The sequence below is a fragment of the Lissotriton helveticus genome, chromosome 9 (genome assembly GCF_964261635.1).
Source record: "Lissotriton helveticus chromosome 9, aLisHel1.1, whole genome shotgun sequence".
Classification (NCBI taxonomy): domain Eukaryota; kingdom Metazoa; phylum Chordata; class Amphibia; order Caudata; family Salamandridae; genus Lissotriton; species Lissotriton helveticus.
In genome coordinates this window covers 1,245,102,424-1,245,390,781 of record NC_136070.1, presented here as the reverse complement: position 1 = coordinate 1,245,390,781, position 288,358 = coordinate 1,245,102,424, and the positions used below count along the sequence as shown (strand labels likewise).

General features: G+C 46.6%; 1 protein-coding gene across 1 annotated transcript; it reads right to left on the bottom strand.

Annotated features, from left to right (window-relative positions):
* Positions 1-63,631: 63,631 nt before the first annotated feature.
* RAB7A (RAB7A, member RAS oncogene family) lies at positions 63,632-179,826 on the bottom strand. Its single transcript, XM_078661770.1, has 6 exons — positions 179,454-179,826; positions 127,824-127,885; positions 98,624-98,750; positions 89,833-90,051; positions 68,841-68,969; positions 63,632-65,038 (listed from the first exon to the last, which is right to left on the bottom strand). Exons 2-6 carry the CDS (start codon positions 127,874-127,876, stop codon positions 64,943-64,945), a joined length of 624 nt encoding a protein of 207 aa, XP_078517896.1. The 5' UTR covers positions 127,877-127,885; positions 179,454-179,826; the 3' UTR covers positions 63,632-64,942.
* Positions 179,827-288,358: the final 108,532 nt, after the last annotated feature.

Below are 288,358 nucleotides of genomic sequence, written 5' to 3'. Positions count from 1 at the left end.
CCCTTATCTACAAGAAACTGATTAATAATCGCGCTGACTTATTGGTCCGACTTAGGGAGGTTTGGGTCGGTGACGGATTGGACTTGGATGACGAGGATTGGCAGTCGGCACTCTCTTCTCCGAAAGAGGTCGCCATCCCCGCCCGTCTCCGTTTGGTTCAACTTAAGATCCTCCACCGGGTGTATGTAACTGGTCCGCGTCTGGTTGTGATGGGTTTTTCCCCGGATGGTTTATGCAAGCGTGGTTGTGGGATGAGTGCTACATTTCTGCATATTCTTTGGGAGTGCCCGGTGGTAGCAGCCTATTGGATTGATGTGCTTGCGGTGATGGCTGTTGTGACTGGTATTACCCTGCGGCCTGAGGCCCGACGATGCCTGTTGAACGTGTGGGAACCCACCGACTATTCTGTGGCCCAGACCAGATGGGCGACCTTGGGATACATGGTCGCGAAGCGGGACATTGCGTAACTTTGGGGCGCATCCAGACCTCCCGAAGTTTCGGTGTGGGAGGATAACATGGACTGGTTCATGTTCCGAGAGAAGACCGTCTATGTGGCTAGGGGCAGACCCAGGGCGTGGACGAAGATTTGGGGTCAGTGGAATGCATATCGTGGAGATATTTGTGCCCCTCCCTTGGTTGACACGCCCGATGTTACCCTATCTCCCTAGGCTGACGTTCCCGAAAATGTTTCATATGGTTTTAGGATTTTCCTGCCCTCCCCGCTGCCCCCCCCCCCCCCGGCCATGCCGAGTTTCATTGCTTTGCTTTTGTCTTCCTGATTAGTTGCTTTCCCCTCCGCCTTCCGGGCTGACTTGATTACTGTGCATTCGCCTTGTTTAGAGTTTGTTGTTTTTATGATTAATATAAAAATTGTTATGTCCTGTCCTATGCTTCGAGCAATAATTGGTACATTCTTTGTGCCCGGCCACGGGAATGATCGTTCGCTACTTATGTTGTGCGTTGCTATTAGCGGCCAGCCCGTGTGGTTGTAGGCCCATCTCTGTAACTCTTATTTTATTGCTCAATAAAAGTTTTTAACCAAAAAAAAAAAAAAAAATACATGGTGTCAGATTTTTATTGGATGTGATGATTATCGTATTCAACAGGCCTATTTATAATCAAACCAATAGATTAGATAGCCGTCAATTAGCTATGACAAGGCATTACATAAAGTAATCCAATACATTACCAACCCTTTCAGAGTTGTCCTGTAACTCATGTCATGAAGGTGAAATTCAGCTTTCTGTTCTGCAGTCGTGTGGGAATTATACATTATGTCTCTGGTGGCCATGAAAAGAGTCGGGACGTCCAAGGATCCTATAGTCTGTCACATCAATCTGCCAAAGTGTCAGGGGTAGCGAAAGTGAGATCACAGGAAATTATACCACAGGAACTTTGATTGTTGTAACACTACAGTAAGTTTTTTCAAATGGTACTTTCAGTTTTTTAGTTTAATCATATGATGTTACTCTTACCTTTGAGGGTGTCTCTTGAGACCTTTGTCTTGGAAAGTAATTAATACAGATACAAACTTAAAATATATGTTGCATAAAAATAACAGAGAAGACACAAGGAAGACTAACGGAGAAGCATGGTATAAGAAATTACACAACTTTTGTCATGGTCCCCCTCATGTTTTCCTGTCTGATTTTACTGGTTTATGGAGTGTGCTTGCTTTACGACTGATCAACAGTGGTTGAGCATCTGTGCTTCCCCATAAAACATGTTGTATAGGACAATTCACTTGACATAGAAAAGAGAAAAGTCCTATTTGTTAAAAAAATTACTACAGGGAGAAGAAAAGCAGCAGCAAACAGGAGCAACAGAATAAACTCAATTGTGACACAGCCCCTACTAGAAATAAGAGGAAAACAAAAAAAACTTCAGAACCTTTGGATAGAATCACTAACCAGCCAGAGCAAGCATTGGCAGAGCCAAAAGTTCTGGCCTTGGCATGATTGCAATGAATTGAGAGCTTGCTGCATATTTTGGCCCGGTCACTGAAAGTGCACAGGTGCACTCGTCTAAATTCTAAATGTGTTTACATTTTATAATCATGGCTAGTGACAGTGTTTTCAATATTGTAACACAGCAGCAGCTCACTACTATTACTGCGAGTAATGTCTGTGATACCACTTCCATTTCTCATATGTGAGTTCCTGTTTTGAACTAACATTATTACAATGGCAAAGTTTTCAGATGTCTGCAGTGTGTTTACGTAAATAAATGTGGAAAAATACTAGCTGCAACATCCTTTTTTGCTTGTGACAAAAATAAATACAGGTATATACAGATGAAATTACATAAAAATAAATAGGGATAAATACAGATGTAAATGTTAAAAAAATAAATACCATAAAACCGGGAGCCCCAATTACAAGTAATAAAAAGTAAAAATATCAGACTAAAGATGGAGTGCATAGGTTTACAAGTAAGGACACTTCATTAAACATTGCAGCTTTTTGTGCCATGTAGTTACTGTACAATTAATAAAAAAGATGGAGATTTAAAAGGTAAAAGAACCGTGCCAGCAAAGTAGTCCCTTGTGAGCGTGTCTGTGTTGTGCTATGGGCGTGGGCTGGGGGCGTGACAAACGCTGGGGGCGTGTGTCCGCCCTTCATGCCATGTGAGTCGTACATACAAGCGCCAATTACGTTGCTGCGCAGCATCAAGGGGCACGCTGGGGGCGTGAGAAACGCTGGGGGGGGTGTCCGGCCTTCACGCCATGTGAACGCAATTGCGCCGCATCAAGGGGCACGCTGGGGGTGTGAGAAACGCTGGGGGCATGTGCTACATTCCGCCCTTCATGCCATGTGGGTCGTACATTCATCAGAAGATCGTCTGCTGTGTCCGTGTGCTGGGGGCGTGACAAACGCGTTCACCTGGAGGCCTGGTAAGTAACGTAACTGCAGCCTCTCCTACGCGCTGTTACTGAACTCTCTTGTTGGACTTTGGCCCTTAGGGCAGGTTCACCCCTAGACTTTTTGCTTGAAATGGTGACCTGGAGATGGTGATTTTTGGATTCTGCGCACTTTCACTGTGTCCCAGGGGAAAGTGCGTGCGCACTCTGAGTGCATGTGCTGAGCTAGGCCTGCCCGCCCATAGGAATGCATGGGGAATGTATGTGTCCCTGATAGTTCCTAATGCGTGGGGTGTACAGGCTTGAGTCTGGTATGTGTGAACTCGTGAGAGTGAATGCTGCGAGATGGTGTATGCAGCATGTATGTGTCTAGTAGCGAAGCGCCATTTCTAGACATGGCTGTACGTGTGCTGTGAGGGTGCTGGCGTGTGATTGGCTGGAGCTGGCTGGCATGCCAGGCTCCAGGAAGTCTGGATGGGTCTGCCCGGTGGTGAGTGGGAGATTAGCATGAGTGATGTGTGGGAGGAGTGTACCTGTGTCCTGGATGGGCTGGGTTTTCCCCACACAATGCTGGCTCCGCCCCCCTGTGGTGTGTCTAATGACCCAAGCCCTGCCAGTGAATAGAGAGGGTGGTTGAGGTAAACAGAGTACTCAAGAACCAGCTGCGACTGGTTCCGCCCCCACTCTGCACCTTCAGACAAAGGGAAATGCTGTATAAAAATGGGGCTGTGTCCCCACAGATGTTGTTCTCTTCCAGGATCCTGAGGGGGCTGTTGTTGCTGCTGCAGGGCCAGAGGACCGCCACTTGGGGTGTCTCCCTGCCTGGAGACCCAGTGAGCTGGCTCTGGGCCCAGCCTTGCCCCCCCCCCCTGCCTGCCCAAGGACTGCTGGGACTCTGCCCTGCTTGCTGAGGGCCCCTGGGAGCGCTTTATTTTACTTATAGCGCTTAAAAGCGCTTTATGTGGCTTGTAGCGCTTGGGAGCGCTGTGCCTTCACCCTAGCGCTGAGAGCGCTTTACTTTTCCTTTTTGCGGCTGCCCACGCCGAGTTTGCAGTCCCCTGGCAGGTGCCCACCCTGCCAAGGATCTTGCGCTGTACTCTGCCACTAGCGCTGTGGGAGCGCTTCATTTATCTCTAAGGCCGGTGCCCACCCGGCATTACCGCGGAGATTGTCCCCGTAGCCGCCCGGCCGCGACCAGGAAGTCAGGCAGGCCGGGGGCGGTACTGCGGGACACTCGTCATTCCCCGGGCCGCGCTCTGATTGGCTGCCGGCCCGGGACAGGAAGGAGGAAGCCAGAAGCTGCCGGGAGCCGACCCCGGGATCCGGTGAGCAGGACAGAGAAGCCGGAAGCAGCCACAGCATCCTGCCCGGGGCTCCCAAGTGTCGGGAGAGCCCCGGACCTTCCACCAGTCCAGGAGAAAGGGAAGAAGTCTGCTGCGAGCCCCGAGGAGCGGGAGCTCTCGTGACGCAGCTGCCTGCCAGACCGGTGAGTGGGGCTCTGAGTGAGGCGGTTGGGGGGTGTGTCGGGCACGCTTTCGGTGCCGCCCCCGTGACCTGGGCCCCTTCTCCCTTCCGGCGAGGAATTGTTGGTGAGCCCTGTGAGGCTCAGGGGGCATCCTGCTTATGTAGAGCCAGGAGAGGCTCCAGGTGCCCCAATTGTGCTCGAGTCCCCAGGAGGGGGACTCCAACGGCGGACATTGTTGCTTCAGAGCCCGGAGGGGCTTAGGGGGCACAAGTGATTTCTGTGGAGCCTGCGAGGCTCAGAGGCAAGTTGTATTCACGAGCCCCAGAGGCTCAGAGGGCATTTGGTGTCTGTGGGGGAGTGGCCCCAGAAGGCCCCACCTTGCCCCCACCTTGTTGTGAGCCCGGAGAGAAGGCTCAAGGCGCCAGATTGGTTTGCGAGCCAGAGAGGCTCAGGGGCCATTTATTTCACGAGCCCAGAGAGGCTCAGGAGACAGTCAGTGGGGCAGAGCCTAGAGAGGCTCCCACGTTGGCCCCATCAATTGCCACACAGCTGCCCAGCACTTCGTGGGCAGCTGCCACGTTTAGGACCCTGGACATTGGACACAGGGCGTCCTAGCCCCAACAAGGCCAGAGGGCCTAGGGACAGTCACAGGTGGTGACTTACGTGAGTTTGGCGCAATTGTACTTTCTATGCACCTCTGAATGTATTGTTTATGCGTCATGTGCCTTTACACCTCTGAATGAATGTTATGCATTGCATCATGTGTTTTCCTCTTACACCCCTACAGGTATTGTGATACATAGGTGGTTGTTTTCTCCCTAGTACAGGTGGTGCTAGTGAGGTCCTGGTTACCAGTAATTACTGGTGGTGTGCTATTTTGTGCTATATTCTATGTACTAAGTGCTATTTCTGAAAGTGCTACTTCTGATTCCTGACAGTGGTCCAGATGGCCCTGTCTTGTACATATCCCTTGTAAATTCTGCCCGTGCCTCTGGCACATTGTAAAGTGTGTGTTTTATCTAATGTGTTTTGGTGTAATACAAAGGCTATTTTTATATAACCTTGTGTGGAGTTTCCTTTTGGTGGGCCTTTGGTTGTTGTTGCTGGGGTGCGTGCGCAAATACTTAACTTACATCGCCTCCAAGTTTAGCCTTGCTGCTCGCGCCACGTTACCTAGAGGGTGAGTAGGGGTTATCTTGGCGTGTAACTCCCTTGCCCTGACTTGGGTGTGGTGGTCTCTGACTGACTTTGGCGAAAGCCCTGGCCAGCCGGGGATCCCATTTCCAACATTGGTGGCAGCGGTGGGATAAGGATTTGTGTTTGCCTTGTACCTTAGTAGCAGCTGGCTGCACCACAAAACTCTGCATTTAGATGACCACATTTTAGGGGATTGTATTGTTTTGAAATTCCATTGTTTCTTCTCCTGAAGAGTGTCATTTGATTGTGTTCAGTACATTTGTCCCCCGCCCTGCTTCCAGAGTTTGGTACCTGTGTCGCTTTTGGTCAGGTTGAGAAGTCAGGGGTGGTAGAAACTGCCTTACCGATCCGAGGGGAGGGTGTGTGTGGATGAATGGTGTGTTTTCCTGGACGTATGAGTTCTCTTTGATAAGGAGATTGTTGAAGTTTTGGAATTGTGTACTCTTACTTCAGATTGTTCAGTCCCCTGTGTTGCACGTGTCTGTGAGCATCTTGCCAAGATGGAGTCTGCTTTTAATGTCTGGGGTCTGTTTTTGCATGAACTGAGAGAGTTTTGCGAAGAGAGAGACCTTGCAGTGAATGAGTCAGACACCCAGTCCCAACTTAGGGGTAACCTGATCCAATGGCAGAAGGATGACTGGGAGCGTGAGCACAGTGCGGAGAGGGCCCGGGTCTCACACCATGAGGGTGGTGGGTCAGAGGGGAGCCCTGAAGAGTCTGAGGAGGAAGAAGATGACAGCACAGGGACGCCAGCAGAGAGTGAGGACCCCATAGATAGGGAGTCCCTTGCTGGGTCCAGTTTAGGAGGCAGCGCCTCATCCCTTTCCCTGTCCCCAGAGGAGCTGGAAGATAGGAGGAGAGAAAGGGAGCACCAGCTGGCTTTAGAGAAGCTCAGGTTGGAGCATGCCCAGGCTATGGCACAGCTGGGCATTAGAAAACAACAGCTGGAGACCGAGAGGGTCTTAGCGCAGGACAGGATAGAGGAGGCTGAGAGGGCCGCCACCAGAGGCAAAGTAGCTTTGGAGGGTAGTCTATCCCCTGCGCGCAGTGTTGAGTTTCTGGATCCCCCAGGGAGGGTTGGGTCCAGTGGTGGCAGCTATTTAAATCTCAGTCTAGAAAGTCCCAGTTCCCAGAGTATGGTTCCTGTTTCCCCAGAGGAGGAGAATAGGTTGAGGTTTAGGAACCTTAGGAAACCGTCTCATCAGTCTTGGGAAGACTTTGAGGATGACTGTTGTGAAGCCCTGTGTGATTGGGTACGGGAGCCCACGAAATGTGATTGGGACCTATTGTTCGATATGGTTCTCAGAGAGCAGTTGCTCAGTTGTTGTTCACCAGGGTTGCGCCAACACCTGTTAGGGTGTGGATTGTCTGAACCATGTGAGCTGGCAGAGGAAGCAGACCGCTGGGAAGGGACCAGAGGTTCTGTAGAGTCATTGGTGAGTGACTCCAAAAGTAGTGGGTCAGGGATCTTCCAGCCCAGCGTGGTGGAAGAGGCTCAGTGTAGCCCAGCTAGGTCCCTGGTTAGTGAGAAGGGTGTAGGGGCTGACTGCCTGGCTCAGTGGAGCAGGAGTCAGTGGGTGGCTGAGAGCCCCCAGAGGCCCGAAGCCCTGTCTCAGAACCTGGGTGGTTTCTTGAGGGAACACCAGGTTGGGGACCTAGGCTGTCCTGTTAACCCAGTTGAGGAGGATCTCCTAGTGAGTAGAGGACCTGGAGCGTCTGTAACCAGAGCTCCTGTGGTTCTAGAGTCTGGCAGTACCGCTCCGATAGGGAGGGTACAGGAGTCCAGAGTGAGGAGTGATTGGGGGAGTTCCCCAGTGGAAGGACCAGTGGGTCAGGGACTACCCAGTTGGGCTAGGTTCCCGTGTAGTGACCATGGTAACACCACTTCTGGTCTGGGGGATCGTCACGCACTGTCAGGTGGACAAAGGGCGGGAGATCTGCGCCAGACAGACAGTCACGCAACAGATGTGACATTTGTTAGCCTCAGGGGGATTGCGTGTGAATCCCCAGAAGTCCTGGAGTGCCAGGCAATTGTTCCACCGAAGGTTCTAGACCAGAGGTTGGGAGGCCAGGTTCAGGATCAGCCTGACCTGAAGGGTAGGACGACTGTAACCAGTGTCCTGACCGGTTCTTCGTCCAGAGGAACTTCTCCAGGTGGGAGAGGGCAGACCTCTGGAAGGGGGTGCAGAGGGTGGGAGAGCCCACCTCTGACCCCGGTGCAACCTGAGTGGATAAGTCCTGGGTTGGAATGGCGTTCTAGGGGTACCCCTCGCCGGAGGAGGAGGAACCCTAGGAGAAGAGGTAAGGGGAGGAGAGCCTTCCCTGAGACTCCTGGTCCGCCTGAGGTTGTAGGCCCTAGGCTGGAGAACCAGTGGCAGTCTAGTCCTGTCTTGCAGACAGGAAGAGTGGAGAATGGCTCCTATGTGCCAGGGGTTACTACCCCCCGCTCTGCGAATTGGCATGGACCAGTGGCACCTGGGTGGCCCAGGGCCTGGTCCTGGCCGCGGACAACTTGGGAGTACCAGTGGGGTAGCCCAGTTGGTCCAGACAGTGTGTTTAGAGGGAATCCCATGGGTTCACCGTGGCGTAGAACAGGAGGGTGTCCCTGCAGTTGCGGGCCTGCGTCCGTGTTCTATCGCCCCAAGCAGGGAAGTCCATCACGGTGGTGATTGGTCTCCCCTGCGTTTTGGCTGGAAGGGGGTTATGTTGGACTTTGGCCCTTAGGGCAGGTTCACCCCTAGACTTTTTGCTTGAAATGGTGACCTGGAGATGGTGATTTTTGGATTCTGCGCACTTTCACTGTGTCCCAGGGGAAAGTGCGTGCGCACTCTGAGTGCATGTGCTGAGCTAGGCCTGCCCGCCCATAGGAATGCATGGGGAATGTATGTGTCCCTGATAGTTCCTAATGCGTGGGGTGTACAGGCTTGAGTCTGGTATGTGTGAACTCATGAGAGTGAATGCTGCGAGATGGTGTATGCAGCATGTATGTGTCTAGTAGCGAAGCGCCATTTCTAGACATGGCTGTACGTGTGCTGTGAGGGTGCTGGCGTGTGATTGGCTGGAGCTGGCTGGCATGCCAGGCTCCAGGAAGTCTGGATGGGTCTGCCCGGTGGTGAGTGGGAGATTAGCATGAGTGATGTGTGGGAGGAGTGTACCTGTGTCCTGGATGGGCTGGGTTTTCCCCACACAATGCTGGCTCCGCCCCCCTGTGGTGTGTCTAATGACCCAAGCCCTGCCAGTGAATAGAGAGGGTGGTTGAGGTAAACAGAGTACTCAAGAACCAGCTGCGACTGGTTCCGCCCCCACTCTGCACCTTCAGACAAAGGGAAATGCTGTATAAAAATGGGGCTGTGTCCCCACAGATGTTGTTCTCTTCCAGGATCCTGAGGGGGCTGTTGTTGCTGCTGCAGGGCCAGAGGACCGCCACTTGGGGTGTCTCCCTGCCTGGAGACCCAGTGAGCTGGCTCTGGGCCCAGCCTTGCCCCCCCCCTGCCTGCCCAAGGACTGCTGGGACTCTGCCCTGCTTGCTGAGGGCCCCTGGGAGCGCTTTATTTTACTTATAGCGCTTAAAAGCGCTTTATGTGGCTTGTAGCGCTTGGGAGCGCTGTGCCTTCACCCTAGCGCTGAGAGCGCTTTACTTTTCCTTTTTGCGGCTGCCCACGCCGAGTTTGCAGTCCCCTGGCAGGTGCCCACCCTGCCAAGGATCTTGCGCTGTACTCTGCCACTAGCGCTGTGGGAGCGCTTCATTTATCTCTAAGGCCGGTGCCCACCCGGCATTACCGCGGAGATTGTCCCCGTAGCCGCCCGGCCGCGACCAGGAAGTCAGGCAGGCCGGGGGCGGTACTGCGGGACACTCGTCATTCCCCGGGCCGCGCTCTGATTGGCTGCCGGCCCGGGACAGGAAGGAGGAAGCCAGAAGCTGCCGGGAGCCGACCCCGGGATCCGGTGAGCAGGACAGAGAAGCCGGAAGCAGCCACAGCATCCTGCCCGGGGCTCCCAAGTGTCGGGAGAGCCCCGGACCTTCCACCAGTCCAGGAGAAAGGGAAGAAGTCTGCTGCGAGCCCCGAGGAGCGGGAGCTCTCGTGACGCAGCTGCCTGCCAGACCGGTGAGTGGGGCTCTGAGTGAGGCGGTTGGGGGGTGTGTCGGGCACGCTTTCGGTGCCGCCCCCGTGACCTGGGCCCCTTCTCCCTTCCGGCGAGGAATTGTTGGTGAGCCCTGAGAGGCTCAGGGGGCATCCTGCTTATGTAGAGCCAGGAGAGGCTCCAGGTGCCCCAATTGTGCTCGAGTCCCCAGGAGGGGGACTCCAACGGCGGACATTGTTGCTTCAGAGCCCGGAGGGGCTTAGGGGGCACAAGTGATTTCTGTGGAGCCTGCGAGGCTCAGAGGCAAGTTGTATTCACGAGCCCCAGAGGCTCAGAGGGCATTTGGTGTCTGTGGGGGAGTGGCCCCAGAAGGCCCCACCTTGCCCCCACCTTGTTGTGAGCCCGGAGAGAAGGCTCAAGGCGCCAGATTGGTTTGCGAGCCAGAGAGGCTCAGGGGCCATTTATTTCACGAGCCCAGAGAGGCTCAGGAGACAGTCAGTGGGGCAGAGCCTAGAGAGGCTCCCACGTTGGCCCCATCAATTGCCACACAGCTGCCCAGCACTTCGTGGGCAGCTGCCACGTTTAGGACCCTGGACATTGGACACAGGGCGTCCTAGCCCCAACAAGGCCAGAGGGCCTAGGGACAGTCACAGGTGGTGACTTACGTGAGTTTGGCGCAATTGTACTTTCTATGCACCTCTGAATGTATTGTTTATGCGTCATGTGCCTTTACACCTCTGAATGAATGTTATGCATTGCATCATGTGTTTTCCTCTTACACCCCTACAGGTATTGTGATACATAGGTGGTTGTTTTCTCCCTAGTACAGGTGGTGCTAGTGAGGTCCTGGTTACCAGTAATTACTGGTGGTGTGCTATTTTGTGCTATATTCTATGTACTAAGTGCTATTTCTGAAAGTGCTACTTCTGATTCCTGACAGTGGTCCAGATGGCCCTGTCTTGTACATATCCCTTGTAAATTCTGCCCGTGCCTCTGGCACATTGTAAAGTGTGTGTTTTATCTAATGTGTTTTGGTGTAATACAAAGGCTATTTTTATATAACCTTGTGTGGAGTTTCCTTTTGGTGGGCCTTTGGTTGTTGTTGCTGGGGTGCGTGCGCAAATACTTAACTTACATCGCCTCCAAGTTTAGCCTTGCTGCTCGCGCCACGTTACCTAGAGGGTGAGTAGGGGTTATCTTGGCGTGTAACTCCCTTGCCCTGACTTGGGTGTGGTGGTCTCTGACTGACTTTGGCGAAAGCCCTGGCCAGCCGGGGATCCCATTTCCAACATCTCTCATTCAACGAAATTACACGTGCCTGCTACCATCAACCAGGGCTCTAGCCGGGCTCAGGCGGCGGATCAGTACACTAATTACACACGCCTGATAACATTAACCAGGGCTGCAGCTGGGCTTTAAGCGGGGGAACACGCGCCTACTAACATCAAACAGGCCTGCATCTGGTCCTCAAGCGGGGGAACACGCAAATGAGCGTGTCTGCAGGGACAATTACTGCAGCCTCTCCTACTCGCTGTCACTCAAATCTCTCATTAAACGGATTTACCCGCAGCTGATAACTCTCTCATTCAACGACATTACACGCGCCTGCTAACATCAACCAGGGCTGAAGCCGGGCTCAGGCGGCGGATCACTACATCAATTACACACGCCTGCTAACATCAACCAGGGCTGCAGCTGGGCCTTCTCCATCCCTATTTTAATGAAGCAAAAAATGTTGTCTACCGCGAGATTTAAAAATAAATTGCCCTTGCCAAATACACACATTACACACATTCTATTTCATACCCGGACAACGTCGGGACGGGCTGCTAGTTATATAACAAAATAAGAAGTTAGGTTGTTCTATGGTCGACGGCGTTTCGATCTCATTGAGTTGAGACCATCATCAGGATAGAAGTGTAAGCACCTAGTACTTAGGGGATGTCTGGTCTAATCATGTAGCAGAGGTCCAGAATTGGAACCTCGTTTATTTTAAAAACAACTTCACGGTGCCCAAGAGTATTGGTGGTCGCGGTAGTTGTAATTGTGATTCTATTTTACTAATACTCTTTTTAATGTCCGAATTTTCAGGTGGTGCATTTACCTCAGCCAAGTAAATCCAGGTGCTGGGCGGTAGCTCCAGTTGACCAAGTGAAGCCTCACTCGTGCCTTTGATATATTTTGTACAATTGGGTCCCAAATATTTAGGACCAATGGTGTTTTTTTCTTTAAAAGATTCTAGAGACTAATAGGCCTCAATAAACCACATTTTTTTTCGCAACTAAAATGCACCTATGACATGCAAGGTTAAATGTTATATGTGGGCTGCAGTGTGTATTTAGACCATCCAAATATATGGTAAACATTTGTTTTCTGCCAGGAGTACCACTGTGCTCTGGCTGGATTACAGTGTAATTGTGCAGCAGTGGCACATGGCAAGGAAAAGTCCTTTTGTCATGTAAGAAAAAGAATCACTGAAAAACAACATGAGGTGTGTCTGGAGAAAGACTGAGCTAAGGGGCTACGGGACAATGGTTCCATGGCACTACTTCCCCAGGCTCCTGCCATAGTGGCTTCCCCAGAATCAATTGGAATATTTACCCTCCCTGCCTGTTTCTGTAACTGGCTTCTCACATAACTCACAAACACCTCCATGTGCTTGCTTCTGGGAGTCCTCCACCCTCTATCCATCCACCGATTGGTGAACTCTTTCTAGGACATGGTGTCAACGTATGCTCCCCTCAATCTTGTATCTGACACATTTGCTGCACAGGTCCTAAAGTAATAATGTTGAAATTATTGCTCTGTTGAAAGTTGGAACTGGCCTTTAGGGTCTCTCACCTCGTGCTGCCAATTATCAGACCACAGTCGGGCGGCCATGGGCAGAAAGGGGCTACTGGGCCACAGCCATGGGGTTTGGTCCATTTACCTCAGTTGCCGGTGTTCATCACCAGCTGTTTTTTCTCTACACCGCCACTTATTTCTAACAGTCCACCACATTGTAGCACACTATGTTTGTTTGTGAGCCATGTGATTGAGAAGAGTTAAAAAAAAATCATTAAATATACATTAAAATTTACAAAATAGTGCCTTGTTGAGGCAATTCATACAACCTTAATGACATGTAACAATCCAAACTGTCACATTTGTTGGCATGTGATGGTTACTAGTTCATACAGACACTGACATGTGGCAGTGGCAGCTGGGTGTTCAAGCTGCAGTGGCCTCCTGTAAAATATCTTAGAACCTGGTACAAACTAAGTACTAGCTGACAGGCAATGTAGTCATTTTGAAATAATTGTACTATCTCAATATATTAGTTAAATAGTCTTAGGCCAAGAATTGGCATCAGCGTGCCATCTGTTACAGGTTCATTACAAATAAATCCAGAACACGGACATAAATTTACCTCGCAGGCTTAACCGCACAATTACATTTACTATGAGGAACATTACAACGCAAGAAATGACATTGCAGTTAAGTAAAACTTTTAGTGGATACAAATATTATTAATAGAAATATAAAAGTTTATTTTGAAAAAAAAAAAAAAAAAAAAAAGGGTTGCAGAGGTTTTTCCCCATGTAACAAAATATTGGTCTGTATAATATTACATGTAATTCAAAAGGGTGAAGTTGGGGAGTATACCCCATACAAGACCATCGTTATTTGTAATATTATTTTTTTATCTAAAAGAGGAATTGAGAGAGTTTCTTCACCACATAAAAAATATTTATATATGTAAAATAAAATCTAATTGAAACAAGCATTGGCAAAGACCATAGGTTTCGCCTATGCGAGATCTATTGGCTTTGCCAATGTTCTTTTTAAATGTTGCACAGCGGTGCAAGCTTCTCTGCTACATAGCTTAAAGTTTTAAAAAAAAGCGATATGACATGGCCAGACTCTTACATTTAAGCTATGCATGTACAAACAAGTTAAAATTGTTATTTTCCCTATACTTGGTATGCAGTTTATATTCTTGAAGAAATGCCCATTGCAGTTACTAGAGTGTCAAAGTGTATTTAGCTGAAACACTGAGCATGGAGAGGTGTTATGACCAGAGCTGCTGACTTTGGAGCTGAGGAACAAGGTTCGAGCCTCGACACTGGCTCAATATCCTGTTATTGTGGGCATATCACTTCCATCTCCCCATTCCTGTAAAAATTAATGTATCCTTCTGTAATAGAACTGGCGCTCTCGGGTCAAGACAGATTTGCATATGGCTAGGTCTGAACATGGGTGGCGAAGTGAGCTAAAGAACGATGATGGATTCAACTCAGATTTGTGACTGGGGGTGAGTGTCTGAAAAGTTTCAGCACTCTGTCCATCATATCCTTGTGTTTGCTTTGTTCGCCCTAAGTTGGCACGATATGCCCAGAAGTGGGTTCCTTGCTCACTTTGCCACTGGATTCTAGCTAGCCTGGCTGATGAGGGGTGTTACCCGGAAACCGGTCTCAGGATGCTTGTTTCCGGTCCAGGGAAGACCTGGCTTGGCAGTTTGGGCTGGACTGTTCCCATGAGGAACAGGGTCGAGACTGATTTGCATATATGGCTGGGTCCTAACTGGGGTGATGAAATGAGCTAAAGAACAGTGATGGATTCAACCCAGATCTGTGACTGGGGGCGAGTGTCTGAAAAGTTTCAGTGCTCCATCGATCATCTCCTTGTGTTAGCTCATGTAAAGCTCTCCAAGTCCTTCCGGCCTACTTTACGCTATTTAAAGCAAGCTATGTTGGAGGTAGGAGGAGGCAACTACCGATGGGGTGGGGAAAGGCAATACAGTGACGGGAGCGAGGTGGTGGAAGGGACAGGCCAGTAACAAACGGGGAAGGAGAATGTGTAGAAGGGGCATGCATCAACAGAAGTGAGGTGGTCGTAGGGATGGGAAAGCAACAAACAGAATGTGTGATGCTGGAAAGTAAAAAAAGAAATAAATGTGTAAATATTAGAAGGGCACTGCCCGCCAGAAGTAGTTATTGATCCAAGCTCCACTGCAAGGACGAAGACAGGAAGCTGAAGGCAGCAAGAGGTGGTGAACAACAGGAAGACTGGACACAAGAGTGACATGGGAGCCAAACAACGGTAAGTAGTTGACCGGCTCTAAGCCCCTTTTAGGATTTTTCTGTTTGTTACAAAAGGTTTTGCAAGCACCGCACAAGCGCTGTGTGGGCAAAACCTGAAAAGGGGTGGAGTTACTTTTATATAAATACAAATTAGTGTGCAATGTTTTTGGCAATAAGTGGTTCTTTGTAAATAAAATTTAATAGAAGGTAAGGCGGGTTGGTTCTTAACAGTATTATTTATATTTAGTTTTACAATTATAGTACATTTTAATATATTGCAATTCGAACCAATGGAACAGGTTAAAAACACCTTTATTAGGAATAGTCACAAATATTGACTGTCATAAATGGTATTGTCTGCTTATATATATTTTTTTTAAAACACAATTTTTCTTTAGATCTCATTTTAATACTTAAATAAATGCTTATTGTAATTATTTTAACTTTAACCCGAGAGAGGAGTAATTAGCAACTTCTATTTGAATTTAAATTTCTGTAATCTAGATTATATTTTTTGTATTGATATTCTATTATGTTATTTAGCTGCTCTCCAGCCCTGTAAAAACAGAAGAAAATAAGTAAGTGAATATATTTTTAATTTATGTGATTAAATGATACATTTTAACATAGCATTTTATGTACTTACGCTCCAGCACACTGAAAGACAAAAGGGAAGTAATTAATATTTGATTTGTATTATTATTTTATATTCCTGAAAGAAAATAAATGTATTTCTTCAACGTTTGTCAATTAATAATTATTTTTCAAAATACTTGTATTTGTTTTACATTTTTTGTAGTTCTCATATTGTGACATTTTAACACCTTCACAGCGGCAGCTATTCCGCCGCAGTGCTAAGGGGGCAGGGCGGAAGAGCGGCGGGCGCATGCTGGTGACGGAACCGCTCCGTCACCAGCGTCGGTTGCGCTGTGCTTATGACGGAGCGGTTCCGTCATGGCCCGCCCCGCTCAATAGAACGCTCAGCGCAGGCGCGGAATCCGCACCGCGCAGGCGTGCCGGGCGGGCCATGACGGAACCGCTCCGTCCACAGCACGACCGCGGCTGATGAGGAGCGGTTCCGTCATCAGCAGGGGAGGGGTTAAATCACATTTACATTAAAAAAAGATTGTTTATTTGTCTACTATTTTTGGTTTAAATCTGTTTTTAATTTTACAAAAGAAATGCACTTCTCAAATGATGCAACCTAGCTCCAACATTACGCCAGGGCGGCCAGCTATCCAGCATTATACATTTAAAAAAAAAAAAATGAACACAAAATAAGTAACACTCACCCCCCTCCCCCACCCCTCAGGTGTCCAATCGTTGAGAAACCACTGTCAAATATATTGAAAGTAGCCACCTAAGCCACAGAGCCATTCTGATCTTCCTTCAATCGTAGTATTTTGAGATATTTAGAATAGTGTGAGAAAAGGTCTCCAAATTTCTCTGAAGATGTCCCCTACGCTTCTTAGTGTAGAGGTCAATCTCTCCATACCCAATAAGTGCCAGATGCGGTGTAACCATCCCAGCTTGGTCGGTTTCCTTATTTTTTGCTTCTATTAATCCACCATTTTTTTATGTCAAATATCTAGGCTTAACATTTTTCCTGCTTTTTTTCAGTATTCAGAGTGCAGAGCTTCTACGTGGATGGGCGGGCCAAACCAATCCAAGTAGGTCTTGATGCTTTTCATTTTGTGGGGCCAGATTTTATTTTACACTTGTGTGGGTGTGATGAATAGCATTTCTTTATTGGTGAGCATGTGTGGACTGAAGGCTGTTTTCATTTATGTAAGAACAGAGCCTAACTTTTTATGGATTACCTTGAGTATTTTACTTTTGAATTTCAGCATTGGGGGGGGGGGGGGGGGTATGGCTTTTGTTTAAAGATTTTTTTAATCTTTGTACCATTTCAGGTTTTTAAGCGTCAGTTGGAGTGTTCATTGACTTTCCGAACCAGTGTGCAGATGTTAAAATGTTTTTCCTGAGGCACGTTTAAACTGTTTTTGATGCCATTTCCCGGAGCATTTTTTTGGGGTGTTTTGAGTTTTTGGGGGGGTGGTTTGTGAATGATTTCCAAATTAGATTAATGCTTATATTTTGGGATTCCAGAATTGTATTTTTTGGATTTCAGGATGTGGAGCAAAACAACAAGTAAAGCAATTGTGAATAATAGTGGATTCTTTTTATAGGGGTTGGAAAGTTGGTTTATTGTGGTGTATAGTTTAGTCCTGTTACTGTAGCGGTATATTTTGGTACTGCAACATAAACACTTGCATTTCTAGGTAGTTTAAGCCCAAAACTGTTCCAAATTGTCTATTTTATAATTAAGTGTGCTTGGCTTGCTCTCATCTTTTAAAATGTTCAACTTTAGATTTATTTTTTTTGAAAATCTTTTTATTGCCAGAATAAGTAAGAGTAATCATATTAGGTTCGACATAAACATAGTTTGCACATTTCTTAGTTCTTACATGTGCGTCATATCGGTTTAGTGATTAAGCATGTTCAACTTTAGATTACCCACAAAACTTGGTTCCATCTAATTACTTGCTAACTATGCTCTTTTTTCAAAAACTGATATAGGGTGGATGGTGTTTTCCTACTTTAGAGGCAAAGAAGTTCTGGAATCCTTCACAGGTATTATTGAATTTTGCCTTATCCTCAAACAAGTAGTGTAGCAGTACCGCCATTGTATTTGGAACTGTGGTGGCCTTCTGCAACCCGATCTGTTCAAGTGACTTATGTGTGCCCTCAAAGTAGTTTATAAAGTCAGACAATTTTGCTTCATTTTCCACATAATAATCACTTTTGTACCATGTATTACAATGTTCTTCTACTTGGTCTGGTGGGACAAAGGCCAATGCGGTTTAATTGCATGTTGAAGTTTACTGTCAGAAGCAGAAGTTACTACTTGTGTAACAATATATCTGTAAGAGACATTAGTTAGTATTAGATTCCTTACCTTAGAATATCCCCAGGCGTCAGACTGGATCCGGAAACTTTTGCGTAGCAGTACCCTTGTGCGTCGGTAGGCGTCGTCTGCAGCTCCGCGTCAGTCGTCGGCGCCGTGATGACGTCGTCGGAATACTTAGACGCCGCCTCCGCGTGCTGACGTCAGTTCTTAGACACAGCTTTTCCGCGCCAGAAACGCAGAGCCATGTTAAAAACCAACACTGGTGCCATTGAAACTAGGGCCCTGAAAGGGGGTAACCCTAACCCTAGATATCGGATCGCAGAACAGGGAGGATGGGTGGGTCGGTAAGTAATCTAACACTAACTAATGTCTCTTACAGATATATTGTTACACAAGTAGTAACTTGTGCATCTGAAAGAGACACGTTAGTATTAGATTCCTTACCTTAGAATAGATACCCCAGCAATACCAACCCCGGTGGTGGGTCTGCGAACCAATAATCACACCAGAAAGTCCTGGAGGACAGAACGGCCAAAGAAGCCATCCCTCCGGACTTGGCTGTCCAGGCAGTAGTGTCTTGCAAACGTGTGCAGCGATGCCCACGTAGCTGCCTGACAGATGTCTTGTAAGGGCACTCCCCGGCCCAGGGCAGTTGTAGTCGCCGTGGCACGGGTAGAGTGAGCCCGCAATCCAACAGGGGGCTCCTTTCTAGCCAAGGAGTAGCATGCCTGGATACACAAGATGATCCACCGGGAGATGGTCCTCTTGTGCACCGCTTTCACCTTTTTAGCGCCCACGTAAACCACAAAGAGTTGGTCATCCACCCGGAACTGGCGTGTGCGATCCAAGTAAAATGAGAGCGCATGTTTTGGGTCCAGACGGTGGAGCCGCTCTTCCTCTTTAGAGGGATGCGGTGGCGGGAAGAAGGTTGGCAAGGTGATAGACTGCCCGATGTGAAAGGCCGTGACAACCTTGGGCAGGAAAGATGGCTTAGTACGCAACACCACTTTGTCAGGATGGACAGAAAGGAAAGGTGGAGTACAAGAAAGGGCCTGGAGCTCACTCACTCTCCTGGCAGAGGTGATGGCAACCAGGAAAGCAGTCTTCAGAGTAAGAAGGCGGAGAGGACAGTTGTGAAGTGGCTCAAAGGGAGCGCACATCAGAAACGTAAGAACCAGGTTCAAGTCCCACTGAGGCATCACAAACGGAACAGGAGGGAATGTGTGTGTGATGCCCTTTAGAAATCTATTTACAATAGGGGACTTGAACAAAGAAGGTTGATCAGGCAGCCTTAGAAAGGCTGAAAGGGCAGAAAGGTAGCCCTTGATAGTGCCCAGAGCAGAGCCCTGCTGGGCAAGAGAAAGAAGGAAGAGAAGAACCTCAGAAAGAGGGGCAGCAAGAGGATCCACAGCCTTTGCTGTGCACCATGCCACAAATCTGTTCCACCTGCAGGCGTATACCGACTTTGTGGAGGGACGCCTGGCTGCCAGAATGACGTTACAGACTTCAGGAGGCAAGTCAAATGGCCTCAACTGTCGCCGCTCAATCTCCAAGCATGGAGGTGGAGACTGGACAGGTTCGGGTGGAGGACCGTCCCCTGCTGCTGCGACAGAAGGTCCTCCTGAAGAGGCAGACGAACCGGGGGGTCGACTGACATACTGAATAGCTCTGGATACCAGTACCTTCGAGCCCAGTCCGGAGCCACAAGGATGACTTGGGCCCGGTCACGCTTGATCTTCTTCAGCACTCTGGGCAGAAGTGGTGTAGGTGGAAAGGCGTACAGTAGACCGCAGCTCCACTCGCGACGAAAAGCGTCTCCGAGCGAGTGCCGCCTTGGAAATTCCAACGCGCAGAACTGATGACATTGCGCGTTCTCTTCGGTGGCGAATAGATCTAACCAAGGCTCTCCCCATTGCTGAAAGAGGCCTTGCGCTACGTCCGAGTTCAGACGCCATTCGTGATCCATCATGCACCGACGGCTGAGCTCGTCCGCCCTGGTGTTCAGAGAACCTGCCAGGTGTTGAGCCACCAGGGCCACGCCCTGGCGTTCCTGCCATTGCCAGAGGCGCAGAGCCTCCTGGCAAAGGGTCCACGACCCCACCCCGCCCTGTTTGTTGCAGTACCACATGGCAGTGGTGTTGTCCGTGAACACCTGCACTACACTCCCCCGGACAGAGGGGAGGAATGCTTTCAGTGCTAGACGAATCGCCCGTAACTCCAACAGGTTGATGTGGAGCCGGGCCTCCACCGGAGACCAGAGGCCTCTGATCTCCGCCTCTCCCATGTGGCCTCCCCAGCCCTGGAGGGACGCATCCGTCACAACTACGTGCTCCGGTTGGGGAAGGGAGAGGGATCTGCCGCTGACCCAATCGCGGTCCGTGAGCCACCACTGCAGCTGTCTCGCAGTGCCCTCCGAGATCAGGACGTGGTCGGATAGGTTGCCCTGATGCTGGGCCCACTGAAACTTCAGGTCCCACTGCAGAGCCCGCATCCGCCACCTGGCGTGATGCACCAGCAGGATGCAGGAGGCCATCAGCCCCAGAAGCCGCAGCGTCCACCTGACCGAGACCCGGGATAACGGCTGAAAGATGGGAATCAGAGCCTGAATATCCTGGACCCGCTGTTTGGGTGGATAAACCCGAAACCGCGCCGAGTCGAGAACCGCTCCGATGAAAAGGAGCTTCTGAGAGGGGCACAGGTGTGACTTCGGCACATTGATGGAGAACCCCAGCCGGTGCAGGAGATCTGCCGTCGTCTGGAGGTGGCTGACGACTGTCTGGGGCGAGCCCGCCTTCAACAACCAGTCGTCGAGGTAGGGGAAGACGGAAACCCCTAACCTGCGCAGATGAGCTGCGACCACCGCCATCACCTTTGTGAACACCCGTGGGGCGCTGGTAAGACAGAAGGGGAGCACGGTATACTGAAAGTGCTCGTGGCCAACCGTGAACCGCAGGTAGCGCCGGCAGGACGGGGATGTGGAAATAAGCGTCCTGCAAGTCCAACGCTACCATCCAGTCTCCTGGGTCCAGGGCAGCTAGGACCTGAGCCAGTGTCAGCATCTTGAACTTCTCCTTCCGTAGGAAGCCGTTGACGTTCCTTAGGTCCAAGATAGGGCGTAGTACCAGAAAGTTGTGGGAGTAGCAACCACACCCTACCAAGAGGGCCGTAACTTCCTCCTGCAGAAGTCGCAAATGATCCCCCGATACACGGTGGTTCTGTGGTGGCATGGCTGGAGGAGTCGGCTCGAAGGGGAGGGAGTAGCCCCTTTGGACGATCTGCAGCACCCACCTGTCCGAAATGACGGTGCGCCAATGGAGGTGGTGATGGCGAACCCTGCCCCCCACTGGCATCACATGGGCCTGAAAGCACGGACTAGGAGGGCTTTGAGGCGGATGCTGCGGGGGAAGGTGTGGACTGACCCCGCCGTTGTCCCCGACCGCCGGGACGGCGGTTCCCACGGCCGCCACCGCGTTGGGTATTACCCTGCGGAGCGTGGCTGGCAGCACGTGTGGATACACCCCTTCCGTGGCCACGAAAGGAATGAAAGGCAGCCGATTGCTGGCACGGGGCCGAGAGGCCCAAGGACTTGGCCGTAGCCCTGGAGTCCTTAAAGCGCTCGAGCGCATGGTCTGCCTTGTCGCCAAAGAGGCGACGGCCATCAAACGGCATGTCCATCAAGGTGTTCTGGACATCGGCCGAAAAGTTGGCGGACCTCAACCAGGCGTGACGTCTGACCGCCACCGTCGTTGCCATCGCTCTACCCAGTGAGTCGGTGGTATCCAGCCCACACCGTATAGAATATTTGGCTGCATCCCGGCCCTCCACAAGGGCTTGGCCGAGTTTGGCCCGTACCTCCAACGGACACTCTTGCAGCACTTCCGCAACCGTATCCCACAGAGAGTGGGTGTAGCGGCCCAAGAGGCATGCGGTGTTGGAAGACCGCAGTCCCAGACTAAGGGACGAGAAGATCTTTTTGCCGTACTGCTCGTACCTCTGGGATTCCCTGTCCGGCGGCGCTGACGGGAATGCGGTCTGGGAATTGGAGGCCTGGATGACCAGGCTCTCGGGGGTAGGGTGGGTGGACAGGAAACATGGGTCGCCCGGTGCTGGGCGGTGGCGTCTGGCCACGTTCCTATCTGCGGGCGAACCCGTAGCGGGCTTGGACCAAGTGCCCAGTAGAACGTCGGTCAAGGCCTCATTAAAGGGCAGCAGAGGCTCGGCCGAGCTTGACTGTGGTTTAAGGACCTCAGTGAGGAGATTAGTCCTCACGGCCGTGACGGAGAGCTCAAGGCCCAAGGCCTTGGCAGCCCTCATCAACACCACACTGTAGGTTGCCCCCTCCTCCAAAGCCACGGTAGGAGGCGAGACAAAACCAGTGTCTGGAGCGGTGTCCAGGCCACTGGCATCCCCAAGGTCTCCTGCCCAGTCCTCCTGAGACTGACACTCTCGGGTCAGAGGGTCCTCAGACCCCTCCCAATCCCCTTCATCACCCATCTCCTGAAACTCAGGGTTCTCAACCAATGGGGCCTGCTCATAGAAGTGAAACTCCCCAAACGACGTCTGGAGTGGCGCCCATCGGGGCCGTCCTGACGTCGGAACAGGAATGAAGGGGGCGGAGGCGACACCTGATGGTCCGACGCCGGGGAGGTCGTAAGGTCCACCGGCGACGATCCAGATCCCGAAGAAGGCCTAGCGGCGTCCCGCGGCGCCGGGCCCGCTGTACCCTGCGGCGCTGGGCAGTGCGGCGCCGGCGGCGCCGGGCCCGAAGGCACCGGCGGCGTCGGGATAGCGGAAACCTGCGGCGCCGGGCCCGAAGGTGTCGGCGGCGTCGGGACCCGCTAGAGGCCCAAGACGGGTCCGCTGGGCCCGAAGGTGCCGCGGAGCCCGTCTGAGTAGAGAGTTTCCTCATGGCCATGAGGAAGCGCTCGATCTCCTCCGGCGTCGCGTTGAGCCCAGGGACCGGAGGGTGTGGAGCTGAACGCGGCGCCCGCGACTCCGACGGGGCGGTGTCACCCGAACCCCCGGCCGCATCGCGCGAGCGTCGGGGTGAGTCCGCAGAGCGATGACGCCTCTTGGACTTCTTGTGCTTCTTACCTGACGACAACTTCGACCCGGAGGAGTGCGGCCTACTCTCGGAGCTGTGGTGGCTCCGAGCCCGCGACCTGTCCCTCGACCTCCCGTGGGACCGAGACCTCTCGCGGCGCGGAACCGACTGCCGGAGTTCGAGTCACCTGCGGGACCGCTCCCGCATGGCTTTCGAAGAGAGGGCCCGGCAGTCGGAGCAGGCCTTGTCGTCGTGATCGATGCCTAGACAAGTTAAACACAGGTGGTGAGGATCCGTGACCCTGTACCTGGGGTGATTGTTACATTACCAAGACATGAGTACACATCACTCAGGTTGTATTCTTTATTTACATACCGGGGTGGACTCCTGCTATCTATCGCAGTGAGGTATCACTCCTCTAATATCTCATAATCCCCATCCACTTTATGGTTCCAAACAGTTAATCAAATACTATTGTCTCAATTCACATAGTGTCCAGTGTGATGTTCAACAGATGTCTGCCATCTATACTGACAACACATCTAACCACACTCCACCACTTGTGCGCACACTTTGAAAGGAAAAAAGTGTGGTGGAAAGGAAGGCACCTCACGGGCGAACACCCTCGGGGATGTTGGCAGATGTTACCAACTCAATGCCCCTTTCTCATCATCGGTTGCCTTCCAATCCAGACAAAACAAACTAGAAATACCACATAAACTGAAATGTGTGTAAAGGTGCAACATAAAGAGTATAACAACATTAACTCATACAGGACAGAGTGACATAAAATCGACAGCCACACCCACTCAATAACTTTATTCTTCGTATCAGTGTGAGCTGTAGAGTTAAAACAAAGGTTCCTGGGATGAGATACAGTCCCGGTTTCCAAGTGTACGATTGCTACTTCAATCGTTTTTAAACGAGTCAAAGTGTGATTCGGCCAGCCGGTATGAGCGGTCCATGCTGGTCAGGGTGTCCAGAAAGGATGTGCAAACAATTGGTGCAGTGACCGAGTGTGTAAATACCCTGATGAATCTGCCGAAATCAATGGGGCAGTGAAACATGTCGGTATCAGGTACTGGTAGGCGACACTAAGCTACCAACCTTTGTTTTAACTCTACAGCTCACACTGATACGAAGAATAAAGTTATTGAGTGGGTGTGGCTGTCGATTTTATGTCACTCTGTCCTGTATGAGTTAATGTTGTTATACTCTTTATGTTGCACCTTTACACACATTTCAGTTTATGTGGTATTTCTAGTTTGTTTTGTCTGGATTGGAAGGCAACCGATGATGAGAAAGGGGCATTGAGTTGGTAACATCTGCCAACATCCCCGAGGGTGTTCGCCCGTGAGGTGCCTTCCTTTCCACCACACTTTTTTCCTTTCAAAGTGTGCGCACAAGTGGTGGAGTGTGGTTAGATGTGTTGTCAGTATAGATGGCAGACATCTGTTGAACATCACACTGGACACTATGTGAATTGAGACAATAGTATTTGATTAACTGTTTGGAACCATAAAGTGGATGGGGATTATGAGATATTAGAGGAGTGATACCTCACTGCGATAGATAGCAGGAGTCCACCCCGGTATGTAAATAAAGAATACAACCTGAGTGATGTGTACTCATGTCTTGGTAATGTAACAATCACCCCAGGTACAGGGATCTTGTTGTTGTTTAACTGTTCAGAGTGGAGGGCGATCCCTGGTATACCTTTCCATATCCCTCTTGGCTCCTTGTGGCAGTGTGAGGATCCGTGACCGACATCGTGCGGTCGCAATCCTCGCAGTGCTTAAAGCCGGGCAACCCTACGGCACCAAACGGAGCCGAAAGACTTCGAGAAATGATCAAAAACTATCAAAAAGTTAGTCAAAAATTGACTAGGGTTACTGCTTTTTCCAGATCTGCGCTTGCTGGCGCGGAAAAAAGAAGAACTGACGTCAGCACGCGGAGGTGGCGTCTAAGTACTCAGCCGACGACGGACGCGGAGCCGCAGACGACGCCTACCGACGCGCAAGGGTACTGCTACGCAAAGGTTTCCGGATCCAGTCTGACGCCTGGGGATATTCTAAGGTAAGGAATCTAATACTAACGCGTCTCTTTCAGATATGTATTCTTCTGAAGGGCTTCTTTTTGTATTTTTGCCACTTTGTTTGTCCAAAATGAAAGAGCAACCTAGAATCACTGTTTGGATGCAGCATTTTTCGGTGTCTCATAGTTAATTCAATATGGGTGATTATTTTTAGTGGCTGAGTTTTCTTTACTGCTACTCAATCTTGACCCTGCGCAGTTTAGAAAATCATCATAAGACTTGGGGCCTGATTAAGTCTTTGGTGGTGTGGGAGCGGGTCGCAACACCTCCGCCAAACAGGGCCGCCGCCCGCCAGATTATGACTGTAATCATGATCGGGCGGGTGGCATGATGGTCCCTCGGTGGTGCAGTTTAAAGGGTCATATGTGGGCCGGGACTGACCTCGCTTCTTATATTCAGGTGCAAACAGCCTCACTTCAGCTTACTGATAGCCTTCGGATAAATCAGGGAGCCTTTATCATAGTACTTTGAGTCCTGCTTAGAGCCCAAGTAACAAGGACAAACATTGTGAGTGTTCATGAAAGACATCTACTTCCTTCAAAAGCGGCTTGGTTTAAAACTTGTGCTGTGCAAACAAGTGATGGACGGAATGCTGAATAAATCATACATTCACCCCCAGTCAAAAGATCTGGGTTAAATCCATTGTTCTTTTGCTCATCACGCAACCCCAGTTTGGATCCAACCATATGCAAGAAACAAATTATAGACTGAGTGCTGAACAATGCAAACATTCACCCCAGTCGTAAAGATCTGGGTTTAATCCATTGCTCCTTTGCTCACCACAAAACCCCAGTTTGGACTCGGCCTAATACAAATCAATCTTGACCCTGCGCCTCATGGAAACAGTCACTGCGCCACTGGATTCAAGCTAGCCTGGCTGATGAGGGGTGACACCCCGAAACTGGTCCCATGATGCTTGTTTACGGTCCAGGGAAGGACCCGGCTTGGCAGTTTGGGCTGGACTGTTCCCATGAGGAACAGGATCAAGACTGATTTGCATATGGCTGGGTCCAAACTGGAGTAGCGTAGTGAGCAAAAGAACCGTGGATTAAACCCAGATCTCTTGACTGGGGGTGGATGTTTGATTCATTCAGCATTCCGTCCATCATTCGTTGCTGTAACACTTTTTACCCTATTTGCAGTGGGTATGCCCAGATGTGGGCCCCTTGCTCACTGTGCCACTGGATTCAAGCTAGCCTGGCTAATGAGGGATGTTAAATCTGTCCGGGTTTCCAGTCCAAGGAGGACCCGGCTTGGCGGTTCAGGCTGGACTGTTCCCATGAGGAACTGGGTCAAGACTAATTTGCGTATGGGGGTGGCGTAGTGAGCAAATGAACTATGGATTGAACCAAGATCTCTTTACTGGGGGTGGATGCTTGATTCATTCAGCATTCCGTCCATCATTTGTTGCTGTAACACTTGGTTTAAAACTTGTCATGTTCACGGGAAAAGTTAATCCCAGCACTCTCAAATTCTAATTTTGGTTGTCTGTAAACACAGATAAAGTCTTGGGGGCACAGCTTAGTGTCCACATCGAGCAGCACAGAAAAAGAGAAGCTGATATCAGCATGCTTGGGCGCTATCACGTTGTCACTACAGCAGGAGAGATGGACTCGCCAGAGCCCGATGTGCCACCTGCTGACATGTGGGGCTGTTACATGAAAAATTTCCAGGTCCAGTCTGTTATCCTGGGGATTCAAAACGTGAGGCATCTGCAGTTAGAAGTAAATATCAGAAAGGCTGTTTTTGGCTTGCTGCTGAACCACACTGTAGTGTCTCGCGAGTTTCAGAATGGAACCCTTTTGGTTCCCACCAGACTTTGTAGAGCTGTGACGTCAGTGTTGGATCAAAACGCAATGAAAGCTTGGTTTAGAATGTTGTTTGCAGTTGCACGCAGACGAATATAGACGTGTAATATTAATCTGTATATGTGGCTTAAACATTGGCGGGTGTAGGACGATGGCTCTGTATATGATTTTGCCACATGGTGGTAATACCGTGCACAAAGTCCAGGGGTTCCCCAAAAGTGTACAGGGCTCAATGTAAAACCCAGAGTGCTCTATTAGTGGTAGTGTGGGCAAGCCGCCTTGGGCCCAACACAGGGGAGTGCCAGACATTTATTGCACAGTGATCAATAATGGACACAACTCAAGAAGGATATCCAGACCAATTTAGAAAATTATACTTTGTTTGTACTTTATTTTATGACCAAGACCTTTGTAATAAGGTAAGTACGTTTTAAATTAAAAATACTTTTCAGTTTGAAAAATCGATACTTGGAAACCTTTCAACACAGTCCAATGTTATCCTATGGGGAAAACAATATTGCGGTTAAACAGATAAGTACTGCACTTACACACCAAGTCTTTGGAGCCAAAAGTCAGCCAGGGGTCAGGTGAGTACCAAAACTGCAACACCATTGGCACAGGGCGGCTAGGTACAAAGGTCAAAATCAGAGTTCAGCTCAATGCTTTCCAATGGAGGCAGGATGTAGCTGGAGCCACACTTCTTGCAGGTAAGTAGATTGGTTGCAGGGGCCAAGCTTTGGAGGTTACGTTAAGCACAGCAGGGGCCACAAAGCAGCACCAAGCACACACCACCAGGTGCACAGGGGCAGCTTGGTGTAGGGTGCAATTTTAACATCGGGCGCCCAATGCTTTTTATTAGGCGATTCTTCTTTCGGCAAAGATGCTGCAGGTGTGGCACCAGAGGTTGCAGGAGGAAGACTACCGACAGCAGAGGCAAGTAGAGATGTAGGGGGTCATAGCAGCACAGTCACTTCAGTTCACCAAGGTCCAGGGGCAGTTTTCTTACCAGAGCCAGTTGCAGTCAGGGGTTGGGGAGCCTCTGGATTCACACTGCAGATCCCGTCGGGGAGGTCAGGAGCAGTCAGCCAATGGGGAAGAAGCACCGGCAGAGGGAACCTGATTGGCAGGGACCCTGTGCACTACAATTGAAACCACATCAAAACCAGGCAAACAGTTGGGGGGCTAACCAGGCAAAAGGTGCACTTCCTCACAGCGAGTACCCAAGCTGGGGTGGACCCTACACACACAATGTTCCAAAGCACCAACAAACTTTATCTTCCTTAGCATCCCATTCATCATGCCCACCATCAAACAGCATATTCAAAAATTGTTTTTGGTCTGATCGCTGAAATGCAAAACCCGCAATACTAAGGCATCATGTTGGAATATCAGAATTGTGTTGATTTTCAAACTGCGCCTGCCACATTTAATGCACTTTGAATGCCTAACATTACAGATGGTCTTTTCTTCCACTACTAGCACCGGTGCTTTCAGTGGGCTTCTGAGATGTACTATAGAGGTGTCTTCATTTCTTCACATTGATAAGAGTTATACCAAATGTGCAAAGAATGAACAGAAAGTTACAAGGTAATGATAAATACTGTGAATACTATATCTTGAGTCAGATCCCTCAACTAATTAATATCTTTCAGGCATCAGACTGGATCCAGAAACGTTTTCACTCAGCAATAGTTCTCGAGCACCACGAGGTGGTCGCTGCTGCTTCTGCCATTGCTTCTTGAACCCAGGAAGTAACACCATCATGGTGAAGATAGCACCCACTTTTCATGTTCCAGTCCAATAGGACAGGGCAGTGAGCATCTGTTGAAAGATACGGCTCCCATCAAAAAATAGTTTGTCAAGGTGACTATCTTTTCTTCTGATGGATACTTCTGCCTATATATTCCTTGATTATGAACGAGTGCCACAGCAAAGTCCACACTCTTGAGAGGTGGGATTGGGTAATGCAGTTTAATCAATAAACTTGTGTAACACAGCCCTAGCAAAGTATCCATCACTGCCCGTCTGAGCGGAGAGACAGCCATGTTTCCCTAAGATTTGACAAGGGTAGTCAGGCATATATTAGCCACCGCAGCACTCCTGGTAAAACAGTAGAAGCAGCCATGGCCCCTTTAGAGTAGAAACAAAGCAAGCCAGAGGGTCTTTCTTGGCCAAGGTGTGGCAGATCTTGATGCACAGGATACTCCAACTTGAGTATGCAAGTTTGGTTAACACTTTGCCCTTCTTGGCTTCAGCAAAGACTGTACAGTCATTAAAACATCCTGCACAACTGAGGTCGAGCGTGTGATCTCCATCCTCTGTAGTAGAGGATGTTGGGGGAGAAGAAAAGAGGATTTTAGAGGGATGGACTGATCAATGTGAAAAGTCAACAACTTTCAGCAAGGAGGAACAATAGAAGGACCAATTTATTTGGGTAGAGCAGAGATAAATGTGGGAAGAGTAAAACGGCGTACAGTTCACTGACCTTTCATGTGAGTAAACATGTCAGACAACTTTGCAACTGCTTGAATGATGACGTGGTCATGAGGAAGATTAAAACCAGATTAAAGTTCCACTCCATGATGCTAAATGGCCTGTGAGGGAGTAAGGGGGTCAGAAATGTATACCTTTTACAAAACTAACCATCTTGGGTGAATTAAAGACAGATGGTTGACGCGTAAGTCACAGGAAAGCACAGCAAGTACCCTTTTATGGTACCAATTGCCAAACTCTGCTGACCCAGGGATAGCACAAATGCATAACATCAGAGACACAAGTTTGGCTCTCCCCAAGAGACCGACTTAGTCCAGCGACCCACTTAAACAGATTTTGTGGTAGTTTCCTGGCTGTTAAAATGACATCTCCTCACTTCTCTGGGTAAAGAGAAGTCCACTAGTTGGCACAGTTGAAAGGCACAGCATTAGAGAATTTGGATGAAGGACCTGACCTTCCTGCTGTGAAAGCACATTTGCCCTGTGCAGTAAAGGAAGAGTTTGGGGGGCAGTGGGAGGAGGATCAACATACCAAATCTTCCTTGCCCAATCTGGAGCCATCAAGATCAGTTGGGCTCTGTCCTCCTGCACCATATGTAGGACTTATGACACAAATGTGATCAGCTGGAATGATTACACAACCCTGTTATCTACTACCTGATGAGCCAGATAGGCAATCATTCAGGGGCATGGGAATGGCATAACATGGAGCAGCCTGGGATCTAGCTTAATTGTCTTCCAGTCGGTGAAAAAGGGGAGAACCAGCCCCTAGCGGAAACTGACGGTGATTGTGGAAGAATCAGAGATTTGGATGCAGCAGATCCAGCTGAAGATGTCAGGTACTGGAGCTACTACTGATGGTGGCATCCCTTCGGTTCACCGCTGACCATAAAGGAATGATGTAGCAGCTGTGGAGTATGAGCCAGCTGAGAAGGCAGACGTTGTCATGAGAGTGGCCCTCCGGAGATGCCCCGGAGCCAGCAGTATTCCAGGCGGAACTGCTTCTCTGGAGGAGGAACTGTGGGCTAGCATTTCTTGAAATGCTTTAAGGTGTTTTCTCCGGAGTGTCGCTCACCTTTGAAGGGTATGTCCAGGGAGTTTCCTGGGCATCCCCTGAAAACAGTGTGGAGCATGTCCAGTGATGCCTGTGCAGAATACCTGCCATGGGTTGAGCCACTGTTTTAGTGGAATTCAAGTTGCAGTTCAATATTTGTTTATAAAGGTCAATACGATCGCTGACCAGATCCAAAAACAAATCCACACAGTTCTGGCTGACCGCGGCTTTGCTGGCCAGCTACGGTATCAGGAAGACCGTACCTTTAGAAATGTAGGGTGTCGGCGACCTCTCGATGAGCCCCGAAAGGCTGGCATCTGCAGGCGTTAGTTCCGGAAGTCGGTGCAGGAGTTGTCGGGCCCTTGAAGTCAGACGCATTACAGATTGAACTCCTTGCATTGAAGTCGGCAGGCGTTGGGGCTGCAGTGCGGTATGTGGTGCCCTCAGGTCGCGGTGCAGGCAGCGGCTCAGTGGCGGTCATCCAGCGGCATTGGTGAGACCAGGGCCTCGGTGTAAAGTGATGTAGTGCTCATCACAGTGCTGGCAGGTCACGGTGTAAGCAGCTGTGTCGTCGTTGCTGAATCGCCGTCGTCAGCTGACACACTGGAGTCCCACAGGTCGTGGTGCAAGCAGCGGCTCGGTGGCTGCATTAGGTGGCATCGGTGAGACCAGGGTTGCGGTGCACAATGTGGCGGTGCCCTCTGTGGGACCTTCAGGACACAGTCGGCAGCGGGTCGTTGACGGCATCAGTTTGCTTGTCTTCGGTGCAGCACAAAACACTTAGTGCTGGTAACAGATGAACTTGAAGTCTTTGCTATTCCTGAAACGTCTTGAACAGGAGGCAAGCTCTACCTCAAGCCCTAGAAGAAGCTCACAAAAAGGAGGTTGCAGAAAGTGCAGTTCAGTCTTTTCACTGCCCAAGATAGAAGCAGCCACTGCAGGTCAACACAGCAAAGTGGTAGTCTCTTCTCACAGCTCCTCCAGCTCTTCTTTTTGGCAGTCTTCTTGGTTTCAAAAGAGTTCTCTAAAGTCGTTTATATCCCTGAGACTTGCAACAAGAGGCAAGCTCTACTTCAAGCCCTTGGAGAAAACTCGAACAGCAAGATAAGATGATGAAAGTACAATCCAGACCTTTCCCTGCCCAAGACAGAAGCAGCAAGCAGCAGGCAAACACAGCAGAGCACGCAGCAAAGTGGCAGTTCCTCCTGACAGCTTTTCCAGCCCTTCTTCCTGGCAGGTTCCTTAGTTCATACTGGGTCTGGGCCCCAATATTTATACACCAAAATACTTAGTTCTCTGGAGGCGGAGAGTGTCTTTGCTCAGCCAAAACCAGTTCTGTCCTTGCTGGTCCAGGTTCCCGGCAGGAGGTTGAAACAGCACTGTCCAATGCAGACAGGGCCTATTCAGGTGCCAGTGAAAACTCCCACTACTCCAAATGCAGCCCAGGTCTATTCAGCCTAGGCCTGACTCATTCAGGAAAGGCAGGACACACATCAACCCCCCACCCCCCCTTGTGGCCGTCTGAGAGAATGCACCTCCTCAGCCCCGGTCACTCCAAAGCCAGTCAATACACAAACCAGCAGAGGCACATAGAATGCCTCAGAGAGGAAAATACCTACTTTCTAAAAGCGGTATTTTCAAACAGAATATAAAAATCATCTATACTAAAAGATGCACCTTTATTTTCTGAATTCAGGCATACTAAACTTTAAGGGGCAGATTTACAAGCCCCTTGCGCCTCTTTTACGCCCCCGTTACATCACTTTTAGGACGCAGCGGCAGCGCAAAAGATGCACCATGGTGCGGGTTATTTACAACATGACGCATCTGAGAGATGCGTCATGTTGTAAAGCCCTGCGCCAGAAGGAGGCGTTCCTGCGCAGGGGGGGGGGGGGCGGTCTGGCGCAGGAACGCCTCCTAAAAGTGGCTGAGTGAAATCTACAAGATTTCACTCAGTCACTTTGGGGCCCATGCTGCGTCAAAACCCTGCACCTGCTTGAAGCAGGCGTAAGGATTGACGCAGCATTGTACAGATAGGGCTCCCCAGAGCATTGCTGGAGCTGAGTCGCACTTGCGATGCAACTCCAGCAATGCGCCGCCTTTACGGCACAGATGCGTCACACATCTGTGCCGTTTTTGTCCCATGGTGCGCCGCATTGTAAATGCGGCGAATCAATGGGGGCGGAGGCATGGCGCACAATAAGTGGCGCATCCCAGCTGATATGCAGGGATGCCTCACTTATTGTAAATCTGCCCCTAAATACTTTACTTTCTTATCTTGTTCCACCAACAAGTTATATTTATAAGATGTTATAAATAAACTTCCAGTCTACCCTATGGGACAGACAGCCTTTCCATTGTGAAAAAGGAAATGTACTGTAATTCACTACCAGGACATGTCACACACCACTACATGTCCTGCATTTAACATACACAGCATCCTTCCCACAGGGGTACCTTGGGCATACTTTAGGGGTGAGTAATATGTAAGAACATGCATTGAAAATGCAATAGGTCTCGCTTTTGATTAAGTTAAAGCCATTTGGTTTGCTAATGGTATTGTATAGCAAAGCAAATGGCTTTATCTTAATGAAAGGCAAGACCTATTGCATTTTAATGCATGTTTCTGGACTGCAGTGACAGCAGGCACATCATGTGTACGCTCACACTGCTCACTTCTCACTAGAGTAGAAGTTATGGCATCTCATGCCAGGTGAGCTTTGAGGGTCCTTGCAAGCACCCCACTGACCACACACCACCCTGTGCAAGTCCCTCACTGACAGCACAGTACACCACCCCACCCCACCCCCAACAAGCCCCTCTTCGACACCATACCACCCACTGCAGGCCCCTCTCTGACTGCTCACCACCTTGTTCAACCATTTCAATGACAGCACATCAGTATGATCAAGCCCCTTACTGTGCACTGACCGCACTTCACCCCCTGCAAACGCCTCACTGACAACTCCCCACCTTGCGCAAGCCCCCTCACTTACAGCACACCACCCGGTGCAAGCTCCTCGCAATGTGAACTAGATTTGCATTTGTAATGCCGGGATGCGCCCAAACTGGGTCCACAGCTGTATCTCGGAAGGCCTGTAAGTGCTCAGAGAGTGGCACAGGTCTATGTATGTAGTGCCTAGATTTCCATACATCTCAGGACAGGCCCTTATGTGCTCTGAGAGCTGCACAGGTCCACCCCATTGTCGCGTTATTCTGCCTTTAGGTCAGATGGTAGCAGAGGTCCGAAAGTGAAAAGAAAGAACACTGCTTTGTGGCAACTATCGAAACAGAGTGCTATAAAGAACAGCTCGGGAGAGTTGCTTCAAAGAGGCTGAGCAGCAGGACACAAGCACAACCACAGAAGCCGCGACAACAGAACGCAGAAGAGGATGGCATTTTGAACTTGCTGGAATACTCACTTAAGGACATAACAGAAATCTGGTTGAACAAAGTTTGAAAATTAATTTCCATTAACCCCTTCGACGCTCATGACGAGCTCAGCTCGTCATGAGGTACACCTCTCGTACGCTCGTCATGAACCGCAGGTTTTTTAAAAGTTCAGCGCACAGCGGAAAAATGCGCCGCACGCATGGTGTTAAAAAAAAAAAACGTTGAGAATGTAGGTACCTTTTACCTGATAATATTTTGATCCAGTTAAAACATGCTTTAATCCACGGAGGCATACTACTAAAGGTACTCTAGCAGTTTTCTCAGCGGCAGCGCAGCATTAAAGTCTAACTTGCATTGTTTTATGCTGTTCTGTAAATGGAGACGGTAGCATCAGCCACAAGGGATAGTGGGAGGGGCGTGCAGGACAAGGGAGGAGGTGGGAGGGACCAACGCCCGTATTTATGGCAGTCCTCTCCCGTGTTAAGGCACGAAGCCACTGAAAACAAAGGCACGCACTAAGGAAAACATGAAGGTGAAAACACAAAGATGCACACATGCACACAGATATAAATACATGGGTGCTCTCACACAACATAGGTACTATAAAAAAAATGCATTCGGATTAAGCGGAAAGAGATTAGGAAAAAAAATCTGTTTAACTCTGCAGCATGTTCATACAATTCGAACACAAAGAAATTAGAACGAAAGAACAATAGAAATAAAAGGCTGCATGTTTATTTTCGCATCGAACTTTCACTTTAAGTGAAAGCGCGATGCGAAAATAATCACGCGCCTGACTTTGCCAAAGCCGAATGAGAAAAAAAAGTGTGCACCGACTAATGAAGGGGGGAGTGTCACACCGCCAGTAAACAATCCAATCCCGATGGGCAGTGCCAAAAGTGGACAGGGTGGTAACTAGCAGGGACTAAGAAGCCTCCTTTACAATAGAAAGCTAGCGTTTAGCCTGAAATATGACGCTAGCCAATGGGAAGAGGGGGCGGGGCTTCAAGTCCCCCTCCTCAACCATATTGATTTCAAGAAGCTCTCGAATGCAAAGAGCAGCGCATGCACGCTGCTATCACCAGCCGAAACCTAAAAAGGAAGATTAAGGTCTGGCAAGTGGGTGCACTTGCCAGGTTGACATGGTAGTTACAAACTGCACGCAGACTCTGCAATGGCAGGTCTGAGTTACCTTTTCAGGACTACTCATGTGGGTGGCACAATCAGTGCTGCAGGCCCACTAGTAGCATTTGATTTACAGGCCCTGGCACACTCAATGCACTTTACTATGGGCTTACAGTAAATCAAATATGCCTATCATGGAAACACCAATCCATAATACAAATTTCATAGAGAGCACATGCATTTCAGCACTGAATAGCAGTGGTAAAGTGCCCAGAGTCCTAAAACCATCAACAGCAGGTCAGGAAAATATAGGAGGGAAAAGCAAAACGTTTGGGGATAACCCTGCAAAAAGGGCCATTTCCAACAGGCTGATAGTGCAAAAGGCTGGACTGGGTGAAGGAAAAACGTTTCTGCCCCTAGAGTCTAGTATTTGAGACTCCTGCCTGCAGCAGCTGTAGAAAGGGCATTTGCATTCAATTGAGCAGATGAGGATTTCCCCCATTAGATTCTCCGGTAAGGAGCAGGAGGAGAAGAATTTTGGATTGGTAGGCGCAGGTCTATAGTGACATGTGGGCTGCAGGTCTGAAAAGATTTTCTGCCAGCTTTTAATATGTATCATTGAACAAATTGTCCTGATGAACTTTGGTGCATTATAGAGCCACACCAAAGGGTTGTAGTTGGATCCAAAACTAATTTTAGCAATATTGACATATTTTAAAGCCAGAGACCTTAGAGGCCAAATTGGATTTATTTGCTGTTGAAACGGTCAGTGAGCATCATGGAAGGCCCCCGGAGGCACGTTCATGAGGTGTGGAAAAACAAGCGCCAGCTCATCGGTCAGAGCCATATACAATGATGTACACAAAAAAATGATGGCATCGCATGTGGGGTGAGCAAAGCTGTTACTGAAGTGACAGGATGCAGCTGGAGAGGTACTGCTGAACAGAACAGCGTAGGATCCAGTCTGGCACCCAAAGAAAATTCATAAATTAAGGAATCTGCAGTAAGAAGTATCTATCAGAACTGGCAATTCTCCAATTCACACCTTCCCAGATACCATCAGGCCTCCACATCTTGCAGGGGGAGGTTATTCTTTTGTCCCTTGGGAAAAACATTTGTTCTAGCTGAATTGACAACCATAAATCTGATGTTGTCTGATTAGGAATAAAGAGAGTCCAACGTTTAACAAAAAGAGTCACATAAAAAATATGAACCATCTCCATATTGGAGTTTTTTTTTTACTCTGAACCAAGTTTGAAGGTTAATTGGTGGAGGGTGGTGCTCTTAAAGAGCTCTAGGCTATCAGTCCCAGGTTCACCTGGAACGCAAACCTTCTCGGGAGCTCGATGTTCCTCAAACCCCTTTTCAAGGTTTTTATAAGGAAATCAAGATCCATCTGAAAGGTCAAAACAAAAAGGTTGCTCCTTTCAGATTGAATGGCCAGTCCTCTTACTAGTGTTGTTTGCAGAACTGGAAGGATCTAGTCTAGCAAATTTTGTATACTATATTTCAAAAACCTTCTGCGTTTGAAGTGCATCTTAGGGCTCGTGTCTGTCCTAGCACAGTGGGCAGCTGTGGGATTATTTTAAGCTAGACAAGCTCCAGAACCAAAGTTTCCTGTTGCTTCCTCAGTGGATGGACTTCAGTCCTTTTCATAAACCCATCTCAGACCACTTAGTCATTCTCAAGTCAGAGTCCGTGTGGAGATTATATCCCACGAGAATTATAGCTACCAAAGTTAAGAAACGTTTTCTTTTGATAAATGCATCATGCCACAAATTTCTCACCTTATGAGCAAGTCACAGAGCAGCCTCTGTCTGTTTATGTTTTGTGGAATGATTAGTGCTGGTTTAAAAGGAAACCATGCAGCACAGCTCAAGAAAAGTACCAGTCACTGCATGCCTGAGACAGCAGTGCTTTGCAGAAGTAGGCTAGGACAACATGACTGCTCAGCAGATGTTGGCAACCAGAATGCCTCTAAAAAGAGCCAAGGAAGCAGCCATGGCGGAATGAGCATGAATGCCTTCTGGAGGATATTTTTTGTCCAGGACATAGCAGATGTTGATACAAAGGTTAACCCACACTAAAATGATGTGTTTGGCTACGACTGTGAAATTTTTAGCTCCAGCGAAGCCTAAAAAGGGGTAGGCCACTGTTCTGCAATTTGTAGTAGCACCGCACTGCACACATGAAGTCCAGCGTATACACACATTACTCCTACTTGGTTGGATGCAGAGGGGGAACAATGATGGAATATCAATAGAACAAGTAAAATATATGTTTTAGAAATAGAGAAAGTTGGTCAGGAACACAAACTCAGACAGAGCTGCCAGGTAACAACTGTAGCCATCACAAGAACCTGCTGTGCAACAGAAAATGCAATGGCAACACGTAAAAGGATTAATACCTTCTGACTCACCAATCCATATGTCTGCTCCCTCATCTTGAGTAAATGAATTTCCTACTAGGCTTCTTCCAAGAAGACTTCTGCAACCTCATCAGGAAGGCAAAATGATTTTAGCTGGCAGCGCTCAAACGTCTTGAATGCAGCTACTGCGTGTGAGCATTGGGGTAGAGGACCTAACCATCCTGCTGCAAAAGCAGCCAGAATGAGTGGTAGGGAAAGAGGAGACTGAATGCTTAGTGGTAACAGACAGGCATGCCAGATCCTCCTTGGTTAATGTGGGCCAATCAGAATAAGCTATGCACAACCCTTCTGCACTTTCATTGGAACTTTAGACAGAAACTTGAATCAGCATAAATTATAGCTGTCTGCTGTGAGACCAACTGGAGCTGAATGTATCTCATAAGAAACTATCTGGAGAGAAGCATGTGGCACAAAACTCAGGACACTTTCTTTTACAGGACATGATGAAGAGATCAACTATTGGGAACCCCAATTTGAAGATCACCTTGAGGTGTAGCCCCTGCTCATGGTCATTGACCATCGCTACACCCGCTTCCATAGGCAAATCAACTCTCAACATAGGGTCCATGACCACCCTGCCTGGTAGGTTGACATAATGAACGGTGCAGGCAGTGCTTTGACAGGGGCCACATGCCGTCTTGTTGGCCTTGAACACCCCTGCCCAGCACAGAGGCCTCCATGACCAGGGTGGCTTGAGCTTGCAGGGGGCTGAAAGATCAAACTCTCAGGAGTGGTCCATCCTCCAGGGCAGATCTCGATACACCAACTGGAATTTCTGTACCTGAACAAGCAAAACCTCCTCGGACACAAATGGAGAGCCCTCATCAAGCTCAAGTTCCCCTACAACGATGCACGGGTCCTGGGAGGCACATCACCGGTTTCAGAGCTGGAGTCAGAATCATTGGTTTCATACGATTCTTTAGGGGGAAAAGTGCTTCAGAAGGATTAGGTTGCAAATAGATGCAATTAAAGTCTTGGTGGGACTCTGGGTCGTTGTTGGCAAAGGCCAGGTCATTGAGGAGACTCATCTCCTGGAGATATGCCCAGGCCAGCTCTTGGACTCTGCCTTCACCAGTCAGTCGTCCAAGTATGAAAACGCATAGACCCCGGATCTCCACAAGCGGCCATGATCACCAGGACTTTTGTATAAAAAAAATATTTCAAAACCCAGTCATCTTTAAGAGTAGAAGGACCACAAACTGAAAAGGTTGGGATCCACTGTGATCATCAAGTAGTCCTTGTGGGCATGGAGGACAGGAACGTAAAAATAGGTGTCCTGGAGATCCAGTCACCAAGCAACCAACAGAATTCAAAACCACCAGGACCTAGTTGAGGGACAGCATTTTGAACGTGTCTTAATGGATGAACAGATTCAAGGCAGAGATCCAGAAAAGATTTAGGACACCATCCTTCCAGGGGACCAGGTAATAAAGGGAGTGAAATCCTATGCCCCTCTCTTTCAGATGTACCAGTTACAGGGTCAATTTTTCCAACAAGGCAAGAACTTCTGTATCCATGATCGATGCAAGAGTTGGCAAGCATGTTCTGCAGGGGGAACGGGAAACACATAGCCAGCAAATGAGCCCCTCCCCTACCAGAAAATGGGGGAGGGGGGGGGGAGAGCAAAAGGTTTAAGACACAAACGAGTCCACAAAAGATGGTGGGTACTGGAACTCCTGTTGCTAAAGCCTTCTAGATTCACTCCAACCCAAAAGGAGCAATACATCTACTGAAGCTTTTGAACATGTTGAGACTGTTCCATTAGCAGAGCTGAACAGCACTAGAGTGACCATAGATATTTTTATGGCATTGCCATGCAGGAGAGGCCAGACAGAGCTTGGGCAATCACCCAGCTGATTTTAAAGCTTTCTAGGTAAGAATCTACTTTCTCACCCAAATAGCGACTGTTCACTGCCGCGTTTGGTCCTTTTAAGATGCAGCAGAGTGGGTACATCATTGTGACTTAATACTGCCGACTGCTTACCAGTACCTGGCAAGTGTCTGCTCTTTACTGTGTTGAATGGAACAGTCCTATGTCCTATATTATGTAAAACGCTCCAATACTTCCGGGTCTAACCAGCACTATATAAAACTTTTCAAATAAATAAAAATAGTAGTTTTCCTTCAAAAGGCTTGTCCATCAGCATAGTCTAGACAATCCTTAAAAAGTGGAATGCAGCAAAGCCTGTCCCTGTAGCGTGATACCGACCCATACATCGGGAGACGGTGTCTGCAGAGTCAAAGCCACATGTCAGTATTTGTATAGAAGCATCCAGTCCATCAATCCCAAGGTCCAAGAATGAAATGGTTACTTAGCTGAAGCAGTATTTTTGCAGATTGAAGACTCTGTGGATTCACATGTTCTTCCTTATTCCGGAAAAGTATTATTGAGTCTGGAAAAGAGTAAATGTTCTCATCCTTCTCTCTTTTGGTTTGGTATGTGTCATCGTCAACCATTTAATGGAGTGTTCCTACCCTAGGACATCAGATGTAGGCCCCCAGAAGCTCCATTGCGTGGTCGCCATCTCAATTCTTTTCATCCGCGTCCCTGTGTGCGACTCCCATGTGCCATTATAACTGTCTCGTTCTCCCCTTTGCCAATTGTCTGCACTCAGTTTCTGCCAAGGGATGGGGGTATGCTGTTGGTTGCATGCAAATCCAGATCATCTAGTTGCAAAACTACTCCTCCAGGTAAGTAAACATTCCGTTTTACAGCATAAATCTTTCTGGATTAACATGCTGTGCATAGATTATGATGTGGTGTTCCCCGGGCCTTTGGGAAGGTGGGTAAAGAACGAGTGTTAGTTTGCATACAAAGTCCTTTCGGTCCCACCTATTCTTCTTTGCTTGCTTGGATGTCATTACAGTAGTGTTTTGTGAAGGTATGCACAGAGGCTGCTATGCAGATGTGGTTGATGAGACATTCTCTAGGAAGGCCAGCATTGCCACTTTTTATCTTGTGGAATGCACCCTTGGGCTTTCCTCTAGTGTGACTCCTGCTGCTGTGTGGCACCTTTGTATTGTCTGGACGATCGATCTTCTTGTAGTTCCCTTTGTCACTGGTAACCCTTTGGTTGCTGCTGTGAAAGAGATAAAAAAAAAAAAACGATTGCTCCTCCTTATTGGGTTAGCTTCCTGAGAGTAGTATATCACAATCCTCTGGACATCCATCTTGTCTAGGGCACGTTCTCACCACGATTTGGGGTCCTGGAAGAACCCAGGTATATGCATCATTTAGTTAGCATTAAAAGTGTGAGAACTTTGGGAAGCAATTAAGGATTAGTTGTCATGACTGTCTTTATAAACTTGAATGTGTGCTTCTTACAGTTAGTACCTGCAGTTCTCTCGCTCTGGGACATTGTGTAGTGATGTCATGGCCACTAAAAAGGCAGTCTTCCTAATGAGGGAGTGATGTATAGGGGTTCAAAGGGTGGTTTCACCAGTTGGGCAAGTACTAGATTGGAGATTGGGTGTAGGCATGGACACTGCTTCGAGTGGGGCTATTCTTTTTGCTCCTTCCAGAAATGTTTCCATCACCGGAGTCAAAGAAAATTCTTCCAATCAAACCCCCTTCTGTAGGTCACAATAGCTGCAAGGTGTACCTTTAGATGGCCTAAGAGAGTCCTTAGTATAACAGGTGCGGGAGTATTTCAGGACTGTGGCATCTTCCTGTGCAGGCTGTGGGCCACTGTCTTTGGTAAACAATGTGCGAAACCCTTTCCATGTTTTAAGTAACACTTCAGAGTTGTAAGTCTTCTTGCCTCTCGGAGTACCTCCAAGGTTCTTTTGGGCAAATGAAGGTGCCTGAATTCTGGTTCTTCAGGAACCATCCTGCCAAGTGATTTTGTTTTAGGGAGTATCTGTTTTTAGTCTAGACGTGAAGCTTTTGCACGTTTTTTCGCTTGAGGTTTCTGCATTAACTGCTTATGTCACTAAGCGCTTCCTCGATTAGTTTCACTTTTATAACGCGGTGCACTCACACTCTGGACCTAGACTGCCACCTAATGCAGTTATTTTGTCTAGTGCTTGGCCTCTTCTAGTACACTGGTGCCCATTGTTACGCACACAAAAAGAGTCACTTTAATCTAACAAGGCCTCCCCCATGGGTGTGCCTGGTTACCGCCTTTCGAGATACTCTCCACCGATGTAGAATAGTTAAGACCACACAACGCTTACTAAGAATTTTGCCATTTCTATGGGACAGCAATGCCTGCTCATTGTGTTAGAGTTCACCCTTATCCCTAGGGGTCGAAACGTTGACCACATACAACCCCATCACAAGCTCTTAGGATAGACTGTTACAATTAACATGTACATATGAGCTATGTTAACATTCAGGAACAATTGGCCCAGGTTAGGCTGGAAAGATTCTACTATATGTATAAATGATGTGTATATGCCATCTACCCTACCTCTTCTTTTTCTCCCCTCACACAAAGAGCACCGTAAATAATTTTATCGCACTGCTATCTATTGGAGCAACTGTGTTACCATTGAGAAATGCTGTGACTTTATATCGCATTTGATGTCACTCATTTCTGAGATTAAATTTGATTTGAGCATCATAGAAAAACAATTGCGGTGTATACATTCTCTTTATTCCCGTTTGTCTAAATGAATTGGTACCACAACCACCATTCTATTGTACTGTAATACTGACCCCCTGGTAGTTTTACGTGGGTTACCCCGTTAAAACTCAACATTCTACTGATGGGGCATTTTCCTGGGATCCTCAGCTTGGGTATCTTTGTGCAAAGTACTGGCATTTCACGTACTGTTTTCTAACTAAATCCACCTGTGGTGTTTCCAACTTGTTGCAGAGCCCCTGTAGCACTTGCTGGTTCAGTTCCCATTCATGGGATGTGTTGTTTTTTCTGCTTAATCGGTCTGCTGCAGTGCTCTCCACTCCATTCCTCCTCCAGTTTGACACCATATGGATCTACTGCACATTTCACCACTGTGTTGTACAAGTCATCGGTCAGGGAGGGCCTCAATGGATGTGTGTCCATCTGCTTCTCCAGTAACTACATCAATGCCCTGCCAGACCTTCGGAGGTTCTTCCTCCAATGTACCCTCCTGGTACTGGCCATTGGCAAATTCTTTGACAAATCTTAAGGCCTTCTCTTCTGTCGATTCTGGTATTGTTGAAGAGGCAACTGATTGCTCCGATTCAGCCTGTACCTTAAGCAGTGTTTTTTCGGGGGTGGGAGAGGGATCCCATAACCCTTCAAGGAATAGAACTCCTTTTTAGGTTTTGCCTAGCGAAAGCTGCGCTCTGCGCAGCTTTTCGCGCAGGCGAAATCCTGTTGAGAACTGTAGGGTGCTTTGGGTCGGCCCTCGTCATTGATTGGCTGGCTCCGTAAACGGAGCCTTGCCATTGGACGAGGGGCCTGTCCGTCAATGCCGGACCAGACACGGGGGCGTTCCTGACATTCTTTGCCTTTTGCCGACGTCACGCGACGCCGGGAACGCCCCCGAGTCTGGTCCGGCATTGCCGGCACCTCCCTTGCTCTACTGTCATCACCACAACACTGCGCCCATTTTATCCCAAGCTAAAGAGAGGCGCAGTGACCGGGTCTTTGAAGGCCGCTCTCCCAATGAAAACAAGTTTTCTCTCCGAGTCAGCACGAGCAGGAAGACGAGCAGCGCGCCTCCCAGCTGGCCTCTCGCATCAGCATCCAGAGCTGCCCTGCGCGGTGTGTAGCTTCAGTGGAGCTTCAGAGTGGAGCTTCAGAGTGGAGCTTCAGAGTGGAGCTTCAGAGTGGAGCTTCAGAGTGGAGCTTCAGAGTGCAGAGTGGAGCTTCAGAGTGGAGCTTCAGAGTGGAGCTTCAGAGTGGAGCTTCAGAGTGGAGCTTCAGAGTGGAGCTTCAGAGTGGAGAGTGGAGAGTGGAGCTTCAGAGTGGAGCTTCAGAGTGGAGCTTCAGAGTGGAGCTTCAGAGTGGAGCTTCAGAGTGGAGCTTCAGAGTGCAGAGTGGAGCTTCAGAGTGCAGAGTGGAGCTTCAGAGTGGAGCTTCAGAGTGCAGATTCAGAGTGGAGCTTCAGAGTGCAGAGTGGAGCTTCAGAGTGCAGATTCAGAGTGCAGAGTGGAGCTTCAGAGTGCAGAGTGGAGCTTCAGAGTGGAGCTTCAGAGTGGAGCTTCAGAGTGGAGCTTCAGAGTGGAGCTTCAGAGTGGAGCTTCAGAGTGGAGCTTCAGAGTGCAGATTCAGAGTGGAGCTGCAGAGTGGAGCTTCAGAGTGCAGATTCAGAGTGGAGCTGCAGAGTGCAGATTCAGAGTGCAGAGTGGAGCTTCAGAGTGCAGATTCAGAGTGGAGCATCAGAGTGCAGAGTGGAGCTTCAGAGTGCAGATTCAGAGTGGAGCTTCAGAGTGCAGAGTGGAGCTTCAGAGTGCAGATTCAGAGTGGAGCTTCAGAGTGGAGCTTCAGAGTGGAGCTTCAGAGTGCAGAGTGGAGCTTCAGAGTGCAGAGTGGAGCTTCAGAGTGCAGAGTGGAGCTTCAGAGTGGAGCTTCAGAGTGCAGAGTGGAGCTTCAGAGTGGAGCTTCAGAGTGGAGCTTCAGAGTGGAGCTTCAGAGTGGAGCTTCAGAGTGGAGCTTCAGAGTGGAGCTTCAGAGTGGAGCTTCAGAGTGGAGCGTGGAGCTTCAGAGTGGAGCTTCAGAGTGGAGCTTCAGAGTGCAGCTTCAGAGTGCAGAGTGGAGCTTCAGAGTGCAGAGTGGAGCTTCAGAGTGCAGAGTGGAGCTTCAGAGTGCAGAGTGGAGCTTCAGAGTGGAGCTTCAGAGTGGAGCTTCAGAGTGGAGCTTCAGAGTGGAGCTTCAGAGTGGAGCTTCAGAGTGGAGCTTCAGAGTGGAGCTTCAGAGTGCAGATTCAGAGTGCAGAGTGGAGCTTCAGAGTGCAGATTCAGAGTGCAGAGTGGAGCTTCAGAGTGCAGAGTGGAGCTTCAGAGTGCAGATTCAGAGTGGAGCTTCAGAGTGCAGAGTGGAGCTTCAGAGTGCAGATTCAGAGTGCAGAGTGGAGCTTCAGAGTGCAGATTCAGAGTGCAGAGTGGAGCTTCAGAGTGCAGAGTGGAGCTTCAGAGTGCAGATTCAGAGTGGAGCTTCAGAGTGCAGAGTGGAGCTTCAGAGTGCAGATTCAGAGTGGAGCTTCAGAGTGCAGAGTGGAGCTTCAGAGTGCAGATTCAGAGTGGAGCTTCAGAGTGCAGAGTGGAGCTTCAGAGTGCAGAGTGGAGCTTCAGAGTGGAGCTTCAGAGTGCAGAGTGGAGCTTCAGAGTGGAGCTTCAGAGTGGAGCTTCAGAGTGGAGCTTCAGAGTGGAGCTTCAGAGTGGAGCGTGGAGCTTCAGAGTGGAGCTTCAGAGTGGAGCGTGGAGCTTCAGAGTGGAGCTTCAGAGTGCAGCTTCAGAGTGCAGAGTGGAGCTTCAGAGTGGAGCGTGGAGCTTCAGAGTGGAGCTTCAGAGTGGAGCGTGGAGCTTCAGAGTGGAGCGTGGAGCTTCAGAGTGGAGCTTCAGAGTGCAGCTTCAGAGTGCAGAGTGGAGCTTCAGAGTGCAGAGTGGAGCTTCAGAGTGCAGAGTGGAGCTTCAGAGTGCAGAGTGGAGCTTCAGAGTGCAGAGTGGAGCTTCAGAGTGCAGAGTGGAGCTTCAGAGTGGAGCTTCAGAGTGGAGCTTCAGAGTGGAGCTTCAGAGTGGAGCTTCAGAGTGGAGCTTCAGAGTGGAGCTTCAGAGTGGAGCTGCAGAGTGGAGCTGCAGAGTGCAGATTCAGAGTGGAGCTGCAGAGTGCAGATTCAGAGTGCAGAGTGGAGCTTCAGAGTGCAGATTCAGAGTGCAGAGTGGAGCTTCAGAGTGCAGATTCAGAGTGCAGAGTGGAGCTTCAGAGTGCAGAGTGGAGCTTCAGAGTGCAGATTCAGAGTGGAGCTTCAGAGTGCAGAGTGGAGCTTCAGAGTGCAGATTCAGAGTGGAGCTTCAGAGTGCAGAGTGGAGCTTCAGAGTGGAGCTTCAGAGTGCAGAGTGGAGCTTCAGAGTGGAGCTTCAGAGTGCAGAGTGGAGCTTCAGAGTGGAGCTTCAGAGTGCAGAGTGGAGCTTCAGAGTGGAGCTTCAGAGTGGAGCTTCAGAGTGGAGCTTCAGAGTGGAGAGTGGAGCTTCAGAGTGGAGAGTGGAGCTTCAGAGTGGAGCTTCAGAGTGGAGAGTGGAGCTTCAGAGTGGAGCTTCAGAGTGGAGCTTCAGAGTGGAGCTTCAGAGTGGAGCTTCAGAGTGGAGCTTCAGAGTGCAGAGTGGAGCTTCAGAGTGCAGAGTGGAGCTTCAGAGTGGAGCTTCAGAGTGCAGAGTGGAGCTTCAGAGTGGAGCTTCAGAGTGGAGCTTCAGAGTGGAGCTTCAGAGTGGAGCTTCAGAGTGGAGCTTCAGAGTGGAGCTTCAGAGTGGAGCTTCAGAGTGCAGAGTGGAGCTTCAGAGTGCAGAGTGGAGCTTCAGAGTGCAGAGTGGAGCTTCAGAGTGGAGCTTCAGAGTGCAGAGTGGAGCTTCAGAGTGCAGAGTGGAGCTTCAGAGTGGAGCTTCAGAGTGGAGCTTCAGAGTGGAGCTTCAGAGTGGAGCTTCAGAGTGGAGCTTCAGAGTGGAGCTTCAGAGTGGAGCTGCAGAGTGCAGATTCAGAGTGGAGCATCAGAGTGCAGAGTGGAGCTTCAGAGTGCAGATTCAGAGTGGAGCTTCAGAGTGGAGCTTCAGAGTGGAGCTTCAGAGTGCAGAGTGGAGCTTCAGAGTGCAGAGTGGAGCTTCAGAGTGCAGAGTGGAGCTTCAGAGTGCAGAGTGGAGCTTCAGAGTGGAGAGTGGAGCTTCAGAGTGGAGCTTCAGAGTGGAGCTTCAGAGTGGAGCTTCAGAGTGGAGCTTCAGAGTGGAGCTTCAGAGTGGAGCTTCAGAGTGGAGCTTCAGAGTGGAGCTGCAGAGTGCAGATTCAGAGTGGAGCTTCAGAGTGCAGAGTGGAGCTTCAGAGTGGAGCTTCAGAGTGGAGCTTCAGAGTGGAGCTTCAGAGTGGAGCTTCAGAGTGGAGCTTCAGAGTGGAGCGTGGAGCTTCAGAGTGGAGCTTCAGAGTGCAGCTTCAGAGTGCAGAGTGGAGCTTCAGAGTGCAGATTCAGAGTGCAGATTCAGAGTGGAGCTTCAGAGTGGAGCTTCAGAGTGCAGAGTGGAGCTTCAGAGTGCAGAGTGGAGCTTCAGAGTGCAGAGTGGAGCTTCAGAGTGCAGAGTGGAGCTTCAGAGTGCAGAGTGGAGCTTCAGAGTGCAGAGTGGAGCTTCAGAGTGGAGAGTGGAGCTTCAGAGTGGAGCTTCAGAGTGGAGCTTCAGAGTGGAGCTTCAGAGTGGAGCTTCAGAGTGGAGCTTCAGAGTGGAGCTTCAGAGTGGAGCGTGGAGCTTCAGAGTGGAGCTTCAGAGTGCAGCTTCAGAGTGCAGAGTGGAGCTTCAGAGTGCAGAGTGGAGCTTCAGAGTGCAGAGTGGAGCTTCAGAGTGCAGAGTGGAGCTTCAGAGTGCAGAGTGGAGCTTCAGAGTGGAGAGTGGAGCTTCAGAGTGGAGCTTCAGAGTGGAGCTTCAGAGTGGAGCTTCAGAGTGGAGCTTCAGAGTGGAGCTTCAGAGTGGAGCTTCAGAGTGGAGCTTCAGAGTGGAGCGTGGAGCTTCAGAGTGCAGAGTGGAGCTTCAGAGTGCAGAGTGGAGCTTCAGAGTGCAGAGTGGAGCTTCAGAGTGCAGAGTGGAGCTTCAGAGTGCAGAGTGGAGCTTCAGAGTGCAGAGTGGAGCTTCAGAGTGGAGAGTGGAGCTTCAGAGTGGAGCTTCAGAGTGGAGCTTCAGAGTGGAGCTTCAGAGTGGAGCTTCAGAGTGGAGCTTCAGAGTGGAGCGTGGAGCTTCAGAGTGGAGCTTCAGAGTGCAGCTTCAGAGTGCAGAGTGGAGCTTCAGAGTGCAGAGTGGAGCTTCAGAGTGCAGAGTGGAGCTTCAGAGTGCAGAGTGGAGCTTCAGAGTGCAGAGTGGAGCTTCAGAGTGGAGCTTCAGAGTGGAGCTTCAGAGTGGAGCTTCAGAGTGGAGCTTCAGAGTGGAGCTTCAGAGTGGAGCTTCAGAGTGGAGCTTCAGAGTGGAGCTGCAGAGTGGAGCTGCAGAGTGGAGCTGCAGAGTGGAGCTGCAGAGTGGAGCTGCAGAGTGGAGCTGCAGAGTGCAGATTCAGAGTGGAGCTGCAGAGTGCAGATTCAGAGTGCAGAGTGGAGCTTCAGAGTGCAGATTCAGAGTGCAGAGTGGAGCTTCAGAGTGCAGATTCAGAGTGCAGAGTGGAGCTTCAGAGTGCAGAGTGGAGCTTCAGAGTGCAGAGTGGAGCTTCAGAGTGCAGAGTGGAGCTTCAGAGTGCAGAGTGGAGCTTCAGAGTGCAGAGTGGAGCTTCAGAGTGCAGAGTGGAGCTTCAGAGTGGAGAGTGGAGCTTCAGAGTGGAGCTTCAGAGTGGAGCTTCAGAGTGGAGCTTCAGAGTGGAGCTTCAGAGTGGAGCTTCAGAGTGGAGCTTCAGAGTGGAGCTTCAGAGTGGAGAGTGGAGCTTCAGAGTGCAGCTTCAGAGTGCAGAGTGGAGCTTCAGAGTGCAGAGTGGAGCTTCAGAGTGCAGAGTGGAGCTTCAGAGTGCAGAGTGGAGCTTCAGAGTGCAGAGTGGAGCTTCAGAGTGCAGAGTGGAGCTTCAGAGTGGAGCTTCAGAGTGCAGCTTCAGAGTGCAGCTTCAGAGTGGAGCTTCAGAGTGGAGCTTCAGAGTGGAGCTTCAGAGTGGAGCTTCAGAGTGGAGCTTCAGAGTGGAGCTTCAGAGTGGAGCTTCAGAGTGGAGCTTCAGAGTGGAGCTGCAGAGTGGAGCTGCAGAGTGGAGCTGCAGAGTGGAGCTTCAGAGTGGAGCTGCAGAGTGGAGCTGCAGAGTGCAGATTCAGAGTGGAGCTGCAGAGTGCAGATTCAGAGTGCAGAGTGCAGATTCAGAGTGCAGAGTGCAGCTTCAGAGTGCAGATTCAGAGTGCAGAGTGGAGCTTCAGAGTGCAGATTCAGAGTGCAGAGTGGAGCTTCAGAGTGCAGAGTGGAGCTTCAGAGTGCAGAGTGGAGCTTCAGAGTGCAGAGTGGAGCTTCAGAGTGCAGAGTGGAGCTTCAGAGTGCAGAGTGGAGCTTCAGAGTGGAGCTTCAGAGTGTCAAGAGCAATGCCAATAGCTCTAACTTTAACAAAGGCAAAACCATTGCATTGTAAATGCTTGTTAGGTTTTGCCTAGCGAAAGCTGCGCTCTGCGCAGCTTTTCGCGCAGGCGAAATCCTGTTGAGAACTGTAGGGTGCTTTGGGTCGGCCCTCGTCATTGATTGGCTGGCTCCGTAAACGGAGCCTTGCCATTGGACGAGGGGCCTGTCCGTCAATGCCGGACCAGACACGGGGGCGTTCCTGACATTCTTTGCCTTTTGCCGACGTCACGCGACGCCGGGAACGCCCCCGAGTCTGGTCCGGCATTGCCGGCACTTCTGCGTCTCTCCTCCCCCGTTTCCCGCCCCGTGACTGGCCGGCCGGCCAATCCTAGCGCGGCCGGCCGGAAGTGCCCGCCCCCGGCAGCCCGGGGGAAGAATGCCGAAGAGCCCATCGAGAAAATGACTGTGTGTCAGTCTGGCCTTTCCTGATAGCAGTATACGATACCAGCGCATTGCAGGAGTTCGGAAGGCCTGTTCAAGGGGAGCTTCATTTGCCAGCCCTTTGCGAGGTAGAGTTTTAGGCGAAACATCTTGGTTTCGTTCACACATTTCCCTTTCTTTTTAACTTGTATATGTTTGGGTCTCCTCTAAACCAGTCGATGTCAGAGGCAGCTCTTCTCGAGAACAGTGAAATCGATTCACTCAGATCAATGCAGCGCTTTAAGGTTCATTTCCAATCCAGAGTTTCTACACAACCTATTAGTTGCACATTCGGCCTCTCATCAAAATGGAAGTGATTTTCATGTCCGGGCTCTGCATAGGCCTAACCAGGAGGGATAAAATCTCTGTTCAAAAAAGTTTCTGGAGGCATGACTCACGCCCGCGTGCACGCCGGGCCAGCGTCCAGATGGAGAGCCGACAGCCACGCTTGACAACCCTACCAAGTACATAGTAGCCATGAGGTCATACCGCATAGAACCCTCACTAAAGGTCGCTTTTCGGCGTAAGGGTTGTTGTGTTTAGATGAAAAATAAGCTTTTTGATGAAAAATAACGACCATTGCGCTCTCGAACCCTCCCTTCCCCTTCTCTCTTTGTAAACCATACACTAATTTTTTTTTCTCCAAAAGCCACGGATAGCGCGGGACCTCCCTGCAGGAAGCCGTGTTTGTTTTCGCGGGCACTGATAAATCACACACTGCTCGCAGCGTCTCCCGTCCCCGTTCCCGCCCCCCTCCCGCTGGTGACCGTGCTTTCCTGTTGTCTCAGCCAGGCCCGCTCCCCGCAGACTCCCCTCCCCCTGCTGAAAGTTCCAAGCCCATGCTTTTAATGAAGATAGACTACATACACGCCTAGAAGGCGCAAAGCAGTGTTGCTTAAAAACGAGGATTGGGATATAGCTGTCTGACATGATTCAGGGGCATCTTGGGAGTTAGGAATATGCCATGTGACATTCAGGAAAATTTACAGCCACATCTGTGACTTTCCCATTTCCGTCCATATTCCACCATATTACACAGTAAATGGTATTACAGCCCCATCACAATTCGGTAACAACTCAGCTGATAAATCTTAGGGACTTGAAGATTCTCATTTAACGGTGTGATTACCATGCAATTTACTGGTGGCTAAAAACCTAGGCCTGGCTAAAGCCTTTCCTGAGACAAGGAGCGACGTAATTTAATTTTTGAAGTTTTGTGTGGTATGTTATAGATTCAGATGAATAGCGTAGCATTTTATGTACGTGCATGCATTGTGTTCCTTGCTTAGGTGTGGTGCTTGCTTTAATTTCCCGCTGTTCCCACCCCCTCTCCTGCTCGCAGCGTCTCCCGTCCCCGTTCCCGCCCCCCTCCCGCTGGTGACCGTGCTTTCCTGTTGTCTCAGCCAGGCCCGCTCCCCGCAGACTCCCCTCCCCCTGCTGAAAGTTCCAAGCCCATGCTTTTAATGAAGATAGACTACATACACGCCTAGAAGGCAAAGCAGTGTTGCTTAAAAACGAGGATTGGGATATAGCTGTCTGACATGATTCAGGGGCATCTTGGGAGTTAGGAATATGCCATGTGACATTCAGGAAAATTTACAGCCACATCTGTGACTTTCCCATTTCCGTCCATATTCCACCATATTACACAGTAAATGGTATTACAGCCCCATCACAATTCGGTAACAACTCAGCTGATAAATCTTAGGGACTGGAAGATTCTCATTTAACGGTGTGATTACCATGCAATTTACTGGTGGCTAAAAACCTAGGCCTGGCTAAAGCCTTTCCTGAGACAAGGAGCGACGTAATTTAATTTTTGAAGTTTTGTGTGGTATGTTATAGATTCAGATGAATAGCGTAGCATTTTATGTACGTGCATGCATTGTGTTCCTTGCTTAGGTGTGGTTTGAAAAAATAAAGATGAAATCATAAATTAGATCATGGCAGTGAGCAGCAAGAAAACAATGTCCTGAAAACATAATGTGCTTATAGTATTTCGGAAGGGAAGGAATATGTTTATCTCAAGCCATTGTGAAGGACGAGCTTGCTATTGGATTATGTTTTAGTCATCTGGTTGGGAACAGGGCTTTAGTTGGCAGCCAGTGTCCTTTCGCTGTGTTTTTTAAAATATAACCCTTCAGTATTTTAAGAAATTCTCCATTTTAGTTATCCTTTACTTAGCTGTTAAGGGGCCCCCTGCTCTATGCAACCCAATCAGCCATAGCCTTTTAAAACTGCATTCTGGGACTTATCTCTGCCTGGTTTCTTACTGTTTCGTGTTTTGAATTGTGCTCAATGTGTGCGCTTAGACACTGCAGGTTTTTCTGTTCAGAGCACTTTATCGTGCTATTGTACTTCGGTTTAAGCAGGCTGACTTTAGAGAGCGTTGATTGTCATTGAGCAAGGAGGGGCAGAGGTAAAAGTGAAACTCTATGCTTGCGAGTTGGAGCTTCTGCTTTAAAGTTTTGCAAAGCATGTGCTGGAGTTAATGGAAGCACCCTTTGCATGTTTAGAATGGACATTCCGTCTGTGAAGATTCCTCGTGCTCTTGCTCTCAACAAATCCTTAAGAATTTCTATTCCGGTAGAACCCGCATCAAAAGAACATTATCAATGACATACTTTGTATTTTATTTGTATGCACTTTTATTGGCTTTGATGACCGAAATAAAGTTCATAGAATGGAATGGAAATGGTATTACATACTGAGTTACATGCTCCACCGATGCACCCACCGCACAGCTCCACTGATGCACCCACCACACAGCTCCACCGAGGCACCCACCACACAGCTCCACCGATGCTCCAACTAAGCTCCACCAATGCACCCTCCACACAGCTCCCCCAATGCACCCACTAAGCTCCACCGATGCACCCACCACACAGCTTCACTGATGCACCCACCACAGAGCTCCACCGAGGCACCCACCACACAGCTCCACCGAGGCACCCACCACACAGCTCTACCATGCCCCCACCACACAGCTCCACTGATGCACCCACCACACAGCTCCACAAATGCACCCACCACAAAGCTCCACTGATGCACCCACCACACAGCTCCACCGACACAGCTCCACCGATGCACCAACCACAGAGCTCCACCGATGCACCAACCACAGAGCTCCACTGAGGCACCCACCACACAGCTCCACTGATGCACCCACCACCCAGCTCCACCGATGCACCCACCACACAGCTCCACCGACACAGCTCCACCGATGCACCCACCACACAGCTCCACCGATGCAGCCACCACACAGCTTCACCGATGCACCCCCCACACAGCTCCACCGATGCAGCCACCACACAGCTCCACCGACACATCTCCACCGATGCACCCACCACCCAGCTCCACCGATGCACCCACCACACAGCTCCACCGATGCAACCACCACACAGCTCCACCGACACAGCTCCACCGATGCACCCACCACCCAGCTCCACCAATGCACCCACCACCCAGCTCCACCGATGCACCCACCACTCAGCTCCACCGACACAGCTCCACCGATGCTCCCACCACCCAGCTCCACCGATGCACCCACCACACAGCTCCACCGATGCAGCCACCACACAGCTCCACCGACACAGCTCCACCGATGCACCCACCACCCAGCTCCACCGATGCACCCACCACACAGCTCCACCGACACAGTTCCACCGATGCACCCACCACACAGCTCCACCGATGCACCCACCACACAGCTCCACCGATGCACCCACCACACAGCTCCACCGATGCACCCACCACACAGCTCCACCGACACAGCTCCACCGATGCACCCACCACTCAGCTCCACCGATGCACCCACTGCTTGTGCCCCTGTTGCCTGCTTGTGCTGTGTGGGTGTGTGTGGAGGGCTCTGTGTAGCTGTGTGTGTGGGAAGCTTTGTGTGGCTGTGTGTGTGGGAAGCTTTGTGTGGCTGTGTGTGTGGGGGGCTGTATGGGTGTGTGTGTGGGGGGGCTCTGTGTGTGTTTGTGTGTGTCATTTGCGAGAGATAAAGCTAGTGGCATTGTAAATGGCAATGCCATTTATTTATGTTAAAAAAACATAAATAAATATAATGTCAAGAGCAATGCCAATAGCTCTAACTTTAACAAAGGCAAAACCATTACATTGTAAATGCTTGTTTGAAAAGGGCCTCCGTTTCACTGTCAAGACATTTTCTCTTACTCTCGATTTAGAGGGCTTTATTTTTAGTGCTGACCAGCAGGGGCCTTTTCTTTGGCAACCAACTTCTCCCTTGACTTGACTCTTGCATTATCTTTTGTCTTCCATCCGAGGAGCTGTTTGGCATTTGGGGCCTTCAAAGTCAAAGAAGACGTCTTTGATCTAGAGTGCAACCGTTTCATCTCCGTCCTTTATCTCCCCTGTACCTTATTTTCTGCTTTCGGTGTCCTTCGATGACTGTCTTTTCAGGGTTATCCCCTTCTCTGCAACAACCAGGTCAACATCCTGCTGTTGCAACATTTTGGCATCACTGTCACTATAGGTCAAATCCATCCAGGGGTTATGTTTGCATTTTCCCCACAGCGTATAGCATTCCCCTCTGCTTTACTTTAAGGTTATTTGGCTGAAACGAATAGTTTCTTACCTGTCGGTGTAGTTTTGCAGCTTGAAGATCTTTCTGGATTCACTATGCTATGCATTATTCCGCGGACTTGCGTTTGGGTCCGGAACCATAGTCTTTTCTTTGTTGATTTCTTTTTTGTAGCCCAGGTGGGCGTCGGAGTCTCACCTCTTGGTGTATTTCCAGTGACGTCAGGAATGACGTCAGCACACTTCCTGCGGAAGCTCCCACTCTTGGGCGTCATCTTCGGATTCTTTTTTTTCGTGTTTGTTCGGTTACAGAAGTTATGGCAATGTTCCACTAAGTTATTCACCGTTTTAACCTTTAAGGCGTCTTGTTATAGTATTGTCTCTGTTTCAACCACCTTTTTTTTCCCCCTTCAGCCTCATCTTTCTGGCGGAGGTGGGTGGGTTCGCTAGTGAATCCAGAAAGATCTTCAAGCTGCAAAACTACACCAACAGGTAAGAAACTATTCGTTTTGCAGCGTGAATCTTTCTGGATTCACTATGCTGTGCATAGACTTTGTAGCGGTTTCTCATGTTTGTAGCGGCTGGGTGGAAGATGAGTGTTGGTTATTGAATATGTGTTGAAGCACCTTTTGTCCGACTTGTGCTTCCTTGTTCATCTGTATATCCACACAGTAGTGCTTCATGAACGTGTGCATTGAAGCCCATGTTGCCGCCAGGCATATGTCCTGAATGGGTGTGTTAGCTAGGAAGGCTATTGTAGCTCCCTTTTTCCTGGTAGAGTGGGCGCGTGTCCCCTCTGCTAGTTCCTGTCCTGCTCGCCTGTGGCAGAACTGCATTGTTTGAGCGATCCATCGTGCAATGGTTCCTTTAGTTACTGGTTTCCCCATGAAACTGTTAGCGAAGGACACAAAGAACTGTTTTGTTTTCCGGTGTCCTTTTGTTCTCTCCATGTAGTGCCTCACGTCTCGGTGCCCACCCACACCCATGGCCACACCCTGGACCAGATTTGGTCTCTACGGTGCAGTCCCTCGGTCAATTCTATCTCTCCCTGCGTCTGGTCAGACCATTCTCTGATCTCTTTTTCTATTTATTTATCTCAGCCCGAGAAGGCCCCCCTGCCCAAAAACATCTGGGCCCGGTGTTGGAGCAAGACTGACCTCAACGATCTCTCTTCTTTTCTGTCTTCATCGGCTCCCACCCTGACCGATCTCTCTGTGGAGAATCAGGCGGCCACCATTAACACCTGGCTTTCCTCGGCCTGTGACCGGGCTGCTCCACTTAAAAAGATCAGATCAGCCCGTCCTCACGACGCTCATAAGTGGTTTACCAATGATCTCAGACGCCTGAAATTAGAGCTCAGGCGTTCTGAGCGCCGCTGGCGTCGTAACTACTGCCCCACCCTCCGTCTCAATTATAAGGCTCTCTTAAACAACTACAAATCGGCTATTTTAGCGGCTAAATCCAGTTACTTCTCGGAGCGCGTAGCCCACTCGGCCAACAAATCTCACGAGATTTTCTCACTGGTGCGCAGCCTTGCCACCTCCGATCGTGCCAGCCTTTCCCCTGTTCCCTCCCTCTCTGTCACTCTCTCAACGACTATTTCATCAACAAAATAATCACCATTAAGGCTAACATTCCCATCATGCCCCAACCCAACCTACCGGATCCCTCCCTCTCTCCCTCCTCCGCTCTTGACCATTTTAACCCTATTTCACCTGAGCTCTTCCTTGACCTTCTTGTCAAAGTCAAGTCCGGTTCTCCGGCTGACTGTGCACCCGCTCGGATTCTTAGAACCCTATTCACTAGCTGTCCTACCCCTCCTTTAACACTTCTCAACTCTTGCTTAGCTCTGGGTTCTCTCCCCTCTTCTTTTAAAACTGCCATTGTGCTTCCTATCCTGAAGAAAGTTGGCCTGGACCCCTCTCTTCCATCTAATTTCAGGCCGATCTCCCTTCTTCCCTATCTTGGGAAGATTCTAGAGAGCTACGTGACATCTTGCCTCTCTAATTACATCGAGGAGAATAACATCCTGGCCTCTCACCAGGCCGGTTTTCAACCTGGCCACTCTACTGAGCGTGTGGTCCTCGCGGTCCTGGACGAACTGAAAGCGAAGGCCGACAGCAATCTCCCCCAGGCCTTAGTCCTCTTGGATTTGTCCGCTGCGTTTGATACGGTCGACCATGCCATTCTTCTCGACTGTGTCAGCGCAGCGGGCATCCAGGGCACTGCCTTATCCTGGATCGCGTCCTTCCTTCGGGGCAGATCTCAGGCAGTTCACCTTTCTGATTTCTCTGCACCCCCCCTACCGGTTACCTGTGGGGTACCCCAGGGTTCTTCTCTCTCCCCTCTTCTCTTCAATCTCTATATCCGTCCTCTCATTTCCTCTCTCATTGAGCTGGGGGTCTCGGTGTATAACTACGCAGACGACCTCCAGCTCGTCTTTGATCTTTCCTCTCCCACTCACTCTCTTCCCAAGCTCAGTTCTACCCTTGTCTTCATCTCTCAATGGATGAGCTTCAATCATTTGAAGCTCAATCCTGACAAGACTGAGCTTGTTCTCACTGGTGGTCCCTCCAATCCTTGGTCCCCCCTTCACTGGCCCTCTTCCTTTGGCCCTTCCCCCTCTCCAGTCTCTTCTGTCCGGACCTTGGGCATTAAGATCAGTAATGACCTTTCTATGCACGCGCACATCAGCTCAGTTGTTTCCTCTTGTTTTCTTTCCCTCCGCCTCATTCGTAAAATTTCCCGGTTCTTTTCTGTTGACGCCATTAAAGTTATTATTTCTGCCCTTATTACATCCCGCCTGGATTATGGTAATGGCCTGTACGTAGGCATTCCCGCCTACGAAACTCGCCGGCTCCAGGCAATCCAGAACCAGGCGGCCCGTCTTGTTTTTCGTCTTCCTAAGTTTTCCCACATCACTCCCGCCCTTAAATCCCTCCACTGGCTCCCCGTTCATCTCAGGTCTCATTTCAAACTTGCCAGTTTGGCTTTTCGGGCACATGCCCGCTCTGCCCCTCTCTTTATCAATTCTTTAATCTCTTCTCATGCCCCAATCCGCTCTCTTCGCTCTTCTTCTCTCTCTCTCTTCTTCACGTTCCCCGCTTCCGCAAATCCCGCACCGGAGGCACTCGCTTCTCGTGCGGGCCCCTCAGATCTGGAATACTCTCCCTCTCTCTATTCGTTCCATCGCTATCTTTTCACACTTTCGTAAAGCTCTGAAAACCTCTCTCTTTCTCCAGGCTTTCCCTGGCTAATTCCCCTGGCCTTTTGGCAGATATGGTTGTGTTCCTCAGCGCCAGGAAGCCGCTTGGCCGCAGTGCGCTTTATAAATTTCTTTTTCATTTCATTTCGTGCATGACTGCCCTTCTGGAGTCTAGGCTGCGCAGAGCCCGTTCAGCACTAGTGGCTGGTTTTTGGAAGAAACTTGGTATTTGTATAGTCTGGTTCATGTGGAACCTTGACACCACCTTTGGCATGAAGTGTGGGTCCATTCTCATCTCTATCATTGTGTATCTGGATGTAGGGTTCTTGTAGCATTAGTGCCTGTAGCTCACTCACTCTGGGTAGTGAGGTGATTGCTACCAGGAAAGCTGTTTTCATGGTAAGCATTTCTAGGGAGGCCTTGTGAAGTGGCTCGAACGGCTCTTTCATGAGTTCCGTTAGGACTAGGTTAAGGTTCCATGCAGGTGGCGGCACCCACTTTGGTGGTGCGATTCTTTTTGCTCCCTCTAGGAATCTCTTAATGACTTGTGATGTGAAGAAACTCTTGCACGTTTCACCCCTTGTGTAAGCAACTATCGCTGCTAAGTGAACTCTTAATGAGGATGAGCTTAGGTTCTTGAAGAGCAGGTGCGTGAGGTACTTCAGCACCATCGAGTCCTTCTGCATCTTATTGTGTAGCTTTTTTCTCCAGCACCACAGTGTAAATCTCTTCCATTTTGATACATAGCACTTCCGTGTGCTGGGCCTTCGTGCCTCCTGAAGTACCCTCAGGGTGCTTTCTGGCAGTTTCAAATGCGCAAACTATGTCTTCAGGAGCCATGCTACTAGGCTCAGGCTCTCAGGCTCTCTGGCTCTGGGTGCAGCACCTCTCCATTTTGCATGGAGAGTAGGTCCTTTCTTCTCCCGAATCTGTGGGGTGCACACTGTCATCTCCATGATCTGCGAGTACCATGTCTGCCTGGCCCACTGCGGTGCGACCAGTATCAGGGTCATGTTGCTGTACTGCACTTGCTGAGTACCTTGTGCATCAGTGGTATCAGGGGAAAGCATAAGCAAATGTCCTGGACCAGTCTATCCATAGGGCATTCCCCGGGCTGCCTGGATGCGAAGTTTCGGCTTTTCGCATGTTGCAAATAGGTCCACCGACGGTGTCCCCCACCTGTTGAACAGCCTCCTTGTTTCTTGTGCATTGAGCTCCCACTCATGGGATGCCAATGTCTGTCTGCTGAGCCAATCTGCCTCCACATTGTCCTTCCCTAGTAGATGTATGGCTAACAAGTCTATGTTGAGTGGGATAGCCCATCTCCATATCTCCTGCGCTAGACTTGAAAGCAGGGCTGATTGTGTCCCACCCTGCTTGTTGATGTAGAACATCGCTGTTGTGTTGTCCGTCTGGATCAACACTCTGCTTGTACAGCTTAGTCTGGAAGGCTTTCAACGCTAGGAAAACGGTCTTCAACTCCAGGAAATTGATGTGTCTGACCGCATCTGCTGGTGTCCACAGTCCTCTCACTCAGAGTTTCTCCATGTGAGCGCCCCATCCCTTCTGGGATGCATCTGTGGTGATGGTCACAGTTGGCGTTGGTGGCGTCAGAGGCTGTCCCCTTGTTATGTTCCCCATGTTCCACCATGCCATTTCTTTCTGCACTGAGTGCGTTACAACCACTAGTTTCTCCCAACGACCTGTAGCTTGTGACCATTGCTCCTGTAGCCATTCCTGTAAAGGTCTCATGTGTAGTCGTACATTTGGCACTAGGTGTATGCATGATGCCATCATGCCCATGATCTTGCTCGCTGTTCTCACTGTCCGAGCTTGCCCCTTCCAGTAGAGCCGAGTCTCCTCCACCAGCGCTCTCGAGCTCTTCTCGCTGGGGACCACCTTGCTCTGTAAGGTGTCGATCTGTGCTCCCAGGAAGATTTTTACTTGTTCTGGTTCCAATGAGGATTTCCTCCAGTGGATTGAGAAACCCAGGCTCATCAGCGTGCTCGTCACTCTGTGCGTGCTGCTTGCACGTTTCGTATGAGCTTGCCTTTATTAGCCAGTCGTCCAGGTAAGGCTATACATGTATTCCTTCCCCTTCGTAGGTGTGCTGCGACTGTTGCGAGGCACTTTGTGAAGACCCTTAGTGCCTATTTGAGGCCGAACGCCAGGGTTATTAACTGGTAGTGGTTTTCTCCGATGGTGAATCTGAGCAGATGCTTATGCCCTCTCTTCATTGGGATGTGCAGGTAGGCATCCTTGAGGTCTATAGTGCCCATGAAGTCCCCGCTTTGCAATTGAGGCAGTACCTCTTGCAGGGAGGTCATTTTGAACTTTTGCGTTCTTATGAATTTGTTCAAGAATCTTAGGTCCAGGATGGGTCTCATCGTTTAGTCTACCTTTGGTACCAGGAAGTACGTTGAGTACACGCCCCTGTTCCTTTCTCTGTAAGGCACTGGTTCTATGGCCTGCTTCTGTTGGAGCTCTTTTGCTTCTTCTTGAAGGCGCTCTAGCTCTTTCTTTGCTAGTGGTCTTCTGCTTGTTGGTTTCCCTTCTAACTCTATGCAGTACCCGAACTGTATGATGTTGAGAACCCATTTGTCTGAAGTAATTCTCTTCCATTCCTGGAAGAAATGCTTTAGTCTTCCTCCCACTGGTCTTACATGCTCACAGGTGTTTAGTTCGTGTAACTCCGGTCTGTTTTGTTTGTGCTCCGCCCTGGGAGTTTTTGCTTGGGTGGGCACATGGAGCTTGCTTAAGTCACTAAGAGGTGGGTTGTTGTCCCCCTCGCTTATTCTGTCCACGTCCATTTCCTCTCCCATGAAAGGACTGGCCTTTTGGCTGATACTGCCAGGACTGTTTTTGTTGACCCTGCTGTGTCTGGGTGTCTGCCTGGTGGGTTTGTTGGAACGCCTGGTGTGATGTTCCTGGCTGGTTTCCTCCCCTCCCGTTAGGTCTTCGTGACGGGGTGCCTTTGAACTGCAATGCCCCCATGGATCTTGCAGTCTGGTTATCCTTCTTCAGTTGACTTAGCATCTCATCAACTGGGGCCCCAAACAACGTCTCTCCGTAGAACGGGGTGTTCAGGATGCTGTGTTGCACTTCCGGCTTGAAGTCTGAAATCTTGAGCCAGACTTGTCTCCTTTCCGTGATGCTCATCATCATGAGTCTGCTGGAGGTGTCTACTCTGTTCAGGGCAGTTTTGAGGCAAGAATTTGCCACATTCTTCCCCTCCTCGACCAGGTGTTCGGCTCTTTGCTTGAATTCCTGAGGCATGTTCTTCACTAACTGGCCCAGCTCATCCATGATCTGGTACATGTGTCCGTTGAGCAGCGCGTTGGAATTCGCCATGCACCAGGGCATTGCGGCATTCCGTTAAATTCTTCTCCCCACGAGGTCCATCCTCTTGCTTTCCTTGTCTGGAGGTGGCCCAGAAGTAGTAGGCACATTGGCCCTCTTCCTTGCCGTGGCTGCGATGATGGAGTCTGTCGAGACCATGCATTGAATGTAGGGTGGGTCTTTGGAGGAATGTTTATACTTTTTCTCCGTCCTGGGAGTGACTGCTTTGCAGGTTGCAGGCTCCTTGAAAGCCTCTTTCCCCTGAGCCATGACGCTCTCGAGCATGGGCAGGTACTGGCTCCTTGTTTGAGTGGGAAGCAGTGTTTCTAGAAGGAAGTCTGCCTTCTGCTTCTCTTCATCGAGTTTTACTTTGTAAACTGCAGCAGCATTCCTGATGACTGTTGTAGACCCCAATGTCATCAGGCGGCAAGGGCCTCGAGGGATACGTCTCGATGTTCTCCTCCGGGCTGTCAGTGTTGACGTCTTGCCAACCTATCTCCTGAGTCTCCGAGGATGCAGACCCGAGGAGCGTCCTGCGGTCGTCGTCCCCTTCATAATCGTAGGAGGCCTCCTCATCTTGTTCGTCGAATGCCTCGACGCTCCCCGACTGTCCTTCGACATCGTAGTCCTCCTCCTCCTCCTCCGTTATCTCAACTACCTGTGGCTTAGGTTTGGTCAGGATCATGAAGTCTTTCATCCTGGCGTCGAATTCTTTCTTTCGCTGCAGGATGTTTTCCATCTCGGCCTCGAGCCGTCTCTTCTTTTTCTCCATTTCGGCAGTGTGTTCTGCGTCGAATAGTTCAGCCGGTCTTTTCGGCGGATAGCTCTGCGCCGAGCCAATCGGCGTCGAAGGTTTCGGTGCCGAGCTGGCTTTCCGGTCCTTTGCCGGGGCCGAAGAGGTCTTCGGGTCTTTTTCCCCTCCGCGTCGAACGCTCATTTTCAGGGACATGTTTTGACATCTTTTGCTGTTCACCAGCTCTCAGTGCCGGGGACTCCTTCTCAGAGGATCCACTGGGCCTGGGTGTAGCTGTGGGCGGCGAAGTTTTCTGCGTCTTCGAGGCCTTGCCCTCGTTTTTCCGAGACTCCGTGTCTCTCGGGTGTTTAGGGGCCGTAGAGTCTCCTACCTTGTAAGGAGTCTTCGTATTATTGGTCTCTACGACCGTGTAGCCGTAGTCTTCAGCGGCGGCGTCGTTGTCCTCTTCAGATGATAGCCCCAGGTCCCGATGGGACGGTGGCTGGCCTTTGCACTGCATGCTGGCGTTGGCTACCCTGTCTCGAAGAGTCTTCGGCGTGAAGACTGAGCAGGCCACTTTTGTGGTCGACCAGTAGGCAAAGGTTGCAAACCGGGTGCTGGTCCTTCTGCGCGTACTCGTGGTGGCAGTTACGGCAGAATTTGAAAGGAGTGTTGTCCATCTCATGCGTTCAGGGGGCCCCATGAGCGTGCATTCTCCGATGGATGTCGAAGTTCTAGAAGTTCTTCTCCTTCGTCGTCCTCTCCGATGATGTAGTCTCCTGTAGTCCTTTAATATCCTTTTCGTCCAAAAAAGCGTATTTTTCTTCTTCTTTCTCCAAAAATGTCAGGAGCCCTTTCGGGAACGATCCAGACCCAACAGCGGAAAAAAGAATCTGAAGATTGCACCCAAGAGTGGGAGATTCCGCAGGAAGCGTGCCGACGTCACCGGAAATACACCAAGAGGTGAGACGCCGACGCCCACCTGGGCTACAAAAAAAAAAAAAAAAAAAACAAGACTACGATTCCGGACCCAACCACAAGACCGCGGAATAATGCACAGCATAGTGAATCCAGAAAGATTCACGCTGCAAAACTCCACAGCGGGAGTTGCACCGCTCCAACGGTTTGGTGACTATCCTTCTGCTCCAACTTGTGGGGACATCTAGGCAGAATCTGAACAGTGTATGCGCTCGAAGTATTCGCATGATACGGGGTTGAGAACCTTGTGGTCTTTGCAGAGTTGTCCAACCCATTGTGCTTGGCAATCCTCATCCATATTCTGCGGTGTTCAGGAGAGTTTATCATTTGAAAAAACTACTAATCCAAACAGTCTCAGGACTGCCTAAACTGCATACCGACAACAAAAGGAAAAAAATAGATCATAAGATTGTTACCACGCCATGGAATTACTAGGGTGGATGTCTGACGTTCTAGGGAAGGGAAACCAACAAATGGTCGACAACACTTACCAAAAAAAGAAATTAGTCATCCCCTACTCCCCGAACAAAATATTCATTCTATACCGCAAAACATTTGGATCCCAGGGAAGAGTCACAAGGTTTTTGTTGAAGTTAGCCCCGACTTTTCCCCCTTGCAACAAAATTATACTTTCTTCCTTCAACTCACTGACCAGAGCGAGCTCCATGGGCAGCATCACAACACCTTCAGAGCTGGGGCAGAGGGACGCTGTGAACAAAGGATTGTGCAGTGCCTTAGGCAGTACCTAAACTTGCAGTCACCAAACCTGCATGAGCAGACCCTGCTTGGGTAGTAACCCAAACGGTTGTAGGGCCATCCTGATAAGATCCAGCATAGCTAACCGAAGGGTCCCTGCCAGCACAGTGTTGGCCTAATGATCAGGGAATCCAGCCTCTGCACCTATACTACAGGAACTCTCCTATAATCTAGGAAGAGTACAGCAATGGGAATGTAAATTCAAAGTCCCTGGAATTAGACTTTCCTGGGGGCAAATAGAATTTCTCCTTTCTACTGTATTTTTTATGGAAAGATCGCTTAGGAGATCTTTAGCCGGAAGGTGACATTTGGCGAGGCGGTCTGATTAAACGGGTGGTCTATGTGGAGGGGGCACTCCTTGCTGGTCTTAGCTAAACAAAGCTTAGCCTCTTGCTTTCTAATGAATTTTGAGTGCATGGAAGCACAAATGACATTTGGTGCAGTGCCATGCCTACACCCCAGAAACCACATACTTGCATGGGGACCTGAATGGACATCACCTTGTGGCACAGAGTGCAACGCTCAAAGTCAGAGGTGCTTTGAGGAGACATTTAACTTAGTTACTGTCAAAAGCTGAGAATTTTGCCAGTGAGAAAGTCGACGAGGCATGGAAAATAGGGAAGACAGCACAGAGGCTTGAACCCAATATAGCCCAGCAACTTCACGTCTGTAAGCAGACTAATGGTAGGAGCAAAGTGGCGCCACCCGGTGCAGCTGGGGAGTCACTGCTCAGTAAACGTTTGAGACCAGTTTGTAAGAATTATTCATAGTGTGAAATCTGTAGGAAGATGCTTCCATTATAACACCATATTTCTTTGGGATTTCAACACAATGCACCTGTAACCTCAAAATCGCACCCCCTTCTCTATTCTTACAACGGCTGACCATGTAATCATCTTTTACATGCCATATCAAAGTCTGCATTCATTTGTAATAAAAATATAAAGGATGCATTAAAAACTCCACACTCTTAAGCATGAATACCAAATCTCGAGTTTAGTCTTCCTTATTTTACAGATTTACCCAAATAAGATTAAGGTTACTATGTTGTCAAAATGGAGGCGAAAGCGCAGCACGTGCACCAGTTCCTTTGCAGGTACTGCTCCGACATATCTCGGGGCCCCATGCCACTGTGTTGACCTTGAGCACTCCGGCCAAGCAAGGAAGCATCAATGACCACGGTAGCTATAGCTTACAGGGGGCTGATAAGGCAGCCCATCAGGAGGGGTCCAGCCACCAGTGCAGACCATTATGCTCTGACTTTGAAGACCTGTATTTGGGACAAGAGCTGCCTCGATAGTCCTGCGAAGGGCTTTGCTGAAGGAATTTGATCTTAGCAGAAGTTTCTGTGACAGTTCTCTTTTTAAGCCTACAAAATTTCATTTCATATTTTCAAATTTGTGGATATATTTATTTTGGTAACATAGGTATAAAACAAGAGACTTTTCTTTCTTAACTTTATTGGTATCATTTTCATCTTTACAGAAGAATTCAACCTACTGTACTAGATTGTAGACCTCTGAAAAAAAATGTAGAAGTGCTCTAAGAAGTAAACTACAAATGCAACAGACTAGTAGGTGGGGGGGGAACTAAACTGCTAAAGGTTCCATACCGAAAACAGATTCAGGTCCATTATGTATGTTTAGGTGGGTAGGCAGGAAGTATTTTCTAAAGTGTTGCCAGTGGCTTGAGGGGAATTCTACATCCAAGACAGGAGGTAACCACGACTTTGTCCCCCTCCAACTGTCCGCAGTTAATTAAAAAAAAACAACATACCCCACAATACAACGGTCTTTGCTTTTCTGGGTGACCACAGAATAAATGTGTTGAGGTTTAATGCAGAGGTGAGTATAGAACAGTATAATTTAATTAAGTCCAATGTGCACATCTATATGTCAATTGCTAGTCATTGTTTGAAATTCAGAGGTAATCCAGACATTTCTCACAAATAATGGAAAAAGCTGTTCTGGTCTGATAAGTGTTCAATAAAAAGTTGTCCTTAATTCTTGTGTCTACTGTACAGAATACTGCCTCTATCTGGACTTCAAAGTCTGCGGTACAAGCACGATGCAAGTCAGAATAATAGTTCTTTGTACATTTCTAAACACCTGTGTTTCAGTACTTAAACAAGTAAATCAATTCTTACACTAATTTATACATTTAATTGGTTGCATATATTAACATGTACTATAAGATTTCTTTCCTAAATAAGCATTACATAATAAATGGATACTGTAAAAAGAAATGATTAGTTAAAAGTAACAAGCATTAACAGAGATACATACAAAACTCAGCCTGTCTGGACAGGTCATCGAGTTCTCGAATTATGGGATATTAGCCTTTCCAGTTGAAGCCTTCACTGGGACACAAGATGGACAATTAAAAAATGTATATGCAACTTGTTAATTATTATACACAGAATAATTGTAAAAAGAAACCAGGGCTCTCCTTCTCTCCCATCGGACACCTGAAATCAGTTTAAATTTCAACAAGTTTTCTTTTAAATTACTTTTAATTTAAACTAACACGTCTGCTACCATAAAGTCTTTTGATGAAGATGGGTGTGTAAGACACGTGGAACAGCGAAGGGAATGGTCTTATTCTTTTCATGGCATAAGTTTGTGTATGCATGTGATTATCATTTTTGTTTTGGCAGCTGGAGACTGAAAGATGTTTCTTGTACAGGAGAGGAGCTTGTGTTTGAAGGCCTAAGTGTGATATCAGTCGGTGGCGCACAGTGCTTGTGCCACGTCCTCAGCAGCTGCAGGGCTCGGCGGAGGCTTTTGCTCGGTCATTCTTGTCTAGCTTGATGGGTTCCGGGAATTCATTGTAAAGCTCCACCTCAGTTTCCTAAAAGAAAAACCATGCAACAATTAACGGTTAAAAAATGCATTAAAAAAAATTTACATTCTTATAAAAAAAAATAACCTTTAGGTGCATTTTTTGTCAACTTAAGCATTTAAACTTGATTTACCATTTTTCTTAGCCACCCTGTTCTTTTGGCAGAATGTTACTAATACTTACAACCACAGTACTCAAGTGTTATGTGCTTACATAGATTCACGTGCTGTTAATTCTTCTCGTTTGCAAGGTCGCGAGTCGCTGCAACATTTCACAGCTCTATTGAAAATATCAATGTAATATAATATTCTATTCAGCCCCTTCCTCACGTCTTCAGACCTGCCTATTAAGTAGAAAAACCTAAGCCATCCACTTAGAGACCACATACAGGTCTTTACAGATACAATGACTGTGGAAGGAAGCCCAAGAGAGGGTTGCATGTGCATCTATGAAAGGTAAAAAGTTTAAAAACTGTAGTTTTAGGGACCTAACTTTCCTCCCAGCACAGTCTGTTTCATAGATGTGGGTGACAATTAAACCAGCAAGCAATAAAACCCTGTGGACCGTTTTATGGGCAAAAGTAAACTATACTGCATTCTGTAGTTATGAATGGAGGAAATGCGTCAATTCAGTTCCCTCTATACTTTATTTTCAATCTGCCTAATATTTAGAATAGCCTTTTAACACAAGGGCTGAACAAGAAGGTTCATAGCATGAAATACCACAAATAGTTAAATGCAGACTTTGCCTGTCTGCAGGAGAAGGTTTTCTTAAGACTGATGCCACAGATAAAACTTGAAGACTTACCCTATGCAGAAGATAAAAACTTGCCCTTCACATTAGTCAACCAGAAGTTTGACAGTGATAGCAAGTTCCATATAGTTAGAGCAGTATAGTGGCACAGAGATATAACTCCAGTGTTTTTTTTTGTTTTTTTTTTGTATCGAGGCTTACCGGGCACAGATGGACATGGGGCTGGAAGTACCTGAACCGTACGGTAAGCACTACACTATTTACACTCATCTGTGTGCTTTTCACTGCAGTACAGATTCTGCTTCTATTGATAAGAGCTGTGTGCATGATGCTGGAGTGGCTAGAGTTGGGAGCAATGTTAGAATATTACTACTAAATGTACGCCTAGCATTATAAATGCTCAAAGTCACAACATAGGCAGAAGCAACATTTTCCGAAATGTTTTAAGGGTTTGTATTTCAATTAAATATGAAATACTACACATAGCAACATTATAACTTGCTGCCTAGTGAAAAAGACAGAAAACCAGAAGAAAATTAGGGAAATCCATCAATATAGGCAGAACTGTAAACTAGGCTGAGATTGTACCCAGATGTTTTAAGGAGCTATAAGCTTAATTCTGCCAGCATTCCTTACGCTGGCAGTTGCCTCAGTTCTTTTCAAAAAGGTTATTAAAAGGCAAATATTTGTTCCATCACTGCAATGGAGACCTGGGAGAATCATTAGGATTTCAATGAAGATCTCTAGGATGCAGAAGATAAAAAGCAAGTAACATTTTCTTATGCATCAAGTGACCTTCGAAGAGTCATTAATGTTAGAATTGAGTGGCATGCTCATCACCAATCAATAAGCAGCATCTATAAAAGAATTGTATAATAACACGTCGTGCCATCTGCATCTGGTAAATTTATTCAAAGATTCTTGAAAGCTGCCCAATTATGGTGTCTGCTCTAGGGTCTGAACATGAAAAAAGTTTGCTCAGGTTTCTCATCACAACTGCAGTAGCTGCAAAAATGAATACAGCAGACAATCCACTAGATGTGGACAGACTCTCATAAGCTCATAGTTTGATAAAAAGCTGTGTTTGATCCAGTCTACATAAAAACAGAAGAAACCAGTTACTTACCGGTAACAATGGCTTTCAACCTGAAGCTCTTCTTGATTCACATGGTGGCACATCCTGACATCTAGTGTCTGGAGTCGGAAAGTCCTACTTGTTTTGGTTAAACCAAACTTATTTTCCCCCTTGGCAAAGGACATGTCTGGTGAGCCCAAAAGTCTCACGGGTAGGCTATTTACGCTTCCTTTTGTGCAGGTATGCTTTCAGTTAATTTTGTTCTACCACGGAGCTCTGAGGTGCATGTTGTGCTGCAGACAGAGAAGATAACCACCAGGAGCAAACCATCAATAGGTTTGGTACAGGAGGGAAATAGCCACATTGTGTTGAGTTGGAGTACTTTTTAATGGGCAGACTTTCAAATGTAAGCAGTATAATGTCTCCGACATTGCTCTGCATAACTGGGAGCATCCGTCAATTGCAGACAGGACTTTGGATGCTTCCTGCTCCTAGTTGAGCTTCACATTCAAATAGGTTCTAGAAGATAATGAAAAGGCCAGAATACATAATTTATTTTTTTAATCTGTAGTTGAAGCACAAAGGTTCACAGAGAAAGACAACCTTTGCCAAACAAGTTAAGAAATAAGCTACGTGTCTGAAGCAGCAGGCTTTATAGCTTGATTGTGTTAGATTATCTCAGGTTGGCATATAACCTATCCTATGGTGGCTAGCTTTGAAAGGTGCAGCCCAATACTAGTCCACAAAATCCTATTCCCCCTCCCCCCCCCCCAACTCCCATTATCACACATTAGTGCATCTGAAACTAAAGCCCTCGTGCATAAGCTACACAAAGCTCTACTGTGCAAATATGCCTTTTCAGATCAGAGTGCTCTTAAGTCTGTTCTGGAGGGCCGGACTTAAGCCAGATTTTTAAGATAACTATATTAATGTAAATGGGCTCTGTTAAAAATCTGGCATGAATCTGGCGTTCCAGGAGACTTTGGAGAACCCTGCTTTAGATTAGTTATAGCAAACAAAATGATAAAAATAATGTTTCAGGAGAATTTCACAACATATTGTAGATGATGCTCTCCTGACCACAGGATACAACCATCTGCTCCATGTTCTTGCTGAACCTCTCAGCAGTCTGACATCTCAGTTTTATTAACACTCTGAAGTTTTGAAGTTCTGAATTCGATTCCCAAGCAATGTCCTTCAAAGGTTCTCCTCCTGCCTATCCAACCAAAACCAGCTTGTCCATGACCTGGGTCCCCTCTAGGTCCCAGAACATTCCTATCACTTACAGAGATGCACCAGGGTTCCATCCTGTCCCATCATCTTCACCCTCTACTTGGAGCAAGTTGGGGCTCTATTCACCACCAACAGCATAAAAAGTAATCAATAAACAAGCCTACTTGGAAATCACTTTGTGTTCTGACATTTGTCAAGCACTGCCTGCACCTCATCCAAACATTTATCTCCAGCACCCACGAGCTCAACCACACCAATTCAGCATTCTTGTACTTACCAATACATGAAATGCAGTAATACTACACTTCTGCACCTAGCTACTGCCCAAATCACTTGTTGGCAGTATATTTGCCATTGACACTGTACAGCGCTTTACTGCTTTCTTGCTAAGTTATTACTAAAGAAATACCACAAACCTACATCTAATAAGAAAGAACATAACAAAAATCATAGACTCTAGAGTATAGCTGGTATTAAGAGATCTTTGGTACTCGAAGACTGGAGAGTGTGTTCAAAAAGTTATTCATTAAGTCATAAATGTTATTTTTCTTTTAAGTCAGAAATGTAGCCTCAGCTCAAAGTGTTCTGTGTGCTGGTCACAGCTAAGGAACATTGAAATACATTTTACAAAAATGGAATGTTCTACAATACATTAACTTTCACAAGGAAGGCATGGTCCCTTTTTTTTAAGCAAGAACTAATCAGTTACCCTTGTCACACGCCTACTACCCCCAGATGAATTGATCTTACCTGTTTAAGTGCATTTCGTGCAATGGTTTGGAAAGCCTGTTCAACATTAATTGCTTCCTTGGCACTGGTTTCAAAATAGGGGATGTTATTTTTGCTATAGCACCATGCCTGTGCCCGTTTTGTAGTAACCTGGAGGAGGAAAACATTTGATTAACCATTTGGGGCATAAAAAAAGAACCGTGCAATACAGCTTGAAGAGCCAGAGTATTTTTGATCAATGCTTATAATCCAGCTACGGCCACTAAATTGAGATTTACATTTTATAACAGTATGGAAAAAGGAGCGCTGCCACATTCTACATCTGTCAAACGCATCCAGGAAATGGGTGCTCCCCCTGGCATTTGTAAATCAATATTTCAATCTAGCTAATAATCTGCCAATAAATATAATGAAGGTGAAGAAATTCCAAATAAACTACTGCCAAGTGATTAGAAGACTGACAGCCATACCTAACAAAAAAAAGTACACATCAACAGCGTTGTGATCTGTCTAAATGGGAAATCTAAACCCAAAACAAGAGGAAAATCTCAGCTTCATTCGACCAGCACGCTTTGGCTGGGAAAAACCATTACTTGTAAAGTGTCCTGGAAGCTGCCTTTGCATGCATCAAGCAGGAGAAAGATATACTAATTTCTCTTTTCTCCATCTCCAGTACCTTGACATTAGGAAAACACAGCAAAACCCCTACCACATTGTGAAAGTATCAAGCATGATCTGGTTTAGGATTATAGTCTACATGGTATTCCCAATTTAGTAGCCATTAGCTAATCTTGCCACATACTGGAGAACCTTTCCATAGCGGTTTAAAATGGCTTTTGTACACTGGTAATGGATATGGTTCACACAGTACCTCCCAAATGCCTCTCAGTCCCTTCACCTTCCATTTGTGACTTGCAAAGCGCCCTTAAAACTGAAAAAGAGGCCATCTGTGTGTTATTTCGGAACAATGGGATCATCTGTATGCCATTGATACTGGAAAAGAGTAATCAGCACCTTGAGACCCTCACGGGTGAGCAGCAGCGTTATAAAAACTCCTGATTGATTGAGAGACTTGCTGCAGCTGAATAACAGTTGCCATGATGCCAATGTTGCCCATAGGCTGAGACTGCAGAAAAAGGCAGGATGTAATAGTAGGATGACAAATTAAGAATGCTAAAATTGACACTGCTGTGGGAAGAAGCCTCAGGCGCACAGAATCAAAAGAATTAGTGAGGTAGCTCACATAGCCACTCATCTACCTCCGACAAGAAAAAAAACACCATGAGAATGCCACATCTTAGTTTTGAAGGAGAGTGTTCCAACAACTGATGCCGGCTGGGCCATGTATAGTAGTAATGGGTGAAAGAGGTTATACATTGTGGCTTAGATGGATTTAAGAGCTGCTCTGCTGTAATAACCGCCTGTGAAGGTCATACATAGAAGGTATGTGTCACACCCAAATTGGACAAGATCTGCGAAGCAGAGAAGGAATGGGGACTGAAGAAAGTCATTAAGCTAAAGTGGACATGTGTAAGGGGACCCCCCCAAAGTCTAAATAATGCACAATAGATTTTTACGCCTTGGCCCGGATTAAAACTTGCGGGAGGGAGCTATTTCTATATTGCTCCAGTTAGTGTTCTGGACACCCTAATAGACAAAGCGGGCACATAAGCGATCGTGAAGGCAGGAAACAAAGGAAATACACAATTATTTAATTGAGTCATCACAAACAAGCAAAAGCAGCTTTCAAACCGGCGTGATTACCCTCCATCTCTAAACAATTTGCCCACATGGATAAAAGACTCAAGAATTCCTTACAACAATTGAAGGACATTGTTACTCGTTTTTGGTTCAACAATTCATATTGGTAATCCAAATCTTCAGGTTAAGTATGAAACCAGCCAACACATTTCCAGGGACAGGATGCCTTGAGGAAAACCCTGCAGTAGTCACTGGTTTTGAGGAGGTGAAAACACTACTGAGGGGAGACAAATACAGTGAAGACAGCATCCCGGATTAGATAATCAGCTACCTGGGTGAACTAATAAAAATGTGCCAGGAAACCAAGGAAGGGGGGGGCATAAATACACAGAGGCACACCTATCCCAGGTAACGGGAATATGTGTTCTATCCTGCAATACACCACTCTTAAAGAATATATATATATAGTGCTCTTTTCTGCAAGGGCAGTCCCATTATTGGTGGAAGCGGAGCTCAGAACAATTGATAAAATCACGCGCCGACCTAGGCTCAAAGAGGGAGCACCATCAGAAAGGAACTGGAGGATGAGCGACCATTTACTAGTAGACGGAGTCAAATGGGAGGACATCTCGAAAGCTACAGACGAATATTGGGAGATCAATTCTTCTGAGAAAATATACTCTGCTTCCATGTGGGACACCTTCAAGGAAGTCCTGCCGGAAAAACGGATAGTGATGGAAGCAGCAATTAAAGAGGGGCTTATTAAATGCAAGTTTCAGGAAGGACTCGAAGTAAGCTGAAATAAATCACAAACTAAAAAGGGTCTCAGAGGTCTAGACCATGACAATTCAAGGACAACCCGACATTGAAAATCAATTGGGCAGGGGGAGCTCTGCTGACCCGGAGGAAAAAGATTTATGAAATGGGAATCATAAAGGGGAGGAGATAAAGAATGTCATTAAACCCCAAAGAGACAAAGCACCAGGACCAGGTGTCTAGTGTGGAGAATTTTACAAGAGTTACAACACAAAGCTTACAACCAGTCTAGAAAAGGTATTTTTAATTTTAGGTAGACCAGCAGGATAACACCCATTATGCAGCATGCCACAATAGTGGTAATCCCAAAACCAGGTAGGGGCGATACAGACTGTTCAGCATATACACAAATTCATCTGATGAACTTAGATTTCAAGACCTATATGAAGGTTGTACCCATAAGATTGACAGCACTTTGTACAGCTGTTGTACGAGACCCCATTGGCTCAGCTGAGATTGAACAGTGATTTCAAATGCATTCCCCATCCAAAGAGGGACCAGGCAATTTCCCTGTTCCTTTTGTGCACGCTATTGAATCACTGGCGAGGCCCTCCCACTGTGATGCACGGGTCAAGGGCTGGCAATAGGGAGTTCATGGATGAGTTAATAGCTTTTAGCAACAGGTCTAACGGTACAGTCTAGCCAGTCTTAGAACTTAAATTATCTGTAAACCTCTATCCTTCGTAGTGCACCAGGATAAAGCATTATGTGAAGAGAATACACAAATTAGACATTTCAAGTGCTAAAATAAGGCTGGCTACAAAGTCTCCCTTTAGGGGTAATTGTGCAGGATAACCAAGCGGATTGGCTTTTTCTTTTTAAATGTGGATCGCTGGTTGGCTTGATGAATGTACCATCGGCATATTATACTTTAAGTGCCAATACTTGCTACAAGATATTAACTTATCCATGAACAGACAGGCAGTAGTTTTCCAATGGTGGTATGCTGGCATCACTGGGGGAGCTGCGTGTCCCATAGCACCCTGCACCCGACCGCACCTTGATCCTGAGCTATATACCGCCGATGTTGTCCTGAGGTGTTGGGGACGTGCCGGTATCGCTAGGGGAACTGCTGGGGACAATGTACCCCAAAACGCCCTATACCTGGCCACGCTTTGATCCTGCGCTATATAGCACCGACATCCCGCTGTGTGGGATGCGTCCGACCCAATGGCAGGTTCATCCTGCGCCCATCAGAAAGAGGCAGGCACCCTCCACCCCCCTGGTCCTTCACGGGGGAAATGCCGAGTCTGTCTCGGCAAGTTCGTTTTGACTGTGATGGATTAAAAGGAGACGCTCTCACTTCGTTGGCTGGTGTGAAGTTCTAAGACGCTGCCCTAATTCTCCAGACTGCCTTATCTACTCAAATGTTCTCATTTGTGTTGGTGCTGCTGTGCATCGATGATGACTCTTCAGTCCTTGTGTTTAATGTAATTTCACGTTCTTTTAAAACTTTTTTTCCTCACTGTGATTTTTGGCTGGCATCCTATCTGAAATTGATTGTACCACAAAGGAACCATTTCTGTTGATCACCTCACAGTGGTCTATTTGTGCATGAACTTGTTTTTGTGCTTGTGTGTTTGCTGTCTCAAGGAAGTCTTGACTGTAATTCTGGGGGAAAGGAAAGTGGAGGCAATTAATGTGACAGGTCAATATCCCATGACAAACAACATGTTGTCTTTCTTAACTAATTCAGTGGGTGAACTTAGGGAGAAAATCTCTGGTGTGAAAGAGCAACTTATCCAAACAAGAGGTCTCAGACTCTTCCGGATTAATGGCAGAGCATACACCAAATGGCCTTGACGTTGTCCCGTATGGCTAGACACAGTCCCCTGTCCACTGCCATACTCACCCTGCCCGGAGATTCAGGATACATTTCCCACTACTGAGCTGCCCGGTCCGAGAGTAACTTGTAGAACAGACAAAGCTAGTGGGGAGAGTAGAGGAGTGAGGACGAAAAATACTAGGTGGCTATCTCTACAAGATCAGAGTCCGGTTAATCAAGAAGCAACTGCCATGACATTATCAAACTACAGTAAACCTGGGATTCAAAAGGGGAAGTACATTTCGATGGATATGCATCTTTTAGTATGAATGGCATTCCATGTTCAAGTGGTTGAGCAAGAGAGGGACTTGTTACGCTTGTCAAGAAGCAGGATGGCAAATATGGGCAACGGGGTTGTGGGTTTATTCCAAGTAAATCAAACTTTTGAATCACAGGCAACAAAACATCAGGCAACATTTTTCAGCAATTCATAAAAAATGCACATTATTGGAATACTGGAATGGGAGTCTTGAGTTTTGTTTTTTCCACAGCGGCAAATGTTTTTTTCTAAAGCAGTCTACAAGAGCAAATAATTAAAACCTTGAATAGTGTCAGAGACTTATTAATCAAGCTCATCCTCAGGAGGATAAAGGATTTGTGCTGGGAGCATCTGACCACTCACTGCTCCGCAGAGAGGTTGATCTTGTTGAATACAGACTGAATATAAATGGAGACCTTTTCCAGACTCAATTCTCCAGTTCTTTGTGTAACACTGAGTACATGTTTAACTCTGGAGGAAGAATGGGAGGCAGGAAAATAGAGCAGATGAAAATACGGAGACTGCAACAGGAACCATGCTCCCTCCCCCACCTCTGCTTTGAAATCCTGACCCAAACCAGTGTAGGCTGAAGAGTACAAAAGATCCTACAGCATTTGGAGAGCTTCACAGCCCACATTAAAGGGGAGAGGTGGCAGCAGGACAAAGGAATGCAGCAGACCATCAGCATAGAGTAGAACACTAGTAACCCAGACAAGGGGGCCAAGGAGAAGTACACCAGCACCCAGCCCACTCCACAAGGCAAAGGGGTATTGTCAAGACTGGGGACAAGAAGAGAAGGAGATCAAGGGAAGAAGTCAAACTCATGATAATCTAGGTGGAGAGTTGGTGTGTAGTGGTACAAAATTAGACTAACAAAAGGACCTGCTTGCATGAGTGTACAATCTCAGTTGCTGGAGGTAGAAAGCTTGGAAGTAAAGGAGGTTCTTGAGTCCAGGGGGGAGGCAGTGTATTATGGTTCTGATCAGCAAACCATTTTTTCCCCAACTTGCACACACTCCAAAAAAACAACACAAAAGCCTCAATCTCAAATCTCCAAACAGGATATCCATAGGAACCAATATAGGTTCAAAATCCAGCTGTGATGCAAGACAGCACAAACTAACATCTCACAATTTCAACTCCCTCCTTCCCCACAACCCAGATCTTTAACTGTAGCTTCAATGCCATGTCTAGTCAGCTGTAATATTTCTTTTTTGGGGCTAATGGAGGTAAAAAAAATCACAACAGGGAAAAAAGCAGTTGGGAAACAGAGGTACAAGATGACCCAGAGAGACACCTGGAAGCCAGTGCCACTAAGAAGGCTAGATCCACCATTCAAAAGATCTCCGTGGATGCCAACTCAATGCCAGTACAGAAAAAAAAATAGCTCAACGGTGAAGGGTGCATCGGTTTAGACTTTGGCTCTGAAACAGGCTTTGATGCCAATCTCAGGATGGGCTACAGAGAGCTTCTTAGCCAATTTCGACTAAGGGTGGCTTCTTAGAGGCTCAGCATGGAAGTATTTGGAGGCTCTTTCCCAAAGGCTTTCCTGGGGCAGAAGTGGTCTAATGGCAAGAGGTCTCGAAGCCAGACTGGAAGGTTAGTGGCTCTTGTGGGTTGCCTCAGTGCTCAATACTAGAATCCCTTCCGGAGCGATTCTCAGCCTTGACATGAGGGCATTTTCAAGGATAATGCCAGGGAAACCATGATGAAATACAGACTTTAGTAGTGGTCTTTGTCCTCTGCGCAGGCACAAAGAATTATTTTTCTGCATCTGCCTCAAAAGTGTCAGAAAACAGAACCTTCGTACTCGTTTTTCCTCAGTTACTAGATATAAGCAGACTCTCCATAGGCATAAATGATATCTTCATTCTGGGTCTAGGGGTTGACTCATCACTGAATCTTGCGATATGCCCAGAAGCACTTACCATCATTCGTGAAAGGACTTCTTACACTTGAAGGCCTTGCATGTAGACTCATCAGAATTAGAAGACAAATGTAGGTTACAGACCAGATGCTGGTCGGAACAGGGGAATTTAGAAATACATTCATGGCAGAATTTGAAGGAAGTCTTCTCAATAACATTCTACCCCAAGAATCATTCTCAATAGGTTTGGTCAGCGTTGCATCAAGCCGCTTAAAAGTCAATTGCTCTGTAGTCGCTAATCCTGTGAAGAGTTCTGCCATCACCAGAGTTGAATCTTTGAAGCTGTCACCGAAGGTTTTGGAAAGAGGTAATCTATCATGGAGCTGGCATTGGAACGTCCAAACTGGATTGTAATTTTTTTTTTTTTTTAAATCTGGAGGCAGTCTTTATCCTAGTGCATTGTGGGCTAAGATAAGAGTCAAGAGGTACAATCATGCCCAACACTAGATGGTAGGAGTGAGCAAAGCATGCATATCTAAAACCTGCTACGAACATCCAAATATTATCTACAAGGACTTTCAAGTACTGGGACCAATTGAAGCCAAGGCACGACTGGAGTGCACACATGTGCCAAAGCGTGAGACACCAGCAAGATGCATGAGGTCCAACTGACAGAAAAATATCAGGGTCGAGGGAAGGAGGAACATGGCGGCGGTAGGCTGACGGCTGCCGCGGAGCTCCTGCACTCGGAAGCCCCTTGGAAGTATTCGGATGGTCTTTTTCCCCGAATATGAGAGAGGGCCGTGTTTTAACATGCGGTGAGAACGGACGAATATTTTTCTTTTGGAATATTTAACCAGTTGTAAAAAGAATTTCCCCCTGTTCTTTGTTCGTAGGTTTGGCGGCTGGCGAGACGAGTGAGCGCATAGGGGCGCTAGGACCTAGCGGAATGCTCGTGCGGTGCTACGCAAGGGAAGCGGAGACCGGCCAGCTGTATCGGATTTGGTGCTGTAAGCTGCGGGAGGTTGCTGCCAAACAGACCGCTGAGGTTAGACCTGACAAACGAGAGCCTCGAGTCAGCCTCAGGAGCCTTTGGCTTCGTTCTAGGGAGGCGCTCTCCTCTCGAGGAAAAGGTCCGGTAGGCAGAGGAGCCTATGCAACACCAAACAGCGGTAAGGTGGATTTTGGAGGGGAGGATTGTATGGAGGCAGTTAACATTAAACCAATCCGCCAAATTGAGTGTGACAAATCAGTAAAGGACATTAAAATCGGTATTGCAGAGGAGGGAGCAGAGGGAGTGTGTCTATCACCATCGAAAACAGGACAGTGCAGCTAAGGGAAGAACGGGGGAAGTAAGGAATAGGTACCAGTTAAGGTCGAAACAAGAACTAAGGAAACAAGGAGTTTGGGACTGGGATTCTGCTGATACTACCGAAAGAGGAGGACCAACGCCTATCTCCCCATATAAACAAAAAAGGAAAGGTGGTGTGAGAAAGGGTGGGTCAGTTAAGGTGACGAAGCAGCTGCAGCTACAAGCACCAAAAGGTACTCCTTCACTTAAAAGCTACTTCAAAATAATGGAGCAAGCAGTAAATTCTAAGGAGAGCCTAAAAAATAAAGAAGAAGCCAAATCAAGTCCTAAAGTAGCTGATACAGTTCGACTGGATGAAGTACTTACTCTCTCACTAACTCCCACTTTACCCCTCTGTAATAAGTACGCAGTGTTGGAGTCAGTTACTAATGATGGAGAACTGGGGGCAGCTGCACAGACCACCCCCAGCCCAGAGTATGAGCCAGGCTTAAGATCAGGCGTAGGTTCAGCTGTAAACACAGGCTCCCCAGTAGCCTCGACGAGAGAAGCCCTTGCTCCACACACTACTCCAATAATTCAAGCATTTAGTTCTGCTGGGACTTCTCTTCCTGCCCTTCACATTGTCCACGCCGAGTCTTTGCCTCCCCCCCACCAGTATCTGACACATAGTATGACCCCTCAACCTGACGGAGCGGAGGGATCAGATGGAGCTGAGACTGAGAGGGACAGACTTGGCTCTCTGTTTAAATCACTTAGAGAGGATTTGTTGGGTAAATTTGAGATCTGAGAGAAATCAAAGAGGGCTACATGACAGATTTGATATCTTAGAGACTAAACTAGAGGAGATCACGGCCAGGACTACTACATTGGAGAGCAAAGTTATTATACTCTCAGAAACTTCAAAAGGTAATTCTAAAGACATAGAAGCCATCAAAGCTCAAAACCAGACACTGATGATGGATCTGGAGAGATTGGAAACACAGACACGACGTAATAACCATAGAATTCTCAAAATCCCAGAAGGGGCAGAGGTGGAAGATATTAAGGGTTTCGTCTGCAGACTACTTCGGGAAGATATATTGAAGGACCGGCTGGATATCGATCTAGAAGCCGAGATCCAGCGAGTACATAGAGACCCTTCTAGACTACATCCAGATCGTAAGGCACCAAGGAAGATTTTGGTTTATTTCCAGACCTACAGTGTTAAAGAACTAATTCTCGATAGGTGTTTGGCACGTGCTTCCCTCCATTATCGTGCAAACCCCTATCAAATCAGATCTGACATTGGGGGAAAGACTGCTCAGAGGCAATGGGAGCTGGGCTCAAGGATGCCAGAGCTACGCTCATTGGGAGCCCAGGTCCAAATGAAATTTCCAGCGTTATTAAAAATAATGTGGAATAATAAGATGTTCACCTGCTACTTCCCAGAAGAAGTTGATGATATATTAGTAAAAATGAGAAAGTAGTTAATCTTCCTTTAAAATAGGAACCTACTTTAATCACCTTATTTTTTATTTATTTTCCCCCCCAAGATAACAAAGTGTATAATGAAAGAAAAACATCCGGCTTTTTATAAATTCCGGAGTGTTTAAGACTGTTTGGGGAAAAGTACTGCTGTTTAATTTCACATAGAAGGTGTCTAAGGGTGCGGGGGCCCCCAACGGCGTGTTCACGCCAAACAGAAGGGTTGGGTTCCTCGGAAGGGGGGGGGGGGGGGGGGGGGGTTTGGGGTCACAGGGGTGAAGGGAAAAAATAAAAATGTCCTTATCTGCCATAAGTTCTTATATTCTTAAATTCAAATATGATTACAGGTCACCACTGGCACTAGGCGCAGAATTATGGTATCATGGTTTTAAACATGGCATTAATTAGTAAAATCCTTTTCTGGAACTTAAATGGCATAGGGAGCTGAAAGAAACAACAAATAGTCTGCGATTTCTTGAAAAATTCTGAAGCTTACGTATATCTCCTACAAGAAACGCATCTGGAAGCAGAAGCGTGTAAGAAAGGATTTACAAAACTTAATTGGGTCCAGGAAATTCTTTGCTCTAAGCAAACTGGCTCTACTAGAGGGGTAGCTATCATGGTACGTGCTAACAAGGGGATCTGGATTCACGACTGGGGTACGGATCAGTCCGGTCGATGGTTAGCAGCAGTCCTTTCGATTGGCAGTTCTAACTTTCTGTGTGCGGTTTATTATGGTCCTAATGAGGACAATGCCTGTTTCCTTCAAAAGCTGGAGCAGTACATGATACAATATACAGTCCCAGTCATATTAGGAGGTGATTTTAATCTTATATTGGATCCACAATTAGACCGCACCTCCAAGGTTAAATACCATACTCCGAATAAACCACTCCTAGCTTTAAAGAACATCATGAAAGACTTTTCATTACAAGACGTCTGGAGAGTTAAGCATGGCAATCTTAGAGTATTCTTTCTACAGCAAAAAGTATAGTCAGTTTTCCAGAATAGATTTTTTTTGTTCAATCATTTTTTTCCAATATTGTTTCAATTTCACATATTCCAGTAGGAATGTCAGACCACTCAGTGATTGAACTAAAAATAGCCTTTAAAACCAGCCACCCAGAGTATAGGTGGACATTGGACAGGACCATTTTGTTAGACAATGAGATTAAAAACAAAATCAAGGCGAGTTTGTTGGAGTTTCTTTTGTTTAATGAAGGAACAGCCTCAGATCAAACTGTATAGGACACACTTAAGTCCTATTTAAGAGGGATCTATAGCTCCCAAATGGCTTTAAATAGAAAACTTAAGAAAGAAAAAGATACCCAGGATTTAGACTTAATCAAAACAAAGGAACTGCAATTGCAGCAAGCTGCGCTAAACGATAGAAGCAGTATACAGGGTCTTGAAAGAGAAATATTAAATTTACAGACAAGCTTTAAAGCTCGAGCTGATAAGATAATCAAAGACAGGTGGGAAGTAAGTAAGCTCCGTAATTTTGAGTATGGCTCACTGTTAGCTTGGAAGGCAAGGTCAGAGCGCAGCAGAAAGAACATTAACTTTTTAACACAGCGAGGTACTGGGCTGCCTTTAACAGAAGATATAGAGATAAAGGGAGAGGCTAGAGGCTTTATGGAGGAACTCTATCAGGAAAAGAATACACAAGGGTTGGATGAGTTAGAAAGTTGGTGGGCTTTGAGAGACCTTCTCCAGTTGAGTGATTTAGATAGAACCTTCTTAGTCACTGAGATCACGGAGGGAGAAGTAAGGTCTCAGCTGAAAAAAAAATGGCTAGAAACAAGGCCTCCGGTCCTGATGGATTGCCGACTGAGGTCTATAAAGATAACTTGGAAGAAGTGATAGTTACACTATTGAGACTCTTCAATAAAATATTTCTACAGGGGGAATGTACCCCAGCTTCATGGTCAGAGGCCACAATTTCCCTTATAGCAAAACCAAATAAAGATCCAAAAAAGATAGTCTTATCGACCCATCTCCCTTTTAAATTCAGACTCAAAAATTTACTCCGATATACTTGCATCTAGGTTGGCCAAAATCATTAAGTCTATCATCCACCCTGACCAAAGGGGGTTTATTCCTGGCCGTCAACTGAATGAACTGACATTTCAAGTAATTGGAGCGATAGACATAGCAATTGAAAAGAAGATGCCACTTACTATAGTGGCTATTGATGCCGCAAAGGCATTTGACCAAGTCAACTGGCAATTCTTATGGAAGACCATGATACAATTTGGCTTCCCAGATATATTTATCAAAGGGATTGAGACATTATATAGGAGTCCCCGGGCCAAAGTACTAGTCAATGGTAGTTTGTCTGAATGGTTGAACATTTCCAGGGGAACGAGGCAGGATTGCCCCCTGTCCCCTCTTCTCTTTGATATTTACATTGAGCCCTTTGTCTGTTCTCTGAGACAGGATCCAATGATTAAACCATTCATAATGGGAGATCTGATGCTTAAGACAGCCCTCCATGCAGATGACCTCCTTCTCTATACATCTAACCCCATGGAGGCTATCCCCAGGTTATTTGAATTGGCTGAAAACTTTGGCACAGTGTTGGGATACAGCATTAATAAAGACAAAACAGGCATAATGAGTTGGAATAACCCTGTTCAGATTCCAGAAGCAAAACTAAAAATCAAATACCTAGGGATTTATCTTACACACAGTTTGGAAGAAGTCCCCAAAACTAGCTGGTCAATGGTCGTCAAGGAAGTTAGGAAGCTTTTGACTAGATGGAACACTTTGCCTCTTAACATCTATGGTAGAGTTAATCTAGTTAAAATGATAATATTGCCAAAGGTCTCCTTCCTATTTAACTCTATCCCCTTAAAATTTGATTAAAAAAACACATCTCTAATTTGCAAGGAAGGATCGGCTCGTTTATATGGGCCACTAAATCTCCGAGAATAGCCTGGAGGAAGTTGAGGAGGGGACTGAAGAAATGCGTTACTTACCTGTAACTGCAGTTGTCCAGTATTAGTGTCTTTCATAGATTCACATGCCTGAATCATTCCCAGTCGTCGAGACGGGAGCCTCCGGTATATAAAAAAGTAATGTCCTATAGACATACATAGAGAAAAATAGGCCTAAGGATCCCACCTTAGTGGCCTATCCACGTCCTTTTGTAAAAAGGACCAAAGTAAAGAAGCCAACCAATCAGCTACCACCTCCTTCTAGAACCTTCCTGTCAGGAGCCTAGGTCTCTCAGATTTTCGTACGCACCAAGCTAGGTAGGCGTAACTTGTAAGAGAAGTAGGTGAGTCCTTCCAGGGGAGGCGGCAGGGTGCATGTGAATCTATGAAAGACACTAATACTGGACAACTGCAGTTACAGGTAAGTAACGCATTTCTTATCCAGTATTTGGGTGTCTTTCATAGATTCACATGTCTGAATCAGAGTAGCAAGCAATATATTATGCACATTTCTGATGGCACAGCATATACTATTCCTTAGATAATACACATCATGCGAGCATGAACCATCATTAGACATCCACAATAGGTATTAGTAGAGAAATGTGCATACCAGAGAAGGATGGAGGGACGGAGGAAGGCTCACCTTACTATATATATCTTAACACTTCTTGTCCCACTACTGCATCCTTCCTCAGCTCCGTATCCAGGCAGTAGTGCCTAGTGAATGTATGCGGCCACTTCCATGTTGCCGCCCTGTAAATGCCAATGACTGGCGCCCCTGCGAAGAGGGCCATAGAAGTGGACATAGCTCTCGTGGAGTGCGCTCTCACTTTGGAATGCAATGGCTGGCCAGCTTGGTCATGACAGAAAGCAATGGCTGCAGAAATCCATCTGGAGATGCTCTGCTTGGTAAGTGGTAGACCTTTCCTAGGTCTGCTGTAAGCTACGAAGAGCTGGTTAGATTTCCTGAATGTTTTCGTTTTGCCAATGTAAAACTTCAAGCATTGTTGAGATCCCTAGAATGCAGCGATCTTTCAGTTGCCATGCTTGGGTTTGGAAAGAAGGAACGCAGAACCACAGGTTCATTTAGGTGGAAGTCCGACGGGACTTTTGGGATAAACCTAGGATTGGTTCTCAGGATTACTCTGTCGTTTTTTAAAACCGTAGAAAAGGATCCTGGATTAAAAACGGCTGTAGCTCACGGACACTCCTTGCAGATGTGAGTGCCAGGAGGAGCGCTGTTTTCCACGAGACATACTTCAGGACAGCTCTGTGTACTGGTTCAAACTGATGTTTCATGAGCTGGTTAAGAACCGCATTGAGATGCCAGGCAGGTGGCAACACACTTACTTGCGGGAAAGATCTGTATAATCCTTTTAGAAATTGCTGAATCGACCTGCTTGACCAGAGAGATAGACTTGTTGAAGTTCTTTTATAACGAGATTTTGCTGCTAAGTGTACTTTAATGGAGGAGTGGGCTAGGCCCTACTGTGCCAGATGTAATAGATAAGGTAAGATTTGCTCCGGTGAGGAGGAGAAAAGCCGAAAGTTTTGATCTGCACACCAAACACAAAAGCGCTTCTATTTCAGGGAATACGTTTTGGTCGTTCCATCTGCCCTTGCTCTGGCAAGAATGTCCCTACAGTCTTGTGGAATATTCAGATTGTGGAACTCTCGGAACTCAGGAGCCCAGTAGCTAACCTGAGAGACTTCAGATCCGGATGTTGTACATTGTGAGGAGGGATGGATACTGCCGAAGGTGGATCGGCGGCTCCAGGGATATAGACGGTGGCGCTCTGAACTAATGTTGCCTCGGCCAAGTTGGGGCTATTAAAATTAGAGTACAAGGCTCCATCGAAATATTCCTGAGGACTCTAGGAAGCCTCGGGAATGGCGGAAAGGCGTACGCAAAGACGCTTGCCCCATGCGATGGAAAATGCATTCCCTAGAGACCCTGACTGGGGATGCCAACCTGCGAAGTGTGGGCATTTGGCGTCCATTCTCGTCGCAAATAGATCGATTTGCGGCATGTCCCATTGTGAGACGATCTGGTCGATAAGTTGTTGATCTAGCTCCCACTTGTGTGACGATGTTTTCTGCATGCTCAACGTGTCGGCGAGCACATTGTCCGCGCCTGGGACATATTCCGCCCTTAGGGTTATATTGTGGAGTATGAGCCAATTCCAGACTTTTTTGCGACTCCCGAGAGTCAGCGAGCGTGTCCCTCCCTGTTTGTTGAGGTAGTGCATAGTCGTGGTGTTGTCTGTCCGGACGAGCACCAGGGAATATTTGATTCTTGGCAGGAAAACATGAAGGGCCAGGAAGACCGCCCGCAATTCGAGCAGATTGATATGTAGTTTCTTCTCCATAGGAGACCACTATCCGCTTATCTGTAGCTCTTGCAGAAAAGCTCCCCAGCCTTCCAAGGAGGCGCCTGTTGTGGCAATATGAGGAGTAGCCGAAGCAGGAATGACAAGCCTTGAGACAGGTTTTGAGATGACATCCACCATCGAAGGGCTCCGACCATCTGAGGATTCACTTTTATGTGGCCTTCGAATGACCCTGTGCATTGGACCCACTGCTTTGAGAGCGCCTCCTGAAGATTCCTCATTCGTAGTTGACAGTGAGGAATCAGGAGGATACACGCTGACATCATCCCCAGGAGGGATTTGAGGAGGCGGACTGTCAAGACTTTCTTCGAGGCTACTATAGCAGCAAGTGCAAGAGGCTTGTTCATCCTCTCTCTGGATGGAAAAGCTTTTGCCGACCGTGTGTCCAGGGTTGCACCTAGGAAACTGATGTACTAAGAAAGTTGTAGGACCGATTTTTCCTGATTGAGGGTGAGACCCAAGCAATCGAAAAGCTTTAAACAGGCGTTGGATGACCTGGACGCATCTTTTAAGGATGAAGCCTTGACCAGCCAGTCATTTAGATACGGAAAGACTTGGTGATGGCACTGTCTGAGATATGCCGCCACCGTGGTACGACATTTCATGAATATGTGTGGTGCAGACTTGAGCCCGAAGGGCAAAACGCAAAACTGCAAGTGTCTGCCCGCTACTGCAAATCTCAAGTACCGTTTTGTGATTCCCGTGAATTGGGATATGGAAGTAAGCGTCCTGTATGTCTACGGACGCTCTAAAATCCTGCTTTTACAGTAGTCGCAAGACCTCCTGGATCGTTACCATGCAAAACGACTGCTTCTTAGGAATTTGTTGAGGGCCCTGAGGTCCAAGATAGGTCTCCACTTCTTGTCTTTTTTCTGGATCAAAAGAAGTGGGAATAAAACCCTTTTCCCTTCCGAGATGGAGGTACTCTCCCTATAGCTCCTATCTGCAGCATAATCGAGATCGGTCATAGAAGCAGCCGTAGATTTTTGCCATTTCCGCTGTCCTTTACCTTGAAAGGACGACCTCCCAAAAGAGGATTGCTTGTTTTGCTGTTGTTGGCGCTGTTGGTATTGCGGTCTACTCTGGCCTGAAGAGTAGGAAGACTTGTATTGATAATTCCCTCTGTGGGAAGACTGTCCTCTTCCTCTATTTCTACTAAAGGACTGGTTCTTATACTGAAGAGTGCCCAAAGCTCTCACAGTGTCTGCTTCGTCAATTTTTTGTGCCCATTAGTAACTGGCTGTCATATGGCATGTCCAAAACCTATGTTTGCACCTCAGGACTGAAAGAGGTTGCCTTTAGCCATCCTTGGAGCCGCAAGACTGCTGCTCCAGCCAACTTGAGGAACCCTGTCATAGCGATATCCATCGCGCAGACTATAGTGTCTGACGCCGATGCTTCACCATCTAGCAGAATCCTTTTTACTTCCCCTTTGGATGAATTTGGCAATTCCGACAGGTATGGGGCTATGTGTGCCCACAATTGTCCATGATAGCGTCCCAAGAGCGCTCACAGCCTTTACCGTGATTGCCGACATTGAGGAAAACCTGTTCCCAATGTTGTCCACTCTTTGTCCTTATCAGGAGGAAGCGACAAAGGGGCCGAAGGATTCCTAGAGTTCTTCTGGGTCGCCTGTGTCACTACGGAGTCCGGCTTAGGACATCCAAACACGCCGGTGCTGTATCTGGCGCCCTATACTTCTTATCCAACTGGTGATAAAGAGGAGGGGTTCTGCATGACCCTTACCCCTTCTGACTATAGGTAATTGATAATCTGTATTGACCTTACAGCCTTCTTGAGAGGTTCTTTAAAGTCATACAAGAAGCCGGCCTGTTCTTGAGAGGTCATTAAGATCTTAAAACGTTGAGCAGCCCTCTCTACCACATTATAAGAAACTCCAGAATTGGCGGATTTTTCCTTCGTAGATCGCCGTCATAGACGAGGCCATCATAGACGAGGCCATCATAGACGAGGCCATCATAGACGAAGAGGCTGTAATAGGCAATGATGGTTTTTTCTGTCGACGATCCTGTTGACGATGTTGGCTGCTAGTCTTTACCTCAGGAGGTAAAGAAAACACCCTTTCTGAAGGGTCCCATGATCAGAGGAGGCGATTTTGACGGCTCAGAAGTAGTCTTTTTTATATGATTTTTCTCCAAAAGCAAGTCCTTTACTCTCCTTTACCACAGAGTGAGGAGATTTTTGAAGGACTGCGCCCAGAAGACCTATGAGCGGTCTTTTTGAGGGCCTTCTCAGGACGTCCCCCTGAGGAATCAGTCTGAGGAGATTCTCTTCTCTTTTGAGGTCTCCTAGACGTTGAGGGCAACGCCTCATCACAGTAACTGGAGAAAATAAAAAAACTCCTTTCTGGTCTTAACCATATTAAAAGTCGCCCTTCACGACCTCTCAAAAACTTACTTGAGAAAGTGCGACATACCTTCAGTGTGAGAAACAGAGCAGAGCAACTTATTGGAACAAGAAGCACAGGCTCTAACCTTACCAGACCTTCTTTAAAGAATGTATTTGAAGATAATCCATAGTAGAAAAGCAAAGTTATTTAATGAAGTGAAAATAAACACAGAATCTGAGCAGAGCTCAGCGGAGACTCCCTTAGCACAACGTGCGGTAGAAAATCTGAGAGACCTAGGCTCCTGACAGGAAGGTTCTAGAAGGAGGTGGTAGCTGATTGGTTGGCTTCTTTACTTTGGTCCTTTTTACAAAAGGACATAGATAGGCCACTAAGGTGGGACCTTTGGGCCTACTCTAGTTTGGTCCTTTTTACAAAAGGTCGTGGATAGGCCACTAAGGTGGGATCCTTAGGCCTATTTTTCTCTATGTATGTCTATAGGACATTACTTTTTTATATACCGGAGGCTCCCGTCTCGACGATGGGGGAATGAGTCAGGCATGTGAATCTATTAAAGACACCCAAATACTGGATAAACTGGGGGGCCTGGCTCTTCCGGATTTACTTTTTTATTGTTATGCCTTTTCAGTTTACGAATTTCAGACTCTTAGCTAACAAATTTGACTCTTCGTCGCATGGTAAACTTTTTCGGGCTATGACATCAGACCTATTACACGGCCCAGACTTTTTTCTTTATAAATTTGGAGATCAGAAGTTTAAAAAAATTCGTTTGAAGCTTCTACGGACAGCCTTAGATAACTGGCAATCAATACGCAGAATTTTAGACATCCCATACTACCATTCCCAGGCTCCAATATGGGATTCCCCTGGTACTCCGGAATGTTTACAGGACCAACTTGCCCTTCCGTTGAAAACAGCAGGTCTCATGAAATGGGGGGAATTAAGTAATAACTCTACCTTACTAAGTTGGGAATCCCCATCAAATTTAACAGGAGGCACTATGACGAGATTTAAATTCTATCAGTTATCTGCCTGGTGGGGAAATCAGAACTGGTCTAATGAGGAGGAGAGTTCACTTTTTGAATCAATTAGTAGAGAGAAGGGATGGAAAGGCGAGGTTGCTTTGTGGTATAGGATTCTAGTGGGAACCAGAGACAACCTAGAGGCGGAAATCATTAAGCTATGGGATAATTCCATAGTACAGATTGAAGGTGACCTGTTAAAAGTTGGACGGACTCTTTTACTCGGTCTCAAAAAATCATAAAACCTTCAAATTTGAGAAGAAACCATGTGTTCACGTCATATAGGGCATATTGGACACCTGCGAAACTTTCTAAAATTGCAACGGAAGAATACCTATGCCCAAGATGTAAATTTCCAGCAGCAGATGATGGTCATAGGTTTGTCGAATGCACAGAAATAGCTAATTATTGGAGGCAGGTGTGTGGGTTTCTTGAAGAAGTGTTGTCAATACCAATTATTTATAGTCCTAGATTAGCTTTATTTGGCCTCCCACATGATTAGGATATAAAAAGTTGCACTTCACAGTTGATTTTTTACGTAGTTGTCATTGCTAGGAGGGAGATTTGCAAGGAGTGGAAACCGGAAAACCCTCCAAAGTTCGGACTGTAAGAAATATTATGGCAGTGAGCCGTTTAGACTTGTTGTGTGGTGGGGTAAATTCTATTAAACTTTGGTCTGCACTAAATGCATGGTGTGAGAAATGATATCCATAAGTCCAATGATTATGCCAGATGTTAAATGGTCCGATCCTCCCAAAGTGGCAAGTAACATCGGGAATGGGAGTTAGATTGGAATTGACCTACCTCTGGGCAATCTCCAACGGCTATCCACAAACATAAGGGCAGGAAAGGTCGGTTTGTGTCAGTGGCCTGGAGTAAGCTCATCTAGAGTTAACATCTACTGGTGGCATGTATGAGGACGCAAAAAAGAAAAAAAGAAAAATATCAGGGTCAGAGGAGCTCCCTCCTGAACCATCTGGATAATAGCCTGAATGTCCCAAAAGCAAAGAGGGAGGCGGGAAGACCTTGAGGAAGACAGAGTCGAGCACTGCCCGATTAAGAGGAAACAAAAGCTGGAAACTGCTTGGGGAAACTGACAAACTGCCCCAGGTCAAAGAGAAAGGACATTTTGTGTTACAGGTGATCAATATCGACAGCCAGTGACCAAGGTATGGGAAAGATGTGGCCAAAGATGTGATGCAACCCAAGACGTCACCTTTGTAAAGACTAGAGGTGCTGGTTTGAAGCCAAATAGCATGTACAGCCCACCACAAAGCAAAGATACTTCCTATGTCACTGGAGGTCCGGTATACGAACATACCAGTCAGGAACGTCAAGGGAAATCCGCCTGTATCCCAGCTCCAGAGCCAAGCAAACAACACACAGGAGCACAATTTGAACTTCTATTTTGTGAGGAAAGTGTTCAAAATGCAAAGATACAGAATGAGCAGATGTCACCATATTTATTGGGAATAAGAAAATTACGTGTAGCATCCTTGCTCCAAATCGTTCCCAGAAACCAACTCTAGAACACCTTCACTTAATAGAGTTGGCATATTGCTGCAGAATGAAGTATAGTCGATGGAGATGAAAGAAGGAGGGGAGGGGGCAAGTTCTGGAAGGGAGGGGCATAGCAATGTTTGAAGGACCCAATGGCATTGTTTGGACAGACTGGTACTGTGACAAGAAAAGATTAGACTCCCCTCCACCCACAGGCTGCAGGTGCTCCTTCAAAGGTGGTTTATAGGGTTTTGAGTGGCGTAGGAGGAACAGAACTGTTGTCCACAACATCCTCTTGATACACCGCACCCTCAATGGCTTGCTGAATAAGCTGCGAGGGATGGTGTAGCCAAAAGAGCAGTACTCCGGAATTTCCCCAGAACTGGCAGTAATGTTGATGGGGCTGTTGGTGTGCAGATGAAGCCAGTGACAAGATTGTACTGTGGCCCACACCTGCTCTTAGTGATCCAAGACGGAGGCAGCCTTTTCATGAGAAGTGAATGTCCATAAGATTCCTTTGCATATTGTCAGAAATTCAGTTGAAGCAAACCCAACCATCGAATAGGATGTCAAGCTAGGTGCCTATGCATCTAGTCACAGAATCCACTGTATCCAAGGCAGATAATATGGAATTTGTCACATCCTGGACCGGCATGGACAAGTTTCATCAAACATTCATGAAAATCATCAGGAAGGTTCAGATGTACATTTGCGTCCTCTCGCAAGGAGTGGGAATAACAGGCAAGAAGGAAAGTTGAGTTTGTGGAACAAAAGGCAAGGCTTCCTGAAGAGATGACCTTCTTTCCCAATGTCTCAATCCATTTAACAGCTTGTGCCCTAAGAGTACAGGGAAATGATTTAAGAGTTCTTTATAAAGGATAGGATAGACTGAACAAGTACGATCTCGGGGTAAGGGATCAAACATCAAGACTTTTAAGTTCCCAGGTGCTGGATGACTGCAGTAGGCCTCTACGCAGTTCCCCAGGGGCTTGGCTGTGCAGCATTGAACCATAAGCTTGTTTGCTCCACATGGCTAAGTTGTGGGGTTTCAAAGCCTCCTTGAATGGTATCAATGGCTGAAGAGGTAGATTGCAAAGTTTTTGTGAGGAGGTTGGTCTTGTTCGCCTGAGACAGGCATCCGACAGCTGCAGTTAAGGCATCTCGTAAACTCTGATATTTTTTGGGTAAGACATGGACATCAATAATGCGGAAAAATGATTTACTGTGGCAAATGATCTGAGGACAACAACCCCAGTTTCCAGGGAAGTGCCTTCTTTACAGGGCTCGGTGATGTAATTCACAGAGTGCAACCCAGAGCTGTGGCACAAACAACAAAGGAAAGCAATATCAACTTTCAGGATTCAGTATGGCAACAAAGGAGATTTAAGTGGGGAGTAATCTACAAATAGAAGTATCTATCAGACCAAGACACGCACACACAGTCTGAAAGAACAAGACAGGCGCACACACAGACAGTAAGAAAGAACAACACAGGAACAACCAGACAAAGTAAGAGAATGAGAGACAGGGAGGCACAGTCAACTTACTTGTCTGTTCTCAAGATCGATCTTGTTTCCAAGCACCACAAATGGAAAGTTTTCTGGATCCCTTGGACTGGCCTGAATGAGAAATTCATCCCTCCAACTGTCAAGAGTTTTAAATGTGTTGGGGGCTGTGACATCAAACACCAGAACGCAGCAATCGGCTCCTCTGTAGAATGCAACTCCCAAAGACTGAAACCGCTCCTGTCCTGCGGTGTCCCATATCTGAAGATGGACATTTTACAGAAAGAAAAGTTACTTGCAGGATTCCTGGTTATACAGCAGTTAAAAGATTTGACATTAGTCATTTATTAAATTTAAAGTTACACACAAATTATTCAAAGCAATAATAATTTAATTTATGTTTTAAAGCCATTGCTACATGGGTGTCCTTAATTATTGAATGCTTTGAAAAACATCCCAGAACCCGAATTTATAATGGGACCCAACCCAATAAAAACATTTTTTTAAAAGCAAAGCATAAATGAAAGCAAATCAGTCTTAAATGTGTCTGTCATTGTACCAAGGAAAAGCCAGTGGGGAAGAGTGGTGGTGGGCACCCATTATTATAACGTAGACACTTTCTTCGCAAGCGTGGAAACCTCAATTGCCACTTGTTTAAACATGATTTTTAAAAAGCAGAGGGAGGGGGGTTGCAGACACCTGCCTTAAGTATTCTCTGCCATCTGTGCAGAGTACTCCATACAGACTGTGGGGGTCACATCTGTAAATGAGTGATTAGTAGTTTGTGTTGACCTTTATTATGAATGATCGTTGCAAAAAGTAGGCTGAAGAGGAGTAGCAGACTTTAAACAGTAGATTTATTTTCGTGCCAAACAGAAAACAGGCTGCTTTTCCTGGTCACTTCAGAATTTTCTTCTACATATAGCAACGAGCAGTGGGTTAAAAGGCCTTGGAGGGGTTAGTGGATGGGTCATGCGGCTGGAGTGAGTTTGGGGAGGGGAACAAATGATAGCAATTGCATGTGTAAAGGTCTTCTGACAGTATGTTGGCCCCCTGTTGTACCCCGACCACAGGTTAAGAACTACTGGTGTAGAACATTGACAGTTAACCCCTTTGGCTCAACATGTGGTGGTAAAACTCAGGTCTTTGTTCTTTAAGTGAACAAAGTGTTTCAATAGAAAGGGCACTGCTGTTGGTCAACACATAAAAGAAGCACAATAAATATGCACCTTGTTGTGTTGGTTTTGATAGACATGTTTGCAAAAGAGTGCCTCTCCACCACAGGGCATGTCCAAGATTCAACTTTTGACCTCCAGTCTGAAAGATGTGGAATTCAGCTATCACCACCGTCAGAGAACTGCTGCACAAGAGCTGCCTACACCCAGAGGACGCTATGTATTGCACGCTATGTACTGCACAGTCTATCTTAGCATTGGATGCGGCTTGTTTCAGAAGGTCAATATATGCACAGATGTCTGACCACATCTGCCTGTCACAACAATCAAGGTTAGCTAAGGAATTGGCTGCTATGGTGGAGAGTCTTTCCTAGGTTATCTAAACTCCATCCTTCTCTATCGGGCAGAGTAGATCAGGACTTGGATGGATTAAGCGATCTACGCTGGGCAGCTTGCATCACCATGGGGGTCAGCCCAAGGATAAACTATTAGGCTTGCAAGCGAATCGGGAGCTTTATTCTTTTTGGCCAGGCAACAAACAGCAGAGGCTGTAGCAGGATTTTATTATTTGAATCCCCTCATTCCCGATGAAATCAATTAGGACAGTTTTCACAGATCTGCGAAAAGGCTTCTTAAAAATCTGAAAAGAAGTCAGTCTAAAAGTGCACGCTATAGTCTGCTGGTGAATCTGCTGGATGAGGAGCAGCTGGTGGGGAAACAGGTGCCAAATAGCCATCCCATTCTACACTTCTGTTTTGACCATTATGCACTTTTCCCAATTCTAACCTACATCGGGTTATGCAGTCTTTGAGTTTGTGATGGTTGTGATAGTGAACTTGAAAAAGAAGGCAGAGTATGAGCAGTACGAGTAGTGGACAGACGTACAACTGTGGTTGTAAAGATGGTTGCTTTGGTAATCTAGTCTTTGAAGGCTTGGAAAATCTTTTACATAATTTCCTCATGATATTGCAAGTCTTGTTTGGAGGGTTCATAGACCTTAAAGTTCTGGATCGATTTAACTTGACACCATGATACTCTCATCAGCCGGAGGATGAAATGTTTTGCCTTCGGTAGGCTACTCATCTTCCTCTTGATATGAAGATGGTTTAAACTTTTGGCCGGGCCACGGGGACCCTCATCGAAATTCTTAATAGATGGCTTAGTTGTAAAGGTGACAATGCTAGGGGAAGTATGTTGTGGAATTAATGGTACTGAAATTCCTGTGTGATCCTCGATGGTTTCCTAGTCAGAGCCTCCGTTGACAGTGAACTAGAAATAATCAACAGAACAGCAGTATATTGTGGGATGTCTTGGTCATTGACTGACGGCTCCCTGTGAGGAAGCCAGCGTGTCTCTCCCCTGAACAACAAATGGAACCTGTCTTGGCCATTTAACTTAGGTCGCCCTGATCATTGAGTGCGATTGCAGCCTATTACAGCCTTCTCTAAACGGGCGTGGACCTATGGCCCTCCACTGATGGCCCCTTGTGAAGAAACCGGCGTTCTCTCCCCTTGACAGATGGGAACTTTTTGATGATTTAACGCAGATTTTTTTATCGCCGTAGTTAAAGGACCCTGGACATCCGCAAAACCTAGGGCATACTACCAATTGCGACATCGCGAAGAAGACAGCCCCCGGCCTGCTAGTGGATTTATTCCTGGATTGACCCTGCCTATCTTCAAAAAGTGTTGTTGGATTAATTTTGCTTGCTGCAAGGGGCGCTCTACTGCTGATAAAAGTCCTCCGTTCGGACTCGGCATTTTAGTAGATGTACTGTCCCCTACTCCGTGGTACATCATCGCCCTGACGAAGGTGTGGCCCCTTTTGGCGTTTTACACCCAAACGTGCGTCGGCCAGCAGGTTTGTTCTTTCCATCTTCAGTTCTTACCTTCTTCCCTGCCCACATCCCTTTGTTTGAGGATTCATTTTCCATCTGGTCACCAATCCATCCTGTGGCGTTTATGTACTATTGTGATTATGTGTATAGCTGGGAGTGTGAGATCGGCTGTTTGGTTAAGAGTTGAGTGTGTGTTTACTGGAGTGTGTGTTTACTGGAGTGTGAGATCTGAACAGTGTTTGTGGGACTGTATATGTTGAAAACCATGTGTGTGTTTTAAAATCAATGAACTTATAATGAATTAATATTTATTTTGTAATATCAATGTATTAAATTTTGAAATTTGAAAAATATGAATTAAAAAAATCACTAAATGTATTGTTGGGTCTGATGTCTTGACTCCCTTGATGGCTGCTCTGATGTCTTGTTTGCATCCTAGGATCCTTGAATAGGACCTCATTTAAAAATTACTGGCAGGGCTCTCCTTTGTTCTTATTTAAAGCGGTCAAGGATGTTGCCATGGTACTGATTTTGTGAACTGTTTCCATTGTCCACACCGGATTAGTAATTGTTATTGATACCCAAGTTCCCTAGAGCTGGAGGCTCTAATCTAGGCCTGTGTTTTGAAGACATTCTTTTCTGTGCTGGTGAGAAAGCTCAGATGAAAAGCTAAACAGTTATTGCAGACTTTAAACCTACGAGAGAGATCTAGGCATTTAATGGAGTTCTTGTGAGTGCAGGGACATCTTCGCACAAGTACCACAAGGCCTGAAGAGACCTTTTTGGGATGTTCCAGGCATGACGTTCAGTCAGATTTTCAAATGGATTCAGAAATTGCCTTCACGCACTTCAATGCTGAAAGAATGAAACAGCTGAAGATTCTCAGGCTTTCTTGAAGTAAACTGAGCAGAGCTCAGGGAGACTCCCTTTACAGGACATGTGATAGCAAATCTGAGGTATGGCAGCCTCGAGGGGATTGGTCATCAAGGTGCTGCAATCAGATTGGCTGAAGATTGGTTCTATTCATATGATGTGATTAATATACTAAGGTGGATGTCGCTAGCCCTTACAGGCTATGCAGAATACTGCAATTCAAACAAATTTTACCAAGAGACAAATAATACAAGTATTTGAATATATGAAAGATCCAATACTGGAGAGGATTACTCTTACAGCATGCACAGAGCTGTAGCCCCCTCTCATCCCCCATTCAGGCAAAAAGATATAAAACCGTGCACATGGGAACCGATGTCCATTGCACAGTCTATCATCTCAGACGAGGCTCTTTCCCCTTCTCGAAAAAGGTTCTTGACTTTGGCTTTTTTGACTTCTGGCAGAAAGTCAGTGAATGCACAGAGGTCAGACAACAAACGCTTGTAAGTTAGGATCACTCACCAATTGGCTGCCCTCGCCATACTGGTGTACTATGCAATAAATGCTGCTTCAGTTAAAAATCCTCTAGATCCACATAGCCCACACAAGGTCCTTACTCTTACATCTACATAACACTGAAGACCTGCAAAATGCAATCATTAAGCCAGCGTTAGAGAGGTAACAGTCCTTTAAGACTGATGTTGAAAAGGATTTAGCCAATATTTCCAATTGAAAGGGTGTTGCTAATTCGGATATGTAAATGCATAATGCACCATACCATTCCGGCATCTTCGAAGGCAGGATAATTCCAAGCTGGTTTATTTACATAAGGAGAGAGTTTACATGGGTGCTAGTCTTCTACTACAACTAGAATTATACACAGCCATGGCGAGACCGTATTAGCGAAGCAAACTAAGACCGAGGATCTGGAAAACCGGCAGTGCCGGAACAACAAGACTGTTTGGGGTCCCAGAAGCCAAGAAGGGCTCTGACTCGCATGCTTACATTGTCCAACTACTTCAAAGGGCCTTCCAAGATATGGCGGATTGGGACTGTAAAATTCAACGAGCACATAGACTCCCGATATTCTTGCATAAGCTAAACTCTTGCTATCCTAGACCTCTTCTGATCTGCTTTGGTAATTTCTTATTTAGACAGGCAATATCCATTAAAGCTCGCCCCAGTATTCCTGTAGCGGTCGACACCCTTTCTTTGGTCAGATCTGTGCAGAGCCAACGTGGACAGAAAATGGAAATTGAGGCAAATTATTGACCCATTAAAGGCGGAAGGCACTCGGGTGTCCTTACAAGAGCTGGCCCGACTAAAGGTTACAAAATGCAGACATTCGCAGTTCTTTCTTACGGATCAAGAGGCCAAGAAAGGTTTAAGCCAATGGCAGATGGAAGAAGCTGACAGAAAGTCTTAGAAGTGGGGTGGGGGGGGGGGGGGGGCTAGACGATGGGTAGCCCGGGATGCACTGTGAGCTAGCTGCCAATCCAATGGTAGCCTATAAGGAGGAGGATTCCTTCTTCATAGTACAGGGGGAGGTATGAGGGGGTGACACAGGAAAAGGTCATAAAGGGAGCACACCGGGAGGTAAGGAGCTGGGTAAGGTAGCAAGGTTAGGAAACAAAGATGATTTGAAGATAGACAGAGGGATTATTGTTAAGGTATTTGGTTTGATCGTGCGTGTGTGTGTGTGCGCGTGTGTGCGTGCGTGTGCGCGTGTCGGGGGAGTGTCTAGAAATGAGGGATTTTAACTGTGTTGTGGACTATGACATTGATTCTACAAACAGAATAGCCACTTCTAGAATGGGGAAAGTGAAAGCTTAGATTCATGAACTGGGGAGGCTGCACTCCTTAATGGTGCTTGGCAGTCACTTCATGCAGACGCTCCTGGGTATACTTATTACTCCACCCCGCACAGACATTGCTCAAGAATAGAGATGGCTTGGGTCGCAGATAAAATAATATCAGTTCAGACGGAAGTATGCCCTAGGATAGTCTCCGATCATAATCCCATCTTACTATCCTTCCAGGTCAAGACTGAGACTAAACACAGCAGCCATTCTCATTTCCACGTTACTCTCCGATAGCGACCATTTACTCTTTACTCATCAAAAAATAGTGGACTTTGAGGATAATACAAGGACAGCTTCCCCCTGGGTAGTGTGGGAAGCGATGAAGGCATACAATAGGGGGGGGGTTACCGAGCAGTATATATGGCGGCATAATAGGGAGTCGGATACTGCGGACAGAGCTGCGCTTAAAAAATTATTAGCAAGTGAACTTTGTCACGCAGTTGCAATTTGGTGGGGTGCCCTAGTTGAGGGTCTACTGTATAACTTTAGCGCCTTGACGCCTACGGGTTTAGTTGCGCTCTACAAATTTCAATTAATAATAATAACAACTCTTTAATAGAAAAGCAACTGGTTATAAGCAGGCCTTTTAAGGAAAAAGTTGTGGCGAGTTATAATAAGCATAGATCATTACAATATGAATATGGAGACCGAATTGGGAAGGTACTTTCCCATCAGTTAGCGGATAATCGTGCCAAAACATTGAGAAAGGTTATAAAAGGGGGAGGACAGCACTTTAAATTCGCACCCAAAAGCAATCGCTGAACAATTCTGTTTTTTCAGAAACTTTACACACAAAAAGTAGGGGCAAGGGAGGAAAGACTCCAGGAATATCTAGGGGGGAGCAAGTTGCCCTCTGTGTGTGACGAAGATGCTGCCTTGATGGAACATGAAGAAATCAGCGGGTAATATCGGGGAAAGCAGCAGGGGAAGACTCAATTCCAGCAGAGTTTTAGATAGCTTTTAAAAACGCTTTGGTTCCTCTCCTGGGGGCGGCTATTCAACTTATTAGATCAGAGGGCCAGGCTCCAGAGTCATGGAAATTAAATATAGTTTTCTTCTTGAAAAAAGGTAAAACGTCCGAGGAGCGCAGCTCTTACCGGCCGCTATCCCTTATAAGTGTAGATGCAAAGATTTTGCAAAAATGCATAGCCACCCGGTTGGCTCCTATGATGCCTGGCTTAGTTTCTAGGCAGCAGCATGTGCTTCATACAGGGAAAAAAATATGGGGGTGGGATGCACACCTAGGTCTTCTTGTTTTTTCATTATTTTCATTTATTTCTTTTAAACTGTACAAACGTATCCATTTTCTCCTTTACCAGCGTGCAGAATGGTAGGTGCTAACCAGTTATGACACCACAAAACTGAAACAACATATGATAACAGGGGTGTTAATGCACCCCTGAACCACTCGCACAGCTTGACTGCGCCATGTCGGCCTTCATCCATTTCTTTATAAGTCCTCAATGTACTCTATAGCCACCCGGTTGGCTCCTATGATGCCTGGCTTAGTTTCTAGAAGGACCAAGGAAGGCTTGGGTCTATTTGCTACCTGGCCTAGACCACTCTAATGTAATAAACAGGATGGCCAGAAAGATTAGTACATTAAATTCTCACCGCACCTAGCCAATAATCCAAAGTGGGCAAACTTTTCATTTAGTACTTTTTTACTTATTTCATAGTGGTTTCAAAACACATTTAAATATATTCAGACAAAAAACATACACAAATAGTGACATTCACAGATAACATCGTGGTACAAATACACTTTTTACAAACAATATAAATGAAAAACATTCATATAAACACCATATATAAACAAAGGGAATGAAGGGATGCCTCTAATCATTCAATTCATGGGGCACCAGTCCTATTAACAAAAACAAACAAGCGACCGTTTACTCTTTTCTACAGGCCTGCTTGTTGGACTATGCTGGAACTACTTAATTACAAGGGTCTATTAACAGGGGAACTTTGTCCTGAATTACAGTCCTGTGACACCCTTCCTAAATCCTGTTCCAGCACAGGGTCCTTCCGAAACCCTGTTCCAGCACAGGGTTAGTTTCTAGTCAGCAGCATGGCTTCATACAGGGAAGAGGTACTACGGAGCAGATCAACACAGCAGAGGGGGCTTTTGATTTAGCTAGGAAATCAGGGCTGAGGTTGGGCATGGCTCTTCTAGATGCCAAAAACAGTTTGACCGGGTGACTTGGGATTATCTGTGGTCAATACTCTCATTATTTGGACTTAGAGTGAGATACAGTAAATGGGTACAAGCCTTGTACCGCAAGCCCCAAGCCAAACTATTATTTTGGCTTACAAATCTGTCTCAATCCGTTGTGGTACGCGGCAGGACTGTCCTCTTTCCCCCTCTCCTTTTCTCGCTATACTTAGAGCCATTTATTAGGGCTCTGCAGAATAATGTTCAGATTTCCCCCCTAGTTACAGGGTGCTATTAGAAACTACCTTTCAAATCAGAAAAGGCTTACATGACTTTTGTAGTTAAGCAATCAATCAGAAAATTTAACAAGGTCACAGGATACGGGTACGTCTAACATCTTCACAGAGAAAGGCTAGCCTAGGTACAATATAAAAGCTCATATCCTGTGAAGTGCAGTCACTCTGCTCAATACACACACTCCCAGCATTTTTGTGGTCAATAGGGGATGCAGCAGAACACAAGTCAATAGAATGTGTAGTGTGCGGATAAGCCAACTTGAAATGGTTATATGTAGTGCCAGTTTTCAACCATTGCAAGCCAAATATAAAAATCAGGTAGTCACTGATATGTCCATTTTTCACACTTTGCAACCCACCCTGCTCCAAGTAGTGAAAATAATCTGTTTTTCAACTTAAGAGTTACTTTATATAAAAATGTATTATGGAGCGATTTTGTAATTAGTTGGTAACAGACCCATCTGGAGCCTGATCCTCTGGGTTTGAAAAGGGAAGATTTTGAGACAGTTTCCATCTAGCTAGTTGATGAAAGAAAGTTATATGCAATATTTATGCCATCTTGCAGCTAAAATATTCATAGTACAATTTTCTTTGCAGGTTGCATTGTAATTTTGCTGGAAAAAAGTTCTTACCTGCATAGTGACCAATCTGTCATCCACCATCACCTCCTTTGTCAGGAAATCTGCTCCTATTGTTGCTTTATATTGATTACTAAACTTCTTGTTCACATACTGGTTCATAAGCGAAGTTTTACCTACCCTGGAAAGAAAGAAAAAAATATGTAAAACAGAACAAAATTTTGTATATTGTTTAAGGTGGTTTCAACTTTTAAAACCATTAACTAAGCACTGCTGCTAATTCATTGTACTGCATTATTTGTTTACTTTAAAAACAAACTCAGCAGGTAGAAGAATACCCCAAAGAAAGGAAATCTAGAAAAGTGTTTTGTAGAATCTGGGGCGTGTGGAGGAAGTCAAGTTCAGCAGAGCTCTGTCTAGCCACCATCCCTCGTATCAACAAGACCAAACCAGGAGGAAAGTCCAACCTCACAGCCAAGGCCTGGATCAACCTCCCCATCCGCTTCCGGCAATCTCCCACATTGCCGGAGTTCAGGAAGGACCTCAAGACCTGGCTCTTCTGATGACCTGAGCACTCAATGGAGCTTCCCCCAGTGCCTTGAGACGCTCACAGGTGAGTAGTGGCGCTATACCAACCCTGATTGATTGATGTGCAATTGCAGCTCTTCATCATGGTACCTTCATTGCATTCCTGAACACAGATTTACGCTCCTTATCGGTGGCGTCTTAGTACACTTAGAGTGAAAACATTTCACAATAAGAAACCGGTTGGCTTTGATCAAAACTAGTTGTGAAAAATAACAGAAGTGCATGGCGAAAGTTTATATTTCTTACCCGGCAATAATACAACTGGCGGAGAGGAGTTGGCCTAACGGCTAGGGCGCTCGACCTCGGAATCTGGGTTCGAGTCTCGGTAACGACGCGAAAACCCTCCTGTGATTCTGGGCAAATCACTTAATCTCCCCGTGCCTAAAAATGAATGCGTGTCCTCATGTAACGTAACTGATGCTATGTAAAGCGCTCTGATACCCGATTCAGTTCGGGTCTAGTTCGCGCTATATAAAAACTCTGCAAAAAAAAAAAAAAAAAAAAAAAACTAAAGGACTAGAGGAAAGTAACTTAAAGATGCTCACACTATGGCTGAGAGCATCTGGATTCTATAGCGCACTGCAATTGCAGGTAACACATCAGTTAATTTTTTAGTCAGTCTGAGGTTTACACCAAAGTCCCACTTTTAGCGGATGAAAAGAGGCTTTTGTCAAATACAATGAAGATTTCTACTGACCTAGCTTTATTAGCAACCTCTTCTCCTTTATGGAGTCTTCTTCTCACAGGATCACTTAAAATAAGAGGAGCATAACATCTATGTAAAAGGGTAACAATGTTGTAGGACTATGACTTATCACATGGGACCAGGAAAGACTAACAGTATCTAGTCATACAAGAGGATGGAAAACATTTAGGTTTCTCTTGCACTCTCAGGACTCAACTAAACTATACCACATCAACTCTCTTGCCAAAAAAAGCTCATCCACAGGAATGCCATGGATTTCTAATGATGTTGTCCTCACAATGAGATTGGTAAAAATAATTTATGTTCATTCTAATATTCAGTGACTGGAGAAGTGTGGCTCAATGGTGGAGAAGTGTGGCTCAATGAGTAGAGCGGCAGACCCTGATGCAGAGGTCTGGCCTGGGACCAGGGTTCAATTCCCGCCTCGGCGGGTCTTGGGCTCAATTTCCTCGGACCTGATAATTCTCGCCTCGGTGCCTATTCTAATCATTGGTCCCACTCTGCAACTCTGGGCAATAGCTTGCTTAATCTCCACAACGGCCCCAACAGCTCTGGGATGCCAGGCTTCACCTTGGGGGTGCCCAGGAGTGGGAACTTCACAGGGAAAAGCCAAGAAGGGTTCCACAGCGGTATGCGTACAGCGCCAGGAGACCCCAGTTGGGGTATAAGTTCGCTTTAAGAGTACAAATTCATTTCATTTCGAAGGTAAATACTATTTTACACAGATATTCCTGTGAACGCTTAAGCACTAACTATTGGTATGCCCCCATGAAATCAATGCACTAAATAGGGGTCTTCATATATTTACCCAGCATAGCAGGACTAGATTAATTTACTTTCTTTGCCTCTCAGCGGGTAGTAAATTCATAGGTCTAATTAAAATGCTAGAAAGATCAGAATTTATTCATCGTTGATTTTGGTTCAAACCAGTATCTTCATTCCTTCTGCACTCGGTTACGATTTCTAGGGACACTGGAACTATATATATATATATATATATATATATATATATATATATATGTGTCAACAAGAAATAGGATGTTAACCCTTTAACTGTTGGACGTCTTCCCCTCCAATGCTGAGCCCTTTTTTTTGGGCTATTTGGAATTGTTTGCGCGTAGGGCTTCATAACTTTTTAACACAGAAGGTACCCACACCATAATTGCGTCCTTTTTTCCAATATTTTTGTGGATTATACAGGTGACTAGGGTTTGTTGGTACCCTTAGAGGGGAACTGAGACAATAGCAAAATAGTGAAATGTTGAGTTTTTGGGGAAAAATATGAGACAAAATATGCTCTGGATAAAAGTCTAACCCCCCTCCTCCCTCCCCAAAATGGCATCAAACTGTTTGCTGTGCTAAAGACATGATTTTACCCGCTTTCAGGAACATGCAGAGCTGAACGTTTTGGCATTTTTCAAAAAGGTAGCTCGTTTTTCCTATTTTTGTGCTCTCAAACTACTTAGTTTGGCAGATACTAATGTAAAACCCAATGGGTGATCTAGGAAGGCTACAGTTTTCTGGAAAGTAGGCAATCCACATTCAGGAAGGGGGTCATATGTGTCGATCCATCAGGGTTTTTATAAAAAAAAAAAAAAACAACTGTTGAACTAAAAGGAAAATTGGAAAAAAGTGTAAGAAAAAAACAGACATTTGTGAGAACGTTTTGTCCCGATGGCAGATTCACGAAGGCAATATACCATTAAGTCAGCTAGACCCTTCTAGTTGCAGGGATATATAGGGTTTGTATGTTCTCGAAGAAGCCAAGGTACACAGAGCAAATAACAGCTGCACTGTATGATAGTTTTTTCGTTTTGTACCAATTATAGACCAATTCATATGGTGAAATATGTAGAGTGAAAAATGGGTATCAAGGAAACCTATGTATTTCTGGAATGGCCACAAGATATGGAATGGAGGAGCAGTGGTAATTAGTCAGTACCTGAACTAGCATATGATTTAGAGGTGATATTCAAAGTATGGCCCTCTTGACCTTTAAATGCGGGCCCCTTGGTGAACAACAGATCCTGCTGCTTAGTTGCTAGCACCAATATTCAGAAACAAATGTTAATAAATTGGCAAGCATTTATTAACCTGCAAATAAATGCTTGCCTGTTTATTTAGCTTGTTTTTTTAACCTCCTTACACGATCCCTGTTACAGAGACTAAATAGTGATGGAGGTTGAGTAGATGCACGATTGTAGAGCTTGGATGCATCAGTTTTTTGTTTGTTGTGTTTGTGAATGGGAGGTCTCCTATTGAGGAAGTTCTGAAGGAATCACTTGAGTTGAGATTTAAAATCTCAACTCCCAATGAGATATCTTGATGGAGTATAGGCCTGCATGCAGACTGTTAACCTTGCAAGACTCCGCTTTTCACAGTCGTCTAGAGTAGCAAGGCCTAGAGCCTTTCTGGAATGTAATGAAGTTCAAGTCCAGACGACCAAGTATGGAATGATGCTGAACCTTAAAGTTTTAGTCTGAGCAGGAACTGGTTAGAATGCTGGCTTTATTCAATAGGGAGGGCAAATGTCCTTAGACAGTCTCAAAGTCTAGAGGATGATAGCAGTTAGCAACGCAACTACGAGTATCATAGTTGGTCGAGCCAGGTATCCAGTAAGAGAGGTCGAGAAAAACGTCAAAGGAGACATTAAGCAAACAGGAAGAATGTTTGCTTGACCCCCACACCACCGAGTTCAAAGCCTCCATTCCTCAGTCTCCAAGTGAGCATTTTTTATGTACTGGCCACCGACTTACAGTGAGAGTGCCTCGCAGAAAGCTCAACCAGACTGCAAGGTAGTCCTCCCTGGACTTTCAGCAGCGCAGTAGTCGAAAAGACCTACCATTTTCAACTGCAGAGAACAAAAACAAGAAAAACAAAAATAGAACAGTTGCCACAGCCTATGGCTAGACCACTAGAAGAGTTGAGTGAAGCCATAAAACCCCACCCCCCCAAAAAAAAAAAAAAAAAAAGTATATATATATATATATATATATATATATATATATATATATATATATATATATATATATATATATATATATATATATATATATATATATATATATATATATATATAATTTCTACAGCTAGTGTGGATGCTCGAATACTAAAATGGCAAACGTGACTTTAGCCTTTAACCCCTTCGCTGCGGCCGCAATTTTACCGTTTGCGGTAAACAAAAGAACAGGGCGGGGCCATGACTAACCCCAGCCGTCATCCGCACACGAGCACTGCGGAGCGTGGCGGCTGAGATTCGTCACCAGCATGGGAGGGGTTAAAGTCTAAACTAGAGGGCCCTCACCGCACCTAGTCAGTTACATTCCTGCTATTAACTCACAATGTGCCAACTTCAGGCAGTTCGCAGGGTGCTGCTAATAGTGGTCATGTCTTAAGACTGATAACCCCTCAACTCGTTTCCCCACAATGTATTGACTTACATTTTTTTTTTTAACTCATTGTGCTGTAGGGATCCATGCAGTGCCTCCTGCCTCAGTCTGAATTCCCTGTGATACCATAATTGAGATCCTCTTGAAGCACACAGAACAGGATGGCCTCCAATATATTCCCAACAACGAGAAGAGACATACTCTCAGACATTAAGGTGCCGATGCCTTCTCCCCACTGTTCAGAACACCCTGCTGGGATACATTGGACTACTGCTCTATTTTCTTCGGGGGGGGGGGGGAGGGGGTCATTCTTTGCCAGTGTCAGTGTCCAGAAACCCTAGGACCAGTCTTGTTCTGCCTGGCACTTCAGTCACACCAGAAAGATCATCAAGGAGGCAATCTGGCCAGCAACGTTGTCAGCCAATGACACTATCACTCGCGGTTCAGTCCGGTACTCCCGCAGCCAGTGTAACTATCCTACCACCCACCACAGTCCCCTCCACCTCCAGGGTCAGCCTGCCTAAGCACTGCCTTGTATGCTGTGGCAGATGTTGCTACTTGTAGCAAAGACTCAGCGCAGCTATGCATAGCCAGCAGGTCCGGTACGCAGGCAGCTGGTCAATTACTTCGAAGTCAGATTGAGGATTAGTCTAGAGCAGTGGTTCTTAACCCTTTGACAACTGAGGGCGCCCACCTAATCAATACTGGAACCATGTGGCACCCCCCCCCCGCCCCACCCATGAATCCAGGGACCCCGCCTAAGCATCTGACGATCTGAACAGCAAAACAATGCACACAAAAATACAGGAATAAGCATTTATCAAACAAATACACCAATAAAGAAATATTGAATTTAATACAAACAAATTAAAATGTTCTATTTGCGAATGTTTAAGCATTACCAAATTCAATTGAGGCCACTCATCGTCGATACTGTATTCTTTTTGATGCACTTACACTGCTCCCAGAAATCACTCGAAGGATACAAACTTAATTTTTAGCCTCCACTTTCAAATTCCTTCTCATTTGCATAAAGTGTTAAAATCTTCAATCATACAGTTTGATTCCTTATTTATTTGCACTTTATTAATCTGTCATTACTTTTCTAAGAAGTTGGGGATCCCTCAGACGCCCACCTGCTCCTCCAGAGTAGGTCTAGAACCACTGGTCTAAAAGAGAAATTGGGGAATGTGGGGGGGGGGGTGTATTGGGCATCAATGCCTGTTAATGGTTTCTTTAGGGGGGGATAGATCGAGTCAGGACAGCCACCAGGTTCGTTCTAGTACAGCTCTTTAACATACTTACTACAGGGAAGCTTTACTATTGTCCTGGCTCAATTTGTTTTATGAGCTAAAGCCCACTTTTGAGAACCTTCCTCCAAATTCTGAATTAGTGCCAGGGTAATCATGGTTCCAAAATGGTCACAGTAAACATAAGGACTTTATTCATTTTTTTAAATTTAGGCACCAATAACATAATTCTTCACCCCATGTTAATGGTGAGAAAGGAAAACTATGCCAGCTTGAAATCTGCATTATGCACCGAAACAAACAAAAAACAAATGAAATCTACATTCCAGAGACCCACTGTATCTCCTCTACAGCAAGGGCTGTGTCAGCATTAAAACTCTATAGACATCCAATACTTGCACGACACTCCAACAAGAAACCAACAGTTAAATGCAGAAGTGGTAGAAACTTAGTTGAGTAACCAGACAACGAACATCACAGCAACATGCCATCGAGGTGGCAGGTGGTGACCACAGGAATTCACACTGTAAAATGAGGAAGAGAAAAGCCCCACAAAGTCAGCACAGACAATGCGTTTGAAAATTAGACTCCAAGCAATCTGAGGAAGCTGCAACTACAAAGGAACAGGTTTGGTAATACCAGCCAGAAGTAAAGCGTCTCCGAGAAGCAAATAGCACAGCAGATCAATACTCGTACAGAATTGGACCACAAAAAGGGTCCATGCACTGCAGGGGCTAAGAACATCCTTAGCTTTACAAAATAGTCCTTGTTCAGGGTCAAGTTCAGTGCCCCACATCCATAGACGTGCTGTTTTTCTCTTTAACGGCACTAACATGCATGAACACATATGTGGCAAGAGGAGAACTGCCAGGTTGCATCAAAATGTGCGGGCGCAAGACCAAGTTCAGTACTATTTTCACAGGATGACGAGGACACCTCTCCTTCGTTTATGAGCAAAGGGAAGATCCCGAAGCATTTCACTGGCGGGATAGTGGCAGTGACAATACCAAGGGTTCACCTAAAGATGAAATACGGTGCCAAGCAACATGGCCGACAGGACGTGAGCCTTCCAAGCACCCCGTCCGTCCGCCCACAAATCCTTGTAAAATCCTGCAAACTGCATGAAAATTGTTGTCCGCCGCAGGGATCAAGTGCTGGTGATCCCCGGAGTTCGTGGAGCCGAGTTGTGGTGACCCGTGGACCCTGCGGCACCGTGGCGGGGAGGTGCGCGTATTGGGCCTGCTGAGGAAGGCCCTCCTGGTCCGGTCCTTGCTGCGGGCCTGCTACTTGAGAGGCTTGCCAGCTGCGCTGCTTTGCTCCCCCGGGGTGGCCATCGAACATCTGGGCACTGGAGCGGCCAGAGGTGGGCGGCGATCTTGCCAGGGATAGGGGGACCTCGCGGAGGACGCCCACAGCGGAGCTGGGCGTAGGGTGACCAACCGTCCGTAATTTACACGGACAGTCCGTAATTTCGGCAGTCTGTCCGTTAAGGATCTTTTAACGGACGCCATTTGTCCGTAATTTTAACCGGGCACCGGTCGCAACACCCTGAAGCCGGCACAGCTTCCACCCGCCTCCCTTCTTGACTCCGATGCCGAGGTCGGGTGTAACAGACTCCGAGGCAGTACAAAAGCTCAGATACCCAGCAGCATTGGAGGGGCACAGCGGGATGGCAATCCTCACACCTCCAGCCATTGATGAGCTGTTAAGAGGTGCTTGCTTGAAGTTGACTGGGAGGGGGGGCAGCTTCAGGAGCAGGGGCATCTATTCAGATGCAAACAGCCCTGAATGCGGCATGTCTCCGCAATATAGAGGGGCCTTGCACATCCCCCTTCTGACCAGGGCCCCAAACATCCTAGTACCGGCCCTGATTACACCGAGGCAGCATGTGGCTCTTTTCACAGAGCGTAATTACTATCACTAAATTGTAACCAAACCTCAGTTCTTCAAACATGCAGTCTATAATTAAGAAAATAAAGAAGTGGCACAATCGCACCCACACTGATTAACAAAGTATGGAGGACAATCAGTTAAATCAGTTCTCTTGGAGTATCTCCTTTAAGTACTGTACATCACAGTGGGGATGGCAAAACTAACATTTTGGAAAAAGCCTGTCTTCTCGTTGTCTTGTCCAGGAGGGGGTGAGAAGCCCTACCCCACCCTGGAAGAGACCAAGATAATACTAGAATACTGCATGCCCACCCTGGTGTTTCCTGTTCCCCCTCATGTGATGGCTCCTGCCCCCCCCCCCCCCTGATGGCTCCTGTCCCCCTTCGCCCCCTGGCCTGTGGTGGATCCGGTCTCTGCCCTGGGTGGCCAAAAAGGCTCCGCTCAAAATGAATATGAAAAGATGGGCGAGTGAGCAAGTGAAGGGATGGCTGGATGGTTGAATGAATTAGTAAAAGGGTGAATGGATGACAACGATTGAATAGATGGATAATGGGAGGATGGATAGATGAGGGAGTGGAAGGATGGAAGAGAGAAAAGGTAAATAGCTGGATGTATGGGTGGAAGGGTAGCTGGATGGGTGGAAGGGTGGATGGATGAGTGAGAGGATGGATGAGTGAAAAGGTGGATGACTAGTGGGTGGGTGGGTGGATGCATGAGTGAAATGGATGGATTGATGAACTGATAAGTGCAAGGGTGAATGGATGGACAGATGAGCGAAAGGATGGATGGATGGATGGATAATGGATGGATGAGTGAAAGGATGAATGAAGGGATGGATGAGTGAAATGATAGATGGAAGGATACATGATGGATAGGTTTGCAAATGGCTGAATATGTTTGGATATGGCTGGGCTTACTTATATACTATTGCGCGACCTCTGATGTGTCTGTAAAACGTATCCAATTGTCCTGAAGTTTTGTCCTGAATTTTGACCTCCTGTCCTGAATTTTTACACTCACCGTCCTGAATTTGCACCAATGCCAGTTGGTCACGCTAGCTGGCCGTGCTGCGGACCGCCTGGCCGTGATTGAGCGACACCCGGGAGCGCGGCTTTATTTCGGCACCCGGGTTTCGGATACTACGGGAGGCGTGAGAGAAGTGGCCGGACTTGCAGGATCGGGTGGGAGCGAGGGTCTGGGGTGGGCGCGGCTCCCCTGGTCGAGGCCTGAGAAGCCGAGTGGTCCACTGTGGGCCCAGCCGGTCGGTGGCCGCGTCCTTTGTGCCCCCCCCGCTGGCTGCGTGGCTCGAGTGAGGGCCGCGGACAGAGCCAGGGCTGTTTCTCGTTGGACACCCCCCCTGCCCCCTGACTCCGGATAACGACACTGATCAAGGGGGCAGTGGCCTTTGTAGTGTGCTGTGGCCCATTTAACCTCGGGCTCTTGCGACAGATACAATTGCCTGGCTGCAACCTCCTGTGTGTCAGTTGCACTGGGGCCGGACTCTGGTGCCCTGCTGCCCTGCAGACTCAACAGCAGAAGACATAAGAGAAGGAACAGCCGGAGGGGGCATTTACCGGATCGACTAGCGTGGCGGCAGATGTGCGCTCGCTGGTCGGAAGGCTGATTAATAGCTAATGCACCCTGCGGTTTCAGGGACTTTGTGCGCAAGGAGGCCACTTGGTGTTGTGTGCTCACTGGATTGTCTGATCAGGGAGCTCTCGTAGGGGACGACTAGCGGCAAACAAATCGCACCAGTGGACACACCATGCATACACAAGAGCTTGCAATGGGCAAAGAAAAGACCCAGAAGCCGTCGGGATTCAACACCATTATGCAATATACCACCCCAATGGTTCACTAGGCAGACTGGAGGGACAGAGAGATTGGCAAGGTGGGGGGGGGGGGGTTGTCAAGAGCCCGGAACCCACCACGGCAGAACTCATGGCAGCTATAGAGGGCTCTAGAAAGGCGCTTGAATACCAAATACACTGTCTCCATATATGTGAACCTGCGGACCTTCGCATGGTGGCAGACAAGGTCACGAATGCAGAGGCAGACATTGCTGGTTTGAAGGGCGAGGTAGTAACATTAAAACAAGTGGCGCAGAGGACCGTGGCCACGAAGACCCTGGAGAGTAGAGCCAAAGAAGCAGAGGGGAGAGGAAGGCGCGCCAACATTTGTGTACTGGGTATGGCGGAGCAAGGTGCAGCTGAAAATTTCCTGGAGCTCTGGATTCGCACACAGCTCTGTGCCAGGGGCGGCTGGTGACATTTGAAAGTGGTGGGGCGTAAACTAATTTGCATATTGCACCGCAGCGAGGGAGCCCGAACCACCTTGCATCCATCCATACATCATTCATGCATCCATCCTGCATCCATCATTCATTCATGCATCCACCCATCCATCCAGCATCCATCATTCATTCATGCATTCACCCATCCATCCTGCATCCATCATTCATTCATGCATCCACCCATCCATCCATCCACCCTGCATCCATCATTCATGCATCCACCCATCCATCCATCCATCCACCCTGCATCCATCATTCATTCATCCACCCATCCATCCACCCATCCAGCATCCATCATTCATTCATTCATGCATCCACCCACCCATCCATCATCCATCCTGCATCCATTCCTGCATCCACCCACCCATCCATCCATCCATCATTCATTCATGCACCCATCCATCCACCCTGCATCCATCCTGCATCCATCATTCATCCACCCATCCTGCATCCATCATTCATTCTTTCATGCATCCATCCATCCATCCATCCACCCATCCATCCATCCACCCATCCAGCATCCATCATTCATTCATGCATCCATCCACCCATCCATCCTGCATCCATTCCTGCATCCACCCACCCATCCATCCATCCATCCATCCATCCATCCTTCATTCATTCATGCACCCATCCATCCACCCTGCATCCATTATTCATTCATCCACCCATCCTGCATCCATCATTCATTCATGCATCCACCCATCCATTCATCCACCCATCATTCATCCATCATCCATCCACCCATCCTGCATCCATCATTCATTCATGCACCCATCCATCCACCCTGCATCCATCCTGCATCCATCATTCATTCATCTACCCATCCATCCATCCTGCATCCATCATTCATGCATGCATCCACGCATCCATTCATCCACCCATCATTCATCCTGCATCCATTCATGTGTCCACCCATCCATCCACCCATCCTGCATTCATCATTCATTCATGCACCCATCCATCCTGCATCCATCATTCATTCATGCACCCATCCATCCACCCTGCATCCATCCTGCATCCATCATTCATTCATCCACTCATCCTGCATCCATCCTGCATCCATCATTCATTCATGCATCCACCCATCCATTCATCCACCCATCATTCATCCACCCATCCATCATCCATCCATCCATCCACCCATCCTGCATCCATCATTCATTCATGCACCCATCCATCCACCCTGCATCCATCCTGCATCCATCATTCATTCATCTACCCATCCACCCATCCTGCATCCATCATTCATTCATTCATTCATTCATGCATCCACCCATCCATTCATCCATTCATCCACCCATCATTCATCCTGCATCCATTCATGCATCCACCCATCCTGCATCCATCATTCATGTATTTTTATGACCATATCACTTGCACACAGCTTGTCAGTGTTTAATACCAGTCTCGAACCTTGTACTCCAGCACCAATGATACATGATTAATATTGTTTTTAAAAACATGTATTTATTCGACACCAATTTCACACCTTAGTCGGAACATCATTTTTATTTGTTTTTTAAAATATCTATTTATTTAACACCAAAGTAAGTCATGTATACATTTTTATGGTTCGATAAGAGGCTCGAACCTGGTTTCCCAGCACCAAAGTCGGCCGTGCTATCCGTCAGGGGTTATGTAACCGGGCTATGTAGTGACCAGCCAATTTTGCGCCAGGATTGGCTGGGGGGGCACCATGACTCCTCGCCCAGTCGCCCTGTGTAACCCCGGGGGCTGCGGTCCGCCCCTTGGTCCTCTCTCTAAGGGGGAATTCACAAGAAAACGATCTGCGCATGCGCGGGCATGTTTGTGCCCAAAAATACACTTGCGCAGCTGCAGCAGCCCGATCCTTCCCACCCCCCCCCTTGCGCACTCCGGGAAGGTCGGGTGTCTCCCCGTTTCCCGGCCGGCAGATAGCGCGATTTTTTAAAATAATTGTGTTTGGCTTCTAGTGACGACGTGGTGGGTCCATGGGGCTTAGTGGGGCTTCGCCCCTACGCCCCAATGGACGCACCGCGCCTGCGAGTCTGTGCCCTGAGGGACTGTCTGACATGTTCCCGATAGAGAGAGCGCATAGGGCCCTTGTCCCTCTCCAACCCCCGGGGGCACAGCCCTGGGCCATCATAGCCAAAATTCTCAACTATCGGGAAGGAGACTATCTTGCGGGCAGCCCGGGAACATCAGAACCTTCAGTACGAAAATAATAAAGGGGCTGTCTACCCAGACTACACCAAGCAAGTCCAGGACCTCCGAAAGTCCTTCGTAGGAGTGAAACACAAGTTGCGCGAGCTGAATTTTCAATACATGCTCCTGTATCCTGCTAAATTGAAGGTACAGACGCTTCGACTCCCCGGAGGATATCTGGGAGTGGCTGGAGATCCAGGGGAACGGGCAGCCGCCTGGAACCGCACGAGGACAGAAAAGATGCTGGGAGACGAGCTCAGATAGAGGCCACCGGCAGCGCAATGATAGAGCGGAATCGCAGTGTTTCTGAGTCATTGCAGCGGGGAATAACGGTGGGCAAGGATGGGTCACTGCAGTTGAACACACCTGTGGAAGGGGAGGTGGATATCAACGCTCTGGGGGCTGTATCTGTTGAATTGGATGAACGGGATCAGTCTCCACAACCAACAATTGACATTGTGCCTGAGACTTTGATGGAGGATCCTCTTGAGGGGGAAAGGGACTAAAAGATTGACTATGGGACACTGGCACTGCAAATTGTCTTAGGATTATGCCATGGATGTACGGTAAAAATGTATAAAGTGGTCTGCTGATGTTGGAGACTGCTAGTAGTTTGGGTGTGGGGGAGGGGAATTGTGGTAACTCCAGATGTGAATGGAAATGGCAGAGGACATAAGGTAATCGATCACGAATATATATGAGCGGTATACACCTTGAAATAGCAGTGGGCCTATGGATAAGTTAAGGATGGGCGGATTGGGGACAAGAACATTGACTTATGTTGTCCCTGTTGAGCCTAGTGGGATGCTGTGTACGCCCTGGCACGAGCGGAGGATGGGCAGAATAGTCTGTAATGTTAGTCGAGCATTATCCGTGGAAGGGCGGGGGCAGGGTTGAATGGTTTGGGTTTTTTGTGCATGTGTAAATGTAAGTTATGTTCTGAAGAAGGGCGGGTTACTACAGGAGTGCATGGAGTCTTGGCACATGGCCAGATGGGATGCCGGATTAATTGAATATGGCACGCAAGGTAAAGTTCCTTAGCTGGAATGTTAGGGGGTTGAGTACCTGCACCAAACGTCACAGAGTCCTCTCGTTACTTAAAAGACACAGCATAATGTATGTGTGCATGCATGCCTGCAAGAGACTCCTTTAGATGACGCTGGGGATATAAGGGTGGCGAAAAAAATGGAGGGGCCAGGTGTTTCATTCATCGTATTCCACTTATGCCAGGGGTACCCTGATCTGGGTGGCATTCCCTTCACGCTACAGTATACAGAGGCAGACATTGAGGGTCGCTATGTACTATTGAGGGGTACGCTGGATGGACATACCATACTAAACACTAAACACATGTGCCCCTAATAGCCATGAGCCCGCCTTTTTTTAATGACACTACAGGATTTGAACACCACAGAAATGGATACCCCAATGTTGTGGTTAGGAGGTTTTAACTGCGTGCTGGACACAGATTTGGACAGATGCCCACCCAGAAGGGGTACCAAGCCATGAATGACCAAGCAGTTGCAGAAGGTGATGCATGACCTGGGACTATGGGATATATTGGGAGATCACCACTCAAAAAAGAATATATACATCCTACACGCCCACCCATAGCGGGCTGATAGGTTACTGGCAACGGAGTACCCAACAATCTTGGCAGCGGAAATTATTCACTTGGCTTGATTTCTATCTGATCATGCGCCGGTGTCCTGCTCTGTTCACTGGGCTGCAAGGCCCCGGCAGCTGGCGGCTACCCGCCGATATGCTTGAGGATCAGGTTGGTCGAGAGGTAATTTCAAACGAACTGACAGAGTATAGATCTCTAAATTGGAGCACTGCAGGCAAGGTAGCCACTGAGTGGGACGCAATGAAGGCAGTGGCTCGGGGGGGCAACAATGGGACCAACATATGGTGTTCGGAAGCAATTGCAGTACGAACTACGGGATAGAGTGCGCTCACTGGCAGAGCTCCAGTCAAGGTTGGTAGATGGGCTACCAATGAAGTACTATCAGGAATATTCAGCGAAGTTGGTCCAGCCATTGCTTCAGACATTTAATGAGTCATTTGATAGCGGGATAGTGCCCCCAATGATGCGCGAGGGTGAAATCTGTAGGATTACGAAGTCAGGATCCCACAGCATACCGACCATTGACAATGATTAATACATACATTAAAATCCTATGTAAAGTGCTGGCCAAACGGCTGGGACCGCACACAGGCTACTTGGTTCAGGAGGACCAGTGGGGCTTTTCCTGGGCCGTAGCACGTCCATGAATATACAGTGCTTAGTGCTTATACTGCATGAGACACAGGAGGCACCGGAGGAGATGGCATTGGTTTCCATGGACCTTGAAAAAACGTTTGATACAGTGGATTGGGGCTATCTGTTGGAAACTCCTAGGATATTGGGAGTTGGCCCACGGTTCTGCAGGTGGGTAAAAATACTGTACACAAACCCAGTAGTCAGGATGCGATTGGGTGAAAATAAATCTGAGCAGTGGTTGCTGGGGTGAGATACGTGGCTGGGACAGGGGTGGGGAATTCTTATCTGCTGAAGCCCGAGACATCAAGATTTCTTACAAGGGGAAGAGGTTTTAATTTCTATTTTGTCCAAAGGACAAGTAGACAGTCTTACGGTAATCTGGTACACAGCTGTTCAACCCTGTTGGTCACAGCCAGTTATGCTTTATTTATTGGCAGTGAAAGGGTCAATGCAAGAGCTGGGGCCTGCATTTTAATTTCCCAAGAGCAGAAGAACAACATGATTGAGCTGAGCTCAAAGTTGCAGCTCCGTATAAAACATCCACAGCACTGGAGTCTTTTTGCTTTCTCCCCCAGACTCATGGCCCTCCCCTGATCCTTTCATTTTCTTCGAGCACAAAACCAACATGGAGCTTCTGCAGTTCCAGAACACTCGCATCACTGGAAGGCAATCTTATCGGCCTCTTGGCTCCTGCTCGGACTTGAACCTTGTGACCCCTGCCTTTTAATCTGTGCTTCACACTTGGGCCTCAATCAGCCCCAAGATCCCTCCTCACCCTCGCCTCCGGGGGCCTACAGTAAAGCGCCATGCTTTCTCTTTTCATGCAGCTCTTGCACAACCCTCCTTTGCACTTTGCCTTTACTGTGCGACTTATGTTCCACCCGGTGCCTGAATTTGCTAATCCCACCCCACCCCTCTGCTGCCCACTCTGACCCGCCCCCCTTGGCCTCTCATTTCCTGCATCATCTAGGGCTTACAATAACGCTCAATAGTTTCCCCATGGGGAATTAATGCAGTTTTCAGGCACACCCTCATGTCTGTCCTTGCACTGGGCCTCTCGTCTCATTTTATGCGTGCACCATGGACATCTGAATACCCTACAGCAGCTGTAGAGTTCTTAATTGGGCCTCTTCTTTCTGCAGGTCCAGACAAAGGTTCAGAATTGACGTAAAAGGATATATATACATGGATGAATGAGTGAAAGGATAGATGCAAGGATGAATGAGTGAAAGGATGGATGCAAGGATGAATGAGTGAAAGGGTGAATGAATAGATGGGTGAAAGCGGATGGATGAGTGAACGGATGAATTGTTGAATGAAAGCGTGGATTGATGGATGAGAGAAAGAGTGGATGAATGGATGGTGGAGTGGGTGGAAGGATGATAGATTGATGGATAGAAGGGTGGATAGTTGAGTGAAACGGAATGGAGGGATGAAAGAAAGGGTGGATGGATAGGAGGAAAAGGAGGATGGTTGAGGTGAAAGATGGAAGAGCAAAAGGATGGAGGGATGAGAAAAGGTGAATGGATATGAGGGAAAAGGAAGGAGGGGTGAAAGATGGAAGAACAAAAGGATGGAGGGATGAGCGAAAGGATGCGTATGAATGAAACTGTGGATAGAGGGGTGCCAGTGGATGGATGGATGAGCGGAAGAAAGGAGGGATGGATGAGTTTGAATGATAGATTTAGAGCTGGAAGGATAGGTTTGGCCTGGGGCATTGTAGACCCCTCTCTTTAGCAGCTACAGCGGGGGTGGAGCTCTTGATGGGCCTCATCTGTCTGCAGCTCAGTCAAAGGCCCATAATTAATGTGTAACGGATAGTGAGTGAAAGGATAGATGGGTGGATGAGTGAGTAACTGAATTGTGTGCTCTTCATTGTTACCGTTTAGATATTAGACAGTAAATTTAGATAAAACAAAAAGCAATTCTTGCAAAAAGGTCCAACACGTCTCTTGCTATTTAGGACGACACACAGGGAGGCAGTTAAGAGCTGCAGTTAAATAAGATTACCTTTTCATAAGAGAGATATGGTCCAATCATTCTGACCAGGTAATAGTGGTGCTCAAACAACTATTAGGAGTTGCGACTGAACCCCCCCCCCCCCCAAAAAAGGGAATATTGTATGGGCTTTGCTTTGGGAGATCCCAATACATTACACAAAATACCATAGATCATAGTGCAGCTCTATTTGAATGTGGTTGTGCAATTCTTTAATATCCAAGTGAGGAGCGATGATGCTCAACTATACTGCTTCACTCTACTGCTAAGCGCCTTAGGATAAAAAAGGGAAAATGAGAAAAAGCAAGCTTATTAATACACATTTACAAACACTGGAAAGGAAAATCCCAGGGTAACTCCAAAGACTAAGTGAGGCACATGATTTCTCAGTTCTTCAATGAACAAATAACCTTGGGGGACAAACCACTGGCAGTAACTATGGTCACTGTATATTAATACTAGCAATTGCACAACAATTGTGGTTCTAGGGAAGGACATGTGATAAAAAAAAGACTACTAAGAAAACAAGCAAGACTTGACTGGCGCACAAGAACAGCGGCTCTGTGTGTAGCTCAGTGCGACTGCTTGCTACAGTAAGACATCAGATCTAAAGGAGGTGGTCAAATTACAGTTGGTGCAAAGGAGGATAAAAAAGAAAAAAATGCATGTGCCTGCTTTTACATGAAAGAGAAATAACATCACAGAAAACTATTTTGCAGTCTTTCCTTAGTAGATCTGGGTGTACAATAGCTTAGTCAATTTCGTTTGATTAAAGAATCTTTTTATCCACTTTATTGGCAGACTGGGACACCGCTTTGCCATTTATAGGTCATCTACTTAAAATCAGCCACTTCGCAAATGTTCGAAACAACTAGTGGATCAATCTAGACGCTGTTGATTGCCTCAAACAGGCCTTTTTTGGCTCTCACCTTCCTCACCCTAATCCTCAGGCCCAAAGTACCTCGTGACGACCCAGCTACCTACATCCCCCCGTGGATGCAGGGGATGGAGAGGATTCTCCGGACACTTCCAATGGGGACCTTGGCAGGCCATGGCACCCGGGATCCCTTCTCTTCAGTCCTCTGAGCCCACTGCTAAAACTGCAGCCCAACACCAGAGACTGAGCTGCTTGTTCCGGATGACCGGTTATCAGGGTCGTAACAAAAGCCCGCGTTGCGGGGGAGGGGGGATGCTCCAGGGGGCCCCGGGCCCCTCACTGTAATATATTGTAAATAAGATAGTCCTTTGTAGGCAGATGTAATGTAGATAAATATAGTGGATTTATTGTCAAGATAATCACATCAGTAAATCACAGGAAGATGGTAAGTCCATATGACGCCCCACCAGGAGCAGCCTCTGTCCTGCTCAGCCTGCCACCAACTGACACTCCACAGCTCCCCAAGCACCCAACATTCAACGACCTCATCATACTTCCAACATTCTAGACATCATCAGGCACACCAACACTCAAACTGGCTGAGCAGTGGAGAAGAGACACGTAGGCAGGGGGAAATGCAGCAGTAGATTATAACACATCCCCCTCCCTAAGGAAACCAAACACAATAAAGGATAATAAAAGATGCATGAAGATACACTGAGCAATTCAATCAAATACATATAACATAGAAGAAAATGCAAGACAATTCAAATGCCAATGAAACCACACACCTTGAATCACAATAAAAGTTCCCGGAAAGCATTAAACTCAGACAGTATTAATAACCAAACCAACATTACATAAATAAAACCAAGAAAAACCTCAAAGAGAGTCACTACCAGGTAAAACCCAAAATTGCTTCAAGTCAAACATTAATAAGTAAGAAGCAGAGAAAACTCGCAAGAAAGTGTCATCTGCAACACAATCTTATCCAGGATAGCACTTAAAGAAAGTTACAGGAAAAACCATTCACCCACCAACCAAACAGTGAGTGTACACGCAGAGAAACTTCATGTGGAAGTGCTTACTATACGCAGACCAAACCACAATAACCAATCAGGAAAACCATTCACCCACAAACCAAACAGTGAGTGTAAACGCAGAGAACTTCATGTGAAGGTGTTCATACGCAAACCAAAACAGAAAAACATTCTTCCACCCAAACTAAAAGTGAAGTAGATTGGCAAACTAAAAGTCATTCAAGTAACACAGAAAAATGTGAAACCAAACCCACAAATAAGTGGTTGATAAACCAAACGAACACACAAAATGTGAATCCAGGAAAAACCAGTGATGAGCACTACACCCCAAACTCAGGGCAACCCATAACGGAAAACCACGCCAAACCAAGTACACACCAACCCAAATATGCAAGCAAGGACAATAAACACAACACACACTCTACTCCTCTCTTTCCATATAAATTCAAAAACCGAAAGATCTTGCGACAACAGCAATACGCCCCCGTTACAATACTGCAAACACTCCATTGTAAATAGGTGAAAGCAACAGAACACAACAAATTAAAACAATAAACGTAGTCACCGTTGTCTATGATCGGTGAGCGATTTCTCACCCAAAATCCTTGTAGCCTCACACCGGAAATCCATGTGGTACAGGCCAGATCCAGTGTTTCCAGATGCACGCAAATGCACCACCAGTACCACAGTCCCAGTCATGACGGCAACCTTCCAATTAACATCCAGCGTTTGAGTGACTTCTGATGACCTTGCTAAGCGAGGGTGTCCTCACCCAACATCTCCCAGCATAAAGTCTTCAACACATCCCTTTCCAAAAATAAAAGTCAGCCCTGGTGATGGTGAGCGAACTCACACCCGAATTTCCATCAACATTTCCACATAATAGTGACAAGAGCAAAAATACAGTGCAGATCAAAGGCTTAAAATGCTCAAAAACCGAATTGTCACAAAAATAAACTGTGAAATGGACAAACGAGTTCCACATATTACCAGGCGCTTGTCGGTGACAAAACTTTCCAAACAGCATGCCACTGAAACAAACGAGAGACTGGCACGTGGTCGTGGTAACTGAGCCGAAAACATGGCCGCCACGTCAAGCGTAGCCACGTAAACAGCGTGAGAATCAAACTCCGCATAACCATAGACGTCACAAGAGACCTTCACCAGCACCACGATGGGTTCCAACGCCGTCATCAATCGGACACTAGCAGGGGAACTGGAAGGAGCTCCACAGACCAACCGTCACAAGCGCAGTTGACTAACATCACCAGCTTTAAGAAATGTAAAAATTGATAGTCACAGCCAAAACACGCTGCAAGTGCACTGAAAAGTCCTTCTAAGTTGACGAAAATTACATTGGGCTGTTTAAAATGTCCCACTGTGATGCTAAACAGTGCGCAGAGACCGATCTCCCATAGGCAGAGGGTGTGCCTCCGCTAGTCCACAGCGGATGTCCGATGCACGCTCATGTAAACTCCCTCAGGCTAAAGTCACAAACAAACTAGCACTACATCAATGAGCTGCCAATCCAATTTAACTGCGCAGTCATCACGAAAGTGTGAAACGTTTTGAGCAGTAAGATGTCCAAATAACCACAGAGAATGGAAAAGTCTGTAACAGCACCAATATCCAAATCCCAGTGAATTACACACGGGCAGACCCTTAGCTCACAGGTCACTGGAAAACCAAACAAACGCCAAACGCTCCGGCTGCAGGCTGTCCTGTTGACAAAGGACACTGGTGGGGCTTACCAGAGCGTAGTTATTCGTAATTTTCTTTCTTGAAGGTGTAGTTCATCAGTTCCTGTTGATAATCAAATCCTTAGTTGCAGGGTAATCCAGGGTAATCCTACACAAACAAGCAGTTTATTTTACCTCGTCGCCAGTATTGTAAATAAGATAGTCCTTTGTAGCCAGATGTAATGTAGATAAATATAGTGGATTTATTGTCAAGATAATCACATCAGTAAATCACAGGTAATGGTAAGTCCATATGACGCCCCACCAGGAGCAGCCTCTGTCCTGCTCAGCCTGCCACCAACTGACACTCCACAGCTCCCCAAGCACCCAACATTCAACGACCTCATCATACTTCCAACATTCTAGACATCATCAGGCACACCAACACTCAAACTGGCTGAGCAGTGGAGAAGAGACACGTAGGCAAGGGGAAATGCAGCAGTAGATTATAACATAATACATCATTGATTTGAATGGGCTGTGCGTAATGCGCACGCCCAGCATTCCCGCGCCCGTCCTCTTTAATAAATTGAATGGTGGTGCTGCCACGCAAGAAGGCTCTGTCAAAATGGTGCGGGGGCGCCGGCCGGGGCCACCGAGAGTCTTGGAAATGGTGCGGGGGGCCCATGAGGCTGGCAGCGGCTCTTAAGGAATAGTGCGGGGCTGCCCATGAGCAGGCTCTCTAGTCTTTAAATCAATGAGTACATTCGGAGAGAGCAGGGTCCGTCTGGGACATAGTTTTTAAAGCTACGCTCTTGGCGCCTGCTCTCGCCTCATAAATTAAATGGTGCTGGAATTTAAGTTAGTTGTTACTCCTGAGGTGGGCAGGCCGCAGTGGGAGCACTTGGAAGTTTTCAAATTTGTTACTTTCATTTGAGCGGCAGCCAGTACAGTGCGTCATCACCGTTGCCCTGCGACGGGACGGGAACTGGTTGGAAACGTGAGGTCGCATTGGACTGCTGCGTGGCTCACGGAGGTATTCGTAGTTTTAAAACTTTAGCGCCTGACAGACACTGACCCTGTAGCTCTGCTGTCTGCGCTCCAGGCTGAAGGTGGTAACTGCTGCAGAAGATTAGGTAGGCTCCGTTCACTTGACAGTTTATTTATTTATTTAAAAATGACGAGAATGTATTTAATTTCGGGCCCTCATTGCTGCTCTGAGAGAAATCGGGCTCACTCTGACACCTGGCAGGAAAGTTTCAAGTCCTGCTGTGCCCCTGCTGCCTCACCAGCCCTGTCCCCCGCAGAGATTCCCGTGTTCTGGAACTGTGCTGAGCCTGTTCCAACTGTGCTCACTGTTTGGCTTGCTTTCTTCCAATGGATGCACCGATTAGGCCCTGCCACAGTGCCCGGTGCCCCTCCAGTTCGGTGTGGGCCAGGACTCTCAGTCCAGGCAGAAAGGAAAGTCTTGAGACCGGCCCTTCACCAGCCGTCGTCTATCTCATACAGTGCTTTTCCATCTATGGGGCCGATGCCAGAATGCAGCTGCTGGTTCCTCTCAGGTCGGTCGGGTCCTCACTTTTCAAGGTAGGAAGGATTGCAAGTATTGAAAAAATATACCGGATATTAACATTTGTTCATGTACACTTAAAGCCATTTGTATTCACTTTTAACATGACTTTTCAGTTTTCGTTCATTTTACGTATCAGTCAGGTACCATTACGCAAAGCTCTAAAGCACGTTTTCCTACTGTTTGCAGGATGAACTAATGAGGGATAAAATACTGACTTTCTGTGATTATCTTTTTCTAATTTTCTACCGACCGTTACACTAAATGAGTTTTTGGTTGCACAAATGGGTGTAAATTCTGATATTTATATGTTTCTCTGGTCTTCATTACTTTATTTTGCTCACGAGAAAGTCTCACTCAGTTTTTGAATGCCACTCATAAGTACACTGAAAAAATGAAAATGTCACTCATAAGTAAACTGAAACCTTGGCAGCTATGCCTGCCCAGGCTCCCTGTGTGTTCCAGGAATGGTCTAGGCTGTACGTACTATCTTGAAAAAGCCTAGCAGACCAGAGCCTGGCATCTGAAAACAAGTATTTTGCAGACTGCCAACTCTTTAATGCATCACTGAGCACCCAAAGTCAAGAGTAGCCCAGCAACTGCTGCTATCAGAGCAATGCCAGCACCAGTACAGGGGATTGGCAATTTAGCAGAACCCAGTACTCCAGAAAGTTGGTTAGTGGCCTGTTCAGAAGAGGCCCTCAATCTGTGCTTATAGAGTGATGTCTGCAGTTGGAGGAGTGACGTATAACTATGAAATGGTGCAGACGGTACTTTAAATGAAAAGATACAAAAAGTACTGGTACTTATTATCCACAGTACCAATTCGCTCTTCCAAAGTGCCGCTGTTCTCCCATTAAATGTATTACAACACTGCTGAAAAGCGCAGACTCTCCCTTTTAAATGCTAGTATACGAGTGTGTTTTGAACAGGAGAGTTGGTGTTTTGAAGGAGTATGTGCGTGGCAGAAAGCTGAAGAAGGATGTGGTATTGCTTTTGGCTTGGTTGAGGAGGGCTGGCCTGCCATTTCTGGTGCTTTGTAGCCATTTTGAGATAATCTTGAAGTTTCTCATCGCTCAAATGGGTATCATTTCTGAAATTATTTATCTCCCTCTTCTCTGTTGCTTGATTTTGACTTGCAAGAAAGTGTCACTCATAGTTGTTGAATGTCACTCATAATTACACTGAAATTCTTAAAATGTCACACACAAGTAATCTGAAACCATGGCAGCTATGCATAGACTGTATCGGATTACAGACAGCAATGCGTTCTAGTGGTCCTGATCGCAACTATTTTCTTTCGTTGCAACTTTCTTTTGCGCTACCACCTATTAGTAGAACTGACGTATTCCTTCTTTATAGATGTCTTTCTGAAGTCTGCTTACATTGAAGTAAAAAGATGTTTTTCGTGTGTTTTCTTTTATCAAAATTCTGAGCTGTGCCTGAGGACCTCTGTTTTCCCTGCAGTATGGCTGTAATTAATCACATGTTATTGTGAATGTGTGTCTTGTTTAGTTTGCTCCTGCTTGTACGTTTGGGCACTTAATATTGGTAACCTGTAGAAAATCATGCGAGATGGCCATGTCATGTTCCCAGTCTGAGTCAACATAGGTGCAGTCTGTCTAGAAATGCTGACCTAAGGATAATTCTTGTGGGTCCATAACCTGCTGTTTTTGCTAATAGCTAATTCTGCTACAAAACTATGGCCAACAGTCCTCATATTATAGCCACAAAGGGTGGCATTCCAATACCTGTCTTTCACGTCAGGGAGCTATGTGCGCTTACCTAAAAAGGGCCCTGTTGGTTAGTTTTTATTGTTTTACGTGCGGAGGAAAAACTAAAGACATTTTATGGAAGGCAATGAAAAAATGATTGATGTGCTTAATCAGTGGTACTCGCCATGGCTTAGGTGTCGTACTGCACATATGCACCAAGGTAGAAAGAAAAGTTACATTTATGGTGGCAAAGATCAATTGGGTCGTGTTTACCATTGATCAGGGCCTGGCGGTCAGGATATACTCTTCTTGCTAATGGCTAACCGCACAGTGTTCAGGGCTATGCCAAGGAACGCTCTAGAGCTCACACCTACAGCAGATGCCAATACTGTTGACATTTAAAAAATAGAGAGAATAATGTAAATACAAATTTGAAAATAACATGACTTTGCAATAAGTAAAGTAACTTGAGCATATTAAATGGTTTGATTATCTCACATATGTTTCTTTCAAATTATTCTGGGGAGAATAACTTTGTAAAACCTTGCACAATATTAAGACGTCACGGAGGCAAGTCTTTTACTTGCAGTGCAAACACTCGGCCTTATAATGCAGTGGTGCACCTCATATCGGTTTCTTTTTGGTACCATGTTCATGCAGTTAAAAGTCAGCTTGCAAGGAGTAGAACCAAATGTTTCTGTTGTATTGTATTGAAGGATTTATATTGTGCTTACTACCCCTATGTATGGCTCTGCAGCACTTACCTACATGGACAGCGAGCTACGCCATATAGGTTGTGTGGCTGAAAGGGTGGTGTCTTTGGCACAACCCAGGCCTGAAATCTTGCCGGTCTAGGTGTTGTCAGCTGAGCTTGAATCAGTCTTATTCTGCTAATTTGCAATTGGTCAAGCCAGACACACCATCCCAGAAACTCTGTGAATTTTGGGGCCTCAAAGGTGCCTGGCTGGACAAGGTGACTGACTCCCATCCAGCCCCCGACCCTGCCTGAAGCAAGAGGTTGACTGGAGCTGGGGGGTATGCTGTGCTAATGGAGTGGGAAGAAGCCTCCAGGGCCACTTGTGAGCACTGCGCAGGAATTAATGGACTCTCCAAGTAGAATGGGAATGATACTTTGCAATGCTATATCTTTGCAGTGACGGATCCAGTGTTTGTTGTTTTGTTCCTACTTTAATCATAACATACTTTCTGATGTTACTAAATAGTTTTTTTCTGATCATTTACTGAGAGGTTTCTTGATTTTGCTGATTTGCTGATACTACTAGTCGACACCAAACATTTTCCAAAGTAGCCTTCCAACTGAAATCTGCACTATTAAGGGGTAGACAAAGCTATCTCAGAGAAACAGTTCTCGCCTGACTATGGGCTAACTGAATTGTGGCTGGAGAATTTGCCCCACCAAACGCCCGGCTTCCTAGCCATCTTATACAGGGTTAAAGTTCTTGGATCTACTCATTTTTTGTCCTTTATGTCATTATGAGTCCTGGGTTTAACACAGTTTACATAAAACAGACTGAATCAGTAGTAGTGTTGTTTTTTGTATAGTAAAAATGTTTTTTGAACACTCAATAAGGTGCATAAAAATATAATTAACAGCGGAGCAAGCGTCTCATTCATAAAAGCAAAGACCTGGCTCCTGAAGTGAGCACCTGGGAGCCGGAGCCATTCCCTGGTGGAAGGCCATGGAAAAAGAAGTTCACAAAACAATCCTTGAAGTCTTCTTGCTCCAAGAACAAAGGAGCACACAGGGGCCCAAAGGGAAGAGTGAGGTGTACCAAACTTTGCAGCAAAGCATCATCAGAAATGAAGAGAGATGACCAGAGAGCAGAACATGGAAAGGTCATGGCTCTAGGAACTGGCAAACAGATGAGCTTGGTTCAAATGAGACAATAAGCCCATAGCAAAGAACAGACAATTATAGATAAAGGCCCTCCTTTCCGCATTCAGGGATGAGTGCTCCACTTTGCGGAATGTAATCTTCACCCACTTTACATCAACATTTCAGGGCTTGCCTCGCCGTCCAAGTCAGCTGTAGCTCAGAGTGTAAGAAAACCACAAGTGAAGGGACTGCATTGTGTCTCCCGAAGCATTTAGAAATTCCTGGATTCCTGCAGGAAATATGTCGTCACAAGAAGAGACGAGGGTACCAGGCGCTACTGGAATGAGGCCATGTCTGGCTCCAAGGGCAGAGACCAAGCAGCAGCGACCGTAAAGGAGAAGGCTGCAGGAGCACCAGTCTAGTGACGTAACAGACTCCCGTAGCACCTGTGGTGGCGGGGGGTGATCTCTAAGAGCCCACTCAGCACAATACTCTGGCTGGAGAGCTCCTGATTGAGTCTGCTGGAGGGGCCCCCTCCACGTATCTTGCAGGGGGGCCCCCTCAAGTTTCGTTTCGCCACTGCCAGTTATATCCGTGTTCTGCTTAAGGAGTTTCAAATTAATCTCTTTTGAATAATGCAAGGGCTCAGAAAGGGTTTTAAAAAAGCTGTAACCACTAAAGGATTCAGCACTGTTTGATGACACTTTGCCTTGCCACTAAATTCTCATAGGACTAGCTCTTCTTTCCTCAATTGTCTGGTGGCATCATGGATTTGGCAGGTCCAGAATCAGTGCATCCTGTGTACTGCGGACCTCTGGTGGCATAAGTGACTATTGGCTTAAGGTAGCGACCACACATTTTCCTCTCAATTCACAACAGTTTTCAGGATGGCCGGCTCAATTGCATGCACACATCAATTAACGGACTTACTACCCAGTAATAAGAAGGGCCCTGACGGAGGCCAGCACTGGTAACTGTTGACCTTACAGATGAAGTGGGAGTACAGGCAGCTACGCTAGCAGTTCAGGACTAGTTCTGCTCTCCTAAAAATCTGACAAAGGGGCAGACTAACATAACAAGCTGCTGGTCAATCTAGGGTCCATGTAGCACGAGTTGCATTCCTGCACCATGATGGACATGGCTCAAGTGCGCCAGAGTGTTTAACTACTTTGCAAATCAGTTCCACGGTAGGAATCCGTACTGTAAGCACTGTTCAATGAGAGTTATGTGCCAATTTAAGAAAATGAACTATGCTGAAACAACTTCCCAAGAGCCAGCAGAGTGCAAGAAATTAGCAGAGCAAGAACACTGCCCACTTTTTGGTCAGATTATTTGCATGACAATTTCACAAGTGTGGCGGGAACGTACGGAAATTATGGCAGGGCGCTTGTAAGCCACTAACGCATTTTATTGGAGAGTGTGCACTATGACAGTAAACATCCATCCTGGCTGTTCATGTTAAAAGGAATGTTAGAATTTGCCAACATAAAAAGTGACTGTAGTACTGCAGTTTTTCTGTATTGTAAGGTTGAGAGCATGTTCTACAAAAGGAAATGCACCATCTTTCCTGAAAGAACAAACATCAACACTACATTTTGACATTAGGTGGGGTCACTAACCAACTCAGTGGCACTCCTTTCATTGGACTAGGATAAAAAAAGGTTGAAGGGGCAATAGAGCTCAAAACATTAAATTTGTTCAGAGTAACAAAAGATGTCAACTCTAACAGCCTTAGTCGGTCCAAAACCGGTCTGGAGTTGTTTGTGTTACTGTCTGTAGGGGACATTGCCTAGCTGTTATGGCTAGGAGTGAAGCAACGTTAGGGCTGATTAACATACAGTTGGTCGGACTACTGTGGCAAAGTGAGTGAAAAAACTATAGCCTGGAATGCAGCCAGAGTAATCGTAAACACATGAGCTTAGTTCCAAAATGTGTAACATAACTTACTGGTTACCATAAAACCTTAACGTGAAAGAAGCAAAAGACATTTAGAATGTATCAGGTTTGACATGTAATTTCTGGCCATAGTATTTTGGTGTTCCGGGCTCTTGGTGCGAAGCAATCAACTCAATTGGTTTGAGACTTTGTTAGACAGGTTCAGTTTAACGGTATCCATAAACCCTTGAGCCCAAAATCTAAAATGCAAACTAAGGTCTTTCACAAAATAAAATGGTGAATATTAGTGTGCCCATTCATCTTAGGATCCAATAAGCAAGTCCTGTCAAGACATTGTTTCAAAGGTAACCAATTAAATCCCAACTATCTCCCATTAGTTAGAAGTATTTTCAAATAAGCTCATTAGCAGCAGACGGTACCAAGTTAAAAAGACTATGATCTTGAAAGAGCCAGCTGTGGTAAAAAATATTCTGTCTAAGCAGCCATCCATGGACACTGTGGCTCCTAGTGGACCCAAGGGCTAAAGCAAAAAAAATGTATAGAGTAAAACAGAAGCACGCATTGTGTTATCAGATGGATGAGCCCACTAGAGAAAAATAAAAGCACATAAAACTAAAAAGGCGAGGTAGGAAGAAACAGCTTTTCAAAGTCATGCCTAGGACGTCTGTCCTAATCTACGACCAGGCAAATTGGATTTGCAATACTGGCAATACTTAAAGGTGGAGGCTCAAGACCAGAAGATGTTATTTCAGCTCATTCAGCCTCTGTTATTTTAGCGCCATCTTTAACAAAGATTACAATGACAAGAGTCCTTGCTTATAACTAGATATCAGCTTGCCCAGAGCGATTAGCTCAGCCAACTCCCCAACCCCCGATTCCTTAAACTAGTGCCTGAGAGTCTTGGTAGGGGCTTTCGTAGGTAAGAATGTGTGACATCCTACTACCATTACTGCAGAGTTGTCAATGGTGGCACCCTCCGTTCTGAAATGTTCCAGGTTCTTAAGGATTAGCTTTGAAGTTTACAGCCTCTGCATTGCTTTTTTGTTGGCTTGTATCTACAGACACCTTTTTGTGCCCCACGTCAGATCTCTACAGTCTGTAATACAATATACATAAAGTGAGCTTTAGGTCTATCCCCTGTTGTAACTGGGGGGCTCTTGTAACCTGCTCCTGATCTGATGGCTTTACTGCCTTACCATGCTCAACTGTTTGATTTGTGTCCTTCCACTGTTGACAGCTGGCATTACTTTAGCATCTTGCTACAGAGAGCCTTAGCAGTGTACTGCCAAATGCCAAAGAGGTCCCCCCCCAGTATGGGGCTAGTCTATTGCAGAAAGATGTACTGCTATGCACTTGCCATTATAAGACAGTGAGACGCCTCTGTAGTTTTCAGCTTCATAGCATGGCATTCTGCTTCCATCATGTGACTACTGTTGAGACTGCAACATGCAAGCTTGACACAATGACGTGTTAATGTTTTATTTTGCTGACAGCACTCTATGGGTATGCCTCCCTTTCCACAGTTAACAATGAAGTACTTTTGGGATCTCACCTTCAGCAGTGTCGTCATCATCCTTAGCTCTCCTATTCCCTGTTCTTTTGGCTGCATGCTGCTACAGGGCTGTTTGCATACCAGGCCGTTCACTTACACACCACAGTGCAGAAACGCTCATTTTTAAATATACCATTCTGAGATTTTATTGCGTTTTAAAAAACTGTCGACCTTAGAGCTTTTTTTAAAATTATTATTTTATTTAATTTTTAGGTTTACCATTCTGAAACAGCAGACTGCATTCTCGACCAGTAAAAAGACCATTAAAAAAAGCTGGTAAAAACAATAGGTTTCATTGACGTTATTGTGACTTTGCCAACATCTGTTAATCAAGTGTCAATATCCAACAATTTAGAAATCTTGCGACAGTTTGAAATGACATAATGAATACTGTTTAGGATTATAAAGAAACTGTGAATCTCCAAATGCAGACACAAATTAGCGGCACAATAGCAAAATGTGAATCTCCCCAATGCAGGGCACAGTACAAAATAGCATCAGAATTGAGAAGTTGGTGTACTTACCCAGAATCTCCGAGAATAATTACTTTGAGCAGCACTTTCTTCCTGGATGTCATCTTTTACAACTGAAAGAAAGAGAAGCATTGTCAGCTGGGCAAGGTATTGAGGACTTAGTATAACTATTTTTCTGTCCTGCAACAAAGCACGGATATGATCTTGCTTCCAATCCCTTTTCTCAACTCCCCTACACATCCATCACGTGACATTTTAAAACATAGGGATGAAGAGTCAAGAGGTGGATTTCATCAACAAACTTATAACTTGTAGCTCAGTTAACATTACTCATTATAATAAGCTGTGCTCTCATCAGCCACAGAAGGGAGAATTAGGTGATAGGCAACACATCCTACATTGATCTAAAAATATAAATAAGAGCTAGCTTCTTCAGGAGTCGAAAGAGTGAATTCCTGAAGCATGAATGTGGACAAAGTCAATGTAACATGGAGGCATATGGACTGATCAAGGGCCATCCCGTCTATAAAGCGAAGTCTCACATAAAATTAAGGGAACCAAAAACACTGTTCCCAAAGCAATGACTGCATAAGGTCAACCCCCCTGGATGCTGACAGCAAGTGCCAGACAACCACTTCTCCCCAAACAGATTATTAACATGAACAGTGGGTCAAGCGGGCAGTCCAGAAATGGATAACAGAATGAAATGTATTTTTTTTTCTAATTGTTACATTCTTTTTTTTTTTTTTAATAAGTTTTTTTTCGAAAGTATTCAAAAACAGATTAACAAACTTCACAATGCAGAAATACAATGAAGCATGGTCATGAGTCCATGTAGGCAGAGCTCCAACTGTACAGCACACATAGTGTTTTCAATAATCGAGGGGGGGAGGGAGGCAGCGAGGAAACAATAATACTCGCTGATAGAGAGCGGAATGTCAGTTAGGGGGACAAAGACATCGGAAGATGTATCATGTGGGGGGTACATACATTTCCACGATATGCATTCCATTGTGACCAGATCCTGCCCCATTTCTTGGGCCTGCCCCGTGACAAATACACAGTTTTCTCCCGAAACATGCACCAGTCCATGTTTTCTTTCCATTGCAATACAGTAGGCGGCCTGTGGGAGCCCCAGAGCTGCGCAATATCCTTCTTCGCAATCATATCACCAAGGGTCGCCCAATGAATCTGTGCTGTGTTGTAATCGTTGGGTTCCCAGACATTCAAAAGACAACCCCTGGCTTCAGGCAGCAGCAACACACCAGTGACACACCAGTGACCCTTCCCATCACCACATGCACTCGGGACCAAAACTCAACCACCTCCGGGCATTCCCATAGAATGTGGAGGAAGGTACCAGTCATACCGCAGCCACGCTTACACAACCCGTCTAAAAAAGAACCAATACGAACCAGACTCGGACCAGTAACATACACGCGATGGAGGATCTTAAGTTGGACAAATCTAAGGCGAGCAGGTATGGCAACCTCCTTAGGCGAGGACAGAGCCGATTGCCAGTCTTCGTCGTCCAGTTCTAATCAGTCAGCAGTCCACAGAGCCTGGAGGCGCAAAAGCAAATCAGCTCTGTTATTGATCAGCTTCTTGTAGATCAGTGAAATTGTGCTGTCGGGCACATGGCCATCTAGGATACGGTCCTCAAGAGGGGAGGACTCAGGAATATCGGTACACAGTAAAAACTGACAATAGGGCGTGACGGACCTGAGCATATCTAAAGAATTCTGTGTCACCGAGCTCGTATTCCACTTTTAGCTCCTCGAAGGACTTAACGTTACCTTTAGACCAGAGGTCGCCCACCTTGCTTATACCAATCATATCCCATTAATGAAAGCCTTTCGTGCTCCACAAATTACCCAAACCTTCAGAATCATACAGAGGGGTTGCGCGGGTAAGTCTATCACACCATCCCAATGCCGCATTCGCGTCCTGCCACACCCGTACAGCAATTTTAGTGGGTCCGGTCAGTGTTCTATAGATCCCCCTTGAGTACAGCGCCCTGTTGAAATTACCTCCTGGCACAAGATATTTATCCATTGCGAAAGCCGGGGCAGGACCAGGAGCACAAGTCGCGTGGTTGACTGCACTCAACTGAGAAGCCCAATAGTAGCGCCTGATGTCCGGGAGGGCAATGCCACCATCGTACCACGGAAGCGTGAGTTTGGGGAAAGCAATGCGTGCATGCCCGTCCCAGACCAGTCGTCTCTGTAGGCACTCCACTTCACGAAAATAGCCCGAAGGAACTGGGTCAAATGAGTTATGAAGTGCGTACAAGAATCTAGGCAGCGACATCTTGAAAAGAGCCGCACGACCGAGCGGAGACAGTGGCAACTGACGCCAGCGTGCAACATCAAGCTGCAGCCGTTGGAGGGGGCAACAGATTACGCTCATAGCGCACACAGGGGTCCAAGGACACATAAATCCCTAAGTATTTAAAGCCAGTCTCAGTTACTCGAATTGGAAATCTACGAGGCAATGGAGGGAGACCTCCTGCCAAAACGTAGACTCAGGATTTAGTCCAATTAATAACGAGACAAGAGTTCTTTCCGAAAGAGGTCAAAACGTCGAAAAGTACATTCAGGGACTTCCGAGGTACGGTAAAGAAGGATATCGTCTGCGTATGGCGAGACACGATCCTCAAAATTGGGAGTCCAGCGAATGCCCCTCATTGAAGGCTCCCAACGGAGCCATTCCGCCAATGGTTCTAGAGCGAGGGCAAAGAGCAGTGGAGACAGCGGGCAACCATGCCGAGTGCCACGCCCAAGTGTAAAAACACCAGACACCTTCCCGTTAACCACCACTTGAGCCAAGGACCTCTCGTAAAGGAGCTTCACCCAAGCGATGAACCCCGGGCCAAATCCAAACTTAGAGAGGGCCGCCCAAAGGTAAGGCCACTCGATGGTATCGAAAGCCATGGTAGCGTCAAGGGAAGCCAAAACGGCCGATTCAGTGAGCGTCCCAGCCCTCGCGAGAACTCCATGGAGTCTTCGAAGATTAAGGGCGGTGTTTCGGTGTGGGATGAAACCGGACTGATCAGGATGGATCAAGTCCCCGATCACCTTAATCAAACGATTAGCCAACAACTTAGCTAGAATTTTAGGTTCAGGATTAAGTAAAGAAATGGGTCTGTACGATGCACAACGATCACGCGGCTTACCCTCTTTATGGATAACTACGATGGTAGCAAGTCGCTGATCGGCGGGGAGGGAACCAGAATCCAAAGCCTCAAGGAACATCTCCCTTAAGTAGGGCGCCATTTTGTCAGGTCGCAGTTCGTACAGTTCAATGGGCAAACCATTGGGGCCCATTGCCTTGCCAGAACGAAGGGAACGTATAGCAACCGCGACTTCATCCACCGTAAGAGGGGCCTCCATGAGGTCTCTATCAGCGTCAGAAAGGCAGGGCAATGCAATGTCCCGTAACAGCAAGTGAGAGTCCTCCTCATCTCTATCACAGACCGAGGCATACACTGTTTTAAAGTGGTCTACAAAACACTGAACGATCCCGACAGGGTCGGTAACACACTCACCGTCAAGCCTCTCAATCACCGGAACAACACGGTTCACTCTCTTTCTTGTCCAGCCACGCAAGCAATTTACCGGCCTTGTCCCCCACATCATACAACCTGCCCTGCTGCTCTCTATTCATCACTTTCGCCGCATCAGTAACGAGAGCTCTGTAATCGGCTTGTTTCAAACTGAGGGAATGCAGCTTTGCGCAAGTTACTCCCGATTCAAGATCATTCTCTAGTGCAGTTATTTCGGTTTCCAAGCGTACAAGTTCCACATTGTTAGCCTTCTTGGCGGCAGCAATCAACGACAGAGAGTGCCCACGAATAACCGTCTTAAAAGCTTCCCACAATGAAACAGAAGAAGAAACAGACCCCACATTTTCAGTAAAGTAATGGTCAATAGCTTTCACAAGGTCAGAGCGGGTTTTGGGATTGCGGAAATACCAGGGATTAATAGGGGCAACTCTACCCTCACTGCCCACCCCGACCTCGAAACGAAGCCACAAAGGGGAATGATCAGAAATACCCCTGGGGAGATGACGAACTTCTCTAATGGAGGAGGATTGGGCCGACGGCATCAAAAAATAATCTAGCCTGGAGAGACTGCCATGGGCCCCCGAATGAAAGGTGTATTGTAACTGCGTAGGATGCATCAACCTCCAACTGTCTATCAGCCCAAAGGTTTCAAGCAGGTCACTAGCCACATATGGGACCTACCAAATCCCTAGGGGGACAACGATCAGAAGTGCCAGAAACTACCGAATTAAAATCCCCACCAAGGATCAGGAGGCCCTCAGGAAGCCCTAAAATAACCTTGCCAAGATCAGCATAAGTTGAGGCCTGTAGGCCCGGAGGGATATATATATACCAAAAGTATGGACAGTGTCTTCCCCTCCCACCTACCAGTGAGCGCAGCGTAGCGCCCCCTGCCGTCAAGCGTCACTTCATCGATTTCAAAAGGGAGAGAAGACCTGATGAGAATGCCAGCCCCCCCTGGAGCCAGAAGTAAACCCAGAGTGAGCCACCAGCCGGTATCCACGTCTATACATGGCCTGACATGCATTACCTATTAGATGCGTTTCCTGCAGAAGGACAATGTCGGGGGAATGGCGTCTAAGGAACTGTAACAACCCCTCGCTTTATCTTGTCTCCCAAACCATTGACATTCCAGGACAGCAGTCTCAACTCGCCACCCCCCCATCCCCAAGAAGAAGGCGGAGCACCTCCCACACAAGACCCACCGACCAGAGCAAATGACAAAACAATGCGATGCCTCGTGAAAAGAAAAAAAATCATACACACCCCCCACCACCCCCTAACGTAACCCCGTTACAACACCCCCCACCCTGCACCCCTGCGTGCGACTCATAAGCCACCCCAACTTGCCCCGTCATAAAACTAATCTACACAAAGAACCCAGGAAGAGGAAGAATCCCCATTCGCCCCCCGCCACCTTCGGGCCGATCTAAAATAAGAACAAGAGAACCAACGTTCAACAGCAAAGAATTTGCTAAGTCCGGCGGGGGCGAAGTAGTTCGTGACCAGGTCTTCCACGAGAAGGTCAGTTGCAGGGGCCTTGTGACTTTCAGGGACACCGATAAGGCGCACATTGTTACGACGGGCCCTATTTTCATAATCCGAGGCGACGGGCCATCATATCGTGAGAAGAACGCAAGTTACCGATCTCGGTCTGTGCGTCCGTGACATCCGTAATCAGACTGGAAGTCTTCAAATCCAGCGCCTTGACACTCTCATTAGTCTTCGCCAGATCAGCTCTAATTAGCGTGACATCAACTGCCACCATGTCGATCTTAGAGGCAAGGGCCTCCTACTGCTGTCCCATGGAGGCCTTCATACTGGTGATGGCACTCATGACGTCTTGCAGCGATACTTCTGAGGTCGCAGCAGAATCGGCCTTAGGATCGTCAGGAGTGCAGCCAGCACCGCTGGGCGACCCCTTTAAATGAGAGTAATGGTCCATAATATTCGTCTGGGTCTGTCCCCCCACGGAGAGGTGTCTTGGTCTTGCGTCTCTCAGCATCAGGTCTGGCGGCCATATTAGAGAAGGGACCCCGAAGGGGCCCGCGCGACCTGGTAAAAAAATGGCCGGGTGTAGAAAGGTCAAAAAGACAGCAAAACCGGACCAAAGTAGCGTAGGTGCCAATAAAGCAGGAGCTGGGGCACTCAACAGGGACAGCACACAGCAGTGTAGTGACACCAGGCCGGCAAAAGGGTCGATCCGAGCAGCGCTGCAGTGAATCTGAGCCGGGAGTAGAAAACGAAACCGAAAGTTGAGCTGGGGTCGACTGGGAGGGGACCCCTTCGGCCGTTGTTGTTAAACTACTCCTCGGCCTGCCAAGCAACGGAGACTCCGGTTCGGCTCGGTGCGGGCGGCAGAAGTTCCAGGCGGAGTAGAAGTGGATCCCAACGTCTGAATTTAATTCTTCAAAGAATGCAGAGATCAGCGAAAGTTTGTCAACAAAAGCCCATCTTCAAAATCAGAATGTAGTCAGGATATTTGCAAAGGGCAGCGCGGGTCCGGGGAGCTCTGTGCTCACGTGACCATCTTGGATGCCCGCCAATGAAATTTATTTTAAACTGAGGAAGCATGCTCCCCGAAAATCTGGGTGTAGTGAAATTGCACCTTTAAGGCTACATACAAATAAAAGCTTCATTAAAACCACATTTTACTTAATTATTTTTTTCTAAAACTGGATATATTGCTTCACTTAAACGTCACAGAAAAGTGGTCTAGCATAAAAAATTAAACTGGGTTTAAACAACCACTGCCCCTGCTGTTCATGTGACTGAAGTCTAAAGCAGTTACTACACTGCTGGTCGAGTTACTTTGTTAAAGAACTGTAGTAACGGCCACAGATAAAACATGATTTTGTAGCCACAGAATGTTGTGTACCGCATAGAAGAAATACGTAAACCATCATCTGCTGCATAACCGGCAGACTTTAAAAAACACGCCGGTTTCTTACTCAACCTGATCAAAAGATATTAATATTGCTTCACACCGGTGTGCAATGCAGCATCAGATACCACAGAAGTTAACAGGTTACTTGCAGCAGTTGTAATTAGCCATTATAAGCCACTGGTCAGACACTGTACACATCCAGTGTGAGCATCCTCATTTTATGGGCCGAGGGAAAGGCTTTTATATCTGTAGCAAGGAAAACAAGCATTTGCAATGCAATAGGTCTCTCATTTGGGAGAGTTAGAGCTATTGACATTGTAGACTATAATGTGCACACACACACACCGACTGGGAGGTGCACTGTAGACTGAGTATTGCTTAAATACTGGCGCTGACGAAGTGTGCTCAGTGTACGAAGATAGATGCCCCTTCTGAAAGCTGCTGTAAAGCCTGCAATACTACTGATGGTCCCTAGATGGAGTGTTAGGTGGAAAATAGCAGCCGCAATTTTCTTTATTAATTTCACCATCGGACCATAAACTGTATGTAAAGGGGTAGAAATAGAGTTTTACAATTTAAAGTAGTAGTTTGAAATGGCAAGACTACAACTTCTGGAGATGGAGGCAGCACGTTCCGACAGTTTTCAGAGCACAGTAAGAACTGTGGAAGCATGAAATAGTCAGAGTACAGGTGCGGAATATGGTAATTGGGCCAATTTAAAACCACAATATGCAGTAAGAGGTAGAGAATACCTTAAAAAACAAGTGGCGCGCAGGTCACGCCTGTGTGGGCACAATCATAGCTCCTCCTACAGCCTATTGGTGTCTATTACGCGATTGGTGCGCGTAATAGACACCAATAGGCCATGGGAGGAGCTATGCGCGTGCTTCGGGCCAATTGCGTGCAGTCTTTTACAAAAAGACGCACGCAAAGGCCAATGGGGGAGCTGAAAAAGAAACGCACATGCACGAGCGTGTGCGATTCCTAGGTCAGCTCACAATCCCCATTTTTTAACTACTATAGCTCACGCGACTTGCGTGAGCATTGCTACGCAGTGCACCGCAGGTCGCGAGACCTAAAAAATCTCAAACAAAGTGGATAGAAGAATGGCGACTCTCCAGTTACCTTACGGAGAGAATCCGGATTTCATTAAAGACAAGGAGGCTTACATTATACAATAACACTGTATTGCTACCCTAACATACAGCTCTTTAACCGCATCGATGCTCGTAGTTTTGCAGCCGTGCGCTGGGCTTTACAAAAACCCATTATTCATGACGAGCTGGGCTCGTCATGAGCGTGTGAGCAGGCTACTGCATGACGAGCCCAGCTCGTCATGAGCGTCGAAGGGGTTAAAGAATATTCAATACATCATAAATAAAAACATTCCAACAATGTTCCAACATCATACAGCTATATGACAACTAGGAATCTTCCTATTTAAGCTGCAACGAAAAAACGCCTCACATCAGTTGCATCCGAGACTTACCAGAGAGAATTACCTGGAATAAAATGGAAATCAAGTAATACCGATGGGAAGAATACTGGGTTACAATTCTTTTCACATAAGTTAGAAACCCACAATGTCGTTCATAACCGCTTCGCTGCGGCTGGAATTCCCACGTGGTGCTGAAAAAAATGGACACGTGCGCGATTCGGTCGGCCCCCGGCCATCCTCTGCACACGCCCACCGTGACGTCAGGCGGCCGGGGGCCGTCCGACGCACAGAAGCGGTTAAAATGACAATAATACAGAACCACTTTAATTCATAAACATTTAAACAAAGTACTATTCATAACTTTATTAATATAAAGTAGCAGGTCGTGCTGGGTGGGAAAATGTTAGCAACTGTTGTCTTTAACCCCTTAAGTACTGACATCGGCCGTTGGACGTCACAAGCACTACCTTCGTAGTGCTGCGCACGTCCAACAGCCGACGCAGCCCCGCCCGTTTTGCGGAAGTGCCGCACTGGCGCAGAATCACAGCCGCCGCAAACGGGTTAATGAAATCAAGATTCGCTCCGCAAGGTAATTGGAGATTCGCCATTCCATTACAAGACCGGAGGCTACCATTATGCACGTTGAAAGCAATGTTCACATGTTCCACAGGCCTAAGATAAAAATTTGCAAAAGCGTTAAAACATGAGCAGTCTGCTGCTCTTAGTACATCTACAAGTGTATCTCCGGCACAAAAACCCTTACTGGCCTTTGCAGCCCTGAATGAGTGTGCTCCTAATCTAGATAAATCTATTCATGCTTCCGACATCACTACCCTCACCCATCTGGAAATGGTAGCTGTACATACTGCCTTGAACTGTTTAATTTAGGAAACTAGTAACTGATCCTCACCATCGGATCTAAATTCTAACACGGTTTGTTCATAAACCTTCATGCACGCTACTACACAACTTTTGACAGTCGTTAAGGGGGATAAAAAAATGCTTTCAGACATGGTTTTGGTTCTTTTCCCTATCTTGAAGTGAACCCTATCTGGAGAATAGTACCCACTACAAATCTCTAGAGCCTTAACATCTAATTCCCTTCTAAATGAAATTAAACATAGTAAGGTTGCTATCTTGAATTATATTTGTTTCTCTGAGAGGAAGCAATTATCAGGCCATGAGACAAACCGGTCAAAGACAAGGTTGACATTCCATAACAAATTATAACTAGCCCTAGGAGGATGACACCGTCTTATACCCTTAACTACTCTGCAAACCAAAGGCTTGCAACGAATTGCAAAATCATTCACTAAAGCGTGTCCTGCTGAAATGCTAGATATGTAACAGTTCTATAGGACAGACCTAATCTGAATAAGCTTGCAAGATAATCTGCTATTTCTACTACAGGAGCTTCCAATGGATCAAAATTCTGTTCCACGCACCAACTACACCATTTCTTCCAAACTCCTGCATATCTTTTGCTGGTGCCAGGCGCCCATGACTCATCCAATATATTCTAGGCCTCTCCTGAAAGCCCAGAGTATCTTTTGGAGCTCCCGAAATCGTCCAGACAAAAAGGCTTACGCTTCCTTCCAGAACAAAAGGATGTTTCTCCCCATCCTGTCCTATTAACAGACCTATATTTCCCAGTATTAAGCGTGGAATTTCCATTGGTGGCTCCATCACTCCAGGGAACCATACGTGTGTTCCAAAATGGTGTCACTAGTCCAATATTGGACCGTTCTTTCTGTACCATCAACAAAACCCTCTGTATTAATGCGAAGGGGGGGGGGGGGGGGGGCATCACTCTTCTCTCTGTTCCACTTCTGGAGTAAGGATTCCACTGCTTAGGCCCTGGTCTCAAACTGTAATGCCTGATACGTCAGTCTGCTTGTGACTAGATCTACTGCAAAGGAGCCCCACAAATTCCGAAACCTCTTGAAAAACCTCAGGTTCAATTTCAAATAGATGGAATCCAGTAGGTATCTAGAGTTCCAATCTGCTCTCTTGTTCTGAAGGCCTGGCATGAATTTCGCCTTCAATAAGATCTTCTGACCCAAACAGAAATACTAAAATTCTTTGGCTAGATCAGCAAGCTGTTTTGACCTTGCTCCTCCCGGCAGTCAAATGGTGTAACCAAATTAAGACAGCGCGCTTCCTTAGGGAGTCACTAAAACTTATCAAGGTGTTCAGGCCTGCTAATATCTCCAAGCAGTTTATGTGTAAGGGGAGTTCCTCCCAGGACCATTCGCTCTCACCATGCACCCCCCACCCCAGTCTGTCTCTCCCAGTCTCGCACCCCATCAAAGGTTGCTGGCAGCAGATTCTACTGTAAACTCTGGGGTATTTCCAAAGACCAACTTCTCGATCCAGCTGTCCAGATTGTTCAACCACCATTGGAGGTCGTCTCGAGCCTCCTGAGATAGAGGAACTGAGTCTGTATACCAAAGACCTTTTCTTAAACCTAAGGTTTTCAGTTTCTGAAGAGCCCTGTAATCCAACGGTGCTGGGGAGACAGACTTTCTGTCCTCAATACAAGCTACTCTTGCCAAACCCCTCAAACTCACCACATCCTTCAAAAGAATATTAGCTGCCTCCTTCTCGATTTTGGTTAGCTTCTTCTGAGGGAGGACACTTTCTTGATGGTATCTACCTGAAACCCCAATAACTCCAGACGGTGTGTAGGGACCATAATCAATGTATCTATATTAATAATAAACCCCAACTCTTCTAAGGGTTCTTTTGATCACTTCATGTGCGTCAACAATTCTTTCTGATCTTGAGACGCAAGTGGTATGTTGTCTAGGTAGATCACTAAACGTACTCCCCTCCATCTCAAAGGGGCCACTACTGGTTTTAGGACAGTGCTGAAACACCAGGGGGCTGATGAAAGCCCAATGGGGAGGTAGCAAAACTGGTACAGAGAGCCCTTCCAACTGAGGTGTAAGTACTTCGGACTGTGAGGATCCATAGGGATTGCGAAGTAAGCATCCTTGAGATCCAACATCACAAGCCAGTCTCGCTCTTGCAAAATGTACTTTAAAAGATGGATACCCTCCCATCTTGAAATGTCTATAAAACAAAAATCTGTTTTGAGCCTTCAGATTTATGACTAGTAGCCAGCCCTTGCCACTAGGAAAACTGTACCCACACCCCATCACCGAGCTGGTCACTTTGCTCCTTTGAGCAACATTTATGCGACTTCTTAATCTACTAGATCTAAATGCCCCTGGTCTAGGAAAAGTTCTTGGTTGATTTGATTGGTAAGCTGTTTTGTAAAAATCTATTTTTGAGCCCTTTCACGGTTTGGAAAACCCAAGAATCTGATATATTTGACCATGCCTCTGGGAAATGACAACCTTCCTCAGCCTTTAAAAGTGAAGAACCAATTTGAGAGGGTACTTACCTTGATCACCAGATCCCTAGTATCTGCCCCTGTAGCTTTGAGAGCGGGGAGGTTCGTTCTCTCTGTGGGAAGAAGTTGCTGTTTCCACAGACATTTGACATAACCTTGTTGGTCATGACAATAGAATTGGGACCTTTGCTGACCACGGCCATCAGCCAGTCCCCTCCTTCCAAAAACTATTGCAGACCATGCATCACACATTGCTTTGAGCTCTGCTAAAGGCAGAGACTGTTGAAACATACTTTCCTAAAGTTTTAATAAAGCTCACTCCAAAGAGTAGGCCGTTGAAATCTCCCTGCGTATCTTTATTGGCAAGGTCACCTAGTTTTGAATAGATTCTCCTCAGTGGAGCTCTTCTTTCGGAAATTAATCCGTCATTAGAAAAACCAAGTAAGCAGAGAGCTCGCTGGTTCCATTCACAGAGATGTTCAACATCCACAGGCACCCTCTTAAAGGAAGCCTCCTCAGCATTGTCTAATATCTTTGCCAGTGGGCCTAGAGTGCCAAGTACTTTATCTTGACACTGTTTAAGACAGCTTTCTAAGCCATTCCTAGGGTCCCTTCCTGTTTTGAACAGGAAGGTCAACAACTCTGGATCTAAATTCAGTAATTCCCGATTTGTTGTCTAATAAAGGTCTTGTCCACTCTGCCTGCATTAAGTCTCTTTATCAAGAGAATTACAAATCCAATGTTTGATGAAGAACGTCACATGGTCCATAGACAACCACTCACTCTCTAGCGTGAGTAATACAGGTGGGATTAAACATCGACACCTGAGGGGTCCCTTATAACTTTTGAAGTAGAAGGTGGTTCTAGGTCCTCCTCCTGGAAATCATTGTCTAACATTTCCACAGGGTCATGTATATTTATCTGCCTCTTCACCCATGCCCATATCAAATGGATATTCCTCATCAGTAATAAAAAAAAAAAAACGTTGGTCCTTTGTGCCATGAAAGTTACTCGTTGCTTTTGTGCTGTGAGGGACACCCATGCTTGTTGCACCAAGACGGCTGTTCTCTCATTGTGCCGCTGCGGACACCATGGTCACTCGTAGCGCTCCGGCTATCCGATTGTTCTAGTTCACTTGCCGCGCTCAGGCGGCCAACGCCGTGTGCCTCATCAGAGTGGTGTCCGAACCTTGAGGCCTTATCACGTCTTTTAGACTGAGGGATTTCCTCTTGTGAAGGTATCGAGGGTTCTTCTTCAGCTGTTGTATCTCTTGGTTTGTTACCAAGTACAGACCCAACCGCCTCTTTTAGGGAAGATTTAAGCTGCCCTTCAAAGTAACTTTTAAAAGGTATCTTGGCTAAGGGAGACATCAACTGTACCCTGCATGTTATTCTCTGACATTCTTACCTGATTAGATTAATATCTAGTCCAATTGCCCAGTAGAATAAACCCTTATTAGGTAACCAGTGTAGTTAGGGGAGTTTTCACAGTTGTCCTGCGGTCCTTTACTTTGTCCCCTTTTTGTCTCTTTACTTTCTCATTTTATTTAATTTATTGCTATGTCAGATCACGTCTAGAGAAAGGGGAGGGTGCTTGATCGTTGTGCTGCAACTGTAAACAGCTGATGAGCTGTTTGTATAAGTCGTCTCGTGCTGTTCGTTGCTTAGCAACGCTATGTACTGTACTGAACGGGTACGTGCCAGTTGTCCTACTTCTATTGCAACTGCCTGTTGAGATGTTTTTGTCCCCTACGTTGCACAGTTCATGCGCCTGTGCCTCTCTGAACTACCACTGCTTCGATTACAAAGTCAGCAGGAATTGAAGTGCAATTTGCCATTCATTGCAACATAATATGTTTTCACTGCTGCATAATTAGAGTGGTGCTGCTTATGATCCAGAATTAAAATTTACCAAAATAATTTAAGTTAACACATACTACTACCACCCCGCAACTTGTGACAATTATTTTAGACTGTGCTATAAAATTACAAATAAAAGCTCTGATGTACAAAACCTTTCAAATCATCCGACAAGTTAAATGGCCTGCATATATGTGCTAAATTGCAAGCACACTGCCAGAACTACACTGAAATTGGTACGGGAGAAATAGGTAATGTACTTAACTGGTCCAATCCAGCCAAGGCTTAAATCCAATGGTACATTTGTAGCAGGACAAAGAATGCTCTCCAACATCACTCCCGAAAGAACTTGTGTGTGATTGAAAAACTTTGTGAAGAAAAGTTGTCAAATACCGACAAATCCCGGCTTCACAGGTGAAAAGAGAGCTACCCTCAATAGTCTCATTGATAGAATTTCTGCTGGAGATGCTTTCACTTTGTATTCTCGTTATTTTCTTTTTAAATTAATTTTTTTACCACCGTTATGAGCATGGACACTAGTGGGAAATCCCAATTTAAATGCATAGAAATTAAGCACTGAAACAGTGTGTAATACTTATGCTTTACAGTAGGAATAAATACACAATGGAATAGACTTGATAACAGTTATGTCAACACGCATGTCAAGAAGGTAGTAAACCCAATATAAAACTGGAGATTCTAGCTTAGCAAACAAGTTTATGACAGTAGGGCGATGTAAAATGTTTGTCTAACTTGGAACTTCTCTCCGCTCCGCAGAAGTGAAGGTGAATGCAGTTTTGACCTTCTACTCTGAACAAACATGACCATTACTTAAGCGCAGCTCTCAGTTACTGAAATAAGAGTGCTTGCCTAATTACAACCTGGCACCACTTAGTTTTGACCTCTGCCCTACATTAAGCACCCTCTTCAACGGAGCTTAGTTTAGTGAACCAGAGCAATACAAACCTATGTTGAAGATAGGCTGCAATAAGAGCTGGAAGGGCTCAAAAGTCAGCCCTGCGAAATTTGTTAAACCAGCGTAATCTCACAAATTTCACATTATGCTTTTAGATGAAATTATGCTGTCCTGCCACGTGGCATAAATAGTGCAGGCGCATGGGAACAATCTGAACAGCCACTACGCGAATGGGTATTGTTCATGTCACCTGTGTTTTTGCGCTATTTTTTTAGAACAAAAATGAGGACAAATTAAAAACGGTACTAAATGACAGTTTAGCAGGTCACATCATTTTTGCTGAATTATGTTATTACGCAAAAGCAAATTACGCACATCCCTAGTTAAAGGCATTGGCAAGGCCGATCAGTATGGTGAGAGCATAGATGTGTAAGGAGATGAATGTATATAGGTGTAGTGATCTATACATTATTACTCTTCCCCATGCATCCTCCCTCCCCCTATTGACAGCCTTTCAGACCAACCTTCTAGACTCTTGCACGGATCGCTGATAAAATCATGGCCATTTCTGGCATACTGTGGATATCATCAGCATAATTGGAGCCATATCTTTCACATTCGGGACACTCTTGGCATCAATGGCAACACCTATGATTTACTATGGCCATGGTTTGCCATATTGCTACTATTCCTGGTACAATTGCAGGCTTCACTGAAATAATGATGGCCATTCTTAACATTATGGGCACGTTTGGAAAAAGTATAACACAAATTCCTAGGCACACAACATATCAATTCATTCGTATTTTGAACAGTCATCAAATAGATTGAGTCCTAGAAAATAATATTTCGCTTCCTGTTTGAGCAATTGTTGTTTTTTATTGCCCAAAAGACCTTACGCCAGCCGACACGTGTTTCGTCAGAGTACAGATTGCTCTGACTCTTCAGGGCTTTCTTGAAATGATGGCGTATAATGTAAAACCACTTGACCGGTGATAATTCCAACCCGGTAAGGGTATCTTGCACGTTCAATTGATGTGGCTCATTCAGTGTTTCTTCAGTGACTAGAAAAAAGGGGTTCGTGTAACTCAAAAGGTGGCCGTATCTAAGGCGCGTAGGTAAAATACAGTTGATCAGTGAAATCCAATCGTCAGTATTTATAGATAGGTGCTCCACGGTTGGTAAGAAAGTTTAACTGGAAAATAATATTTCTCGAGTCCCGATACAAAGTCCGTATGTCCCTGGACCTTAATGTGCACCCAGCCGCAAATCCGGCGTTCTACCTGCACGAGTAGCAACGAGGTAGAGCGCAAGTTGTCCCTGTCCATAAAACCCATTGCCTTTGAGAATATACGTTTGGAAAAAGGTTACCCAAATCTTGTTCAATAGTAGCTCCGGAAAAATCATGAGCTTTCTTGGCATTTTGTAGCAGTCATTGGCCAAGGCCACCCCAGGCATAGGGATGGCTACCCCTGGCATAATGGGGACTTCCTTGCAGTATTTTGGGCATCCCTGGCCTGATTGTGGCCACCACCTTCATAATACTGCTGAATTCTGGTACACTGGTGGCCTTGGCATAATGGCTGACCATTGGCATAGGTTGTACATCTTTGTTATTATAATGTCCATGCCAGGCATTATAGAGGACAATCCATAGTATTACAGTGGCCATACTGGTCATGAGATAGTAATACAAAAGCATGAGGGGCAGAAGCTGTTGTCTGCGGCAGTTGTGTATGTGCGTACTTTATGAAAAGGACAATCTGAAGCTTGAAAAACAAATATGTATTCACCAATTATTATGGATGATATAGTAAAACAAGAGTAGCATCCAGAAACCGATAAGCTGATGTTGCCTACCTTTGTCTCCAGTTATGTATAGCCTGTCATTCAGCCAAGCTCCGAACTCCATTCAGTACCATTTCCGCAGAAACTGCTGGGCGTGACCTAGTCACCAGTCAATCAATCAATCAGAATACTTGTATAGCGCGCTACTCACCCGGAAGGGTCTCAAGATGCTTGGGGGAGGGGGCCGCTACTGCTCGAACAGCCAGGTCTTGAGTGGTCACCTGAAGGCAAGGTGGTCCTGGGTCAGCCGAAGGTGGATGGGGAGGGAGTTCCATGTCTTGGCCGCCAGGTAGGAGAAGGATCTGCCTCCGGCGGTGGCTCTTCGGATGCGTGGTACTGCGGCGAGGGCGAGGCTGGCGGACCATAGCTGGCGGGTGGGCGTGTGGAAGGTCAGGCGGTCGTTGAGGTACTTGGGGCCCAGGTTGTGGAGAGACTTGTGTGCGTGGGTGAGGAGCCTGAACGTGATCCTCTTGTTGACGGGGAGCCAGTGTAGGTTCCTCAGGTGGCCGGAGATGTGGCTGCGTCGAGGGATGTCCAGGATGAGTCGGGCGGAGGCGTTCTGGATGCGCTGGAGTTTTTTCTGTAGCTTGGCTGTGGTTCCGGCGTAGAGGGTGTTTCCGTAGTCCAGCCGGCTGGTGACGAGGGCCTGGGTGACCGTCTTCCTGGTTTCGATCGGGATCCATCGGAAGATCTTGCGGAGCGTGTGAAAGCATGAAGAGGAGACGGCGTTGACTTGTCTGGTCATCGAGAGGGAGGAGTCCAGGATGAAGCCCAGGTTGCGTGCGTGGTCTGTCGGCTTGGGGGCGGTGCCCAGGGCTGGGGGCCACCAGGAGTCGTCCCAGGCGGAGGGTGATGGTCCAAGGATGAGGACTTCCGTCTTGTCGGAGTTCAGTTTCAAGCGGCTGTTCTTCATCCACTCGGCGACGTCTTTCATCCCTTCGTGTAGGCTGGTTCTGGCGGTGTCGGGGTCTCTGGTGAGGGAGAGGATCAGCTGGGTGTCGTCGGCGTACGAGATGATGTTGAGGTTGTGTTGGCGTGCGATGGGTCTCATGTAGACGTTGAAGAGGGTGGGGCTGAGTGATGATCCTTGCGGGACGCCGCAGATGACTTCGGTGGCCTAGGAACGAAAGGGGGGGGGGGGGGGAGGCGGACTCTGTGTTCTTCCCTCGAGGAACGAGACGATCCACTTCAGTGCCTTCTCTTGGATGCCGGTGATGCGGAGGCATTTGACTAGGGTGCGGTGGCAGACAGTGTCGAACGCTGCGGAGAGGTCCAGGAGGATGAGTGCTGCTGTTTCCCCGTTGTCGAGAAGGGCTCGGATGTCGTCGGTGGCTGCGATGAGGGCGGTCTCGGTGCTATGGTTGGCTCTGAAACCGGACTGCGAGGGGTCGAGGGATCCATTCGTCTCGAGGAAGGCGGCAAGCTGTCTGTTGGCGATCTTCTCGATGACTTTGGCAGGAAAAGGGAGGAGCGAGATGGGGCGGAAGTTTGAGGTCGGTGGGGTCCGCTGTTGGTTTCTTCAGTAGGGCGCTGAGCTCGGCATGCTTCCAACTCTCCGGGAAGGTGGCGGTGTCGAAGGAGGTGTTGATGACGTCTCGGAGTTGGGGTGCGATGGTGGAGTCGGCCTTGTTGAAGACGTGGTGGGGGCAGGGGTCAGTCGGAGATCCGGAGTGGATGGTGTTCATCGTGCGGGCTGTGTCTTCGGTGGTCACTGCGGTCCAGGTGCAGAGGGTCGTGGTGGGGTGCGTTGGTTCGGCGATTGGGTGCGAGGATGGTGTGCCGAAGCGGTTGTGGATATCGGCAATCTTGCGGTGGAAGAACGAGGCGAGGGAGTCGCAGAGATCTTGTGAGGGGGTGATGTCGTTGCCGGTGCTGGGGTTGGAGAATTCCTTGACGATGCTGAAGAGTTCCTTGCTGTCGTGGGCGTTGTTGTCCAGTCGATCCTTCAGTGATTTCTTCTTGGTGGTGCGGATGAGCTGGTGGTGCTTGCGGGTCGCGTGTTTGAGGGCGGTCATGTTATCGGTGGTCCGGTCGAAGAGCCAGGCTTTCTCGAGGGTGCGGCAGGTCTTTTTGGAGTCCGAATTAGTCGGTGAATCAGGGGGCCTTCTTGCTTCTGGGTTTGCTGGGAGGGTTCTTCAGTGGTGCGAGGTCATCGGCGCAGGCTGTCAGCCACTGCGTGAAGTTGCGGGCTGCTTCGTTGGGGTCCGGTGTGCTGGCAGGTGGGTTCTGGCTGAGGGAGGTGGTGAGCTGGTCGGCGGTGATCTTGCTCCAGCTTCTGTGAGGAACCTGTTGCGGGTGGTGGTGGGTGGTGGTTTTTCTGAAGCTGAAGTGGACGCAGCTGTGGTCGGTCCAGAGAAGTCCGATGGAGTGGCTGAAGGTGATGTGCTTGCTGGATGAGAAGATGGAGTCAAGCGTGTGGACGGCGTGGTGGGTGGGGGTGTTGACCAGTTGCTTGAGTCCGAGGTTTGCGAGGTTGTCCAGCAGGGCGGTGGTGTTGCGGTCCTTGTTGCTCTCCAGGTGGAAGTTGAGGTCCCCTAGTAGGATGTAGTCGGTGGAGGGGAGGGCGTGTGGGCTGATGAAGTCCGTGATGTCTTCGCTGAATTGTGTGCGTGGTCCCGGGGGTCTGTAGATGAGGGTCGTCTTTGAATTGGTGAGAATCTGGAAGTGGAGGTGTTCGGCGGCGTTGAAGGTGTCGTCGGCGTCGATCGTGATGCGGATGGTGTTCTTGTGGACGATGGTGATGCCTCCTCCGGTCTGGTTGACGCGGTCCCTCCTGATGATCTTGTATCCATCCGGGATGGCGATGTCGGGGGCTGAGGAGGCGTTCATCCATGTTTCAGTGAGGAACGCGACGTCTGGTGATGTTGTGTTGAGCAGGTTCCAGAGTTCGACGGCGTGTCTGTGGACGGAGCGGGTGTTGAGCAGGATGCACTTGAGATCGCAGCTGGGGTTTGGCTTTGGCTTTGCGGGCGTGGTGCATGTTCGGAGGCAGGTGAACTTGAAGGTAGTGCAGGTGAAGGGTCCGTGGAAGAGTTTCGGGGCGGCTCGGCAGCAGGCGGGGTTCCGGCCGGCATGGAGTGCGTTGAGGGAGGCGGCGTCGTAGGTCTGTCGGGTCGTCTTGCATCGTCGGTGGGGACCAGGGATCCTGGCGCTGGGCGCGGTCCAGGCGCGGACGGGCGCAGACGGGCTTACCTTTGGCGCTCAATCGGCGCTCCCGCTGCGCGTCCGCGCGGTCGCCATTTATGGCGAAGTGGGAGGGAGGAGCAGCTGGGAGGCGGGAGCGCACAGAAGGAAAAGGGGCGTGGCCGCGAGCACCGCAGCGCGGGGAGGGCAGTGTGCTTTGGATGCAACCCATTTGCACATACAAAGCCTTTGCCCACACACACGGTGTTCGCTAAAACCTTTAAGGCACAACGTCAGTAACCATGTCCACTGAGCCAACTAGGTCAGCATTTTTTGCCGTATGAACCACTGATTTTGGTTAGTCCCTGCTCTCAGAGTCCTAACTTCATTCACATCTTCGGTGATGTATAAGGCCACAGGTAGAGCTCTCGGTCATGCGTGTGTGGATCACAATAAAAGGAAAGTGTCGTTCTTAGGTTCTGGATTATAATCATGCTGTCAGTTGAACCGATGTATTTCTATGTTTATTAACAAAACACTCGTTTGAGTTCAGAACCATAAATCGTCTTTTAACAGTTGCAGTCAGTTTATGTAATTTGAATGAAGTACTTTGGGCTCTGGTCAAAGTAAGAGCCTTTCGGTTGGCACAAAAGGGTTTGGATGCACGCAGCCATGGGTGCTCTAGCTCCAGTCACTGGATTGGACTGCAGCCAGTCTTCTAACCAACATGTCCGTGTGAACACAAATCACTTCATTTTTTTTTTAACGAAGTTTGCTCCACCCAAAATGGCATCCTTTCTGCAACATGCAAATTCAGCAACAGAATACGTACCTGCACAGGATAAGTGAGGCCCCATTTGCCATCCCAGGGGTTGGAACACGTGCTCTTAGACCCTTTTTGCCAGGAAAAATACTATCAACTGTTTCACCAGAAGGTGTGTGGATACTCTATGGCGCTAGAGATCCCAAAACGGCAGCTACAAGGAACTGGGCATGCCATAAACGATATCTGCAGATCCCAAAGTGTAAAAGGGACGAAGATGCACCCTTTTCTAACCAGATTCTACTAGTTTCTGTAGAGATCTGGATATAAATATAACTTGTTGGTCCAACCTATAAATGTACAAAAAATGTCTCCTTAAAAGTCCAGCAAAACCTTTTGCAACGGATCTCAAAACCAACTGAACACATCTGCAACAAGACACCAGAAGAGCACATTTAATGGGACTTTCTACAGTCATGTACTGTTTGGTATAGCTCCCCACAAGCATTTTTTTCTGTAGCCAAAACAAATATTCCTGTAGTACTTAAAAAGGGAAATACTACTTTTTTGTTTGCAACTGCCAAATTTATAATCAAAGCTTGCCAATATTATTTGTTATTACCAATATCAAAAATCGTTTTTCCTATGTGAAGTGAATAACCATTATTGGAGTCATTCAGTAACTCGGTGTACGTAATAAACATACATCATATATAAAAATACATAGGCATAGAAACTGCATGGATAAATACACATCACAGCAACTGGTATATGGGTTAACCCTAAAGGTATTTTGCAGTTACTTTTTTCGGAACACTAAATGAAAAGTAAGCCTTAAGATGATGCAAGATTTCTGTATTAACAGGACGGGATATTTGCTAGCAAGATGGTCCAGCTAGACCTCATATTATTAAATGCAAAGTTTGTAGTTAAGAAAATCTATTCCCTGCTCTAAAAACAGAAAATAGTTTGAAACCAGTGAAGAATCATAAACTGCTTCCATCTGTTTGCAAACAAATACAATAACCTCAAAGAAAAGCAACCACAATTTCAACTGAAGCATGAAATAGTAAGAACTAAAATATAATAGACGTATCAATACATATATTGTATAAAACTTTTTAATGTGCATGGTGACTTCAAAAGTGACTCAAGCTTTGAATATATGCAGACGTGTAAGAAAAAATGGGTTACTAAGGGGGGGGGGAGGTAAGGGGGCTGATTAGATTTCAAACGGAACTTTGAGCATAAGTCTACGACAAATAGATGTTCATCATAAAAACTTGCCACTCATTTATAAGATACAAAACTATAAAAAGCATTGTTTTATTGCCTTTACGTTTGATGGAAAACACTGTAAATATAGCCACCTGCAAATGTAAAGTTAATTTTAAGAACCAGATTCAGATATGGTAAAACTAGCCATACCAAAAATCATGATTATAGATCGCCCCAGAGGAAAGGTGAAGAAGAGTTTGGAGTAACTTTAGTGCATAAATGTGCAAACAATGTGTCTTAACGCATGAAAATTGAAACAGAAAGGATCGTTCCTTCAATGTCTCAAAGCCATTCGTTTTCTAGTAATTTAAAAAATCGTGTTTTCCCTAGTTTTAGGATTTATGATAATTACACAATAAGATGTGAACATTAAGCCACTAACCACGTTAAATCACAACCCCCAGCAAAGCATTTGAGGTACCAAATGGTCATAAAATCAATACCAAACGATCACAATTAGAGTGGGACTCTGCAAAAGCTAGACACTAATGGAGTCATTACTTTCCCAATGCCCAGGGGACCTTCACAACATACATGCTCTATAATTCTTAACTCGGAAACACGTTTAAGTTACTGTTATTTGCTCATATTCCATTTGCCACTGTACCAGTGAGATATGGACTCCCAATTTAAGTGTCACAACCGTGGCCTGATTTACATAGCCATTTTTGCCATAAAGTGCAACTTAAGGATGCAACAGCAGCATTTACCACAATCCTGATTTACAGAATCAGCATTGGCACAATTCTGCATTCATAAGATTTGATGTGCTCAAAGCAAAAATCCTTCAGTATGAAGGAATTTCCGTATGAGAACATCTGCACACAAGTTTTTGGCCATTTCCGTACTCATTCACCTCTAAACGTTGGTGATCTAATCCAAACGCAAGGTACTTGCCACACTTTTGCATGTAGTTTCACGAACCCTCTATGGGTGAAAGCACTCAGAATTATTCTAGGAAAGGGTAGGATTAAACCCCGGTTTCTAGGATCGGGAAGGAATACTGAAAAAAGAAAAAAAAAAAAAAAAAAAAAAAACTTATGAAAATTGCTTTCTCCACGAGGTAAATATTTTTACCCCATGCAAGAGAAAAAAATTGCAAGTGAACTTTTCCGCTTGATTTGTGCTTGATTAAATAAGTAAAGATAAGTAAAGATTGCTAGCAATTGCAGATTCTCAGGAGTACTCCTGGACTGGTCTGCCAATTACAAGATTAAAGCCAGAAAATGCAGACATACATAAGAGTTAATTTACATATTTTAAGAGGGTTGCATTGTGGACAGTGCTATAAATTGCTTGTGGGTTCAGGATATAGAGAGCAGAAAAAACAGGTTCTCTATTAGAAAAACAAGGCAGACTAAATTCGCTGAGCTTAGGATAAACTGGGCTTCCCCCCAATAAAATCAGAACAATGATCGAGGTCGGTGCCAACATCATGCATTTATTGCAAAATTCTACTTTTAAAGCAAGTGAAAATCCAGCTAGAATTTTACTGCCCCACCCTGGCAGATATCAGATTTGAAACCGCCTCAATGTTGCACATACCATGCTGGACACACCTGATTGGCTATAATGCAACACTGGTGGCAATATCAAAAAAGTAGTGAAATGTCACTAATTTAGCAAACATTAATCCAGATCACAGCAATCCAGAAACAGTAACAGCACTTTGTTGAAAAAGAACGGAGGCAGTGGGGCAAACACAACAGGCAAGGAACACTGGCAAATTCAAGTCCGCAAACCTTCAAGACGCCTCAGACTTTTCTTAAGTTCGTACATGTTGGATAGAGGCAAAGTTCAAATTATATCATGCATACATTAACAGTCGGACAACAAAAAAAGAATGTTCAGTTACCGTTTATTAAAAAAAAAAAACATGTCTGAAATATAGGAGCTCCAATTGCATCCAAACGTATTGTTTGCTTGACCCCAGGGATTGACAAATATAGCTTGAGCAGCATTTTATGAGCAAGAGAGCTGCTTTTATCAGACCCCAGTGGCAGCAGATGGAATCCTTTATCAAGCTCCGTCACATTAATGGGGCCCTTTATGATCAATTACAGAACTCCAGAGCCTCTCGACTAGATGGATTTGGTGCACCAATGTAGGTTAAAATACTCATGAGCAAGCATGTGCTGTGTCATCTCGTTGATATCATCCCATGAACTCTGCCCCCATGCTCGAATCATTAAAAATATGAGCATATGGCTTGTAGCAGTTTGCCTCCACTGCCCCATTCTGAGGCAGAGGGGAAGTGCAATGACTGCAGAACTGTGCATGGTATAGGGTGACATCATCAACCAAGTAAGTGGACAGAAGATTACTTTGCCACGTGTATTGTTACAGAGCAGGGGAAAAGAGGGCACAGACAAAAATTCTGCCAAGAGTAGTGATTTGTTTTTAAATAGTGTATCCTATAAACATTTGCTGTTTCTATATGGTTCATGACGTGTAACTACAACTCAGTTATACATAGTCTTACCTAGTTCTTTTCAATACACGTTATAATCATACACAGATTTTGCTGGGCCTCACAATAAAAGAGTACATAATGGTTATTTGATTTCCCATAGGAGAAAGATTTTCAGTTCACCTAAAATCTTGGGTCAAAGGAGCTAAAATGATCTTGACGCAAGCCGTACACAAATCAAAATAACATGACCCTCACAAACTGCAATCAATACAAAATTAGAGTAAAATAAAGATTACAAGTCAGTTAGCTCAAGGTCCCCAAACTAGCACTAGTTTCCTTATGAATACAAGCATTTGCAATGCAATAGGTCTCGCATTAGGAAAGTTTGAGCTATTGGTATTGTAAATGGCAAAGTTTTTGTTTATGTTTTTTTTTTTAAATAGCTAAATTAATAGCTTTGTCATTTACAATGCCAATAGTTATAACTTTCGCAAATGTGATACCTATAGCATTTGTAATGCAATATGTTTTGTATTTACATGACTTCGATGTATTGATATTACAAATAACAATGGCGTTTAATTTTTTTAAATAATACTTAAATAAAAGTTATTGTAATTTATAATGGAAATAGCTTAAACTTTTCTAAAGAACTTTTGTGAAATTATGTTCAGTGTATTTTATTGTGACGAAAATCCAAGAACAGAAGTGAAATATTAACATCTTTTTGTGACATTTGCAATAAAGCTTGAAACATTGATAGCGTATATTTGAACCAGTTGTTGAATGGTTGCACAGATTGATTCTGTGAGGAAAGACAACGTCCTTCCAGACAATGTATTTCACAAAAACAGAACAGTGATTAGAAGCATTAGGAAGCCAAGTGAAGCATTCGTTGCAGTTTTCTCTTACCTTACAACAACAGCGAGGGCAGGGAAATCTTCGCGAGAGCGCGTGCTGCAGTCCGTCCAGAGCTCGCGCCGCCGGCCTGCGACCAGGAAGTCAGGCAGGCCGGGCGGGACAACCGGAAACAGGAAGTAGGAGGGCGGGAGCCTACCCCGCCTCCCACGGAAGAGCCGCGATTGTTTGGAGCACCGGAGCAGGCAGGAGCCTACCCTGCGACCCGGTGCCGAAGAAGGGAGGAAGAGTCCTGCTGCCGGTGAGAGCCGCTGCACCAAGGAAGCCGGTGAGTGGGGCTTCGCCTTCTTGCTGGGCTGCGAGGGCGGGGGGCATGTGTATGTGTGTGAGCGTGCGTGCGTGTATGTGTCTTGGAGTCTGTGTGTGTGTGTGTGTGTGTGTGTGACTGTGGGGGGGGGGGGGGGGGGGGGGGGGGGGAAGGGGGTTGCCTGTCTGGGTGCCTGCGTGTCTGTGTAAGTGCGTGTGTGTCTGTGTGCATGCATGCGCGTTAGGCTGACTTGCTGGGAGTATGGGAGGGAAGTGCACCACGCGGCGCAGGACGGAACGTGCGCGTTCGCGTACACAAATCCAGGAAAAAAGCTTGTACCACCCTCTTGTCCCTCCTTCCCCCCAGACCGATAACTATAAGTCTCCAGCTGGACACATGCATCCTTCGGATGCATTACCAGCGAGACCCAAAAAGGAACTTTGGTCATGTATCATTTAAAACAAAAGAATTTTTTTTTTTTTTGCACTTCTTGGATCACAGAAAGCGGTACAAAGCATTGATATTTTGGTAGTGGCATGATGCATTGAAGCACGATCCATAATTCAAAAACACTATTAGCAGAATATCACCTTTTTCCACCCACTTTCTCTATCCGACCCAAAATTCAGCTAAAAGTAAACCCTCTCCAATCACCCTCATCCAAGAGTGAGAAACTTAAAAACTTCTCCGGTTACCACTTTGATGGCCCAACAGCTTCAACCTTCCTATTAGTACCGTCCAGAGAGGTGTCTTAAGTCAAATAGCCTTAGCGTTGTCTAATGGGACATGTCACTTCAATATCTTGTCTCTCCTTGTAAGTTACAGGGGGCTGCCTTACAGCCAAGAAACTGTCTGTGCCATCAACAGGCCATTTCTATATTGTCTCAGATGCCACATATCACCTTTGTTGCCTATACCTTCTTCCAATTTCATGTAATAACTAACTCGCCTCCCACTGCAGAGGGAGACCAGTTATCTCCTGGAGTCCATCCCTTTCCACAGCATTGGTTTAAATACCAAAATGTTTAGAGCTGGATATGTTTGATCATTATCTGTTTGACAGCAACTGCAGCCTCCTCACTAATATACTTTGAAACGGGGCAATCATTCTATATACGCAAGACATAGTAGTCCAGTTCCTCACGACCTTTCCACCACTCGTCTGTGGTATTTGGTTACACTTCCTCAGTCTCTCTGAATAAAGTACTACACATCATAAGATGGACTACTACGTTATTATGATTAGATTTCTGCAAAGTTACGACCATTAATTCAGTTTTATGCCCCCTTCCTCCTCAGTTAAATTAGTGCAAAGAATTTACCAGCCTGGTGTTGCGCCTTCCTGGTTAGGGCAGAGTCCTAGCAAAATGCTCAGGGCTTTAAAGAAGCAGGCAAGCCTTTCTGAATGGCCGTGGCAGGCGGGCAGAAAAGACAGGATCGAACCATGCCCACAGCACACCGTGCAGTACGGCGCACACCGTGCAGTACGGCTATATTGCCTTATCACATTATCCGCAATGGCAGAGAGCGGACTGCACGTAGTAAGACTTGTTTCAGGGCGGGCGTTGAGCCGTACAACTTTACGGTGAGGATTTCTAAGCCTGGTCTTAGAGCCTTTAAGTTAGTGAGCTGCTGCTTGGATGCTTCTTGGGCATCGGACAGTATATATGCAATTAAGGGACAAATAAAAGCCCTGAATTAGATCATTAGATGCCAATGCCATCGACTGAGCAGAGAAAACAAAACGTAGCCATCTTGCTGGCTTGCAAATCACACATGCCCACCAATACTTTATTTAAAAAAGTAAAAAGAATCAACGGTCCCCTGCGTCAGAGACTGCTTGCCAGTCACAGCTCGCTCTCCCTCTACTTAGAAGTAACTGTCAGGCCTTCACAACTTGCACATTACCAAAGAGTCCGGTTCTACCCAAGTCACAAACAGCACCACACACACGCATGCATTGATCTCTTATAGATGTAATCATTACTGAAATTAGAGCGGTTCCTTTCCCAGGGACTGATATTTAAAGAGAGTCTCATGAGTGCTGCACAGGAAAACCAGCTGTAACCAGAGTACGCTCCTCGTCACTCAGCCGGCCTGCGACCAGGAAGTCAGGCAGGCCGGCGCGACAACCGGAAACAGGAAGTAGGAGGGCGGGAGCCTACCCCGCCTCCCATGGAAGAGACGCGATTGTTTGGAGCACCGGAGCAGGCAGGAGCCTACCCTGCGCCCCGGTGCCGAAGGAGGGAAGAAGAGTCCTGCTGCCTGGCCCTGCAGCTGAGGAGAGCCGCCGCACCAAGGAAGCCGGTGAGTGGGTTGCTGAGCTGCGAGGGCGGGGGGGCATGTGTGTGTGCACGGGGGGGGGCTGTGTATGTGTGTGTGCGTGTGTGTGTGTGTATGTATGTGTCTTGGAGTGCGTGTGTGTGACTGTGGGGGAGGGGGGTGTGTGTGAGCGAGTGTCTGTCTGTATGCGCGCACATTTGTACGGCGCGGGACGTGCGCGTTCGTGCACACAAATCCAGGAAAAAAGCTCGTAACACCCCCTTGTCCTCCTTCCCTCGTGGCAGGCAACATTAGGTCTCCAGCTGGACACCTGCATCCTTTGGATGCAGTTTTACCAGCTCGACCTAATAAAAGGAAAAAGTTAGTGCCTGAGGACCACTGTTATCGCTGTCGTCAGACTAGAACTTCTTTTTTGCTGTGCAACATTTTTTGGGGTGAGTTGGAACATTGGGGCAGCATCGCCACGCCATGTGTGCTCCTGTTGATAGACACAAATACCATTTTTTTTTAAAGTATTGATAGAAGATGGTGGCTGCAACTTGGATCAGTAAAATAAAAAAAATTATTGCCCAAGACCACTTTTAAAAATGCATCCGCTCCTGGACCTTATAAAAATATGAAAACCATTTGCCCTATAAAAAAATTATTTTTGTAAAAGAACTTCAAGGGGTGAGGGAGCAACAGAGGTGCGAGTGGGGAAATTTAACATTACCTCCTTGGGTGCTACGGACGTGCTGGAGGCGCCCATAGCACACTGTTGCCCATGTGCTAAGGACATGTCTGGCACGCCCAAACACCCAACCATGGGGGCAGGGGAGTAGGGAATAAAGGCTGGTGCTCTCACCGCTACATGCCTTCACAGGGAATGGAAGTGCTTCTACTGCTATCCCAGCCCCTCCTCCAGGTCTGATCTTAGCATACGCAGGGGGGCTCGCACTGACCATGGCTTGATCTGTTCCTGTCACAGGGACTAGGCCAGGCCACACAAGAGGGGCAGCATTTTCATCAGGGCATGTCGTGAAACACTGGGTGGTCAGAATTTTGTGGATCCATGTTGATTACGGAAGTAAACGTCAGACAAGCAAGGAAAATACACAATTTTAACCAAATGTTTAAGGTTTGCAGGGCATTGTAGGTAAGAAAACATCATAGGACCCACATGAGGCACACAACCCTGGACTTCTTTGTTGGTTGCCTGGGCAGCCGCAGAGCCTAGACCCAAAACCAGCAACCAGCATGCTTTTATTGATGTAGCCACATTGCGTTTTCCCGTCCACCCACACAGGTAAAACCATTTTTTCTTAGGTTTACAAAATGGGCGATTGTCACAGAAATGTGAGGAAAATGTTTTTGGTTTGCAATGCGTTGTGGGGTTCCACACAAGGCACCACCCTCGACTCCCATGGATGTGTAGTTTTCAGAAATGTATTGGTAGGTTTCCTTAGGTGCTGGCTGAGCTAGGACCCAAAATCCACAGCAAGTCAAATTGTAAAAATAGGGGTCAGTTTTAAGTAGAAAAATGTGAAGTTCCAAGCTGTGTTAAGGCCTTTTCCTGCTGTTAATCGGAAGACATGGGGACACACTGGGTGTTTAGAAATTTGTAGAGCCCCACATATATCAGACTTTTCCTTGACAGAAATGTGAGGAGAATTTTTTTGTTTTTTGTTTAATAAACCAAAGCTGTATAAAAAAACATCTTAAGAGCCTCAAAAGTCATAACACCCTGGACTCACCCTGGTGAGTTTCAAAAATGAGGGCTCGGAGCTAGGACCCCCCAAAAAAAAGTGTGAATTCGGTTGGGTGAAATAGGACGCCTCCATGTCACGTTTTGGAGTGTTTTGCGACACAAGCAGGAATTAGAAAAAATTATTAGGGGTTCTGCCCACATAACCCTCCCGACACAAGCAGGGCATAGTTTTTAAAATCCGGAGACATGGGAACAGAGAATAGTAGAACACTTGCTATTACCAACTGGATTTCTCTGCATATGTGGCCAGCCAATATGCAAGAAAAAAAATATCTTGCAAAATACTCTAAATCAAATGATAATTTGGGTAACCCCCAATTCAATAAATAACTATTCCTAAATTTTTGTTTAAATTTCAGAAATACATAAGTTTCCTCAAAATTGTAATTCTATGGCAGGACCGGAGGCTTTCACAATTGTATACCTTGCTAGGATCACCCTGGGGTTTGGCACCTGTTTCCGCCACAAACTGATGGTAGATTGAAACCACAAAAATTAGGAAAAATTGATGCTCATAAAAATGAAAAACCTGTAGTAACAAAAAAAATAAGGAATACATTTAGAATTGATACAACTGTTCATTATTTTAGAGGGTAAACTGCTTAACAGCCATGGTGTTAAAAATGGGTTAAAAGCTGGGGTTGGCGGTGAAAGGGAGTGCAACACGGAGCTTAGTTTTGGGAGTGATAGGGGTGAGCAGCACAACAGAATAAAACAAGAATGCTTGTGCCCTTATGGAGTGCCTCAAGGAAGAAAAAAAAAGTAGTTACCTAAATGTGAGCAATAGAAGGATAAGTCAGCCAATCAGAATATTGATGAAGAGGATATGCTCCACGGGAGAAAGGAGGATAAGAGAAAATCAAGGAGTGACAAGAGAGGCAAACAACGGTGAGAAAAAAGTGGGCTCAAAGGCCATTGTAAAGTTTTGGTATGGCTCACAAGAGGATTTCGCCAAAGGAAAGCGTAATATTTTGAAAATGAATGACTGGTCATTATGCGAGGTCTACCTCTATAGATCATGACATATACAAAAGCAAAACATATGAGATAAAGGGGCCTTCAAAAATTCATTGTTGCACTGTCAAACGGATTAAAAACAAAAACACACCTTCATTGCAAGCTTTTGGGTATACAATAGATAGCAAATATATACAGATGCTGTCCAGCCACTTGGGTATGATATCACTGTGTTCCAACTCGGAAACAAAGTCTTCTATGACGGCACTGAAAAGTGTATCAGCATGCTGATCTAACCACTAGACTGTCCGTACTATTTTGTACATAGTTATCAGCATGACTGGCGACAAAAGACTATCGAACAATGTAAGAAAAAAAAGTTCAAAACGAGTGTATGGTTATGGCGTGCCAGGCTATACATTTTGTGGAGGACAAGATTAGAACAGCAGCACGTGACGGCCAGTGAATGCATCAGCCCACTTTACCTCTAGCCCCTCAACTCAGTGTTATTGTTGGGCTCCTCGCGTTATATCTGGAGCAGTGGCAAATACCCAGAGGGTGGGGGAAGGGATTAAAAGGTGTAACGAGTGAAGCCAGAATACCCCAACAGGTAGTTAAAGGGAGAGAGGCAATGTAGCTAAATTGTGCGACGGATATGCCATTCAGGGGGGGGGGGGGGCTACTGTCACCATCAGTGTGTTCCTGGAAGGCAAGCATCAGCTCGTCCAACTGTGCTGCGATGGGGCATTTCCAGAGTGCCCTGGCCTCTTTCCTGTGCAGGGCACAAGTCTTCGTCTCGGCCCACAGGAGCACTAATGCACGCAAATTAGAAACATGCACCTGAGAAGGAAATGTTCACTTCATGGAATGCCCGATTAGTTAAAAGGTATAGTCAAGGAACCTGCTATATACTCTTGGCGTCTGAATAAGCCTAACAGGCAGGTTCGAAGGTAAAACGGTTTTGTTGGTCCGTTACTACAGTTAACATGGTACACACTTCAGTCCAGTAAGAGGATACCCCGGGGGAGTTCCAGAACACACGTGTCGTGCCCATAGTAGGAGGTAAAGCAGTAGGTACAGTCGGCATTAGCCATATTGAATATTTTTTGGGAGACGTGCTCAATGCAGTGTGTTGAACTGAAAGGATTGGAACCTAGCATTACTTGAAACCTTGTCACTCTGCAATTACTGTCAAGCATTGTGTGTACCAGCTTCTTGTAAGAGGTTGGTTCTGCAGTTCCAGGAACAAGAGACCTCCGTATGATGTCTAGGGCTAGTCAGTGCAGGCCCCTGTAGCTGTGATGGCAAATAGGAAAATTCGAGATCTGGGACGCCTAAGTCTCTTGTGGAAGTGCTACTCGAAGTCGGTCATCGCTCCATATCAATTTACTCCGCATGCCATCTAAGGTAAAAAAAAAAAAGGGGGGGGGGGATTTGGGTACTGTGAACTGCAAGTTGGAGAACTACAGCAATTGTGGCAGCATCCCCATCTTTATGAGGGCAAACCCACATGGGACCACTATAGACAATGAGGCCCAAGAAATGTAGTGGGCCCTGAAGGAGGAAACCGTGCATGTCAGCTTTCTACCCAGACTATCGTTATTGGAATGGTATATTTCATTTCCAAGATAGAGATGCCAGTTTCTCAGCGTACATTGTGTGCATCAACATCAATGGTTTGTATAAGACATTAAGTTCAAAGAGAAATGCAGGATTTGGACAGATTTGCCCGAAGTAGTCCTGAAAGCACAAAGCGACTCCATCATCCGATACCCACTCCTGTATGTCCTTTAAATTTATGAGGGCATCATCCACATATAGGGAGACCAGATGCATCAGTTCCATCCCATTTGTTGTATCCATAAGACCAAGGGTTCCATTGCGAATGCAAAGAGGAGGGGTGAGAGGGGACAACCCTTCCTGGTTCAACATTTAACAGGCATGGAGTTCAGTTGTCCCGTTCTCACTCTGATTAACAAACAAGCAGCAACACTCACTAACTAGGAAGAAGTCAATCACTGACTGACCACTACCTTGCATCTAGGAATACAATAGTCAATGAAGTCGCCCCGCTGCAACTGAAGAGAGTCTCCACCAAAACATCTAACCCCTGGTATGACGATAGCCTCAATGACGACAGGCGTACTATGCGAATGGCAGAGCGCACCTGGAGATCGGACCCTTCAGCACTGCACCTCAAAAGGCTTAAAAGTAGGAGAAATGCCTACTTCAGGAAAATAAAGCGCACAAAGTTGGACTTCTTCAGCCGTCAGTTGGACCAAGCAAAAAACAGGCCAAGAAAACTATTCGAACTAATCAAGACCCAAACAAAGACACAACCCCTACCATCAAACAGCACAACAAGCGACGCCCCACACTGTGAAGCCTTCGCTGCTTTCTTTAAGCTAAAGACTGACAACATAAGAAATGACCTCATCATGGATGTAAGCAGTTTCCCCAACCACACCAGAATGGCTAACACTCAACCTAAAAACAAGGCATCTTGGCTGTACTTCGATACCTACTCGGAAGAAACAATATACAAACTGCTCTGCACCTTGAAGCCCTCTAATCACCTCACAGACCCTCTACCTGCTAATGCTGTAAAAGACTTCATCCCTTTGCTCCTCCCTCTCTGGACCAAAATCATCAACAGCTCCCTGCAACAAGGCCTCATTCCAGACTCCCTTAAGGTGGGGCAAGTCACGCCTATTCTCAAGAAACCTACAGCTGATCCGTCCGACCTAAACAATTACCGGCCCATCACCAACATCACCACCCTGGCCAAACTGATGGAGAAATGTGTCCAACTCCAACTAACAAAACACATTGACCAATTTGACCTCCTCAACTCTCATCAATCAGGCTTCCGAGCGAAACATAGCACAGAAACAGCTATGACACACATAATTGATGACGCCCTCCAAATTCTTGATCGCAATGAGTCCTGCCTCCTCATCCTTCTCGACCTCTCGTCAGCGTTTGACACGGTCAAACACGAGAACTTGCTGGAGCTGCTAAGCACTAGAATGGGTCTATCGGGAACAGTTCTCAAATGGTTCTCGTCCTTCCTTCACAACCGGTCTCAGAAGTTCAAGATCGACAATGTGCTATCTTCACCTGTGCCTGCAGATCTAGGCGTTCCACAAGGATCCTCCCTCTCCCCTACATTGTTCAACCTTGTCATGGAACCGCTTACCACCTTGCTACAAGCTTCCAGTGTCCAATTCCATATGTACGCCGACGACACACAACTGTACCTAAAGCTTCAATCCCCGGATGATATCAAACATCTGAACTCCACGCTTATTAACACTCAAGCCTGGCTAGCCCATAACCACCTCAAACTAAATGCTCTGAAAACTGAGTTCCTACTCATCTCACCCCCGGCGAAAACTTCCACCACCCAAACATGGCTCAACAACCTAACAGCACTCAATGTCCAACCCACCATCGTGGACTCAGCGAAATCCCTAGGCATCACACTGGACGCCAAGCTCAACATGCAGCAGCACGTCAGCAAAGCTACAAAAGCAGCTAATTTCCAAATCAACACACTGAGGAAAATTAAACCCTTCCTCCCTGCTGAAGACTTCCAAATTGCTGTACAAGCGTTAGTCATCCCTCGAATAGACTACGGAATTGTGGCCCTCAGCGGACTCCCGCTATCCACAACAGCACCCTTAAGAGCCTCCCTGAACGCTGCTGCGAGACTCATCACTGGCTCAAGAAAACATTCGCATATATCCCCAGACTTAAAGTCCCTAAAATGGCTGCCTTTTGAAGCCAGAATACAGCTAAAAATTGCAGTTATGACACACGCGGCCGTGCACCACAATGCACCCAACTACCTCGCCCAAAAGTTGACTATATCAGGAGGTTCGAGAACCAATAGAAGCTCAAAAAATCTACTCCTGAAACCGCGTAGATTCCGGAAAGAGAAAACTTACAAGCGCTCCTTCTCAGGAATGGCACCCAGGATTTGGAATGCGCTCCCTCCTGAAACCAGGCGTATCTCCTCCACTGCACTCTTCAAGAAAGAGGTGAAAAACATCCTTCTGGCCAAGATCTCCGGAACGGTATAGGTGCTGATCAGAGATCCTGCACTGCCGTGTGTCAATGCACACCTTGCCCTGTGACACTATACCTCTACCTGATGGGGACACTACTACGCTACTTGCTTACTACCGACCAATACATGATACACGCTGAGCCACAGATTCACTCTCCCGATGCCCCCACTCAATGCTCTCTCTATACTAAGACATTGGTATAAGCCTTCCACACACCCAAGGTGCACCTGAACACCTCTGTAGGGGGATCAATGGTCGTCTTATATTATTTGTCTAACTGATTGTATATTGATATGTTTTATATATGTTATTATTATCCTATTATGTTTGTGACTACTACGTTGCCCCAATTACCTCTGCTCATTCTACTGCCCCTACCCTGTCTTTGTGAAGCGCTCTGATATCTGTAAGGATCTTGTTCGCGCTATATAAAACTTTGAATAAATAAAGAGAAGAAACACCCAAATCACATTCGAGCTGTGGAAGAACACTAATCAAAATGAAGCAATCGATGCTCCCTTCCAGGGAAGAATTTCATATAATTATTTAGAAAGATGGGAATCCTTCCTTTGTCACGTGTTTTTGGAGGTAAAACATTCATTCTTTAAACTCACTATGCAAATAGTTTCAATGGTGCTCGTAAGTCATAAGTTTCCAAACACTGCATTGAGAAGTGATTTTTCAATGTCTTGGATTTATTCATAATTTAAAGTTTACAATATACATACACAAACACTGTTCTAGTAAATGCAGACTAGAGATAATACTATTCAGTTTTGAGCTTTTCCATACTTGTTCGAATCACTAGTTCAGATAATTTATTTTCTCCTGTGTATTGGCAACCTTTTAAGCTGCTGAGGCGAGAAAGATCTTGGAAATGCAGCTTGCTCCGATGAATACAAGAAAAAAAAAAATAACCTCTCATGGAGCAGGAAAGGGCAAGAACTGATGAACAGAAGTAGTTAAAGAACAAAAACAAACAAAAAATCCTTAAAGGTAAGTGACATTACCATCATCAAGATTCAATCTAAATAGTGGTGGAAGGAGGACAGACATTTTACATTACATTCAAGTGGGTTGAAAATATCAGGGTAGTGAGGAAGTGAACACATAACCGATCCATTTCCTTTATCTAATATTGGCACACAATGGTATTGCAGCATTTCCTTTAAGATCTGGAATAACTATAAACCAACATCATTTAATAGAAGACAATGCTACAAGACAATAAAAAGTGGGCAACGGTAATACGTCTGGCTTTTTCTGGTGATAGTTGGGAGGGTGCGTTTGTGTTGTCCTCAGCTATACAACAAAACAAACCCCATGACCACTAACATCTTGAGCTACAAGTATACAGAAGCTTGGGGGGGGAGAGGGGGGGTCACTTTTCAGAGCAGACTACAATAGTAGTGTTAAACAGCACCCTGAATGAAGTGTTATGAAAAAAGTTAGAACCTGGCGTGGGGAGTTGTACGAGAAATCTAAAATGTATTAAAGAAAATATTGCATAAGATAATTCTGACCAATGGGCAGTATTTTCATTCAGGCTTCGACAATTCTACTGGGCAACTCGCTAGGGCGAGTCAGATTTTACGAAGGCACGCTATATTTAGGGTCTACACGCCCCTTCTGGGGAGCTGACAAACGTGTTCTGTTCACTCGCAAAGTTAAGGAGCATTAAATATGCCATTAAATATTGTTTTATCTTGCCACCTTTATTCTGTGTTAAGAGACCGAGGTCAAAACTCAGTTTATATCTGCAACTAATTTTCTTTCTCTGACTGGAAAGTTCAAGGCTATTGTAACGGTCTGAAATACGTGCTGTACAAAGTGTGAAACGAATGTCTGCCATGTTTTATTCGAACACATTTAAACAGCTAAAATATGAACTGTTAAAGACATTTCAAAAGAAATTTCAGTAGCTATGAAAGCCTGTGATGAACAAATTCAGAACAATTTACTTGGTGATGTGCAAATGATAAATGTGTACGCTGAAACCCAATTTCCACAGTTCGTTTATACACTATATAGTTTGCTAAGTAAAATTGCATGTTAGTGGAAACGTTTTTGGCTATTTCAATGGACAAATGTGCTATCTGTGAATGGCAGTGCACTTGGACCTCGTGCTTTAGTAATACATTTATTAAAAGTGAGCTTTTACTTCTAATGGGAGATCTAGAAGATCAAAACATTTCCAAAATATACCAAATCACTAGTCACCAATGGTGCATCCACACTAGAGACACTTCGAGAGCTGTGGCAGACGGGTCTAGGTCCCATCGACAATGATGATTGGATGGAAGCCCTGGAATCCCCCAGGGAGCAGCAATCTAGTCACTTGTGCGCTTAATTCAGTTCAAATACTTACATCGAGCATACTACACATGCCACAGGCTCTGGAGGGCGGGACTAGTAGTATCCCCAGAATGTTTGAGATGTGGTGGTGCAGAAGAGACCTTTCTACTTACAGTATGGACTTGTCCTACCCTAGACAGATTTTTGAAGGGTTTTTTTACCATGTCTGACGGAAGTGTTGGGGTGGAGTCTCCCCAGATCGCCACAGCTAGCACTGCTGCCTACCTCAGCAGACATAGGTGGAAACAGGTACAAACGCCATCTTTAATTTCTAGGCCTCACCCTTGCTAAGCAGGATATCACCTGATTATGGAAGGGAGAAACCCCACCCCTCAAAGGCGTTTGGAAAATGGGTATGGATTTTTGTATGGGGCTGAAGAGGTTAGTGATGTCCTCGAAAATATTTACATAGCTGGAAATATTGGGCCGATTATAGAGCCATTACTCTAGCCTCACCGCCATCACATTAGATTCAGAGATTCAATCCTATGGCCAGGATACATAATATGATGAAATGCCGATAGTTCGGTGAGAGAAGGTATCGCACACGGTTGCAACAGGGAGGGACGGACAAGTTCTTTCGCAGCTTGTTATACTGTATTGTTTATATAATATGTTGTGATAATAAGCCAATTTTGCAAGCATACTTGTACATGTATCTAAAGGCCCGTGGGAAAGATTATGGCAAAACTCAAAATCGGTTATAAAAAAACAGTTTATAAAGATGAACGGAGAAACATTCCTGCCCAACTGGCAATGCTACTAGGGAACTAAGGGGCAAGTCAGGGGTCATGTGTGCCCTAAATGTGGCTAGATTCTTAAAATGCATGGAGCAAATGTTTAGTTTATTAAATCAAACCAAATAGAGTTTGATTTAATAAATAGGAATGCTGAACTCCTATTTGAAGGGGCACTCATATGTGATGATGAAAAAAAGGTGGTTATGCAAAGTAAAATATTTGCCTGACATAATGAGACGAGTTTATGGGCCAAGTACATTACAGTTACGATTGAGTAGATTATTCAAATTACTAAACCAGTAGGTAAAGTAACATTTGTATGATTTTTCTCGGCCTGTCATTGCTTTGCTAAGAAATCCTACGTGTACAAATCATCTGGACAAACATGAACAAAAAGCTGCAAATACAACTGCGCTATCATGACCACCAAGTAAAACAAATGTGCAAGGGTGGTTTGTGAGGAGCAATGCGTCTTTACCAAATACCAATCTAAAAATACTTTGTAAACAATTAAAAAACACAGAACGCCTAGGCTGTCTGTCCCAGGCTGCCTATCCTGCCTCGCTCTGAAGCAGGAGATGGCAGTAATTCAAATTCCTGCAATGTGACATACGACATGGCTTTCCTTTCTAAAGCCCTTCATTGCCATTGTAGTTTTTGGTGGGAGCCACTGTTGCAAAATGCATCCCTGCGTGGGGTCATTCAAAATCACAGAACCCACTCTTACCTATTCGTCACACGGTAAGACTGGATGCAAGCATGTGTGATTTGGCGCTTTGCCCTCAGTAATGTTAAGTGTTATAATGCTAACCTTGTGTTATGTATTTTGTGCTGAAACCCCCTGGTCACAATAAACGTCCTCCACTGTGACACCAAAGGCCATGGCAGCAGATCACTCGCCCCTTTGGAAGTGGAGCTGCTGTATTTGTTCCCCAACTAAACTGAAGCAAAAAACGAGCATTTTCCCACTCTTGCGAAGGTCCTCCAAATATCAGTGTTGGCACCAAGGGAGAAATATGTACTTATAGTAAAGACAGTTATATACTGTACGGCATTGAAACAGGCCCCATCTTCATGCCTTTAACATTAATGCCAGAAATATGGATAGATTTACGAACAATGACTGTTAAAAACGTTATGGTAATGCAAGTCAGTAATTTACATTCTCTGATTTCACGTTTTACTCAATCTTGCATTCCAAAGAGTGTTAGCTATTTCATTTTGTTGTGTTTCTATATTTGTGTGTGCATCTTATTATTCTTGTATAGTGCATACTTTGAGTTGTGCCAGATGTTTGAGGTGCTTCGTTTGAGAGCTCTGGCGCCAAGGCTGTAAGTGAGTTGGCCACTCTACAGAGCACACAGAATGGTAATGTATTCCCAGTTGCAAATGGAATTCTGTGCAGATAACTGTGACGGGGGTACACATGACAAAATAGTTACAGGGCAAAAGTAAAAAAAAATAATTACGTGTTTAAATGACTGCAGTGTATGTTTGAAGGTGAAGTGAGGGAGATGAGAGAGAGTCTTTGGGGGGTGAGGGGGTAAGTTGTAAAACGAAGGTGCTAAAGAGAAAAAGTGACGAGGTTGAAGATGAGCAGATGTACCAGGGACTGTATTACATTAAGTGCCCTGGGGAGCAACAGGCGTTTGTGCATCCTTTGTGCAACCCTGGGGCACTTTGGTATTACAGCAGGGCGTGCAGACACTTGAGTGGCCCGCTTCTGTAATACCGAAAGTGCTGGCGCACAATAAGCGCCAACGTAATCTTCAAGGAGGCATTCCCTCAATTGCATGGGGGCGTGCACCATCCAAATGAGGGAATCCCCATGCCTCATTTGCCACCCACGCTGTATTACCGATGCGGGACAGAGACAAAGAAGCTGTCCGGTAGTACACTGACAGTGTGCCACCTAAAAGATGACTGTCAGTGTACCTCCTGTGAGCAGCCCTCTGCAGCAGGTAAAGTGGGTCCTATAGACCCCCCCCCCCCCAGAAACCCCCTTGCAGGTGGGTGCAATCACTGACTGCACCCGCTTGCAAGGAAGACCTCTAATCCCCTTTAAACGTGCAGGCAGGTTAACGCCTGCAATGTGAAACCTGGAGCAGCGTGTTCGCGGCTGCCCTGGGGAAACTGCATTCACGGTAAAAATACTCATTTTCATCGGTTTGTGCCAGGCGCACCTTTTTAAAGGTGCGCCCAGCGCAAACAATGAAAAGGCACCATCATACAGCTCCAGATGTGCAGAGTAAAAGTGCATATGTATCCAACATAAAATGCACATAACTGAGGGCCAATGCTCCTTCAACATGCCTCAATAGTTAATTCATCATCTCACGATTTCAGAATTGAAACATTTAGAATGTTAATTTATAACAAATTATTGTTGTTACTCTTTTATCTTAAACGCCTAACAACCACTGACACAGCCAATAGTACTGGCAATATATCTGGATGCAATAAATCTCACAGAAAAACCAATATACCTGTTGGGTGGCACACTAATGGGAATGCCAGAAATATTTTTTACGTATCCTTTTTTAGAAAGCCCCCACTTTTTTCATCCCACTATAAGACAATTCTGCACATATTTCTATATGACTGATTGCAGCCAATAGTTGTGGGTGCTTCCCAAAGCCTGGTTAGAGCATTTTCTTCCAAAGTCGATGCTGCAAACAGTACAAGAAATTGAGCAAGCTCATGCTTTAAAGGGCCTGAAGTTGTTGCGCTGTACAATTTGCACATTACATTAACTATTGAACATATTAATACAATAAAGATATGGGGCAGTTTTAATGAGTTTAATATTTCAAGAATATTCCTTCCAACTGCTTTATAAACCTGTCTTTCTCACCAATGCATTTGCTTTAAAATGCACTGGTATTGCAGGACTACAGACATTCACTGCAACATTTCCCTGGCAAACCAAAATCCTGTAATACTAACATTAGAGAAATGTAACAAATATTGAGCAAGTGTGTTACAAAATTCAAATATCTTCACATCATTCATCAGATTTATAGGCTGCAATGTGATACCTGTGTGGTATTTGCATCAATACATAGCCTTTTAAGTTTAGGAGAAAAAAAAATTTGCATCTATATTAATTTTGGGTTATAAAACGCTAGAGGTACATTTGCTTGAAGAGCAAAATGCCAATTTTCTGACTAGTGGAAGGAATTATTGATTCGAATTGCTGCAGAGAAATATTTCAGATCACAATTCTCTAAATCCACCACCATTCACAGTGAGCAAATCACATTCTCACACACCAACAAGCCACTCAGTTTATCGTGGTGGCTATACAAGAAAACGAATCTGTAATTCTAATACATCTGTCTAACAAGTGCCTTCCAAGCTAAAATCTACCTCCTAGATCCACATGGACAAAAAGCAGCATGCTCAGTAAATTGTGCAAATCTCTCACCGACATTTTGCTCACCCTGCTGCCCAGGTTACCAGAGGGCACACATGCAGCAAAGTTAGGAAGGACAGAATGGACTGTACTTGGAGGCCGATTGGCCAAGTTCTAGCACCAGCAAAGAGGGAAACACTCTATATTGTGTCCCAACCCAACACCACCTGCTGTCAAATGGCCAAAATAAATGTTTTGTACTTAAGCCAGTAGGCTGAATATCACCTTAATTTTGGAGCCTCCTTTTATTATACTAGGATAAAGTGTCTGTTGAAGTGGTGGATTGAGGTCAGGATAGCACTTTTTATGGCTCCTTGTCAGAGTACATACACAGTTCCTTTCACCTACCTAGCCAAGGACAGGGACAGAACACATAGTACTCACGGATAGCTTCTGTGCTATCACTCTTAATGGGTTACTTTTCATTGCCATCAAGCATCTCACTCAATTCAAAACCGTGTGCATCACAGAAAATGTTACTAGCATGTGGTTTACCATGTGACAATAACCATTGCTAACTTAACTGAAACCGTCCCTCATACCTACTACAATCGAGTCCTCTCCATTGTAGGCTAAATGATATACCAAACTGCCAATAGCCCGAGGTGAGACAAATATACACAATTAGGTGAAGCCAATAGCCCCAATAGGAATACTTTAAAGAATTGGTAGCAATACGGAGCTTCGCTGTCCTGCCCGTGCTAAAAATGCTCTCGACTTAAGAAATTCTCAGTGGGAAGCCTTGCTAAGGAACCATATTCAAATAGTGGCAGTGAAAAATATGTAAATCCACAAACGGTTACAAAAGATACAAGCCCCTTCTTAATACTTTTAAAACCTAGCCTACATTTTGCGGCTATACCTTTCACATTTGCTTCTTTATTGACAAGTATTTTGAGGGGAGTTCTGTTATTGTCCCAGGCATATGATATTTACTTTGAAATTCAGCAATCACAACTGAATAAGTGAACACACAAGAGATGACAACCTGAATAATTCACCTAACACACACTACTGTCATTTTAAAAATGTAAACATCACAGTAAAGGGCGATTGTGGAAAATTCTCTGCCCTCCCTATGCAATGACAGAATCGCTCAATTCATGGACGCTAAGTCATGCGTTTCATCAGCGGCTTTAGTCACGAGGGTGAATTCCTTTCCAAGCAGTCTCACAATGAAGCACGGACAGATATTACAAATCTCTGCAAGACCAGAACTTCCACTACACAAAAATCTCCACCTCACTAGCCCTTTAGTTGGACTCACAAAGCAAACAGATGAGTACCCGTACAGATATGAAAGTGTTACTTATTGGTCATCAAAATCCCAAAGGCAACAGTAGTATATTTTTAATTCAAAACGCACACAAACTTCACAGAACTTCCCAGCGGCTCCTAAACACATTTCACCGGGATGCGTTGCCCGTGGATTAAACCCTTAAATCACTGAAACTAATGTCCTCGTGAATTATATCTAATGGGAGGACCAGAACATTAGTTTCCAGTGGAACTGGACCTCACCAACTATAGGTGGGATAATGGAAGCATCAAAACAAACTACAGTGCACTCAATCATACATTTCTCCATGAACATTCCCTGTGAGATCAGAGTCTACTGTCGGCCAATATTGCAAGAATACGAGAAAAAACCATGTTCTCCCAGGACAGAATATTTTCTGGAAAGGGTGAAACTATGTTCCTCGAATTGGCCCCATAGTAGCCACAATCTGTACGAGTACAAATAAACCAGACCTAAAAGGCAACTTAAACACAAATGTAAAAAACTAAAATTAAAGAGTGCTTGCTTTGCGTAGGTAGATCAATTCTCTGCATGGAAGCAGAGGGGCTCTAATGATTCAGGGAGATCGCCAAACACAACCACAGATGTCGCATGGGGAGCAGATTTACAATAACAGATCCTTTGAAATGCTTGCAGGCCAAAACGGAGCACCAAGGTAGAAAATACAAGATCAATCACATATTCCTCAAGTTCTTTCATGATCACGGTTACTTGGTCTACATTTTAGCCTATGTAAACAAATGGCCATTATTACATCTTTGTGTGATATGGTCTAAAACATTTTAGGTCGAGCCTGTCTGATTTCAAAATATCTATTGTGAGATTACCAAGAACTTGGATTGGGCTTAAAGCTCACCCACAGCTTCCCATCGGCTGTTACTCATTTACTTTTTTTACTAGATTACTTCCATTATCAATATTGTGACTGGCACTTCCCTGGAGCAGAATTTCTTCGTAGGAGTTCTACACGGCTCACTTGTAAGGAACAGCGCCGGGACGCCCCTTAGCTGGGGCAGCTGTGCGCTTAAAAATGGAGTTAACATAACATAACTACTTACTTCTTTTTGCTTAAGCACTCAGACAGCGGTTGTGTTTTCCAGCTGTCCCCCTCTTGTGCATCTCCTGTCAACCACTCCTTGTTACCCTGACGTCTGTGTGCTTCTCCTCCCCCCTCACGATCCATCTCTCCATGTTACTCTCGTCTGTGTGCTTCTCTTCTCCGGCACTACGCATGTGTTTCGCCCGTATGTTTCTCTCTTTGCCCCCGTTTTGTTCTCACACTTGTCATATGCCCTCTTGCTGCTCCCTCAATTTTGTGCCTCTTCCACTCCGCCGACTGCACTTCCATTCGTTCATTAGGTTTGCAGTTTCTTTAGGGTCATCAACACACCACTGGAGTCAGCAGATTGGTAGTCACGGCATTCTGTATTAGAGTCATGTGGCAATAACCAGAATCACACTCCGCCTGTTCTACCAGTAACTGTGGTATTTGCTCCATTCCACATGGCTACACATCCACTTATAGATTAATAAAAACAAGGACACAACGAATGACTAATTGACAGCCTATTTCTTTAATGCCAATGATCCCACCAATTACATGATTCATATTACAGGACAAATTAAAACAAAGAGACATCACGTGTGAACATGACCATTTACTTCTATTCATTTCAATGGTCTGACCCGTACCAATCTGCCTAGGTACGGAAATGATCACTTAAACATCAATGGTAATACATGCATTCTGCATCCAAGTGGGAAGCCGCACACTACACGATCCCCCATATTAAATCCGATTGAGGTGTTGCCCTTCACACCTCCTCCTCTCGAGGCCATATTATCTGCACCAAATACAGCAACACAGAACTGTTGGTGCTTCGAAAAGACAGGGAAAGGCAGCAGTCTCCTCCAAACAGCTGCCATGGACTTAAGGGGGAGCTGCTTACGACACTTGTTCCCAGTGGCCCCTTGCATAGAAGGCACAAAAGTGCAAAGTGTAAATACAGAAGCAACCAAGAATGGGAACATGGGTAACATCCACAGCGCTGTAAAAAGCCCTTGTTTTAATTGGACACTTTTAGCTGTCCGTTACGTTTTGGGTCGAGCCTGGGAAGCACATACGCTGCTCTGCAAGGCATGCTGTATTAGGATATGCACTTGAAGCTCCACCCACTCTCCACCCATCGGTTTGTGGTATTGCCTTTTGTAAATGTTGGATTGGTTATTAGGCTCATTAGTCCCTCCCGAGTACCACCCGGTCTTCTGTTACCTCCCATGAGGACTGGCCCTTTCACTAGGTTCTTAACCCAGGAGCTTTCATTAGCAGTCCCGAGAACTATTTACTTTATTAATGTACACCGCACTCATGGGACACCAGCTTCAGCAATGGCGGCTGCTTGTCTTTCTCAGAGATGCGGTTTAATTATTTTTAATTAATAGATCCCGGCAGGAGATAATTATCCTCCCCAAAATGAGAGGAACCAGGAGCTTTTGAATAGGTCCTGCACACGTACTCACTAATAACAATAGTTTAAATATAAGAGTGTGCAGTTCCTAAGGGAGGTAGTGGTAGTCAGGTCTGTGGAATAACCTCCAAATGGAGGAAGTGCCCTCACACACCCGAAAGGGGTCATGCTTGATCATTTGGGCGTGCTCCATGTCGGGCTGGGGCTGCAATGCCCAACGGTCACCCGCGAAAGGGCTCTTTGGCGGGGTTCTTTTGGATATAAAGCTGGAAGGTGAAGGAGGGTGTGTGGGCTGTGGCGAGTAGTGTAGTAAAGTAGTCTGAGTGATTTAAAATAGGTTTAGGGAAGCTCTGTTAACTAAACTTTTATTCATGCGGCTCGTTAACCTAAGTAAAAATGAGAAATAAAGGTCCTATAGAGCATGCGTGCTAAAAAACGTGGTCAACGTGGTCAACATGTTTCTCGCCTCATCCAGCCCGCAAGGGTTCTATAGTCCTAATGTCTTAACACTACTGCAAGGCTGGTGCTTCCAAATTTTACAGACTGATCAAGTTACCAGTCATGCTGTGCCGTACACGGTTAGGTTACACCTTGTATCATTGAGAGGCCCCACAATTAGTAGGTCTAATGCCGACGGGAATGATTCCAGAGCAAGTTGCTCACTCTGGACTGAAAAGTGGCGTGAGTAGCCCTTCACCTACCCCGGCAGGTAGGTGAAGGGCTACTCACCAAGCCATTTTTGGCGGTGTTGCGATTTAAAGAAACCCTTACAACTCTTATAGTTGTGGTCAGTCTCAACTGTCACTGACTCATACCGAGCAGGTGACATGGGGCATTAGCAGCGCAGGACGAGGCAATGTCTTAACCCGTTGGCTGCTTCGAACGTTCTGCGCCGGTGCCGAATGCGCGAAGAAACGGGTGGGGCCACGTCGGCCAACGGACGTGCGCAGCACTACTGAGGTAGTGCTTGCGACGACCTTTGGCCGGCAGCAGCATCCAACGGGTTAAAATGTGGCTATTATGACCCTAAATTTTATGTGATACAAATGTTTTTTCTACATGTTTTCTAACATATTTGATGTTGTAAGAAGCCCAGTTTCTCTCATATTATACACGTCTTTGTGTGTCAACACCTCAACCCCTAGTGCCAAGATGCGCAACTACAATTTCGCCTGGGGCTTTAGTTTCAGTTTAAACTCCCAGTCTTTGCACATTCGATTTACGTAGCCGAGAAAAGAGCTTTTTCCCCCCTGAGGAAGGACAAACAATGAGTGATTTTCCTCGAAACGAGAGTGCAAGCAGTTTAACACAGAAGAGGAGAAGCTAAGAGAGGTGTAGTCTAACTGCCAGGCTGCCGGCTTTGGAGAAGGGGAATCAGGTTTAAGTCTCTGCGTCGTTTCTTTCCCACTCATGTTACTTCTTGTCTTACTTTGTTCTCCAGGCTGGTTTTATTTGTCTGAGCACCAGGCTCACTGAGAGAGATCAGACTGACCATCCACACACTGAGTACTCAACTTTTTAAGGATCCATGCATGAGTAGTAAGTACAGACCAGTTTTATTTTTCTATTCAGTCTGATGCTTGTAGTTCCCATTTTATAACTGAATAAATAAAGAAATACAGGTCCAAGAAAGTAAATACACAAAAAAAAAAACAAAAAAAAAAAAACACACCCATGGATGAACTACTCCCACAGAGAGAAATTATGAGACATCTGTGCTCCAATCCTTTCTCTATTAACCCGACAGAACAGTCTAAGAAGCTCTCGCATGTCAAATGGAGCCACTTTGTGCAATGTTAATGCAAGCGTGTTTTTCTTGGGGTATAACTCCCACGAGCCCCCCTCTGTCTATCTTGCTTCTTCCCTATTACTCCCTACCCTCCTGTTGAGTGTGTTGCCCACACCCCATAAGAAAAACAATCACTGGCAGAACCAATAGGTCTCAGCAATGAGAGAGCTATTGGCTCAGTCTATGTCTTCTAGCCATGTTGTATAGAAGCATGGCTGTTGCTCAACATGGCTGAAGCGGCTATATAACCCTGCTAAAAGACAGTGACAAAACCAATAGCCCTCGCATTGCCAAGACCACTGGCTTTGCCACAGCTTTCTTGGTTTACTTCAAGTCATGTTGCAACTGCAGCCTGAGTTGGCGTGCAGAGCCAAATAGCTATTAATGTTTTTTTAATAGGGGTGTGGCGTTATGACCAGGACTGACACCTGAGGACCTATGGAACCAGGTTTGAGTCTTGACGTCTGCAAAGCATTCTGAGATTCTCGGGAAATCCTGCACACTGCACGTGACTACAAAGTAATAACTAAATGTGTTTTTGTGAAAAGTAAATGAGGCTCATGTAAAGAGTGCCAATACCTTTAGGTCGAGTTTGCGCTATATAAACATTCCAAGAATAAAAAAATAAAAAACAAGAGTGAGGAGGGTGGGAAACAATGGTGACAGGGGAGTGGGTTAAAAAGAACGATGGTTGGTGAAAAGTACATTAAAAAAAAGTGTACTTTAAGAGGCAGTGTCCAGTGGAAGGACTCTGGACAAAGGTAGCAGGACTTGGTCCATGCAGGGACGAAGACTAAAGCTGAAGGTGCCAACCACAAGGAAACAAGAGTAAGGTGGGCCCCAACCGATGGTAAGTACTGGGTGGGCTCTAATCCCCATTAAGCGTTTTTTTTAATATATAAAAAGCTTTCTATTGACAGTGCATGCACGCTGTACATAAAACCTAAAAAGTGGCGCGTGGAAATAGGAGCAAGTGATAGATCCATGCGCTAGGAGAGTGGCAAACAAGAAGAGGACCAGAAGTCCACATGTGCTAACAAATTGCAATTATGCAAAAGAGTGCCAGTGCAGCCAATGGTAAGTAGAGGGTGTGCTTCAAGCCCGCTAGGAAGTGCCAAAATGTCTCTCAATCGGCGTCTGAGACGAGACATACAAAGACATTTGTGGGATTAGAGCCACCCATTAATTACCACTAGTTGGCTTTGTTACTTTCTTTGGCTTGTTTTTTTCGGTGAACACATTTAGATGAGAACATGTATAACAACGGTAATATTAGTTTTAATAAGATGTATGTTTTATAGTGTCAGCCGGCAGCAACATACTGTTCTACGTTAAACAATTACTAGTGGTGAGGTAATGCAGTGATTTGAACACTTCCCTATGCATTCTGCATGTGATGTGCACTCCGCATGTTTAAATATTTGGAAGGCCAACCATTCCTCTTGACCTTTTGCAGCCCGTGAATTGATTGCACATAGTTTGGTACCAGTAAAAAACTAAATTTGCAGCGCTATGAAACTGAACAAAAATGCAGATCCAAGACCTCTATACCAGTACATTAATTCACTTCCATAAATAGCATCTGCTAATTCTCACCGTAAGAGGTCACCAACATTACTTGAAACGTGAGTCTCATGTAGTTAAAGAAAATGTACAATGTTTGTGTTTCGCGGCACATGACCAGAAGAGCTTAAACTCAAACGCGGTTAAATAGTTTCATTATTTTATTCCCAGAGCCCACGTCACCTGTTCTCTCAAAGCAGTCTGCTTCCTCCTCAATCAGCTGACCCCTTTCGAACTTCGAATGGGGTAAAAAAAAAAAATATATATATATATATATATATATATATATATATATATATATATATATATATATATATATAATATCTTACTTCATCTAAAGAAAAATCTGCAACATTCAGGATTCTTACCTTATGCACTGGTGACTTCTCTTTACCAGACCTACTCTTTACCTCACTCCTTGTAATGCTCTGCCAAAATGTCATAAGTTTACACACACTTTACGCCTAGCCAAGGGAGGCATGAATGAAGACCAGACATTCACAGGATGGAAACCATTGAAGCTTGCAAAATTACAAAGTGGACCCAAATAGGCACATAAAAGAAACAGGATTAGTCCAATTATTCTGTATATAGAAGAAAGACTAGTGTACACAGACATGTGCAATTCATTCAAGGGCATCCAGGTTTGAACAAACGTTAGATCACCCAAATGAACTTAGCCACCATTTTAAAAGTTGGGTGTAGTCTCATAGAGAAGGATATTACACAGAAAAGTGCTAGATCTGTTGACGGCTCAACAGCATATCTAAATCCCATGCCAACATACATACTTGCTCAAAAGAAGACCAGTTTGGTCAACAGGGCCTGTACTTGAACAAGTCACCAGAAGAGTACCCTGCAGCAACATGAACACATTAAATCATTAAAGACTGCTATAAGCAGACAAAACTACCTCTGCCTCTTGCCCGCGCTGATCATTATTAGTAGCCAACTTTAACTACATCCTGTAGAGCAGCCCATCTCAGTATGCTTCATGGGAGAAAGTTTACCAAGACTAGGAACTGTGCCTACTTGCCTCTACTGCCTACTTGGGATGCATGCACTATTTCAATGCCCAATAAAAACGCAGGGAGAAGACTCGCTTTCTCGATTCGAGTCTCCCGTTGGTAAAGCAAGTAATAACTTACCAGTGGAAGACTGCCTCAGCACCTTCACTTGAATTCTGAAGCTTGACGGTACTGCAATCGATGTAGGTGGATAGCAAAGCCCTTCATATGGAAGTGCGTAAAGGTCTGTGCAAACTCCAAATAGCTGACTAGGACAATTTCTGGACGGCCTGAGGGAAGTGGCCCAAGGACAACATCTTGCCCCTTCAAACTGGAACTTCTGAGTTGGGTACTCCTATACTATGATGGGCCATCATGCTGGCGATCATGGTCTATCCGCCTTTGAGAGGCTCAGGGTTCATAGGTAGATGCTACTGGTGTGGCTGGGGGCTGTATTGGTGAAAGGGGGGGGGGGGGTCACTGATCTCCTGGATAATGTGTAGATAATGGTGACGGTGGTTATTTGGATAGGTTAACTGGCCACTGACAGGTTTAAAGTGTGCTGGTGAGTTAAGAACCACAGGCATCAACACATGCAAGGAGCGAAATTACTTGCCTTACATTTAGTGTACAGCGTGATTGTGGCACCCATTTTGGTTAATCACAGCTTCTCTAGGAGAGGAGGGGCAGGCCCTGTAGTCACACAGTCAGCGAGGGAAAACACGCTGCATTTGCACCTATCTGTCCCCGCTCACTCCAGGCTTGTGCATGCATTTCACAAGCACTGACACCGGGGCTATTACACAATATATGTCCTGATGAAAGCCCAGGACAATGTGGGTCAGTTGAAGGGGCCTAAACATGTTGACTGCTTGAGTGATGGTCTTAGGACCATAATATCCTAGTGTACCTCCCCACGTATTTCTTCTTAACTCATACCCACTTTCACTACTAATAAAGGGATATCTTAGTGAGGTATTTTTAATATGTAGCTCACCGGTAGGATCTATCCAAGTGCTCCTGGAATGTCGCAAGAGCCCACCCTGACTTTTAGGGGTTGGGTTTGGCCTCGATGATGAAGTTTGCCACTACAAGAGTGTGTGAGGATCACAAAGAAAATAATTATTTTCTTTAATTGATACATCTATGATGTGGTCCCTGTGACGAAGTCCAGGAGTTTTTTTTAGCATAGGGATACTTTGGTTTTGAGTGTTAATTGTTCTTGGACAACCTGACCAGCTTTTACCACTACACATTTGTCCAGCCAGAACGATTTAATTTTACAAACATGCAAGTACATTGGAATTTGTAAACTACAATATATTGACTGAGAAGTGACAGCCAGATATTAAATATCTGTAGATTATACTGTCGAGAAGTTTGGAAATGGGGAAACCCTCAAGTGATTTGCTGGATACTGGTCATATTTTCAATGCTCATGTATTGCACATGCCCCAACTAAAGCTGCCTACCCAGGTCTTCCTTTTTGAACGACCAAACGTAAATTTTTTTTAAAATACAGATCATTTTAGCATAGGTGAGCCCCTCATTGTGAAGTGTTTAAGTTTGACAAATTACCCCTGAACAAAAAGAGACACATTGACTTCATCACAACGCACTGTCAAATTCTTTAAAGCAAGCTACAACATAAGACCAATAAGTAGTGGGAGGTCGTATAATAAACAGATGCACTAATAGAAAGGCTAGCAGCAAAATACAAACTGTTCCTAAGATCACTGATCAATACGAGTGATTACGTCCGAAAAAGACGACACAAAAAATACTAATTTTAGGATGAAAAAGTTATATATACGAAACAAAAGCAACTGTCCTAGACATTTAACTGTGCGTGTTATGCACTGCCTTTCTCGGTCACTTGGCGTGGAGTTGGGTTCAGGGAGGAAGACAAAGGTTCTGACAGCCACGAGCGTGTTCGGAGAATCATGGAGAGTTGTCAAATCCGTGCTGACTGACCCTTCCGACGAAGAGGAGCGAAACAGTTAGTACGAGGAGCGAAACAATAAGTACGAGGAGCGAAACAATAAGTACAAAGATCGAAAGCATTAAGGTGGCGTGCCAGGGCCCAGTGCAGTCTGACACACAATTCAAAATTACCTCCACAATACAAGAGGTATTTGGCAATGAACGAAAACACCATCGGTTGGCATATCACATCCGGTGCACGAAATTTCCAACAAGGTACAAGAGATCAGCAAAATCCAACCACTCCACAATAGTTAAAGATGAGCCGTAGTGTTATAAACATGAACTAACACAGTTCGCGTGGACCTAGTTTTACAATTTATTGTGTACCAAACCATTTCATTTTATATGACTAAAGCCGGTGTAAACCCAATCAAAAAGTACATCGATGTGTACTTCCAGTTAGGTGTGAGCTTTCAAGATTACTTGTCAACACAAATCAGGCCTTATAACGTACCTAATGAGAGGCGCCTAAACTCGGATGACAGAAAGCCTTGCGGAAGAAGATCTTAGAATTCAGCATAAACAATTTGTGTGTATTACTTGTGTTAAGTACTGCAAACACCACTGCATTCGCCTTTTACGTAAGGATATTTCCAGTTTGAGTTAATAAATGGAAATGTACCTGTGGGGTAAACATGTGTGCTTCTACTGGGTAGTTTATAGCGTCTACACATGGCTCAAAAACCACAATATTCTAATAAATACCAGCGACAGACTGCGCGCTCCTCCCACGACCACCTGACTGCCTATTCAAAGACACTCCCCTATAAAGTAATGTCTTTGTGCGCAACAGTTTTCATGCAAGGCGAACTAAAAGTAATTCGATAAAATGAAACTAAGAAAGGCGAGCATCTATGTGGGGGGGAGGAATTGTATCTTGGCAGCGCCATCGCAGCTTCACATAGAAGCAAGGAAATTAGAGCATCGGGTGGCGAGGGACGTACAGAGACCCCTGGTTTCTCCTGCTGTCAGTGGATGAGGAGTACCCTCGCTTCCCCAAGGACCGAGGTTTCGGCCGCTCCTCTGCCTCCAGATGTGACAGCTCCCCACTTTCTCTGTCCCTGTAAAGCACAACGCTGGCCTCATCAGGGTGGGACGAATCCCTCCCTTTCTCTTCCACCCCCCTCAGTGGGGGCGGAATAACCGATATTGCCCTGCCAGGGGAACAAGTCTAGGAGGCCGGGCTTGCTCTACTCTGCCCATAGCCTGCGGGCAGGGCCGCGTCTGCACTGCCTCCCCGTCGCCAGGCCCCGTGCCTGTGCTTCCACCCCAGCCCCTGTTAGTGCCGCGTCCACACCGCCTGACCTGTCACCAGGCCCGCAGGCTGCGCCGCCCGTGTTGTCAGCACCCCCAGACTTCCCGGTGGCTAGTGCGCGGCCACTCACCCCTCGCGCGAGGCAGACGCCGCTGCTTCCCCTCGGTGACGCTGAGGTGGCTGGTCGGGTGCCGCCGGGGCCTGCGCTGGCTGCTGGGGAGGTGCTCGGCTTCCTTCCACCCGTCCTCCTGGATCCCTTCTTTATGACAACAGCAGTCGCTTTCACTTCCTCTAACAGAGGCTCCCCTCCTTGCCTGACCGGAAGTGACGCGCGGGCACGGGACCCAGGCTCTCATCCCGAGCGCCGTGCGCAGTGACGTCACAGGCTGAGGAAAACGCCCAGTGGGAAGGCTGTGCGCATGGTAGAGCTAGAGAGCAGACTGCGCCCACGAACAGCACCCCAGTGGAACATGAGAAAAGACCGAACATGGAAGAAAGACTGCAGTGAGTGTGAAAGAAAGACTAGAGTGAGTTGACAGGTGCCCTGCAACAGAAAATAACCTTTAACCTCTTACCTGCCAGGGTGCCTCCTCCCCCTTGCTAAGCCATAGTTTGTATGTTATAGCTGCCTAGTGTAAGAAAGTAAGTAACATTTTGTATTGTTTATTTAATTAAAACCATTACAATTTTCTTCCCTGTTGATAGCAGCCAAGAATTATTATGTTGCTGCTCACATGAAAGAAGGCGAGGACAAGGGGTTAAGTTACTCCTTATCTTTATTCAAACCCGGAGCGCCGGGAATCCGTGTATTGCACGGAGCTGTCCGGCGCCAAACAATATGGCCGCCTTCCGGTTCCGGCCTCGGAACTTCCTGTTCCGGCCAAAACAACTAGACCGATGCCACATATCTCCCCCCTTTTATTGCATTTGTAACCCACAATAAAACAGTCTTACTTATAGTCCATATCGTAGTTCTGGAATCGCTTGGGTGTTCTCACGATTCTTCCTGCTCTCATTCTCACCCTTCCTTCATCCTGCTCGCTCTCCAGTGCTGCCGGTCTTTCGCTTGTTCCTTCCAAACTTTCCTCTTCGTCTCCCTTCTTGCTCCCGAACCTTCCTGTGCCTTTCACTCTATTACTCCCTTCCTGTTCACCCTCTGGCACTTCCTCTATTTGAGTCCCTTCTTCAACTTGCTCTTGTCTCTCTTCGCAACATTCCTCATCCATCTTTTCCACATTCCTTCCTTCACTCTCGTCCCTTTCCTTATTCCACTGCAGGATCTTGCTGCACCTCGCCATTCTATCCTGCGACCATACTTTCCCATCACTAAGTAATGCTGACCTGGTGTATGGTTCGATGACCTTCAGCGGCGGTGTGAACTTGCTCTCCCCTTTCCTTTTCAGGGTGGCTACCTTCACCCTCACCCAGTCACCTTTCTCTACTGACACTCCTTGAACGTTCCGCTTCTTGTTGAAGTGTTCAGTGTAAGTTTCTTGCGCTTTTTCTAGATTCCTCCTTACCACTGCTGGAGACCACTTGCTCTGTATGACCATCTGTCTCCACGCGGTGTTGTCTTTGGTGAATGGCTCTCTGCCTCTCAGTATCTTAAAGGGGCTGTAGCCCGTGCTTCCTGGAGTGATACGGTAGGCCCATAGCATCTTGGGTAACTCCTTCTCCCAATCTTGCCCATCGTTTATGTCCGCTTGGATGGTGCCCATGATCACCCTAGTAAAACGTTCCACTTGACCGTTTCCCGCCGGGTGGTATACAGGAGTGTGCTTGACCTCAATCCCGTTTCTGGCGGTGTATGCCTCCCATTTGTTGGAGACAAATTGTGGGCCATTGTCGCATGCTATGGTCTTGGGGATGCCCTCCTTCGTGAATACTGTGTTTAAGAACGATATCACCGCCTCCGTGTCTACTGTATCAGTTATCTCCACTTCGGGCCACTTGGAGTATCTGTCAATCATCACTATTGCATATTTTTGTATTCCTTCCGTGTTGAGGACGGGCCCTAATATGTCGATGGACACCATCTCCCAAGGTCCTTCCGGCAAAGGAAACTTCCCCAACTGTGGTCTCAGCATCACTTGGGATTTGTCCGCTTTGGCGCACGAGTCGCACTGCCGCACGTACCTCTCCACCTGGGTGTCGATGGCTGGCCACCAGTATGCCTGTCTGGCTAGGGCTTTGGTTTTCGTGATCCCTTGGTGTCCTTCGTGTAGCAGAGTGATGAGGTGTTCAATGAGCCCTTGTGGAGGGATGATTTTATCGCCTCTGAGTAAGTACATGGGGTTTTCTCCCAGCGACAGTTCGTCTCTTACCTCCCAGTACCTTTTCAATGTCTCTTTAAGGTGTCTCTTCTCGGGCGAGCCGTGCATGACGTACCCCTTGATCACTTCTAATTCTTCATCCTGTGTGTAGGCCTCCGCCCATTCTCGCGCACTGATCACCCCTTCCATGTCCTGTATCGTCGCTACCACATAGCCTTCCCATCCTGGTGCCTTCTGCTCATGCAGCTCTTCCATGGCTGCCGCCCTACTAAGAAAATCAGCTACTTTGTTCTGGGGACCAGGTATATATTCCACCTCATACACGAAGTCCAATAGTCTCAGTGTCATCTTGGCTATCCTGGGTGTTGCATGCGCATGGCCATTGGACGTTAAGACTTTTATCAGAGGTTTGTGGTTGGTACCGACCAGGAAATTTGCACCCCACAGGTACTGCCTGAAACGCTCCATCGCCCATACCACCGCCAACATCTCTTTCTCAATGACGCTGAAACGTTCTTCAGTGGGAGCCAAGGCCCTGGACGCGAAGCAGACCGTGGATAGTTCTCCATTGTCGGCTCGCTGCATTAACACCGCTCCAAGTCCCTTGTCACTGGCATCGGTGGTGAGTACGGATTCTGCCGCTGTGTTGAAACCTTTGAGAGGAATAGCTCTACTCATCTCCTGCTTCAAGGCATCAAACTCCTCTTGTTCGTCCTTGCTCCATTTGAATCCGTTCTTCTCCTTCAGCAGTTGGCGAAGGCAGTGCCTCTTGGTGGCGAAATTGGGGATGAATTTGCTATAAAATTCGGCCATGCCCAGGAATGACCGTACTTGTTCCTTTTTTTCTGGGGGGCAAGGGGCATTTTGTATGGCTTCCATGTTGGATCTCTTTGGTTTTATGCCCCCTTCACTGACTTCATGGCCCAAGTAGGTAACTGAGGAAACGCTGAATTTGCATTTGGACCACTCTGCCGTGAGTCCACTGTCTTGTAACGTGCGCAACACCACATGTAGTTTCTCATTGTGTTCTTGCTTGGTCTTCCCCATCACCAGGATGTCGTCCTGGAAAAAAAAAGGTCCGCTAAGGAAGGATCTTCAGTAACGGATCCACGCGCACACAGAGCGACGCTGTCCCAACAGAGTGAAGGCACTGAGTGTGGCAAGGGCCGAGAGCACGCCCAGGGACATCATAAGGCACTGCACTTTGGGCGCACTTCGGCTCACCTTGACCCATAAACCCGGAGCACGGCAGAGGACGCGTGTAACGGTCACCCACGACCCAGTGGCGCCACAGCCCTCACAGCACGCCACCCAAAATGGCCCCACCCAGACAGGAGTCCATCGCCACACGAGTTGGCCTAATAACTACCAAATCGTAAGGGGCAGAAGCGGAGAGGTGCGCGACCAGACAGGCAGCTTCTCCTTTCAAGACATAGGCGATCATGTGTCATCATACCTGCAACTAGGGCAACAATATAACTCATTATATATGGATTATATAACTCCTAGGCACTCTGAGATCTGCTCTTGGGAGCCACAACCAACAACTGATGTGACTACATCAGTAGGGTCTGAGGCATTGTTTGTGCAAAAAGAAACTTGAGATGCTCCAAAGGTATGTGTCCAAAGGCAAACATGACTCCCTTAACAGAATTTGTTCAACAAAACAGTGACCAAACAGGTTATTCCAAATTACTCATACATGAGCTTAGAGAGCAATTCTAAGTTCATGTGATTTATTTCACATAATTTGAAACTTATTTTTTACACATATGAATTAAAAACATTCATTGATGTCATGAGATAGAAAACACCGTATTCAGTATGCCATACTTATCAACATAACACATTCAACATTACAACAAATACACATACATGTTACACATATGAAAAAATGTGAACATCAATACAATTATCAATGTCCTATACATGTCCTGCAAAGAACCAGTCCATATTTGATATATGGACTGGTTCTTTGCAGGACACTGATAATTGTATTGGAAATAAATCACATGAACTTAGAATTGCTCTCTAAGCTCATATATGAGTAATTTGGAATAACCTGTCCAGTCACTGTTTTGTTGTACAATATTGGTGTGGTCCAGGCCGGATAGTGATAGGACCCAAGCCTTTCCTGTTTACTCTTAACAGAAGTGGCATCCTAAAACTGATTGGTTGATTAAAGGTCCTGGATCACATAAATTCCAACCACCTCCAAGCAGTCGAATTTAAGCCCCACCCAACAGTGCACGGTAGGGACATCACAGTGATTTCCTGGTCGGCACAAGGCTAAGTATCATCAATTTCTACAATATCAAGTCAAGTCAAATTTAGCTTTATTCGAGATTCACTCATAAAAGCATAGCAAATTCCATATATTTCAGGGATATTCACTCTTTAAAAAAATTAATTAAAAGATAAATTTACAAGCAGATAAATAAAAACACAATCCCTATACAACCATTAAAAAAGTTCATCTCGATTGCTAAATACAAATGACCCGTACGTTAGAATTACTAATTTTATACATTGTCTAACATAATAAATATTCCTTTTTAGACAAAAACACATTCAGTAATCAATGCCTAAGAGCTTCTGTCTAACCACCCATGCCCAACCTAAATATTTAGCAGTTGCTATTGAGATGGGCAATAAAGTGCTGGTGCGTATGATTCTTAAGGCTTCAAAATTACTAATAGTACCTAGGGACTTACACAGTGGAGTTAACCAGGCTCGTCTTGGGGTTGCATAGGCTGGGCAAGCAAATCAAAATTGGCCAATAGTTTCCTTATGGTCTCCGCATGCAGGGCAGTTACTAATAGTCGAACTACCCCACCTGCCAGTCAAAGACCTAAGGGGCAGGGAACCTGCTCTAAGTTGGAAAAAAAGCTTCCTGTCCCCTGGTTTAGTAATGGCATCCCAATAAAGCTCTAAGCTGGGATTAAGCTTTACCTCTAAAAAACATCCTGCCATAGTCGAGGAGCTAGTATCACTCCAATTTCGATGGGCCACCTTCTCCCAATAAATTTCCTTTAAAGCTGTTTTTGATGGGAATAACGCTGTCTCCGGATTTTCCCACAGCATTTGCATACCCATGCCAACTAGAATATCTCTATGTTCATTCAGCCAACTGACTTTATGGAAAACATCGGTTTTAATAATGTCCAGGAATCCAACCGCATAGTGTAGGAGCTCTGGAGTAGTCCACAGCCTGCGCCAATATAAAATTGGACGGAGCCTTGCTAGATCCGAAATAGCCTTCCTGCCAAGATCATACCATAGTGGCAGCAAGGGGGTACTCGCAGGCAGTCCAGTAATACTTCGGAAAAACTTGTTTTCCGAGATTATCAGTGGCTTCAGTTTCTCAAACCCCCACAGCTCAGCGCCATAAAGCACTGAGCTGAGAGCCTTAGCCTCATAAACCTGGAGTACTGGCTTTATTGGCTTGGTTAAAGATCTTTTATGTTCCAGATTTAGGGCTCCTGCAAGTTGCCTGTGCCTTAATCCAGCTATATCTATGTGCTGCGCCCATCTATTGTCCTTACCCACATGAATCCCTAGATACGTAAAGGCATTGACCACCTCTAATACGTGGCCATTCATGATAAATGTATTTTTAAAACTACGATGGGGATTAAAAACTATGAGTTTGGTTTTAGCCGCGTTAACTTCCAAGCCATGGTCCACACAAAATTTTTCAAAAATAGATAGGGCATGCTGCAGGCCGCTCGGGGTCTTTGATAAAATCAGCGTATCATCTGCAAACATTAAAATTGGTATCTTAATGCCGGCCAAAGAGGGAGCATCCGTGTTAGCAGATAACATTCGAGCGACAACACCATTGATGTACAATGTAAAGAGCGTGGGGGCCATCGAACAACCTTGGCGAACACCACACTGCACTGGGAAGTCAGAAGTAACCATCCCCTGCCCTCCCCACTGGATCTTAGCGAAGTTTGCTTCATGCAACCTCATCAAGAGTGTTAACATATCCACGGGTAGGCCCAGGTTTTTTAAAACTACCCATAACTGAGACCTAGGGACTAAGTCAAAGGCCGCGCGTAAATCGACAAATGCCGCGTACAGGCTGCCTTTGCCCAGTAACACAGTCTTCCATTTCAGTAAAGTAAACTGAAAGACCTGATCTACCGTACTGGTAAACTTTCGAAACCCCGCTTGAAAGGACGACATAACACTATACTCCTCTGCCCAGTCAAGTACCCTGTTCACAACCATCCTCCCAACCAACTTTTGGATTGTATCAATAAAGCTTATGGGCCTATAATTTCCGGGTTGCGATTTATCGCCTTTCTTAAATACTGGGATTATCACAGCGCCCTGCCATGATACCGGGACTGGAGCTCCTCGGACCACAGCATTGGCAAGAAGCAAGATATACTTGCCCCAGCGTTCTTTGTCATTAAGAAAAACATCCGCAGGGACCCCATCTAACCCCGGTGCTCTACCTCTGGCCACTGTACTAAGGTCCATTAAGACTTCACCAATGTTAAAAAAGTTACCTTTGTAAAGAACTGGCCTAAAATCACCCATCGTGTCAACCAACTGGTTTCGAGCGTATTGTGATTTAAAATAATTCACCCAATCCTCCTGCGAAACATTGTTTTCCGGAGGGTCGGGTTGCCCCCCCCCACCCCACTTGACAATATTCCAAAATTCCCTAGAGTCTTTTCTGTCACTGGCATCCTTAAGGTCTTGCCAGTGAAGATCGTCCCACAGTTTCTTGGCTTTTAGTATACACCTCTTATACTCCTTTCTTGCACTACAAATTGTCTCCATTTGCCTCCCCTTGATAGCGATGCCTAAGGCAAATCTAGCATTCCTGCATTCGGTGTTATACCTTTTAAGCGGTTTAGGGGTTGCACCAATGTTCCTCTTAACCGGTTTTAAAAAATGATCCCTGATGCCCAAGAAAAGACTATCATGGAGTTTGGTTACTTCATTCAAACCAACATCAGATTTATTCGTTTGCTCGAGTGCCAATATGGCTTTATCAGCCTCTTCTCCAATAGTATCCAAGATCTTTTGATTGGCCATAACATGCACCCATTTAAGCCTATGCAGATCATTTGAGGGGACAATTGAAGGTAAACAATCCACAACCATATCCATTTCTTTTGATCTAATTTCCACTACTTTTGCACCACTCACAGCGGATTATGGTCACTTTCTGTTCGCCCTTTGACCTCCATATCAACTACCAGTTTCCACAATTTCATACTACAAAGGACATAGTCAATCCTGCTGCTGTAGCGCCCATTATCAAAAGTATTAGCCCCTATCTTGTCACTCACAGTTCTCCCATTTAGTGCCCTTAATCCCCTTCCATAGCAGATCGCATTTATGGATATAACATCCTCAGACCATCGAAAATACAGGTTTCAAGTCTAATTTAGGGACACCCCATTGCCTGTCTTCCTCATCCCCAGGAGATTGATCATAAGTAACCAAGGGCTCGAAAGTTAGATTTAAATCACCAGCTACAGCTATATTATTGTTTACAGAGTTAGTTTCTATAAGGGAATCAAAAGCCGCTATAACTTGGGACCTCCCTCCCTTGTTACCCCTGGCGTAAACATTGTAAATATCTAACTAACCTAGAGGGCCCAGATCAATTCTAATGAGCTGGATGTCATTACTTTTAGTAACTACCTCTTTAATAGTAAGTAATAGGCTGTGCCGGACCCAGATAACCAAACCTCCCATCGGACGCCCCTTAGGCCCTTTAATTGCCCGGACAAAATAATTTAAGTAACCCTGGGCAAAGTGCGGTTCACACAGCCAAGTCTCTTGGAATATACACACATCAAATTCATTGATGAATGTTAACAATTCCGGAGACTGTAATCTGGATCGCAAGCCAGCAATGTTCCACGAAATTAACTTGCCCCCTCCTCTTCTATTACTACTAATCTTGTATGAGGAAGCAGCAGTGGCAGAGATTCTATGTGGTTCCCTCTCTATTCCAGCGATAGGTCTTTGAATTAGGTGAGTTGCAGAATACATCTAATTTTCCCCACCTAACTCCAAGTTCCTATTCACAGGGCGGTCAGCACCAACATTTATGCTTCTAGCCACGCTACTGCCCCAGTCACTCCCTCACTTAAACTAACCCCCACTTTGCCAGCTGTTCCTGAATTCGGGTCTGATGTAAGTCAATCATTGTTATCAAGGCCGGAACCATTACTCCCTCCCCAGTGGTTCTGTACAAAAGAAGGACGGGCCTGAATTGAGGAACACGATTTCCTTAGCTGGATCCTTGAATGCACTGGCGGACTGGTTCTAAACTCCAAAGCAAACACATTTTCAGCAAGGGATATTGATTTTAGAGTTAGCTCGATTGAGTCATATTCCTCGTGTAGGGAACTTAACCTTGTTGCTTTTATAATATCTTCCCTGATCCCCGAGCGACATCCCCTAACGTGATGCAGCCAGTGGATTGCCTTGTTAGTTAGGGAATCCGTGTTTTCTCTGTTACCGTGCCTAATTTAGGGACGTTAGTCATGTAAATTATATTTGGGCAATAATCATTTTTCGGGTACACGTTCCCCCTCCTGCTGGAAGCGTTATTTTCTGGTACTACCATTCTGGGAGATGGCCTTGGCATAGTATTACTTCCTTCTACATTAACGGTCCCAAGTTTCTGACCTGGTTTTAGGTTGGTACCCATTGGCCTACTTACTGCGGTTGATGACCTGTCATTAGATAATTTGGGGACTGGGAGGCAGCTTTCCCTGTCGACTATGGCAGGTGCCTGAATTAAACCTCTGCCGTTAGCCCCGACTTGAACTTGTTGCGCCTTATTTGTTATGCGAGGTCTCAGGGGGAAGGAGTTAATGTTAGTTGTAGTATTATTAGATAAAATATGTGAGCCCCCCCTCAATCAAACTGCTAACCATAGTACTTAGGTTTGCAATCAACGATTTCATCGTCTCAATTTCGTCTCGTAAAAGGGTGACCAAGTTTGTTAAAGTACTAACTTCTTCTTGTGCTAATTTACTCCTACTAATATCAGTGTCCTTCGCTAAACTGGATAAAGGTTTTGTCCCAGGAGTAACACACAACCCAGAAGTTTGCGGCACTTGTATGACAGGGAGCTCATCGTGCACAGCGGCTAAAACCGCAAATCTATTAGAGCAGGATATTAGAGGGGCGGGATCAGATTAACTATTCTCTGCATCAGCAATATGAGACTTGTCAAGGCCCTCATAAACAAGGGCCTCACCTGTTAAAATTGCCAAGCATCTTTGTTACTTTCCTCCATCATTCTTCGTTTAGCCCGGAACATAGCTGGAATTACAGGCAAATCGTTAACCTCAATTGCAGGCCCTGATGCAGCTCTACTCTGCTCTTTATGATTCCCACCCGTAGTATTATCTTGGCAGGCCACAAGAATCTCCTCACAATCATCAACAAGAATGCCAATTCGGTCAATTTGATCAATTACACAATTAGCAGCAGCGTGAGTAGCCACTTTTTAGGTCTTGCCGGTCAATGCGCATGCGCATTGAGCGGAGCGAGACTATAGGGGTTTAAACAGAGTTTAACTAGACTGGCGATTTGATGCAGTGCATGTGCGCTTTTAGCTCAATGCGCAAGCGCAATGAGTTAAAATGCGCGTGCACAGCATCAAATCGCCAGTCTTCGCCATCTGTTCCACAGCTTGGTGCCGTAAGCACCTCCCCTCTCTCTCCCCGCACACAGCCTTGCTCGCATTTCTCCTCCCCCTCCCCAGCCGCCAGCACCTCCCCTCTCTCTCCCTGCAGTTTCACGGCCGCCAGGCTCGCATTTCTCCTCCCCCTCCCCAGCCGCCAGAACCTCCCCTCTCTCTCCCTGCAGTTTCACGGACTTTCACTTTCTCATTTTTTTTTATTTTTTTTACTTTAAACACAACCCCGGGCTTGTTATTTTACCTCTGTGACCTGCTGCTAAATGGACAGTGCACGTTATGTATTTATTTAAACAACGCCTTCTGGTGGCATAGTTCACAACCTCGAGTAGGCGGCACTGAGTGCAGTGAAGTGCACTGAAGGGTCGTGGACCGTGAACAAGCTGTTGTGCAGCCCACCACGCGCCATCCGGCGCTTCCCATGAGTGCGTCACGTGACCGTTGACGGGCAGCTTTCCTTTCAGATTGGCTTGCTTTCTAGGATTAGACACCAGCAACTACATATGCTTATAGCAGTGGTTTGATTTTCTTCCCATTTACGGCGTATGTTTCTTCTTTCTTAGAAGTTTATACTGTCCTAAGACCTGGGAGAAGCTCGCATCCTTAACAGTCCTGGTTTAGCTTCGGACTCTATTTGCGAGGTTAAAGCACGGAATCAAAGCGTACATTTTGGTTTAGCGAGGGATTGTATTCCTTCAGTCTCCTTACACTGCCACAGATGATTCACATGAGAATTGACCTGTCTGTAAGAGGACACTTCTGAACACCTGTGTATATCTCTCTGCCCTGTCTCTCTCTCCCCTTATGACCTCCATGCTTGTTCCCCTCTCACTCACTATCTCGCTCCACTGCCCCGTGTCTCTCTCTCTGCCCTTGTTTCCCCCTTCCCTGTCTCTCTCTCTCCCCTTCTGACCTCCATAAGTTTCTCTCTCTCTGCCCTTGTTTCCTTCTCTCTCTTACTCGCTCCCCTTCTAATCCTTGTGTGTGTCTCGCTCTGCCCTTGTATCCATTTCCCCCTCTCTCTCGACCCCCTTCTGACTTCCAGCGGTGTCTCTTTCCCTCTGCCCTGGTTTCCTTCTCCCCCTCTCTATCTCGTTCCATTTCTGACCCCTTGTGTATATCTCCCTCCCGCTGCCCTGGTTTCCATCTCACCCTCTATTCCACTCCACTTCTATGTGTGTGTACCTCGCTCTCCTCTAGTTTTGCTTTGAAGCCAACTGCACCTCCCCTCTCTCTCACGGCCGTCAGGCCGTGTTATTTTGCTCGCATTTCTCCTCCTCCTCCCCAGCCGCCAGCACCTCCCCTCTCTCTCACGGCCGCCAGGCCGTGTTATTTTTTCAGCCTCCCCTTTTTTTTCAGCCCCTGTTGTGCCGCCCGACTTGTTACTGTTTGTTTTCGCACCTCCCCTCTCTCTCACGGCCGCCAGGCCGTGTCTCTCTTTATTTCGAATTACCTGATAACAACGTTCATTTTCTTTCTTTTTAGCATCACATGGCAGTCTGAAAATAGAATTCTTAATCAGTGTTGCATTCCAAATGCTATAGGTGTCACATTCGCGAAAGTTATAACTATTGGTATTGTAAATGACAAAGCTATCAATTTAGCTGTTTTAAAAACCAACAAATAAATAAAATATTTGTCATTTACAAGACCCATAGCTCTAACTTTTCTAATGCGAGACCTATTGCATTTCCAATGCTTGTTTAGCTTTCCTACCCTTTCTATGTTTTAGAGGATTAACAAGAACCGCTTCCCCCCTTCCATGGACTTCCGCTTCCCCATACCCCAAAAAAAAGTGTTGATTGCTTGGAGTTCACAATGGCGCAAAGTAACAAATGTTACAAATGTCTCAGAGCAGTAAAATGATCTTAATTCTGACCTTGAGTTGTATGTCCAAAGGCCTCTAGGGAATAGCACAAACTAACCCAGATAGACAATCCCTCGTGTTGGAACAGTCAATGAGTGTTGCGATGTATAACTTTAACGGGGGGTGGCCCGTCCTGGCCTCTAACGGCCCCGGATGGCCACAGACGGTCCCACCCTTCTCCCGGGCTTCTCCCGGCGCGCTCCAAGGGAGCCTTTATGCGCCTCCTGGCGCTTCACGATGACGTGCGCGGCGTCCTTGCCGCTAGCGGGGCTGCTGGTAGATAGAGTCTCGTGGATGGAGGGGGCTCGGCGGAGCCAAGCCCGGCCGAGAGGAAGAGAGGAGCAAGGCCCGGCCCCTGCAGGAAGCAAGCGCAGCCCAACAGGTAGGATTCACAATCACCACACTGCCGTCTCAGCTCCTATTGCTGCTCCCGCTCACTGCAATTAGCTCCTTTAGACTTCCCACCAGGGGCATCTATGTCTTTTGTTTGCTGTTGCAAATAGCCCTGCTGCTTAGCCTTATGCCTCAAGCGACTGTGGTTACAGGGGTGCATAACATGCTTCACACTCTTACCGGCGGAGACAAATGCAGCGTTACCCCGTTGAGCCTGCAGCCTTCAGCTTTTCGCCTCCCGTACTCCCTCCTTGATATTCAGCGGTCAGGTCTCTTGATTTCCAGTCAATTTCTCAGGAAATTCTCAGGTAATTCTTGGCGTCTGACGGCGGAACCAAATGGAGCATTTAAATTAGGCTCCCATTGTCACCGCACCGTTCGCTTAGCTCATTTCACACTTGCTGGTGAGTCTCAGCGATGTCCTTCAGCTCTGCGCTCTCTACAATATCATCCTATCTGCAAATAAAAGCTAGGTACTGTCTAGGTTGGAATTGGACATAGAGGGTCTGAAATATAAATCCCATAGGATATAATAGGATTCATATTTCGGTGGACGGGATATTCGTCACGGTTGTGTCTGAGCAACCCATCCACCAAGATCTAAAGATCTAAACCAGTCTCAGACTCTCTTACACTGAAATGTGGTAATGTAATGTAATGTAATTCCATATTTGTAAAGCGCAGCTGTCGCTCCGAAAGGTGCATCCTGGCGCTGAAAGAGTGAAAAACAGTACATTTGGGAATCTAAATGGCGGCCATTGCCGAGGCAAATGGTCAATTAAAAATCCAGGTCTGTATTTTTTTTTTGCAAAAACAATTTTTATTGGCATTTCAGAATAAGGCAATTCAAGATATCGTTCAATACTTGCACTCATACTTGAGCATACAGGATAATAAACATTTTCTGAAAATTCGCCTTTTTATGCTAACAAACCCGCAACCAGTCCCTCCCTGTATCCCACCCCCCTTGTCAGTGCGCCGATGTCCTCTTTCTCAACAGCCGATACTCAACAATCCCTCCCTCCCTCAGGGCAGTTGAAAGGAGGAGGTAAGTGATGCCTCTCATTGGGGGACCTAAACTCTCATAACCTCCGTCGTTATTCATGTCAGTTGTGTATTGTATCCGGAACGGGGAACCTCACCCCTGAAGCACCTTATGGCGTCGGCGCCTCACTATCCTCGTCCTGGCCACCCTCAGGGAGTTGCAGCTCGGCCACAAGGGCCTCCCACGCCCTGGCTGTCTCCAGCGCCTTGTCATTATCTAGTCGCCTGGCCTGTTGCAGACGCAATGCGCTCTCTGCCTTTGCCCACCGCTCCAGTGTAGATCTCCAGCGCGAGTAGCTAGGGCCCCGGCTGGACTTCCAATGCATGGTGATTTCCCGCTTGGCCAGTATCAGGCCCAAGTCAAAGAATTTGCTGGTGACGCGAGTGCGGGGGGTGTGAGGGAACCACAATAATAAGCAAACGCCCATATCCGCTTCAATTTGCCGATCCGTGACAGCATTCAGGCAGGCCATCACCGCCGCCCAATAATCGGTTAGCTTCACACAAGCCCAGAACATATGGGCAAAATCCGCATCCTCCACTCCACATCTAGGGCAGAGTGAAGACGCGCCCTCAAAGTACTGTGAAATCTTGACCGGTGTCAGATAAGCACGGTGAAGAGAGAAAAATTGGACCATCTGGAACCTGGCATTTCTTGTGCCTTTCCATGCCCGCCGCAAAAGCTGCGGCCAAGTCGTATCGGGAATCGGTCGCCCAATATCCTTCTCCCATTTGGCTTTCAACCCGTCCAGGGGCTGCAACGTTGCTGTCGACAGCCTGCGATATAGACAGGTGACGGCCTTGTAAGTACCAGCCGCCATAACCACATATTGACAGCTCTCAGACGTCGGTGGTTCAGAAAGGCCCTTCCTCCAGTGGTTCTGGATACTAGCCACCAGCGAGGCGTGCAACAGGTAATCCCCCCTCGGGAGGTCGTAAACATCGCGCAACTCCTGAAATGATAGCAGTGATCCCTCCTTATACAAATCACCGATCATTTGCAGGCCTAGGTCCTCCCAAGTCGCTGGTGCCGACCAATCCCCTCCATGCGGGAAGGCAGTGCACATCCCCAGTGGGATCTCTGGGGCATATGGGCGAGCGACGCCGGCTCGCCTATGACATCGCAGCCAGCAATTGCGGATCGTCCGTTCCTCGCTTGAGAGTAGGGAAAGGTCCAGTTTCTGGGCCAGAATAATGAATGACATGACATGTCTCGGAAGGAATCCGCCTGCAGTTCCTTCCGGGCCTCTGAATTCAAGAGCCACTGCCTGGGTAAGCCACTGTAACTGGGCCGCTAAATAGTACCATTCGAAATCAGGGGCAGCTAGTCCCCCGTCCGATCTAGGACGCATCAATGTGGCCAGCGCCACTCGCCTCCTGCCCGCACCCCAAATGAACTCGGTGAGCAAGGATCGCAATCTGGTGAACACAGATGCCGGGATCCAGACCGGTAGCGTGCGAAATAAGTATAAGAGGCGGGGCAGCGCCACCATTTTAAGTAACGCCACTCGCCCCGCGACCGACAGCGGGAGCGTCCGCCAAAACCCCATACAGCCACGCAGGCTCCGAATCGCTCTCTCAATGTTACCCTCCAAGAGGTCCAATTGTGACCGGTATATGTGCGTACCTAGATAAGGGAGGCAATGATATTCCCACCGCAGCTCGTCCTCCGGTTGGGAGTCGTCCGTTCCCGGCACCAGCGGGAAGAGGCTTGACTTCTTCCAATTGACCCTTAGTCCCGAGAGGTGGCCAAAATCAAACAGCAGGCATCTAGCCCCGCGTAGGGCAGCGTCCGCGTCAGCCAAAAACAGTAGGCAATCGTCGGCGTAAAGGGATATGTAGTGGGTGTCGCCTCTTAGTTGTAAGCCCTCATATGCATGGCCCAGACGGGCGTGAGCTGCCAGAGGCTCTATAGCTAACGCAAATAGGAGGGGGGACAAGGAGCACCCCTGTCTGGTCCCTCGCTCTACCCTGTATGGGGCCGAAATAGTGGCCCCGGTCTTGACTCGGGCCGTGGCCGCAGCATAGAGTAAGGAGGTCCACTTCACATATCGCTCGCCCAGGCCGAAGGTCTCCAGTACGCGAAGCAAGTATGGCCACTCGACGCTGTCAAACGCTTTCTCAATATCAGTCGACAGAACCGCGGCTCCCGGCGGACCATCAACATAGCCCCCCATGACCCGAAGCAGTCGTCGCACACAGGTGGCGGTAGTGCACTGGGGGATAAACCCTGCCTGGTCCCGATCCACTAAAGCGCGCATGTGGGGTAGCAGTCGCGTCGCAAGAATCCTGCTCAAAATCTTATAGTCCGTCGTGAGCATGGACAGGGGTCGGTAGGCCGAGCGTGAGGTAGCTTCGCCGTCCCGCTTCAGTAAGGGGATCACCAAGGCTTCGCGGCTTGTTGCAGGGAGGGTCCCCGTTTCCCATGCCTCTTGGTATACCACAAGCAAGCGCGGTACCAACATGTCAGCGTAAGCTGCATAAAACTCGATCGGTAGCCCATCCGTACCAGGAGTCTTCCGGCGAGCCATCTGTTTAATGGCCACCCGAATTTCACCCTAAGAGATGTCTCCGCCCAGTGGGGCCACGTGCTCAGGGTCAAGCCGGGGGAGCTGCGCCACCCGGAGAAACTCACCCAATTCTTCTGGCATACATGGCATCGCACTCCTATAAAGGTGCGCGTAATACGTGAAAAATTGGCCATTGATCTCCGACTGAGTGTAAACCTCATTCCCTTCCGGCGTAGATAGAGCTACAATCGGGGTGCCGCGGGCTCCCGGAGCGGCCAACCAGGCTAGAAGTGAACCCACTTTGTCGCGCTCAGCATGGGCCCGAACAAGGAACTCTTTATAATCAAAGCAGCGCAACTTCTCCGTTGCCGCCGCCACTTCCTCCCGCGCCGCCGAAACCGCCTCGCGAGCGTCCGGGGTCGCGTGGTAACGCCTCTCCTCCTCGCACAAGCGATCCTCGCTTTGCGTGAGGTCCCGTAGGAGAGTCTTGCGGACTCCCGCCGTGGCTGAGATGCAGATTCCCCGAACCACCGCTTTAAAGGCGTCCCACTCCAGCGCCCTACTGGAAGCTGTGCCCGCGTTAGCGCCAAAATAGCCCTCCACCCCATTGCCTACCTCTGCCCTAAACACAGTGTCCTCCAGCGCCAGCTGGTTCAATCGCCACGTCGGTATAGCTTGGCGTTGCCGCGTCCAGTGGATCGTCACCAGGCAAGGGTTATGGTCAGAAATTGTTTTGGCCAGGTATTCACTGTGGCGGATCAAGCATTGAACATCTGGCGTGCATAGAATGCTGTCAAGACGAACATGAAGCTCGTGCGGAGGGGAATAGAACGAGAAATCTTTCTCTGTCGGGTGTTGGGTTCGCCACGCATCAACCAGGCCCCAGCTACTCTGCCATGTTCGCCTACTCTGTGCTAGCCTGTGCGCCGCTGCTTGCGCCAGTGGAGGGTGAGACCTATCTAACCCCACATCAAGGACTGAATTAAAGTCCCCCCCCAGTAAGACCGCATTGGCTAGTACTGACGCCAGTTTCCCCGAGAGGCGCGCAAAGAAGGCAGTTTGGTCTACATTGGGGGCGTATATGCTACAGAGTGTCACATCCCTCCCGTCCAAACGGCCCTGTACAGCTACGAACCTCCCCTCAGGGTCAAGCACCGTCTGCACTGGCTGAAAGGGGACCCCCGCCCGCATCCAGATCAAGACCGCTCTCGCAAAGGCCGAGTAGCTCGTGTGGAACAGCTGACCCCGCCACCTACGCTGTAAAGCCCGCCCTTCACGTCGGTCAATATGCGTCTCTTGTAGAAAGGCTATTTGTACCCCCCTACGAACAAGATAGGCATGTACCCTGTGGCGCTTCAGCATGGAGTTCAGTCCCCTCACATTCCAGGTTACACATTTTAGGTCAGGTATGGTCCCCATTCACAACAGTAATAGCAGACCCGTCGATAGATAAGAGTCTGGACACACTGACATCACCCCCGATCCAACCCCGGAACACCGCCCAACAACCCCACGTCCCACCCATCCCCAGAACAGGCCCCAAACAGCAGAGTCCCATCCAAATGTCAATAACCTCAGTTTAACAGTCTCCGGCAACTACCAGAGTCCCACAGTAGGTGTGAGAAAGGGGGGGGCGGCCTGTCGCTACCTCCAGCAGGTCGTGAGCGAACCATGCCACCGGGCCAGCCCTCCTCAGTGCGCCCCCGTTGCCCCACATCCCCGTCCCCGCAAAGGTCTAAATCATCAGCAGCGGGAGGGAATCCCTCCACCACCCCGCAACATTCCGCCCTTCCCAGCCATGTGCCTCCGCCCTAGTCCCAAACAGGGGTCCAGCTGCAAATACGATACCAGCATGACAGGTCCTGAGGGTCACTCATCCAATAAGCCATCAGCTGTCCCAGGCGTGACATGAAGTGGCCCCTTATCACCAGCACTCGACTCCTCCGACACTGTATCCTCCGAGCCCTCCTGGGAGCCCGTCTCCGCTGCAGACGTCGCTGTTACCGCCCTGGAGATAGTAGAGACCGCCCGAAGGGCCTCCTTGCGTTCTAGCTCGGTTTGCGAGATAGAGGGTGTTCCAACTTTCGGCGGTCGCTTCCTGGGTCTCCGGGGTCGCTTGGATTTCTGTGTCTTCCTTCGCTGTTCGTCAGTTGCAGGGTGAGCATCCGTCCCAGCTTTGTAGAGCTCCAGACAGTCCCACACTTCGTCTGGAGAGTTGCAGAAAGAAGATTTACCATCTAACATGATCCGCAGGCGTGCAGGAAATAGAAGCGAGTAGCGGATGCCCTCCTCCCGTAGTGCTCTCTTGACTGCCAGAAATGTGGAGCGCTGCCTCTGCACCTCGAGGGAGTAATCCGGGTATATAGAGACCTGAGCATTGTCCACCCGGTAGGGCCCCAGCGCCCTCGCCCTCTGTAGGATAAAGTCACGGTCCTTGAAGTGTAGCAAGCGCACCACCACTGGACGCGGAGGTCTGCCCTCCACTGGGGGCCGAGCCGGTACCCGGTGAGCGCGCTCCAACGTGTAGAACGGGGTCAGGCCCTCCGGCGCCACCACGTCGCGCAGCCAGGGCTCCAGGTAGCCCAGCATGTCCGTCCCTTCAATTTTCTCCGGCAGGCCAACCACGCGGATGTTGTTGCGATTGCGCCCTCCCGCGTCTTCCGCTCTCTGCTCCAGTAGGTGCACCCTGTGCTGCAGCTCCCCCATGGCAACATCGTTCGCCTTGGCCGTCGGTTCTAGCGCGTCCAGTCGGCACTCCGTCTGTTTGACCCGGTCTGCTAACTTGCCGTGGTCCGCTCGCAGTAGTCCCAGGCTTGTGGACACTTGGCCGATATCTAGACAAAGGGCCTCCCTGGTGTCTGCAATGGCCTGTAGTATCTGTTCCAGTTGGCCTTGCGGGAGGCCCGATGTCGGGCCTTCGCTCGCTGTAGAGCTCTTGCTGCTCGCTGCCCCCTCCTCCACATCTGTTGCAGGCTTTAGGCGGCGTCCCATGGCGGCAGCTGAGTCCAGGCGCGAAGCGTCACTCCAATCCCCACCTCCTGGAGGGCGCAAAGTGTGCAGAGGGGCCCCCGCTAGCTCCTCACTGCAGCACAGGGGGGTTCCGGGCCCAGCACCCCCCAGCCGGGGGTTCAGTCGACGGCAGCGTGTGTTCCCCTCCAAAGTGGAGGGACCGTGTCTCAGAGCGAGGGGGCCAGCCCCAGTTTGCAGCCAGCCAGCACCAGCCCCGGGAGTCAGGGCCTACAGTCCAGAGGTCTCCCCAGTATATCAGCGCCCAGGCCTACAGTGCCCAGCAGAGTGTTCCCGGCCTGAGACACCTCGGTGGTCCCCCCAGCGTTGGGTCCTCGAGGTACCCACTGAGTAAGGCAGGCAGGAGGGGGGGGCGCCAACTACCGGCAGATGTCCGCTTCCGGGGGTATGTCGCGTGTCCAGAAGCCCCCGCCGACACCAGCGCCGGTCCGGTCTGTCCACTGATGGGCTCCGCTAGCCGCCGCTCCCCCTGCGCCTCCGCGGGATGGCCCGTTTCCTTCCGCCGAGGCTCCGGTCGCACCTCCGCCGAGCTGGCTCGTGTGGTTGGTGGCGGCCGGGCAGCCCGCACCGCGGGTCGGCCACTCGCTCACGCGAGGTCGGGGATCTCGCTGGGCGCCCAGGCCGCTTAAAATGGCCGGCGCCGCGTCGAAGATCCCTAGGCTAGCGCGCCCCTCCGCTGTCTCCAGGACCACTCCTCCGGGTCAACGAGGGTCCGATGGTGCGCGGATGGGGATGCGGGCAAGCGCCTGTCAGCGGGCGCCTCTGAGGGGATTTTAACCAGGATAACCGGGAAGGCCAGCGAGGAGCGCAGAGCTCACGCGTCCATTCCTCACCGCGACCAAGCCACGCCCCCAAAATCCAGGTCTGTAATTGCTTCCTAAAGACGATCTCTTGGTCCAGGAGTCTGAGGTGTATGGGAAAAGACTTGGGGCTGGGGGGAGGGGTAAGGGGGGTGGAACTTAATTCCCATCTCTGCCCCATTATGTTCTGAGACGCCTGCGGGTCTCTAGATGTGGATGGGAGGCCACAGACCCACTTTTTGCATTACGCCTATGGCAGTAGTCTTAATTTCATTACAATGAAGTTTAGCATGAGGTTTTCTAATGAACCTAGTACAAACAATATTACTTTTTCCAGCAGGTATGTGGGGAAGGGAGAGAGCTCTCTAATACATTTCCTCCTCCTATCGGCCAATTTAGACATTTCCACTGGTGATTTTATTACCCACACAAGCCCAATCAGCAATAATTGGCTGCAAAGCCTATCAATTAATATTCCTAGATGGCAGGCCACTTATAGCCCAGACAGGCATGTGACAGACATCTTGATCCACAGAAAGAAGGGTTCCAGGATCAGATGGGAGTCTGTGAATTTTGCGTCATTCATGTCTAAACTGGTAGGGGCAATCGCACCTTGTTTAATATCTGTTTAGATGATGAGGTGGACCCTAGTGACACCAAACAGGCTTTTCCCACCCAAACCAGGATTTTGGGCATCTTTATTTGAGGCGGTCTGGGCCGCCAGGGGTAGGGAGGAAGAGATGAGGGAGCACAGTGTCTTGTCATGCAACCCTGATCCCGGCGCAGTCTCAAAGGGAGAATTCCTGCCCAAATATCTCCCTAACCTAGATGAAGTGCTGGAGGCCATTAGATCAAGCCCCAGTTGCAAAGCCCCTGGCCCACACGGAATTTTGCTGGACCTTTTCAAGAGCCAGATAGAACCATGGGCCCCACTGATTACTCATGTTTTACGGGTAGCAAGCATTTCTAGCAAATTGCCACATGGTGGGAATCAATTATTGTTCCTATATTTATAAATAGAGACCAAGGGGACATGGGTTGTTACTGCCCGATCTCTCTCCAGGACTCAGCGGTAAAGGCCATGTCCTATTCTCACGTCTCAAGCCATGTGTAGAGGAGACCAGGACACTTTCAGACATTCAGTACGGGTTCAGGAGGGGCTCGGGACAGAGGACCAGTACCTTAATCTCTCCCTTTCGCTTTGCAACGATACCATTGCCAGACAGGGCTCACTATTTCTGGGGTTTATGGACCTGGCCAGCACCTTTGATTGTGTGTCTCATAGTAAATTGTGAAGCATTATGGAAGATTGGCATGGACAGGCCCATAATTAACCCCTTTGGGGAAATATATTGCAACTCTAGTGCTTCAGTCAGTTTCGGCCTGTGGGGGGATGTTCGGAGTCCTTTGGCATGCGCAGGGGTGTTGGGCAAGGTTGTGTGTTTGCACCCTTCCTCTTAACTCTTTACATCAACCAGCTGGCGAGGGAGTTGGTTTCAACGTGCAGGGACATGGCTCAAATTGGATAGCGTTGCATACCAACCTTGCTGTATGCGAATGACTTAGTCCTTATGGGTTGCACCCTTGTGGCACTACATTGCTTCTTAGACCAGTTTGCAGCCTTTATGGAAGGGCTGGACCTGAAATAAATACAAATACAACATTTCCCATGTCCTGTAGCTCAAAATGTATTATCAAACCAAAATTGTACTTGAACTGCAAGCCTGTTCAAGACATAAGTGAATTTAGTTACCTCTGTGTGACCTTCAATAATAAAGGGTCCTGACACCCGTAGCAGGAGATTATAATTGGCCAGTTTCCAGGAGTACCAATGCTCTTTTTTGCTTTTTTGCAAACCTGGGCAAAGGATCTAACTGTCACATGTTGGCACTCTATCAGGCAAAATGTACAAGCTGGTGATTAATGGGGCAGGGTTCTGGGGAATTCATATGTAACTGCAATGTAGGTTACTGAAAGTAGGTTCGCCCGTCATTTTCTATTACTCCCCTAAAGTACTGCCACCTTCATCTGCTATAAGGAGCTAGGGCTAGTTCCCTTGGAGAATAAAATATGAACTGGCTCAATTATATTGTGGCACTGAGTCTGCATTAATGCGGCACCAACATTAAACAGATTGATAATTGAGGACTGCCTGTGGACCCCAGTATTGAGATCCCTTGGCTGAGGGAAGTCAGGGACATGGCCACGGCCCCGTCTAGACCTGATTTGTTTGAAGACCCCACAACTTTATTCTCCTTAGACAAAAGGACAATGAGGGATATGTGTTACACACTGCATGGGGGTGCAAGGTGGGAAAATGTCAGACCATTGCCATCCGTTATTTCCCACCTATCGCTGGCCCCTATTGATGGTCTCCAACCCTTTCTGCTACTTAATGCAAAGCACTATCAGCACTTTATCCTTTTGAGGTTTATATTAAACCTATTTCATAGTTTGGTTGTGTTTCCCCACTGTACCAACTGGGAGCATAATCTTGAATTTTGCACTTGGGAGCAGGTTTCCCCTCAAAGCACTTTGCATATAACGTTCTTTTGTAGTTTTATTCTAAACCCAGATCCTGCACTATCAAAGCCTTCTTGAATAAACACTCCATAGGGCATTGAACACAGGCACTTTATTTTCTTCAACGTTTAGCATTCAAGAAACAATAGCAACAGTTTATTCTTATCTCAGACGTGATTAATCAGGAAGATTTCTAAGCATGGCTCTAAGTGATATGTTTGGATTTATTTTGATTTGCAGAGCTATTTTGAGGTAATTATTTTTACTGTTTGCACTAGTAGGAGCACATAGCGGATCCATTATTTGAGGTGTCTGTTCTCCTCTGTTTGCACTTGTTGTTTGGTTAATGTGTCTACCTCTGTGGGAAGGCCTTGAATTTGCAGTAATGAACATTATCAAACAATTTTTAATTATGATGTGCTGAAATCTGGAGCTGCCAAAGCATTATTTTTAATTGCAATAATTCTGTTTGCACTGTTTTATAATGTCTTGATATCATTGTATTTTAATGTCTTATATTGCACATTTTTGGCCTAGTTTCAATCAGACCGCATAAAGTTTGATTACATTTGATTTTGATTTGAGGGAAAATGGGGAATTCTGCTTTTTTTTAATAGTTTGCAATGACTGTGTCTTATGCTCAGCACAGCTTTGTGCTAATTAGACTGAGATGCGGCATAGTTCCCCATCTCGTAGCCTTCCCTAAAATGAGGTCTCATCCGACGGAAGAGTTTTTATGCCCATGCGATAATAAAAGCAAACAAAGCACATTGCACTTTATGTTGTTTTGTAACTTTTATCAGAATTGTAGATGTTTCTATTTAAAACCATTGTTTGTCACCCACAATATTAGGTCACACAAAGTTGCTATGACATTTTGGTGACATTAGGTGACCCCCTGACTTGTTATAGTGACGCCCTGTTCATCCTGAAAGCAATCAATTTGAGGAAATAAATGTTGTAGAATGGAACAGATATGAGTCTATCACATCTATAGCTGATTTTTTGATATGTAACAAAAATGTTCTGTCTCCTTTTATTTGACGTCCTGAAGATTTTGTATGGTCATCACTCAAGAAATTGAATTTTAATAACTGTGATCTTATCTGTTTTAATATGTTTTAAATGTAATATGATTGTACTTTTTTGACTACCTTTTTATTGTCGAATAAAGATATTGAAATGAAAAAAAAATGACTGGCTTCTCCGTAATGAACAAAGAGGCTGCCATCAAGAGAGGTTAAACAGCTCAGTAACGGTAATTATAGGTATTAGCAAAATAAATAAATGCCTTGTAGAGTTAAAGGTCTTCACTGAGATACAGGTGAAGTGCAGCGCTCAGCTGCACACAAACAGCGATTCAGGTCAGCTGATTGGGCGTTTTTCTTTTTTGATGATGGCTTCTCATGTATAAGCTGTGGAATAGAGCCCATCCACAGCACTCTATGGCATCTGCCCTATCAGCCCTATCAGCCCATCTGAATCTCCCAGAGTGTAGTAAAAAGTGAAGAAAGACTTTGGAGCAGTACTGATGTCCGACATCTCATTCTTACAGCCACTCTGTCTGTGGTTGGAAGAATTAGCCCCCCCCCGAAATATTTCTCAGCCGCCCCCGAAATTTGGCTCTAGTTGCCCACTTGGGTGGAATAGGGGCATTCAGGGGCTTTGAGAATGAGGTACAAGTATAGAACGCTCGGTGTGTTTTGGGCTTGAGATTGACAGAGGACCTCAAGTGAGCCAGAGCCAACATGTGGCGTGAGCCTGTAGTGCTTCACCTACCTCTAATTTACAGGGTGTTGAACCTTTGAATTATTGCCTTTCGCCTGCCTCACCGGGCATGTGTGTGCTGCCACTGCTGCAATGCATCCTCCAACCCGTGTTACCTATATCATGCACTTGTTTAAAATGCTCAGACCCCATAACATGATAACCCCTCCTCTTTCTTTTGTAGGCTCACTACGTACATGTCAACATTGAGAAATATCTGAGTCGGAGATTTAGAGAAAGAAATCAGGGATATTTATTTCACCCTTTCTTAGGTATTGAAGTTGAAGAAGTTTAGGCATCAGAAAGCTAAATAAAAGTGTTTTGTCCTAAAAAATAAAGAAAATCATGAGTCAGCAGCTTTGGAATATATGCCATTCAGGTCCCAGTATACACTGTTGCAAGCTCAGCTTAGTAGAAACATGTTTTATTCCATAAAAAAGAACTTTGAACTAAGTTTGATAGTCCTGCATGCCAGCCACTGGCTCAAACCCAGTGTGTGGCTGGTTCTCTATGCACCTGGGACTAGTGAGCCTTCCTCCTGCCCCAGTAATGTCGCTCCCACATCTGCAAGTCCGCGCAGTGGAAGTGACATCACTACACTTCTTAAATCCTTTCAGTAGGCCTCACATTTCAGTATGGATGAGAAACAAGGTTCTGGGTGGGGAGAACTATCACAAGGAAATAGCGGTGACTAGTCCTACTGCCTCCCGGAAGCTACTTGGCACATTCACAACCACCCAATAGTACAAGAAATGCATTGTCATATAGTTTACACGAAGGCCATGGTGCCATCAATGATTTGTGGGTGTTCTCATGACTTTGGGCTACAACAGCTGGAGCCATGAGTGTATGTTTGTGTGCTTAGCTGCCAACGTCATTGATAACCAGGTTGTACTTCACATTAACTCACCATTGTGCTATGTAAGACATATGGAACACTAACCACCCACTCACAGACCCACTCAAACTCCCACAATCTCACTCACAGACCCACTCATACTATCACACACACTCACAGTCCTACTCAGAGACTCATGCACTGACTCACACCCACTGAGAGACACACACACCCGCTCAAAGATGCACTCAGAGACTCATGCACCCACTCACAGACCCACTCAGACACACATGTAATCACTCACAGACTGACTCACACCTTCATGGAGGCATTTGCAAACCCACCCAGACACTCTCACACCCACTCACAGACACACTCATACACTCATGCACCCACTGAGACACTGGCTCAGACACTCATACGCTCACAGACCCACTGAGACACTCGCACCCACTCACACACCACACTAATAAACTTATGAACCCACCCCCAGACCCATACAGAGATTCACACACCCACTCACACATTCATTGAGACACTCACACAATTCCTCACACACCCACTGAGACACTCACACCCACTCACACACCACACTAATAAACTTATGAACCCACCCCCAGACCCATACAGAGACTCACACACCCACTCACACATTCATTGAGACACTCACACAATTCCTCACACACCCACTGAGACACTCATGCACTCACTTGCACACTCATTCTCTAAGGTTACAGTTTGCAGTTAAAAATACATTAAAAAAACCTTAGAAATTCACAGAAAAAAAACAAAGGTTACAAGGATGTTATAGTTATGAAATAACATTAAAAAACCCATAGAAATTCACGTTTAAAACCAAAAGTTATAGGGACGTTATAGTTAGGAAATAGAATAAAAAGAACCATAGAAATTCACTGGAAAAAAACAAAGTTTACAGGGACGTTATTGTTAGGGTCACATTTCACTCATGCAAAACCAGTGAAATTCAGAAGTTATAGTTACCTGAGCTAAGTATAACTTACGTCCCGGCAATGCACTGCTTATGACCTCCCATATTACATTTCTCATGACATGGTCAATGCCATCACAGATGGCATCTCAAATGACATCACTGATTACATCATCCACAGAACCACTGACACACCCATTCACACCCCTGTACAACCTCTCATACATCCACTCACACAAGCACACACCTACTCATATACCCTTTCACAGACCCATACAGCAGAGGTCTTCAAACTTTTGGATGCCGAGACCCCCCTGTCAACATTTTGAGGCGTAAGGACCCCCTCCTGACAAAAATTTCTAAACCTGTAGACAGAGCCACTGGAATTATGAGACAGGTGAGGACCAAATTACGTGACAGGCTTGACTAAATTGTGTGGGAAGAAAATGTAAATGATATTATGTGATGCTGCGTATTTTAGGATAGCATTGCTTGATTATTTTGACATTTTTTACACACAGTAACACTGAGGAAACATTTCACCCCATTAGTACCCGTTTATAACCAAAATACAGCAATTAACATCAGAAAGATTTCTAGTCAACCTTTGTGAAGGGCCGTCCACTCCGCAGGAATACGTGCTACCACATTAGTAGCTCACCTGGCCCTTGCCGAGAGAAGCAGGGGTCCCTTAAAACCCTGGCGGTTTTGTGCAGAGTTCAGCAGTTTACACATGCAGCTTTCATCTCACGCCCTCCCTTCCACCCCTCTCTCCTCTCCTAACCCCGGATCCCTCTCTCACTTTGCAGGCCATTTTCTCCCCCCCTTTTTACAACTTCTGAACTCTCCCCATTCAACCTCTCACTTCACCTTTAATCACCTCTTCCTATTCTGTCTTTTCACTGCCCTCATCTCAAACAGTCTCTCGCATTTATCTCATGGCCTCTCTGGCCTCTTCACCTCCCATGCCCCTCAGCAATTCTCAAATTTTTGTCTATTTGTGTCTTACACCTCTCCAGTCCCCCCATTCATCTTTCACATCTCCCCTTCGTTCAAACAGAAGCCCTCACCTTTGGCTCACACTCACTTCTTGTGTGTCCACACTTCTCCTCATCCCTGACATCTTCAATCAAATTCTCTCACTCCCTTGCTGTCCTCTCTCATCCTCTCATCTCTCCTCACCAAGCATATGGATCGGACCCGTATGCTCCTCTCGGCCTGTGCCACTCTACTTATTGTTCCCTGATTCAAGAAGGCATGAGTTGTCTGTCTCGCTGTTTTGGTGCAGGCCGCACAGTTGTAGAACTTGCACCCTTTAGGAAGATATAAAATCCTTTCTCTATGCTCTGTAGGTTACCCCATTTGGCTTGTTCTACTTCTCCTTCTGTGTGTTTCTCATTTGCCTTCAGGCAGCAGATGGTTATTAGCCCCAGGACATCTTTTGGTAACAGTAGAGCACTACAAATGTAAATAATAATAATAGGCTGAAGCAGGGGAGTCACTAGACCAGAACTTCAGAGGGGTGTGGGGCGAACACTCCCAGCCTGGGCTGGTCCTAACACTGGTCGCACACAGTGCAACAGTCTTTTTTGGTGCCCCACCCCCCTTTCCTCCTTCTCCATGAATTCCTTCACTGTCACTCATCAACAATGTAACTCATCTCTCTATAGCACCTTCTGACAAACATTTCATTTTTTATAGCGCTACTCATAGTCTACTCACACTCATTTCTATGATCTGCATGGCACATATTTTTTGTAGCAGGCACATAACCCTCTGCACTGTGTGGGCGACAAGAGTGCCAATGTGAGGGCACGGTGAGGGATGCAACAGTGTGAGAGTAGAGTAAGAGGAGTGACTGCAGGGAGAGTGAGGTGGCGTATGAATTTGGGTGCGGATGCAAGTTCAGAATGGGGCGAATGAATGTATGATTACTGATGGGCTTGTTTGAGTGAGTTGCATATTGAGCAGTGAGGGGGACACATGAGTGAATTGTCACATGAGTGCATGATGAATAGTGTACTCGTGTGACTGCAAGGTGAGGTATAGGGTAAACAGCGCAAGTGCATTGTGAGTGCAGAGTGATCACTGTGAGTTCAGGGTGAACAGGTGAATGGTGTGAGTGCATGGTGATCGGTGTGAGTGCATTGGGATCGCTGTGAGTGCAGGGTGAGCGTGAAATTGAAGGGCGAGCATGATGAGTGAGTTGTCTGAATGCAGGGTGCATTCCCAGACACTTGAAGTAACTCAGCATGTTATTGACGGCGGCGTAGGGTTTAAGATCTAAGTTAAACTATTGTTTTTATGGCATTAATCGGGGATCGAGGGTGGAGGAAATAAATAATGTTCTGATCCTGCAACAAACTTCTAGTCTTATGATTAGGGTTGCCAGCAGATTATTTTGATGGCCCAGTCTGTACAAAAATAAGCAGTCACCTAAAGCTGTATTTTCAGCACTTATCTGTGCATACTTAGAACAGCAAATATAAATAGAAAGCACTTTTAATTGTGTTCTAGGGCTGCCTCAATGATCCATGACTGATAATTAAAGAGAACAAAGACAGAAAAGTCACATAACAAATGCATACATACTTTTTTATTTATAAGTCTATTTGGTCTCAAGAGGAGGTCTTTGCAGGCTCTTAAACAAAACACGGCAGGCATTTTTCTTTTGGCAACCTTACTTTATAATCCTTTTCATGAAATGCATTCTCACACTACAGCAGTAAATGTAAAATACAAATGTAAGCAATAGGCAGAGTGGGGACCCAGGGGGTACTGGAACCCGGAAAATAACTAAACCTCTGTAACCAGTTTACAAAGGCATGTAAATATGCAAATGGTCTTTAAAGACCTGTGAAAAACTCGGGCGTGCCAGAGATAAGACTCAAGACACTGCCCAGCTGAGCCCCCAGCAGCTCGAGTTGCACTGCAGCAGCCCGGGCTGAGACACAGGACGGGGGAAGAGAGGGGGCTGAAGCCCTTGGGCCTGGGCAGAAGTGTGACTGGGAAGGCGCGACCCCCTTTGCACGCGCCCCACAGTTTGAAGACCCCTGCCATACAGACACTTACACACCCAGTCACTCACTCATACAGCCATTCAGACACCCACTCACTCAGCCATGCAGTCACTCACACACCCACTCACTCACCCTCACAGCTACTCACATACTCACGTATACACCCATACATCCTCCAATACACCCAGTCACTCACTAATACAGCTACCCACACAGCCACACAAACACCCACTTATACATTCATACAGTAACTCACACACCCATATTGTCACGCCTGCCAACTCGCCAGCCGAATCGCGACATCCGACGAAGATGGCCGCCCCATTCCGCGCATGTGCACGGGAGTCAGGCAGGATCTTAAGCCTGACTTCCCTTTTGGTTGATGCTTCGAGCACTAGTTGTTTCGGGAACTCCGGCGTCAAGTCACTTCCGCTTTGCCGCCCGTCACTGTTCCTCGTTGAATCCTGCATGTCGGACTCGATAGCCTGTATCTTCTGATTCTGGAATTATCTGACGCCGTGCTTTCAGTTGGGGGGCCGTTTCGCTACTTCCTTCTAGCGATATCCCTCCTTTTCCGCCTCCGTTTGATTTCTGAAGACGGAACCGAAATTCCTTATTCCCTGGCCTGCCCCTTGCTAACTCACCTCTCCCCGTTCCTCTGGAGCCTTCACCTGCATCTAGCGGTTCCGCCCACCGGCCGGACTTGAGTTCCGTCGGTTGGCCGGACTAGCTGAGAGCAGGCGGGGGATTATTCAGTAGAGAAAGGGTGATTTGGGGGAGTTCGCTTGAGGATTACCATCATTATTGTATTCTTCCCCTGTTACGTTTTATTTTGAACTCCTGGGCATTCCAAAAAAGTGGCAGTCATCACAGTATACAGAAGACAACGACTGGGTAAAAGCGCTTATGCAGCAAAATACAAACTGTTCCTAAAATCACTGATCAATACACGGGGTTACATCCGAAAAAGACAAACATTTTTTTTACTAATTTTAGAATAAAAAATGAAAAGTACGAAACAAAAGCAACTGTCCTAGACATTTAACTGTGCGTGTTATGCACTGCCTTTCTCGGTTACTTGGCGTGGAGGTGGGTTCGGGGGAGGGAGCCAGTAAAGAACCCCCCCCAAAAAAAAATCTCGCTCACTAATACATCTACCCACACAGCCACTCAAACACCCACTTATACATTCATACAGTAACTCACACACCCATATAGCCACTCAAACACCCACTCACACCCGGGTATAGTCACACAACCACTCTGATCGCATATGTTAGAAATAGTATCACTCAGTGGTACAGAAAGAATAGTAATATAACTAATGCAGTAGCTTAATATATATCTTTAAGTCTCTGAAACATTTATGAAATACGTACATTCACTGGACGATGACATCAGTGATGTCATTTGAGATGCCATCAGTGATGTCACTGACCATGTCATGAGTGATGTAATATGTGAGATTATATACATTTATATATATAAGACACATAAAAATTATTAACAAACATTGAATAAATTACCAAATTAATAACATATAAAAAACTGTAAAATCCACAAAAAGACATTTACTAAAAATATTATAAATGTTTTAAAATATGTATATTTTTAAACATATGATATAAAATGAGAAATATGCAAATAATAATAGATATACTTAAAGAGTATTAAGAAAAGTATTGAAGTCTGGGAATAATAGATATACTATTCTTACTCCAGTTTAATCAACGCTAGTGAAAGTGTAAGCTTTCAGAAGAGTTACATTTACTATTCTCACTCTAAACAGGTCAACAGTAGAGAAAGTGTTGGCCTTAGGAGGGGTAAGATTTACTAATCCACCTCCAGTCTGTGCAGCAGTAGGGAAAGCCTTAGACTTCATAGGGGTTACATTTACTATTCCCACTCCAGTATGTGCAATAGTAGGGAAAGTGTTGGACTTTGGAGAGGTAATGTATATTATTCCCACTCCTGTCAGTGTAACAATAGCGAAAGCGCTGTACTTCAAAGGGGTTACATTTACTATTCCCTCTCCAGTCTATGCTACAGTAGGGAAAGCTTTGGACTTCGGAGGGGTAAGATTTACTATTCACACGCCAGTCTGTGCAACAGTAGGGAGAGTGTTGGACTTAGGAGACATTAAATTCAGTATTACCACTCCAATCTGTGCAACGGTAGGGAGATTGTTGGATTTAGGAGACATTAAATTCAGTATTCCCACTCCAGTCTGTGCAATAGTAGGGAAAGCGCTGGACTTAGAAGCACTAAGATTTACTTTTCCTGCAACAGTAAGAAAAACATTGAACTTCAGGGGGTAAGAGTTATTATTCCCCTTCCAGTCTGTGCAATAGTAGGGAAGACGTTGAACTTCCGAGGTGTTAAATTTACTTTTCCCACTCCAGTCTGTGCAACTGTAGGGAAAGCACTGGACACTGGAGGGGTTACATTTACTATTCTTACTTTTAATATGAACACTTTTAATTAACGCACCCAAAATTATATATATGTATACAATATTTTAAAAACAATTAAACAATTTACATGATTATTTAACAATGTAATTATTAATTATAAATTGAATTTTAATTTATTTATTAATTACTTAATTAATGTCCCATATTATACCCCCACAAACCTAGCAGCCCACACCTACAAAATAACTAAACTAAATAAGTATAACACAATTTATGTAATTGGTAATCAATTAACTAATTAATTAACAATAGGTATTTGTTAAATAATTATTACTTTATCAACTTCCCACCCTATACCCCTACAAACCCAGCAGCCAGCACCTAAAATATAACTAATATATAAAGTTATGACACAATTTAGAAAATGAATAATCAATTAAATAATTAATAATACATTAATATGTAATGTTATGTTATAAATGTTATGTTATAAAGAATTTTATAACGCGCTCTGTTACTAGCAAGTATTCTGGCGCGAAGGGAAAAAATATGGCATGAGCAGCGTGGAGGGGAAGGCAATTTACATGTTCACATTAAACAAATAGGTTTTAAGCCCTGTCTTGAAGCTGGAGATGGTCTGGGCTGCCCTAAGGTGGGGGGGAAGAGCGTTCCAGGCTCTAGCGGTCCTAACCGAAATAGACTGGCCCCCCAGCCTTGTGTACTTAAATCTGGGCACAACCATTTTACACTGATTAGCAGAGCGAAGGCAGCGATTGGGGACGTACAAAGAGAACCGTTTCCTCAGGTATACAGGCCCAAGCTGATGGATAGCTCGGAAAGAAAGAACCAGTCCTTTAAACATGATCCGTTGTGCCACCGGAAGCCAGTGGAGGCTGCGCAGGTGAGGGCGGACGCTCGACCTCCTAGGCAGATTGAACAGGAGTCTTGCAGCCGCGTTTTGAATCACCTGAAGCCGTTGGATCAAGTAAGAAGGTAGACCGCTAAACAGGGCATTCGCATAATCAAGCCTGGAGAGAATAAGAGCGCGCGACACAGTCTCTTTGGCCTCTCGCGGGAGGAGGGGAAAAACCTGCGCAAGGCTTTATGAGTGCGAAACACACGCCCGTAAGCCTTAATGATTAATTGATTATTACTTAATTAACTCCCACCCTATACCCTTACAAACCGAGCATGCTACACATAAATATATACATATTGTACAATTTAAATAAATAATACTCAATTAAATAATAAAAAATACATTAATAATTAATTGTTAATTGATCATTACTTGATTAACTTCCCCCTACATCCCACCCAACCTAGCAACCCGTTACAACATTATAAATTACTATTAACATTTAAATAGAACATTTATAAATCACTTAAAATTACAAACTATATTTTAAAATGTTATTAACAATTCTACAATACAATAATGATACATGAAATGAGTATATGAACTAAAACACATTAGGATAATGAAAAAATGATATTTTTTACAGCTATAGTATTAAAAACAATATTAATAAAAACATTATTCTTAACAGCAATGTTACTTACCTAAATAAATCGATATTCTTGACAGCAATATGTCTGCATCACAACATTTTTGTATCACAATATTCGGAGGGGTATTATTTACAATTCCCACTCCAGTCTGTGCAACAGCAGAGAAAGCGTTGGACTTCGGAAGGGTAAGATTTACTATTACCACTCCAGTCTGTGCAACAGTAGGGAAAGCTTCTTTTACTGAATTTGAATTAGTCAGTAGTGAATGAGCTCATTTTTTGCAAAGTTATTCAGCGATTTATTAAATAGGCCTTAGAGCAGATTCTTTTCCCACAAAGGTTCAACATCTAAAGAGCTGTGGTGAGGAATGATGACCATGAGTTCTTCTTCGTGGTCATGCCTGATTTAATTTCCTCCCAGATATAAGATATTTATAGTTGCATCCTCTGCATGCCTTACTGGAAACTTATTTTTTAAAAAGCAAATGTTTGCTCCAGATGTTGCTCCATTAAGCAGAACCCCAGTCTTAACTGAGGTTGCGGGGCGTTCTGCAGAGGTCTAGATAGCAGACGATAACCGTACATTGATATTGTGAAAAGATCCAGGTTTATGCGGAAAAGCTTCTGTCCCAAGGGTGATGGTTTGAATAAGTTTCACTTTGATTAGTTTTAGTATTGGAGCCAAACACATGTTTTGCGTGGAAGGGCTTACAAGGCAAATGATAGAGAGAGTTCTTACATTTTATTGAGTTGAGATGTGAATAACCTCCCTGGTCATGAACCATGTATTTGTATTTGCTATTTTGGAAGAGGGGCTTTTTCTCCCAGGTTCCAAGCCCCCCACCACTAACTTTGTTTTTTCAAAATTTACAGCCATTTAATTTGGTTTGCAATAGTCCTTCAAAACATGTAATCATTTTTGGAGGCCACCTCCTGTTTTAAGTCAAAAGAAGTGATGTAGCGATGTCTTATGCTGAGAGCCGACGCTTGACGAGGGGGAGTTGGCTTTGAACTACGCCGCATAAAGGTCAGCCACAGCCAGACACTAGTGGAAGTGGGGTAAACATCACTTACAATGAAACTTTTACAACGCACTACCATTACAACGCGGTCATTACAACGCAAACTATTACAACGCATTGCGCTGGGGGGCGCTCTAGGATAGGGAATAGGTTAATTTACTATCCAATAACCTTCCCTAGTGTCCACAGGGACTGGAGTTGGAATAGTAAATTAAACTATTCACTATCCAACACCCAAAAGCGCTATGCGTTGTAATGGTATGCGATGTAAAAACCGCGTTGTAAAGGCAGGCGTTGTAATAGCCTACGTTGTAACGTCATACATCCGTAGGCGGGGATGAGTCCCCAATGTCTTAGCTGAATGCAGCATCTGCTGGTCCTAGACAGTCTACTCAACACCCAAAGGGGGCAGAGTGAGGATTGAGGACTGCTCTTACTGCTCAAATCTGCTACAATTGATAAAATGTGGGGAATGAGCACATGGAATGGCTTCTTATGAGGAGCTTCTTCTCTCTTCCTGCTTTATAGGATCCCACTGGCCAGTTACAAGTCTCAAGTTTTGGAAGGAACCAAAAATAGCACAAATTCATATTGATCGGACAAATGTTACAGAAACAGCTGTGAACCATATCAAAAGAGCACCCTTTTAAAAAATGTATTTGTGCTATTTTTGGCCTCGGCTGAGGGCTGGGCCCTGTAAATTTGGTCGGCACCCTCCTCCTAAAGTCAGTGAATCGAGAGTTCTCTTTAGCATGGAGCCTGCTTTCCAAGGTGACAATATCACTTCAACCAATAAGTGGAGCTGCAAAGACTTGTTACATATTTTTCATCCATGGCTGTCCCTGGCCACGTGAAGCCCACAATGTTGCATTCCTTGGTACATAATATGGCTGGTTTATTTTTTTTAAGTTTATCTGGGGTACACAACAATGCACAGTCACAATATAAGTCTCCAAGATACACTACTGTACCTTTTCCCCTTTCTACCTTAAGGTGTGTCTGATGATGTATAAAAGAAGGGGCCAAGTGCAATGCAACATGCACCATCAGTGTATGGTGTATGGTTCAATTTGTACTTTTATGGTTAAGAGTCAATCCTTCATACACAGAACGCCATCCAGGCTCAACTGGAGGCGACTGAAAACTGTCAGGACAAGACTAGTTGACCATGATGAAAAATGTAAAGCAGTGATCTTCAGGTGACATTCTGGAAAAGGCAAACCAAAAGCATTCAGATTCAGATAAGGGGCGTAAGGTTTGAGATGTGTCTGTGCTCCGATTGCCCAGGACCCATTCCTCACAGGGAACTAATATGACTGGACGAGCAAAAACTGGCATTATTGTCACTTACGGAGCAGGGTTATGGGGAGTGGAACCAATTCTTAATCGAAAGAGACTATTGTACTTACCCACACAATTCTCAATTGAAACCCTGGAATTGTTTCACATCCCAACAGTGAATGAACTCAAACATGATCCACTGAGATATGCCCAGTGTTGCGAGGTGAATGACATGCGTGAAGGTTACTTGTAGATGGACACAGACCCATGAGGGTCATCGCCAATTAATGGACTGAGCGAAAATGTTCAACAACCTTCAAAACCTTATGTTCTCATGTCATAATATTCTGTCCCCGGGCGGGATCACTTATACGCCAACACCATCAGCAATGAAAGATGTGATGTATGTAATAATATTAAATGCCAATAAACATGTTTTACAAAAAAAAATATCCACTGAGATATGCAGCAACAGAACCTAAATAAACTAACTTCCTCATAGATATTTGTTTTTATTAAAACAAATAAAATCCTAATACGGCTCCAAAATCTGAAAGTTGAAGCACAAATCTTCCTCATAGAGCAGTGCCTAAACAATTAATTTTGCTATCTGTGCCAGGTTAGATAAAGTCCTGGCAGCTTTATCAAATACTCTGCAAGGTGAACCAGCACCTAGATCCACTCACAATATTGCCATGGATTTGTGTATAGACTGGTGTATTGGGTCCAACAGGAGTGGAAACTAGTTCATCTTTGCTCTGTGTTGCACCCTCCCTCAGGTCACAGCAGCCTGCTGTCTGTGGAAATGCATACCTGTGGCCAGGGAAGATGAACATCATTTTTATGTTCTTGTGCCCTGCTATGGAAAAAAAGGCAAATTATTTTATTGAAAAGTTTGGGTATGAGAGAAGTGAGTTAAGCACAATTATCCCTTCTCACGATGACAAAGCCATTTGGAAATCTCAAAACTTTTAGATTAATTAGACTGCGTTGTGTGGTGGTCAGGAGTGAACAGAAGTGTAAAAGAATACATTGAACCATGGGTAGTGCGTATACAAGACAAGTCTTACAAAATACCTCAGCTGGTCTGTTACAACCCCTCCCAACTCCACAACAGCCGTAGGATGATAGCAGGTGAAAAATCATTTACAAAATAGGAGATTTCACTCCCTTAAAGAGCTGACCATCCACACCTGAAATGTCTAGGTGCTTTTTAAAGAAAAATAACAAGGTTATTTGTAAATGTCAGGGAAACCCAATTTGTCTCACACTTTTGGAAAACACTGTTGAAACAATCAGGTACTCTGAATTTTAAGTTGACCAGCTATTATCCGCAAAGAGATGGTCAAACAAAGCGTCTTAATCAGACAGTTGAATAATATCTTCGTTGTCTTCATATGACAAACTCACAAGAATTAACTCTTCTATGGGGTACTTGCCTTTTGTTGCACCTAAGGGATCCACCCACGAATGTGGCTCCCAAACCATTATCTCACAGATGGTCAGCCTGAAATGATCTAACCACAGAAATAACACAATAATGCTTTGCAGACTTTGCAACAGGCTAAGCTCACCTATAAACAGCGGGAAGATAAACCTGAAGTCTGGTCCAACTATTGTATAAATTAGGAGGTAAGGTTTGCCTATCCTCAAGGTTTACAATCCCTGGTTCAAATGCAAAATGTACAACTAGATTCCTCTGTGTACAGAGTTTAACGAGAAAGGGAATGGCAAGGTTAAATGAATCCAGTAATTGGAAAATGCATTCTGTAATACATGTGTCAAGAATAAATCCTGCTATGGCTGTAAGACCACTAGTGCTGATAGATGGTTTATTAGAATATGAAATTGAAGCCATATTGTACTCAGGGTTCAATAGGGGACAATTTAGCCAGTTGAAAGGCATATCACATTTCTGAGAGGTCTTGGGAACCTGTTAGTTTTGTACATGCCCCTGGCTGGTTAAGGTAATCCATTGCCAATTCACTACACAATCCTGATCCTGCAGTGGAGTGGCGGGTTAGTAGAGGGGTGGCCCCCTTAAGGATTTTCCCACCTTCTTCTGTGGTCTTGACTGATTCTGGGTAGCTAAATAGCGCTTCACTGACATCCCTTGAAGAAGCTGGAGAGTGTTAATGTGAAGTTTCATTATCACCGTCAGTCTGCCTGTATTTCACTCCACATGTGTGACCTACCAGCACCTGCTCATCAAGTCAGCTCTTTTGCAAAAAAAAAAAAATGAACTGCTCGAACTGCTTAAAGTGACCTTGTGGAAGTTGGGGTTTGTGCAACATCCCATCATTAAATTATTTTTTTTAACCTGACGCAGTAGCACACTGAGCAAAAGAGCTATAGAAAAGTATGTTGCAATTACCAGTCGCTACCATTGAAACATTAATAAGGTGATGTCTTGCCCTCGTCCTTCATCTAAGCTCTCTCTGAGGGTCTTTCTTACCCCTACTCACTAATGTCAATGCCTCCGTCACTCAAGGCATCTTTCCATAAGTTTTCCAGACAGGCCAGATCCTCCCAATCATTAAGAAACTAACACTAGACCCTGATGACCTCTCCAACTATTGTCCATCACCATAACTCACCTACTATTCATCAGCAAGACAATTGATAAAGCAGTCTATGTGCAACTGCAAGATCAATTTAATGCTAACATCCCTTGCACGACTAACAGTCTGGCAGGAGCTCACACTGAAGCACAGAGATAGCTACATTCCACATTGTAGACATGGCCCTCTTGACCACAGATGCAGATGCCCCCTGCCTGCTGATATTGCTAGACCAGCCAAAAGCATGCACACACAGCAGAGGAGCTCCGGTGAGGAGCTCCGGCCGGGCGCTCCTGGTCTGTGTTTGCCGCGCCGGACCTTTTAACCCCTAATAACCCCTTCTTACACCTTCTCCTCCTGTACCCGGACAGCGGACTCAGAGGACATAGCCGATGCCCGGTGGAGGCGCTGGGATCGACTTTCGGGGAGTTTGCCTCGGGTCTCCTCTGAGGCCGTCTCCTACCCATCGGGGCATAGATTCCCCCACCGCTGATGCCTCTTGCTCGGACTTTTCCGCCGCGCTCAGCGCTTGCCCTCCTCCTGTGCCCATCCTGCTTCGGCGCTGCTCCAGCTCCTCCATGTGGCTCTGGATGATGTGGGATGGCTTTGGGGCGTGCTCTCCCCTCTTCCCGGGACAGCGAGACATCTTTGCTGATGTCCAGTGGAGCCGCCTGGTTCGGCTGTTGGGGAGTCGGGCATGGGTTCTCCCACGGCCGTCCCCTACCCGGCAGGATATTGGAGAGGGACATTCCGCGTCCCGCTGCCGCTGCTGTTCACTGCTTCTGCCTCGGACCGAGTCGCCGCTGTTGAAAGTGGCGCCAGCCTTGGCGCAGCTTTGCCCCCACCGGCTGCCTGCCAGTTTCACCGCTGCCCCCCCCCCCCAGGCTATCTTCCTGGATTTTGCCTCGCCTCGTCATCGACTTTGGAGACACCATTGAACTTTTCCCAGGTATGGGGGCGCGGCAGCCACGACCGGCTGATTGTCATCGACGTTACTCCAGTGGACCCGAGCCTACACGCCTCTTCTCCCTTCCTGACTCTGATTTTTGAACTATGTACCCCCCCTGACTTCTTTTGGCACTCTAATTCATACTCACAGGGTCACTCTCATGGACTTCTTTACTTTTGTCCTGCCCACCATTTTGCTGCTGTTCTCAGCCTCTTTTCTCTGGACCCTAACCCGCCATCTTGTCCATTCCCTTGTCCTTTACCCTTTTCCCTCGTTTCCCCCTTGACGATCCTCTGATTTGCCTATTTGTATATATATGTATATAGAGATAACTCTAACCACTAGTATATGTAGTAGACCTGTACTGTCTACCATTCCTATGTGACTCTTAGAGTTTATCCATTTGTATCTCTTCCTTGAGTGACGTTATAACTTGTACATTTGCAAAAAAAATAAAATCTGGTTTGTATCTCTTTCTTGTGTGAGTCTATAACTTGTACATTTGCAATTTTTTCTGTCTGTATCTCTTCCTTGTATGACTTTACCACTTGTGCATTTGCCATTTGTTCTTTTATGTAACTCATGTCATCCTAAGTCCTTATGTACCGCAACTGATTCTTATGTAAAGCGCTCTGACACCTTCGGGTAATGTTTGCGCTATACAAAATCGCATTAAATAAATAAATAAACATAGTTAACAAATTCCCCCCTCATAAGCATGCCGGACACTCAATTGGAATTCACTGTCATTGTCCTTCACTGGTTCTCCTCCTGCCTTTCCAGCCAACACCAGTTTGTTCACATGGGCACCTCAGGTCCCAAAAGATCCCCCGTCACCTGCTGAATCCCACAGGGTGACATACTGTGCCCTGTCATCTTTCACCTCTACATTGAGATACTTAGTGCTCTACTCACAGATAACAGCAGCACTAAGATTCACCAAATTTGCCGATGATACACAACTCTACTTGAAAGTCTATCAAGTTTCACATATTCAACTCCTCAAACACTGCCTGCGCATCATCCAGACTGGATGCCCAGGACCTACCTGAAGCTCAACCCAACCAAGACAGAATTACAGTAATTTGGCAAGAACAACAAATTGTACAAACCTTGCTCAATGTCATGAAACATGACAGTTTCAAACCCCAGCTTTCACCAAAATGCCAAGTCACTGGGATTCACCATGAACACCAACCAGGAACACATTGCCAAAAACAAAGATGGCCTGGTACCAGCTCTCTCTTCTCAATAGAGTGAATAAATCTCTTCTAGAAAGCAAATTGAGAACTACTGTTCAAGCCCTTGTACACTTGCATCTGCATACTAGTAACACCACTCTCCTAGGACCCAGGCTCCACATTGGCACCCCTTAAGAGCATCCTACTCACTGCAGCATGTTTCAACCTGGGTCTGAAGAAATATGATTAGATCATCCCTGTAAGAAATTGGGTTACTGTTTGAGGGGAGTGTGAAACCCTACTCAGTCAGCAACAACAGTACTTGTCAGGGTGAAGTCACAAGCAAACCGGAAATTAACCTGTGCTCAATCCTCTGGTAGCTTAGTATATGCAGTCAGAGTTAACTTAGAGGCAATTTGTAAGGTATTTATGCAGCACTTCGAACAGTAATGAAGTGAAAACATAACACAAGAAAAATCCCACACCAATTTAGAAAAATACAGTAAAATGTAATAAATAATTTCACACCAAAATTACAAAAATCCAATTAGTAGAACCAAAGGTATGCAATTTCAAAGATTTAAGTAAAAAATGGTGCCAAATAGCACAAAATGGCAACCACGGCTGTCTGGTTGTGAGAGACCGGGTGAAAGTCACAAGTTCAGGCTATAAGAGTTACCTTCAAGTCCAGCGCAATGAGTTCTGTTCAAACTGGAAGAGGCCGCGAGGAGCAGGAAGGGTGTTGCGGATACCCGCTGAAGTAGCACTGTATACAAATTACAGATTGGTAGTAGTGGTATTACAATTGCACCTCTAAATCCAGTTAGGAACGTGGGTACAATATAATATATATAACACTACAAATATTTGGGGTTGGTGCTAAATTGGTATCCCACACCCCCTAGCACGAGAGATGTCAAATCACAAAGGACCAAGAGATCCTGTGTGTATATCAAACTTCAGAAGACACCACAGCACTCAATGAGAGTCCACAATAATAATTCAAAAGATTATAGATCAGAGATTCGTAGTTCCTTTGCAATTTTAAATCTTTATTGAAGAAAGGGAGGTTCTGTGATCCTCTCTACATTCAGTTTGGAACAGCCAGTCCTGAGTACATACAACAGCCGACACCTGTTTCATAACAAAGTGACTTTCTCAAGGCTTTGAAAATAATACAAAGTACACCAAAATCAGAAATGTAAGAGAAGATTAGGGAGAAACAGAGACAAACTTTGTGGAGAGAGTTCGCTAAACCAGTGTTTAATAAGTAGAAAGTGATAATGATTACATTAGTGTGAAGATAAGAGGAAGAAGTGCTAAGGGAATCACGGAAAAGGGTACACTGAAACCTGTCTAAAACATTCTGGAACACCGTGCACGACACCCAGAGAAAATGTGTTCAAATAGTGGGTTTTAATAGATTGGGATGATAAATTAACGTCGACAAACCTAACACTAGGTAGAGTGGTCTCCTTAATACAAATGTTCCACTGGAAGTAGAGCTATGGTAAGATAGCGTACTTGCAGATAAGCTCAGCAGCAAAACGAGTAGTCGAGATGGCCATCCCAATATGTACAGTAAGGACTAAAAATCACCTAGAAAGGGGAATAACCAATACCATACTAATATATAGTTCAATTAAATCACCCAGTCGTTGGTCTAAAAACATATGCAATGTGACTTACATGAAATCAAAGTGCAGTGAGCCAGGACATTGCCAGATGCTGGTGTTAGGCCAAAGTATGCAAGACTCTGGAGTATTTTGATGAGTCTATATCCATATTGTAAAAGGTCCAAAAGAAAAGGATATCTAACAGGGCATACATGTTTATAGTGGTTGGTTGGAGAATGCAAAAATCGTGTCTCAAAATGCGGGAAAACAATCTAACTAACAAACTCCAGTGTTAGATTATAAGTAGACAACCAATGTGGTGTAAGAAATAAATGGACTAGGATTGCCACCAAAAATAGTCTATTTAAAAAGCTTAATCTTGAACCCATAATAGTCTTCTGGTGCATTATGAAAAGGCAAGAGGGCATAATAAAACAAATATTGAAATGACTACGTCTTTTAAGCTACCTGTATTCAGCTATGCTACAGCAAATAATCAGGAAGCAGATCCTCAGTATTGCAGACAATATGTAAATAGGTAACTGTATAATAAAAACGTAAAAAAAATCATGTAAGAGAAATGACATATTAAGGCATAGGAAACAAAGCATCCAGATAAAGCTAATAATAATATATGAGCGCAAGGTCTCTTACCATAAGAACAGTGTTGAAAGCTCATACGGTCTAGGATTTATTAAGTGTAGTAAACAGGGTTGTCACTGTACCGCAAAGCTCCTGTTGGCATTGCGGACTGTCCTTGCTGGCCCATTGTCGGTTCCCGAGAGCAGTCAATGCTGTAGCACGAAGAATTGGTTCACCAGAACTTTACGTTGGGGCAGGCGTCAAGGTTTGGCACCAACTGACCCATTCTAGGTTTTTCTATCCGATACTTCGGATTTTATTGATGTACACTTTAGCTGTGGAGGGCGAACCTAGCTGAAAATCCTCTAGCTCCCCCCCCTCTTTGTTTTGAATTACACCATTCTTGAAGAGCCAGAAAAAAATTCTGGGACACTCAACCTAGGCCACACCAAGGGTCCAGGACCAGAGGCGTACCACTTTGGGGTCAAGAATTCACTCCTGCAGAGGCGAGTAGGACTCAGCTTGTCAAGTTGCAAGTCCAGGTAGCAGGTCAGCTGGGAAGTTGCAGGGGGCCTCCTATGCTTGTTATGTCCCTGCAGCTCAGAACTGGAGGTCAGCTGACTGACACTTGGAGTCACTTCAGCCTATGCTGCAGCCTTGGATGAAGGCTGGGATGAAGACTGCAGGTCAAATCTTCCTTCTCAGCAAACATGGCAGCAGAGTAGCAGTCCTTCTGGCAGCAAAGCAGCATAGCAGCCCTTCTTCTGTAGTATCCACAGGTCCAGGAGTGCACTGAAGAGTTGGCGTCTGAGGCCCAATATTTTTTCCTGGTACCTCCTTTGAAGTGGGAGAAGCTTCTAGAGGATTCCCTTTGAAGTGCACAAGCTTCCTGCCTGTCCTGTCCTGTCTCCATATTAACTACATGGGTTATGCAATCCATTGTGTGAAGGCAGGACAATGCCTAATAAGGTGAAGGTGCAGCGGTGCCTAAATCCACCCTCCCATCCTCTCAGTGGAGGCCCATCCAAGCACACATAAGCCGTCTACTGAGGAATACACAAAGACCAACTGCAAATTACATCCAGTCATGCGAACCAGAGGCAGGCTGCAAGCACTAAATGGCTAAGGCCGGAAAATGTCAACCTTCTAAAAGTAACAGACACACAAATAATGGACGGAATGTGGAACAAATCAATCACTGACCCCCAGTCAAGCGATCTGGGTTAATTCCTTTGTTCTTTTGCTCACCATGCCACCCCAGTTTAGACTAAGCCATATGCAAATCAGTCTTGACCCTACTCCTCATGGGAACAGTCCAGCCCGAACTGCCAAGCCAGGTCCTCCCTGGACCAGAAACAAGCATCTTGGTTCAGGTGTTTTCTTTCCCCAGATGTCCTACCAAAGGGACATATACTGTTAGAGGTTCTGGTTGAAAAAGAACAATTCTGCTAATTGTCTGGTTTAGCTGACATTGGAGCCCTATTTCCAGTAAAGGAAGCCCTAGTCAGCTGGTTTGTGAAAAGCCTGTCTGTCCTTCATTGCATGCATTGTTTTCTTACACATGTTGAATAGCTTTAATGAAATCAAGTATACATGGAAACAGTATAAATTAAATGCTAAACTGGATTATTTTGCCATGCTTATTTGAACATTTTAGATTAATGCTCTATTGTGAATGTTTCTTTTTTAAAGATTTTAGCAGTCTGCAACCAACCTCTTGCCTTTTTCTTTTGAGTGGGGGTGGGGGGGGGGGGGTCTTGTATGAGCAGGTCTATTTCTGTCATCCCTCCAGTGCTCTACTGTCTTGGAATTACCAAGTCACTCAGCACTTTTCATTTTCTTGCAGGACCCAAGGTGCTGAAGGCCAGACTACTATCTGACTCAACATTGCCCACTGGAAACAGCCTTTGCTTCTCTGGTTACTTTCTGATAAATTGTTTGTACTGTGCTGCACCACAGAAGGAACTCACTAGTGTTATAATTCTATTACACACTACCAGGCATTTAAACCCAGGAATTAGAAGCTTCAATATTGGTCCTGTATGCAATGGAGTTCCCTTCTCTGCATCCCTCAGGGATACTTTTCAGATCCATTGTATATAATTCCACTGCTGAGACCTGACGGAAGCTCTGGGAGGTGGGGGAATTGGTGGGTGGTCAATATTCCATTGCATCCTTTAGATCGCTGGAGATCTGTGGGAGGCACTGGGTCAATACTAGCATCCTCCACCTGTCCCAAATCTGTGAAGTCCCAGTGTGGTGAAGGAAGAACAGTTAACTACACAGACATCCCAACATTTAATCACCGAAGTGGAAAAACATGTTTTGTTTTTCACTGCTATGAGGACACAAAGTGAATGACTGGATTTTAAAATAAATATTTACAACAGTGGTTCTTGCTCACATTTCACTTCCAGGCATTCTTTTGTTTGCACTGATGATATATGCACACCCAGTATTGTGTAAGCGCCAGGTAATAGTAGTAGAATTCTTTATTCAGCGAAAATAAGTATACCATAAAAGATACATACCAGCAAGTAAAACAATCAATACGTCACATCAGAATAAGATATTCAGCAAGGGAAAGAGAAAAAGGACAACGTGCATATCCATAGTGCACTAAACATTGGCAAACTGTCATTCTGCATGGAAAACTAATATATCTCTCTAATCTGATTTAAAAGCAGTTATCAGCAGCATAAAAGGACAAAGTGCAAAACCACAGTGCAATAAACATTAATGCACAGCCAATCGACTTAGGTAACATATAGATCTTTTCAGTCTAAAATTCGAACAAATTACAAAAGCAAATAAAAACCTCAGATATCCCACGCAAACAAAGGCTAAATTAACACCAAGCCTACCGTAATTTGATAATGCTGCATAGAAAAAACCTACATTAGCAAAAGTTTGAACATCACTAAGCATAAAAAGAAACAGCATGGCATGCCTTACTTGATTACATTTTAGAATCTTTAGGATGGGTATTAAAAGTTTTCTCCTAGGAAAAGTAAAAAAAGTACCGAAAAAAACAAAATTGGCAAAGGTCTGGGCCGCAATTTTGTCACGCTCACAGGGATACAGGGCCATATGTATCTAAAAAGAGTTTGGTGATTCTTAAATTGCTATTTATAGCGAATCGCAATTAGAGAATCGCAAAATGCAATGTATGTAGGATTTGCTTAAAAGTTTGCGAATCCTACATATTCCTTATTTACAAATTGAAAATTGAGATTCGCAATTAAGGAATATCTTCCCATTCATTCCTATGGGCTAGGAGGCCCATAGAATGAATGGGAAGACTTTCTCAATTTGCGATTACCAATTAGAGAATCGCAAATTGAGAATGCAATTTCAAGGTTGCAAGGGTGCCAAAAGGAAACCCTGTTGCACCCCTGAAATATGCATGTGTGCACATTTTGTGCAAATACATGCCCTAAGGGCATGTATGTGTGACATATGGCACTTTAAAAAAAATCAAAAAAGTGTTTTGTTAAAGAAATTTGCAAATTACCACCAGCTTGAAGGTGGTGGTAATTTGCAATTTCTTACGGTCAAATAGCAAATTTCTGTTGCTTCTAGAATTGCATTTAAGGAATCACAATTTGCAATTCCTTAGTTGCATTCCCAAAATAGAGAATCGCACATTTTGCAATTCTCTATTTTGCTATGGCCTTTTTGAATGATACATCCCAAAAGGCTTTTTCCAATTCGCAAACAGGCCGATTCTGAGAATCTACCCGTTTGCAAATGGAAAAAAGGCTTGATACATATGGCCCCAAGTGTACCTGAAGCGGCCCAGCCTTTAGGGAAACTGATAAATGGCAAGAAAAGATTCATTCTGAACGTGGTTAAAAGCTGGTGGTGATACACATTGTTAACTCATGTCAAATATGGCTCTATAGAGGGAACAATTTTGGTCAGACCTTGGACACGAACAGCAGATTCCTTTAATTCTGTTCCTTCCTTGTCGATAGTGATACGAGTTTAAAAATTCTGTTTGACCTATGTATAATCTGCTCTGACAATTCTTTCAGGACAGAAACACAGACTAGGACGACCCAAAGCTATGAATGGCCTTGATATAACTCAGCCAGGGAATCGCTCTCAGGTTACCCAGGGAGAGGCAGTTCCTAATGATCAGTCTATTCAAGGTTGGATCGCTCTTGTGCCAAATTGAGATTCAGTCTAATAATGGCATAAGTTTGATAGTGTCTGAGATATAGTTGAGGCCCAATTCCTCATGAACAACATAAGTTAAGGTGGAAGAGGTGTGGCGCAGCGGTCATGGTGCCTGACTCCGGACCACAGAGTTCACGGTTCGATCCCAGGCGGAAGGTTAGCCCAGCACCATGTGACTCTGGGCAATAGCTTGCTTAATCTTCCCGAAGGCCCCCAGCGCCGAGACACCTCTACGGAGGTAGGTGTGCGCTTTACAAATGTTGGTATTTCATTTACTTTGAGGGACGGACAGCAGGCCCCTAGCAAACTTGTTCTCCTCAACCTGGATGGCGCTGCAGTCCAGGACCCCCAAATATCACGACTACAGCATGTAGTGGATACAAATCGTCTTTATAGATTTGAAGCAGAGCCTTAATTGGTTTCCTGCCCAATCTGGCACTAAAATCCATGACCAACCCCCAGGAAGGAGCTGGCATGAGTCCTTTCGAGAAAAGTATGGGGCCCCAAGTATTTCTATCATCAAGGAGGATACCCAGATAGTTAAATGTGTGCACCCATCATTGTGGACTGCGCTAAATCCTTAGGTGTCATACTTGACAAAAGACTCAACCTAATCTCACACATCAACTCCATGGCCAAGAGCGCACATTATCAACTGCGACTTTTATGGGGGATTCATCGGTTCTTCCCGGAGAATGACCTAAAAACCTTGGTCCAATCGCTAGTTCTCTCTAGACTTGACTATTGTAATTCTCTTCTGACTGGCCTTGCCAAATCTCACCTCTCCCCCCTCAAATCCCTCCTCCATTCAGCAGCTCGCTTCATTTCAGGGTCCAAACGAAGTGACCACATCACTCCTAACCTGTCTCCTCTCCGATGGCTTCCCATCGAGGCTGGAGCTATCTACAAAACAGCGTGCATCACCCACAAAGCTTTGCACTCTTCCTCCCCTCGCTATCTGGCGAATAAACTCAAACTGTCTGGAGGATCAAGACCTTCTCGGAATGCGGAAAAGTTCCTTCTTGAACCCCCCTCCTTCAAAAGAGAAAAATTGTTGGCTCAATCGTTCTCAGGTAATGCAGTGAGAATCTGGAACTCGCTTCCTCCTTTGCTCCATGCCATCACCTCCATCCAGATCTTCAAAGCGGACCTCAAATCTCTTTTTTTCCAAAGACACTTTCAGAACTAATTCCCTCCTTCTCAGACCCCACCAGGAAGTTCTTTAGTCATTGTAAATTTGTCACATATGTTTATATTTTTGTTTGTACATCCTGTGCTTGCTGCGTTTGAAATCGTGTTCCTTTTGCCTGCGTTGTTTTAATTCTATGGCCTGCTATTGTTCGCCAGGAAGTTCTTTAGTCATTGTAAAATTTGTTATTTTTATTCTTACTTTTGCTTGTACAGTCTGCTCATGCTGTGCTTCAGATTGTGTGCCTTTTGCCTGCCTTGCTTCGACTCGATGGCATGCTATTTTTGTTTGTTCTATTCCTGCAACAGTTCTCTCATGAAACGTAACTTGTTCTATTGTACAGTGTTCTGACACCTTCGGGTAAGGTCCGTGCTTTATAAAAATGCATTAAATAAAATAAAATAAATAAAATAAAATACTTGAATAATCTTTGTTTTATTGCAAACATTGACTTTAAATTTAGCAGGTTGAGCCACTGTGACCAAAACTAAAGATTTTGTTATTTATTGAGAGGTCTAAACTGGCCATAAAATCAGCAAAAAAGTCAATTAGCAGTGTAACCCTAATGCCATCCTTGACATAAGGACAGCATCGTCTGCATATAGAAGAACTAGTGATGGATAGGCGCCAACCCGAGGGGCGTCACATTGTTTTCCAAACAGCACTGCCTCTAAACCATTAATATAAATGGTGAATAAAAAGGGGGCAAAGATGCACCCTGCCTAATGCCTCCTGTAATGGGGAATCATTTGGTGCATGAGCCTTCCTCCCCGAATCTTACCAACGTAGACATATCCATGTGAATGTCCCCAAAAAGGAGAGCAGAGCTGGATCAGCACCAAGAGACAGCAACTTTGATCGAGGGTTTGAACGGTTCTCCAAGTCATATGCTTATGTAGGGTCCATGAAACCCATGTAAAGAGTACCCTTTTTGGCTGCTGTGTATTTCTGAAAAAATAAACGCAAATTCAGGCTCTGGTCAATGGCACTCAGGCCAGGCCTGAACCCATACTGTGAGACAGAGATTGTTTTTCTTCTCGGCGCACAGAGACAGCCTTTCCAGAACCACCTGACCCAGAACCTTAACAGTAGTATCAGTTGGAGATATGGGCTTATAACATCTTGGCTCCGCCCAGTCACCCTTTTTGAAAATTGGTACAATGATAGAATGGGACCAGGAACTAGGGGACTTGTTAACACAGCAGCAGTAAGAATGTTAGACAGAAGAGGGGCCCAAATGACTATATCACTCCTGAGAAGGTCTGCTGGCATGATGTCAGTCCCGGGGGGTTTTATCACAAGCTAAGCGCCTAATGGCGTATGCGACTTCTTTGATCGAGGGAGAAAGGCTGGAGTTGCCCAGTGCCTTTTTGCCAGTATTTACAATTGCAGACTCCGTCCCATCCTCAAAAGAATAGATTTGTGAAAACTGGCCGGGCTATTTGTCTTCAGCAATCACTGAGGACAAAGTTGGAGCAGCCTCAGCAACTAAAAAGGGATGGTTAAGGACTCTCCAAAAAGTAGGGCTATCGTTAAAAAAGCTTGCTCTCATTAAATGCTCTCAAACATCGTCTTTAAGGGACTCTATTCTCTCTTTTATAACCTTCTTGTAGATGGCATTTAATCATTTCATCTCCCCCTGTTGGGGAACATTTGAGGGTCCTAATTAAGGCATGGTGAGCTTTAGAAAAAAGCTCATTAAACCAGCAAGCTCCTCTGGAGATGTTATGGCCTCAGCGAGGTACAGTGAGGGAAAATGTCACCCCAGCACATAATGCAGGAAAGGCATTTGAAATGTCGATGGGGCCTCAATTGGGACTGAGACAGCATTCTAGCTCTTAGCTCCTCTGCCCAAACAAGTTCCCACAAAACATATCTGGTATTACTTTAGTCCATTTCAAACATCTGCCACGGTCTGATGGAGCAAAAGGTTTGTTGAGGAGGACCAATGGTGACCAATGGCCTGAAATTTTAATAGTAGCTCTAAAAGATTATGATCACTCTAACCAGACCAGAGAGCTACAGATGGTCAAGAAAATCAAAATACAATCCACAATTGATTCTGACCCTCTTTCCATATAGGTTGGGGCTACCTGAGTACTGGGTATAGCCATATTCAGGGATTGGATTAATAACTTTGCCTGGTCCCCTTGGGTGGTGTTTTCAAAATGGGCCACATGGGAATCATCTCCAGAGAGGAAATTCTGAAAAATTTGACAGGTGTCTGAACAAGGAAGGATGTTAAGGTCGCTCAAAACCACGGTTGAGATGTACAAGGCGGAATCTGTGCCCGGGACCAATTGAAGCATCCTATGTTTCTCTGTAATAACACCTAAGAAAGAGATGACTTTAGAATAAGGAATGCGTCCATTAGAATTATAAATATCTATAATCAATAAACTTGATTTCGCCAGAAAAGTAAAGTAGTATCGCCCCTATATTTGGACAATTTGTCTCGAACTTGGCCATAACACAATTCATGGGCAAGGATATTAGAGTGCACAACCAAGAAGAAGATAGAATTGCTGGGTGGAAAAAATGAGCGAAGCCAACCAAAAAAGGTATACTCTTAACAGACCAGGTTTTCTGGAGGGCCAGTATATGATATGGTCTGCCAGTTGGAGTCCCCAGCCTTCACCTCGATCCCTGCTAACTTCCATGAAAGGAAACTAAGCTGATTGTTCGAATCGGGTCCTAAAGAAAAACTATCAGCCTCCCGGCCTTTTTTTTAGCAAAACTATCATCAAACTCAATAGATGGTAGTCAGTCAACCTCTTCAAGAGTATCAAACACCTCAAATCTGTTAGAAGAAATATGAGGCAAGGCAAGCTCCCTGGGGTGCCTAGGATGTGTCTCATGAGGACTTGGAATCGCCTGGGGGTGAGAGGGTCAGGGAGTTCTCACCTGAAATACAGGACCTGGTTTGTAGAAAAATTCCAATGGCTGCAGCTCGATACTCCACCCCTAAAAAGAGGCTAAGATTCTGCTAGAGACCCATCTTTTGCTAACATTCACCACAATACAATCACCATGAAAACATTTAGGGGCAGATTTACTACTTCTGGCGCATCTCTGCTAATCAGCAGGGATGCGCCAGAAAAGTTGCGATGCATCTGCCCACCCGTGCACCACCGCGTCGCATCCCCCCGCGGAAAGGCGGCGCAGTGCTGGAGTTGCATTGCAAGCGCGACGCAGCTCCAGCAAGGGTTGGGGTGCAGGGTTTTGATGCAACATGGCCGTAAAAGTGACTGAGGGAAATCTTCTAGATTTCACTCAGCCACTTTTCGGAGGCTTTCCTGCGCCGGAACGCCCACATGTGGTGCAGGGCTTTACAACGTGACGCATCTCCCTAGATGTGTCACGTTGTAAATAGCCCACAGCATGGCGCTGGCTTTGCGCCGCCGCTGCGTCACAAAAGTGACGCAACGGTGGCGCAAATCTAGCATAAGGGGCTTGTAAATTCACCCCACAGTGTCTCGACCAACCCAGCCCACTCTTTGCACTATGTTAATTGTTTATAGATATTGGCATCGGCCCCTGCCCTCCTAGAGAGACAATTTGTTACTTTGTTGTTTAACTGTGAGAACCCTTCACTAGCATTTCTCTTAAGTGGGGGCAGAACCACCACATAGGGTGAATAGTCAGGGGAGGATCTAATTGAAAAGTGTTATGTGAAAGTCCACCAGAACCCACCCCGGACTAAGTCTCAGGATAAGCCCTGGTGAGGGAAGATGGAGCAGGGCCATGTCCTGGCTCTGAGGTATGAGCGGGAGGGGCCCTGTTGTAATTACCAGCCGTAGAATTATCCATATAGGTGCCCTTTGCCACTGGGACACCCCTGTGTTTGGTAGAGTTGGAAGATACAACAGAAGATGTGGGAACCATATGAATAAAAGGGAGTAAGTTGTTCCCATTAGTATGACCTCTCTGTGGTAAGGCCCCAAAACTAGCTGTTAAGCTGGTTATTTGTGCAAGCCTGGTGATGCCAAAGCCCCTCCATTAGTCTGTTGTTGGACACAATAAAGTCCAGCACCCTTGTGTTTAGAGAGAGAACACAATTTCTAACAATATTAAATTCAGACCTCAGGTTCTCTACAATAGCTTTGAAGTCATCCAAACAAACAACTTTGGCAGCATTAATGTCCAACCCAACTACCGGCCGATCCTTCAGTCTATTTGCGTCATTGGTGGAAAATCGCAAATAGCTGGGCATGACAAAGATGAACAGGATACATGATCAGGTAGTACTGTTTCCAATAGTGGGCCATTGTTATCAGAGGGTATCTGGGTGGTGGACAAGGGGATAGATTCCAAGGGCCTCGCCTCCTTCTCGGAATGCAAATTGATAGCAGGGGGATTTTTAACGTTTGAATAAGCGCTATATGGCTTTCCCCTTTAGCGGGGTCGGTTCTGACAAAGAGGAAGAGTTCTTAGTGCGTGGACACTCCGCTTGGAGTAACCAGGCGCTTTACAAACTTCTAATCTAATCTAATCTAATCCTTCCCCTTATAGAATTGGATTGTTTTAGATTAAGGTGGTCTATGGAGCCGGTGTGGCTAGTATGTTTCTTCCGCTTTGAGAAGATCTTCCTCCCCCAACATTAAATCATCTATTACTTGTATGGCACAATTCTCAGCCGAGTTGTGCCTGGCTGGTTTGGGCTTCTTGTCGACGTCCAGGAAATTGTCAGTTGTTTTTCGTTCACCCATTGGAAATAAAACTGGGTAGGAACACCCACCAGTGATAGGCAGATTACGGTGGGAAGGAAGCAGGTCAGAGTCACAATGGATCTGAAAAGTCCTTACAACGCCACAACACATCGAATGAGGCTTACTGGGAGAAGAGCGGATTGAGGGGACACACAAAGCCAAAGGAGTGGCCATGCCCTGCCTCTTCCTGGTACTGATGGGCACAGGATGGGCCCGCCTTGGCCCGGGCTTTGCCCGGGTACATCCTGCACGTGTCCCATGCAACGGGGTAGCATCGGCGCTTTTATAGCGCTTCAGGATGTTAATGGTCTCCTCTCCCTGCTCCTGCAAATGATTTTACCCCCCAGAGCCAGGAGATTTGTCTCATCACTTTCACATCTGTGCTCACGTCCTGTCCTATTAATTAGTCCTACTCTAAGTTCATCTTTCTCTCACCTAGACATGACCATCACTAGGGTGGCAGTCTCTACCCTAGAACCCATTTAGGGTAGTCGCCTTTCTTTCATCTCAGGGCCAGTGCTCGCTCCAGGAACCAAGTCACCTCTTTCATCCCATCAACCTCCCTCCCCCAAAAAGATGAGTAGAAAGTCATGGGACTCACTCAACTAAAAGGGAACCATGACATGAAAACTCTATAAGTGGAAAATAGGCTGAAAATGTACTCATGGGTGGGGATGTCCCTTGTTTAAAATATATTAGGGAATCTCTTAATATTATTTGCTTCGTAAAAAGGTTGGAAAATGTGGGAGTACTCTGAGCCTGTCACAAAGAAATCCATCAATATAAGGAAAAAGAATTTCAGGGAATGACAAATGCAGAAAACTTTTTGGGAAACTGTTGATCAGCCAAAACCTAAGGGGTCATTTAGAAGGTAGCAAATGTAGACTTCTGCTCAGGGCCGGACTGGGAACCCAAAGCAGCCCTGGCAGTTTTCTCGGACCAGCCACTTGGAAACGCTTGCCCGCTGCTTTTTCTAATGGTTGGCAGCGTCCACCTGTGCAGGTAAGAGCGGTGAGGCGCTGGGGCTGGGGGGGGATTTTCGACAGCAAAGGAAAAGTAATTATTTATTTAATTTTCCCTCGTGGTTGTCTGTCGAATCCCCATCAACCTGGCCCCACCGCTCTTCCCTGCACGAGCCTCCCGGGGAAAAGCCCGATGCCCTGTACGGCCAGTCCAGCCCTGCATCTGCTGTAGACCTGCATATGCCCCACTTCACCACCCTTGTGGTTTCACCACCCTAGTGCTTTGAGACCCTTGCGGGTGAGTAGCTGCGCTTTACCAACTCTGATTGATAGATTGATTGACCATCCGATCCAGAGACAGAGGAACTGCGCTGTTCCTGAGGGCTGAGCGTCAGGTGGCCCTGGCATAAGAAAGGTCCATCTAGCAGCCCTTCTGGCGACTATATATGTAAACAACTTCCCACTTAACGATGTGATGTTGGGAGCTTTACCTATGAGAGGAAGGCAACCAGTGGTCTGGTGGAGGCCACCTCCTCTGACCGAGGGCCTCGCAGCCTGCCACCAGGATCTAAACCAGCCCCTCATTCCTTACTTACAAAATTAGGGCCATATGTATCAAAATCCTCTTTTGCGATTATCAAATAGCGATTTTTTGCGACTCACTATTTGAGAATTGCAAAATGCTATGTATGTAGGATTTGCACTAAATTTTGCGAATCCTCCATATTCCTTAATTGCGAATCTCAAATTGTGATTCACTATTAAGAAATACGTCGCCATTCGTTCCTATGGACCTAGAGGCCCATAGGAATGAATGGGAAGACAATCTCAATTTGTGATTAGCAATTAGAGAATCGCAAATTGAGAATGCAATTTCAAGGGTGCAAGGGGTGTCAAAATGACACCCTGTTGCACCCCTGAAATAAGCATGGGTGCACATGTGGTGCCCTAAGGGAATGTATGTGCTTCACATTGCACTTTGAAAATGCGAAAAAGTGAATTTTTCAAAGAAATCACAAATTACCACCAACTTGAAGTTGGTGGTAATTTGCGATTCCTTAAGGCCAAATTGCACTTTTTTGGTGCTTCTTACATTGCATTTAAGGAATCGCAAAATTTGTGATTCCTTAAATGCAATCACAAAATAGGGAATCGCAAATTTTGCGATTCCTTATTTTGCACGCAGATTTGCCTTCATACATACCATTTAGCAAAATTGCGATCGCAAACGCCTAAATTCTGCAAATTTCGGCATTTGCAATCGCAATTTTGCTTCATACATATGGCCCTTAGTCTTTTTGAACCCTGTAAAGAATATCTTAAGTCTGCAAACACTACTGAACACAGAAAGCTGTACGTACAGTGGTTATTGGGTTACTACTTTTAGTGGCCCCCACTTGAGAAGATTTACACTTCTGACTCATGGATTGCATGTAAATGACACAATTTCATAGGAGCCTATAGCACACTCTCTCCTCCATTGCACGTTATATGAAAGGTGGAACAGAAAGTGGCCTAAAAACCTTGGGGCATATTACCAAGCTATAGCGATAATTATCGCTATGCATGGTTAGCGGCGAAAATTATATCGCCGGGCTGCGACGATTTTTACCGCTGAGATACCTTGATATTATCAAGGTTTATCTCAAAAGCGGTAAAAATCCTGCGAAATGCATGAATATCGCTGACAAATCAGCGATATTCATGCATTATCGTGACAATGCTCTTAGCCATGTTATCCACCTTCCATTGGATATACAGGCTAAGAACTGCTCTGGGCAGGCGTCAGCTTTTGGAGATATTCGCGCTTAGCGCGAATATTTCCAAAAGTAAGGCTTTGTTGATCATAGGAGATAGCGATGTTAGTGACTGTTTTCAGTCGCTAACATCTTGGCACGCCCACTTTGCATGTCATTAGCGATAATTATCGCTGACATGCAAAGTGGGATCCTAAATGCCCGCTGTCGCTAACTGGTGTTAGCGACAGCTTGGTAATAGGGCGATAAAATTATCCCCGCATTAGCGGGAAAAAGTCCCGCTAATGCGGCGATAATGGCCCTTGGTAATATGCCCCCTTGTTCTTTCAACATTATTACTTGTAAAGTGGGCTTGACTCTAAGCTCAGAGTCACTGTCAATGCATTTACAGTTTGCCTTTTCTCTGTATATTTGTGATGCTTGGAAGGCGCTATGAAGATGTCTGGATACTAGTATGATTTAAGTTAGGGTTAAGGTTTTTAAACAATGTGTACACAGACCCCAATGATTACTGACCCTACCTTCCAATATTAAGTATTTGAAGTCAGATTGAAGGATGTACCCTTATCAAGATTATATAATAAGTTATTTTTATTTGTAATTAATCGATGTCAAGGCTGCTTTTTGTAAGTTTTATTCCGCATATGATTGTTTACTTACATATCTAGGTATGGAATTGGTACGACTGCGGTTAATTTAAAACAATAAAGTGATTGATTGATAATGTGTGGCAACTCCATTATTGCTATAGATTGCAGATTTCATATTCTTTAGCAGAAAGAAGTGTAAATGGTAGGCAGTACTTTATTTGTAAAAATACAAGTGCCGGGGCCCAAGGTATTCCACTGCAGCCGGCACCACCCAGAACTGCTGCCAGTGATGCCCAGTGGCAGTGCCAGCATTACCTACTAACGACACTTAAACAAGTGTGGCACTTTGACTACTGCAGGGCACCCCAAGTTGGGGGAATGTCCTGGAAGTGCAAGTTTTATTATTTTGTAAAACAGTGAATTCTGAGCACTCTGTCTGTGTAAAAAAAAGAAAAAATAGGCTGAAAGTGTCACCTTGTGGTGACACTCTAATAAATAAGTGCCGGTGCTGAGCGCCTGAAAACACCGGCACAAGTTAAGGTCTGAATTTTAATAAGAACACGGAAATGAACAACTCTCTTAGTCCACACCAGGAATAATTGTTTGAAGATAGCTTACAATCAAATGATTATTAACGGTGACAACAATGAGAGCGACCCCTAAGTGGGCACTGTTCCTCCTCCAAAATGCTAGGATTAGTGGAGAGTGTACCTTTCGATGACATCACAGGGTTAACAATGAGCCCCTTAACGCCCACCTGTCTGCTCCTGAGGGGATAAAGGAAGGCAGGGAGCGGAAAGTGTTTACTTTGTGTTGTTTCTGTTTCTTTTATGTCCTTTGAAGTTAAGAGTGGGATGGGCAGCGCCTGGAGGACCAAAGGTCAAAGGGTAGCACTCGCTGCCTCTGAGTGACGGCGAGCATGGTTATTACATGCCTTGTGAAGTCTGGTGTATCGATCGCTTAGGAAGACATCTGTCACTTTTACCCTTCCAAGCTGTGATCTGATTATAGCTAGTTTGGGGAGAGGATTCTGGGAGCTTCTAAGAATCTCAAACCGAGGCTTTGTGATTGCTGATGACAGGAAGTACACCTCTAAAGGCCTCATTTGCTTCCTCATCTCTTTAATAAAATCTATATTTTCCTGTTACCAAAATCATGGACATTGTCATTTTTCACCTGAAACTGAATTAATACCAACAAAGGTACTGAAACTGAATTAATACCAAAAAGGGACTGAAACTGAATTAATACCAACAAGGGACTGAAACTGAATTAATACCAACAAGGGACTGAAACTGAATTAATACCAATAAAGGGACTGAAACTGAATTAATACCAACAAAGGTACTGAAACTGAATTAATACCAACAAAGGGACTGAAACTGAATTAATACCAAAAAGGGACTGAAACTGAATTAATACCAGCAAAGGTACTGAAACTGAATTAATACCAACAAAGGGACTGAAACTGAATTAATACCAAAAAGGGACTGAAACTGAATTAATACCAACAAGGGACTGAAACTGAATTGATACCAACAAGGGACTGAAACTGAATTAATACCAGCAAAGGTACTGAAACTGAATTAATACCAACAAGGGACTGAAACTGAATTAATACCAACAAGGGACTGAAACTGAATTAATTCCAACAAAGGGACTGAAACTGAATTAATACCAACAAAGGTACTGAAACTGAATTAATACCAACAAAGGTACTGAAACTGAATTAATACCAACAAGGGACTGAAACTGAATTAATACCAACAAGGGACTGAAACTGAATTAATACCAACAAGGGACTGAAATTGAATTAATACCAACAAAGGGCCTGAAACTGAATTAATACCAACAAGGGACTGAAACTGAATTAATACCAACAAGGGACTGAAACTGAATTAATACCAACAAAGGTACATCTACTGAAACTGAATTAATACCAACAAGGGACTGAAACTGAATTAATACCAACAAAGGTACTGAAACTGAATTGACACCAACAAAGGTACTGAAACTGAATTAACACCAACAGAGGTAATTCAGCTTACTTTCTTTCACCCAAGACAAGGGACTACTACTTTAACATTTCAATTTTAGGTCACTCACTTTTTTCACCTAGTATCAGGAATTCGTTTCTGTTGAAACCTTGAAACCTAGAGCATGTCTGAGCCAGTCTCACATGGCTCGATTTTAGGTCTTGCCTTTGAGACAGCTTTAACTGTGTCCCCAGACTATTTTTACCCCCAAAAAATAAAAGGAACACGCATAGACGGGCTTTAGGTCGTAGGGCTTCATCCATTGGTCTGGTAAATTGTAATTCACATTTAATTTCTGCCCACCACAGCACTCAATTTGGGACAAGGGGCACCCATTTGACTGCACAAAGCCTGTGCATATTGTTCACATCCGCCTAAAAATAGTTTTTTTCTCTTTGGTTCTTCAGTTGTCAAGCTCGTTCAAAGTGTGTTTTTATATTTTATTAACTTTCTACGTAAACTTTAAACGCTATTTATTTTATCGGCCCTTCGATTACAATTGGGATTTATTTCTGTCTCCTTGTGAAGTGTATGTGAAAAAGTGTTTATGTGACATTGTATCATTATAGCTGCCTTATAGTGCTTGGTGGGGTGGAGATGTATTAGTCGCTCCTTCACAAATAATAATAATAAATATAATAATATTAATAATAACAATAATATGCATGGTGCGACTGAAAGTCTTGCCATTTAGAAAAGTCATTAGTCAAAACAACTGCATCATTGAATGTTTGTTAAATTCACATTGTTTGTTGTGTGCATAAGGTGGCTGCATTTATGTGACATGTTTTCTTTCTTTTCAGCATTGGCTCGCAATAAAAAAAAAAAAAAAATTAACTATCGCACCAGCTTGCCAATGCCAGACCTGTTGGCGTTGCCAATGCTTGTTTGTTGGCCGACTGCTACATGTGCCATCTGTTTGAATGTTAAGCCTCGGACGCATTCCTTGTGTCCCCCATTTATTTGTGGGGCTCTGTCCTTACCTCCTGACACATCTGCACACACCCTACCCTACATCCATCACACTGTCCATTCTACCTGCTTCCGCAGAGCGGGGTTCACTGCACCCCGGCTTTGGAGTAGTGTTTTTTAATTGGACATATCTGCTAAGGCAGTCCAGGAAGTGACTCACTGTTCCTGGGAGCCAACATTTGTGTGGAATCTCTCCCAGTTTTCGAGTGCTATGGTGACCATGCCTGGGCCTGATGAGCTGCATGTTGGAATGCAGAGTTAAATACCCCCTTGTTGCCGGGCTCCGCCCCGCCATGTTTGGAGAGAGATGCTGGCACCCTGCAGAGAGCCTCGTCATTCCCCTGTCATCTATAGATTACAAACAGGGAGTCGTGCATTCTGAATGAAGGAGTTTTGTGTGTTGCCTGCCAGGGGTGTAGTTTCAGGGGGGTGTTTGTGGTGTTACAGCCCCATAATAAATATATTTTCGGATAAATAGTTGGGTACGAGTGGTTTCAGTCGCGTCTGGTGTGGGTGAGATTTCACCAGAGCTTTACATACACACAGACAAAAACACGCACACACCCCCTCTCTCTGGGCCCGATTCACAGAACTAACTTAAGACAAAATCCTAAACTTACTACCATTTACTCATTTTGGTATTCACAGAAGGCACTTACTTATTGATGAATAAATGCCTTCTGTGAATATCAAAATGAGTAAGTAACTTACTCCTTTTTAGTAACTTACTCATTTTGGTATTCACAGAAGGCATTTACTCGTCAATGAGTAAGTGCCTTCTGCGAATACCAAAATGGTAGTAAGTTTAGGATTTTGTCTCAAGTTAGTTCTGTCAATCGGGCCCTCTGTTTTGAAAGTCTACAAGAATGTTGGTTATTTTTTTACAAATCTTGTGTTTTCTCTAGCTTAGTAACCCCACCAATCAGCATTCCTCTACATTTCCACTGCCCCTTAAGCCCCTGGTGTGCGCCCTCCCTGCTGTATAATGTATTTAACATTAAATGCCAGCTTGTTTGCTCACCCCCCACCCCCAATCTCACTGGCCAAGCCACGCCCCTGTTGCACGTGTTGCATTCGTCATCCTCCCAGTAGTATCGAAGCACTGTACAATAAATCACCTTCCATAGCCCCTGTGAGTCTGTCCTCATTGTATCTCCTTTGGAATGATAAGATGCGGAGTCGGCCTTAGAAGCTCTTCTATGCCCTAGCCCTCTTCTTTTATGCTAATAATACCAATATCTTCTTGTGAAAGACGTAACTGCAGCGCCTTGGCATGGCACAGGTTGGACCTCTTTTTAAGTAGTCTGAAGTTTGAGTGGCATCCGGTGCCAAAGTGCACTTGAACTCCCCCAAACTCCAGAGCGCCCAATGAAGAGTGCTGGGCACTTTCGAATGACTGGCACTTTCAAGCTTATGGTGGGACATCCCTTCTTTCTTCGCCATCCCTCGTTCTTTGAGTCTCTCTGATGCTGCAGGTCAAGAACTTTAAGAAACAAGCCCTGCTGGTGCCCCAGGGGCTGATCCTTACAGAACATTGTGCCAGGGTATCTGTCATCATGTGCACTCCGCTCTTTTATGCCCTGTCTTATACTGGTATTTGCATGGCTGGTCCTGCCACTGCACAACCAAAGGGGATGATGGACGGAGTGTTGAACAGTGCAAGCACTCACACCCAGTCAAAAGATCTGGGTTTAATCCATCATCATTCTTTAGCCCACTCTGCCACCCCAGTTCAGACATGGCCATATGCAAATCAGTCTGACCCTGTGCCTCATGGGAACAGTCCAGCCCGAGCTGCCAAGCAATGTCTTCCCTGGACCGGAAACAAGCATCCTAGGACCGGTTTCTGGCTAATCAGCCGTCATCAGCCAGGCTAGCTTGAATCCAGTGGCAAAGTGAGCAAGGGACCCACGTCTGGGCATACCCTGCCAACTTAGGGCGAACAAAGTGATACCAAAGGGGATGATGGACGGAGTGTTGAACAGTGCAAGCACTCACTCCAGTCAACTGATCTGGGTTTACTCCATCATCATTCTTTAGCTTACTCCACCACCTCAGTTCAGACATGGCCATCTGCAAATCAGCCTGACCCTGCGCCTCATGGGAACAGTCCAGCCAGAACTGCCACGCCACTGGCCTGGCCATCTTGTCCATTTTGATGCACGTCTGGATTTGCATGGATGGTGAACAGCGTGGGTAGTTATCACGTGGCCTAGGTGGAAGGCACTGGGTGCTGTGTGTGAGGAACCGAGGGGTGCTGCGGTCATCTCACTAGGCTTGAGCACACTTTTATCACACAGCACTTTAAGATTGCCAGAGATATACTTAATGTATGCATTCTTTCAGCAGGTCGCTGTTAGCCGGGCATTCACTCGTACATCACTTTCAGGCTTATAGTACTGGAGCAGCATAACCTTGTGATCCATCTCAAACACCACATGGGCAAGAGCCTGGTTTCAGGGGCATAAGGCAGGCTGATGCAGCCCCCGCAGGACACGGGGCCCCAACCATCAAGAAGCCCCTAACCGGTCTGGTGGCCCCCATTGCTATATTATGTTGTTTGCTTCTTGGTATACACGACTCGGCCCCGAAGGGACATCTTGGCACTCTGACCGACATTCAGTCCAAGTCCAATGAATATCTGTAAGATATGGTAGACTCAGGGCCCCTTTGCATATTCAGCAGGGGAGCTCCCTCACGTTGTGTAAGGCCACTGCCTGGTTTGGGCTCCATGGATCAGAAGGTAAGAAGGAGCAGCCTTGTCTTGACTGCAAGAATGGTAAAGAACTGCTTGCACTGGTACCTTGACACCCTCAATGACCGCTGTCCGTCTGTGGGAACAAAAGAACTCCATTGTTCAGAAACAAAAGATAAATAATGGTTCTCTATTTACCCAGCCCCTCAGGTCTCAGAGATCTTTCCCTTTCAGAATGACCGCACCTGTAGCTTTGAGGAATAACTGCTTGCTTGTTTCTGTGATTGCTCCACCATTTGTGGCCACCACCTTCTTCTTGAGCCTTTCACCCAGCGCAGTCCAAAGAGCTTCAGCAGCATAACACCAGCCATGGGTACTCGCATGGCCTAACACCAAGGCTTACACTGAGGCACTCAAGTGTTCACTACTTGAGTCTACAAAGGCGGATCCATGTATCTAACACTAGGAACTGTCCGAAGGGGCCTCGGCTTTACAGGAGAAAGTGTCCAAAGCATTCTCTCCACTCAAAGGATTTCTGGTCCTACCTGAGCTCTTGCATGTGGCGTCCACCTCAAACCTCCAAGGTGATCTAGCTAGGTCTTACGGCCTCCTGAATCCACTTGGTTCTAAGCTGCAGACTTAGATATCTCTAGCAAGTCACTGGAGTTGGCAGGAAGTATCTCTTGCTCAGACTCAAGTACAGATGATGGTAAAAGAAATCTGAGTGGGGGGTGTGCACATGAAACATCACAATGAAAGTTCCCATCCTGATTGTAGAGCCATCAGTTTTCATCATTTTCCTCCTCAGAACAGGGGTTGATGGAACAAGGTTCTATGGACTGTCTTTGGTTCATGATCTGTGGCCATAGAAGGAAACAATACATCAAGCGGACTCGTTACAGATTAAAGCAGCTATTCTGTCTCTGTCAGGGTACCCACAAATTGAATGAGAGAACGAAGTCTTCAGTTTTTACAGACACAATGCCAACAAGCAGTTCCTAACTCTTGTCATGCCCGAAGCATCCACGCCACCAGGGCGCTCGAGAATCGTGGTACCTTGCGTGGTACTGTGAATTCGAATCTTCTGAAATAAGATTCCAGCTGCAGCAACTGAGTATCACAATTTCCTAGCAAGGAACGCTCTGAACCACTAGGAAGTTCTGCTCAGTGGGTCTAAGATGGCTGCTACCACAGAAAGTTTCAAGAGTCCAGTTCTGCTCTGGAAAATATAGTTTGCCTTATTCCAGTTGCGTGTTTCACACCGCGCAGGTATCACAGCTGTAAAGCCTCACTCCAAGTGATGCTTACACTCTAGGTGCACTGTTGACCACCTCTGCAGCAGAAGTCTACAGCACCTTTACAGTTCGGGCGAGCAGATCTCCATGCCTGCTCAACATACACGGCGAGTACAGGCCACGCATCATGACGAAAACCTATTCTTGTCGTCAGCGATGCTTAATCTCTACACTTTACCAGTTGAAGTTCTCCAGGCCACAAAAATCATTGAGGTTCACTAGAATTCAGATGATCCCCTAATCTACATTGGGAAATAATGTTGAAGGAGTGTCTTGCCACAATCTTGTCCTGGATGTCGATCCCCTACACGAAGCTCGATCGCCTAAACAGAGAGTTTGCGCATTCACCATTGACAACAAAGAGAAACGCATGCAGGACTGGCGATCAACAGTGACCCTCAATGGCTTCACCAGATGGCCCATCAACTGTGGCAAATCCCAGGGAATCCTCACGGACACAAGCGTCATCGTCAGAACTCACATTCGTAAATAGATGATAACTGCAGTGCAATCTTGGGTCCTATCTCAACCGATCAGAAGCAATGCCCAGCTCTCCGGTGTCTCAAATTCCCATGTGCTGCTTTGAGTGACCTTCATAACAGGATCCACTTAAACAAGGGAGGGAGAAGGTTTGAGAGGCTGTACGCCACCCTCAGTGAATCTGCCTGTACCTGACTGCATCGCTTTAAAAATCTGCTACATCATCTTCAAGGCAGTAAACGCACCCTTCCCCATATCTGGTCCACAAAATCAAGATCTCCACTGGGCTACACAGCACCTGCAGCCTGAACCTCTTCAGGATTGAGGCTAGAAAGTGCATTAAGGAGAAGACATGGTGACAGGCCTTCCTTGCTAGGCCCCCAGGATGCAGAACATAGTTTTTGCCTTGATCCGGAAACGGTATCTCCCTTTTACTATAGGTGAAGGTGGAAATCTTCACGCACAGCCTCATTCAGGTGAAACCCTAATCTACTACCACCTTACTCCTTTATTTCATAAACGTGGTTCTTCTCTCTTCTGTACCCTAGTCGGACATGTATCCTTGCTTTCTGTACACAGCTCCAAGGCTTTGTAGCTAGGTTTACATTTTAGTACCCACATGTACAAGTCACATTGTCCATGGTATCTACTGTTAGAATCCCAATTTCCTCATAAAGGTACTAGCCCCAGGTCATATCAGCACCCTGAAGCAATGCATCTACCCACTCTTCCATTGATAGCTACAGCTGTCCTGGTGATTGACTCATTATGAGGGGCATGGGCATCACCCAGAACCAGGCAGCCTTACATATGAGCTAATCCATCCCCATCAGGACAAAAGCCTGTGGTAGGGGTGTACTTGCTCTGTGCTTTTTGCCTTTGCGGAGATGTGTTGTAGCTGCCGACGCTAACTTCAAAGAAGACCCCAACATCCTCATCATGTGTGATTGGTTGGGGAAACTTTGATTGGCAAACTATCAGTATACAAGGCTTGGGTGGCAAGAGAAGGAACAGGATAAGCTCTTCTGGAAGCTGTTTAACTGGTTCTATTAATCAAATGCAATGAAATATAAATATATTCTTCAGTCTCTCATCTAAAGCAACCATGGCGATACATGATATTGCCCCAAAATACAAGATAATGGATAATTGCGGCAATGAAAGTAATTTGTCAGCGTCTTATTGACAAATGATTCATAACCAGACAATAGTACAAGGTAACAAAACAATTCCTTGAACAGTGGTGATAACATACTCTAAATGTCACAGGCCACGAAGGAGCAGGACACTAGGGGGCCCCTAGCGGTGCAGGGACTGGCCGCCAGGGGTGCGGCGGTCCCGCCCCAGCGATCAGGATGTCACCGCCACCATGGCGGTGGCATCCTCCTTCCCAGCATTGTGGCGGGCGGTGTTCACAGCACCGCCCGCCACAATGCTGGGAATGCACTGTGTGCCTTGTCATGCACAAGGTGACAGGCACTGCGAGGTGCCTGCCACCATGTCCATAACAATGCAGGGGGGTATCATAGGTACCCCATGTGCAACCCCCCACTCCCCCAATACCCTGGGGGCCCGCAACGGGCCCCCGAAAGCAGAATCCGCATGCCTTTCCGTAGTCAAGCTATCCAGGCTGATGAAGGCTGATAGCCAGAAACCGGTCCTTGGATGCTTGATTCCGGTCTGGGAAAGACATGGCTTGGTAGTTCGGACTGGACTGTTCCCATGAGGCACAGGGTCAGAGCTGATTTGCATATAGCCATTGTCTAACCCAGGGTGGTGTGGAGTGCAAAAAAACGATGGATTTAGGCCCAGATCCTTGTACTGGGGTGAATGTATGACATTGTTCTACATTCTGTCAATCAACTGTGTTTTTTGCAGTTTTCACCCCGAGTGGGCTGTGTATGCTCAGACGTGAGTCCCAGGCTCTCCACACCACTGGAGTCAAGCTATCCAGGCTGATGAAGGCTGATAGCCAGAAACCGGTCCTTGGATGCTTGATTCTGGTCTGGGAAAGACATGGCTTGGTAGTTCGGACTGGACTGTTCCCATGAGGCACAGGGTCAGAGCTGATTTGCATATAGCCAGTGTCTAACCGAGGGTGGTGTGGAGTGCAAAAAAATGATGGATTTAGGCCCAGATCCTTGTACTGGGGTGAATGTATGACATTGTTCTACATTCTGTCCATCAACTGTGTTTTTTGCAATTTTCACCCCGAGTGGGCTGGGTATGCTCAGACGTGAGTCCCAGGCTCTCCACACCACTGGAGTCAAGCTATCCAGGCTGATGAAGGCTGATAGCCAGAAACCAGTCCTTGGATGCTTGATTCCAGTCTGGGAAAGACATGGCTTGGTAGTTCGGACTGGACTGTTCCCATGAGGCACAGGGTCAGAGCTGATTTGAATATAGCCAGTGTCTAACCCAGGGTGGTGTGGAGTGCAAAAAAACGATGGATTTAGGCCCAGATCCTTGTACTGGGGTGAATGTATGACATTGTTCTACATTCTGTTCATCAACTGTGTTTTTTGCAATTTTCACCCCGAGTGGGCTGGGTATGCTCAGACGTGATTTCCAGGCTCTCCACACCACTGGAGTCAAGCTATCCAGGCTGATGAAGGCTGATAGCCAGAAACCGGTCCTTGGATGCTTGATTCCAGTCTGGGAAAGACATGGCTTGGTAGTTCGGACTGGACTGTTCCCATGAGGCACAGGGTCAGAGCTGATTTGCATATAGCCAGCGTCTAACCCAGGGTGGTGTGGAGTGCAAAAAAACGATGGATTTAGGCCCAGATCCTTGTACTGGGGTGAATGTATGACATTGTTCTACATTCTGTCCATCAACTGTGTTTTTTGCAATTTTCCGTAGCAGCATAGCATGTTTACGCCCCCATGCTAATGTGGATGGTGGTGTCTAGCAGACACTGCCACCATATTAAACCCTTTTCCGCCCGGTCGACTTGTCGACCGTGTGAAAAAGCTGCGGACGGTCTTCCCATCCGCCGCCTTACCCCCGCCATACTAATATGGTGGGGGGTAAATGGGTGGCGGGCGGGGAAGGATGTAGGGCGGATTACCACCGCCTTGCAGGAGGTGGCGATCTTCCCTACATCCTAATGGGCCCCTAGGTAACGATTGCAGTTAAATATGTGTATTAGAGTAAGGAGCCAGATCAGGTACAAGAGAATAATGTTCTTGCAGGTGCTCTGGCTGGTTCCTCTTTTTGGGATTTCAATCAGGCGGACTCTCATGGAGGTTGGAAGTAAGTTTTCACCACTATCACCCTCATTGTGAATTGTTGATTCATTCCCTTAACTTTATACCACTCTACTGGGATGTCTGGGAAGGCAGGACAAGTCTCACCTTGTTCTTCCATCCTCTAAAGCAGAGGGAACCTCATTTGCCATTTCCTGGTCTCATGGTGTTTTACCAAAGAAATTTATGGCTTTCCCACAAAGCCCCGAGCACTGGTCCCTTCCCTAAGCTATAATTCCTGTGTACTCTGAGTCCCAGGAGGGTATGAATTCTATCTTGATCTTTTTCTCTATAATTCAGGAGCTCCTCAGGATTAATTGGTTCCCTATAACCTGTGTGGTTTCCTAACCAGTCATTTATTTCACTGGCTTCCTAAGAGTACAAAGACTGTGTGCTTTTCACTAGACATTTTTAAATAAAGACTGGAAAGAAGGTCTACACCTCAGAGTTTGTTTTTGTAGCACGTTCATCCAGTGTTGTTAGTACTAAAGGGCCAGATGTATCAAGATATGCTTTTGCGATTCTTACATTTTACGGATTCGCTATTTAAGAACCGCAAACTGCAATGTATGTATGATTTGAAAAAAAAATTGCAATTCGTACATATTCCTTAGTAGAAAATCGCAAAGTGCGATTCGCTATTAAGGAATACCTTCCCATTCATTCCTATGGGCCTTGACGCCCATAGGCATGAATAGGATTTCATTCACAGTGTGCGAGTACCAAATAGGTACTCGCAAATTGCGCATGCAATTTCAAAGGTGCAAGGGGGCCAAAAGCCACCCTGATGCACCCCCAAAAAAGGTAAGAATGCACATGTGGCGCACACACACTTGAAGTTGGTAGTAATTTGCGATTCCTTAAAGCCAGGTCGCAATTTTTTATTGCCTCCTGCATAGCAATGCATTTGCAAAATAGGTAATCGCAAAAATTGTGAGTCCCTATTTTGCGAATGCCTTTTGGGACGGGCCAATTTTGCGAATTGGCCCGTGTGCAAACGGTAAAACGCTTGATACATCTGCCCCAAAGACTCTTCCAGTAGCAAGTTAGGTCACAGAGAAAAATATATGGTTGCTGGTTGAATCATTTTTGGTTGTCTTGTTAAGATTTTCAGAGGTTTGGGTTGCCCTTTGGATTGTAAAATAAGAGTAGAGGATGCTAAGGGGACATGGTCTGCCCAGTCCAATGTGGATTTTTTTTTAGAATTATAGTAGGTTTGTTGGAGGGATCATTAGATGCAGCATATTCTTTTTGGGTGGGTTTTGAGAGCAGATTGTTGGACATGCATAAAAAAGATTTTTCTTAGAGCAGAGGTTTACTTTAGTATATGTTAAAGGTTTCAATTGAAATGTTTGAGGAGCAAAAGAGGCAATTGAGTCCACCAGATTGGCGAAGTTGGTGTGATGTCTGGAAGATCTGTAGGTGATATGTAAGAATCTTTGTGGGAGAGATTTTAACAAAAACTCAGGGGCATATTAACAAGGGCATTATCTCCTCTTTTTTGTCTTTAAAAGCCCAAAAGTCTGAAATAATCTTTTCGCCCTATTTACAAGTGGGTGCTAACATGCATTAGCGCATGTTAGCACCCTTTTACCCGACGTCTCACTTTGCATCTCTAGTGAGATGCAAAGTGGGCGTCACTGGGTGTACCCCGATGGACAACCTTGCAAATATCGCTGATGTGCACATCGCGATATTTACAAGGCTGCCCCAGCATTTAAGCAGACGTTAGTTTTTGGAATAAAAACTGCTGTTTTCGCCAAAAACTAACATCTGCTAAAATGCAGACTAACCTATCCCTAACATTGGGGGTAGATTATGCTGCTACGACCACAGGGTTGTATCAACAAGGTTATTGTCGTTTTGCAGGGAACATCACTGGAAAACCAGCGATGTTCCCTGCAAAACTGCGATTTCCCTGCTATCGCTGGAATTTTTATCGCCCTGGAGAAACGGGTTGTTAATAACGCACTACCAGGGTGATAAATTCTAGAGATAGATGGCGATAAGCGCGCTTTCCGTTATTTATCGCCGTCCCTTGATGATATGCCCCTGAGAAAGTATCAGAGACGACAATATGGCTGGAATTGGCAATGGTAAAAGCCTCTGATGTTTTTATCAACACATGTTGCAACTCTCCGACTTGTATTTTATGCATGTTTTCGTGGATATGTGAATGTCCTTCCGGAATGAAAAATAAGATTGGTGTTGACAATGGACCGAACCAGGATTACGTGATAAGGAGATGGTCCAGATTATGATAATTGACGATATTGGCTATTTCTCTACAGTGCATGTGGCAGAATGTTTGTTTATGAACATAAACTGTAGAGAAAAGGCTGGATCAGGAATCTAGACAGGGGAATGAGAAGGTGTTTCCATTTCATGCCTTTCAGGGCATTATGTTATAACCTAGTATGAGAGACTAAGACTGTTTTAAGAACACTGCTAAGCAATAGAACAGCCCGTCATTTCACACTGCATCTGATGCAAGAGATGGGGCCACCCTGGACTTGAGAGCAAAAACTTTGTCAAGCAAGGCTATGTATGCCAAACCAGAGAGATAAACATTTTTAATGTTTTTAACCTCTGAAGTTACAACAAAATACCATGGGAAATTACCATGTTGCCAACGTCCTCTGTCAAACAAATAATACTTCAGTCTAGAGTTCCCCAAGAAAGTGTGGAGACCACACACTGAGATTTCACATGTTGACCTGATAATGAACCTACGCTCTATAGACAGGATATTGGCGGCTTCCTGTTTTGAGATGATAAACGCTTCTGAGATTTCATAGTTACATTTTTATCTTCCTCACCATTGGCAACGTTGTGACATCAGCAGATCACTGCAGTGTTTGCACAACCATCAGTTGGATTCCATCATCAAACAGAGAGGTTTTAAGGCATTGGCAAAGGGGGCCCTGGCCCAGGGCCCAAGCCTTACAGGATAGATCCAGTTCTGTTCTCCACACAGTCTTGCCCTGATGAGCCTGGATGATTTTTAAATAGAGATTATTTTAAATACCATTTTCCTTCAATTTATTTTTAATATGACTAATGTGTGGGAGTCCATTACAGACATTTTGCAGAGAAATGTTTTGTTTATGTTTTTCAACACAATGTAACATCCATAAAAAGTTTTTTTTAGATCAAAACAGGACCTCACAATTGAGAAATGGCAGTGGTCTTTTATTTACAATAACATTAGTGAGTCGCTGCTATTTTACAGTATTTAAAGCACACTTTGCTATCCCTTAGATGGAAACATATTTAGAATTTGGACCAATCTGTCTGTGCAGTGTCAGTGACCTGGCCAAAGAGGGCATGAAAAAGCTGACATTGGATCATAAATTATAAGCTGTTCCAAACAGGGGCCCCCAAAATATGTTTCGCCCAGGGCCACTAACATCCTAAAGATGTCCCTGTCATCAAATACATTGCATTGCATTTACTAGTGCCACATTTCCTGGTATCTCACCGGATCAGGACACAGAAGCTCAAATCTGTTGGACAGGCCGCATGTTCGAGCTGTACCCCCTCCCCGCAATGGGACCAGGACCCTGGCTCTCCCTGCATCCCCAGCCAGAGTCCACCAACGACCACCCGAAGTACCCTGCAATCCCTCCACTACAAGACACCAGCTCCGGACCCAGCTGGCCCGGGTCACCATCTACCCCACGACATCGACCCGGCCGCCATCTTGGGGCACTGCAGCACGAGGCCGCGTGGCCTCAACTCGACCCTCACCCTGGGCCCGGCCGGGCCCGACATCGAGGCACCAACCTCCCCCCAGGAGGCAGAGTGACCACTTGGCGAGTCAATGGGAGAAGGAATCGTCAACGGCTCTCCTCCGCCAGGTGTCGATCACCCCAGGCCGCCTGGGCGCTGGCTCCACCCCCCTGCTGGGTGTCTGGACTCCCTCATCCCGGACCTCCCGGCCCCCAGGCGCGAGGGTCCGGACATCAAAGGGGACCAGACCTATAACTGGGGCAGGACCAGACCAGGAAGGCAGTTGTATCCTGGAGTCGAGAGACCCGAGAAGAACTCATCCGTGACTTGGCCTGCTGGCGCTGCCGCGGCCCTCTGCCTCGTGAAACCATCTTGGCCTGCTGGCGCTGCCGCGGCCCTCTGCCTCGTGAAACCATCGTCTTGGCCTGCTGGCGCTGCCGCGGCCCTCTGCCTCGTGAAACCATCTTGGCCTGCTGGCGCTGCCGCGGCCCTCTGCCTCGTGAAACCATCGACTTGGCCTGCTGGCGCTGCCGCGGCCCTCTGCTTTATGAGACTATCACCTTGGCCTGCTGGCGCTGCCGCGGCCCGATCCCGAGACCCTCCAGCTCGAGGATTGTGAGCTCGCCTTTTACCACCACCTGTACCGATCCGGTACTAAGACTGTCCCGCTACCCCCTTTCCCTACAGAGACTAGAAGTGAGAGGACCCCCGGGTCCAAGTTATCCTGTATCGCTGATATCCTTGCCTTAAGAACCTTATATAAAGCCTTGAACTCGACTTGGTGTGGTGCCTGTTTGTGGGGAGGGAGGGTACTTGTCTGTACGATCGCCGGAGACGGTCCCCCTCGGGGATCTCTCCCTCGGTATCCGGCCGACCCTCAGGGTCCCCGTCTAACATTGGTGGCCAGCGACGGGATCCGAACCTACGCATAATCGTACAGAAAGTCACTCGCCCCACCACACACAACAACCATGTCAATAGAGAGCGGAACAACGGAAAAATTTCAGATGGAAAAATTGGAAGACTACAACCACCGGGAACTGAAGCAATATTGCATAGAACTTGGACTTCCAACCACAGGTCTTAGCACAAAGGAAGACTTCAAACGAGCCCTAGAAGCTTGGGCAGAAACGGGTACGGCCGTACCCCGAACACAAACAACCGAAACGAGCCCCGCACCAACTAAAGAAAGAACGGATCTCTCCCTGGAAGAGATCCGAGAAAGAGAAAAAACCAGACTCCACGAATTAGAACTTGCCCGACTTCGCTTGGATGGGGAACTCAAGCTGGCAGAACAAAAAATAACCCTGGAACACTTACGACTCAGGGAAGAGCGGGAAGACAAGCAAAGACAGAGGGAGCTAGAGGAAAAGAGACTAGAATACGAACATGAGCGCAATCTCAAAGCACTGGAGATTCAGAAACAGAATAAAGACCTCGGGCTCCCCGAACGACCGACCCCGTCTGCCTCGACCGAACCCAAGGTTCACATCCCCAAAGATGTCATCCGGGAATACCACAAGAACGATGATATCCAGCAGTGGTTTAAAGCCTATGAGGTGGCAATGACCTCCCACCGGATTCCCCGAAGCGATTGGGGAGCCGGATTATGGGGGAGGTTTGTCAACGAAGGGCGGGACGCCCTGCTGCAACTCCCGGACCAGCTGATGACCTCCTACGACCACATGAAGGCCGCCCTCCTCACTCGATACGGGCTCACACCTGAGATGTACCGCCAACGGTTCCGCGACTGCAAACGGATTCCGGGTACAACTTGGGTGGAGTACGTGAACTTTTTTAGCCGAGCCTTCGAGGGGTGGATCAAGGGCAACAAAGTAACCACCTACGACCAACTCTTTGACCTTATCGTATGGGAACACCTGTCGAACAACTGCTTCGTGGAGCTCCGGCAACACCTCCTGGACAGCAAGCTAACCGACCCTCGACAACTCGCCGCCGAAGCCGACCGGTGGGAAAGCACCCGAGTTGGCCGGAGCGCACCCAGCGAAGTATCCAGATCGTATCGCCCCCGAGGGGGAGGAGGAAGTCAGGGTCGGGGGAGAGACCCCGGCCCCTCGTCACCCCCCAGAAACCCCTCGACCCCGGTTGGCCGGGGAAGCCCTGCCGTCCGGGCCGGTTTCCGGGCCAACATTACGTGCCACAGGTGCCAGCGACCCGGCCACTACGCCAGTGATCCCAACTGCCCAAAGAATCCGAACACTACTCCCCGCCAAGTTGCAGCGGCGGCCCTAGGGGAAGAAATAATCCCGGAAGACCAAGAGGAGTACGAGACCGATCCCTCTGAATGGGCACCCGCCGCCATGGCACTGGTCTGCTTAGGGGAGAGAGACATGATTCCGCGGGCCCCCCTTCCCGCCAACACACAGAAGTACGGTCAATGGGTCAACATCAATGGCCGCCGGGCGGAAGCCCTCCGCGACACCGGGGCCAGTGTAACGGCGGTCCGACGCCACCTCGTCACTCCAGACCAAATCTTGCCGAACATTCTTTGCCCTGTTCGATCAGCCGACAATTCCGAAAGCCTATGCCACATGGCCTGCGTCCCCTTCGAGTGGGGAGGAGTAACGGGGATGTTAAAGGTAACTGTCCGCGATGATGCCCCCGTGGACTGCCTCCTAGGAAACGACCTTGAAAGCTCTCCCTGGGCAGCTGTCGAACGGAGGGAGCACCTGGGGATGCTTGGCCTCCCCGAATGGGTCTGCGTCACGACCCGGTCCATGACCGCCCGCGCGGTCCCCAGCCCAGAAGAGCCCGAGTGGCCAGAACCTCCTCCCGCGCTCATCCCAGAGGAGGCCGCCCCAGAAGCCATTCCCTTGACCCAAACCGAAGAAGGACCCGACCAGCTTCGGGACGTCCCTGACCTGGCACAATGGCGGCAGGAGGGAGGCCCCACGCAGGAACAATTCCGGGCCGAGCAACAAACCTGTCCTTCTCTCGAAGGACTCCGGCAGCAAGCCCTGGCCCAGAGCACCGGGGATACCTCGGGGGCCCACTGGATCTACTGGGACCAAGACCTGCTCTACAGCGAGCAGAAAATTGCAGAACTAGGGGCCAGTCGGGTGCTGGTGGTGCCCCTTCGCTTCCGAGACTTCCTCCTGAACTTAGCCCACGATGTCCCCCTTGCCGGACACCTGGGGCAGGATAAAACCTACGACCGACTGGTGACCCATTTTTTCTGGCCCCACATGCGGAAGGATGTCACCAACCACTGCAAGGCCTGCCCCACCTGCCAGGCCAGCGGGAAAAGTGGCCGAAAAATCAAAGCACCATTACAACCCTTTCCTGTCGTCACCACCCCGTTTGAACGAGTGGGAATAGACATTGTGGGGCCCCTCGACCCTCGAACAGCCCAAGGACACCGGTTCATCCTGGTCCTGGTAGACCACGCCACCCGCTATCCCGAGGCCATCCCTCTTCGGACTGTGACGGCCCCCGTGGTGGGCCGGGCCCTGATGGGGATCTTCTCCCGGGTGGGGTTCCCCCGGGAGGTCGTCAGTGACAGGGGCACGAACTTTATCTCCAGATATATGAAGTCCCTCTGGCAGCAATGCGGGGTCACCTACAAATTCACGACCCCCTATCACCCGCAAGGAAACGGACTGGTCGAGAGATTCAACCGCACCCTCAAGGGGATGATTATGGGTCTAGAAGAACCCCTTCGACGCCAGTGGGACGTACTGCTGCCATGCCTCCTGTTTGCCTATCGGGAGGTCCCGCAGAAGTCCCTCGGCTTCAGCCCCTTTGAACTACTGTACGGACACCCCGTCCGGGGCCCCCTCAGCCTAGTCAAGGAAGGTTGGGAGCAGCCTCCCCAGAAAACTCCCCCGGACATCTACCGGTATCTCCTGGCTCTCCGCAACCAGACCCGGCGGTTCCGAGACACCGCCAAAGCCAACCTCGAGGCCAGTCAGGAGGACATGAAGAGGTGGTACGATCAGCACACGTCCTCCATTGAGTTCGAACCTGGACAACAGGTCTGGGTGATGTCCCCGGTGGAGCCCTGTGCCCTCCAAGACAGATGGTCCGGGCCCTTCAAGGTAATCGAACGCAAGGGGCCCGTCACCTATTTAATCGACATGGAGACTGCCCGGAACCCCCTACGGGTCCTCCATGCCAACAGGCTCAAACCCCATTTTGTGCGATCCGAACTCAGCCTCCTAATGGCTACCGATACTGGGACAGAAGAAGACTCCGAACCCCTTCCGGACTTACTGAGGGCCTTCGAGCAGGATGGCTCAGTGGAAGGGGTCCAGCTCTCCGAGGCCCTGTCCCCGGAGCAACGCCAAGACTGCCAAACGCTCCTGAGGCAGTTCGCCTCCCTGTTCTCCCTCACCCCCGGAGTCACCCCCTGGTGCCTCCACGATGTGGACACCGGGGACAGCCCTCCTATTCGACACCGAGCATACCGCGTACCAGACCGGGTACGAGCCTGCATCCAGACCGAGGTGTCCAAGATGCTGACCCTAGGAGTGATCGAACCCTCAGACAGTCCCTGGGCGAGCCCAGTCGTCCTGGTCCCCAAGGCAGCTGCCCCGGGCGTTGCCCCTGAGCTCCGGTTCTACGTGGACTATCGAGGGCTGAATGCAGTTACCCGGACCGACGCTCATCCCATCCCCCGGGCAGACGAGCTAATTGACCGGATGGGGGCCGCCCGCTACCTGAGCATCTTCGACTTAACAGCGGGCTACTGGCAGATCGGCCTCACCCCTAGGGCCCAAGAACGATCCGCCTTCTCTACCCCAGACGGGCACTACCACTTTAAAGTCATGCCCTTCGGCATGAAAAACGCCCCGGCAACGTTCCAACGGCTGGTAAACCAGGTACTGGCGGGCCTGGAAGACTTCAGCGCCGCCTACCTGGACGACATTGCTGTGTACAGCCACCAGTGGACCGACCACCTCCGCCACCTGCGGGAGGTTCTACTCGCCCTCCAGCAAGCCGGGCTCACCATCAAGGCCAGCAAGTGCCAAGTTGGCCAAGGGTCCGTGACCTACCTGGGACACCAAGTGGGAAGCGGGCTGGTGGCCCCTCTCCAACTCAAGATTGCTGCCATCCAGGCCTGGCAACCCCCTACGAGCCAAACGGAGGTCCGGGCCTTCCTGGGGCTCACCGGATACTACCGGCGGTTCGTGAAGGACTATGGCAGCATCGTGGGGCCCCTCACAGAGCTCACCTCCAAAAAGAGCCCCAAAACCGTCAACTGGACCCCGGGCTGCCAATCAGCCTTCGAGAAGCTAAAGACCGCCATGTGCACGGCCCCCGTGCTCCAGGCTCCCGACTACAGCCGGGAATTCATTGTGCAGACGGACGCCTCCGATCATGGTGTGGGGGCCGTCCTCTCCCAACTCAACGCCGAAGGGGTCGACCATCCGGTGGTCTTCATCAGCAGACGCCTCTTGCCCCGAGAACAGCGCTGGAGCACCATTGAGAGGGAGGCCTTCGCCGTAGTCTGGGCACTCAAGAAGCTCCGGCCATACCTCTTCGGCACCCACTTCCGGGTGCAAACAGACCACCGACCCCTGCAATGGCTGATGCAAATGCGGGGGGAGAACCCGAAGCTGTTGCGCTGGTCCATCTCCCTGCAGGGGATGGACTTCACGGTGGAACATCGTCCAGGCCAGGACCACGCCAACGCCGACGGCCTGTCACGCTTTTTCCGCCTCAGCGAGGAGAGTCCCCAGGAAGATGGCTGACTCTCCCCGCCTTCAGCTGGGGGGGACGCATGTTGGACAGGCCGCATGTTCGAGCTGTACCCCCTCCCCGCAATGGGACCAGGACCCTGGCTCTCCCTGCATCCCCAGCCAGAGTCCACCAACGACCACCCGAAGTACCCTGCAATCCCTCCACTACAAGACACCAGCTCCGGACCCAGCTGGCCCGGGTCACCATCTACCCCACGACATCGACCCGGCCGCCATCTTGGGGCACTGCAGCACGAGGCCGCGTGGCCTCAACTCGACCCTCACCCTGGGCCCGGCCGGGCCCGACATCGAGGCACCAACCTCCCCCCAGGAGGCAGAGTGACCACTTGGCGAGTCAATGGGAGAAGGAATCGTCAACGGCTCTCCTCCGCCAGGTGTCGATCACCCCAGGCCGCCTGGGCGCTGGCTCCACCCCCCTGCTGGGTGTCTGGACTCCCTCATCCCGGACCTCCCGGCCCCCAGGCGCGAGGGTCCGGACATCAAAGGGGACCAGACCTATAACTGGGGCAGGACCAGACCAGGAAGGCAGTTGTATCCTGGAGTCGAGAGACCCGAGAAGAACTCATCCGTGACTTGGCCTGCTGGCGCTGCCGCGGCCCTCTGCCTCGTGAAACCATCTTGGCCTGCTGGCGCTGCCGCGGCCCTCTGCCTCGTGAAACCATCGTCTTGGCCTGCTGGCGCTGCCGCGGCCCTCTGCCTCGTGAAACCATCTTGGCCTGCTGGCGCTGCCGCGGCCCTCTGCCTCGTGAAACCATCGACTTGGCCTGCTGGCGCTGCCGCGGCCCTCTGCTTTATGAGACTATCACCTTGGCCTGCTGGCGCTGCCGCGGCCCGATCCCGAGACCCTCCAGCTCGAGGATTGTGAGCTCGCCTTTTACCACCACCTGTACCGATCCGGTACTAAGACTGTCCCGCTACCCCCTTTCCCTACAGAGACTAGAAGTGAGAGGACCCCCGGGTCCAAGTTATCCTGTATCGCTGATATCCTTGCCTTAAGAACCTTATATAAAGCCTTGAACTCGACTTGGTGTGGTGCCTGTTTGTGGGGAGGGAGGGTACTTGTCTGTACGATCGCCGGAGACGGTCCCCCTCGGGGATCTCTCCCTCGGTATCCGGCCGACCCTCAGGGTCCCCGTCTAACAAAATCTGACATACACGGTGCAACAATCACCCAAACATATTGAATACGTTGTTTGAGACACCTGTAAATAATATACCTGATAAAATCCCGTTTGTAATAAGACATGCATGGAATTTGTCAAAATCGTTGAAGACTGGAGGATGTCTAGACAAGGGTTCTCCAAAGGCTGTCCTGGAGGGCCGATCCACGCCACATTTTTAGCACATCCCCATTTAGATAAATGTAGTTATCTTAAAAAGCTGTCAGGAGCCTTGTCTAGACTGTATTAGAGTACAGGGAAATCAAAGACAGCTTTCATTGCTCTACGTGTTGTAGTGTTTCCTGCCATCTCACAAATGCGTTCCTATTTCAGTGCAGGGGATACTTAGTTCAGGATCCCATGTACTTGTGTGTTTTGAACTCAGTGATGGAGGCAGGGTTCTAAGAGAAAGTCTTTCTCGTAAACCACGCACGGTTGAGGATCCATCTCACTGTAAAAAGGCGGAGCACTGCCTACCTTTCAGTAGGAAAATTACCTCATGTTTGTATAGTTTCTTAGGCCAGAAGTTGGCTGTCATAGCTAGCATTTACTCATTGAAATTGAATAATTTGCAGTATCCTTTAGAGATATTACTATTTTAGTGCACCAGGCTTATTGTTCTATATTGGTGTCCTTGCGTTATGCATATAGTATATGAAAGTGTCACATTTTCATGTTTTCTTACACATTTCCTTAAAGCATAAACTATCCTCTATACTCTGAAGACTATAACAGGCCCATGTCCTCTTTTAAAACTTCCCAATATACAGAGTGTCTCAAGGGGACCAACTTCATTCTGGAACAAAGGAAACTCACAAATTGTTTTAAAAGTGTGTGCCTATAAATTTGGAAAAGATCACCCCAGAAAAGACTATAGGCAATTTACACTGTCCCCAGTCTCTTTGACCCCATAGGGACGTTTTGACTGGACAGCTCCTGTAACCTTTAGGCTAAGTAGAGTGACTCAATGATGGGGCTGAACCTCCTCGGAAGGTGAAGGGGGAGGTCACCATAGGTCGAAATTGTGTCCTGTAGACACATGACCCTGAGAAGGATATCCCAGATGGTAGCCCAGTCAGAAGGTATTTGTTTGAACCACCTGACTTTTTTGCACTATTGTTGTTTTTAATATTGGAGGTGCATGACCCTAGAATAAAGTGATTATTGTATGCACTATCCAATCTTACACTTATTTATTTTTTCTTTCACTCACTTTTTGTGCACTGCTCTCAGTTACAAACAAACAAAACCTACCAGACATCCATCCATCACTACGTATCTCCAATATATATCTATGGGGATAGAGTGGTGGTTAAACTACTGTGGAGTAGACCAAATGATGTACTGGGTGCCCAAGAACGAGTAACTGATGGACATTTTTCACAGTGGTTAACTGTCCAGTCTGTCTTCTATTTAAATAGTAGTAGCAGACACATAGCCAGCAACGCATAGCATGTCTTGAGTTTATCATTAGACCCACAGTTATTTGTTGTTCTCTAATATCCCATACAGTCAACTCTTCAAGGTCATGGCTTTAAAGAGCAGGTTTGGCAAGGTCTTTTCCCCTGAAATCAAGAACTCTATCATATTGCCAGTGTGGATTTTGACATCCTAGAACAATTTGCCATAAAAACTGATCAGCAAAGATACAGCTTTTGAAATATTGAAAATAATCTGGTGAGCACCTGCTCACCAAGGCTCTGTGAAATACAAAATAAAATTCTACCATGCTGCCTGTTTAGCAAGATTCTTTTGAGGAATCAGTGCCCATGGAAAAACACCCTTGCAAGCATGTTGATTTGGGGCCAAGGGCGTGGACAGTGCAAGCAGTAACAACAGTATAGAGTTATGGATGGGCAATAGTGAATAACAGGGATGTTTTTCACAGAGGGATTCTGACTGACAAGAGCAAAGCATGTGTTGACCAAATAATTCAGAGGCCTAAGGTGAAAAACATCCCGGTTATTCACTTTTTACCCATCTATAGTTTTATGTTCTGAAAAGCCCCAAAAATCATCTGCCCTTGCTTTCAACTGCTACACAGGGACAGTGGAGTAATGGTGGAGTCACGCATAACATGGCCTCTCCTCCCTGTCACAAATATAAAAAAAATACCTATCCATCTGCCGGCCTCACCCACTGTTCTCTGTGGCTTCTCTCCCTTCTAGAAGTTGTCTTTCCTGCTCTTGCAGGATCTTAGCACCCTGTGCCCTATGACCCCTTCCTCTCCCACAGCTGTACTAGAGCCAGAACTGCACAGACAGGCTCTCAGAGTGCCTGTCAGAGCTGCCTCGAATTCCTGTCAGATAGAAACAGTGGGTGATAAGTTTTGTTTCTCTCTGGCTGCTACGTCATTGTGGTGCAAAACTAGACTTTGAATCTGGTATTCACAACAGAGGCTTCCAGTGGAAACCAGACACAGGGCCACTGGAATTATGTGGTAGCAGAGGACCACATTTTGGGGCAAGGTTGATTAAAGTATGCAGAAAAAAAGGAAAATTAAGCAGTATAATTTGGCACATTTAGTACTAGTATTACTTCATAATTTTGTCATTTTAACACTTTTAAACACAATCTGGACCTAGGTTTCACTTTGTTAGTACCATTTTAACACCCACATATAGTGCTAAGTAATAGAAAGGGGACCAATGAACTTTTCTGAAGGACCTTTTACTGTGCTACAACAAATGTCGCTGCATCTTTAGTAACTGTTGATCAGCTTGAGGTTGAAACAACATTTGTTTTTTTAATCTGCAGATTATGCATCGGCTAATGGAATATGAGGCAAATGCGGCAAGACCATCATTGTGCAGAACACACAGAGGCTGCAAGATTGCATCAGGCCAGTAGCCCTGACCATATAGAATATATAGAGTTGTAGATGAGTAAGGGTAAACTACGCGGATGTTTTTCATTGAGGGGTTCTGAGTACCATAAAACAGACAACGAGCACAAATTACCAGTTATCTGTGATATAATTCAGAACCCTGAGGTGAAAAACATCCCTTAATTCACTTTTTACCCAGCTATAATTTAATTTTATGTATAGTCCTCAAAATCATATGTCCCTATTTCCAACTGCTATGCAGGGGCAGATTAGAAATGGGAGAGCTAAATGTAGCCTAACATCTCCTCCCTGTCTCATATTTGGGAAAAAAGCATGCCCTCCCTCTACCCAGACCCACTGTTCTCTTTGCCTTCCCTACCTTCCAGAAGCTGTGCTTCCTGTGTTCCAGCCCTGCACTGGCAGGTTCTTAGAAAACTATGCCAGAACCCCCTGAAATTCCTTTCTAGGTCTCGCCTCAGCCTGCGCATGCGCTGTCTGTGAGACATTTAGTAAGTGGGTTTTCAAAGTGCTACCACACGCTTTTGCTGGCCTCAAGCTTGCGGTTACGCGCGCGTGCTCGCGTGCAGCCGTCATCTGGCTTTCCTCCCTCATGGTTCATTAAGTGCATCGCTCGCGGGCATCCTTACAGCCCGCGGTCACTTTCACTTTCGCAGCGGCGTCACTTTCACGGCCGCGCGGCTAATGCTTGTTTTTTTTCACTCTCCGCATTGCTTTGCGTAATAATCCTCACCCCATCGCCCACCCAATATATCATTCTCTGTGCATTATCTAGCACCTTACTCCCACTCTCTTCATCTGGCTTTCAGGCTTCTTTATTGTTTAAAGCACTCAATCACTCCTTGTCCTCATTCTCTTCTGCTCCCCCACTTCCAGTCCTCACTCTCCCCTCGCACCCCGTTACTCTCCTCCCTCACTCTCTTTTTGTCCTCACAGTTTCCTCCCTGTTTTTGCGCTGTCCTCATTATCTCTCTCTGCCCCCATTCTTTCACTTCTCTCCATGCCCTCTCAGCATCCCTCCTCGCCGTGCCACAGCTCGCCAACCTTCACCCCTTCCCTCGCTCGCTCTCACCCTATTCCCCGCCTTCCCCTCTGCTTTCTCCTTCCCCTCACTTTCGCCTTCCCTCACCTCCTCTACGCTCTCCCCTCCACCACCCCCGCTCGCTCTTGCCCTCCCCTCCTAGCAGTGAGGTATTACCACCACCTGCAGGGCCCGCAGAGGATGCAGCTAATGAAGACCGATTGTTGTCATTGAGCAGTAATTACTTCATTGAGCTCGGTGCCTGCATTGGGGAAACAGGACGGTGCTGCCCGCTAGGGGTCCATGGCATCCGTGATGCCTGCAAGTCGCTTTTGTGGCATCGTTGGGTGTCTCTGCCGTTAACAACCTTAACGGCCCCTGCTGTGAGACCCCCCCTTCCCCACGTGGTCGCTGGCAATCACGACACACTACTGCGTCACAGCTCTCACGCCCCGCGAAGTGCTACCAGAAACACCACACTGCGAGTCCGTGTGGGAGCTGGGCCTGCAGGGTCCTTGTCATGGCAGCTTGCAAGGTCCTAGCGAAGACGAGGGCTCTGCTGTGACTCTCCATGAAATCTCTACCATGATCTCCTACGCGGTCCCCACTGTTACACTGTGTGGCGGTCGCTTGCAGCCATGACGCTCTACAGCGTCACAGCCTGAGTGCTCATGAGCTCCCTGCCAAGACCCCCGGCAAGGTGCTAACAGAGACGTTAAATTAAAGAATAGGCTGGGCACACCGTATTTGACTATACACAATGATATTCGATATTTACTCTATTTATCACATGCGTGCTGCTTAGGTAGGCACAATGTCCATAATGTGCTTAATCAGTAAACAACAATACTACAAGCGAAACCGCTTGTCCTAATGCGCACAGTTGCTTTACCTGCTGGGTTGCTACTGTTTAAATAATCAATCTTCTTTAACAGACAATGTCTGACAATACGTTATTCAATCAACATTTGCAAAGCAAAAAATCTTTTCAAAAAAACTTTACTATTCAATGCTTAATACTTTAGACGAAAGAATTCACATTTATACACCAATTGTATACATCATTGGGTTACATTATCACTTTCTCAATTATTACATGAAATACATATACATTTCTTTGTAGTGCCCTATGTATTTCGGGCCCTTGGCCCTTCTTCGGGGGCAAAATCTGCACAAAATAAAAAACAATTGCATTGTACTTGATTTGTTCAATCTCAGTGAGGGATTAACAGTCATGTGAACTAATACAATCTTTATTCCTAGGTGCCATACCATTTATTCATGCCAAGTTATCAGTCCTAGTGTTGACTGTAACAGAGTGAAAGGTTGGAAAAAATGATACTATAAAAAACTAAACGGAAACCAAAACGAGTGAGGTGAAAAAGAGAAAACCGATAAAACGAGTGAAATGAAATGCCTATGCTCAAAACGCCTAGTGGCGATCAGTGGTGCAACCAATATTTTTAACCCAGAGGTGAGGAACGATCTCGAGGTTCAGGGTCACTGACCTTATAATAATAAGTTTCTACATTGGGTTGTTGCATGGAACATTCTTCGATATCCTGCTTAGCTGCTAGAAAAATACGGGGTAAAAATGTTTCAGAACATTGCGTCTGACTTGATACTCAACGTTAAACGTCAAACAGTGGAAAATCCTACCTCGCCGAATTGCCGAAAGATCGTCACGTGGGGATCAGTGGATAGAAGATTCAGTTATGTGAATTCTTGACTCTAAGAATATAAAACGAACGGGGCTGTTTAGTACTCTTACATGGAACCATGCAGAAGAGCAAACAAGGCTCTTGTGGTTAATGGAGAAAGAGATTTACCTTACGCTAGTTCAAGGTCCGCTGTAACACTTCCCAAGGGAGTTCCGACTTGCCTCTAGAGTGCGGGATGCCGCGCATGCGTATAGTGGACTTAAAAAGAATAGTTCTAAAAGACGGACTATGTTGGTGTGTTTCACGGTGGGTTACGAAATGATGGCGGCCATTATTAAAAGACTAAAGTGCTGTGAGTATAGGTGACGAAAAGGCTTCAAAAGTGATACAAAATAGAAAAGGATCAATGTGTGTATAAAGAGATAACAACACGATGTATGGCATTGCTGTTCCGGATCAAGAATATAATATTAATATTACACATGTTTTTACATAGCACGTTTATACAAATATACAATTAATTCATTACTGAACAAAGTACTGAACTCTAGGATTGCACACAAGCGCCTACTGGGGCATGATCACAAATAACACCCTAGATCTGCTCTATCATTGATCCCTTTTGGATCCTGTGTGTCTAATCTTTTTATCCAAAATGTTTCGCGTTGGAGTAATTTTTTGGTGATGTCCTTCCCAGGAGTGGATTTGACTACTTCGAGGACCTGGAACTTGAGCTGTGCTATCGTGTGTCTATTTATGGTCCAATGTGTTGCCAGACTGCTGTTAGGGTTGTTGTTACGAATAGTGCTTTTGTGCTCTGATATCCGTGTCTTGATTTTGCGTTCGGTCTTGTTGAGAGCAAAAAGGATATGTACAGAAACTGATACACTTGAACGGAACATTGGAATTATCTCTGACAAATATTTGGAGAAGAATTACCCACAGTCTCTTTTAGACAACACCAAACTGAAAGTAGCAGAAAAAGATCGGGTGTCACTGCTTGCATCTAAATCGAAAAGTGAGACGAGTCGTCAAGTATTTGTTTCCAAATATTCGACTAGTTCAAGAGAAATTAAAAAGAGTATCACTCAACACTGGGATTTGCTCAGCAATGAAAATGACTTTCAAGGGTTGTTCAAAGACAGACCGATCTTTGCCTATAAAAGGTCTAGAAATGTCAAAGAGATGTTGAAAGCACCTACAGTGAGCACTCAAGAAGTATACCGCGGCACCAGAAAATGCCAGAACTGTGTTCAGTGTAACAACGTTATAGTGAGTGATAACATTAAACATCCTCATACTGGAGAAACCTTTAAAACCAAACACAACGCAGATTGTAACTCAACTCATCTTATCTATGCTATAAAATGCCCATGTGGCCTCTTATATGTAGGCAAGACCGAACGCAAAATCAAGACACGGATATCAGAGCACAAAAGCACTATTCGTAACAACAACCCTAACAGCAGTCTGGCAACACATTGGACCATAAATAGACACACGATAGCACAGCTCAAGTTCCAGGTCCTCGAAGTAGTCAAATCCACTCCTGGGAAGGACATCACCAAAAAATTACTCCAACGCGAAACATTTTGGATAAAAAGATTAGACACACAGGATCCAAAAGGGATCAATGATAGAGCAGATCTAGGGTGTTATTTGTGATCATGCCCCAGTAGGCGCTTGTGTGCAATCCTAGAGTTCAGTACTTTGTTCAGTAATGAATTAATTGTATATTTGTATAAACGTGCTATGTAAAAACATGTGTAATATTAATATTATATTCTTGATCCGGAACAGCAATGCCATACATCGTGTTGTTATCTCTTTATACACACATTGATCCTTTTCTATTTTGTATCACTTTTGAAGCCTTTTCGTCACCTATACTCACAGCACTTTAGTCTTTTAATAATGGCCGCCATCATTTCGTAACCCACCGTGAAACACACCAACATAGTCCGTCTTTTAGAACTATTCTTTTTAAGTCCACTATACGCATGCGCGGCATCCCGCACTCTAGAGGCAAGTCGGAACTCCCTTGGGAAGTGTTACAGCGGACCTTGAACTAGCGTAAGGTAAATCTCTTTCTCCATTAACCACAAGAGCCTTGTTTGCTCTTCTGCATGGTTCCATGTAAGAGTACTAAACAGCCCCGTTCGTTTTATATTCTTAGAGTCAAGAATTCACATAACTGAATCTTCTATCCACTGATCCCCACGTGACGATCTTTCGGCAATTCGGCGAGGTAGGATTTTCCACTGTTTGACGTTTAACGTTGAGTATCAAGTCAGACGCAATGTTCTGAAACATTTTTACCCCGTATTTTTCTAGCAGCTAAGCAGGATATCGAAGAATGTTCCATGCAACAACCCAATGTAGAAACTTATTATTATAAGGTCAGTGACCCTGAACCTCGAGATCGTTCCTCACCTCTGGGTTAAAAATATTGGTTGCACCACTGATCGCCACTAGGCGTTTTGAGCATAGGCATTTCATTTCACTCGTTTTATCGGTTTTCTCTTTTTCACCTCACTCGTTTTGGTTTCCGTTTAGTTTTTTATAGTATCATTTTTTCCAACCTTTCACTCTGTTACAGTCAACACTAGGACTGATAACTTGGCATGAATAAATGGTATGGCACCTAGGAATAAAGATTGTATTAGTTCACATGACTGTTAATCCCTCACTGAGATTGAACAAATCAAGTACAATGCAATTGTTTTTTATTTTTTGCAGATTTTGCCCCCGAAGAAGGGCCAAGGGCCCGAAATGCATAGGGCACTACAAAGAAATGTATATGTATTTCATGTAATAATTGAGAAAGTGATAATGTAACCCAATGATGTATACAATTGGTGTATAAATGTGAATTCTTTCGTCTAAAGTATTAAGCATTGAATAGTAAAGTTTTTTTGAAAAGATTTTTTGCTTTGCAAATGTTGATTGAATAACGTATTGTCAGACATTGTCTGTTAAAGAGGATTGATTATTTAAACAGTAGCAACCCAGCAGGTAAAGCAACTGTGCGCATTAGGACAAGCGGTTTCGCTTGTAGTATTGTTGCTAACAGAGACGTGCCACACTGCGAGATCCGCCGTGACACCCAGTGCGGAAGCTAATCCTGGGCCTGCGCGCTACCACCCATGACAAATTATGAGGTCCCAGCCATAGTTATCATGTGATCTCTGCAATGACCCTCAGCGACTCGAGGACTCTACCATGGTGCCTCACAAGGGTCTTGCTGTAACACAATGGTCGCCCGCAGTCCTAAACAATCATAGCAATGACACCTTGCAAGGGCGCTGCTTTAGCACCCGGTGGGGCTTTCTATCTGTTAACAAAAGCAGCAACACTGTAGGAGGTCCCTACCCTTACAATTTGCAAGGTCGCAGCCATGAATCTAGCCATGACACCCTACAAGAAACCTCCTGTGACACCCTGGGTGGTCCCAGCCATAGCACCCAAGCGATCTCTGCCATGCTGACAACCCCCCACTTATTACTACGGTACCTTTAAAGTACTCCCCCCTGAGACCCTGCAAGATCCTAGCCATGACATCATAAGAGTTCACTGCCATGCCGCTGGACTTCACTGGCGCCTCCTGGGGCCCGGGGTTGCACACGCCCTGAGCCTCCTGGTTCAACCTTTGGTAGTGGTGGATGAAGGACAAGACCAAGTATAGAGAAGGTGGTTTGGGTGCAGTATGAAACAGTCATTTGGATACAGTACAATAGGCATTGAAATCACAATGCCCAAGCCAAGGTTTTATTTCAAACCAAATAGCTCTTCATTTAAAAACAATTGTACTCGACCAAAAATACATAACTTACCCAAGGTGCTAAGTTTTGGACTTTCATCTGTTGGTGGAGCCTGTGGGCCTTTAGTTGCCTTTAGTTGCTTCAGCCACCATCAGACATAGACTGAATTGGGGTTGAATGGGGGACAAAAGTAATTGTGAAGAAGAAATAATAAGCAGCAGCATTGAAAACGTAAAAATAAAGCTTTTGGTGATTATCCAAGGTATCATCTACATCATCCTAGATATATCAGTGGGCCTACACATAAAACGATTCTTGAACTATAGGCCCAGGACGGTTGTGATTGCAATCACAACAAGCATTGGCATAGCCAGTAGGTCTCGCCTTTGGGACCTTATAAGTGTTTAGCCATGCAACAGTTGATGTTGTTGCACCAAGGATATTGTGCTGCATAACTAAACACTTATAAGGTCCCAAAAGCAAGACCTATTGGCTATGCCAATGCTTGTTGACATAGCAACAGAGTTTAACAGGTTCTGATACCCAAAGTTGCCGCATCATATCAAGGTATTACTGGATTTCAAATTGAGTCATTCACGCTAATGGCTCTTTGGGCGAGCCATGCATAACATATAGGATTATAGATGGGTAACAGTGAATTATGGGGATTTTTTTTACCAAGGTTCTCTGACAAGAAGAGCGAAGCATGAGTCATCTATGATTTCAATCAGACCACCGAGGTGGAAAACATCCCTGTAATCACCTTTTACCCTTCTATAATTAATATGTTATGTATGGCACCTAACATTATCTGCCCCTGCTTTGAACTGCGAAATGAGGGCAAAGATGGGGAGACATGTATAAAATCGGCCTCTCCTCCCAGATCCAGAAGTTAAAAAACATACCTTACCCGCTATTATTAACCACCCTCCACCACCTTACCTGCCTTCCTTCCCCTTTGGTAGCTGTGCTTTTTTGCTTTCAGTCAAAGCAGCAAGCAGAGCTGCATTCACTGGCTCTCAGAGAGCCCTATGAACCCTCTGTGACATCACAACAGTGGGCAACGAGATTTGTTATCAACTATTGCTACGACACAGCAGTGAGTTAACAGATTTAGGGGCACATGCATCAAAGGTTTTTGCAAGCACAAACAGTGCGATTCACACAAATCAGCCGTTTGCGATCGCAAAATGGCCTTTTGCGATGCATCAAGTGTCGGGGACGTCCAATTTAGGTAATCGCAATTTTTTGCGATTTCCTAAATTATGATTGCATTTAAGGAATCACAATTTGAGGTTCCTTTAATGCAATGCAAGAACCACTTTTAAATAGCGGTTTCGCTTTTTGGGGCTGCAAATTACCGAGCAATGAAACTGGTCGGTAATTTGCAAAAACTTTGAAAAATGCCCTAAAGCGCATTTTGCAAAGATTCAGGGTGTAAACCACCTTCTAGTTTCACACCAACTTTAGACACAGTAGGACCAGAGGTTCAGATTTTTGAACGTATGGTTTTAAAAGACATCACTCGCCTTCTCACAGGAGCAAATAAACCTAACTTTAACCTAACAAAACAGGAAAACTCAGCCCTCAATAATATTGAGAAAAATAATGCCCTGATAATAAAACCATGTGACAAAGGTGGGGGGATCACAGTCTTCGATAAGAATAAATATGATACAAAGATACGGGAAATGCTGAGTGTAGAAGAACACTACAGGCCAGCCCACCCTAGAGAATTACAACGACTCACCACAACAATAAGAGAATTAACTAATAATGCATTTGAAGAAGGATTCATCTGTGAAGATGAACTAATTTTCCTAAACAAAACTAGTCCAGTGACCCCGGCTCTGTATGGTCTGCCAAAGACTCATAAAAGTGAAGTCAACCCCCCAATGAGACCGATTATTTCCACTATAGGTTCGAGTACAGAGCCTCTGTCGAAATATATCGATACATTTCTGTGCCCCCTGACTCAAAAATACGAATCATTTGTCCGGGACACAGGAGACATGATCACAAAGGTGGAGGGCACTGCTTTCGATGCTAGGAATAACATACTGGTAACGCTTGACATTGAGGCGTTATATACCAACATACCCCAATGTCAAGCGTTACAATCGGTATCCTCGCTTCTGCAAAGATATCCGGACAGCCGACCAGACAGATTTATCCTACAATGCCTGGAGGTTGTCCTGCTGAACAACTTTTTTGACTATGATGGTGCCCTTTACAAACAAGTGAAGGGCACCAGCATGGGGGCATCTTGTGCGCCGAGTATAGCTAATGCCTATATGGGCGAGTGGGAACTACAACATGTATATAATGAAGTCGCCCCCTTTTTTGAGAATGTTCGTCTATGGCGGCGCTTCATAGACGACATTTTCTTTATCTGGCATGGTACAGAAGAACAATTGCAGGATTATATAGGTTGGCTAAACTCTAGTGACCCCAATCTGAAGTTTACATCCAACTACCACACTGAGAAGGTGGAGTTCCTTGATATTGAGATAAATGGAAGTAGTGGGACATTAGAAGTAAGTTTATATAGGAAACCCACCGCCAAAAACACCATATTACAGTTTAACAGCTTCCACCCACACTGCCAAAAGGATTCCATTCCCTTTGGCGAATTCCTTCGGATTCGCCGAAACTGTACTAATCTAACAGAATACCAACGTCACGGAACAGATCTAAAAATTAGATTGCTCAATAGAGGGTATCCACATCGCCTAATTCGACAAGCCTTCAAAAGAGCTAAATATTTTGATCGCGACTCTCTACTAAGCGGCACAAAAAGGCAATCGGCAGATCGCATCACTTGTGTCATTAATCACTCTTCTTTGAATTACAAAATCAAAAATATAATCAACAAAAACTGGAACATACTGGAAACAGAAGAGAGTGAGAACTTTGGTACAAAGCCCCTAGTAGCCTACAGGAGGAATAGAAATCTAAGAGACCGGCTGGTCCATACTAGGAGTAAACAGAAAACAAAGAGTAATCAGAGTTCAATTACAGGACAAAGCCCTGTACTAGGTAACCATAGATGCGGATCGTGCCATGCTTGCGAGGCAGCAATCACAACTGAAAGGATTACTTACAATAACTTTGAAGTAACTCTGAGATCATTAACAAATTGTAGGAGTAGCAATGTTGTGTATGTAATTATGTGTCCTTGCGGCCTCGCCTACATTGGAGAAACAGGTAGGGAGTTTCGCCTCAGATTTAGCGAACATAAATCTGCAGTGAGACTACAGAAAATATCAGCACCACTAGTACAACATTGTATAGATCTTAATCACAATGAAAGTGATCTGCGGTGGTGTATTTTGGAGAAAGTCCAACTCCGATTAGGTCAGACTATGGAGTACACTCGGAAAAGACGCGAGTGTTTTTGGATCTATCACTTTGATAGTGTTCGCAAGGGACCGAATGAAAATATTTCGTGGCTTGTAAATAAACATACGTAGATCAATTGATTTTATGGATGTTAGCCATAAGAGCATGTAATCCAGACTTCAGCTTAATAATAGAGAGTTCTCAAATAAATTAACTCTGTAAGTTTATTAGGTGATATTATACACAATCTAATAACTCAGATAATTTGGAGCAGCCATAAAATGAGCAATGTGGAACTACGACGTCGTCTTACTATAAGCGGTATAAGGTGAGAAAAAGACTAGGAGATCCCCCACGGAGTCGTCATAAATATACAGTACTCATTAGTATAGAGGGAATATAATAAGGACCTGACTAAGATGGCGCGCACTAAGATTCATGAACACGAGAAAGGGAGAAAAACTAATTATTCGATCCCTACCCAATATGGCGCCGACGAATCTAACCGGAAATCATGGTAATTCCTTCCGGTGCGGCAAAAGGGCGTAAGCGGTAGTAGCGGGAATGAGGGCTACTATTTAAGATCCAACCGGCACTGGCTGTTTCGCATGCCGCAGAAGGGGAGAACAGGCAGGAAGAACCCACCCAGGGAAGGTCGCATCGTAAATGAGGTAAGCACCACGGACGGGTTTTTTAAGAAAAAACCGGGGAAATTTAGAACGCGCTGAGGGTAGTTAACACCGAGACGCAAGGCGAGGTCGGATGTCTAAGACGCGAGTGAGCAGCAGCACGGGGCTAGGGAGATAGGTCGGAGCGCCCTTGTGCGAATAGGGCTTTTTCAAAACGAGCAGTGATGCTAAGAAGTTAGAAAACGGACACTGTTGGAAATATCCAAGGGGTAGAAAAGGGAAACACCGTAATAACGATGTGTGTGATTTTTTGTCCATCCTTTGACGCAGAATTTGCCACAACTCTGAAAGTGACGCGCAGAAAAGTCAAGTTGCGCTCATGAAAGGCAATATATAAGAAGATTCGAAAGTTAGCCCCAGATCATAAGACACTAAAGTGAGTTAGCTATATTGATTTAATTCATCAGTCTAACTAAAGGGAGAACAAAAAAACTAATCGTTTGTTGCTGTCTCCTAGATCGGACAGAAATCAAAACTTAAAAACATTCTAAACCTGCGCCCCTTGGTCGAAAAAACTGAAGAAAAAAGGAAAAGAATAGGCCCCTATTTACGTAAAGGACAAGATACCTTGAGGTAAGAATTGTTCAAGATCATGGTGTTTAGATTAGAAACAACTAATAAACGAGTGAAATAATGATAAAAATACCTTTATTTAGAGTGTCCAAAAGAATACACTGCAATACTAACGAGGCCAGAAGGAAGAGTCGTATACAGGACATTTGCAGCAATATTAGTGGTAAGAGTAGCAGTTGATAAATGTCAACAACTTATACATATAGGGAATTTAGAACAAATACGTGAGAATTTTTACTTTTGATTTAGGTGGTACATATGGACTGCTTATATTGACCACGAACGAACATGTTCGGGAAAGGCCTTGTATGGATTTGATTGGAAGGTAAAAGTTAAGAACACAATCTGTATATAGACGAGATAATGTTGGGTCCATAAGGAGTATAAATATGTAGAATCACCAGGATCAGCACCTACATAATATGGAACGGACGATTACCGTCAGTGCCCTCAAAGCCCCTGAGAGAATGAATACAACATAAGGGGCTTGTAGAATCATTCCACCTTAGATTTTCTCTGCGGTAGATCACACAAAATGAATAGATATAGGCTCATGGTGTCGCTATCTCTAGGTGTGATTTGATGTCTCCTAGTGAATGTCTCAATGAATTGTATATAGTGCAATAATCAATACTCAAGCAGAGTTATGCCCTGGTGTAGGGATTCAATTACAGGAATATGATATTGTACCTTTTTCTAAATTACAGATACCCTGCACACAAAGAAGAATGAGAGGATAAAACTATTTCTAAGCTGGTCCTGAGGAAGGTGGTCCCATTCCACCGAAACGCGTAGACCTGGCGTTAGGAAACTTTTAAGATCTCTGTTATTCCAAACTTAGAGATTGTTTTAGAACTTGTAAGAGTGCGAAACGGTATGAATGTGATGTATGTGAGGTAGTTTCTGTGTGCTTTAGGGGTATAATTGGTTTTGTCGTCTCTATGCATTATTCAGAACAAACAATACACTTTGTATAAATGATGATATTTGCTGTTGCATTGTCTAATTTATTTGGATGGTAAAAAATGTTAATGAATTGATGAATTACACATAAAAAAAGACTCAAAAAAAGATAAATAAAATAATTGTTTTAAATAATTTTGATAAAATCTAAAAAGAAATAAAAAAGATTCAAATGAAAAATATGAGACTGTCATTCCTGCACTAAATGTGAATATTGATTGATAAATTTTGAGAGCGAAGCCTGAAAAGAAACTATGTTCTGACCACGGGGGAATTTTGATAATTGAAGATTCATGTTGCACACACATGCCTTTGGGGGGTGTGTGTGCGCAACATGTGTTCACATATCAATTTCAGGGGTACAACAGGGTGTCCTTTTGGCACCCTTGAAATTGCATGCGCAATTTGCGAGGACCTATTGGGTACTCGCAAATTGCACATGCAATTCCCATTCATTCCAATGCATGTGCGCGCATAGAAATTAATGGGAAGCTATTCCTTAGTTGCGACTCGCAATTTGCGAGTCGCAATTAAGGGATGTTTAGGAATCGCTATTTGTTTAGCGATTCCTACATGCATAGGCTTTCGCGGAGCTCCCTCGAAGGAGCGGGGGACATTGCTGAACCGCCAAGGGCAAGGCAGGAGACCACTCACCAGCACTGAGACCGCTGCAGGGCGCTGGGTCGCTGACGCCGCTGTTTCCTCCCGCCACCGGCGCAGAATTCCATCCCGGCTGCCGAGGGGAGGAACTACGGTTCCCAGCGTCCTTTGCGGTGGGAGACGTCCATTTCCTGTCCCGTGCGCCTGGAGGCAAGGCGCGGAGACCAATATTATGCATATCCTCTTTGCTACAAACTCACAGCAGCAACTACAACAAACACTTAAAACTTAGAATAGGAATCTTTAAACATTCTACTTCATAGATAATCCCCTGTCTTGTGGCCATCTTCCTTCTTTGTTACTGCTCACAGCTTCGATAAGTACCTGTATTTTAATCTCTTCAATAATTAGAGTAAGATGTGTGAGAAGAATGAGGTCTATTTGAGCGAAATAGTTGGGGAGCGTATGGTCAGTGTGCCGTGGTTCAACTGCAGCATTCGTTAAGTATCTTTTTTAAATTACTTAGGGCCCGATTCACAGAACTAACTGAAGACAAAATCCTAAACTTACTACTTTTGGTATTCACAGAAGTTAGGATTTTGTATTAAGTTTGTCTTAAGACAGACTTAAGACAGACTTAAGTTAGGATTTTGTCTTAAGTTTGTCTTAAGTCTGTCTTAAGTTTGTCTTAAGACAAACTTAAGACAAAATCCTAACTTCTGTGAATACCAAAAGTAGTAAGTTTAGGATTTTGTCTTAAGTTAGTTCTGTGAATCGGGCCCTGAGTGAGGAATTTTTATACTTTTAGTGATTGAGGTGGATAAACAAGCAGAGTCCATTTACCCAAGTATTTGAGTTTGTAATGTTTCTTAAAAGGTTTGAGTGGGCCGTGTTGAGTTAATTACGCAGTAACGGTGGCAGCGGTTGATCTTTGTGCATTTAAAAATGTTTGATTTCAGGTGCACAGTACGACCTGTTGGTCGGAGTAGATGCGAGCCTGGACGTGTGAGCTTTTCACGCCGCACGACCGGGAAAGTCGGGAGTGCACATGCTTTGCCTCTGGCAGCCCGCATAGACGCGCATGTAACAATGAGGTCTCTGTGTCATATGTGCGTATGGATCCGCACGTTTTAAGTACATACCCGCTTTGCATGCCCGCATAGGCGCACATGTAACAGTGCGGTCTTGGTGTTATGAGTGCGTATGGGTCGGCGGCATTTTAAGTACATATAAGCTTGTTTGTCTTGGGTGTCGGTGCCCCCTTAGTTCCTTGGGTTGTGCTGGGCAGGTATTTTGGTATCAGTTGGCCGCTGTAGAAGTGTCGGAGGACATGGGTGGCCATTTTGAATCCGTGTCAATAGATTACTAAGAAAGGCAGGTGTGGCGACCATATTTTGGGTTCCAAAATAATATTGTTTCTAGTCAGTTTTTGATGAGTGTGTGGCAAACAGAGAAACGCTGGTAGTTGAGGTAAAGGACTGTTGTGGTGTTTTGCGAGGATTTTTGTTGTCATTGTGACATTGAGGCCCTAGTGAGTTACTGATTGTCATTATGAAAAATAATGGTGTTACAGAAGAAAATCTTGAGAATAAGGTCCAGGACTGTGTTAGCAAGGCAGTGTCTGCCTTGGCGACTCAATTAGGAAAGAAAATTGATGACTGTTTGGCAAAGTTGAAAGGAAAGTTGGAAACAAGAATGAGGATGAGCAGTTTTGGTCTGTTGAGGAGGTCACAGGAAAGGTGACAGGAGGAAGAAGTAGTCATAAAGTGACTCAGAAAAGAAAGCATATTATTCTAAGTGAGATAGGCTTGAAGGTGAAGGGACAATACGGACAATACGGACAATACAATCCAGAAGGAAATCAGAAGGCAACTCAGTTGGAGTTGAGTGAGAAGGCTATAAAGGCCGGAAATAAGGTTCACAGAGCAGCGGGCTGTGATGAATCCTCCAGCAGTGGGGTTATTGTGATTTTGTTTTCGTCTGATCTAGATGGCACAGAGGAGGAGGAGTTGGGCACTAACTTTTTCAAAGAGAGAAAGGTGGATCAGGAGGGAAAGGAGTTGGCAAAAAAGGGGGCCATAGAGAAGCCAGGAAATTTAACACATGGTTTTGAAAGGAATTTGTTTCTAGTAGAGAAAAAGGACTAGGGCATGAAACCTGTCATAAAATTGAGGGAGTTGAACAAGTGGGTCCAGTACCATCACTTCAAGATGGAAGGTATTCATATATTATCATACCTTTTGAGAAAGGGGGATTGGTTCAGGTGTCTGGATTTGAAAGATTCGTATTTGACAGCTCCAGTTTGCAAGGAACAGAAGGATTTCTTGAAATTACATTGGCAAGGGATAATGTGGGGATGCAAGAGCCTTCCATTTGGTTTGACGTCGGCTCCTTGGTGCTTCACAAAAGTGATGAGACCAATAGTCACCTGGCTGCGGACAAGAGGAATCCGATTAACAGTGTATTTAGGCGACATCTTAATTATGTCACAAAGCAAAGAGTTTGCACAGGAACATATGGGGCCTGATTCACAGAATTAACTTAAGACTCAATCCTAAACTTACTACTATTTTGGTATTCACAGAATGCACTTACTACTTTTGGCATTCACAGAATGCACCTACTACTTTTGGTATTCACAGAATGAACTTACTACTTTTGGTATTCACAGAAGTTAGGATTTTGTCTTAGGTTTGTCTTAAGACAAAGTTAAGACAGACTTAAGACAAACTTAAGACAGACTTAAGACAGATTAAAGACAGACTTTTGTCTTAAGTCTGTCTTAAGTCTGTCTTAAGTCTGTCGTAAGTCTGTCTTAAGTTTGTCTTAAGACAAACTTAATGCAAAATCCTAACTTCTGTGAATACCAAAAGTAGTAAGTTCATTCTGTGAATGCCAAAAGTATTAAGTGCCTTCTGTGAATACCAAAATAGTAGTAAGTTTAGGATTGAGTCTTAAGTTCATTCTGTGAATCGTGTCAGGTTCTCAGTGCTCTCCAGGATCCGGGTGATGCTCAAGAGGGGTCCACCTCCAGATCTCCCCAAGCTTGGTTCTATTATTTACCCTGAGCTTAGGGGTGATCAGGCGAGGGAAAAAGGAGAGGGCCGGGATGATGCTGCACGGTGACAGGCAACCTGAAAGACAAGGACACCCTATTAGCGATGTATCAGAACCCCCTCTCACTACCACTCAGAACTCTCCGATTTTGTTCACATACCTTGCTCTATACACCAGAAGAAATGACGGAAGCGGTCACAGTATGGCCGTCTCTAGTGTAGATCTAAAAGGTGGTTGAACCACATTCCACACTAGGGTCTCCAAAGGAAATGGCCAGTCCTCTGTTAAATGTCACAGATATGCCCGATCACTTCCAAAGACAATCAGCATCAGAGCCCAAAGAAAAGGTAAATTTCCAAAAGCTCAAACAGAAAGAATAGTTCCCCTGACTCACCACGATTCCCCACACAACGACGCCACCTCTACCAAAGAGTCAACAATGCACTGGGCTCCTAGAGGCTTACCGGCGTCTTGTAGGAATCCTAGGGGAAAAGGTGTGGGAAGCGACTAAGAATCCAACAACGGGATTAAACAAAAAACATCTTGGAGGTAAGGACAGCCATCCATTAGATCCACTGAACGAAACGATTCCTTCCACAACGAGCTGAATAAGCAGTGCTCCGGATTCATCAGTTCTTACCTCCACCGGCTGCGCCCACCTGTTATCGAGTGTCTGTGTCTTCGCAGTCACCACGCGAAGCACCACAGAACGCTCAGTTGTCACAGCAGACGTTACTCCTTGAAGCTCCGCTCCAGTTCCGATCCTCCAGCCGCCCACGTTCGTGTCTTCGCGAACGCTTCAGCGAAGCACCACGACGCGGGCAGGATGCGTCAGCCGACACACCACTCAGAGGCGCTCCGAGATAGAACGCCGGTTACCAACAAAGCAAGCCCGTGTCTTCGCTTATAACCAGCGAAGCACCACAGGGCAACAAGTTACTCCAGCGAGTAGCCGAACCGCAAGGTACCAGGTACACAAAATCCAATACAACCCGATTTCTGGGTAAGCAATAGCTATATAGTCTCCACCTCCTACCCACAGACTTCTGGGCATTGTAGTGTGTCATACATTCGATAGGCGCAATGATAACCAGCCTCAGCACCAGACAGAGTGTCCTCCTCCTAAGCGCCTCTTAGAGTCAGGCTTCCCAGGATAGCGAACATGGAACAGGCGCACAGCCCGCGGGGCATGCACCCCCTGCTGGGTTCCCAAGGGTAGGTCGCTCCCCCTGCCTCGTGCAGCGCCACCAGTGCTCTCTGCCATCTGCCGGTCTCTCTCTCTTTTATTCTCTTCACAGATTCCCCTTCGTTGTGTGACCTCTTTTTGTGCCTCTGTTTTTCCCTCCACAGATTCCCCTTCGTTGTTTGACCTCTTTTTTTGTGCCTCTGTTTTTCCCTCCACAGATTCCCCTTCATTGTGCGACCTCTTTTTGTGCCTCTGTTTTTCCCTCCACAGATTCCCCTTCGTTGTGCGACCTCTTTTTGTGCCTCTGTTTTTCCCTCCACAGATTCCCCTTTGTTGTGTGACCTCTTTTTGTGCCTCTGTTTTTCCCTCCACAGATTCCCCTTCGTTGTGTGACCTCTTTTTGTGACTCTGTTTTTCCCTCCACAGATTCCCCCTCGTTGTTTGCCATCCTTACATTCCTCTAAAAACTCTCCAAAACTCTCTTCTCTCCCCCTCAGATCCCCCCTTCGCTCGCCCTCCGCTCCCCCACTCCCGCCACCCCCTTCCCGCCATTTTCACCCGCAAATAGGCCTTCTCCCCGCCTACCCGCCCGCCGCCCACCTCCCAGCTGACCCCTCCTCCCCCAGCTACCCCATAAATGGCGGCCGCGGCGAGGCGGAGGTAGCGACCCTTGACCCAAGGGTAGGACGCTCCACCTGCCTGGTGCAGCGCCACCAGTGCTCTCTGCCATCTGCCGGTCTCTCTCTCTTTTATTCTCTCCACAGATTCCCTTTTGTTGTGTGACCTCTTTTTGTGCCTCTGTTTTTCCCTCCACAGATTCCCCTTCGTTGTTTGACCTCTTATTTGTGCCTCTGTTTTTCCCTCCACAGATTCCCCTTCGTTGTCTGACCTCTTTTTTTGTGCCTCTGTTTTTCCCTCCACAGAGTCCCCTTCGTTGTGCGAACTCTTTTTGTGCCTCTGTTTTTCCCTCCACAGATTCCCCTTCGTTGTGCGACCTCTCTTTGTGCCTCTGTTTTTCCCTCCACAGATTCCCCTTCATTGTGTGACCTCTTTTTGTGCCTCTGTTATTCCCTCCACAGATTCCCCTTCATTGTGTGACCTCTTTTTGTGACTCTGTTTTTCCCTCCACAGATTCCCCCTTGTTGTTTGCCATCCTTACATTCCTCTAAAAGCTCTCTAAAACTCTCGTCTCTCCCCCTCAGATCCCCCCTTCGCTCGCCCTCCGCTCCCCCACTCCCGCCACCCCCTTCCCGCCGTTTTCGCCCGCAAATCGGCCTTCTCCCCGCCTGCCCGCCCGCCGCCCACCTCCCAGCTGGCCCCTCCTCCCCCAGCTACCCCATAAATGGCGGCCGCGCCTAAGGCAAGCCTGTCTGCACCCGTCCGCGCCTGGACCGCACCCAGCGCCAGTACCCCTGGCCCCCACCCCCCCCCGCCGGACCTACAACTCCGCCACCCTCACCGCCCTCAACCACGGACACACACCGGGTTGCTCCCACGCAACCCCGAAGCGAGCCCACGGACCTTTCTCCTGCCGAAACTGCCGTTTCACCTGCCTACAGACACCCAACACACCCGACAAGAACAACTCCCCCGGAAACAAACTCGAATGCATCCTGATCAACACCCGATCCGTCCACAGGCATGCCATCGAAATATGGAACCTCATCGACTCCGCAACCCCGGACATCGCCTTCCTCACCGAGACCTGGATGAACCCCTCCTCGGCTCCCGACATCGCCATAGCCATCCCCGACGGCTACAAAATCATCAGGAGACACCGCACTAACCACACCGGAGGAGGCATCGCCATCGTCCACAAGAGCTCCATCCGCATAACAACCAACACCGACAACACGCTCCCCGACGCCGAACACCTCCACTTCTCAATCCACAGCGACCCCAAGACCACCCTCAGAGGCACCCTCATCTACAGACCACCAGGACCTCGCACAAAATTCAGCGAAGACATCGCAGACTTCATCAGCCCACACGCACTCCCCTCCACCAACTACATACTCCTAGGGGACCTCAACTTCCACCTGGAGAACCACGCCGACAACAATACCACCACCCTACTGGACAACCTCGCCAACCTCGGACTGAAACAGCTGGTCAACACCCCCACCCACTACGCCGGACACACACTCGACCCGATCTTTTCCTCCAGCAAACACATCTCCTTCAGCCACACCACCAAACTATCCTGGACGGACCACAGCTGTGTCCACTTCAGCTTCAAAAAAACCACCGTACACCACCACGCCCAACAACCACCAAGAAGACAATGGAACCGAGTCACCACAGAACAACTCACCACAGCCCTCTCCCAGAACCCACCCACCAGCACCGCAGACCCCAACGAAGCAGCCACCAACCTCACGAACTGGATCTCAGACTGCGCCAACCTTCTGGCCCCCCTGAAGACCCAGGTATACAAAGACAACCTGTTAGGTTTCCCGGGATGCGGCGTGACACCCAGGGAGTGACTGTCGGGTCAAAACGCCGATCGCCGCATTAGAAGAGATCAAGAGACCACAAGGTCCAGAATGCCTAGCGCGACCCGCGCGCACATGGAAATGCGTACATAAGACACATCAATCACCGGGCTCAGTGTCGGATATTTTGAATACTAACCGGCAGGCTGTTTGGGAGTGTCTAGCTGTTCAGAGGATTCCAGGGACACCGAACGGAGTAGCGGAACAAGAAGCGGTCCGCTTTTCAGGTATCACAGACACGTCATAGGAAACGAGCGGCTGCTCGTTCAACAACCGGGATTTGGAGTCCGGGTGGAGTGTTTGTTTCTACGCTCCCTGGACGGACTGGAACAGAGACGCAAACCGAGGGAGGTGTTTTCCGCGTCTCTGTTTTGGGACTTGGTTTGGGAATTGCTTACAGCAGCTGACCCCTCGGTAGAGCGCCCGGCTGGGTGTTCCTGAGACGAGAGTCAGATAACCGCGCTTAGGCGCAATTGCTTACAGCAGCTGACCCCTCGGTAGAGCGCCCGGCTGGGTGTTCCTGAGACGAGAGTCAGATAACCGCGCTTGGACGCAACAGTTGTTTATACCCCATCAGTCGTCCTCGAACGGCATTGTCCGCCGTTGTTTAGCACAGTGTCCTCTGTCGAAAGAATACCGGGACCGGTATTCATGCAGAGGACGGTTGATACCTGGCCCTAGAGAGAGAAGGGCAAACGACTGATGGGTATCGTATAATTACTTTCTTTAGCGAGACAATACTTCGTATGTATCTTGAGTTCTTTCTACCTATGTGTACTTGTGGTCATTAAACAAGAACATAGCACTATTCCGTTACCTTGTTGAGTTTCTTATTCCTGTCTCGATCCCGAGAAACAGGGAGGTGCCACAACCACAAGAAAAACTCCTGGTTCACCCCCACCCTCAAGGACTCCAAAAAAGAATGTCGCACCCACGAAAAAACCTGGCGCCTCAATCAGACCGACGAGAACATGTCTGCTCTCAAGAACGCCACCCGCAAACACCACCAACTCCTCCACGCAGCAAGAAAATCATCCTTCAAACACAGGCTCGAAAACAACGCCCACAATAGCAAGGAACTATTCAGCATCGTCAGGGAACTCTCTAACCCCCATGCTGAAAACAACGCCATCCCCCCCCTCTCAGGATCTCTGCGACTCCCTCGCGGCTTTCTTTCACCACAAGGTCACCGATATTTACAACAGCCTCTCCACATCCTACACGAACCCACCTCCGGAAACCGACACTGACAACACCACCATCCACACCTGGAACCCAACCACCATCGAGGAAACCACCCGCATCATGAACTCCATCCACTCAGGATCCACATCCGACCCATGCCCGCACCACATATTCAACAAAGCCAACAACATCATCGCACCCCACCTACGAGACGTCATCAACGCATCACTCACCTCCGCCACTTTCCCCGAAAACTGGAAACTCGCCGAACTCAACGCCCTCCTAAAGAAACCTACAGCAGACCTCACCGAACTCAAAAACTTCCGGCCTATCTCGCTCCTCCCATTCCCCGCAAAAGTGATTGAAAAGATCATCAACACTCAACTCACCACCGCCCTAGAATCCAACAACTCACTCAACCCCTCACAGTTCGGTTTCAGAGCTAACCACAGCACCGAGACCGCCCTCATCGCAGCCACAGACGACATCAGATCCCTGACAGACAAAGGAGAGACCGTGGCACTCATACTCCTGGACCTCTCCGCAGCCTTCGACACGGTATGCCACCATACTCTAATACGGCGCCTCAACAACGCTGGCATCCGAGGCAAGGCCCTGGAATGGATCACCTCCTTCCTCTCCGGAAGAACACAAAGAGTCCGTCTCCCCCCCTTCAGATCTACAGCCACTGAAGTCATCTGCGGCGTCTCACAAGGATCCTCCCTCAGCCCCACCCTCTTCAACATTTACATGACCCCCCTGACGAACATCGCACGCAAACACGGACTCAACATCATATCCTACGCCGACGACACTCAGCTCATCCTCTCCCTCACCAACAACCCCACCTCAGCAAGAACCAGACTACACGAAGGCATGAAGGAAGTAGCGGACTGGATGACAGACAGCCGGCTTAAACTCAACACCGATAAGACGGAGGTCCTAATCCTCGGCCCTACTCCCACCGCCTGGGACGAATCCTGGTGGCCCCCCGCCCTGGGCAGCACTCCCCAACCCACCGACCACGCTCGCAACCTCGGCTTCATCCTGGACTCGTCCCTCTCCATGAACAGACAGGTCAATGCGGTGACATCGGCATGCTTCAACACCCTCCGCATGCTCCGCAAAATCTTCCGCTGGATCCCCACCGACACCAGGAAGACCATCACCCACGCCCTCGTCACCAGACTATGGGAACACTCTGTACGCCGGCATCACTACCAAACTACAGAAGAAACTTCAACGAATCCAGAACGCAGCCGCACGACTCATCCTGAACATCCCCCGCCACCACCACATCTCCGGACACCTGAAGAAACTTCACTGGCTCCCAGTCAGCAAGAGGATCACCTTCAGGCTCCTCACCCACGCACACAAAGCCCTTCACAACCTCGGACCAAAACTCATCAACCACCGCCTCTCCTTCTACTGCCCCCCTCGCACCCTACGCTCGACAGGACAAGCCCTAGCAGCCATGCCCCGCATCCGCAGGGCCACCGCCGGGGGCAGGTCCTTCTCCTACCTGGCAGCAAAGACCTGGAACTCTCTTCCCAGCCACCTGCGCTCCACACAGGACCACCTTTCCTTCAGAAGGCAGCTCAAGACCTGGCTTTTTGAGCACTGACCCCCCCCCCGCTCCCCAGCGCCTTGAGACCCCACGGGTGAGTAGCGCGCTTTACAAATGCAAATGATTGATTGATTGAGGAATCCTCTTCCGCGGTGTACCCTTTCCAGGACACCAGATACCAGAGACGGCCCTGCCGGAAACAGGAATCCAGTATCTTGCGCACCTCGTACTCCAGCTGGCCATCCCTCAGCACCGGAGGTGTCGCCACACGCCGTCCTCCCACAGTCGGTTTCAACAAACTGCAGTAGAAAACCAGATCTATCCGAAGAGAAGCGGTCAGTTTCAACTTGTATGCCACCGGATTCACCCGACGGACAACAGTATATGGACCAATGAAACGGGGATGGAAAACGCTGCGGTAACGGAATCTGATGTTCTTTGTGGACAGCCACACTTGATCCCCCACGGCGTACTGAGGCCCGGCTTGTCTATGCACATCCGCCCAGTTCTTGTACATCAACTTGGCCCGAACTAACTCCGTATGGATACGCTTGTGCACTTCCAGTAGATCTGCAACCTGGGCGTGCACTGACGGATGGTTCCTCACTTCACTGGGCACGACCAAAGGCAAGGTGTTGGCATGATACCCGGTGTTAGCTCTGAAAGGTGTTTCCTTAATGGAACTGTGCCACGAGTTGTTGTACGTCAGCTCCGCCAACCACAACAGTGATACCCAGGATTCCGAGGCCTCCTTTGCATAGCATCTCACGAATTTTTTAAGAGTCTGATTTAATCTCTCCGTCTGGCCGTCGGTTTGCGGATGGAAGCTTGTAGACAAGGCCACTTCCACCTGTAAGGCCCTACACCAAGCCTTCCAAAATCTGGCAACAAACTGGGGACCCCGGTCTGATATTATAACCTTGGGAAGACCGTGTAGCCGAACCACCTGTTGTAGCAGCATTTGGGCCTTCTGGGCAGCCGTAGGCAAGTTCTTACAAGGGAGGAAATGTCCTGCTTTGGTCAGACTGTCCACCACTACCAGAATCGCGTTACACCCTTGATCCGAGGGTAATCCCACTACAAAATCAAGGCTGATGGTCTGCCAAGGACTGGATGGAGTAGGTAGCGGCATCAGGACTCCCTTGGCCCTACAGTTCTCACCCTTGGCCCGGGCACACGTGTCGCATTGTGACACCCTTGTTTTCACGTCCTTCGCCATGGTTTCCCACCAAAAGGATCTTTGCAAGGCCAAAAGCGTTTTCCGATAACCAGGGTGCCCAGCGAACACCGCGTTGTGGTACCAATTAAACGCCTTTAGTCGTATCCTGTGTTGAGGTAGGTACAAACGATTGCAGTAGAACGGGATTCCATGCTGAAGAGTGCGTTGTTTATCCTTCATGGCCCATTCCTGCCACTGCAACAAGGAACAATGGTTTTTTACCTGGTCTAAGAACCTGTCCACAGTGACAATGCACAGAACCTTCTCAGGAGATATGATAGCCTCAGGAGGGACTAATGGTGAGATTCCTTCATTGCCCTGTCTTGACAGCTAGTCTGCCTTCCTGTTATCAGAGCCGGGGCGGAAAGTGATAACAAAATTGTATTCCGCAAAAAACAATGTCCATCGCATCTGTCTCTGCGTTAAATGTCTCGCAGTTTGCATGTACTGCAGATTGCGATGGTCAGTGTACACCGTAACGGGATGTTGCGCCCCCCACAGGTAGTGTCTCCACTCCTGGAAGGCTTTTTTTATTGCCAGGAGTTCCTTCTCCGCTACGGTGTAATTGGTCTCGGCCTGGTTCAGCTTCTTGGACAGGAACGCTACCGGATGTAGCTGTCCGGTCTCCCGTTCCCTTTGAGACAGGACTGCACCTATAGCTGTGTCAGATGCATCGGCTTCAACAATAAAAGGGACATCGACCTGGGGATGATGTAGGATCGGTGCAGAGCAGAAAACCTCCTTGAGTTGTTCAAAAGCTTTTGTAGACTCAGGGGTCCACACAAAGGGAACGCCTTTCCTCAACAACCTGGTGATAGGGGTTGCCAACTGTGAGAAATGTGCTATGAACTGCCGGTAATAGTTGGCAAACCCAAGGAAACACTGAACCTCATGCACATTCCTAGGGACCGGCCAATCCTGTACGGCTGCCACCTTCCTTTCCGCCATACTGAACCCCCAGGGACTCAATATCACTCCCAGGAATTCCACCTGTTGTACACCAAACTCACATTTATTCAGCTTGCAATATAAGTTGTTCTCCTGCAATTGTTGTAATATGATGCATACGTGTTTGGTATGTTGTGCAAGGGAAACTGAATAAATGAGAATGTCGTCTATGTACACGACCGCTATGCGGTCCAGATATTCCTTCAGGACGTAATTTAGGAAATACTGGAATGCCGCCGGGGCATTACATAGCCCGAACGGCATAACCCGATATTCATAGAGACCGTATCGCGTCTTGAACGCCGTCTTCCACTCATCCCCACTGTGTATACGGACCAGGTGATAAGCCCCTCTGAGATCGAGACGGGTGTAGATGTTAGCTTCTCTCACCTGGTCCAACAATACAGGGATGAGCGGTAACGGATACCGGTTCCTCACGGTGTTCCTGTTCAAGACGCGATAGTTTATGCATGTCCGTAAATCCCCATTAGCCTTTGCGACAAAAAAAAGAGGCAAGGCTGCGGGCGAGCGAGAGGGTCGTATAAACCCTATGGCGCAATAATGGTCTAAATATGCGCGAATATGTCTTTTCTCTGGTTCGGACAAGGCATATATTCTGCAGGATGGAATGACTGCTCCATCCACCAAATCTATCCTGCAGTCATATTCACGATGTGGTGGTAGCATTTCTGCCTTGACCTCACTAAACACATCCTGGTATTCAACATAATCTATTGGTAACACCACCTCCCTTTCAGCGGCGGTAGCGATGTGTTGGACCAGGGCAAGGGACAAAGCTATAGACTGATGTTCTCTCATACACTGCGACAAACAATCCTGTGACTGGAATCGGATGGTTTTCTGTCTCCAATCCAGAGAAGGGCAATGTCGCTACAACCACGGCATTCCCAATATCAGTTCATACTGTGGGGCCTCAATGATATTGAGGACTATGCTTTCCACATGATCCTGTGGTTCACCTGGAAGTGTTAGCTCCAATACTTCGGTGTGTTCTACTATGGGGCCCGATTTTAATGGAGTGCCATCCACCGCCAGAACCGGCTCAGGTTTCTCACTGCGTTCTCTCGTCAAACCCATTCGCTGTACCCGGCCTAGATCGATGAAATTCCCCGTGGCACCGGAGTCTATCATGGATTTAACAGGGTAAGTCTTTTGTTGATCTGTCAACAACATGTTTACCACCACATGCGATTCAGTGTTTTTCTGTTCTGGGGTGGCCAAGGAAGGTATCTGCCATTCCTGACTCCGTGCCTCTGTTCCTGTTTCTACTGAAGGCAACATGTCCTTTGCTGGTTCTCCCACCGCACTCACAGCCAGCTTCTTCCCAGGAAAATAGGTATTCCTTTTCTTGGGCTTGGCCGGGCATTCACGGACATAGTGCCCCTTTTTGCCGCAGTACATACAGAGCCCCTGAGCCCGGCGGGTCTCCCTTTCCAACCGAGTCAGGGGCGATCTAATGGCCCCTACATCCATAGGCTCAGATCCTGCATCCTTAGGGTTCGCCAGAGACCTATGCTCTAGTTCTTTCATCGGAGTCTGGCGATCCCCCCGTTGACTTCCCCCATGTCTTTCGGTCATGCGATGATCCAGCCTCATTGTAAGATTGATCAGATCGATACAGGAGGTTGGTTGTGGATCTATCTGTGCCACCACGTCCTTCATCTCCTCACTCAGGCCTTGGTAATAAAGGGACATCCTTTTTTCCTCCGGCCAGGCGGTCTCCGCTATTAAGCGGTTGAAAGCCGTCATGTACGACACCAGATCCTTTTTTCCCTGCTTAAGTGACAACAGCTCCCTGTCCGCACTAAATGTAGTAGCCCTACGGTCGAACACCCGTTCAAACTCCTTCCTAAACTCCTCCCAGTCAGAAAGCAGACGATCATCATTCCGAACCAATGGGACCGCCCAATCGGCCGCATCCCCCGTAAGACAGGAAATCGCAAACGCCACTCTTGATAAATTATTCGGGAAGGACGCGGGCCGACAAGAGAAATGCAAGGCGATCTGGGTAAGGAACGTCTGAATCTTATGCGGATCCCCTGAATACCGTTCCGACGAAGCCAAAGGAACAGGTGGGGGCACCGTGACGTGTATCTGTGGGCTGAAAGAAGAAGAAGAGGCATCAAAAGGATTACGGCCCTGTCTTTCCACCTTCTCTCTAAGTGCCGCCGTTTCGGCCTTCGAATCGGCCAGCTCCTGCTGTACTAAAACTAAAGCCTGCAACACATCATCCATGGTAGCCATCTTGGCGAATCAACCAGACCAGGAAGAGCAACGATTTCTTGGGTATTGGATTCTGTCAGGTTCTCAGTGCTCTCCAGGATCCGGGTGATGCTCAAGAGGGGTCCACCTCCAGATCTCCCCAAGCTCGGTTCTATTATTTACCCTGAGCTTAGGGGTGATCAGGCGAGGGAAAAAAGGAGAGGGCCGGGATTATGCTGCACGGTGACAGGCAACCTGAAAGACAAGGACACCCTATTAGCGATGTATCAGAACCCCCTCTCACTACCACTCAGAACTCTCCGATGTTGTTCACATACCTTGCTCTATACACCAGAAGAAATGACGGAAGCGGTCACAGTATGGCCGTCTCTAGTGTAGATCTAAAAGATGGTTGAACCACATTCCAAACTAGGGTCTCCAAAGGAAATGGCCAGTCCTCTGTTAAATGTCACAGATATGCCCGATCACTTCCAAAGACAATCAGCATCAGAGCCCAAAGAAAAGGTAAATGTCCAAAAGCTCAAACACAAAGAATAGTTCCTCTGACTCACCACGATTCCCCACACAACGACGCCACCTCTACCAAAGAGTCAACAATGCACTGGGCTCCTAGAGGCTTACCGGCGTCTTGTAGGAATCCTAGGGGAAAAGGTGTGGGAAGCGACTAAGAATCCAACAACGAGATTAAACAAAAAACATCTCGGAGGTAAGGACAGCCATCCGTTAGATCCTCCGAACGAAACGATTCCTTCCACAACGAGCTGAATAAGCAGTGCACCAGATTCCTCCGTTCTTACCTCCACCGGCTGGGCCCACCTGTTATCGAGTGTCTGTGTCTTCGCAGTCACCGCGCGAAGCACCACAGAACGCTCAGTTGTCACAGCAGACGTTACTCCTTGAAGCTCCGCTCCAGTTCGGATCCTCCAGCCGCCCGCGTTCGTGTCTTCGCGAACGCTTCAGCGAAGCAGCACAACGCGGGCAGGATGCGTCAGCCGACACACCACTCAGAGGCGCTCCAAGATAGAACGCCGGTTACCAACAAAGCAAGCCCGTCTCTTCGCTTACAACCAGCGAAGCACCACAGGGCAACAAGTTACTCCAGTGGGTAGCCGAACCGCAAGGTACCAGGTACACAAAATCCAATACAACCCGATTTCTGGGTAAGCAATAGCTATATAGTCTCCGCCTCCTACCCACAGACTTCTGGGCATTGTAGTGTGTCATACATTCGGTAGGCGCGATGATAACCAGCCTCAGCACCTGACAAATCGGGCCCATGGCGCTTTCAGTACTAGTGCTGGAGGATCTGGGTTTTGTTGTGAACAGGGTGAAATCATGCCTGGAACCAGTGCAGGACATAGTGTTTTGGGGATTTCAGATTTCGATTTTGGAATGTATGTTGAGGTTACCAATCGAGAAAGTGAAGGAGATTCTCAAGGAGATATGGAGAATGTGGATGTGCAAATGGATAACTTTATGGTGATAGCCAGGATGCTAGACTTGTTATCAGCATCTATTCAGGCAGTTTTTTCAGCCCCATAGCATTATGGGGCATTTCAGAGGTTGAAGTCAAGGTTTCTATGCAAAAGAGTGAGGTATTCACAGAAACTTCAGGTAGATGCACAAATGAGAGGAGAATTAGAATTGTGGCCGGAAAATGTAGAGGCATGGAATGGAAGGGCCATTTTTCGGAGTGTACCAGATGTAGTCATAGAGTTGGATGCCAGTCTGCAAGGCTAGGGAGCAAGGTGTGGCTCAATGACAACAGGGGGAAAATGGGCAGTTCAAGAAAAGAAGATGCTCATCAACGGGGAACAGCCTTTACAACGCGGGTATTACCAAGCGCTGCCATTACTACGCTGCTTTTACAACGCAAGTCGTTTCAACGACTTGCGCTGGAGGGCGCTGTTGGCAAAGGAATAGTTTAATTTTCTATTCCAACACCTTCCCTACTGTCAACGTGGGCTGGAGTTGAAATAGAAAATTAAACGATTCCACTATCCAGCCCTTACAGTGCAAGTCGTTGTAACGACTTGCGTTGTAAAAACAACGTTGTAATGGCACGCGTGGTAATAGCCAGCGTTGTAGTGACATACATCCTCATCAACTATCTAGAGTTGTTGGCAGGTTCCTTTGCGATCCAGAGTTTTGTGAGGAACTATGTGAAGTGTTGTGTTCTATTAAAGATGGACAATATTTCTGCAGTACATTATGTCAACAAGTTAGGGGACCTCAGTGGAAGGCTTGAGCAGACTTAGCAACAGAGTCATTTTTGTCTCAGCAAGGATATTATGGTACAGGCACATACCTGGAATGAGCAACACAATAGCAGATTGGAATTCCAGGAAGTTGAAGGATTTCAGCGATTCGATGCTGAACAGGGAGTTGTTCAGGGCGATCAACAACAGGTGGGGTCCTTTATTAGTAGACTTGTTTGCAAATAGGGTGAATGTTCAAATACACATGTTCTACAGTTGGAGGCCTGATCCAGAGGCAGAAACGGTGGATGCGTTTCTGCATGATTGGGAAAAGGTTTGCGGTTTGCAGTTAGGCATTCCCGCAGTTTGCTTTGATACAGAGATTATTGTTGAAAGTGAGAAGCGAACAGGCAGAGTTAGTATTGATAGCTCAGTTTCGGACATCCCAGGTATGGTATCCGGACATCATGGAGATGTTGATAAACGATCCAGCTGTTCTGCTGGAGTTAGCAGACTTGTTATTGAGTGCAGTGGGGCAGAGACACGAGTTAGTGGTGCAGATACCGTTGAGGTTGATGGGATGATTGATTTTGGCAGAGCCTGGCAGGTTTCAGAGCTACTGATGGAAGCTTTAAGACTCATCGAGGAGTCCTGGGCTCCAGGAACCTCAAAGGCATACAGGCTGGCATGGAAGAGATAAGTTGTTTGGTGTGTTTTGGAGAATGTGGATCCCCTATCAGCACCTGTGTTAGAGGTGGTTACTTTTTTGACTGAGGTTTTCTTGGAGGGGAAATTGTACAGTTCAGTGAATATTAGTAGACCTGCAATTTCAGCAGGCCACAAATTGACACATAGTTTACCAGTGGGTCCGCATGAAGTGGTTAAAAAGTTATTGAGGAGTGTGCCTTTTACCCTATCCGCGCTAAGCGTTTTAC

Excerpts from the sequence above, each read along its gene's own strand:
- RAB7A (XM_078661770.1), bottom strand. The coding sequence starts at position 127,876 with ATGACATCCAGGAAGAAAGTGCTGCTCAAAGTAATTATTCTCGGAGAT. Across the intron at positions 68,970-89,832 it reads TCGATCTTGAGAACAGACAA|GTTACTACAAAACGGGCACA; the intron begins GTAAGTTGACTG and ends TTCCTCCTCCAG. Across the intron at positions 65,039-68,840 it reads CACGAAATGCACTTAAACAG|GAAACTGAGGTGGAGCTTTA; the intron begins GTAAGATCAATT and ends TTTTTCTTTTAG.